General features: G+C 41.7%; 9 protein-coding genes across 13 annotated transcripts in view; 6 read left to right on the top strand and 3 right to left on the bottom strand.

Moving 5' to 3' along the window:
- Window positions 1-95,614, top strand: part of grid2 (glutamate receptor, ionotropic, delta 2) — a 603,942-nt gene extending 508,328 nt beyond the window's left edge. For both annotated transcript variants that reach the window (XM_080765357.1, XM_080765356.1), the window contains 5 exons: window positions 18,212-18,350; window positions 26,016-26,211; window positions 62,377-62,543; window positions 83,243-83,483; window positions 95,018-95,614. In XM_080765357.1, coding sequence (XP_080621483.1) covers window positions 18,212-18,350; window positions 26,016-26,211; window positions 62,377-62,543; window positions 83,243-83,483; window positions 95,018-95,491 — 1,217 coding nt within the window. In that variant the 3' untranslated portion in view covers window positions 95,492-95,614. The remainder of the gene's footprint in view (window positions 1-18,211; window positions 18,351-26,015; window positions 26,212-62,376; window positions 62,544-83,242; window positions 83,484-95,017) is intronic.
- A 6,559-nt stretch (window positions 95,615-102,173) lies between these two features.
- atoh1a (atonal bHLH transcription factor 1a) lies at window positions 102,174-103,665 on the top strand (the record flags this gene model as incomplete). Its single annotated transcript, XM_080765731.1, has 2 exons — window positions 102,174-102,417; window positions 102,824-103,665. The coding sequence occupies 2 exons, from the start codon at window positions 102,174-102,176 to the stop codon at window positions 103,663-103,665; spliced, it is 1,086 nt and encodes a 361-aa protein (XP_080621857.1).
- A 38,741-nt stretch (window positions 103,666-142,406) lies between these two features.
- smarcad1a (SNF2 related chromatin remodeling ATPase with DExD box 1a) lies at window positions 142,407-163,345 on the top strand. 2 transcript variants are annotated; one of them, XM_080766237.1, is made up of 25 exons: window positions 142,407-142,570; window positions 145,055-145,189; window positions 146,710-146,814; window positions 147,075-147,207; window positions 147,504-147,612; window positions 148,115-148,169; window positions 148,318-148,397; window positions 149,006-149,113; window positions 149,260-149,338; window positions 149,726-150,324; window positions 151,549-151,745; window positions 151,936-152,026; window positions 152,634-152,733; window positions 153,381-153,440; window positions 154,109-154,184; window positions 155,096-155,231; window positions 155,386-155,517; window positions 155,769-155,864; window positions 156,417-156,534; window positions 157,126-157,241; window positions 157,579-157,767; window positions 157,976-158,094; window positions 160,187-160,369; window positions 161,306-161,415; window positions 162,029-163,345. In XM_080766237.1, exons 1-25 carry the CDS (start codon window positions 142,495-142,497, stop codon window positions 162,088-162,090), a joined length of 3,264 nt encoding a protein of 1,087 aa, XP_080622363.1. In that variant the 5' UTR covers window positions 142,407-142,494; the 3' UTR covers window positions 162,091-163,345. The 2 variants fall into 2 exon arrangements, with proteins under 2 accessions (XP_080622363.1, XP_080622362.1); XM_080766236.1 differs by lacking the exon at window positions 142,407-142,570 and adding an exon at window positions 142,577-143,057.
- A 119-nt stretch (window positions 163,346-163,464) lies between these two features.
- On the bottom strand, window positions 163,465-167,236 carry LOC308317321 (perforin-1-like). Of its 2 annotated transcripts, XM_080766238.1 has the most exons (5): window positions 166,827-167,236; window positions 166,166-166,445; window positions 165,729-166,009; window positions 165,227-165,368; window positions 163,465-165,104 (listed from the first exon to the last, which is right to left on the bottom strand). In XM_080766238.1, the coding sequence occupies exons 2-5, from the start codon at window positions 166,439-166,441 to the stop codon at window positions 164,220-164,222; spliced, it is 1,584 nt and encodes a 527-aa protein (XP_080622364.1). In that variant the 5' UTR covers window positions 166,442-166,445; window positions 166,827-167,236; the 3' UTR covers window positions 163,465-164,219. The 2 variants fall into 2 exon arrangements, with proteins under 2 accessions (XP_080622364.1, XP_080622365.1); XM_080766239.1 differs by lacking the exon at window positions 165,227-165,368 and having other exon boundaries at window positions 165,893-166,009.
- Window positions 167,237-167,302: 66 nt separating this feature from the next.
- Window positions 167,303-171,147, bottom strand: mpeg1.1 (macrophage expressed 1, tandem duplicate 1; the record flags this gene model as incomplete). Its single annotated transcript, XM_080765730.1, has 3 exons — window positions 167,303-167,347; window positions 168,715-170,277; window positions 170,695-171,147. The coding sequence occupies 3 exons, from the start codon at window positions 171,145-171,147 to the stop codon at window positions 167,303-167,305; spliced, it is 2,061 nt and encodes a 686-aa protein (XP_080621856.1).
- Window positions 171,148-179,663: 8,516 nt separating this feature from the next.
- On the bottom strand, window positions 179,664-180,464 carry LOC308316640 (uncharacterized protein). The gene has a single exon (XM_080765334.1). It carries the CDS (start codon window positions 180,387-180,389, stop codon window positions 179,805-179,807), a length of 585 nt encoding a protein of 194 aa, XP_080621460.1. The 5' UTR covers window positions 180,390-180,464; the 3' UTR covers window positions 179,664-179,804.
- Window positions 180,465-185,377: 4,913 nt separating this feature from the next.
- On the top strand, window positions 185,378-194,642 carry tspan36 (tetraspanin 36). The gene is made up of 7 exons (XM_080765888.1): window positions 185,378-185,648; window positions 189,349-189,540; window positions 190,713-190,787; window positions 191,226-191,321; window positions 191,546-191,695; window positions 191,962-192,045; window positions 193,294-194,642. Exons 1-7 carry the CDS (start codon window positions 185,589-185,591, stop codon window positions 193,372-193,374), a joined length of 738 nt encoding a protein of 245 aa, XP_080622014.1. The 5' UTR covers window positions 185,378-185,588; the 3' UTR covers window positions 193,375-194,642.
- A 7,282-nt stretch (window positions 194,643-201,924) lies between these two features.
- Window positions 201,925-229,715, top strand: mapk4 (mitogen-activated protein kinase 4). The gene is made up of 9 exons (XM_080766168.1): window positions 201,925-202,270; window positions 203,543-205,329; window positions 205,964-206,139; window positions 217,065-217,209; window positions 219,938-220,020; window positions 220,792-220,870; window positions 221,454-221,670; window positions 223,939-224,104; window positions 224,628-229,715. Exons 2-9 carry the CDS (start codon window positions 204,963-204,965, stop codon window positions 225,576-225,578), a joined length of 2,184 nt encoding a protein of 727 aa, XP_080622294.1. The 5' UTR covers window positions 201,925-202,270; window positions 203,543-204,962; the 3' UTR covers window positions 225,579-229,715.
- Window positions 229,716-234,550: 4,835 nt separating this feature from the next.
- me2 (malic enzyme 2, NAD(+)-dependent, mitochondrial) lies at window positions 234,551-259,677 on the top strand. Of its 2 annotated transcripts, none has more exons than XM_080765341.1 (15): window positions 234,551-234,707; window positions 238,638-238,768; window positions 249,438-249,571; window positions 250,274-250,423; window positions 250,617-250,692; window positions 251,687-251,848; window positions 251,963-252,176; window positions 253,061-253,158; window positions 253,584-253,697; window positions 254,773-254,884; window positions 256,411-256,553; window positions 256,933-257,035; window positions 257,397-257,467; window positions 257,593-257,691; window positions 258,072-259,677. In XM_080765341.1, the coding sequence occupies exons 2-15, from the start codon at window positions 238,655-238,657 to the stop codon at window positions 258,228-258,230; spliced, it is 1,749 nt and encodes a 582-aa protein (XP_080621467.1). In that variant the 5' UTR covers window positions 234,551-234,707; window positions 238,638-238,654; the 3' UTR covers window positions 258,231-259,677. The 2 variants fall into 2 exon arrangements, with proteins under 2 accessions (XP_080621467.1, XP_080621466.1); XM_080765340.1 differs by having other exon boundaries at window positions 238,633-238,768.
- Window positions 259,678-288,358: the final 28,681 nt, after the last annotated feature.

The following is a 288,358-nucleotide window of genomic DNA, read 5'->3' as shown; positions in this document are numbered from 1 at the left end:
ACCCTACAGCTGATTGGGGTCACACACTTTTGAGCAGTGTGAAGGCTATTCACACTGAGCAGTATAACTATAAGTGCAGTCAGCCAGCGGTGGTGTTGAGCAGCGCTCAGTCAGTCAGTGGTGGTGTTGAGCAGCACTCAGTCAGCCAGTGGTTGTGTTGAGCAGCACTCAGTCAGTAATCGGTGGTGTTGAGCAGCACTCAGTCAGCCAGTGGTGGTATTGAGCAGCGCTCAGTCAGTCAGTGGTTGTGTTGAGCAGCACTCAGTCAGTCAGTGGTGGTGTTGAGCAGCACTCAGTCAGTCAGTGGTGGTGTTGAGCAGCACTCAGTCAGCCAGTGGTGGTGTTGAGCAGCACTCAGTCAGCCAGTGGTGGTGTTGAGCAGCACTCAGTCAGCCAGTGGTGGTATTGAGCAGCGCTCAGTCAGTCAGTGGTTGTGTTGAGCAGCACTCAGTCAGTCAGTGGTGGTGTTGAGCAGCACTCAGTCAGTCAGTGGTGGTGTTGAGCAGCACTCAGTCAGTCAGTGGTGGTGTTGAGCAGCACTCAGTCAGTCAGTGGTGGTGTTGAGCAGCACTCAGTCAGTCAGTGGTGGTGTTGAGCAGCAATCAGTCAGCCAGTGGTTGTGTTGAGCAGCACTCAGTCAGCCAGTGGTTGTGTTGAGCAGCACTCAGTCAGTAATCGGTGGTGTTGAGCAGCACTCAGTCAGCCAGTGGTGGTATTGAGCAGCACTCAGTCAGTAATCGGTGGTGTTGAGCAGCACTCAGTCAGCCAGTGGTGGTGTTGAGCAGCACTCAGTCAGTAATCGGTGGTGTTGAGCAGCACTCAGTCAGCCAGTGGTGGTGTTGAGCAGCACTCAGTCAGTAATCGGTGGTGTTGAGCAGCACTCAGTCAGCCAGTGGTGGTGTTGAGCAGTTTTCTATGACGAAGGCACAACAAACTCATGGGAGACTACACCCTCTTCTTCTTCATCCGACGCACACTCTGTTTTGGTCTAATAATTTGTATTACTAGGGTCAACAGCCAGCCAGACAAACAGACAGACAACCTCATTAGAATAGTTTCACACTCACTGCTCTCTGGGTAATGTATGGACTAAGTCAGAGAAAAGCACACAGAACAAAAACAATGAAATGTGCTGAGATGCTACTGTGTCTTCATTAGGGTCAAAACAGCAGGCTACCTTTTACTGATGAAAATGTCTATTACTTTGAGCACCATGGTTCTTGCAAAAGTGTGTCGCTTTAATGAATAATAACGTCAGATTGTCTTGGTACTTTACACTGAAGATTCAACCGTGTACAGTTCTAAGAAAGGGTCTTCAGAATGCTGTACTTATTTATTTTCTTCCCTGTAAAACATTGACTGTACTTTACTCCCAGTCTCCCACTCTGACTTCCACACAGCTGATATCTGCATGGTGTGCATGCTCCACAGCATAGTTAAGTGGGGGAGAAATTTGCATTTCAATCTTTTAATTTGCTCTCCTTTTGTCAAAGTGAGCTGACTTCTGCGTTCTGTTGGCGAAGAGCGCAGAAACCCTTTCCAACACCCCCCTCCCCAAGGGCCATTCTGTACAATTTGAATATATTTTTTCTAACCCTTAGTCCAACCCATATTGGAGCTCAATTTACAATTAAAGCATTTACCAGATAACTCGTATTCCCATTACCCACATCAATCTCTTGTGGGTCCTGTGGGAACTTAAGTCGTGTTCACAACATGTCAACTCGGCAAAGATAAGGATTAAAAAATGAGAATGAATATAGTTCTGTTGTCTCCCAAGACACTGGAAGAGACCATGATGATCCCCAAACGTATATCAGGAGGCACAAAGCATCTCACAGGAATACTGCGTAACATTTTTAGCACTTTTTGGTGACACCGCTCATCTGCTTATGGGCTGTTAATGGTAAATGGTGCATTTAAATAGCGCTTTTATCCAAAGCACTTTACATACAGTAGATTGTGCATTATATATTCACCCATTCACATTTCACACACACATTCATACACCGATGGTGGAGGTATATGCAATGCACCAATTTGCACAGGAGCAATTAAGGGTTCAGGGTCTTGCTCAAGGACACTAACTCTGGGGGAACCGGCCGATCTACCCCTGAGCCACTGCCCTGTTAGAACTAGGATTCCCAGAATTCAGTTCAAAACACACACACACACACACACACACACACACACACACACACACACACACACACACACACACACACACACACACACACACACACACACACACACACACACCTCCCACACACCTCCCACTTCTTTATCTCCCAATGAGCAACATACAGATGGGGCTTGCAAGTCAGTTAATTCTCTGCAGCATAATCAAAACTGTGTGTCTCTTTTCAAACCTCAAACTTATAATTGCTATTAAGCTCTCTGGGGCAATTACTGTACGTGTGTGACTTCGAGATTGAGGCGCAGTCTGAGATATTTTTGATCCAGATTGCCAAAACGAAGTCCTTGTTGGAAGTACAAGCTGTGCTATGCGAGTATTTGCTTTAATGAAAGGGATATTTCATGGGGTCATATTTTTCCATTATTTGGAGACCAGGCAGTCAGTATGGACCTCATTCACATGGGATTCAGAGTAAACAGTCCTGATGTTTGCCTAACATCCAGACATGGACCAACAGCAAAAGCTACATCACTGTTTCTGGTGCTGTATTTGTTTTATTTAGTTTGTATTGGTGGAAAATATAGGAGATATTCCTCCCCCAAAGTAAATTACTAACGCACCCTTGCCATGTCTTGTGTGATGTTTTGAAACATCATTTTCCATCGACTTACAAAGTAAAACAAAATGAAATGGTTTTGGAGGAAACGAGGTGGGAAATGACTTTCTTGCTCCCTGAGACACTTAAAGCAGAGCAAACAATAACCCCAGTACCAAGACACCCCATTGTGTCATTTCTGAGTCATTCCACCAGCAGAGCGTAGTCTCACGCATGTACACACACACACACGCATGTGCACGCACGCATGTGCACGCATGTGCACGCACGTCGCACACACACACACACACACACACACACACACACACACACACACACACACACACACACACACACACACACACACACACACACACACACACTTAAAGTGCACAAAGTGTAGATTTCATTCCCGGGGTCCCTCATACATGACAGAGAACAGTGTCTCCACGGACAATAATCATACTGTCATGGAAAGGAGGTAATCTTGTTTATTCCTGAGCCTCAGCAGTCCTTGCTGCGATGGGGTGTGTGTGTGTGCGTTTGTGTGTGATATTTGTGACAGCCCTAGCTGGCAAGAGCTGGTGCCACTAATATATATGATAACATATTCTATTGCTTTGGAGACTCGCTCAATTTGACTGTGTGTGCATGTGCATGTGCATGTTCATGTGCATGTGCATGTGCATGTGCATGTGCATGTGCATGTGCATGTGCATGTGCATGTGCATGTGCATGTGCGTGCATGCTTTGAAACTGGTTATGTGTTTGCAACAACCTTGTTTTTGGCTGACCGCAACAGCGAAGCCAGCCCTAAAAATTACTCTGACTGTTGAGTGTAGAGTGCACCATTGGTCGGTTGGTTGGCCCAACAACGAACTAGCCAATAGAGGCCTTGCATGGAATGTTTGAATAGTGTTTTACATTGGTAACAACTTTCAAAAGAAAATGCCTAATTTCTGTGCAGTGGTAGAGTGGGTAAAACATTTAAAAAGCTTGGTGTAGTGAAAGGGAAATGGTGGGCATTTTATTTTGAAGTTTCAGCTTGAAACGCTGGCTCTGAGGTTTCTGAACCAATCAGAGCATCGCATCCCTCCAGGCTATGGGGTTTTACGTCCGTGACTTCCTCTCACGTCTGTCAACAAAGTGACAGAGAGCTGTGGGATTATTTCTAACCTATATACATATTTTAGCGTGATGGTGATTATGTTTACACTGTCTGAATGTCATCTTAAATGAGATTAAAAACAGAGTTGTTCTTTAATCAAGAGGAGAATGAAGCAATGGGAATCAAACTGGTGAGCTTCATTTTTATTGGCTTTTATTGATGTGGGCCTCGACACGTCATCACGCTGCACATTTTCAGGAAGTAATTTAAAAAATCACACCCGTGTGAACTGAGTGGTGCAATCCCCCCCCCCCCCCACACACACACACACGCACAGCAATACCCCTCTCTCTGTTTCTGGCGCCCCCTACTGGTATTAATAAGTCACATACTCATCCTCATGACCACTGATACAGGTACACAGGTACACGGACATTGCTGGTTGTAGGAGTGGTTGCAATATTTGTATGACAAAAATTAGAATTTGCCCATGTTTTGGCATTCATTGTTAGGTATGCCCATATGATGACCACAGATATGGTCTAAAAGTGTGAGTCTTTTCACTACACCTTCAAAATCCTTGTTGAAGATTACTGGCTAGGTACTGGCGTGCTCTTATGTTTGTTTGTTTGTTTTTGTTGCCAAGGTACTATTTGTCAAGGAAACAGCCCTTGACATTTTCTGTAGCATGTCTGTTCCACTGTAACTAAAATCCAGTAACCTGAGACCATCAACACAAAGGAATTGTTGTGTTGCACATTATAGCAGCTGTTGTTTCTTCCAACATTGAGTGATACATACATGGTCATTCTAAGCATTCTGTGAAAGGCCTCTATTGCACTTGAGGCTATGGGATGCTGTAGTCTATCCCAATAGACTGAATAGAGGGTATGTTGTGCATGCATAAAATGAGTGTCAAATCGAGTGGCAAAGTGAGTTTAATGTTGTTTAAGGTAACATTGTTTAATGTCGTTTAATGCAATTATGTAGGACTTTTGAACGTTTGAATGTATGGGCTGTCAAGGCCAGAAAGTAGATTTTTGCCACTCAGGCATTCCCACATAACTCCTCCGAGTATGAAACATTTTTGTATAATTTCATTGACACAGCCAGGGCCGGTTAGGTGGTTGTGTACATGACATATATGTGGTTCTGACCCTTGGTTCCAGTCAGAGTGGATCATCTATAATGGCATAACCAAACCTTTATGGATAACCTGAACATATCTGACTGATTAAGTTACACCCGCCTAGTTTTGACACTTTGACACTATCCATTGCGGGCGCTCGGGGGAACTAAAATTAATCTGAATTGATCTTGTCATTGCTAGTTGCCCTCTCACTCTCTTATAGTCACAAAACTCCAGGCTCTTGATTTTTTTCTTGCCTAGTTGCTGATTTACTTTATCTATATTCAACCATGTCTTGATGATGATTTAGGGTGTTTTGGAAAGCAGAGGGGAGGCTGTGAAAAAGAGATAGCGTTCAGGAAAAAGAGAAGGAAAGGCGAAGCGTGGCGCGCTAGCCAGCCGCCGCCTGATTGGTAAACAGCTTCCATGTTCATGCAAATCGACAGCGTTACTGACCTTCGGTATCCTGCTAATGGCACCTCTTGATGCCTTGAATAGAATGTGCTCGTCATGCGGAAAAAAGCACTCAGGCAGCCAGCCAAGGATATTAAAGATGATGCGTATGTGACAGAGAGATTGAAGAGGAGAGAAATAGTATGTGTGTGTGTGTGTGTGTGTGTGTGTGTGTGTGTGTGTGTGTGTGTGTGTGTGTGTGTGTGTGTGTGTGTGTGTGTGTGTGTGTGTGTGTGTGTGTGTGTGTGTGTGTGTGTGTGTGTGTGTGTGTGTAGGCAGACACGCAACAGGCTGTTAGTGTGTCCATTGTTCATATTGTTCATATTCTTGTATATATCCTGGATGGAGCGAAGCTCACATTCACGGATGCTCTGATGCCGTGGAGACACTGTTCTCTGTCATGTATGAGGGACCCCGGGAATGAAAGCTACACTTTGTCCACTCTCTGACCCCTTTTCCACCGGTTGGGAACCGGTTCAGTTCAGAACCAGTTTTTAGTCCATGACCTCCAAAATTGGAACGTTAATTATGAATTGAGTGTGCAACACCATACCTATATTAAATTGTTTATAGGCTCAATAAGTAAATTAATATAAAGGCTTCCACGGTAGTAGCTATTTCATATTTTCAATTTTTTGCATATTTTCCTACGTACATAATGCCTAATTTTTATTTACAATTTCAGAAAATGTGTAAAACAATAAATCATTGTCTTCGAAGTTCGTGTAAGTAATCAACTGGGGAGGTTTCATGGTGACTATTAATTACATTTTTACCTATTCACCTATCACGTACTGTATAGGCCTACTGTAATTAAAAATGTGTGATGAATATGAAAAAGCTACTCTTGTGGAAGGGTTATCATATATTAATTTATAAACAATTTAATATAGGTATGGTTTTGTACACTAATTCATAATTAACGTTCCAATTTTGGAGGTCTGGCTCATGGACTAAGACATGGTTCTGAACTGAACCGGTGGAAAAAGGGCCTCTGTGGCTATTGAGGGAAGTGCAGTCCCCAATCCCCGTGCCACGTAGTGTTGCATCCAGTCAGAATGCTCTCATTGGTGCTTTTCTAGAAGGCCCCTATAGGATCTTGGCCCAATGCTGAACTTCCTCAGCCGCCTGAGGTGTTGTTGTACCTTTTTCCCCACATGACCGGTGTGCTCATCCCAGGAGACAACGCTGAGGAACTGGAAGCTGCTGCTGACAGCGATACAGATTAGGTCTATGTTACCTGGCTACACACATGGGCAGGGAGAGGTTAAACATGCCTGAGAGCCATCTGCCCCTGTGCATGCTCTTATCACTTGGGCCTGCAGATGTCATCTGGCCCCGGCTGCTCCTTGTGGTTGTTGATGCGCCTGTGCGACTTGCACATCTTGGCAATGACTAGAATTATATGGTGTTACCAGCTGCACAGCTGGAGCTCCCTTTAAAGTCTGATGTTTCGTGTAGTCCCTGCCACGTGAATCATTACCACTTAGCTGTGTCTCGATGTTCTTGCTGTGATCCCGTTTTGTTGCCGTGATCACTGCAGTGATTGTAACAGCCCCCCCACACACTTTGGCTCTGAAGGGGAAGGCGGTGTCTCATCATGCAATGCGGGAAGCTCATGCTGTTGATCAGGAGAGGAGCGATGCACATGTTCACTTGCCCACGTCTTACCTGTAGCTCCTTTCCCTCCCATCTTTTATTCCCCCTCTCTCTCTCTCAAAAATCAACAGCCGCCACCCCACACACACACACACACACACACACACACACACACACACACACACACACAGACCCACACACACATGCTTCCCTACTACCTTCGCATTCTATCCTGCTGTCTCGCTGTGCCCTGCCAAAAAATGTCTTCTTAAGTTATTTATAATCACCAGGGTGCTGTCAGTCACAGCTGAAATACAGAGAGAGAGAGAGAAAGCAAGGAAAAGTGGCGAGGTTTGAATGGATTGATGGGGAAATAAATAAATAATGTTCTCGCCCCGCTATAACAGCCAGTCATCAGTGGGAGTGTGGGACGGTATAATCGGAGGCTGTAGAGGTGCTTGCCGGGTGGTGAGATTAGAAGCTTTACAGGGAAGCTTTGCGTCTATGTGAAGCCCCCACCAAACCCCCCAACCCCCCCCCCCCCCCCCCCCCCCCCCCCCTGCCTCGGCTCTCTGCCCACTTCAAAGTCTCTCCGCTGCCTTTGACTGCAGAACGCCGACCAGGACAGGCTGAAGAAGGCACTGAGAGGGAGAGCGAAGGAAAGCCATGGAAAAGTGCGTGCGTGCGTGCGTGCGTGCGTGCGTGCGTGCGTGCGTGCGTGCGTGCGTGCGTGCGTGCGTGCGTGCGTGCGTGCGTGTCTCTCTGGGGCCTGTACGTTTTTGTAAGTCTTTTTATACTTATTTATGGGTGGCTGCAGAGAAAGGAGCAGACAGATAAGGGCGACCGAGGTACTGGAGGAGGACAGGGGGAGAGAGACAGAGTGACAGAACGAGAGAGAGAGAGCTGCAGGTGAAGGCTATAGAATGGGGCATGTGTGCCAGAACACAACCTGCGGGAAACGAGGGCATTCTGAATCGTGTCAATATACTGTATGCCCCATTCCTGCTCGTCCCTGCTCACATTGCTCACAGGAATAACACCGTATGCACACGGTATGCACAGTACAATTGTACAAATGTAACCAAATTGGACCCATAAGGGTTATTTTGGTTACATTTGTGCAATCGGAGTGAAATACACTCAGGGTTTATACGGCATAGACATGAATAATAAGGATTTCAGCTATGTATTTTGGACTATGAAAATGGGTCATGAAAACATTCTTTCATTTTGAATGTCAGCCAAAACTTTCACATCATTTATTTTGTTAGAACTCCGTGACTAAAATACTGTGTGAGAGTGAGCAGACAAAGACACCTTTGATTTATTTTGGCTTCCTCGGGAACATTTGGATCTCATGCAGCCACTGAGTCGCTCCATGAAGAACACCCTGACACAGACAATAGCTTTTTGATTGATAATGGCTGCTCTATCAGAAATCTCCTTTTCTTTCTCTCGGGACATTAGGGAATAATATCACACATCCTGACAATTTAAAATATTAATCAGAGTGCAGGTAAGAAAAACATAAAATAAATACATTTTAATTTTAAAACGGCTACAACAGCTGAAGTTGAACGAGGTGGACCAAATATCAAAAACCCAGATTTAGAGTCGTTTATGGAGGCCTACAGTATCACGTATCTTTTCTTCTTGAACATAATGATTGACTACTTTGGGTCTTGAGATGGGAAACATCAAGCGCAGGATGTTATGTGGTCGGCTGGTTGAAGCTCCAGGGTGTCCCTTTTTGTCCTCTGTGTAATTCCACTCAAAGTCAAAGGAAAGTTACCATCTCAGGCGATGTAAGTTAGAGCAAACCTTTTCATGGTTTAATAATGAGATGATGGCTTGAATATAATCACTTTGACTATCCTCCTGTCTTTGTTCTGTAAGAGTAGGTTTTAAGATGCTGTTGACTTTGTTGTCCCAAGAATTTGAATGAAAAAAGCCTTTAATGTTGAGATATGAAAAAGTTTGATAGTATGCTTATGAATTGATACATTTTTGCAAAGTATAGTTAAGTAAGAAAAGTAGCCAAATTTATAATCTAAGAAATCCTTCATTTTGCTCTGTGCTGGAAACAGCAGTAAATCAATAGTGTACCTCTGAGACCTAACCTGTCCTAAAACAATCCCTATATCAGGGGTCAGGTCAGAATGAACAAAAAATAGCTTGTCAAAGGAGGTTCAAGTATAAAACAGCTTTTGTCGTTTCAGGAGTTTACTACACAAAATAATTACAATTTTTTTTAATTAGTAATTGACCTATGCTTGACCTATACTATTCTCTATCTCTCATTATCTCCCTTCATGTGATGGTAATGACATTCTGACACCGTCAGACTGTGTTTGTGTTTGTGTTTGTTGGTGCACTTAGTTGCATGAGTGGAAAGCCAGGATGATGAGAACTGGGTGTGAAATGAAAGATATATGAGATAGAGGAGAGAGAGAGAGAGAGAGAGATAGATGTGTATGAGACGGAAAAGAGGGAGGATTATAACCACACAAGTATACAACCACTTAAATAAAGTAAGATAGAGAGAGAGGGAGAACAGATTGCATTTCTTAACACAGAAGTGGTCTGGTGATCAGAGGGTTACCGCATCAAATCCTTGGAATGAACATGAGCAGGGAAAGTTAATCAGAAACTATGGTCAAGGTGCTCTCAGAAACCTTGATATTAGGCTGTTCTGCACGTAACCTTCCCATTGTTCCAATGAAGCTGCTTAGTGGCCAGGTGCAGACTTGGCAATGGCTCAGCTCTCCGTTATTTTGACTGTTTCACGACTACACTTGTATTAATGCAAGGCCGCATTGAAAAACAACAACAACAACAACATGAGTGCTCAGCATAAACCTTCACTGGATAAATTAAGGTTTAGGCCCTGCTGTATTCTATTATTGATCATGCAGCTAGCCCTCCCTGTCAGTCAGTAATGTAGTCAGGCATGGACATAGGCTAAACACGAGTGTCATGGAACATATTCCCTGTTTTTGCTTATGGACATAGGCTAAACGAGAGTTTAAAATAGAGAGGCATGGAGTGGAATACAGTGGGAAGAGAACTTGAATACTGACTGGGGGGGGAATGTTTATTTTAAGTTAGCGGGTCATAGGAGAAAGGAGGGACAATAGCAAAGAGCAATGTTTCGGTCTTGCAACCTTCCTCAGGCTTTAATTAGCGAGTCATCAAAGTGTGTGATGACCAATCAAGTGAAAGTTTAATGAGAGAGAAGACAAGCAATAGTGCTGCTTTAAACGATCAAATACTGCATCAGTTGATAAGTCAGTCAACTGGATATATTTATAGTGTGTGTGTGTGTGTGTGTGTGTGTGTGTGTGTGTGGGGGGGGGGGTTGCTCAGGGGTAGAGAGGCCAGAACCGCAAGTTTACCAGGTAGATCCCGGGCTCCCCCTGAGTTTGTGTTCAAGTGTCCTTGAGGACCCCTGTGTCCTTGAACCCCTAATTGCTCCCGATGTGCAGGTTTGTGCATTGCATGGTTTCCACCGCTATCGGTGTATGAACGTGTGTGTGAATGTAATGCACAATCTGTGTAAAGCGCTTTGAATGGGTGAATGTAATGCACAATCTATGTAAAGCGCTTTGGATAAAAGTGCTATATAAATGCACCATTTACCATTTATATCCAGTTGGCAGAGTCTGGCTATAGCCTAAGAAACGTGTAATTGAAAAAGATATACTGTGTAGGTGGATTACATGAACTCTGCTGTCCCTATTCTGTCCAGGCAAACGAGATGTGGTAGACGGACAAAAGGAGGGGACCAAGTATAGACCCCTGGGGGGACTCGGTCAACAAAGTATATATGGTTTAAGTAGTTAGAGGATTGGACGAGACGCTATGCAAAAGACAACCTTGCACTAAATTCTGTCATTTTAAGGGCTCGTTTATACTCATTGAACAACTGTCTTATGTAAGTCATGCAGTCTTGTCTCCCAGGTAGCTACTGCAACAAGGACATTGCCTTTTCAGGGTCTGTCAATCGCACAGCTAGATGGTCAGTCACTCAGCCAGAAAGGCACCACTCTGTCCAGCCAGACGATGAGTCAGCTAATAAGGCAGTCGGACGAGTCAGTCAGCCAAGCATCGGTGGCGGTGAGACTACTGAATGCCACTGAGTATCCTGTATGTTTGGCAGGAGAAGAGTTCACACAGGGACATGCCTCCATCCCAAGAGTTCACACAGGGACATGCCTCCATCCCAAGAGTTCACACAGGGACATGCCTCCATCCCAAGAGTTCACACAGGGACATGCCTCCATCCCAAGAGTTCACACAGGGACATGCCTCCATCCCAAGAGTTCACACAGGGACATGCCTCCATCCCAAGTTCTCCCTTCTGTCCTCTACTGGACGATAATCTTTATTAGGCTTTCACGGTTGGTTCACCAGATGTCCGCTTTTTTTTGTCATAGGCAATTTGAAGGACTGATTTTGAACTTAAAATCTGTTATTTGTGCTGAGCAAACTGGTTACTACAGTATAAATATGCCATTACAACTCACTGACCTGAAGGAGCGAGACTAATCATATTTATTTTATGACTTTATAAATAATATAGTAATGCCTGCACTCGTCCATCATTGTATTTAACATCCAGCACTCAATTTGGAAGATGGATTCAGTATCAAAGCGTTTCTCAAACATTTTCCCAAATTGATGTATTTGGCTGTTGACCCCCATCTGAAAATATATTGTGCCAGTGACCCCCATAAGGGAAGATTTGTGTTCAAATGTTTTTCAAAATATTACAAAACATCTTGACGGGTTGTGAACTTGTAGATTGGCTATTTTCAAGTCGACCAAGTATAAATTAGGGTTAAAGTCATTTTCCTAGGAACCCATTGAACGCCCCAAGGGGTACCCACACCCCACTTTGAGAACCACAATCCCTGCTGAGTAAAATATCGAATCGGTGGTTAAAAAGGATGGCTTTGCAGTGATGCAATTTTATGCTTTAGCTTTGAGGCATGTATTCCCAACAAATAATAGGATGTGACATCATAGGATGTGAGTTGCCATATCCCTTGCTGGTGTTGAAATAATAAGGAAATTCTAATAATATAATTATGCCATATTATAAGACGGTCAGCTGTTGCCTGAAGCTAATTTTGATGATGCAGTCCGTTATAATTAGCTCTTCTGGGATCTGCTGTCAATGTGTGTGTGTGTGTGTGTGTGTGTGTGTGTGTGTGTGTGTGTGTGCGTGTGCGTGCCTGCGCACGTTTTAGAGCATCTCAATGACCTTTCCCACATTCTAAACATCGTCAACTGATTTGAAATAAGAAATATCTTTTTTCCCGTGGTCATAATGAGGACATGGCAAAAAAAATGAAATAAATCCCTGTATGTGTATTATTTTTAATTACTTGCTTCAAATATACAGAATGATGACATGGGCAAGCCCATATGAATCCTGATCTCATTCACCTAGCTGTTCCTCCACTCAGCTGATGTTATACTCCAGTAAAGTAATATGAATCCTGATCTCATTCACCTAGCTGTTCCTCCACTCGCAGCTGATGTTATACTCCAGTAAAGTAAAAAATTAAAAAAAGTACAGTACTTGAGTACTTTACACCACTGCATGCATCAGCATTGCCTCTATCTCTCTTTTTCTGCCTCACTGCACGACGAGACACAAACACCCAGACGAGCCCGTACCCTGAGGGGACAGGACCTTCGGCTGGGAGTGTGGTTGGTTAAGCCAAAACTCAGTTTCTGAGCTAAGCTTAGCAGAAAAAAAGTTTGAAATTAAGCCATTCCGTGACATCTTTAAGCATGCACTTTCAACATAGCGTTCCTATTTTCGGCATGACCTCAGAACCTCTGTCAAGATGTTCAAATCTGCCTCATGGTTGCGCTATTACACACATTCTTCTACTGCTCCTACAGATTTTGTCCAAAACATGCACATGTGAACATTAAAAGTTTACTGTTTACAGCACTTTATTACTGTCCTGATTAAATGCTGGCGCAGTGCAGTTTAAAATGCATACAACTCGAGTCTGGGTGTGGTGTGCCAGACCTGGTTTTAAGTGAATTGGCAGAAAGGTTGTTGACATTTTGACACCTTTAAAATGAAAGGCTGCCCTGCCCTCAAATAAAACACATCAGGGGGCTTCTCAACTCACTCAGGGCTTACTTACTTTTATTGACCTTCATAAATCCAAGTTTATTTCATTTCATTCAAAGAAATTCTCACTTTATGTCTCTCTCGTACTCTTACTCCTCACCCCCTCTTTCTCTTCCTCTCCTTCAAATATATAACCTTTTCACAGGTCTGCCAGTCAGAACATAGTTTAATTTACAGATTGTCTGGGGACACAGAACTGTAATCCACCTGAAAGTAAACCCACCGAAATAAGGTCACTTTGTTTTCAAATTAGGAAGAGCTCAGTCCTATATTTGATAAAGGAATCCACTGGAACAACTGTTCTTGGACTCAGCAGTAACCTTCGACTGGGGATTCATAATCTCACCTCCATAGATACTGTCCCGCCAACATAACGACGCATTGTGCCACAGACATGTAGTGTACTGACACTACATACATGTTACATAAATGTAATATTGTTTGAAGAGAACATGCCAGGGTAGAGTTTTATACACTATCATACAACTCAGTGAGTCTTGCCTCCTGGCAATTGTGTGGTAAATGCAGATGTTCTGCCTGAGATATAAAATGATGGGAGTGGGAACAGAATGGCTGAGAGAGACGTATGTGAGTGTATTTGAATTTAATTGAATGCAATATTTTTTCCTGAAAAAGACCTGACAGAGTGAGAGAAAGTACAAGGTGACAGAAGAGAAAGAAGGATAACTAAGATGGAGAATAGAGAGACAGAAAGGGAAAGGAGTGTTTGTATCAAATAATATACGTACTGTATACAGTATGATGGAGCCTTGGCTTGGGGTGGTGAGAGTGAGCTGAACATCTGTCTGTCTGTGTGTCTGTGTTGAGGTAATAGATCCCCAGCTACAAGGATGAATGAGGCTCATTTCTACCAGGCTTCAATAAAGGCAGGTAGGCAGGGGGACAAAAGCTGCAGATCCATCATTAAGTGTGTGCTGGGGAGCGGTGCCTTTGGCCCATATTGCAGCACCCACCAAATATGTTGTGCAATAAGATAGATACTGTAAATAAAAGCAAAATTAACCTGATACAATTCAAAATATGTCAAATTATATGTATATTGTTTATCAAATAGGCTAGCATCCCGCTTCTTTCAAACATACTATGGTCAAATGAAACTGACAGTGCAACTGTCAGGATCTCACTAAGTTTGCAAACGGATATATTATTACATGCAAAATGTAATATTCAATATAGCAACAGATTTGTGTGTGTGTGTGTGTGTGTGTGTGTGTGTGTGTGTGTGTGTGTGTGTGTGTGTGTGTGTGTGTGTGTGTGTGTGTGTGTGTGTGTGTGTGTGTGTGTGTGTGTGTGTGTGTGTGTGTGTGTAAAACGGTGTCCCACAAAATCCCACTGTCCTGCAATAAATGCACCTGAAGCATGTGTGGTTGTGCTTTACTTTAGCTGGATATGAACACATTTACTTACTTACTAGGTCCGGGACACATAGCTAGTTGGATTGGCGGTTTCTTTCATAGCGATGTGGCTGTAGCCTTGCCTATATATGGGCATATCCGGTTTGTTTATGGTTATGCCTGATTCATACTGACGCTGGCAGGCCCACCCTCCCATTAGGCAATTTTAGTATAGAATAGGATAGCTAAATGCAGAGGAGAGTGTAATTTAAAAATGTTGTCCCCACCAGATACTGTACAGTAGGAGCATAATGCATCTATTTAATGACCTACTGTCAAGCAGCAAGTCCAGCCGAGTCCACCGTGTCGCTGTCCATGGTGCTGAAATGACTCTCTCTCTTTCTCGCTCTCATTCTATGTTTCTGTTTGTAACGTTTTTAGGTCGCAATGGAAATATTGTGGTATTATGTGGGACAGAAATGAAACCAGGGCAGGAATGTAGAGAAATCCAACAGGAGTGGGCAAGAGGAGGAGAGGGACTGAAAAAACAGGTCCCTGCAGTGCTCTAATCTGAAGCCTACGCTCGCCTACAGTGTCCCCCAAAAGGGGACAGGGTAGAGAGGAGTGCAGTATTGTCAAAAAGAGATATTTTCCTGTTCTTTTGTTTTGCTGACAACACTGGTTGCGTATTTTCTTTTTCGTTTTCTTCTTTTTTGTTGTTTTTCCGTTTTGGACAAATTCAAACATAAAGTAATCTTGAACAGGCATATAGAAAACCTCTTGGACAGAGGTTGCGTAATTTTGTATTATTTCTTTTCTCACAGAAGAAATTATAATCTGTGCAGGTTTGACTTTAAACGAAAAGACAGCTTGTGCAATGGCAGAGCCTCGTCTGGGGACACTAGAGTCTCCACTTGAAGCAGACCTTGAAGCTCTGCTCATTTTTTCAGAGCTGAGGTGAACAAAGCCCTCCAACGGTGAAGCAGCTGCATTAACGTGTTTCCAATCATACTACCAGAGGATTTCCGAGAGACAGCGAACTCCCAGAAGTCCTGGGATTTACAGCCTCTTGGTTTGGGGGCTGGTAACGTCCCCATCTTAGCCCATACCAGTGCCAAAGGCAGCTGAAACTTTGTTGCCCCATTTGACCTGCATTAGTGATGTGTGGGCCGGACCGTTGCCTGCAGGTCCCGCGGGGTTACTCACGGGGCGGGCGGAAGGGTCGAGAATTTTGGCAGGCACAGTGGGTCAACCTCTCCACCCCCCCACCCACACACACACACACACAAAAATGGAGGAGGAAAAAAAAGCATTCCGGTAACTTCTCTCCCTCTCCTATTCTGTCTCCCTCTCGCTCCTGCTCTCCCGTCACTCTTCTCCTGAAATCATCTACAGTAGCAGCTTGTCCACTGTGTTGCTTATTTGATCAAGTACGCACAGCTGCCAGTGATATCCTCATTATACCGATATCCCGACCCGGCTGCTGCACATCAACTTTATTTGAATGTCCCATATAATGTTGTAAGACAGGACACTTACTGTAGTCATCGCTCAATGTTCTCTCATGTATTGTACACAATTATAAAACAGGGAAAATATGAATTGTCTATCCTATAAGTATAACCGAACCAACTCTCTCTCTCTCTCGCTCTCTGTATATGAAATTTAGCCTACATATACTTATTTGCTTATTTTATTGTTTTGAGGTCTCCATCTGCTGTCAGTAGCCTAGTCCTGGCTAGAATGATAATGACACCGAATGTTTGGCTGTTGGAGGATATGTAACTTCCTCTTAGGCACAACCCTTTGACTTAACCCAATTTGTCTTTGTGCCAACGACCACCAAAATTATATCTATTTGGCAAAGGATCCCCCCATGAAACTGTTTTGTGCCAGGGACCCCCAGAAAAGATTTATGTTTAGTTTTTGTTTTTAAATAGCAGATGTACAAGCTCAAGATGTACAAGCTGTGAGCTTGTACAACTGTTATTTTTGAATAGCCAACACAAAATCTAAAATTACACAGATGCTTTCCCGGTTTGAATGGGTTAACACCTTTTGGTGCGTCACAGGCCTTAGACAGCCTAGACTAGAGCCATTAATAAAGCATAGTTAGTTATTTCAAGGTATAACTCATCTGGTTATCTGGAATACCATACTGTATTTACACATAAACAATTGTAGAATCCTTAAATTCCTGGATTATATCTCACTGGCTATAGAGCAATTTGCCTGTAATTATCCAGACTCCCATGCCAGCTTTGTCCTTGATGAAAGGAGCAAGAGTCACAGACAACATAGCATCAGACAACAGTCCACGAGTCATAAAACCAGCAAAACAAATGGCAAGAAAATCCATAACCTTTGGGCTTGCAAACTCGAGGTGCCCTGGAGTCATTTGATCTGAACCACTTGCTTTATTATTATATGCTCGCGTTATTGTTTGATCGACCTCATATTACATCGGCAATTTTACAGTACCCACTTTGTAGGGGTCATTTATAACAATATACAGTTAAATAAAGCAGAATAATGTTGCATCCACAACTCAGGTATATTATCGGCTCCACGGCTTCCAAAAGTCAATGACATTGTTTCAGAGTAGCTTTTCTATCCATATAATGTGCTCTCATACTGCAAATATTACAAACTGCATTTATACTTAAAGGTTTTTATAATCCAGGACTTCCTCTTATCCAACCAGTTAAGTTTTCCCCAGAGAGATTTTCAACAGTAATTCCCTTTAAAAAAAAGGAAAGGAAAAAATGGGATTGAGCAGCACTTTAAAAGCGAATGCAGACAGCTTGATGTTGACTCCTGCCTCAACATCAAGTGAAATATTTCTGTATTTGTACATCACCCAGCACAAAGACTTGGTTTTTAATAGCTGCATTTCTGACCAGATAGTTTAGTTATTAACTGCTGTCTGTCTATTGTTTTTGCTGTCTGTTTATATTTCCCCTCTGAGAGAGGATGTGAAAGGTTTAACATCACAAACCATGACAATCCTGTGGAGGAGCTTTTTTATATTACAAAAACTGGTCAACAGACGAATTGAAAGCAGCTAGAAAGCCTATCCTAAAGTGCTCTTCGTCATATTCTGTATGAACATTTCCTAGTTTTAAACACGCAGACGCGGTACCATGATTTTGGTACTTTTTCATAGTTTCTCATTTGTCCATGGACTCAATAATAATTCTAGACTAACTGTGTAGTTAAATGTGGTTAAAAGGTGTGAGGATGATTGTTTTTCTTTTGTCACTTTTTTCCTGTATTTTGTCTAAAAAAGAAAATTGGATGGCTGTACTTTGTACACTGTCGACAAATACATCTTGTAAAAAAAATACAGGGCTTACAGGCTGAGGATTTTCAGTTTCTCGTTATAAGCTGAAAGCTTATCTGGCAAACAAGCTACATGAACATGTACCTCCCCTCACATTCACTTAACTATCAATAGAGATCTCACACCTAGTTGACTATAACCATGAGCACATCTGAGACGCACGCACGCACACGTTTGGGTAACAGTGTCGTAAATGTACAGTTTTTAATAAGGAAATAATCAGATAACTGTAATATCCTGTGATTATCTAGACATTATGGCTGTGGCATGCCAACTTTAACAATTCCCTCTCTCTCTCTCTCTCTCTCTCCCTCTCTCCCCCCCCCCCCCTCTAGGTGGAGAGGTGCCTTACACCACTCTGGCGACCAGGATGATGATGGGTTTCTGGTGGATGTTTGCCCTGATTGTAATCTCCTCCTACACTGCCAACCTGGCTGCCTTCCTGACCATCACGCGCATAGAGAACTCCATACAGTGAGTAGAACTCAGCAGCACGTTGGACATAACAGTAGTGGCAGTCTTATCCTCAAACATTTGTTTTAATACCAATGACCATCATGGCCTCACCATAGCTTGTCACTGTTTTTAATAGCTTAAATATTTTAGATTCTGTAGCTCCAGTCAGATTAAAAAAAAAGAGAATGATAAAAGCTGCATTACATTATGTAACTTTCCTCAGATTGGCTATCTAAATGTCTCCATTGAAGAGCAGGGATACATAATACAACCACCCTAAAGTTATATTGTATTAACAAACTACCATACAGAATGGACATGGACATTGTATTCATTTAAAAAGGCTACATAGACAGTGCCACTTTAATTAAGCAGACAATGCAGGAAGGCAGAGCATTCTCAAGAATATCTAATGCCCGCTTATCAGTGTGCAATCAAAGACTGCAGCAAACCGATCGCTTAAAAGGGTCATAATTCCACAATCCTTTGTAAAACCGTAAATTCTGTGATTGGTTCGCCACTTATAGTCAGCCAATTTCATACAGTAATTACTTTTTACACAAAATAGTGGAGATTCAGCAACACTTTCACAATGAATTTGGAGAGCATGATGTTGACTCCTGCATCCCACCTTCAACATTAACCCACTTCAGTGAAATATCTCTGTCAGCCCTGGAACACACTGTTGCACTTTAAAAATCACCCTGCCCTTCAGACTGCATTCCCACTTGGTTTTTAAAAGCTGTATTTCTGACGGTGGGTTCAGATATTTAGCCATTATTAGCCTCTTGCTGTTGTTCATTCCCCTGAGAGAAGCTATAGGAGGCTGCAGCACACACAAACAGGTTGGTTGAGAGAATGCCAAGCCAATGTGCAAGGCTGCCATCAAGGCAAACAGTGGCTTTAAGGAATCTAAAATACTAGTCTATATACCCGCACCACAGTCTCTTTCTCTCTCTCTCTCTCTCTGCTACCGTTCTTTCTGGCGTTGTGTGTGCCCGCCCAGGCTAGGTTACCCGACCGCGACTGGTACTGATCCCATAGAACTACAGCAGTGCCGTCCATCCGGGCTAAGAGGCCGCGACCATCACAGACAAAGGCATGTCTATTAGAAAAGGTTCCCTTGGCCTGGGCCGTGGCTCAGCGGTCCAGGCACCTTGGCCGGTAGTCCAAGTCTGGCAGTGTGCCGCGGGGCCCTTTACTGATCCCCCTAGGGAAATGCATACCAACGGTACTCTCATCAAGTAAAACATACACATGAAATGGAATAAACTATATAGAATAAATAGACTAGAAACTAAATGTACTAGAACAAAAAAGATAATTTGGAATGGCAACTGTGGAAGCTGTGGAAGCTCACTCACTTAGTTTTCAAACATGCATAGACACACACACACGCATGCTGAAAAGACCTCCCAAAGCTGTCTCTCTGTTTATCCATCCTGATAATATGTTTGCCTGTTTCTCTCCCGCTGGCACAAGCACTCTCATATCTCTCATTGGTCTAATCAGAAAGCAGAAGCATCCAGAATGCCTGGCAGTTTTGCTGTTAATTCCATACTCGGCTTTGGGAATAAATCACACTTTTTTCAGATATGTCTGTGTCTGTCTGTGTGTCTTGACTTATCCCCCCAAAGTTTACTTAATTTAATATTTGTGTATGTGTGTGTGCGAGTGTCCTTCCTTCCGTCCTTCCGTCCGTTATCAGCTAATCTCCGGCACCGTTGGCCCGATCCATGCCAAACTGTGCACACACACTCCCTGGATGCCAACGACGAACCTCTGCCCCAAATATTCCTCAACGGCCTGTTATAGCGCCACCATGAGGCCGATTTAGGCAAAACACATTTCTGTAGATAACTCGTACACTCTGTAGTCATGTGATCAAGTTGGATTTCTCAGATTGCCTTCCAAAGTTTTCAGGAGTAGCCCGTTTTGTACAAAATGCTGCACATGTCCTGCTGATCCAGAATTCTATCCTCAGAGATGCTATGAGTGATCTGGCTCTGCATTTCCTCAACAAAATGAAGAAAATTGTTGCAAGAAAAAAGCATGTTTATATTACTCCTAAACATTTTGCCAAACTCCTATCCTCCTGGTGGAGACCTGTGCCCAGAAGGGCACTTTTTCTAGTTGGTGTTCTCTCTATAGTCTTCCAATCACTTCTCTCCGCTTACCAACTTTGCCCTGCTTTTTCCTTTTTTTTTTGTCATCTCTTCTCTTCTTCTCCATCTCCATTGTTCATTTACATTAGTTGTCACTAATGAGCGCCTCTCGGTTTGATGCCTCATTCAGCATCCGTGCAGCTAATTAAGGATTTCCATAAATTTCAATATATTATTCTTAATGTGTTGACTCTTCTGGGGTCATTAATGTCTTAATTAATGTCAAAATACTAATACCCGCAAGACCTAGGGGCATCTAGATAGGAGGTGACGTTTAAGCATGTGCCCAAAGTTAACTAAAACGGAACCGTGAACCAAATAATATTAATGGACAGACAGAGAGGAATTAAAAAGTGAGAGAATTAATCATAGCATGCAGTGTTACCTTATACTTATGCTGTTGTTTCCCCCCCCCCCCCAATTACTTAGATACATTTCCTGACAAGCTAACCTCATTCTCAAAAGTGTAAACTTCAGAATAATACATTTTCTCATAACACTATACCATCTGTGCAAAATAGCCTACAACACTCAAAAGTTAATTGCATGCAATAAAACTCACAGTCACCTTCTGATCATTGCGTAAACCAAGACATTAAAAATTTTGTATTTACATCAAAACTGGATAAACTTTTTATCTAGAGTTTCGCTGTCAATGAAACATATTTCCTCGATACACAAACAAGAAAAGGAAAAATGAATTTGGCTCCAGTCTTTCTTCCCTGTTGGGCCACAAGACTTGCCTGAGTTCTACCCAAATTACCATGGAGAACATTGACTGCAACTTGCAACACTAGATTTTGTTATTATATGTTGAATCTAGAGTTGCAACACCAATTATTGACAGCTCATACATCCAAACAGAAAAGTTGTGTTTGTGCTGCAGATTGCAGAAAGCAAAATGTACTGCTCCTATACAACCACCATCAGCAACAAGTGGACATGGAGAATTCCTTCATTCCTTCACTGACTGATGGAGTGACTGACGGACAGACTGACTGACTGACTGACTGACTGATGGAGTGTGTGTGTGAGTGACTGACTGAGTCTGACTGAGTGAGTGGGTGAGGTGGGTGGGTGGGTGGGTGAGTAAGTGACTTTGTAACTGACTGACAGAGGTGAGTGACTTAGGTATATAGTCATTAAGTCATTTTTTTATCATTGTCTGAGTGAGTGAACATAATGGAATAAGGAATGCAAGGAAGGGAGGCAGAGAAGGAATTAGGCAGTACTCTTGCCCATGTGTCTCTTGCCATGAACAGTTAGGACAGTAGAGACAGACAGACAGACAGACAGACAGACAGACAGACAGACAGACAGACAGACAGACAGACAGGCTTTTAAGTATTAATGCCCATGTCTCGTCCTGGAAATGAAATAACAAGTCGGTGTAGGGAACTCTCTCTGGACTATTTCACGGTTGGATGTTTTCACTCAATTTCACCCTGAATACTTGAGGAGAGGTACAAGCAATGGCAGCGGCAAGTGGCTGGGGGGGGGGGGGGGAGGGGGCAGAGAGAGAGGTGAGTACACAATACATAAATTGGACCGTAGCTGCTGGGAAAACGGCGGAGGGGAAGGAGGAAGATATGCAGAGGAGGAGAGCTCAGGAGGAAAAGTGAGAGTCCGGGAGAGAACGAACGGTTTAGGTGGCGTAGGAAAAGAAAGAAAGAGTGAGGAATGGATTTTTTAAGTGATAAACAGTAGGGGGTTCGCTTAGAACACAGAGAGATGGAGCGGAAGAATGAGTGTCAACAGAGCGGGATTAAGAAAGACAGAGAAATGAAGAGGGAGTCTTACAAGGGAGCCTAGGGAGGGAATGTGAGCTTCCTCCTGTTTCAATCTCATGTAGCAGATGTCATATTTTCAACTGTCAGCTTTGCTACTTTCTCAAAATGCTGACCTCCTTACTATCAATCTTTAGATATCATATGACACACAAGAGCTTGCTAGGTTCGAAATGCATGCAAAAGTGCTGCTCAATTTACATATTTCCTGCTCTGACAAACGAATCAAAAAGGTGCTGTAACCCTAACCCCGTATTTTATCTGTTTATCTGTTAACTGCTCCTGATTGTGCTTTGCACGGTTTCCTCCTAGATGACCGGCCTACCTCCTGAGTCCTGAGCCACTACAGGTCTTTGTTTTAGCAGCAGAAATGTGCATCGCAAAATGTTTAAATGGCTGAAGATATATTTAAAAACTAGAAATGCACACTGTATATTGCATTCTAATGTGCTATTATGATTGACGTAAGGTATGTCACTTTAATGGGCACTGCACAGGTAGTGGGCGTGTCACCGGGGCTGGGGCGCTGCCACTCTGGTTTTATGGCGTTACCTGTCACTTGGGTGATGGAAGTTGGATAGAGAGAGGAGGTGAGCGTGGGAGAAGACATTTCTGTTGACAATGTAGCGGCGACTTACAGGCCGCCGCGAGGAGCTAAACATGAGAGTAAAGAGACGCTTGTATGACGCTGTAAGTTTTACCGTTTATTCTTGTCACCACACGTAAGTTACAACAGTTCCCAGGCTTTAGCTATAACTGAACGTGGTTGTTACTGGTGATAGCTGGTGCGTTTTATACGGTCAACAGAAATGTCTTCTCCCACACTCACCTCCTCTCTCTATCCAACTTCCCTCACCCAAGTGACAGGTAACGACATAAAACTAGAGTGGCAGCGCCCCAGCCCCGGTGACACGCCCACTACCTGTGCAGTGCCCATTAAAGTGACATACCTTACGTCAATCATAATAGCACATTAGAATGCCACACATTACGGCTCCTACAATTAGTAAGGTCTCTTTATAAAAGATAAAATATTATAAAAGAAGACAACCTTAATTGTAGTTATACACATTGGGTCCTGACTCCTGACATATCTTTATTCTCAAAAAAGGGAATACAGGCCTCAACTTCTCCTTTACTCACAGGTTAGGTTTGTAAATGACAGTAATCCATGCTCCACAGTCCGTGTACTGAGTTTATTAAGCATTCTAAACAGCTATACATCCTGCTGATCTAAGCTACTTTGCAGTGCAACGTGCATTTGATTTGACTGCAGCTGTACTTTAATTCAGACTGCAGGGTGATATTAAATCTGTCCTGCCCCCTCATTAACCAAACTCCTTCATCATAAAGTTTCATTGTCCTCACATCGACTCTCATGAAATAGAATAAAATAAAGATGTGTTCATCTAGATCCCTGTGACTCATGAAGGTATAGACTCAATGTCAACCTCAATGTCAATCTCATCCTATGCACAATTTACAATTACAATTTAGGCATTTAGAGATTCTCTTAATAGTAATACACACATCAAATACATAAAAAATTGTCATCAAGAATCATAAGGAAGCTAAGAACCTAGCATCTGTCTAACAGTAGGAAATCTGTACAGTAGAGCTATGAGCATACACTATAGAGTGCTATGTCTACATAAAATGCTATCTAAATGACATAAGTTTAGCCTTGCATACGCCTGCAAGGTTGTCGAGCAAGTGCTAAGGCAATTGTTACGTGTTACGGGCTAAAGACGGAGCCTGAAGAGCTGGGTTTTCAGACTACGGCGGAAGATTTGGAGTGAGTCTGCCGTTCTGATTGCAATTGGAAGTTCATTCCATAGTTTTGGAGCCATGATGGAAGAAGAGTCTGGGACGTGTGGAGTTTTCTCCCGGCTGTTTTAATGAATGTTCTGCCAGCTTCCCTGTGTTGGCTGATCTGAGCGGTGCCATACTTTTGGTTGCTTTGAAGGCCAGCATCAGAGTTTGTTACTCAGCAACCAGGAGCATGGAGGGAGCAGAGAAGGGGGAGACCAAGCGTGCTGCCGCATTCTGGATCAATTGGAGAGGCTTAAGTGCACATGCCGGTAGGCCAGTAAGAAGAGAGTTACAATTGTCAAATTTGATAAGACTAACTGATGTCTGGATAAGGAGCTGGTCTGACTCCTGGGGGAGGAAGACTCTGATCCTTCAAATGTTAGAGACTAGAGTGTAAACCTACAGGATGGAGTGACCGCTGTAATGTGTGCTTTGAATGAGAGCTGACTGTCCAGGTCAGGACAACACCAAGGTTATTGGCTGTTGGAACCAAAGTCACCAAGGCGGAAATAGTTAGCTCCTGCACGCACGCACGCACGCACGCACGCATACCCTCAGAGAATCCTCCTTTAAAGGGAATGCTGCTCAAAGAGAATGCTGAAGATCTATTCTACAGACACACACCTATATAATATACAGTGCAGTGCAAGTTCTACATGCAAGGAAGCAGTGGGCAGGGTAGATTATGCACGGCAAAGATTAACCGATGGCAATAAAAGATTCATGTTCATGCCTGCTTCATTAAAAACCTTTTAGGAGTAGGTCAGAGAGGCCGTCGGGGGAAGGGAAGACGGCGATATTGCAAGAAGCATAACATAATGACCTCTAATAAAAGATGATGTGTGAACGTGCTATCCACAGTGTATACATGACGCAAGTGTCTGTGCATGTGTGCTCAGGTGTTTTATACATGCACATACATTTGTTGGGATTAATTGTGTGTGTGTGTGTGTGTGTGTGTGCGTGTGTGTGCACGCGCACGTCTGTAGCCTTGTAGTAAAACAACACTGTTCTTTTAGTTCTTATTTTATTACCCATAATTAAATCCTCTGTGTGATTCGCAGCCATTGTGGCCATTGAAGTAATGAAGTAGGATGCAGTCGTTGTTCTTAAAACGTGTGTGTGTGTGTGTGTGTGTGTGTGTGTGTGTGTGTGTGTGTGTGTGTGTGTGTGTGTGTGTGTGTGTGTGTGTGTGTGTGTGTGTGTGTGTGTGTGTGTGTGTGTGTGTGTGTGTGTGTGTGTGTGTGTTCGTTCTCAATCGTACGTTTTGAACAAATACATGGGTGGGGTATTTGTAGCTGCCTGACAAACAAACAGTAATTAGTTCCTGTAATGGTTCTCCATTACATTTCTCTGTGGCCTGGCGAGTTGAGAAGCAACCAAAGCACCGTAGCATTGTAATTAACAATAGCGTGTATATTCCCCTAGAGGCGGCAGCCGTTATGAGAGAGAGACAGACAGACGTACAGAGAGAGAGAGAGAGAACGAAGGGATGGAGAAGGGGGACAAAAACAACTTATAGAAGAGTGACTTGTGCTTTTTTAATTACTCTGCTGCTTTGACAGTTTCTCTGTTTTCCTAATGCAGCACATTAGCCATGCACTAAACTAATTTCTTACCAAAACTTCCTCTTACCTCAGTGCTTTTACTGGACTGCCATCTTCAACTACTGTATAGTACTGTGCATTGTTGTTGTTTAAAACCGATACATTCAATTATAACTTGCTTATGAGCTTGGAATTGGGGATTTGAATTAAAATCCCCCAATTTGGAGTTTTCCCAACTCTCTCTCACACACACACACACACACACACACACACACACACACCCACACACACACACACACACACACACACACACACACACACACCTACACACACAGAGAGACTCTAACACACCTCTGCTTTCTGTCCCTACAGATCGCTCCAGGACTTATCAAAGCAGACGGAGCTGCCTTACGGCACAGTGTTGGATGCTGCGGTGTACGAACAGGTGCGCTCCAAGGCCATGAACCCCTTCGAGAGGGACCCCATGTACGCCCAGATGTGGAGGATGATCAACCGAACTGGAGGGGCCGACAACAACGTTGAGGAGTCAAAGGAAGGCATTCGCAAGGTAGGGCTCCGTTGTTTTAATGAATCCGTAGTTTAATTTAGATTGTTGTTTTTATAGCAAGACAAGATGAGTGAAATCACCAGGTGTACACGCAAAGGACGACGCGCCGGTCGTTGCTGAGAAATAACCCCGACAGGATGATTAAATCCCAGGGGAAAGCTGATCCATTAAAGGATCCGCCCAGCGCAACAAGGTCGCCTCGGGAAACAAGGAAGTGTTGATTAAATAGAATACATTTTCTGTTACTGCATTGTTTATTTCTCACTTATATATATATACATTTTTACAGTTTTTATAGTACATAACGGACAGAAACATTCAACAAGACATCACAATCAAACAAACAAACACCATAATGCATAATAGACGTGAGTAATTAACATGATGAGGTATAGGCAACAACGGTACAACAGTTGGACACATTTACAATTAGGCCTGTACAGAGCAGTCACACACCAGATGACCTGATGACCCATGATAGGACCCCAGAATGTCGTTAAACTGTCCTGTTTGTTGCAACGGTTCAAAAACATTCTTGAGAGCAATGTTTAGCTGTACATGACATTGTGTGTTTACAGTACATGGCTGTCGAGTTAAGTTGACCACCCATCCAGCTTGTTATTAGCGAGGAATAACAATAGCTATCTTACTCAACATGATAACGTGTGTGTGTGTGTGTGTGTGTGTGTGTGTGTGTGTGTGTGTGTGTGTGTGTGTGTGTGTGTGTGTGTATATATCCATATTATCCAGCAATATGAAATCATTAGTGCACCTTGAGAAATATGAAAAGACATCATTATGAATAGCATTAACCACATGAACCCCAGCATGCACATTCTGGGGGCCGGGGAAAATAAGGCTGAAATTGTTCTGGACGTTTGTTCTTGCCACATGCCCCTCCCCCCCATCCCCCTCCCTGTCCCCGTCTCACATTGTCCCTCATTGGGCTTGTTGGGAGGTGGTCACCCTAGTTGGATACGGCATAAAGTCAAGCAGCGCAGCAGGTGCTCTGAAGCTTTGATTAGACAGCGGCCTGTTGTTGAGCCCATCGTTTATTATTCAGAAATGGCACGCTGAATGAACACAATGATTGACCAATCAGAATCAAACATTCAACCAAGCCATGTAAACAAGTACAGAAAGCATGGCAATGACAAACGGACAGGTATAAGGCATGATTGATGCATTGACCTGTTGATAGGATAGGATCCAGAATGGTTGTGTTATTGAGTGCAAAGCTTTCAACACATTCATAATTTGTCCATCCCAACTGAGGAGCCCGATGGTTTGGTTTGGCAGTAGGTTCTGGCAGGTTCACCACTTGGCTTATTTTTTTATTTATCAGATTCTGTACACAGTAAAATCCTCAGTGATAATTTATCCATCTGTACCTCTGAGAATGAACAAATGAACGGAATCATTTGGTTGCATTTGTAGATTCTCAGAGGATTTATTCTCTTCTCTATGTGTTCTATTAGCCTCTGCCATCTGTCATTCCCCATGAGAAACATACAGTATAATGCTGACCTTGAGGTTGACGCATTACTGTATGTCTGAGATCACGTCATGCCAATGCTAGACTGTAAAGTAGCTTGGTTCAGGCCCGTATGATGCCCCTAGGGTGTCTGTCATATATCTCTCCCTGTCAGGGATGCAAATTATCGATTTTCTTTATCTGAGAATCTTAATTTCCCTCAATATTGTATAACAATTTTTTTTTGCTGATATACAGAAACATTATATTCCTTAATCAAATATTTATTTGACCATTTAAGATACAATGGCATCTTTTATATGGAATAAAAAAGTGCACTGTGTTGTCTGTTACATCACATAGAAAAGCAGAGACGTTTCTGTGACTACCAAGGTGGGAATCACTTTATTGAACCGGCCCACATGTGCGTTCCTCGGCCACACGTGCACGCAGACAGCAATCATTATATTCACAGAAAACCGCTCAATGATAGAACCGCAATTAATCAATTATTGTTAACTGTTAAGTTAAATTGAAGAATTTCTTAACAGCGATTAATCGATTAACAATTAACTATTAACATCCCTACTCCCTGTGCCCTTCTTGTATTATACTCTACACGTAGATCACTTTAACGTGATACATACCATAGGTTTAACTAATCTTGTATTGCAGCTATTTCACTAAGATCTGTATGCTAGCGATGGAAAAACTAAAAAGAATTGTCAACATAGCACCACTGGTTGTACAGTATGCATGCAAAACGACACACATCAATAGCATGGTCTTTCATCATAATCTTAATGCTTAGCCTTTTGTCAATATACACAAATACTCACAGTGTGACTTATGATACAAAACTAATTATTCTCAACTCACAAATGTGATTCACCCTGGGAATGGGGAATTAATTGATTGGAATCGATTGAAATTTCTAGCACATAAAATTTGCATACACTAATATAAATAAATAGGTGACAGGTAACAAAGATTGACTAGACACGTACGATATAGGCTAATGGATTAAAAAAAATAGATGAATAACATAATTTCTGATTGTGTTTAAGATGTTTTTGTGCATGTTGAACTTTGATAGAACACTGCATTGTATTGTTGTATTGCAATGGACCGTTATATGTTCGAACTATTTTTTCTATCACTGATCACAATTTCTAATGCAAGAGGCAATTGTATTAAAATGTATGTATTGGAATATACTTTAAGCCTCTAATCATCGCAGATCAACATATCTGCGATCAATCAATATATTTCAATGGGTTTTTCAACACGATGTGAAGATCCAAGATCTGAAACCTCAAGCTGTTTTATGCAGCTGGTCTAGAGGTTCAGTGCCTTTGTTGGTGGGAAATGAGAGCTCCGGTCTCATTCACAGGTTCAAGTCATTAAATAATCAAATAATAAAACCCATACCCATGAGTTGTTGCTTTCAAAAGGGTTCAAGACGAACTGACGTTTATTCATACCGAAGTGACTCGATCAATTGCTGATGAGCTCCCATTCACCAAATCCACCAGGTGGAGACAAAGGGAGCTTATAGTGGTGGCTATGAGGTGCATACTTAATTTAGACTAGTCATTGGTTAGACATGAGGTTTGTGAGGGGTGCGTTAAGACGACCGGATTAAGGTTGGTGAGGGGTGCGTTAACACGACCGGATTAAGGTTGGTGAGGTGTGCGTTAACACGACCGGATTAAGGTTGGTGAGGGGTGCGTTAACACGACCGGATTAAGGTTGGTGAGGGGTGAGTTAAAACGACCGGATTAAGGTTGGTGAGGGGTGCGTTAAAACGACCGGATTAAGGTTGGTGAGCGTTAAAACGACAGGATTAAGGTTGGTGAGGGGTGCGTTAACACGACCGGATTAAGGTTGGTGAGGGGTGAGTTAAAACGACCGGATTAAGGTTGGTGAGGGGTGCGTTAACACGACCGGATTAAGGTTGGTGAGGGGTGAGTTAAAACGACCGGATTAAGGTTGGTGAGGGGTGCGTTAAAACGACCGGATTAAGGTTGGTGAGCGTTAAAACGACAGGATTAAGGTTGGTGAGGGGTGCGTTATGGGTTGGGAGAGGGTTAAGGTCAGGTTTAGGTGTGCTGCCCCGTGGGAGGTTAGGGTTAGGGTGAGGGTTTGAGATGTTCATTATATCTCTGTGGTTTTGTTATAGGATACAGTATATCTTTCTATAACATGAAGTCTTTATAGCCTATTTTCAATCAGCATGTATACTGTATAGGCTACAGGTCCATCTTAGCCTCCACGCAGCGCACACTCTGGTGTGGATTGTGTTTCCTGGGGATAAATCTATAGCAAAATATGGCTAATGATAGATAAATATATACATACACACACACAGTTAAACACTTAATCCCCTAGATAATTACCTTGTATCATAAATACCTGACGCTACATCTAATTTGCACACATCACAGCGTCCGTACTCCGTATGCATTACCCTTCTTTTCCCATTGAAGGTTTCACTTTATCCCCTGCTCTCCCTTTGGAATACATTAGCGTTGGACTTGAACGGGCGCCAGACTTCTGCAGTGATGGGTGTCGTCGGGGAAATTGTTGTGCGCTGTCTGTGAGATGCATAAAGCACGCACAAGCACATAAGCCAGAGGTGCATTAGCTCACAAGTCACACACTCACACATGCATGAGCTTATGCATGAGCACACTTTATGTGTGCCCATAATATTATTATCACAGATTAACACTCTCGGCCATTGGCAGGTTTTTTTTCTCTCATGTATGAATAACTAGTGTAATTAGTATTGTGTCCAGCACTATGAATATGTCAGCATTTTATTGTTGAAGATGTGTGTGTGTGTGTGTGTGTGTGTGTGTGTGTGTGTGTGTGTGTGTGTGTGTGTGTGTGTGTGTGTGTGTGTGTGTGTGTGTGTGTGTTCTCTCGATTTGTTTGCCATAAACAGAAGATCCATGCATATAACTAATATAAAAAGTGGTAGCAGGAAATCGATTTCGTTATTTTAATTTCCTATTTTTGTTAGCAAGCAGGGAGACATATTAATCAATCATAGGTAAAGGGGGGTCAGAGGAGGGAAATCTATAGCACCAAACTGAAGCACGAAGATGAGTGAGTTTGCGGTCCTGATTACTGTACAAAGAAAAGGGCCTTATTTATTCAAAAATACAATACCATTTAATTTACTCTTTAAGTTAAAAGATTGACATTACTCTCTCAACTAAGAACGCCAACAGCAAATAAAATGTTCTATATATTAGTCAGTCCTGCTGGGATTTCTCCAGATTGTGGGAATATGGAAGAGAGTCAGCTCAAACACAAACAAAAGTTGCTCCTGGCATGTCTGGCCTTTGTTGCTACGCAGCCGTTCTTTGAAGCGTTGAAAGGCATCGTTTTCCGCTCTGTGCGTTGAGTCATTTTCACCCGGATAAACTCAAGTGTCTCCTCAGCTGTGAATTTTATCTCAGCTGACTGAGTCTCATCCATATTTGACATGGACCTTAAGCAGTGAGGTCGCTAAACTGTGGCAATCTAGCCTGCAGTTGCAATTTAAACGGCACAGGATAAACCATACCAGCATACTGAATGTAGAGCGCAGGACGGGACACTTTTTGATGAATCTTACATGACAGAGGTGACACCTCTGAAGTATCAATGAGCAATGTACGGCCACAGTGATTGAAGGGAGGACAGTACTTCTCCTCTGATACGTGTCTCTCTCCATTTGACATCCCCCCTCTTACTCTCTCTCACTGTTTGACAGCTTGTCTCTCCTACTTCTCCTTTGTCTCCATTTCCATAAATGTCTAAATTCTTAGTAAGTGTTCGTCTCTTTCCCTCCCCTCCTCTGCCTGCTTTTCATCCCCTATCTCCTTCCATCTCTTCTCTCTTGCCTCACTTTCTCACTACGACCACACCACCTCTCTCTTCTTCCACATAGTGTATGTGTGTGTCAGTGTGTGACTGTGTGTCCCTCTCATGGTGCTAAACACCACAGGAGGCCCTCTGGTGGTGTAGCATTGTCTCTCCCCTTCTCTTCTCTTCACTGCACTGACATGCGACTGATTTCTCTCTGCGTACTGTAGTAGGGCCTACAGTATGCAAAGAGAAATAAGTAGCCGTAAGCAGTGATTTCATTGATTTGAACGATTCCTAAAATTCTAATTCTAATAATGTAATAATGGTTAATTATTCTTACATTCTTGTCTTGAAGGTAATAATGGTTTATGTCTAAATGTCTGCATTTTACCTATTAAAAGTAGAAGAAAATGAATGAACAGTGGTTGTCATGGTAGCTCATTATTAAACATTAACTCCTGAGCTAGAAATGTAAGCATTGATGTCAAACAAAGGTTCAGAACTGATCTTTTATCCCTCAAAACCCCAGTTAAAAAATGAACACCCCTAAATACTTGAGTGCAGTCCCCTAGGCCCAGGAGTCTATACGAGCCCCCCTACTTTTTCCCTCTATACCAAATGTCTGTACCGAAAATAGTACAAACTGTCCTCTGCGTTAATGTAAATCTGAGCGTGTTTAAAAAAGAATGTTGGGTTACCGATAGCTTCCATTCTAGACTCTAGACCCTTTTCTTATCCCACGATTTTTGCAACCCAGTTTTTTCACCCAGTGTCAATTATCTAATGCAATCCTGGGCGCTACACTTCCTCTGCCAACCTGGGGGGGCAGCGGACTGACCTCATGCCTCCTCTGGACCCTTTTCCACCACAGCGTTAAACCGGTTCCGTTATTTTTTCCAGCCTAATATTGATTATTGAACCAGTTCAGAGTATTTCCATTGGTTCAGAACACTAAAAGTTGGTTTTGTAACTGGAACCAAAAAATGGCTGCCGGTTCTGTGAAAGAACCAAGGTTACCACTGTCGCAAAATTGCTTGCTCTGGGTGCGATCTCTGTCGGTCCTTTGATCTACATGTAAAGTGTCAACTTGTGATTTGACATTTAATAAAAATAAAAATAATAATTGAAATTGAAGGTTCCAAGAATCTAGAACTGAACCAGGTCTAGAACCAAAGTTATTTTGGTAGAAAAGGGGCCTCTGAGTTAAATTAACACTGAGGATTTCACTAAGAGGGCCCCCCTCCCACTCTCTCTCTTTCTCTCTGTCTATCTCAGTCTCTCTGCCTCTCTCTCTGTCTTTCCCTCTGACAATAAACTTCAGCCATCTCTGTGCCATCGTTGTGCAGTATGGATTTTCACCCTCGTCAGATTTCGATTCCCTCCTGCAGAATAATATTAGATGTCAGAACGGGTCAGTGTCTGTGCTGCCTCTTTTATCACTCATTCACACGCACGTACGCCCTACGCACCCCCCCCCCCCCCCCCCCACACACACACACACACACACACACACACACACACACACACACACACACACACACACACACACACACACACACACACACATTTAAAGAGGAATGTGCACATAGTTTCTGGAACGTGCACATAGTATCTGCGCATTCACACGCACACACACACACACACACACACACACACACACACACACACAGGCATATCTAGGGGCAAGGCATGTCGCTGGCTAATATACCTGTCTCTCCCATTTCAGTCAGTGATCAAGGCAGTCAATATCCAGGAGGTGTTTCTTTCTCAGTTGTGATATCTCATCGACTCGATGTCACACATAATAGGAGAGAGACAAGTGCTGTATGTCACTGTTAGTCATGGTGCTCCTGGCCTCCTCCTGAGGTACCATGATACTCCACCTTGATCCACGCCATTTGACATCGCAGACAATCACACCGCTGTGGTTCTGTATTGATGTTCTTTTTAACTCAGTGATGAACAGCAGAGCACAGCATGACATATAGGCTGTTGGATGTTAGCACGTTATAGCTAATGTGAATTTAAATCCTAATTGCAGTACAAAAAAGCATTCTTAATTACACACTCACTGCCAGATATTAATTCATTCATTCTTCCTTAACCGCCAGCATTTTTCAGTGAAACCCTTAATTTGAAGATTCCACACACGTGCACACACACACACACACACACACACACACACACACACACACACACACACACACACACACACACACACTCTCTGCCTGCTGCACATGTACTGTATACTGTAGCAAGCACACTCATTTTACTGTACATACGGTAAATCACCATGTATTCATTAAAGCACATGGAGGGACACACATGCACACCTTATAGCTCCAGAGCTAAAGTGTGTCAGGCCTGGAGAGTGGATTGATTGTTTAAGGTCGTGTTTTTTCTTCTTTATGACTTTCTGTGTGTGGAAGAGCTCCAGTTATTTTCCCACAAGCCCTTGCTCACACTGTGCTGTATGTTATTGTGACTCCCAGTCTCAATTCCGTAGCTGCTGGAAAACGCCAACATCTTCTGCAATATTCATTTAATTCAGTGTGGCATGTGCAAACATCGAGGCACGGGGGTATTAAACCTTTAGCTGCAGTTTCAATATAATGTATGACCTGTCAACTCTGACCTGAGCAGTTGTATAAACAACAGAGAGCTCACGTTGGTTACCGCTTTTGTATTTATTTGAACGGTACAGGGAGGTGACACTTCACATATGGAGCCCATTCATCCAAACAGAAAAGTCCTCTCTAATTATATTAAACACCGTCAAAATCACCAACATTGCAGCTGTAGGGAAAGCTTGAATTATCCTCTTTCAATCTGTAAAGTTTTTGTTTAATAAAAATCCATTAATTAATGTTTTGATGTTTAATTTATTGTCATATTTGGCGGACATTTGACCTGAATTCCCCTTTCACTGTCAATGGCAAATCTTGCGACGTGTGGGGACAAAAGCTGTATATAGGAGCGGCCCCCTCAAAAATCACACCTGTGTGAAGTGTGGGGTGCTCTAATCATCGTACATATCGTATTGTACATCATTATCAAGAATGGCGGTCCCTTATTGGCTAAGAGTTCCCACCGGCATACATATGCCATGACACATGGTAAAGCACGCGTAAATTCTCCATTCATTGTCAATGGCATTTAATGTTTGTGTTCAGACAACACAAACATTAAACTCTATAGCTGTTTATAGGAGGGGATATCGCCGCTCAAAAAGATAAGGGCCCCCCTCCCCATCAAAATGAATAAATAAAAATGTATTACAAATCTCACTTAGATTTTCCCCTAGAGTGTTATCACCTAGAACTGATAAGGTTACCCCAATCAACAGAAGCATGGAAAATTCTCTTGAATTGCATCACTTGTACCAGATTGATAAAAGGCGTGTTGTGTGTGTGTGTGTGTGTGTGTGTGTGTGTGTGTGTGTGTGTGTGTGTGTGTGTGTGTGTGTGTGTGTGTGTGTGTGTGTGTGTGTGTGTGTGTGTGTGTGTGTGTGTGTGTGTGTGTGTGTGCGCGTGCGAGCGAGCGAGTGTGCGTGATATGATTTTCTATCATATTTCATTATACTATATCCACATTGCACAAAATATTTGGCCACCTGTTTTCTATGTACGTATCTTACAGCCTCCATAGCAAACACAGATGGAGATTTCTCACCGCAGTGTATTTTTTCTCTCCAAAGTTGAATGTTGCCACTACTGTTGGAGCAGCCATAAACTACACAGGTTCATCCCGATGTTCTGGGCATCTTTGTAAAGTTAGTGTTAGTAAAACGCAGGTTTGAGCACTCTACCATTCAATGTAGTAGAAGAGCTGGCTGTTTACACCACAGATATGTCGTCTCCACCTACAGGAAATACATTTGCTGCGACCATGAGACCCGTTTCTGAATTTGTCTATACTCCCTGTGCTGATTTGTAGTAACGTCACAGATGATGACAAAGATTAGGTTCATTTGTACTCCCTGTCGTACAATATGCGTACGTTTTAACTTCTTCCTGTAACGATCCGATTCACTCGCCATTTAAACGCCTCCCCGCCATCTCCATCTCCATCCGCCCACTCACCGTAATGACTGCAGATAAATGATAAAGATCGCTGTAATTTCGTCTTCTTCCCCCCGTCCTACATACGTACTGTACATGTCTCCCTACTTACAATAAGGAGCTGACATAATGCAGCTCCATATGCCTCCGTCCATTTACCATAATGACTTTGCAGATGACGGTGTAGATTATGCCGGTTTCCCCTCTGCCAGGTAGGGAGCGACAGTAAATCAGGCGAGGCCTCTTTAGGCCCGTGGACGCTCGCTGGCTGCGAGAGGAGAGCAGGGAGAAGCTTATCATGCACAGCACTCTGGAGAACAGTCGACGATGAGGGATAGAGGAGAGGACATGATAAACCGTGTGTTTAGTGTTTTATTTTGTGTCTGTTTTTGTAGAACATATATTTCTAGTGTATGCTCTTGTTTTCGTTTGCTTTAATGGAACCACCCCCCAAAAGATTCAGAAATGAATGTGGAGAGAGAGAGGGGGGGGGGGGTGAGAGAGAGGGGGGAGAGAGAGGGGGAGAGGGAGATGAGTTTGAGAGCAACCCTCTTTGCTCAATCCCTCCACCAATCTTCTCTCTGCCTGTCTCTCTCTGAGCTCTTTGCACGTTACGCACGCCTCTGAGCAGCATGGTTAAAAGAAGATCAACCTTTATTTTGGCTAGATATTGAAAATGCACAGTGTGATTGTCCTCTCCGGAATCTGTTGTTTCTCAGAGATCCTACAACAGCAAATAAATATTGTAAAAACCCAATTGTTTCCAACACATTAAAGGCATGGAAGGTGGCAAGGCTTTTGGAGGGTCGAGCCAAAGTAACATCACCCCTTACCTCAATTCAGGGGAACCCAGACTTTCCTCCTGGCCTTAATGACCATGGGTTTAATTATTGGAGAGATAGTGGTATAAGCGACGGCTCCAGAAAATTGTGACTGGGGGTGCTATGAGGGGGCTGGCTATTTAGAGGGGGGGCTAATGAATCTTGGTTTACATATAAGTCAGTCAAATTGGGGAGGCTAAGCCTCCCTCAATTGGGAGGGCTAAAAAAAACCTTGCCCCCCCTGGAGCCGTCCCAGGGGGGGGGCAACGTTAAAAAGATTTTCTTTGGAAATGGGAAAGTAATCTTGAGGTTGAAATTACAGACGAGGTTTGGTATTTGAAATATGCTTATTTCTGTGTGTAATAGAGCTTGGTTGATTCAGCTAAGAACCATACATCGATTACAGATCTCACTTAGCCTTCGCCATGAAATGAATCCTACTCTTATCTACTCTCTGTCTTAAGTGTAAAACTGAAGCGGGAAATTATATTCACTGTATATGGTCATGTCATAAGATTAGACGATACTGGTTGGGTATCGTGCAGCAGTTGAATGAGATCTTCAATATGGAGTTTGAACACGACCCTATGTGTTTGATTCTTGGGCACAAATTGGCACAAATTAATCAGTGCATGCCGTTGGAATTCTTAACCTGCCTGCTACACTCCACAACAGATGCCTTCTATAAAATATGGGACCCATATTTGCGATTTATTGGCCCTCAATTAGCTACCACCTTGACCATAGGGTTCCTTGACAGAAGCGATACCACTAACCTTGATGGATAGAATCATTATTCCTTGGTGTGTGTGTGTGTGTGTGTGTGTGTGTGTGTGTGTGTGTGTGTGTGTGTGTGTGTGTGTGTGTGTGTGTGTGTGTGTGTGTGTGTGTGTGTGTGTTGTATATTATGAATATTTTATTATTTTCTTTCATTTTCTCGGAGGAGTTGTTAACCCATCTAGACTTTCAAGTACGGTACCAAACAATGTGTACATATTGTTTTTGTATTTTATTTTATGGTTCGATGTAGGTAATAGACCTACTGTATCTGTGTCCTTTGTTCCGCAACGTGTCTGAGCTGTTTTTTTGAAAAGAAAACAAAAACAAAAACAGCTCAGGCACAACACTATTATAAATAAAAAGATTGAGTATACAAAGACATGACAAGGACAATGAACCATAATGACAAGTGGCTTTTCAGGAAATACAGTACATATATTAAAAAGGCAGACAACAGTTATCATAGGCACAAAGTATCTAAGGTTGGTACGGAAAACCTCCAAGTATCGTGGCAGACAGTGTGGTTCCAATATGATTCAAATAAGGGTCCCAAATTTTGTAGAAAGTGTCCAATTTAGAATGCAGCATGCATGTAATGTATTCACAAGGAATACAGTCCATTATAATGTTATGCCATGATTTCTTTGATGGAGCAACATCCTTGATCCAAAACAAAAGAATATTTTTTCTAGCAGCAAACGTTAATAAGTTGAACAACCTCTTATGTTTGTCATCAATGACATGATCATCCGGGAGACCAAGTACGGATCTAAATCGATCGAGACACCAAAAATAACAGAGAGTTCTGACACAATGTCATACCAATAGTTCTGAAGCTTCACACAGGACCAAAGACAGTGAACATAATTACCAATCTCTGTCTTGCACTTAAAGCAAAATGGGGACGCACTGACATCCATTTTGTTCTTGAGAGCAGGAGTTATATGTATACAATGTAATATTCTGAACTGGATGGATTTAGTTCGGTTAAGAAATTGTAATTCTATTATGCATGTAATGTGCATGTCATCACCTGTACACCAGATTAGAGTAATTTTCAAAATAATTGCCATAATTGGCAATTAGACGTCTTGTCGTTTATGGCTCGGGATTTAGAAGTCTTGATAAAATTAGCTCTTCAAGGGCAGGCTGAAAGAAAGAAAGAAAGAAATATTAATTATTCCGCATGTTGAAATTGACCATAGAGTGTAGCAGAATATACATGCCACAATGCACTTGGATGAATAAATTAATTAATTACTTCCCTTGTATTGAGTACAAATCAAGTGTACTCGCACAGGGGATAGCAGCATAAACATTCCTACACATACACTTGTTTATTTATGTACAGTATACTGTCCTGGGGGCCGTTATGTGGTGTGGGGGGGGGGGAGCAATTCACAGACCTCCAGACAGCCTGAAGCAATGTGATCTCCTGCACTGTTTGTACCCAGTGTAGTACATACTGTATACAGGACTATTATTTACATCCTTTATTACTCTCTCTGTCTCTGTCTCTGTTCTCTCTCTCTCTCTCTCTCTCTCTCTCTCTCTCTCTCTCTCTCTCTCAGTTATATTTTTATGGCATCTCTGACCACTTTCAACCACTTTCAACCTGGCATCCACATTTATTTTCCAGAGGAGGGGGGGATGGAGGAGGATGGGCAAGGGAGAGGAGCAACAAAGTCCCCAGAATTCTAAACCTATAGCAACCCTAACTGTCGTTTTGTCAAAAAGAAAAGTTTTGTTTAGTTTGAAAGGTAAAGATGTTGACACAACCCAAATCTGGGACAAAGTTTCACAGTTGAGGATTCTGATATTTAAAGGCTCCCGTTATGCTCTTAGATAGTCTAGGAACCTCAAGCAAACTGAGATACTGGGCCCTATTTTGCGTGTCTTACAGTAAGTACCAGGTCTTATGACTTAACATAAGACCTGGAGGCGTGGCCAATGCCATTTGGCTGTTTTGAACAGCATTGGCCACGCACGCCTCCAGGACTTAAGTGAGGTCATAAGACCTGCTACTTGAGACACGCAAAATAGGGCCAGCTCTTAATATCATGAATTTATGATGGTGCCTGACCATTGAGAGCTGTGTAGGTGAGGAGGGGAATTTTACATTCTATTCTGTATTTTACCAGGAGCCAGTGCAGAGACGCCATTGAAGCAGAGATATGATCAATTGTTCTAGTTTCACACACAGTCAGTCCACACGCATCAGCATTCTTGACCAAATGGAGACTTATTAGAGCAATAATGATAATGAGTTATCGATAATCCAGCCTGGAAGTAACAAGTGCATGTAGTAGATTGTCTGCATCATTTCGAGACAGGATGTGCCTGACATATGCAATATTATGTACACATATAGCTGAACAAGGCAGCTTGAAATGTTTTATGTCGGAGTTACAGGACATACCTGCATGTGTCAAAGGTAACGCCAGGGTAATGCCATCCAGAGTCAGATTATCATGGCCCAATGTGTTTCTAAAGTGTTTATAGGGCCAAGCACCATAACTTCAGTTTTGTCTGAGTTCACAAGTTGGTGCTCTAGTAGTAAGTCGTCCAAGTCTTTTTACCTTTAGACATCCTTGAAGTTTACTACTAGCTGATTTGTTTCATGTGCCTTCATTGCACACACCACTCTCTCTCTCAGTGTGCCCTGCTGTCTCGCCAGCTCAAAAACATCTGGTTTGATGTACTGCCTGGCTGCAGCCGTACTGTAACGATATTCCTCTCCAACAACCCAGCTCCTGCTAGGACCAGAAAATGGCACTCCCTCATTTTCTGTTACACAGTGACGGAAATCACCCTGAAGGGAAAAGGCGAAAGCCCTTTCCCCACAGAGTCTGATAGCACATTATGATTCAACACAACGAACCCAAACTGCAAACACATTTCCCCGCTGTTACAATCCTCTGTCTGTGTGATGGCAGTGTTTTTGTATTGTGACTTAAGGGGAGAGGAGAAAAAAGCAGGGTGAGATTGAGGAAAGGTATATGGAGGACGGGAAATGGGTTTAAATACACACTAGATGTTAGTGAGCAGATAGAGACACTGTGTGTGTGTGTGTGTGTGTGTGTGTGTGTGTGTGTGTGTGTGTGTGTGTGTGTGTGTGTGTGTGTGTGTGTGTGTGTGTGTGTGTGTGTGTGTGTGTGTGTGTGTGTGTGTGCGTGCAGAGAGGTGTTGTAGAGGTGGAAAATTATACAGTGGTTGGACAACAAACAATCACACCCATGTGAAGTATGAGGCACTCTTATCGTAACATAAGTTGACAAATTATGTATATGCAGTATATATACAGTATATATATATAAGCCCCGAGCTAAATTAAAAGTTGTTTAAGAGTGTTTAACAATGGCATTTAATGCTTGTGTTGACACAAAAAGCTGATTTGTTCAGACACATATGTTGTCAATGGCAAATCTGACATGAGTTGTGACGAAAAGCTGTACTGTATATAGGAGGGGCTAGGGCCAAGTAAAAGAGAGGTGGAGAAATTCTCTGGCCTCTTTTAACTTTACCTTTGGGATGGTTGCTAGGGGTTTGACAGAATGGCCAGAGAACACATGAGGAAAAGGCCGGGAGGAAAGTAGAGTGGAAACATTTTAAGTTCAAAGTATGACAACACTTACATTGTATTTCAGATACATTGTATTTCAGACTTTTATATTTTTTTACATGAATGTTGAGTGCTGGTGTTGTTGTTGTTGGCTGGTCCTGTATCTGTCATGTATCTGTTGTCTGTCCTGTCTTAAAAAACTTCAATAAAAATACTTGAATAATAATAAAAGTATGACAACACAGAGGGAACTAGAAATGCACTCTGTCGAGCTGCTAACTTGTGTGCGAGCAGAGCTCGCAACATATGGAGCCAATCCAATTGGCCGAGGGAGCCACCGACAAACGCAGCAAGCTGCCAACTTGGGCTCTGATTGGCTGAGCGACGCCAACAAAAATACACAATACTTGATTGGATTGGCCGAGCGATGTCACCAAATATAATACACAATCCCTGATTGGCCGAGCTGGGCCACCAAAAATTCACAATCCCTGATTGGCCAAGGGGACCACCGACATACGCATCCGAAAACAGTACTTGCGCTCTACTCACGCAAGTAATACATATGCTCTAATGTCCACAGGGATTTGTTTTGAAGGTTCTGGAAGTGACTTTTCAGAAATTCCTTATATTATTTCCAGTTGGGAATGCATGCCCCTCTTGTTACCCATTGTACCCATTGTCAGAGCACTTGTTGCAGTAAGACATCATGTTATAGTTGTTGACAGGTAAAAACTGTGTATATTCAAAGCCGTTGAAAAAAGGACCTGTATTTCAATTGATTTAATCAATGTAGTTTTTATTTGCTCACACACGACCTTTTTGATACTCATTGGTTAAACATATAAAACCCACAGACTTTAACTCAACATGCCATATTGTTAGTTCAATGCTCAGAGATGTGATATAAAAGTGTTAGAAACTATTCCTTTCATTTTGGCTCAACTTTAGCCACTTTTGCAATAGTTGTGCCCCTGACATTAGACATCTATCGAATTATCTGGATATACGGCGAGACAGACAAGAATAGACGGACCATATTTCTCCTTCCTACGATTTCTCCTTGTTGTTCATCCAAGGTCACATCCCTCTTCTTTGTTGTTTGTACCTCTGCAGCCCACCCTATTTCTTTCTTCTTTCTATACCTCCTCTCTGTATCTCTCTCTCTCTCTCTCTCTCTCTCTCTCTCTCCCCCCCTATTCTTGTGGTTTGTCTCAAGCTACTACGTTTTTGTCGGTAATCATTAAACAGCTAATAAGAAAATCAATGAAGTGCAGGCATGGAAATGGCAATTAGAGAGCTGGTGTTTATTTCTTTTTAACGTGTGTGTGTGTGTGTGTGTGTGTGTGTGTGTGTGTGTGTGTGTGTGTGTGTGTGTGTGTGTGTGTGTGTGTGTGTGTGTGCGTGTGCGTGTGAAGTGAGCATGCTTTTGTGCTTGTTTGTGTGTTCCCCTCACACATGCATGTTCTTTTTCAGCAGAATTATGACTAATCTTCCACAAATTACCGTTGGAACGATCTGAAACTGGCGGAGAGAATAGCCCCTACTGGGACACATCTATATCGCAAATGCTCTAATATATCAACATATACTATTGATTGTGTAAATCGGGAAGAGAGAGGTAAAAAATGAGAGGTGTATCCATGGGGTGTATCCATCATGGATATTGTAGTGCGCTGCATCACTACAAAAGCTATAATGAGTCTGGTAATGACTACATTTGTACCGTAGGAATTTAAGTGCTGCTGCGGTGCTAGGGGCGGAGTGAGAAACCGCATAGGAATAGAGGATTATAATTTGTCTCATCATCATTCAGTCGCTATAATACAGCCAAGTACAGGCTCTCTTTAGTGGTACGTCAACCCAGAGCTGTCTACTGTATCTCCAGTACATTTGCCAATGGAGCTCTTTGCGCTCTACTTCACCACCTCCTTTCTGCAGCTGATCGTTCCTCATTCGAGGGAGGCATCAATTGAATCCCAATCAACCATAAAGCACAAAAGGCATTAGTGAAGGTAATCCCTGCATGGCTCCGATGGCTTTTTTGAGGTTGTTGAATATTAACTGTTGCCTAGCAACAATGCCACATCTAATCAGTCACTCTTCTACTCTGCTACTGTATCTGTGAAAGACCTCGATGGGCCTCTGTACTTATCCCCACATCCAAATGCTGTAGGGGGAAAAAGAATCACACCGCACAGCTTGAGAGCTTATTTCAACCAATTGCCTGTAGTATAACATTATTATAATATATATATTATATAATATAATATATTTCACTCCACTTTTTGTTCTTGTCTTGTCTTGGCACAGTGCCAGAGATTTTAGTCTCCGAGGCAAAAAAGGTCTGCTCTGTGTGTGTGTGTGTGTGTGTGTGTGTGTGTGTGTGTGTGTGTGTGTGTGTGTGTGTGTGTGTGTGTGTGTGTGTGTGTGTGTGTGTGTGTGTGTGGTATAGTATTTCTATTGCTAATCCATAGCAAGGGTTAAAAAACACAATATGTATATGTGTAGTTGTTGTTGTTGTGTTGTTACACATTGGCCTTCATTAGGGCGACTGCAAAATCCATGTGTGGTTGATGACAGACAGACCTGTCAGGAACAACTACTTTTTATGCTTTGTAACTTCTAAACTTCTAAATTTACTCTAAACCTCCCTGTGGAGTCTAAATGGCTTTTTGGAGCTATTTTGACATATACCCTATTTGGAATGCTTGTTAGCAACAAAGTGCTGTAAACAGGAGCTTATGTCATGTCAACTAGCAGCCGACTCTGGAGCTAATATTCTCTGTGGGACCACTGCAGGCATGGGAGAGGCAAATTATAGGTCTAACATTGATGAACTTATGCTTGGCATAAACAGCCGATAAACAAACTCAATGTATTCCACTTGACATAACATCAGCGCACACAAAGTATAAATTAGTCTTCACTCTTTAAGACAGTTCTGTGCTTATTATATACTTCAGTGTGATAACTCTTTCTTACATCGCTGATGGATTGCCCCGAGCCAAACAAACAGCTTAAGATCAAATTTAGGCTCATCCATTGAGCCTGTTTCACATGCTGTCCTTGTCCTGATATGCTGAAACAAAACAAGCGCAAAAACAGCTCAATTATTCACCCTCTCCCTCTTCAATAATTCATAGACCTGTGACTCAAATCAAGCTCTAATAAGCCTGGGATGTCGAGGATATTTCTTTTGTGTGTCATTCTAATAGTGTTTTTCTTTGTTATAGAGTTAGTTATCCAATTAGCTACTTACATTGTTGTCATTTATAATTGTGTAGAGACGTGATTGGGGCCACCCTAAGGGTTCATTGGCGTTCCAATGGACCCTTACAGGTCTACAAATGCGTACGATATAAACACTAAGTAACAAGGATATATTGTATAGCCTATTTTAAGCTTCAAAATATTTTCAAACACTTTGAAAAGTGCATCTAAACAATAAACTTCCAATCAATCATGCTCCCATGGATATTTATTCTATTGTTACTACCACAGGTGAACTTTTGTCATTAAGTCATACTGAACCATGCTGTGTGACTATGCCTATTTGGTGCAGCGTTGTGTAGCCTCATTGTGAATTCTAGATGATCTGAGGGCATTAGTTTGCTTCTGATTATTCTGTCAAGGCTTTTCTTAATGGAACACCTCCTTTAATGAGGGCCCTTGCCTTAATGATGCACCCCCCACCACCACAGTCCACTTCTCTTAACAAGACAACTCACCTTAATGAGCCAGAGGGCTGGAGTATTTATGCACTGTTAGTAGAATTAAAAAGAAGAACACACACGCATCATGCACGCACGCTAGCCTCTGTCCCAGGCTTACTCATCTGCGAAGAGAAAAGCCACAACCTAAGGCAGAGACGCTATCGGCGGAAATGTCGGGACGGAACATATTCCGGTATCGAGGCAAGTTACGGAAAGTAGGTTTTAGAGAGATATGTTATACATTTGGAGGGAACACAGAGGGGAGATGGAAGACCCACCCATCAACATGGAGGCTGATTCACTTTCAATATATTTAAGGCAACAATAAAGCTGTGTTGTTGTTGTTGTTGTTGTTGAAGTGCTCTTTGTTCTGAGACTTTGATCTGAGACTAAATTGGGTCTGCTCCACTCCACCTGCATCTCTCGCCTACAGAGGGTCCAAAATGTTGTTGATAGACGTACTTAACTGGAACTAAGAAACAAGATCATATCACCCCTGCATTGGCAAAACTACACTGGTTACCCGTTAAAATTCGCATTCAATTTAAACCCCTGCTCTCAATGGCCTTGCCCCCTTCTATATTTCCAACCTAATAGTTCAGTCATTAAGGCTAGCCCCACCCTTGAGATTTTTTAATCCAACTTGAAAACCCACCTTTTTAGTCTGGCTATTAACACAGTGTGAAGTTATTGTTGTTTCACTGTTTTTGTTTGTTTTACTTGGCGTGTTTCATTATTGTATTAAATTACATATTACTATTTTTGCACTGTGCATAGACTACAGTCTACCTGTTTCTGGAAAGCACTTTGGGTCAACTGTTGTTGTTTTTAAATGTGCTATGACCTGACTTGACTTGACTTAAATAAGGCAAAGTGCAGTCACATACTGGTTGAGAGAGAAATATTCTGCAAAGCACACAAAGCAATTACATCTCCTTCATAAGAAGTCAGATAGTCAGAGAGAGAAGCTGCCAAAGTCAGACTATACACGTATACAGCATATAAATCGAGCATGGAAATGTCTATACAGGAGAAAGGAGTGGAGAGGAGAGGAGATAAACAGCCCGGTTAAAGCACATTTTTCATCGCTTGGCTCCGGTGTGCATCGCATCCACATAGCCCACCCATCCAAAAGCAAATCATTAGATCTATATTTCAGGAGTGCAAGTTAGATCACCTCACCTCCCCACAACTTTGTTTCATTTGGACAGGCTGCCGCAAGTTCAATTAATGGGATGGTAGATAAGTTAGGAAACCGAGGAGGAGGGGTGCATTGTGAAATGGGGATATAATATGTTGTTTAGTTGGAGGGAGTCTACATCATGCTCCTGCGCTCTCTCCACTCATCTTTTCTCCTCTTTCTGTAGTAACATCCCTACTAATTTCTCCCCTATCTCTCCGCTCCTCTCCTCTCCGTTGTCTTATTTTCTCTCACACTCCTCCTATTCTCTTCTCTTTTGTCTTCCCACGATCTCTCCCCATCCTCTGTTCTCCTCCCTCCTCATATATCCTTTCTTGTCTTTCATCTTCTCTCTCTCTCTGCCCTCCTCCCTAGCTCTCTTCCTCATCTCATCTACCCCCCACCCCCCCATCCAGTCAGGGAAGAGGGTTATATAGATGTGTATCATTTCTCATCTGTCCTCTGTACCCCTTCCCTCCCTCCCACCTCCTTGTATTCTCATTGTCGTGACACACACACACACACACACACACACACACACACACACACACACACACACACACACACACACACACACACACACACACACACACGTGTGTCTTTATCTGTCTGAGAAGACAGGAGGTGGCTGAGAGCCAGAGACTAATGGACTTTTAGAAAACACAGACAACCATGTATGGGGAGAGAGAGGAAAGGGGGGGTTGGAGTAGAGAGTCGGCTGGGTGGAGGTAGAGGGAATGAAGGACGAACATGGAAAGAGATATGTGGTAAATGAAGACACAGAGAGGGAGAGAGGAGGGCGCTATAGTGGTAAAGGGTGTTAGTGAAAGGTGAACCATATGTCAGAGGTTAAGACAGTAGAGGGAAAAATAATAGGAGGGCCTAGATGGAGGGAGAAGAGCAAGAGACGAGAAAGACAAATGGAGAGAAAGAAAGCCATCAGTTTTTGCCCAGAGACTTAGCCGGTGGAATAACTTGAGCTGTAAGGTCACATCTCATCTCTGGCAAGCGGTTTGAAGACCATAAAGAGTGACACGCACACACGCACGCACGCACGCACGCACGCACGCACGCACGCACACACACACTTCCATTGGTTATGGCAGAGATCATGTCAACGCAGTCAGTCTCTAGTCTCTACCCCACACAGATGTGAAATGCATATCTGATTGCCCAGTGGATTCCATCAATGACAAACATTCCTACTCCCCTTCAAGTTAAAGTTCACCATAAAGTCTGTGAGGGATTATATGGATCTGGATATAAGGATTCAGTTAAAATATTGCACTGCTATTCTGTAAAAGCAATCTCTGAAAGCAACACACTCCTTGAATGTCAACTTTCCCAAGACAATTCCTTCCAAATTGCTAATTGCTTTGGAATAAATGTTGCAAATACCTCCTTATGTTTTAATTCTGTTTTGAGGGATGAGAGGGTTGGGGTGTATGAGAGTGTTTACCTATGTGTGTCTGCCAACGGGTTTGTGTGTCTGTCTATATCAGTCACTGTTCTATCTTCTTGACTTCATTTCCCTCCCACTGTTCCAATTAATGCTCCCCCAAAGCAGTCTGCAAGGGTAGCATATTAACATACTGTATGTGAGAGGTGGTTGTCGTTTTTTGTGTGACATTAACTAAATATTCAATACGAAAGGCAATGCCTCAAGGTAAACTTTCATCCTAACGGGGCTTTCACCCAAAAGATCACTCCTGTGTGCAGCATGACAATATTTTACTTTCCCCCACCAAATTAATTTAGGAAGGGTCATGTCTCGCCAGCTAGGAGAAAAATATTGTTGATGTATCTTTTTGGTCCTAAATGGTTTGGTACCAAATTAAATTCACTCATTGTCCTAATTACTATTTACTACTTTAGGTTACAGGAGGCATTGTTAGTACTTTGTCTGGCTGGCTGTCATGCCACAAGCACACAACACGCCCAATGTGCATTTTGAAAAACTGTCCAGAAAGCTATTGAGTTGTCATAGTCCGTGACGCTTTTCGGTTGAAATTGTCTGAATCCTGTTTAGACAGCACTGACGCAACTGTGTAGGGATGAGTGGAAAAACACACAACAAAAACAACCATAAAATAAATATATATTCTAGGTGCAGCTGCCACATCGGAGGGGTGGGGTGTCTTTGCACGCCTTCACAGAGAGAAAGCAAGGAGGAAGACTCAAAGAAGTACATAGTTTCATATGGCACAGGAAAGGGATGAGCGATTGAAAATCCAACCCAAAGCAATGAGAGGTAGAAGTTCCATGTGAAAACATTGTGCCAGAATGGTGACAAGGGAAGGCGACTGCATGCCTGGAGGCATGGGGTGAGGGAGGGTAGATGCCTTCTGGGAGTGTCTGAGCCAAAATTGTAATTGACTTTTTCTTTCTTCCACGTCTCCAGATTCAACCACATTTGTAGCCCACACTGTTACAATATAAATTCCCCTTTTCCTAGAGGAAATAATTTGTGAGCCAAACCTCATGCACTTAATGCACAAAATAGTTTAAAACAAGTTGATGCATCTGCTTTTGAAGCCCAATCACCCTTTATTATCCGTCTATCTGTCTGTGTTGTTCTGTCCCTCAGTCCACATGTTTTAGAGACAAAAAGTAAAGTTGAGAGAGGCCCCACGTTTCCAAAAGGCAGGCCCGGAGCATGCTCTAAGTAATTCATCCAAGTCATGCAATAGTCATAAACCCCTTCTTCACGAATACAAGAGAAATAGGGACGTTTTGGGATTTTGTATCCAACCGCTTTGAATAAAACATCAGTGTTTGTTTGTAAGATTTATTTCCCCCTTCTAGCGAGGTGGGGTAGATTGCTAAGGTGGGTGGTGCAAAGCTTTAGTCATTTTAAATGCACAAGAAACATTACCTCCCTTTGTTCCTCTGACAGCAGCATGCGGTTTAATGACACATTGTGTCTTGCCTCCTCTCACAGCAACAGCCACCAAACATGTTCTGAAATAATATTTATGATCACATGTATCTGTATTGTGCAGTAAGCTATATACTGTATAACCATGCCATATTATTCTTTCGCTGTCTACCATTTCTCACTTTTTTCTGGGGATTTTAATCAGACATGCGCTCGAAGCCTGTTAGCATCCTGAACTGTGATTAATGAAGTTTTCCTGGTCCATGTCATTTTGCAATATAGGTCCAACTATACTGGATACTACAGTGGCTGGTGGCTTTCATGTTACACATCTTACACAGAAAGAATAATTTTCTGTCCATCTTTATTGAAATTTCTCTAATCAATCAGAAGTAGTCTCAGTTGCCGTCCCAATGATGGCTACCCAATAAACTGTATCTCACATTGCTTGCAGAAAATAGACCTGGATATGCATGAAGCCATTGTTTAAAATGGCTTATCTTATTTATGTATTTCCTATTTATTAGTTTTGAGGGGCTCTCCTATGCCCATCTTTGTGTTTGTGTGAATCATAGCAATGATTTGATTGACTAATCACCCCATAGCGATAATTTGATTGGCTGAGCAAAGTACATATTGAGGATAAAATGTGAGGGCAGAAAAGTGAAGACGCAAATTGCTATTGGCCGGAATTTGATGATGTATGATGACAAGGGTGCCCTTATTATCATACATCATTCCGTGTCATTTCTGCCCTCACTTTTATCCTGTACTTTGCTCAGCTAATCAATTCATCGCTATGGGGTGATCAGCCAATCATCAGCCAATGTTCACACAAACCCTCAAAGCTGGGCATGTAAAGCACAGTTGGGTTTAGGTCATGTGACCTGACTAGCTAGTTACCCTTAATCAATGGTAGATGTACATGTATGTATTTTTGGTTTGGTTTATGAATATGAGGCCTAGCTAATATATAATATATCATTGGCATACACTATACTGTCATGCTTGCTTCATGTTAACCTGTGTTAACAACAGTGATAAAGACATCTGAATATAGTGTATATTAGAGTACGATAATACTATTACTGTAGATTTGTTCTTTTCTCCAACTCTGGTGATGTGTGTCAGCTTTGTATTGTATTGCAGTCACTCTCCATCTTCTGCCACTTTCTAAAAACCCACCTCTACAGACTCAACCAGTCTGGCCAGAATGCCATTCAGTCATCCCTATTGTCACTCTGCCCTGTCTGGCATCTACTTACTGTATTTGTGGTGAACTCATTTTCAAAGTTGTTGAAATGCGTTGTGATGTGACACGTCTGTGAGCTTGAAGATCAGCAATTTAGCTTTTATTTATTTTTTAGCTTTTAATGCTATGCCCAAAATAGTGACAGCAGGTTGGAAGTGGTTAAATAGAGTACATTAGGTAAGTTGTTTACTCGTTATCCTATTTGTTGCACATCCGTGTTCTCCTAGAACTTGAATTCCATGAGCAATTATACGCTGTTGTTTGACAAAATCTGCATGGCACTTTGTAAGTTACTGGATAAATTGTAAATGCTCTTTTCACATAGATGGAATGGGCTCTTTAGTCATTAGCTGAGTGAATTAATTCAGACGTGTGCCACCACAGACCATAGAGAGAGAGAGAGAGAGAGAGAGAGAGAGAGAAGAAGAAGTGCGAGTCATACAGTACTTTTCAATAGGGGGGGACACAAGTTCATGATGGAAAATACAAAGGAAAACAATAGATGAAAATCCCCAAAAAGTACATAAATAATAGTTTCCTGCCAGATCTTATTAAGGATGGCATCTTAGTTTTGGCTCACTGAGCCAAACTGGATGATCCTTCTCTCCAACATCTGTCTCCAATTACTCTCCTCCTTCGCTATCACATCTCTCATCAGCTTAACTGGGTCTAAGCAATGATTTGCATACGGTGTGGCAATAGGCGATTAATTTCTTTCTTTTTTCTTTTTTGTTATTGTTGTTGTTGTTCATATTTCTCTGAGAAAGAAAGCCGATTAATGACAGCTGAGGGCTAATTAAACAACATGGGAAAAAAGAGAGCAGAGATGAAGAACTTGTCATATTGAGTTGTTTGTGGATAGCTGGGACTCTTGCCACCAGAGTAGCAACCAGGCAGGACAGAACTGTGCCATGTTATGCCAGCCTCTCATTATGTGGGGTTTGTGGGAGATAGTCTTCCATTTTTTGTTTCGCTTCTTGGGAACAGCTAAAGTTAGTTTGTCTAATCGTTGCTTTTATTTGTGTCAGTTTGGCCCCGCTACATTGTGGGAAATGGGCATTGCATTTGTGCACTAAAACAAGGGTCCCCAAACTTTTCAGACTGTGACCCCAAAATATTTTAACTGGGAACCCCCACCCTGATAAGCACTTTATGCAAGAACTGTAGGAGTTGAGCTATTACATTCACGGTAGTTTTATTCGGTTCCACAGAGTTAAAAAAAAAAAAAATCTACAATCTACAATCTCACAGTGGTTTGTGATTGTTTTAGAGAACTGGCTCATTTTGAATACAAGTAAGGCAGATTAAAGACCTAAAGTCCTTGATACATATCCGTGCTACAGAATTGATGCATAATGTATAGTAAAACAGGAAATGTAATCTTTTTAAACCAGTCAATCAGTCGCTGTACATTATGGCTCTTATTACACAATTTCTTACAAACTTTCACTGTAAATATTTCATTTGCTTTCTCATGTAATATGTACATATTTTACAAGTCACCTCTTCCATTGCAATGACGGTAAATAGAGTCAGAATAGCATTCTGAAATGCTTCGATTGACCTAACAAAACAGAGTATTCAGCAAGCACTGTAGCCTAATAAAACATTGTCTCCCTCCCCCATAAAGCGACTTTGAGTACTTAGAAAAGCGGTATGCCTATGTTATTGTTCTGTTATTGTGTAATTGTGATTAATGTTGTTGATTGTGTTCATTCAATCATTTGGTTTATGTATGTGCATTACAAGAAATCCATGAGTGATAGGGATGCATAGTTGTGTGAGACACACCCCTCCTTTTATGTTCATTGATTGAGTTGGTGTTTGTGGGTGTGACTGCCACAATAAAAAAATAAAAATAAAAGGTATTCCTATCGGGAGAATTATGTTGCCAGCGTGCTTCATTACCTTTGATCATACAATATTAAATGTGTCTTACCCACTGCTCAGCCACCACCACCAACTTCCAATACAAATTGCATTCTTGTGGATTTGAAGGGATTTGTCCTCAGAAGAACCCTTATGTAGTTACACAGATGCGATGCGAGGTCCTCAATGTTGGTGGTATCAGGGATTATATGGTGCCAGCTCTTTTCTCGAGCTTTGACGGCTTTGCTCATACCTAATTCAATCTGTACTTAGATCTGTTCCTTACTGGCCACAGGGAGCCGGCTAGTGCCAGCTGGCGAGGGTATTTGGCTGGGAAGGAGGCTCTCATTGTAATGTAATGCTCTCTGATTTGTCAAATGAGACCCAAACAAAAAGAAGTGCAAAGCATGTGGGATGCACATAAACAAATGTAGAGGCATAGAGCCAAGAGACAGTGCTGCTTGGTTTCGGGGATAGACAAAGCTATTTTCGTGTGAGTCTGTGCATGAGTTTGTGTGTCTGTCTCTGTGTGTGAAATCAATGTGCATGCATGTCTATGGGGCAAGCTGTAGCTCCCTTGTACTTGCCCTGAAACTGTAAGTTAGTGGAACTGGATTTGAGTTGAGTTGTGCACTGGGCAAATCTATATTTCTCATTCTCTCTCTCAGAATGAGACAAGAATCGAGCCAGAAGAGAATGATGCATGAAAACATATGCAAAGAGAGAGGGCCCTAGAGACGGAGTTTAGCTGAGAGCAAGTTTGTGCCTTCTTGAATGTGAGCTGTTGTACTGTAGAGGGCTTTCAGAGTGCTCAGGATTTGACAGTGAAATGGTAGTTTAATAATTCGGTACAATATCTTGCATTGTGTGTCAGGCTCCATTTCGACATCTGTTTGTAACTGCAACACAGTCAGAGTAAAACGACACAAACAAACATATATCTACCAGCTCGAGAAGTATTCAAAAGCTGTCCTAATATGAGATATTTGTATCCCTAATGTCGTGCTTTTACACACACACATCACACACACACACACACACACACACACACACACACACACACACACACACACACACACACACACACACACACACACACTTGGCAAATGTAGCCTGGAAACCAGACGAATCTGCCACAGGAAAAAGAAAATCCCTGTGGAGATTGGTCTGGCACTCCTCAGTTTTAATTACCATTTCGCTCACCCCAGAGTTGTGGGTGACCAATCAAACTCCACTATTCAAAGTGAGACATTTGGAATCTGTTTGTAATTTTATCGCCCCTTGGAGATAAATCTTACACACAGAAGTTCCAGACTAAAATATACGCAGTGATATTAGTCTGACCATGCCAGGCTATGGCAAATGTCCATCTCTGATTATGGCAAATCATCCACATTTTCTTCCTATAGTGGACAGGGATTTATTTTTTAACCTGTGGATCAGATATTGGATAAATTGTGATGTTGGTGGTGAAGAAATGTGGTCTCCATGTGCAGCTGTTATGCTGTCTTAAACCCTTTCAGCATGGTCCCACTGGGAAGAGCGACTCACGCTTCACAGACATCACTTCATGTAAGAAATTAACTGGAGAGTTAGAAACAATTTGTTTATCTGAGCTTGCTTTAATTTTGTACATTTATAATGTTGAATTTGCGTGCGCTTGCATGTAAGAGAGAGCGGGAGAGCGATAGAGAGAGAGAGAGTGTGACATGACACGACAAGAAGAGGGAGTGAGAGATGCAGAGAGAAAGTAGACCCTTGAGTGCACTGCTTCAGCTGTTTGAAGACTTCAGTGGATCCCTGTCCACTATACTAGTCTCTGAAGCTACTGGTTGTTTTAACCACAGAGAAGTCTGCTGAACAGCCCCTCTACTCCAGAAACTAGATAATATTATATAATATTATATAATATAATGTCGTGTCATAATATTATATAATAAAATATTATATTATATAATAAGTGAGGTACAGTAATTATGACCACACAAAGCCCACAAAGTTATCTTGTGATGCAGTGCTCAATGTTGACTGTTAAGGGGCTCGTCAGATAAATTTCCATGATCAATGCATGTCAAAGAATAAAGCGATAATAACGTTAGAAATATGTCACAGCAAGTTCTGGTGATGAACAGTAGTGCCGAAATATTGTAAAAATAAAGTAAAAATGTATCTGGTCGGCTTAATTACTTTTATAGCCAGGGCCAACATAATAAATTGAGGTCAGGCAGGAAGGCAATCTGACCCATCTTCAATATGGTGTGAGTGGAGTGCCCACCTCTCCAGGAGCTGGCTGTTCTCACTGAGGAAGCTCAGGTCCTTGGTGTGTAATATGCTGCTGATGTTCTGTCAGTCTGTAATGGACAGACTGACTGGAGGGTGTGGTGAATGTGCGTGTACTGAGGAGCTGGAGGCCATCATGGCCAACCTCCTTCACACGGAGATTGAAGAGTGAAGTGGGTAAAAGGAAGGACTTTATCCTTTATCCTCGGTTGGATGGACTTTGTCAGTCCTTTGTGCCGTTTGCTATGATAATGTATAATGATACACACATGGGGCAAGTTGGCAGCGGTAATGGACTCTGCGTGACTCAGTAGGAACTATTGTAACATGTTACGTTATCACCTGTTACATTAGGTTTGTGCTGATGTTATAACTATTGCTTAACTTTGCAGTGTGTGGCTATCAACATCCCTTCTATGACTCTCAAGCTTCATGTTTCTGGATAACTGAATAAAGTGCCCAAACAAAGACAGTTTAAAGCCAATAAAGAAGATAGTGAGTATACATAAACAATGAAACAATAATTGCATTAGACTGATTTTTCTTCTCTGCCAAAAAGGAGGGGAGGCAGAGGAGTGATTGAATAGAGATGGGGATGGTTTTGATTGAGTGATTATGAATCCTGTTTTGTTGCCCCTGTCTCATTGTGGTCAAGAAAAACAAGGCCTGATGCGATGATTAGGATTCATCGTGGCTGCTTGGCTGTGTGTACAGTATGTGCATGTGTGTAACTTTATTTCTGTGTGTGTGTGTGTGTGTGTGTGTGTGTGTGTGTGTGGGGGGGGGGGGGGGGGGGGCACAATTACAGTCACAAACCATCTGATTACAATAGCAAAGGGAACGGAAATGATATAAAGAAGGAGGGGTGTGTATACGTTGGTGCGTGCGTGCACATGTTTGCATGATGTGACCTTACAGCATTGGACAGAGTACATGCACACATACATATTTGTTGGTCGGTAGTACTAGTTTGCCCATACAGCATTGTTTCCCAAACAGTGGTTCGGCACACATTTGTGGGTCACAGACCAATTTTGTACATTTTAAAACAAAGAAAATCTAAGGAATTGCATAAATACAAGTAATTAAGAAGTAGTGAAAATAGCCGATCTACAAGCTCACAACACGCCTCGAAGCCGCTATTTTACACGTAGGTGGTTATTTTTCAATTAATTATTTCTACAGCCAAGCACACCGCTCAAGTAGCATGTATAGAGGAAGCACACATGCTCTATATTCACATGTACAATTGTACTCCTATATGTACATTATCTTTGAGCAGTAAGCTAGGTAGGATTTCTCTTTTTGTCAGCTTTTTGAAGGGCTTATCTGTAGAAAACAGTTGTTCCAACTTCCATGTATTACCAAAAGAATCACTAAATTGATTGATCAATAAAATCGAGAATGAAACTAGACTGTGAATGTTGGATCGTATTTGAAAACCAATGCATTCAAAAACATATTTTTTTTTCTGTCTGAACACAAACATTAAATGCCATTGACATTGAACCTCACGTGTCTGAACAAATTGGCAAATGTATGTCGGTGGCCACCCTTCGCCAATAAGGGACCACCATTCTTGGTGATGATGTACGATGATTAAAGCGCCCCTCACTTCACACGGGTGTGATTTTGTTTTTATTGAATCTCTTGCACCAACCTTGGGTGTCCATAGCAGAGTGCATGGGTATAGACTTGAGGCTGTCTGGTAATCAAGATCACACCCGTGTGAAGTGAGTGGTGGGGGTCCCCGGGGGTCCGTGGTAGTTCCAGGCCCACAGGAACGTGCCCAGGGGGCTGGCCCGGTTCTGGCGAGCCGTCCACATCCGAAACGGTCGAGAAATGACAGAGTTACCGTGTGGGGGTCCCCGGGTAACCTGACTCTGCCAGCTGGGGGCGGTATTGGGTAACCATGTTCCCCAACACAGCATCCATCTGGGATCTCTCAGGGAGTTGTGCTAACGCCGAACCACTCGTGGTTCGAACCAATCAGCGTGAGCTAAGGGCGGGACAAGTGCGAAACCGGATGTTACGCTATATAGACACGTCAATATGATTGGTTGTTATGAGAGCCTCCGTCTCTCGAGGTGTTGAACCCGTGGTTGGACCGGCTGACGCGCTGATGTTAGACTGTACTGTTCGCTCCAATGATAAATACAGGCCGCTCTTCGTGCTTTTGAGTATTTATTATTTGCTTCACCTGTTCACAATCAGTACAGCATCTGCGATCAAAATAAGCAATAATCAGAATAGACAACACAAAACAAACATTTCGGACCAAACAAACATTTCGCTGTCACCCAGTGTTGTCAAATGACGTACCTGCGGTCAAAAACCTTTGCCCTTCCGGGTCAATCCTCCCTACCAGTTCCAGAGAACCAGACGCTTATAAAACCAACAGCGCCACCCCATGGTCACAAATTCACTTGATAATTGTACTCATTTGGCCCTTACACACCGGCCCCTAATTGTTATGGTGGGCATAACAATTCAAAACAAACAAAAACAAAACAAGGGCCAAAGCATGTCATAAAATCGAATGCATTGTTTCATGAACCAAGCGCCACTTCGTCACTGGCTTGTATATGGTGATGCCTTTATTTTTAATGGACACACCACTACCAGACCAGACCCGTTTGTCTGGAAAGACCTCCAGCACCCTGCCTAGTTATCCAGCGTCCAAGTATGGCCTCCTCAATGCTGCTGTGCGTTCCTGTACACACCGGTCCTTACCGGCCCCTGTATGTCCACATGTTTCCTGTGAAGTCAGTTGATCATCAGATGGCTCCTTTAACAGTGCTGGAGGTGATTGTCTTTTGATGTGAAGCACAGTGGGGTGAGTTTGTCCACACACTTTGCAGGTCAAGCGTTTTCCACAAAAACGGCTTATATGCCCAACACATAGGCATGCAAAGCAAACTCCCTTTTCTCGCAGCACCTCTATTTTCTCCATGTGCGTCTTTTCCTTAAACTGTTGGCACTCTTCCAGTGAGTGGCCACGAGTAGAGCAGAGGCATACTATTTCCTTGACATTCGCATAGTTTGATGTTACTGATGTCAGCTCCTCACCTCCGTCAGGCCAATCTGTAGACGTTATTGTAGCGGCAACAATATTTCCCTTCCCTCTGTTTGATGAATAAGATGTAAACATGGGAGCCTTTGTGCCAACCACACCAGATATGGGATCCTGAATGTTACCAAACAGGGGGTCAGAAAGAATACTGACGCACCGCTCCATAAACGCAACAAGGTCCCAAAAGTGGGCTCTTTCATGGGTGTTCCCCATGATGTCATGAGCCACTGTCCTCCATTGCGCCCTCATCTTGAATGGCAGCTTTGCTATCATGGCTCGCATATGGACGGGCATGTCCATTTCCTGCATGTGCTGAAGCTCCTCCATAACATTACAGCAGCCACGCAGGAATAAAGAGTAGGCCTGGAGTGCATTAGCATCCTCAGATTTAATTGTTGGCCACTCCAAGGCCTTTTGCATATAGGCATTTGCTATTTTGTACTGGTTTCCAAAATGTTCAATTAGAAGAGCCTTTGCCACAGTGTAGCCATGCTCAGGAGCCATGTGTTGGCAGCTACGCACCAACTCCTGTGGTTGTCCTCTTGTGAATTGCTCCAAGTAGTATAAAGCATCTGCCTCTGTCACCTTTTCTTCCACTCCTTGCTCGAAAGCTCTAATGAATGCCCTGTATTGGAGAGGGTCACCTTGAAATGTTGGAATCTCTCTTGGTGGTAGAGATCTTGACTGTTGCTGTTGTACCAAGGCAGCGGTTATTTCATTTTGTTTCTCCATAATGGTTAGTAGGGTTGCAGGTTGATTGGTTTGAACATGATTGATTTGATTTGCCGATTGACCTTTCACATGCTGTGGTGTTACCATTTTGCTTAACTGTTGTTCCTTGTGGTTGCGATGAGGTATATGGTTAGCAGCAGCAGTGTTCCATTGGCCACATTCCTTTGGCCTTACGCCCGATTGTTTAATTGGTGGCATTGACAATTGTGTTGGTTTATTTGGTGGCATTGATGTTCCAGGTTGAAATTGTTTTGCTTGTGGATTCAATACATTGACCTTTTCCCTTTTCCTTATTTCTCTCTCCAAATAGGAATTCATTGCATTTGAATCATTTGAGGGTGCCTGAGAGGAACCTTTACTTCCTGAGTTCAAAACAGTAATCTTTGCATGGTTTGCAGCCAATTCTGCGTCCACAGCCAGCTGCTCTCTTTTCCTTCTCAGCTTTTGTTGATGCTCTTTTATTTGCCCCATAGTGCTCAACAACTCGTTTTCCTCCTCCTCCAAGGCATGTTGCTCCTTAAGTGCAGCAGCGCGGGTAACGAGTGCAGCTCTATCAGCCTCTGCAATTAGCTTTGCAGAGGCTGTACTTGAACACGAACATCCACTTTTAGCACTCCGTTTTGATTGTCTACTGCCAATATTGGACACACTATCATTAGGACCAATACCATCATCAATCAAATGACAAACACCTTCATTAGTTATACCATAAATTTCATTTGTACCATTTTCATCGTGCATAATATTACCATCATCATCATCACCATCATTGTCAACCTCATTGTTTGAAACCCACATAGCTGCTTCTGAAATGCACTCATTGTTGGATAACATTTTTGCTTTAAACCATATTTCATGCTTATCCTTTTCCTCAGGTGGCATAAACCCCAACAGATTGATATGCATGAACTTTGCCTCATTACACACTTGCATCAGTTCTGTGACAGCATTTTGTACATTTGTGACTTCGTTTTTGACCATGAAATCTTGAATATCATCTCTTAATTTGGCTGCTATATTCAGCTTAGCCTTTCTGTCCCTTTGATATTGATCACATTTTAATGCAAGTGCTTTTGCAGTTGGTTTCACCACCCGTTTTCCAATCTCACTTGTCGTGACGTCACCACTAACGGCGGCGCGCGCAGCCGTATCCACGGCAACGCACGACGCCACCCTGCCCTTCCTCATAATAAATAGTCAGTGTGAGAGTGAGTCAATTCAGTCGAGAGAAAAGTTCGCAGCTCGCACAACAAGGTCAGTGCAAAAGTCAACAAGCAACGATAAAAGTCAATGTCAATTATTTTCAGCAACCCTGGATTTACGCTTTACTCCTAATAATGTGCGCGCACAACTAAATGGCCATAATACAGTGTAGCGCTACACATACCTCCTGTCCGCGGTGGGCCACACTATTAAAGCTGCAAACGTCGGATCAGCACCGCAGCCCCATTACCGCCGTGGACGGCTGCTGCGGTCGTGTTCCTCCATAGCGATGGCGTAGCAGCAAACTGTAGAATCCTTCAAACTCCGACAGAAACAACAGCAGCTCCCCTCGATCGTCCTCTCGCGTCGCCTCTGCCCGTCACGAACGCAGCCAAGCTCCCGCAGTTTACAAACGATACGAAGGTCCAACTGGTGCATAGGTTTTTGACTGTATGAGAGCCTCCGTCTCTCGAGGTGTTGAACCCGTGGTTGGACCGGCTGACGCGCTGATGTTAGACTGTACTGTTCGCTCCAATGATAAATACAGGCCGCTCTTCGTGCTTTTGAGTATTTATTATTTGCTTCACCTGTTCACAATCAGTACAGCATCTGCGATCAAAATAAGCAATAATCAGAATAGACAACACAAAACAAACATTTCGGACCAAACAAACATTTCGCTGTCACCCAGTGTTGTCAAATGACGTACCTGCGGTCAAAAACCTTTGCCCTTCCGGGTCAATCCTCCCTACCAGTTCCAGAGAACCAGACGCTTATAAAACCAACAGCGCCACCCCATGGTCACAAATTCACTTGATAATTGTACTCATTTGGCCCTTACAGTTGTGTTTGCACGCCCACACGGTGATAGACAGACGGTCCATCCAATCATCTACCAAGTATCTTTGTGTTAGTGAAGTAGAGGTCCATCAGACAGAAGTGTGTAAGGCATGGGAGGCGGTTGGCACTTTATGACCACAGGAGGCGAAGCAGATCAACTGTACAGTTCATGCTTGAAATTTCACTTTGACAAATTGTGGTCTGCTTCCTCAATGTCTTCATTGTGGAGCAGCACTTTGGAGCATGGCTGGCCATTATCTCATTATTACATATTGATTTGTGGTTCTCCCCTGTAAGTCCACACTGATGACTTTTAATGGAATGAAGATAATGTTTAATTGTTTCTATTATAGATGGAGTAGTATTTTTTGACTCACCCACCCCCACCTCCCATCCCATGGCAGGATGAAATATCCTGCCCTCTCTCCTGTTATGCTGTTATCACAGACAATCTGTCTAACTAGTATATTCTGCTTTATGTGTTCCTCCACAACCAGCTTCTCTTCATAATCCTATAAACTTTCACTTCTAATAATTAACTCTAACCAGAACCCAACATGCATGCATGCATGCACGCACGCACGCACACACACGTGGACGCACACACGCACGCACACAGAGTCAGGGGCTGGGTATTGGTAACTTTGACTGCACAATAGCCTCCCATTTAACCTCCTTGTATAGGCTTATATGTATTAACCCACAAGCTAACCCGACTGCGTGCGTGTGCAAGTAAGTACAGCATGCGTGCATTTATGTGGCCGTATGCATCTTTCAACCCCTAGGTTAGGCTATATCTGTGATTTGGCAGGGAAAATGTGAGGGTGTGACAGTCCCGACCAAGCTATTATTCTGCACTTTTCATTTGGTTTTCGGAACATGGATTTATTGTCAGAGCAAACAAGCAGCAACAGAGCTTCTATAAAACAGTCTTTGATTTTCATCCTTCAGATGAAACTCCCTAGAGGACTATGAGCTTTCAGACATACAAAAACACTGCTTATACAAATACACGTATTACTAATTTTTTTTAGAGAGAACATTGACCACAACTACCAATATTTACAAGCAATTTTACAGAAGAAGAAGCCCAAAGTCGCTTATAATAAACAGACATGGCAACACTCCAGAGCAGCGCACAGAGCCGCTCTTGTGTAAAATCAAACAGTGCTTTTTGCATTTAAGAGGTGGTCAGAACGATGGGTGTAATCGTTATGAGCGGAGTGTTTTTAGATCAAGGGGCTTAATAGCAGAATGCGCAAAGCGAATAAAATTAACATATAGACACTCCCCCAATGTTAAAATATTCAGGAACGTGGTATGCCATATGTGTGTGCGTTCAACACGGCTTCCATAATACGAAAGGGCGCAGAGCCAGGCCAAATTCTGTATTACCGCATGGATTTAGTCATATCATATGACATATCATTGATCCCATAGTCTCTATACACTACCTATGCATAAAATAAATCACGAAGGAAATGTAAAACAGGTTCATATAAATTACATATTCATAATCCACTCTCTTAACATGGTAAAGCAGTATACATACACACATAGGAATGATAAGCCAACAAGCAACATAACTAGACCTACATCTTCACTCGTAGTGGAAGACTAAACCATAAAGCCACTGTACCATAAGGTTCACTACATGTCTGCATGAGAACATAATCACACTACAGCACTGCATGCACTGTGTTCATTTACTGCAGCTCTGAGAGTATATGGATGTGGGCTATGTTCACACTTTTAGGGTTAACTTAATGCTCCGAAGTTTACTGCATGCTCATAAAGAAGACTCATATGCACATAAAGTGGCGGTACGTATAAAGCACAGCGGCCGCCTCGACTAATGTCAATCCTTCCAGCCCATCAGCTTTCAAGTACTCATGCTAAACAGGCGCTGAGGCTTCCTGTTTGGGAACCTGGACTGTGACTGTGACCCTTTGTGCGGTCCTGGAGCACCCAGGTGTTCTTCAGGGGGTTCCAGGGGTTCCCCAGCTAAATCATTTATGGATCCTTAGAGGTCCATTCGGTTCCATTTGTATAGTAGTTAAAATAAGTATTTTATAGTGTAGATTGGGGTACCAGAGATATGTCAAATGGGGTCAATGAATATCAAACTTGCAATTATAAAGGTTGAGTATGTATGAAACGCAATTCAGCTGGTCCATTTACACAATTTGATTTACAGTATATTATAGTATTTTGTGCTGCATTGCCTGTATTGTAGACATTTATGGACAGAGGTGTTTGCAGAAATGTATCACATAGTACGCTGCACACATAAGGATGTAACCACCAACTTTTCACCTCCCTAACAACATAGTCATGTGTAACGCCTGGGATTCAAACTCGGGTCTCCCACGTGAAAGTTCAATATCTTAACCACCACCAGACCAAAGGGATATCTCTATGGACCGGGGGAGATATTAGACTTTTAAGTCATCAGGCTGAGGTAGTGAGTCACTCTGCTACACATGCATACTGTGTAGATAGACGTATAACATTTGATGTGTGTGTGTGTGTGTGTGTGTGTGTGTGTGTGTGTGTGTGTGCGTGTGCGTGCACGCGTGTCAGGTCAAGTACGGTCGCTTTGGTTTCGTTTGGGACGCAGCGGTGCTGGAGTACGTTGCCATCAACGATGAGGACTGTTCCTTCTACACGGTCAGCAGCAACGCACCGGACCGAGGCTACGGCATCGCCATGCAGCACGGCAGCCCCTACAGGGACATCTTCTCCCAGAGGTAAGACATGTCCCCTACAGGGACATCTTCTCCCAGAGGTAGGACATGTCCCCTACAGGGACATCTTCTCCCAGAGGTAAGACATGTCCCCTACAGGGACATCTTCTCCCAGAGGTAAGACATGTCCCCTACAGGGACATCTTCTCCCAGAGGTAAGACATGTCCCCTACAGGGACATCTTCTCCCAGAGGTAGGACATGTCCCCTACAGGGACATCTTCTCCCAGAGGTAAGACATGTCCCCTACAGGGACATCTTCTCCCAGAGGTAAGACATGTCCCCTACAGGGACATCTTCTCCCAGAGGTAAGACATGTCCCCTACAGGGACATCTTCTCCCAGAGGTAGGACATGTCCCTCCCGGAGGTAGGCCATGTCCCTCCCAGAGGTAGGACATGTCCCCTACAGGGACATCTACTCCCAGAGGTAAGACATGTCCCTCCCAGAGGTAGGACATGTCCACTACAGGGACATCTACTCCCAGAGGTAGGACTAACATGCACTCCATTCAGTGTGTGCCTTAACCGCCTTGATCACACCAGTTGTTGTTGAAGTGAGGGTTGTTGTTGCCATTTATCAACTCTTCTTGAAAAGATTATACTGCACAAACACAAACCAAAGAAACAATGAGGTCTATTTAACAGCGTGTGGATGTGGATCTCAGGACATATGATATGATGTATGACGTCAGTACTATTTCTTGGCATCTCCATATTTAAGTTTCACCCCACTCTGACCTCAAGCTTTTGCTGTGACTGGTCCCTGGCTCTGGAATCACCTACCCCTCCATATTCCATCAGCCCAGTGTATAGACATTTTAAATCCTCACTAAAGACTCATGCTTTCTCCATGACATACTCCTACTGTAGTTGAACCTGGCAACCTGTTTTTTCCTTTTTATCTGTGTAGTGTTGCTTTTTGCTTTTTCTACTTCTCTCTCTCTCTCTCTCTCTCTCTCTCTCTCTCTCTCTCTCTCTCTCTCTCTCTCTCTCTCTCTCTCTCTCTCTCTCTCTCTCTCTCAGCTCAACCCTAGGTGTCACACTCTCTTTCTTGTGGCAGAGTTTAGCTGTTTCAACACATATTCTGTAATTATACATGTGCTGTGCAAGAGAGAAATATGGTGTGGGAGGTTCAGGCGGTTGTAATACTTTGAAGCCCAAAGTGTATTTGCACTGTGAATTTGGCCCCATGTCAAAATTATTTCAACGTCTGTTCGACAACTAATGTTTTTAGTCAAGGGGCTGAATTAAAAACTAAGAGTTCTCGTTGCATAGTAATATGCATGAAATATGGCAGAAACTAATAATAGTTTCCACCTCAACGTAAAATGGAGCCGGTTTGACCGTCATTGTATCAGCAATGCCACTGAAAATTTTCAACATGCCATTTTGGAAGGGGAAAGTTTAAAATAAATGTAGTATAGGCTACTTTTCCTTCTCGTCCCAGCTAGGCAGCTTGGCCACTCTGCAACAGTAATGGAAGGTGAAATGTTGTGTGGATCACTCTACACTTAAGTAAGGATAGATGAATGCAATAAGGATCAAATGTGATCTGCTACCGGGCACTCCCTCTATCCATAAGACACCCTGCATACATAGCCTACACATGCCTAAAATGAGGAATTATATGTACACAAAATGGTGTAATGAAAAAGTAATGACTAGTAATGAGGGGGCTCCCTCAAGTCTTTCGAGAGGCTGTTTGCCTGATTTATATTATGCAGAGTTGTCTGTGCATTTGTGTGTTTGTATGCAAGTAGAGAGAGAGAGAGTGTGTGTGTGTGTGTGTGTGTGTGTGTGTGTGTGTGTGTGTGTGTGTGTGTGTGTGTGTGTGTGTGTGTGTGTGTGTGTGTGTGTGTGTGTGTGTGTGTGTGTGTGTGTGTGTGTGTGTGTGTGTGTGTGTGTGTGTGTGTGTGTGTGTGTGTGTGTGTGTGCGCGCGCGCGAGTGTGCATAATTGCGTAATTGTAAGAGAGCGGGAGAGAGACAGCAGGAAAAACGCATGTTCCAAAAAATGGCTTCTAGTAAGGTTACATGCTTATTTATTCCACCATAATAACCAGTGGTGCATTACAGCCAGTTATTAAAATAAACAAGCTATTAATTGACATGTTTATAATTCCTCCCCATTTTTTCTGGGACATTGTTGCACTCTTGGGAAGCCAGTACTTTATGCGGCTCATTTTCATCTGAGCAGTTTCCCCCACACTAGTCCCCATGGTACAAACACTACTCGAAGAAATTATAAACAAAGCAAATTATCACATAAGTATAATTGTTTTTTTGTTTTCTTTGCTCATTTATTTATTAATTTCCATTCTGACATTTTGTATTATTCATGTCAATGAAGCACAGCCATGAGGATATATGGAAATTACATTAGAGGTCCCTGCTATGGGAAATAAATGGCGGAATCGGCGGATACAACCTAGTCTTCTCTAATGATGTCATAACCACATCCTTATGCTAAAGTACCAATCTGAATTTAGTAATGAACAGTCCGGATTTATGTTGCCTGATTTCATTTAAATTTGAAACCTTAGCGCAATAGATACATTATGTATAATCAAATATCCAGTATACAATATTAAACATACAAGGCAAGAAAAAAAATCTGGACCTCTCAGTTATTTATGAAAACTATACTGGATATGGCAAACTCATTACACTGGCTGGTCTAAAAATGGATAAGCCTGTAGATAGTGCAGATACACAAGCAAAGGTGATGCTCACGTTGTGGGTCAGCTAGGGTTCTCTCATGGTGGTCCTTCTACCCCGCCAGCCCCCCCGTCTTCGAAAGCACCTTTCTTCAAAAGGTTTTTGGATGGGCACGATTTCTTTTGATCTTGTTTCACGTGGACAGATAACAGATGAAACCTCTCCTTGATTGGTGGTGGTGTAAAGACTGTCCAGCTGTTCCATCCATGCCACATTCCTGTGATACTTTAGTTGACAATGACAGAATTGAAGTCTATTCAAAGTCGCTGAGGGCTGGGTGATATGACATCACGGAAATATCATGATTATTTTAAACTTTTACTTCGATAATGATTAATTATCGATTGTTGTGACTGTGGCCAGTTCATGACAGCTTTTAAATCAGCTATTTGTGTATGCCACCATTATACTTTTTTTTTTTTTAATAAGATAGATCTGGTTCATCAGACTAATCCGTTTAGGCGATTATCTATCAGAATATTTCCGAACAAAATCCTTGCTTCTTGATTTTCCCGATTTAAATCCGTAATAGGTTCTAAATGTCGCTTTTCGACATTTTTGGTCAAATGCCCATCCCTAGTAGGCAGCTTCTCACTCTCTTGTGTTGGTATTCCAGAGGAATACGATCAGATTGACACGGCAGGAGAATAACAATGGCTATACACCCTCAGAGTTCTGTGTGATGGGACACATTCAAGATGACAAAAAGAGGTGAAGATCAAATAAGGGGCTAACAAATAGAGAGATGGAAGATGATGAATAAATATACCTTGCAGCAGTCGATAGAGATCCAAATTGCCTGCGATCGCTAGGTACAATTGGAGAGGGAATCTGTGATTTTTGAAGATAAGATCAAAAGAAAAGATCCCTGGAGGGAAAGGGAAAATCAGGTAACAGTAACAGCTGTTATGAGAAAGTTTAGAGTGAAAATACTAATAAAGAGAACATAAAATATTGCACTGCTTGCCCTATAGCTATCTGTACTGGATCTCTGAATGAGTGAATGGGTGAACATATAATATCAACATTATTTACAGTATATCAATGAATATAAATGTACAGTGAATTTTTTGAATGAATATTTAGTCGTATCAGAGTTTATGAATGACTATCAACAATGAATATAAGAATGGATATGTGGACCGTCTGAGTACTGTACAGTATGTGTGTGGGTGGGTGCATGTGTTGCAGACATGCCTGCATGCTTCTGTGTGCAGAATGTTTACAATCTCCAGGTCTCCAGGGCTGGTTTTGCTGTGAGTCTTTGTAGAAAAAGTTCAACAAGCACGTTTGTTTTCAAGATTTCAAGTTCAAGCACAGCTCCTCTTTGTGTGTGTCTGAGCGCATGTCTGTGTATGTGCCTGCATGGAGTAAGTAAATGTATTGGTAACCAGAATGCTTGCCTTAAAACACACTTGCTCACCCTCATTTTATTCACCCGTCCTCATCCCGAACACTTGGTGTATTGGTGTACACTTGGTGTACTTGATGTATTTGTTTTACTGAGAATAAGGTTAAACATGAGTTTAGGGTTAGGCATTATTTTACTGAGGTTAAGTTTAGGAATAGGGTTAGGTTTTGCTGAGGTTATAATAATAAGGTTAGATTTAACCGTTTAAGCATAGTTTACTTAGGTTACGTTTAGGAATACCAGGCTGAGCAGATCCGCCGGCTGTACAGCAGGGTGACTGTGTTTTGAGGCAAGCGTTCTAGTATCCAATGTATTCGTGCATGTGCCCAAATTCCATATTTGTGTTTCATGCATATATTATAGCCTACTGTATGTGTGTGCTATTGTGTGATGTGATATGATGTGATGTGATTCGATGTGATGTGATTCAGCCAGACTGCATATTAGCCAGACATAGTCAGAAAACAGCACTACTGACAGCTTCTGACAAATTGTTTTGGAGAGCTGAAGGCATGAGATTGTGAGAGAATATAACTCTCTTTGTGTGTGTGTGTGTGTGTGTGTGTGTGTGTGTGTGTGTGTGTGTGTGTGTGTGTGTGTGTGTGTGTGTGTGTGTGTGTGTGTGTGTGTGTGTGTGTGTGTGTGTGTGTGTGTGCGTGCGTGCGTGAAAATAATCTGCATTAGAAGATCCAGTAATGATGATGATACTGAATGACAGCAGGAAAATTGGGAGATTTAATCCAGGAGATGTATAATGTGCTAGGGCTAAGCTATGAACAAAGCCTTTCATTGCACACTGTATACTATTATAGGAGCTGGCTGCTTGTATGCTGCCTGGATCCATTGTATTAATTTAAGTTTACAATCACAAATGTGGGTCCACTTACATTTATAACCAAATGTGATCATGAACAGGCAGAATCCAACATTACATGCATATTGTGTAATTCCTGTCAGGAATTACAGCATTTATTTTTATTTGGTGACACCGGCAAGAGTATTATTATGGTTACTGATGTTGCCACCTGGCATGCACCAAAATGGCTTACGAGTAGGCTATTTCACTATCCCAGCGATACAGACATGGTGTTGTTTCTGTGGGGCCTGTGGCAATGTGCATGTGTGTTGTACCATATGCCTGAGGGCCCAAATGGCAGATGTGACACAGTGAATTATTGTCACAGCTGATAAAATACACCACAGCACACATCATGAATCTGAACTGGGATTTCTGTAGGCACTGTTAAGCTATAGTAATTTCTTACATACTTGAACCCTAGCATCCCTATTGTGGGGGGGAATATGCAGGGGGAAATGGCAGATCTACAAGCTCACGGTGCGTTGTGACTTGTGAGCTGGTGGATCAGCTATTTTCAGTGTATCCGGGAATACTAGAAGATCTAACATGGAGCCCTGGGTGACCATGGTTAACTAAGTGTATAAATAGGTGTAGGTGTCTTGTGTAAAACTACCCACACATATCGGAATTTAAATGGAAACTATTAGAATGGTTTTGGCAATAGTTGGACTATTTACCTATTCATGAGGTTAAAATATACCATCTTTTCGAACTTGGTAGTGACACAATAGCTAACAAAACATTTTACATACTGAACATTTCAGTTGAATTCAGCTATAAAGCCAAGAAATATAATATATTTATACTGTTACTGTTATATTATAACAGTACCCTGTTGGCATGGAGTTGAGGCCAAGATTAGATTGGTAAGCCGTTCTTATTACAGAGGTGCTTGGGTGTTGTTATGTATATTGATATATAGCTTTGTAAATGGCTACTGTATGTATTTGCTTCAGGGCCTGTATGAAAAATATGACAGTATACAAATCGTGCACGTGTTTGCCTGAGCACAAGTACACAGCATATATGTGTGTGTTTGTGTAGAGTATAAGCGTGTGATTTAGTGTGCGAGACAGCTATAGAGATTAATTTAGTTCTCTCTCTCTCATAATGTCTTTAGTGCCTTCTCTTCCTTCCATCTTCTCCTTACTTTTATCATCCATCTATCCATGCATCCATTTACTCAGGCACAGTATATGTTCTTCAGTGTACCCTCTCTATAACATCAACTCTTCCATTCTTTTATTTCCCATCTTATCCCAGGTAATGAATAGAAGCCCAGCCACATGAGTGGTGTGTTGTATTATGAAAGTGCTCCTCCACTCCAAGCTGTTTGTCAGTGATATGAAAGTGCTTCAGGTCCTCAGTAAAACAACAAGGTAAACCATATTGTGCCCTGCTTGTGATGGGTTGGGCATTTATTTATTTAACAGCACTTAAAATATAACAATAAATTTGGCATACAGTAAAATCCTCAGTGTTCATTTAAGAGGGTGTACAAGTGCAACCAAATTGACCCATAAAAGGTGCACATTTGGTTACATTTGTACACTCTGAATAAAGTAATTTATTACTGTGCAGCAACAGGTAAAATAATGGATAAATTAACACTGCATATTTTACTGTGGGTAAAATAAAGTGCTGACTTCTGAAAGTTTCAAGACCTTGTAGTGAACGTATCATGAACAGCGTAGTGGAGTTTTTCTCCATGACATTGCATAATGGCAGAGATAAACTACTGTGATTGAGAACAGCCTACAACATCAAAGGCTAGATTTTCAATCCGGAAATTATTTTGACGAATACAATGTTATTTTAACCAACCTGTATGGTAAGAGTATGGCTAAAACTAGCACATTTGGCAGTGGATGAGGTGTACTCTGTACTCTTCCGTCGAGAAATGTAGCAGGAGGAGTGAGATCAACATATGTCGCCGACTTAGGCCGCATGCTGGCGGAATAGGGTGCATGTCGGCTGAATTCGGGGTAATTCTGGGGGCGGAAAAGGGGGCATGCCACCTTCATTGCCGCATATATGCCGCTCCGAATGATGTATTTTATTTTATTATGTAGTTATAACGAGTAACGACATATATTATGTGGTAAATCCAATTTCCAAATACAGGAATACATGGCTGCATATATTTATTGCACTGGAGTGCGTTGTTGGAATACTCATGGTTAAAACTAGGTTACAGTGTGTGGATTTATGAAAGTTACAGTGCCTGCACGGCTGCACAAAATCCTATTTGTTGTTTGAGCGTGTAATCCATGTGGACTATGTGCTATATTGTGTGCGCACGGTGAAAAGCACCTGCAGGTGCATCTGTCATACAGGCTCACAGAGGAATCAGTTACAGTCCAGTAGGCTGCTAGAATCCATACAGGTACTAAATATATACAGTAGTGTCCCAGTCAAACCCTGACAGTGAACTTAATTAAAGTATTGGCTATAGGTTAGGTGTGGCTGCTAAACCACTGCTTTATCTTTTTACGCCAATGTGTGATTGTGGTCAGAGGCAGACACGATAAAAGTAAACTTTTCAGTGGATTCAGGGAAATGATCAACCCTCGAATTTAAAACGTTAATGTAGAGGCTAGAATGTTATTTACTATGAAAACGTCCCCGTTGGTCCGTCACGCCCCCATATATGGTCAAGCCTCGTCACATCACGTCACATCCGATGCCCTAATAGAATCCCTGTTATGCCCATATATGGAGATCCCGGATGTCATCAATATTATGCCCATATATGGGAATGTCAATATATGCAGACCATGCATATTGTGACAGTCTCATGATAATCACTGTGGTTGCCGCGACGGGACCTGGATCTCCATATACTGTATGAAGATCACGACACTGACCTCATCAAACCCTGGATAGCCATACAGTTTGACATATTAGATCTGCATATATGGAGCCGGCTAGCAACTCTACATATGATACTTATAGCTTGCGGAGTTAGTTCAGTCAGATATACTCGAGGGGTTTCATGCTGTGCTCAAGGGCGCATACATATACTCAATAACCGATGGTGTTTAATTGTGCCGAGCAGGGAGAAAAATGTAGCAGAGCCGAACGCCAAGATGAAATATTATATGCACACTATTACACACTATTGACTATTGGGTAAATATTGGTTTGTGAGTTATCTGACTGAACTGACTTCACTGACACCAGATTAATAGTTTAAGTCCTGCTTCTCAACTGTGCGGTATTAAGAAGCTCTGTTTCAGCTCGACTTCGCCCTTTAGGGCACGGCGAATTACCTCTCGATGCGACGCATTGTGAGCTTGTAGATCGGCTATTTTCAAATGTATATAAGGCTGAAGTGGTTAATGTTTTGTCATAATAATCCAAATCTACAAAGTAACTAGTAACTAAAGTTTTCAAATAATTGTGTTGGAGTAAAACTAAAACATTTGGCTCTGAGGTGTAGTGGAGTAGAAGTAAAAGTATTGGAAATTGGAAATACTCAACTAAAGTACAAATACCTCAAAAGGTATAGTACCTGAATACATGTACTATTTACTTTATACTACTGGGTATACACACCTAGGCTAATATCTCCCCTGGCCAAGGGCAGATTGTCTCTTCCATGAGCAGCAGATGATTCATTTCCAACATAAGACCTGGGTTCAAATACCGTGTTACAGTTGCAATTACCTCTCTAGGTCCAAAGAGCACATAAAACGTAAAGATTGCTTTAAATCCCTGTGATAATCAATCCCATTTATGGTGAATTGACTCAGATTAAACAGACTAAAGAGGGACTGCATATACCACAACCCCCGCACTCGTATCCCTCTCTTGACATACTTGTTTATGTGCATAGAATTGTTGTCGAAGGACTAAACGAATAATTAAATCGTAAAATCACTATGCTGTTGCCTGTTGGATGAAGGCCTCATATCAGAAATGGAATTGTATCTAAGATTTAGTGTGGAATTGTTATTGCCTTGATTCTCCTGTACATACGTTATGAAAGGCATTGACCACATCGCAGGAAATGTGGAGTTTAATGTGATTTTGTCAGTTTAACTGAGAAAATACCAAACATTACACACAAGCACTTGAAGATTATAAATCAGCATTGTGTTTTACCAAACTACTACTACTTGACTCATTGTCAATGGACTAAACATGCATGTTTAGTCCATTAGTCCAACATATACCACTATTGGTCCTCTCTCTCTCTCTCTCTCTCTCTCTCTCTCTCACTAAGCTGCTACCCCTTTTGTCCATTTATCACTGTCAAACATCCCTTGCAAAATAATTCAATCTATATTAATGTCACTTAATAATAGAAATGTGATTCTCTCTGTCTCTCTCTCTCTCTCTCTCTCTCTCTCTCTCTCTCTCTCTCTCTCTCTCCCCCTCCCTCCCTCCCTCCCTCCCTCCCTCTCTGTGTGTGTGTGTGTGTGTGTGTGTGTGTGTTACTGTTAATGAACGTTAATGACAGTTTGACTCCTCATTGTTGTTTATCATAGTTTAGCTTGATAATCTGTTCCACTACACCCACGCACTGTGGCTTAATGATGCTTAATTGAAAACTTTGTTGACAAAGTGGATGACATTGAGCCCTGAGATCACTAATTGGATTAATTACGTTTAGCAAACTTTGCTCACGATACAGTGTGCTTAACGTTCACATTCACACACAAACGATACAGTGTGCTTTACATTCACATTCACATTCACACACAAACGTTACAGTGTGCTTTACGTTCACATTCACACACAAACGATACAGTGTGCTTTACGTTCACATTCACACACAAACGATATAGTGTGCTTTACATTCACATTCACACACAAACGATATTGTGCTTTACATTCACATTCACACACAAACGATACAGTGTGCTTTACATTCACATTCACACACAAACGATACAGTGTGCTTTACATTCACATTCACACACAAACGATACAGTGTGCTTTACGTTCACATTCACACACAAACGTTACAGTGTGCTTTACGTTCACATTCACACACAAACGATACAGTGTGCTTTACGTTCACATTCACACACAAACGTTACAGTGTGCTTTACGTTCACATTCACACACAAACGATACAGTGTGCTTTACGTTCACATTCACACACAAACGGTGGAAGCTCAAATCCAACCTGCTCACTCAGTGTTCAGTGTTTTTCTCGAGGACACTTGGACACAAAGCCACGGGGAGCTGGTGATCAAACCAGGAGCCTTATACATTTGCCAGATGGAGTTACTTTAGGGAAGAGCTCATTTTTGTGAGAAAAGCATGCCATACTTTCATCGTGAATAAAATAACATGCTGATCATTACCCCACATGGCCCGTGCAGTTGCAGCCACAGTGGGAACAATTCCTTTACCAACACTACATATTGGCTATAATATTTATAGGTTTGCCCTTTTTATATAAGTAATGACATGAACAAAGGCTAAGTAAATGTGTGATGGTGATATAGTATTCCAGCTATAGCCCTATAGTGTAAACTATACAGGCTGTGAATTTTTGTACTGTATCCGTGGTTTCATGATGGTGCCGAATTGTAATCTCCCCAAACCCATCCACCCATATAATGTATTAAATGTGACTGCACAAAATGTATTCACCGTCAGATAGTTCCTAGAATGGCTTGGTCCCACTGTTCTGTGAACATTGTATCCCATCATCTGGCACAGCAGGTGAGGCCGTGATGAGGCTGCCTGAAAACCAGCTCTGTGTGCAGCCAGTAACTAAGCTGTCAGAGTGCTGTTGTTCTCATTTAAAGAGCTGACAGCCAATGCTGCTGGAACTCGTTTTAGCGAAACACCTTTCTGTCTTGACACACACACACACACACACACACACACACACACACACACACACACACACACACACACACACACACACACACACACACACACACACACACACACACACACACACACACCTTCTCATGTCAGATGCTTCGCCTCTGGAACCATCTCTGTTCTTCTACCCTCTTGTCCTCTCCCCCTTTCCTCTCCCTGTTCTCCACTACTCCTCTCTACTCCTCCTCACCTCTCTCCTCCAATCCTCAATTTTGTTAAGTTGTCAGAGATCCATCCATGTGGAACATGCTTTGGGTCTTCTTGTTCTTTCTTTCCACTCACTTCTCATTTAGTCGCTTCTAGCGTGCTTTGACTATCTCACTTCTCCCTCCAACTTAACTCCCCCCCCTCCCCCCCCCCCCCACACACACACACACACACACACACACACACACACACACACACACACACACACACACACACACACACACACACGCAAGCACTCTCTCTCTCTCTCTCTGTCTCTCTCTCACTCACACACACACTCACTCTCTGAGACGTATACTGTTTGTGACAGACAGTGAGGAAAGGAGAAGGCTGTGGAAACAGAGTCTGAAGTCTGTCATTTAGCAGCAGATGCTGGAGCCTTGATGCATTTCCCTGGACATAGACGCAACCATGCTTATTGGTGAAAGCCTAATGAGAGAAAACTGTTAAAACACTACCCTGAAGTGAATGAACGCGTGTGTGACTGTGCGTGCGTGCGTACGTGCGTGCAGGAGAGCCTGCTTTCAATATATGTCAGTATGTATGTATTTTTTGATTGATTGGATTTGCAGCCCACTCTCATATTGTTCTTTCTTTCTATCTCTCCATCTGGGTATTCAGAAGTGTTCTACATTCCACCAAAACGCTGTTTGCTTTTGAATCTCAGACGTTTCCTTTCATTCCTCTACATGTATTTATTTAGCGTAAACCAAACAGTGTTTGGTTTACGCTAAATTTACTCAAGTACTGTGTACTTGTTGAGGTACTTTTACTTTAACCCTCTTATTACCAGCCTTAAATCACATCTTTTTGTGGCTTAGGCCAGATTTGGCGACTTTTTGAATGACAATAGAAATATGTGCGATATGAGCACAATGTCACCAAATATCTCATTTTCAAGCTGCATTTCTTCACTTTACAAAGAAATTAGAACCATGTCTCTAGCATGTTCCATCGTTTACTTATAGCACTTATAGCAAAAATGAAGCATTTTAGTTCACTGAAACCAAGGTGTATTAAAATGCTTATTAATAAATAATGGGAAATGCTAGAAAGAAGATTCTTATATCATTGTAAACTACAGACTTGCAGCTTCAAAATGAGACAATCTGTGACATTGTGGTCACATCTCACATTTTTAGATTGCCATTAGATTGCTGGCCAACGCCAGCCAATTCTGGCGAAAGCCCCATTTCTTAATTCATCATTTTTATGCAAAAATAAACATCTGCGTTAAAATACAATCACACTATCTTTTAGAGTCATTTTCAAGTAGTACCCCAAGATTTCCACCAGATGGCGGGAACGTACCATTATGCTGAAAATCTCTAAAATGTGTAAACTGGTATAACACTTCCGGTTCAAAAGGACGTAAACAACCAATGAAAGATTGTCCCCTACAAGATAGCCTCACTCTGTCGGAATGCTAGGCTAACAATAGCTTCATCATAAGTTAGTCTAAAATCACCCAAATTAAGCCCAGAAGATCCCAAAATATCAGATTTTTTGCCGCGATTCACATAGAGACGGCGCGCGTGCACGATAGTGCACGATCGCGCGGATTTCGGCCGGTTTTTAGTAGATTACATAAAAATAATCGGAAAAAATGATTATTTTATTATTATTTTTTGGAATTATTGTCTACCACGTCCACAACGTCCTTGGCCTTGAGGGATTTGTTGATAGCACGTCAAAAAACACGTCGTTGGCCATAAGCGGGTTAAGTTTGTGTTTCTACTTTCCAATACTTTATATTCTACTCTCACTACATCAAATTGGCAAATAGTACTTTTTACACAATGCGTTTGTAGCACGGAATGTGATAATTTGATTGGCTGAGCACGGAATGTGATTTATGATGATAAGATATTATTACATGCAGATCTACAAGCTAGCTTGTAAATCTGCTATTTTGAAATATTTAGATACATTTTAAAAACTTCTGCACAATGAGTATTTTTGAGGGGCGATAGCCCCTCCTATGCCCAGCTTTGTGTGTTTGTAGTACCACGGAAATGATTTGATTGGCTGAGCAAGGAATGTGATGTATGATGATGAATGATGATAAGAGTGTGATTTTTTTGTGATTATTAACTTTTGGGACAATATATTTTTATGTCGGTACGTTTGTTCTTTTTCTCAAAGGTATTTCTACATTGTGGTATTGCTACTTTTACTTTAAGTAAATATGTGAGTACTTTTTCCACTACTGCAACCAATAACATGATCATTCCACTGTCAAGGCTGCTTCCGTATGGTTGCCATGGAAACATTGAGTCTGCACAGTAATGGCCATTGCGGAGAGAGCAGGAGGCTGGGGCACAGCACACACACGCACGCGTCGCACACTCACGCACACACACCTCCCACCCACCCATGCTCATTTTCCTTAACAGCCAGTGGGAGTGTTAAAGTCATTATAGATCCCCCCCAGTCAAAGTCAATGATCTTAAAGCACCAAGGTGATAACTCATTACACACACAGTGTTAATGGGTCTCACAACATACCAGCTGTTTAACACTGCACCTGTCTGTCTGTCTGTCTGTCTGTCTGTCTGTCTGTCTGTCTGTCTGTCTGTCTGTCTGTCTGTCTGTCTGTCTGTCTGTCTGTCTGTCTGCCTGCCTGCCTGTGTGCGTGCACATGTGTATACATTTTCTTATTGTATTAATTGATTTATCCCACGATTTTGTAACCCATTTTTCACCATCCATTGCCGAACCACCTAAACTGGCTCCTTTCCAGGCGAAGAAGCAGAGACTCTACTCCGAGTCTCCTTTCCCCTCCATCAGGCGCCCCAGCTGACCAGTTTACACTTGTTTACAGTGTAAACAAAAAAGAACGAATAAGACATACTACCTCATGTTTTATGATTTATGTTTTGTGTCTTTGTGTCTTCATCAGAGTATGCTCCCATGATGAAGACAGAGATACTGAAACACAGTAATTGGTGAAAAGGATCTAACATCCCTTCTTTATTATTGTAAATTGGAGTGCCACTGTTCTCCTTGTGGAATATGGAGCTTGTCATTTAGAATACTCAAGCTGCTGGGCCATGGCTCAGTGGTCCAGGCACCTTGGCTGGTAATCCAGTCTGGCAGTGTGCCGCGGGTTCGACTCCCGATCCCGACGGCCTTTACCACCACTGTCTTCCCCCCATCTACTGTATCTCCCCATTTCCTGTCAGCCTACTGTCTGTCCCTCCATAAAAAATATAAAATAAAGGCGAAAGCCACACAAAAACATTTAGAAAAAAAAGAATACTCCCGGCGGGATGGATCGGTGGATCTGTCGGTTCAGCACCAGGTTGCTCAGTTCAGCACCATGGACAGAGGCACTGTGTCTAACATAATAGGGAGATGTGCTGTCCATTCAGCACCATGGACAGAGTCACTGTGTCTAACATAATAGGGAGATGTGCTGTCCATTCAGCACCATGGACAGAGTCACTGTGTCTAACATAATAGGGAGATGTGCTGTCCATTCAGCACCATGCACAGAGTCACTACATCTAACATAAGGGAGCTGTCAGTTCAGCACCATGCACAGATAATAATAGATATAGATGTAGATGAGATTCTAACATATTACAGGGATCTGTCCGTACAACAGCATGCACAAAGGCACTATATCTACCATGCACCAAGAGTAACTTCATAATACGGAGCTGCATAATACAAAATGTCATTTTGTGCGTGCGTGTACTTATGTGAATATGTTTCAATGGGTACAGCTTGATGCTGAGGGTCCATTGGGCAGTCAGACTTTCCATGACACTGATAGACCAATTAGTAGTGGAGCCAGTGATAAATGATCTGCCAGATGGGGTCTATAATGGAGGGGACTATAGGGGAGAGAGAGGACCCTGTCCCACATCTCAAATCTCTTTCACTCCAGGAAGACACCGCATTATCACATATCCCCAATATGCCCTCCTCTGGTTATCTCCTGTTGAGTTATGTGGGTCTCTTGTTGAGGTGTGTGTGTGTGTGTGTGTGTGTGTGTGTGTGTGTGTGTGTGTGTGTGTGTGTGTGTGTGTGTGTGTGTGTGTGTGTGTGTGTGTGTGTGTGTGTGTGTGTGTGTGGGGGGGGGGGGGGGAGGGGTAAAAACGGCCTGATTTATACTTTGTCATAATGCAGTGTTGCATACAAAGTTTGTTTTTCTGTCATTTGAACTGTTATTTTTATTTTTTTAGATTCTAATCAGAGAGAGAGGGGCGGGGGGGTCAATTTTGTGCAACTCACGATATTTATCATAGTTAGAATTTTGTCCTTTTGTTTCTGCACTGTGAGAAGACAAACAATGGTTATCTTTTCTGCTGCGCTGTAGCCGTAATCACTTGTTGGTGTTATTTTGTCTCAAGATAGTATTTAGAGCATCTCTATTTTCTTTGCTTATTATGTTCGGTGATGCCGAGAAAGAAACAACATTTCTTTGCAGCAATGCTAAATGTCAGTTCCGTGCCACACAAATAGCTTTGTGACATTGGGACACCTAAATACATTCAATTTGCAATTCACATAGACCTGCCAGGAATTGCAATCATTACACAGTATACTACCTTTTTCAGGCAAGAAATCTTTAGAACTCGGCTGACTTCCAAGACAGAAATGATGAAATATTTGTACATGTCGCTTGGATTCTTCAATACTGTTGGTGGGATTGGTTTTATTCTTTCTCATTAGTTTGAGTATAATTCCTCTTTCATAGATGCCGTGCACTTTGTCAAATTGTGCATGCGATAGAGAGAGGGGGGGTGACATAATGAGAAATGAATTACTCTAGCAACTCACCCATTCCTTTCATCCACATTATAGCCATGTGATTTGGTCTTTGGTCTACAGTGCAAGTGAGGGTCTAAATAATACAATGTAGTGCAACTATTGCTCCTGCATTGCTGGAAAGTGCAGTCAGATGGAACAATGAATTTGAAGTCTAATACCTGGGTCTTTTTATTGCGGCATCCAGTTTAATTTAGAGAGGAGGAATAATAATATTTTGTATAGTGTCTTACCAAGAGGATCCAGCCTAGAGGCATTGGCCACCACTGCACAATGTCTTTATGAGCTGAGTAATAGCCAGGGTGTGCCACTAGGCCGCTGTGGTCATTATAGATGGGTTAACAGTCTATTGTTGCTATAGGTTACTTGTGAAAACGGTTGTAAACATCTGTTCAGAGGTTTAAACCATAGAGGTGAAACTATGGTAAGGTTACATGTCATTTAGAAATCCAGTTCTACAATGGTACCATGTGGCAGCCGTCTTACCCAATAGTTCTGAACTTACTGTTGTTGGAACCTACAGTATGATGAAATTGTCTCATGTTGTCTTTATAACCAATATACAGTACAGTGCATCTGGAAAGTATTCACTCTCCTTCACTTTTACCACATTTAGTTTTGTTACAGCATCATTTCAAAATTGATTAAATTCGTGTTTTTCCTCATCTACACACAATACCCCATAATGATGAAGTCAAATATTTTGTTAATTTATTAAAAATAAGAAACTGGAAAAACACATGTACATAGGGTTAGGGGTAAGCATTCACACTCTTGACTTAGTACTAAGTTGGGGCACCTTTGGCAGCAATTACAGCCTTAAGCCTTTTTGGGAATGATCCTACAAGCTTGGCACATTTGAATTTGGGGTATTTTCCCCCTTCTTCTCTGCAGATCCTCTCAAGCTCTGTCAGGTTAGACGGGGAGTGTCGCTGCACAGCTTTTCAGGTCCTTCCAGAGATTCTCAATGGGGTTCAAGTCTGGGCTCTGGCTGGGCCACTAAAGGACTTTCACAGAGTTGTCCTAAAACCAATCCTTCGTTATCTTAGCTGTGTGCTTGGGGTCGTTGTCCTGTTGGAAGGTGAATCGTTGACCAAGTCGGAGGTCCTGAGCGCTCTGGAGCAGCTTTTCATACAGGATGTCTCTGTACACTGCTCCATTCATTTTTCCCTCTGACAAGTCTCCCAGTTCCTGCCGTTGAAAAACATTCCCACATCATGATGCTGCCACCACCATGCTTCACCGTAGGGATGGTATTTGCCAGGTGATGAGTGGTGCCTGGTTTGGTTTCCTCCAGACTGAAGCCTCTCCTCAATAAAAGGCACATGACAGTTTCCCAAAAGGCACCTAAACGACTCTCAGACCATTAACAAGATTCTCTGGTCTGATGAAACCAAAATAGAGCTTTTAGGCCTGAATGCCAAGCGTTACGTTACGCCAAGTGTCAGTGACAAGTGAGTGTTGAGTGACAGTGTCAATTATCTAATGTAATCCTGGGCGCTATACTTCCTCTGCCAACCTGGGGGGGGGGGGGCAGTGGACTGACCTCATGTGCCCTTCTATGCATGAGTAGTCCAAGCTGCTTATTTTCACCTGACAAGGGAGAGTTTCCCCATGGAGGGAACACGTTCTTTCGACCAGTTCCTTACCCCTCCATCAGGCGCCCCGGTTGACCAGAGGGAGGTAGTTTAGAGACCAGGATTACTGCATGTTTTTTGTGAGGGTACCTACCCTAGGGGACACGGGGAGAACATGCAAACTCCACACAGAAAAGCCTTTTTGCCAAACCCACCTAGTCACACATACCCACCTAGTCACACATTCTGTTTGATTCTATTCTATTGTATCATGTTTTATTCTATTTTACTTAGATCCATGGGACACATCAATCATCCATGTCTCAGCTTTGCAGATCTATCTAACTGAAGTGACACAATTATAGACAGATGTGCTGTGTATTAGCTTATTTACATTGACATGGGACATTGTTTTGTTTGTTTAATGATGATGATGTTGTTGTTGTTGTTGTGCTTTTTATTATCTTTATATAAAATGAAGACAGATGGACAATTGGACATGATTAATATTTTTTCAAGAAATTGCAGAGTTTGCTTGTAATTCCAAGTGAGCAAATATAAACATTTCTGAGAAATGCTGTTCCTAATTATACGTGCTTGGGGATATGTTATAATATGATATATGATTATGGATGTTTATTTATTCGTATTTATTTTCCGTGTTAATATGCTGGAGTGAGTGTGTGCGCATGCGTGCACGTCTATGGATGCGTTCCTCTGTGTGTTTACGGACATGTGCATGCATGGTTGTTCTTTCTCTCTTTGGTCCTCATTCACAACGGCGTTTACGCTCATAACGTGACGTTACGTGAGCGGTGCGTGAGCGGACAGGCATTTACGAGGATTCCCACATTACGTGGGAATTCATGGCCATCTCTAGCATTCGCGATTGCGCTGCTCACTTTCGGCTAGGTAGTAGGCTATGGCATCAGCATGTTGACAGAGACTCGACCAATTAAAGTTTCACGTAGGCCTTATATCTGCCTCCATTTGCGTCGTGGTATTAATTTATAATAATGTATATTGATCACATGTATGCCACACACAGAATAGTTTAACTCTTACCATTTGGTGAGGAAACCAGCTGGATAGCTTTTCCGATGTATAGAACATGCTACAAAACAGATTAATCCCTCATAAAAGAAAAGAAAAAAAGGCAAAACTCTGGTCCGGGAATATGTCCACATTGTTCCGTTTGCTTTCCAAATCCGATGTAGATCCATCCGGGTGGGGTTGAAAATGTAGGCCTGCAGGCCCACCTCAATTAAACTCACTGGATTATAATGTCTTCAGACAAGAGGATCCCAGGCCTACGAGGTAGGCCTATAATTATTCACTTTATCGCAAACCGACAGTGTATTGAGGGCCCATGCCCCCCCTCGCTCCCTCCCTCTCTCTCTCTCTCTCTCTCTCTCTCTCTCTCTCTCTCAAAAGACCTTCCCCACCTGGATCAATGCAGCTCTGATAAAAATATCGGATATATTTTTTACCTCTGCAAAGGTGTGAGTGAACACCCGCCTTGGTCCCGAACTTAAATAAATAAATGGCCAAGCTGCATTTTAGAATGATATTGCTGCAGCGGAGCACGTGTTCACCGTTGTAAGCTTGGAAATGTTTTCATTTCCTTTGGTGTCCTTTGATGGATTGATGTCAGTTTGTAGGCTACATATATAGTACAGTGGTAGGTCTACGAGTATACAATGGTGCAAAAATGATATAACATAAAACCCTAACGGGGCTTGTTTGAGGTCCTGCTCCTGTGTAGAATTATTAAATTAATAGAGTATGCGGGCTATATATTCATATTCATATAGGCTACAGCAGCTATGACCGCAGCTGTGATTTCTTTCCAGCAATCATTTTTATTGTAATTTGTGAAGCCGCTAGTCACTCCATTTCGTTTGAGCTGCAAAGCCTTTTATCTTTTTTTTCCTTTTTTTGACAGATGGATCTCAGACAAACTGCTGAGTCATGCTTTATGCCTTTTATGGTGTGACATGGGGCGTGGATCAATGCAAATGAAGTTGTCGATTTTCCGATCATTTGGCACCCGCTCGCATTCATTATGACATACACCTGCGTACCTGTGGTACACACCACTCTTTGAATTGCACGGGTAAATTTCGTAGCTTCATCGTTCGGATGAAAATGATATCATTACGCATCACCTTTACACTGTGGCATATTTCTCCTTTGTGAATGAGGACCTTTGTCTTTCCTTCTGCTGCCCCACCTCCTCCCACCACCAAGCTCCTCCTCCTCCCGCCCAAAGCCATCAGAGCCTCTAGAACTGTCTGTCTGTCTGTCTGTCTGTCTGTCTGCGTGAGCAGCCTTGTCTCCCTTCAAACCCCAACAACGACCCAGTTAAACAATAAGCTGAAAGTAAACAGAGGGTTCCCATCAACCACTGCGCTGTATCCTCTCTGATCCCATCATTCAGAGGGTTCCCATCAACCACTGCGCTGTATCCTCTCTGATCCCATCATTCAGAGGGTTCCCATCAACCACTGCATTGTATCCTCTCTGATCCCATCATTCAGAGGGTTCCCATCAACCACTGCGCTGTATCCTCTCTGATCCCATCATTCAGAGGGTTCCCATCACCCACTGCGCTGTATCCTCTCTGATCCCATCATTCAGAGGGTTCCCATCACCCACTGCGCTGTATCCTCTCTGATCCCATCATTCAGAGGGTTCCCATCACCCACTGCACTGTATCCTCTCTGATCCCATCATTCAGAGGGTTCCCATCACCCACTGCACTGTATCCTCTCTGATCCCATCATTCAGAGGGTTCCCATCACCCACTGCGCTGTATCCTCTCTGATCCCATCATTCAGAGGGTTCCCATCACCCACTGCGCTGTATCCTCTCTGATCCCATCATTCAGAGGGTTCCCATCACCCACTGCACTGTATCCTCTCTGATCCCATCATTCAGAGGGTTCCCATCAACCACTGCGCTGTATCCTCTCTGATCCCATCATTCATATGGCTAGATCTAGACAGCATAATGACATTATGGCATTGCAAAACATATTAATGTTGGCCATAATGAGTTTGACAGCCCAATGCAGTTGATGGGAACCGGGGTTTTTCAAGCAAGCCAACAGTGCCCTCGTGTGGCAGAAGGAAATTACGACGACTGCAGTAAATACTGCAGCATTATGTGCATGCAGCAGGTACCTGCAAGTATAAGTGTTGCACAGTACAACACAACCTGCGGTACAGGACGTGATATGACGTGTGTGTGTGTGTGTGTGTGTGTGTGTGTGTGTGTGTGCGTGCGCGTGTGCATATGTAGAATCCTGGAACTCCAGCAGAATGGAGACATGGACGTGCTCAAGCTGAAGTGGTGGCCCAGAGACAGTCCCTGTGACCTGTACAGCTCGGTGCAGTCGCGACAGCGAGGCAGCGCCCTCGACATCCACAGCTTCGCCGGCGTCTTCTGCGTGCTGGCGGCCGGCGTGGTGCTCTCCTGCCTCATCGCCATGGTGGAGAGCTGGTGGACAAGGAGGAAGGGCTCCAGAGTCCCTTCCAAGGAGGTATGGGGATGGGAGGGATGAATGGAAGGAGGGTGCGGATGGAGAGGTAATGGTGATGGTGGAGGTAAGTGCAATGGAAATGGGTACTGGGTATTCTTAGAGACAGTTGTAGGAGACTAATGCCTGATTTACACTTGGATACACACCGAAAATAGCAGATCTACAACTGTGTTTGATATGAATCAGGCTTTTAGGGGGTGGATACAATGTGAGAGGCGGGGAGGAAGGAATGGGATGAGTGGTCAAGAAAATCTAGTTACAGTTTGATAAGAACTGACAGTTTAAGGGTTTGCCTATCACACCTTGTGATCAGATGCACAGGGATGGGCTGTGATATAGGCAGTTATTGTCTGGATGTGAAATAAGCAATAAACCAAATATACAACGCCATACAATCCAGAGGTCTCTTCCTGGGAATACGTGCTACAGTATGATTATATAATATTTATAATTATAATAATTGTCTTATCACTACAGCCTTTGACCATTTTTCTCAATTCGCAAACAGGACTTTTGGGGAACTCCATATTCACATGGATGGGGTTTGAATGTTCGCCTCAGAAAAACTATGCTAGCGTTCATGTGGTTAGGTTTCAGATGAAAATTGTTTCCATTGCGACTTCTGGCGGCAATGTGAACGAGAGCGGACGCGTGGAAGGGTGGCTCCCACTATCCTGTATTTAAAACTTCGCTTACACTGATTTAAGTTACTATTTTTTCGGAAATTTTGTTTTATAAGTGAAGTTTGACTATTAATCTTGCGAATATCCCGGGTGGTCGTGGCCGTCAGAGTCAGAGGAACATACGTCCATACACTACAGCTACCTCACAGCAACAGCCTGCAGCAACAAGCCACATGGGGACTCCTGCGCCGGCTCCGGCTGAGGCAGCTAGCACAGAAAATGGTTTCCATTGTGACAGCTGCTGTCAAATGAAGATCCTGGCCCTTCTTTTTGTATTATAAGCAAAAGGATGCACAGCACACCGGTCCTTGTGAGGTGCCAGCCAACGGGAAAGTTAACTTAATACTGAGTGAAAATGATGTATAGGCGCACACTCATAGATGCCAATGCATACGTTTTAATGAGGACACAGAGACACCAACGTTTCGGACAATACTGCCTTCCTCAGGGTGATCACCCTGAAGAAGGCAGTATTATATCTGTCCGATTTTCTTTCATCTGTTTGTATTACCATATATTTAAGGACATCACCATATCTATAAATGCCATACATTGCCATAGCCTTAACCTTTTATGCCATGTGTATAACCCTAACTCTAAAGTCTAAGTCATAAATGTGTGTGGTATTACACTTAATATAAATACAACTTATAACCCCTAAACCTATACCCTCTTTATACCTAATCCTATCCCTAACGCCAACTTCAATATTTTCCTAATTATGAGCCTAACTCCCACCAAAACATTTTACCATAAATTAACCATTTATCTTGTGACGACCAGGACAATTGTCCTACGATATCCATTTCTCAAATTCCTCTAGACATTGGCCCTCACAAGTATAGTAATACTAATACAAGTAATACACACACATATACACACACCACACACGCATGCACATACGTACAAGCATGCACAAAGCAGAACATAGGGCATTCTATCAATTTCTGTGACCATTATGCTCAGTTCAATATTAGCTCTATCGCCTCTTTACAGTATTTAGATTGCTTTTTATTAAACCCACTAACCCAGTAACCACAGTTCATGATGGACAATATCATTGTAGATGCCTCTGGGTGGTTGAAAAGAAACCCAACAGACAATAAGCTGTTTGAGCATGAGGTATAGTTCTAATGATAGTGTTAACCACATGAATCCTAGGCAAATGTTTTGTGAAAATAATACATTTGCAACATATTGTGAGCTTGTAGACTTGCTATTTTCGGTGAAGAGATTTGGTGTCGAGTGAAAAAAGGAGAGGACACTGGCAAGGCAAGGCAATTTTATTTAGCACCTTTCATATATGAGGCAATTCAAAGTGCTTTACACAATAAAAACAAATACAGAGTGCAACAGTGCACTCTGTAGCGATGGGGAGCCCTGGTTAACAAAATATAGACCTCTTGAGGAAGGAAGTGGGGGGCCCTGGTTAACAAAATATAGACCCCTGGGGGAAGTGGGGTGCCCTCGTTAACAAAATATAGACACCTGGGGGAAGTGGGGTGCCCTCGTTAACAAAATATAGACACCTGGGGGAAGTGAGGGGGCCATGGTTAACAAAATATTGACCCCTGGGGGAAGTGGGTGGCCCTGGTTAACAAAATTCATATAGGTTATAGGTTTGAAGTGGTTAATTACACTTGTACAGCACTCTGTAGATGTGTGTGGATATGTTTCAGTGAGTCAATATGGACCAACCCTGTGACCTGAGCTACGTACATTCTAACCTTTTATTTTATAATAAATCTCCAAGTAACTGTGACTGTGAGCATGTTCTATGAGCTATTTTCGCCTGAATGTGTGTGTATTGTGCTATGCCCAGAATAGTGACGCTATCTTTCATCAGTGGTTAACAAACTCTTCACCTTTTTATCCTTCTTAACCAAACATTGACAAAGTAGCTATATAAATTTAAATGAAATTGTGGCAAATCAAAGCACATCTTGTATGCAACACAACACATGCCACAAATGAACTGAATGAACTGTAATTATGTGGGGGAAAAAAATATCTTTAGATTCCGAGTTAATTATGCATGTGTTGGACTGAAGCATTAACTGGCTAATTTCACTAGAACATAATTTTGTTTTGTTTTGCAATCAGATAAACGACTTAGTTTCAGACAATTACCTTTTCCCCCCAATATGTATTTTATTTTATGTACCGGTATTTGTTTTTTTCTGTTAAAGTGGGGCCGATCTAACCGTGTAGTTAATAGTTTTAGTGTAAAAGGTTATCTTAACCTGACATTCAATTATCTTACTTCTTTATAACAAATGATACAATAGTAGCCTTCTAACAAATACAAGGCACTTTAAAATAAGCATTAATATAACCATATGAACCCTAGTATCCCTATTCTGGGCATGTTAAAATAGGCAAACATTCTCTGAAAATAAGTTCACGTTTAGCAAAGATAGTAGATCTACACATGCTCTGCATCACAATGGGTTGCAACACAACTGATTGTGAGCTTGTAGATCAGCTATTTTTTGCAAAGAGATTTGGTGTAGAGGGAAAGAGGGGGAGGCCAAATATAGACCCCTGCGGTAAACCGGGGAACATAGTAGATAGTATTTAAATGGTTAATGACTTATATTACAGAAAATGTGGTTCATTTTGAGGATCTGAAAACTCTGAGGAACAACTGAAACTGAGAAACAATTTTAGCATTCCGATGTGTGAGGTAAGTTACTACCCTATAACATTGGTTCAGCATCAGTGAGTATCTCTAAATGTCTCCCACTGCAAGAAAGGAGAAAGAATACTTTGTCCTGGCCCATTAATTTGTAATGGCCATTGGCCAACAGGTTTAAAATTACATTCACAGTGAATCAGACAAGATGGTGAAGGTGTCTCTGTCCATGCCCATGATAGCTTTCTGGGAATCAGGCTACATTTTAATAACACTGTAATATAACAAATGTGATGTGACTTGAGTAAATAATCACCTTTAACAATAAGATCATTCATTGTTTTCCTCTAATGCCGATCCAGCAAAGTGCCATATCTCTAGAGCTCTGTTTATTAGACCCTGCAGTCAGTGCGACTTCTAAATGAGCAACCTCTTGGAACCTAGACTTGTGACTAGTCCTGCTTTTACCACCCACCAGAGGTATGTGCGTAGAACATTATTGACTCCTTTAGTTTGTATTACATTATCCATAGCAGCACTGCAGGTGTCTTATACATAACATAGGCATCCAGCAGGCTTCCTTTTCCCCTCCCTCAGTTAAGTAAAAACATCTTTTGATCACAACAATGCCATTTGTCTCACTGCTGCTTGATAATCATAGGCTCACCCTCGAATATTGTGGTCACACTCACACAGGGGCTCAAATAAACAGCTAGACAGACATGCACACGCACACTTGCCACCCCCTACCGTCAGCCCCCTGCTCAGCTTCCAGCTTTCATCCGTCATTCAGACCAGTGGGCATGTCTGTCAGTGAACAGCTACAAAAGAACCAGACCCCCATTCAAACCACAAGCCATGTTCAACACAGCATAGTTCAGAACTGACCCACCACAATGCCCAACCACCCAACCCCACCGCGACCACCACACGCACGCACGCGCACACACACACACACACACACACACACACACACACACACACACACACACACACACACACACACACACACACACACACACACACACACACACACACACACACACGCACACACACACACACACGGACCCCTGCCATCTTCATTAGCTAGATGCTAGAAGCATCAGACCCTGACATTAGTTGTGTTCCAGTAGTGACTGGACAGCAGGGAATTAAAGGTGATGGTCATTGATTCTCTAGTATGTAGATTGTTCAAGGTCTTTTTTTGCTTATCAGGGCATCAGGCAATCAATGGCATATGCACTCCTATTGATTTGGAAAACTGTCATGCATTATGGTGTGCAATTCATATGAATGCAAATTTGGTACGTTGATTTTTATAGACCATTTATGCTATATGTGAGTTGCATTATACAAATGGCATGTTAACCAAACATTAAATGAAACCAACAGCAATATGGTAACTGTTTGATTTAATAAGAGGTATGTCATGTAAACAAAATATCTATTTTGTGCAATTTTGGATATTGAGACCTTCTGAATTTGAAATTGTCTACTGGGTATAATCAGAGATCACAAGGGTGTCCCTGTTCAGTATCCCAATTAAAGTTGGTACAATAAACAATAAATAAGGAACAATGGAAATTGTAGTAAAGCGTTGTACTGTAGTTCCCTAAATAATAACGTTTTAGATAAAACAAAATTCATTACAACCAAATACTGTAGCATATCATAGCAAAGGTCTGTATGTGGAATTCATTGGCTCCAAGTTAGGTGTAAACTATGGGTGAGCTGCTACCATGGTGAACATGGAGTTGAGACTTAGCAGTGAAATGTCCCTTTACTGCTACCATGGTGAAGTTGGCTCAGTGAACCATGTTTGTTTTTGATAGTTGACCCCTGACTTTTCTCCTTCACCCTGCCAATGGACCATGTGAGCTACTGCAACTGGACAGGTTCCCACTGCATTAGTTCAGCCCCTATAGTATCCACAGACCACATCCATGCTAAAACATAAATATACTATATTCGAGTCGATGTTGGGCAGAAACTTTGTGTCTCCATAATCCATATTTAATCCATAGTTAATGCTCTGACCAATCCTAATACCAATCGAGCATTTTCTCAGTTGACAAAAATATGTCAACTTTGAAATAATTCTATAAATCAGGCATGCTTGATCAACTGGGTAAAACACCCCCGCCTCAGTTCTCTTCTCGCTGTGAAATAGACCCTCATTGTCGCAGAGGAGGATATCCCTGTTATCCAACTTAAAGTTCACTTCATGAAGTTGAGTGCATTTTTCATAATAATTGGTAATGTTACAGGGTCCCTTCTAAGGATCACAGTATCCTCCAGACGATGTTAGCTCGTCTTAAACAATGATACATTATTATTTTCAATATGTCTTGATATCGTGTTTTTATTAAACACTGACGATACTTTATGATTAGAGAGATGAAATACTGACCAAATATCACCATCTCAGATTTAACATAGAAAAGCAGATTTAACATAGAAAAGAGGAACATACACATACATGCATGCATGCACAGTTGCACACACATCATCTCTTTTGTTTTACTCAAGAGTCATATAGCTTTATCATAATCAGTCATTCCCGGCTTGTTTCAATAATGTTCCAGCTTTGTGTTAAATATGCATTCATTAAACCCATTACTGTAATTGTAAGATATACTTCTGTTTATTTTTGCCTTGTTCATACTGTATGCCCTGGTGGATTTCACCTCATGTTTCCCTTCTCCTATACTGGCTAAGAGTAACCACATCATTCTTATTTGTAAATCTTCCGAAAATAACTGATCTACAAGCTCACAACGCGTTGCGATTAGATATGTTTTGGGCCTGTAGATTGGTTCTCTTCCGAAATGTTTCTGAAATTCAAACTATGGAGGTGATTTAGAATGTTGCTTTATGTTGCTTTATGATCAGTGGAACATACTGAGCTTCCGGTGAATTTCTCACTTTCAGAAATACATTCGTAAATACTGACATCATCGATGTTGCCGAAATTCAAGCACAAACACACACACACTGTATGTGTAGCCTACCCTTTGTTTACACGTGCAGTACAGCTCAACCCACTAATCTATTCAAAACCACATTCCTACTCAGCTGTGTTTGTGTCTGTCTTTTCTATACATGCTGAAAGAAAGTCACACATTGAACATATCTGTACATACATTTACATACATTGTGTGTGCTTCCCTGTTAACTGCTTTGACTGTGGCTTGCTGCCTGTGTCTGTGTTGTTGTTGTTGTTGTTCTGTGTTGCTTGTGGTGAAATGCTGCGCATTGTTATGTTTGAGCCTGCTTTTTGATGTGAACTATAACTATTTGCTGAAGGGTTATCGTTTGGCTTTCGCGTACATTTACATAAAGTCCTCATGTTGTTCCTCTTTACGAGTCCCCTACAAAGATAATTTGTTAACCATCCTTCCTCAGTTTGCCTCTGCTGTTTGGGGATCCTTTGATCTTTCCCATTTTTCAATAAGGGCCATATTAGAGTGTGTGTGTGTGTGTGTGTGTGTGTGTGTGTGTGTGTGTGTGTGTGTGTGTGTGTGTGTGTGTGTGTGTGTGTGTGTGTGTGTGTGTGTGTGTGTGTGTGTGTGTGTGTGTGTGTGTGTGTGTGTGTGTGTGTGTGTGTGTGTGTGTGTGATGTCCTGAATACATTACTGTAAAAGTGATACATTCTGACACATACAGTACGTTCCACTAATGTGGGGGTTAGTTTTTCCTTCATCTGAACTGTCTGGTTTGCATCTGGGTGTTAGGTATCTGGGTATGTGTCTGGTGATACATGTGTCTGTTAAGGGCTGAAGTGGGACTCGATAACACTGGTTATTTTTGTAACCTGACAGGAACAACTGTTTCCAAATGAGTGTCTGAGACCCACTTCATCCATATAATGGAAAGAAAACAGAACAGCCATAATGCTTTACTTTTCTAGCCTGTCTATGTTCTACCGAGACTTGCATGAAAGGGTTCTGTCATTGGAATGAATAGCATCATTAAAAATCCCAATTTCATAAATTACTGTTTCTGTCAGAAGCAAACATCCTCAAGGAATAACCCAAACAAAGCGAACTACCCCCCCCTGTCATTGACAGAACTCTTTCTACAGTGGTAGCATCTCTGGTTTTGACCATGTCTGATATTTCATATAATCCATATGGATTTAGAATGAGTGGAGCGGGCATTTTCTTGTGTATGAAGTTAATATGCCTCGGTACCCCTAAAATGTGCAAGCATTTTGTGTAGCGTTTTCGGTTTAGCTACGATTGCCTGGCACACCCATTCTAACTCTTTGAAATATTCTCTGTCACTGTGGCGCAAAGCTCTCATGTTGCCTTTTTGCCTTGTTTTGTAGATAAGTACTCTGTGTTGAGGGGTGTAGTGGGCGTGGGGGAGAGAAAGAGAGCAATAGAAAATGCCATTTAAACATCTACCCTTTCCAGGTATATGACTGTGCTTCTGTCTATGAAGACACAGCAACACAGAAAAAACCTGCTTATCTGTGTGTGCTGACTGACTGCCATGTGTTTCTTCTTGTTCACCCCCCACATGTCTGTCTCTCCACCCAACTTCTCTTTCTCCTCCACCCTTCCATCCACTCATCCGGCCTTCTTGTCCGTCTCTCATCCTTCTTCTCTGCCTGTCTGCTGTTTGTGTTTCTGTGTTGTGTTTGGCTGGCCATCCCTCATGCACACAACACACACACACTTATATATGAATTTATATCTACTCCATTTATCTTTGTCTCTCTCTCTCCCGCTCTTGCACATATTCTCTCACTGTCTCTCTTTTCTACTTACACACACGCGTGCACATTCACTTTTGTAAACTCAAACACACTAGACACAGGCAGACGAGCCGTCTGCCAGGCAAGCCGCCGATTCGTGCCCACATGGTGCCAGCGAGCATCCCCTTTCCCTGGGTGGCCAAAGCCTGAACCAGATGGCCAACACTGGCCATGCCTCCATGCCCACAGCCAGCCGTTACCAGCCCCCTTCATGCTGCGACATCCCCTGCGCCCTGATTGTGCAGCACTCCTTCCAACCAGCCAACCCCTCTGAGCTCACGCCCAAAATGAGAATGAGCACCTTCGCCACCTCTCCTCCCACCCCAAGGTTATTCATACAGTAGGAGATAAATAGATGAGCCATGTTACCACTGGTTGGTAACACTGACGTGGCACAGGTGTCACTCATCAGTACTGCTGCTTTCATGGATGGCCCTGAGAAAGGGAGCAATCTGAATTATTAGAATAAATGAAACTTTGGTGTTCACAGAAATGCTGCATGTTGAAAGCACATTTACTGTTAAAGGGGATGAAAACGTTTATATTGACATTCTGTCAGTAAACTATGTTTGCAGTGATGTCTTTATGCCACTGGAGGGAGTAGTCATTCCATCTTGAAGCAAGCCGCACAGCAGATCAACATAGTCTCTTCATAGGAGCTATTTATTCTCAGGCCTGGTGCTGCATGCTACGGAGAGTTATTTATGTGGTTAGATGTTTGCAATTGAGAGAATATCTACTCATATTTAGGTTAAAAAAATAAATGTCTAAGTTGATGCTAGTGGGGAAGAACAAGCACATTCCAGGGAACTTTTTAAGTTACCATAGCTCAATTTCTCAAAACATGAGTTTTGAAACTGATGAGAGAGAGTGTGTAAAACAAGGCCTTAAGACACTGTAGAGCTGTAATCCTAATTTCTCCCCAATAAGCCTAATTTATGCACGTTATCATACAAATGTGTTGCTCATAGGCTTTAATTGCCTAATTCATGTCTCTACATTTTTTGCAAAGGCCATTATAGGGACAGAGTTGAGTTCACCATCCTGTCATAACTAGTCAAATCACACATCTGATCCTCCTCCTGCTTATCGCACTTCCCTTCCTTAGTTTATCTTCTTCCCTCGTACTTTCCCACACGCCTGAAGGCCTCCCTCTCGTTTCTTGTCGTGCCCTTCTGTGGAATACCTCTCCTTTTCCACTTCTCTGTACTCCCAACTCCCATGTGTACTATAATGTCACCACCGAGAACAACCCCTCATCGTCTTCCTGTCGTCACTTCCTTTGGAAAAACGGGGGAACTGCAGGTGGTCCCCCTTGCACCTGAACTGCATAAATGGGGGGTATACAGACAGAGCCCCCTCCGGCCCCGTCTCAGACCCAACAAACATGGTCAGTAAATCTGTCATGCTGAATATAACACAACGTGATTAGCTCCCACAAAAGCCTGTGCTTGTCTCTCCTACCCAAAATCATATACTCCACAGTGGGATGATCCAACCCACACGTCCCTTCCCTCCAGTCTGTCCTCAGTGAGTTGAACACTGTGCGTCTAAGCCCCAAGATGTTTACCTGACCCCCCCCCCCCCCCCCCTATTCAAAAGCTTAGAACGCACACTGCCATGTGTGTGTGTGTGTGTGTGTGTGTGTGTGTGTGTGTGTGTGTGTGTGTGTGTGTGTGTGTGTACGTGTGCATATCAGTACATGCATGTGTGTTTTTTCCTACAAACGTTTCAACTCATCCTACAACCATGAATTGTAAACTCTGCACCTCCGCAGTGACCCAGACCTTCCCTATTCAGTACAAGCATGAGACACTTGTCATTATCAAGTAAAAACTTCCAAAGCAGTTTCTATGTGAGCTGTTTCTATATATTGATGGCATTTCTATTCTGTATGTTTTATAGTTTGTATAAGTTAAGTTAGGTTAAGTTACATTTAAGTTAAGTTACAGTATAAGTTAAGGTATGATTTAAGTGATGTTTTTGGTTTAGTTGCTTGTAAATAAGAAACTGTTCTTTTAGAATTAAGTTTAATTGGTTAAGCTATCTTGCAACCTTTTTTATAACAAATAACAATATGGCAATGAGCTACAGTGGCTTTATTTATACTTTTGATATGGCCAAAACAAAGTTCACTTGAAAACGAGATGTTAATCTCAATGTGAATTACTTTGTATAATGGGTCATATAGTAATACCCTTTGAAGCATGCATAAGATATGTATGTATTTGGTTACAGCAGTAGATCCATATTTGCTTTACATGCACATACTGTACAGTACACACAGTATATAAGTTGCATGTATAGTGCCATAGATAGAGGATGATAATGGTGATGCTTGTTTTAACTAAAACAAACACACTGGAATCACAGCATACTATATGATATGGCAGCTTGTGTGTTTTCCAGTTGAGCTGCACTCCCTTATACACCTCGTGTGTGTGTGTGTGTGTGTGTGTGTGTGTGTGTGTGTGTGTGTGTGTGTGTGTGTGTGTGTGTGTGTGTGTGTGTGTGTGTGTGTGTGTGTGTGTGTGTGTGTGTGTGTGTGTGCGTGTGCGTGTGCGTGTGCGTGCGTGTGTGTGTGTGTGTGTGTGTGTGTGTGCGTGCGCGCGCGCGTGTGAATGTGTGTGTATATTTCTCTCTCTCGATATCCTCACTTGCAGCTCAGAGTGTGCTTCTGTATCCCTCCCTCTCTTTCCCTTCTTCTCTCATTCTATCCCAATCTCTCTGTCACTCCCAAACTTACCCATGGAAACATCGCTTCATCTATTCACGCGTATCACTCCTCCTCACCATGTCGCTCACCGTCCTGATGCATTGCCCCGTTAATTATGTCTCTTAATTGTTCCGTGTCATGGATTGTTTTGTTCTCTCATCCTGTGTTTGGCATGTATAATTGCCTCATCCTTCTTTCCCTTTGCTCTCTCTGCTCTCCTTTATTAAACTCTGGCTCTTTACCCTGCTGGATGGATAACATCCTCTCTGTGGAAACAAATCCATGACCTCCTCTTCTCCACCCCTTGTGTTCTGTCTCATCATATTTATTGCCTGCATGTGCTCTTTTCTCTGCTTGTTTGTCTCGTCATGGCCCTTCTACTACCTTCACCACCGCCTTCCCACCCTTCTTCCAAATGTCTTCATATCTCTTTCACTGACTCATCATCAACCATTTGTATCCTCTGCTTCCACCCTACCTTTACACTTTTCCTTCCCTTCTTGTCTTCCATCCACCCAATCAACAATCTTCCTTCCTTTAATTCCTTCCCTCCTTACTTTGTCCATCAAACTCCATTTATCCCCAACTCAATCTTCTGCTCGTTTCCCTTCCTTTCTCTTCCACTTCTTTTTCTTTTCCTCCTTCCATTTGCTTCCTTCCATCCCTCTTATCATCCTTCCACCTCCACCTCTGTCCTTTTCTCTCCCTCCTATCATTTGACCGCCCTCCTACCTTCAGGACGATAAGGAGATCGACTTGGAGCACCTACACCGGCGGGTTAACAGCCTGTGCACCGAGGACGAAAGCCCCCACAAGCAGTTCTCCACCTCTTCCATCGATCTGACGCCCCTCGACATGGATGCCCTGCCCGCCGCACGCCAAGCGCTGGAGCAGATCAGCGATTTCCGCAACACCCACATCACCACCACCACCTTCATTCCTGAGCAAATCCAGACCCTCAGCCGGAGCCTCTCCGCCAAGGCCGCCGCCGGCTTCGCTGCTGGATTCGGGGGCGGCGTTGGCGGGGGGGGAGGCGGCATGCTCCAGGACCACCACCGAACTGGAGGGGTGGGCCCTTTCAGGCAGAGGGCCCCCAACGGTGGCTTCTTCCGCAGTCCTAATGAGACCATGTCCTCCATCCCCTACCAGCCCACGGGTCCGGGACCCAACTTCGGATACGGCAATGACCCGGACAGGGGCACCTCCATATAGAGACTCGGCCAGGGAGGCAGTTGATTCAGGAGGAGGCGGAGGAGGAGGGGTGGTCGGATTGAGTCATGGGTGATAAAACAAACACACTACTGCGAAAAGAAGGAAAAAATCCCAAGATAAAGATCTATGTACATAGGAATCTTTTTTTTCTGGGTTCTGCCTGGGGCGTTCAAGGGGTGGTTGTGTCTGATGGAGGAGGTGGAGGTCCACTTGGGGGGTGCTTGTCCTCCTGCAAACCAGCTGGTGACATGGGATGGGAGATTATGAGGAGGGGGTTGAATTGAGTCTTTGCTTTATTGTTGTTGTTCCTGTGGTTGTTTGAGGGATTATGTTTGGGTACGCGTGGGATCGTGGGATCGTTTTTTCCATTGGGTTATTTAGTTTTTATTCAGTTTTATGCCACCTGAGGACTGCTTCATGTAATGGACATGAAATTACTTCTATTCTCATCTAAACCCTGCCTTGGAGGGTTTGGTTTATACAACTATTACAACAACAGAAAACTCTTCTCTGTTAGTTCTATGGCTGCCATCAGTGGATGATAACCAGGATACTGTACAGCTGCCACAGGCTCCAAAGGAACGCAAAGGAGCTCATACAGAAAAATCAAGGGGCAGTGGTTTTATAACGGTAGGACCCTGTATAGTTTTGTCCTGGGCCCAGGGAATACTTTCAGAGTTGCTTTGTAGTTCTCCATAGGCACCATCTCTGTGCTTATAGGAAAATATCACTACTGTCTTACTCTGTCTTTTCAATAGGAGGCCATCCAAGTCTGTGCTCTGTGCATCTTTCTCTCTCGTCCCAGTCCTGCACTGATGATGTTCCATAAATCAATACCTGTAGTTCCAAATGTGAAATTAGACCCGAAATGGTGTCCACACAATGGCCAGATTATGCCTAAGACTTCAAGCTGAATACATTCTGACGCCATTACAGTTCATCGCTCTGGAAGCCGGCCCAATCCCACTACAGTGCAACAATCTGACACTGCTGACTCGTCATTCGGTGAGTCACTCAAAACGTTTTTGTTTTTTCTTCTCCTCCAGCCTGAAACGTTTGACCGTTTGATGCTCATTACAGACTCTTTGTCAATCCCACTGCACTGTACCAGTGCCCACAGACCCGTAAGGCTTGATTTATGCTTAGTTGCGCACGGGTGTCGCGTAACGAAAATAGCTGATCTATAGCTCACAGCGCGTCCCGGCGCAATGTGCTTTCGGTGCACGACACCGCCATGCAACTAAGTACAAATCAGTCCTAACTGATTGTATGTAGTTTCTTTTCTCACCATACTGTGTTGTCTGCTTTTCAAGGCAAGGTGAGAACCTCTAATAAGACTTACAGAGAAAACAGATGATTTAAAAAAAGTGAAAGAATAAAAAAACGGATAAAAGACTAAATGGACTTCAAAAAGCTACGGCTTATTATATGTCTTTTACTGACTTTGTTTTTGAAAAAGAAAAATGATTTTAATGCGTGGAATGTGTTTTGGTCAGGAAGTACAAAAAAATAACATTGTTCTGAGCTGTCTACTTGTTTTTGCTCTGAGCCAACTTCGAACAACTGCTAATTGAGTGATGTAGTCTTTCTCTGGTTTTGCATCATTAAGCCATTCAGACCTTTATTTTTTTACTTTGGTTTACCTTATTTTAATATTATCCGTATCTCAGAAGACTAAATCTCATTCTGTGGATGGTCTTATCATTTTCAAGTCCACTAACTGATCACTTTGACGACGTCAAGCGATTAAATGGAGTTGTATTCTGGTTGAGGAAAAGCCAATCTAAAGAGTAAAGTCAGTACAGGCCTTACGTCAACCTGCTAACTGTACCCTCCCAACCTCCCTTAACATTGCTCGCCATTGGAACTGTGTAACAGTAGTGAGCCAATGGCTGTGCTTTTAGGCTCATTGTAATAATGATGCAAAGAGTTGTCCTTTAAGCCCATTGGAATCTTGCTGGGAACACAATGGCTGCCTTTTTATGAGATAAGTCAGTCCGAAATAAACTTCAATTTCATATCTGTAATGTTAAGGTTTATATAACTTGTTTTTTAAAGTGCCAATTGAGTAAATGAGACCATTAAGGTGCATTTTGGGGCGGGCAAGGTGAACGGTACATCAGGAGAATTATAGGACTATTTTGTGGATTGGGGGGGTGGGGATGGTAAAAAGGAACCAAACCTTTTTCACTAACACTGTATTAATAATTGATAATGTTAGTTGTTTAGAACAGGCTTTCAGTTTGTTATCTTTAAGAACTAAAAACTGCAAAAATGTTGTGCGTAGAGAACTCAGCCAGGCTGCAGTGTTTTGAGGCAAGCGTTCTTAGGTGTTCTTTTCTTATAATAGGCTACAGTATGGCTACTACTGAATGACAAATAGGACACAAACATTATAAAAAAGAAGTTTTATTTAGTATAAATGACAGAGACATTTTAAAATGTATATTTTACATGTTGATGCTATTTTTGTTTAACAAAAAGAAAGTATATCAGTATGAGCTTATAGTGTTGAGTTTAGCAGTCACCTTATGGCATTTGGTTTCTCCTCTGTCCAGCCCAAGGTCAACACAAACAAACTGTTCACTCTTCTCACATCATCTTGAGTTCATTCTATTATTATTTGCTGGCTAAATAACAAAAGGTGGCAAGTTGATTAAAAAGAAAGCATGCACAAACTTGCTCTTGCGCTATCTGTTAACATTTTTTATTTTATTTCATACATAGATCGTAAAGGATTTACTTGATAATTTTCAAAAACTTATGATGTACAGTATTTAATATAGGCCTATTTTGTTGTATGTGTTGCATATTATTCAAAAACTGAACAAACTGGGGCCTCTGTTACAAGTGGCAAAGCTTTCTGTGTATAATTTGTCTAATAAACAGGTTTTCTACAGTGGGATGGTAATTGTTGTCTTTGCTCGTATAGGCAAGATGTTGAAATGGATATTACAGAGGGAGTTTAGTTGAACTCAACATTACTAGTTCCTACACAGTGTATTCACGATACTATATACTGTATAGTAACTATACAGTATCACTATACTATACTGTATCACTGCACAGAAAACAATCTGTGTACACACACACACACACACACACACACACACACACACACACACACACACACACACACACACACACACACACACACACACACACACACACACAATAAACTCGGTGCTGCACTTATGTGATATTATCCTTTTATCACTATTCACTGTATTCAGAGAGGATTGATCATTGATGATTGGGATTTTTGGTGTTCATTTTGTATCTCAAACTGGATATTTATCTGTGCTCAAGCATGAGCTAAACTCTTGTATCTACAATCCTCAATATGACATGAAAGGCCTGTATGCAGCTGTTAACAGCTGGAGGTATGGCAGGACTCAGCAGTTCAGTGAAGCAGTGAAATGTAGTTGCCTTCTTGAACCACAGAGTGGCAGTATTTAACTTTTCGAAACATTGTGAGTAGAACGTGTCTGTCTGTCTGTCTGTCTGTCTGTCTGACATTGGCACACCTGTTAAGAAACTTAACATCCAGAACTGTCTGCACATTTCCTCTAATCTCAAAAGCGTTCGCGGCCCAACTGTCTCTCCATCTCTGACCACACGGCACGGCAGCCAATGGTCAGTGAAATGGGCTAATTTGCCTAATATCACCTAGTATCACCGCTATGAGCAATGCAAATCGAGGCAAATCGAGTGGCAAATGAGTGACAAAGTGAGTTGTCATTTAACATCGTTTAAAAATACATCAGATAGGACTTTTGTTTTCTGTTTGGATGTATAGGCCTATGGGCTGTCAAGGCCAGAAAGTTTTTTTTTTGCCACGCATCCCGCATAACTTCAGGGTAGCTACGCCTACATGATGATGATGTCAACAAAGCCGGACGAGTGCTTCCGTCCGCACAACAGCTGTGAGTATATGCTGCAGTCTGTTGTTTTTATAAATCTGTTAGATGTTGTCTAACAGGGTACGTCTGTGAGATAAGCGTACTAAGCCTGTGGTGTGTTTCCCACAGCAAACTTTAGTTACACTCTGGTCATAGTCAAAAGTCACTGCTAGATTTAGCTACCAATTTCAAGATAGCAGAGATAAGGGCTGGTGTGTGAACAGACATCGTTTGAACATTCCATGTGGTTGTCCATTCTTTTGTGTTGTGTGTTATTTGTCTTGTCGCAAATGGAAAGTCAAAGTTAAGCTACCCCCAGAAAGAGGGGTGGAGATGTGCAAGTAACGTGACGTTGTGTTTCCCTGTCACGCTTTAAGAATACAACAGTGTTACCTTGATATTAATTAGCCCATTAGCTATTACCGGCTAATACAAGTAAGTTATAGGCCTACAAGTCCGCACGACATGGCTCTATACTGCGGGCCTACTTTAAGGCAAGGGCCTACTTTAAGGCAGAAAATAGTAGGCCCTACAGTAGCCCGTTGGTCACAGAGTCGTGTGTGACACAGAATTTGGCATTGGACGAAACGTTCATTCATGGCTAAACTAAACTTTTAGGAGGAGTGCATGCATGCGGACTTTTAACTGCCTGTCAGTCGTTCATTGTTCTGAACTGGCCCACTTGCATTAGCCTCGTCACGGCCCACCAGGGGGAACCCGGCCCACCGGTTGAGAATCAGCACCAATATTAAATCAACTTTTCCTTCCTTCGCCCCGTCGTCCACTCGCTCCAGACTCGTGCGCGGCGTCGCGCCCTGCCTGTTTCCTGGGAGACTGGAATGGAGAGCAGCAGCACGCAGACTCCTCGCGCAGTGGACTGCATGGAAGCCCCCGCGGGGACACATTTTGTGCCCCTCTTCCAAAGAGTCCCCCAGGCGTGACAAATGGAACATAGAGTCTCTATTGTCGCTGCGACACTTTAATAATCGCGAGCTACAATATCCAACCTGTTGTTAGCTTCAGGAGCCCGGCCAGGCACTTTACGTTGGGGACTTGTAGTTGTGGAGAGGAGGCGGACGCTAGGCGCCAGACCTCTAGCCGTCCCGATGATGAATACATGAATAAAAATAGAAAAGATTAATGTCAGTTTTATCTCTGAAATTGTGGGATTTTTTCCCCTGGCTGCCTTGGACTGGGGCCCAGCCCAGCCCCAATACGTTTTATGAGATTTAGATACAAGCTCTTTAAACCTTTCTTTCTTTCTTTCTTTCTTTCTTTCTTTCTTTCTTTCTTTCTTTCTTTCCTAGCCTCAGGGCTAAGACCTGTAGGTCTTAACATTCGATGCAGGTTGGAAATATAATGGTGCATGGTTGCTTTAAAGTTTAAACCATGACCACAAAATAAATTGGCCAAAGTTTTATTTATATATATATATATATATATATATATATATATATATATATATATATATATCACACACACACACACACACACATGTACACACACACACACACACACACACACACACACACACACACACACACAGGTAATTATATATATATATAAACTTTGGCTTGTATGGTCTTAATTGGTTTAATTAGTTGCAATTTGCCGTGTGTGTGTGTGTGTGTGTGTGTGTGTGTGTGCGTGCGCAATGTGTCTTCTCTGGCTCTCTGAACTTTCTCTTCCCTTGCAGCCGCTCGCCACATACAGCTCGTGTCAGTGTGCATGGAAACACTGCTGAGCGCGAGCCCCCCGCTCATATTTCCGTTCCCTGTGAAGGCCTTTTTACAGATAGGGCGTTCCGTGAGCCGGATCAAAAGGTTTTAGTCCCGCTACAAAAGAAAAATGGAAACTGGAGATGGTCTTAGCATTCACAGAATGGAAGAGAGCGCTGAATTGACAATGAGCGCGCGAGCCCCAGGAGCCGCAAAGTTCTTTGGTCAACTTTTTTTCCCCCTGCAGCTCAAAGTTCTTTCCTCAAACTTTTTCGCGGCTCTCCAAATTCCTAGATTACAATAGAAGGTTCATAGTTGGCTCTGTTGATTTTCAGCAGAATTCAAAAGACGGGATTTGTCACTTGATTAGCCAAATTAAAGCCTGTAGGTTAATATTTTGGATGCATAGGCTTGCTGGTGTAGCCTATATCTCTTCTGTTTTGTTAAGCCTTATAGATTTAGATAGCCTTATGATTTCGTGTATGCCTAACGTTTTAAACCGTGGCATTAATATAAACAGTGCAGGTGCTATACCCATGTGTGTAGCACACACACACACACACACACACACACACACCATGCTTGACAGACAGACAGACAGACGGGTATAGGTAGGCATCGACATCCTCTTCTTGCTGTAGCTCGCGCTGTCCACGCTCCTCGCCTAAACTGTCACCATCCCCCACGTGCGCCCTGGGGGAGGTTCCCCTTACCTCCCTCCCGTTAAACACTCCTTAAACCGTGGCATTATTATAAACAGTCGGGTTCGGGGACCATAATCGCCACTCTCTCGGGTTTACCGAGACTTCTCATTGGACGTTAACACGCGACCAGCGCAAGGAGGGGGGCTCCCAGGCGCGTGCCGCTTTTTAAGCCGACGCCGCGCCTTGAGACATAGAGAAGGAATCCCGCACGCGACAGTCATATACTGCGAGACCACGGAAGAACGCAGTGAAGACGTGTGTCAAACGAAGAAGTTTTGTATTATTATTATTTTTGCATCGGAGTTTCACCTCAGCCATTCCGCTGCTACCTGTTGTTGGGTCGTCTGCCTCTGAAGACATGGAAGTGCTGAGCGTGCACGAATGGAGCAAGGATGAGTCGAGGCGACACGGCTCGGGCTTGCTGGAGAGGGGAGGAGAGGAGCCCGGCGTGTACCCACCCAGCCTGGCGCTCGTGGACAGCGGCAGTGACCCACGCGCCTGGCTGGCTCCGGTGCAGCCTCCTGGCACCTGCGCGGCACACGCCTCTTCCTCCCCTGACTACCAGCTTCTTTCACCCTGTCCCAGCACCGGCTCCTATAACGGTGAGAAAGGGCTTTCCCACTGCATCTGTTTCTTCTTTTACCACCTGACCACAGCAGCATCCCTATTCTGGGGGAACATTTGCAAAAAGAAAATAATAATAGCAGATCTACCAATGTGTCACATTGGGAAGTGTTGTGAGCTTGTAGATCGACTATTTTAAGTACAGTTCCGCTCATGTCCGTTTTACTATTGCATATATCACTTGAAACAGGGACCAGCTAGGACTAAGTCAATGCACAATAAGATACACATTTAATGTTGGGCGTTTATGTGTTAATTTGATTAGCCTATAAATCATTACAATATGACCACAGCTGTTAATTGCAATGCAATAGCCTTTTTTTCTTTTTCTTGTTTCTTTACATAGCCATTATTCTAAACATTTGCTTTGGTTTTGTTTTCCAGAAAGTGGCTCCACGGCGTCTTCGGGTCATCCCAGCCCACCCAGCTACAGAAAGGCTGCCAAGAGCCCTTCCCCTTCCTCCCTGAAGGTCAGAGAGCTGTGCCGCCTGAACGGCTCCATTCCCTCCAGCGGCGACGAGGCTCCTCTGGGCAGGCAGAGAGCTCCGTCCTCCAAGCCGGTCGGCGGCGTCCATAAGCAGCGGCGCGTCGCCGCGAACGCGCGGGAGAGGAGGCGGATGCACGGCCTCAACCACGCGTTCGACGAGCTGCGCAGCGTCATCCCGGCGTTCGACAACGACAAGAAACTCTCCAAGTACGAAACCCTGCAAATGGCGCAGATTTACATCAACGCCTTGGCGGACCTGCTAGAAGGGCCACCTCCGACCAAGAACAAGGCCACCAATAACGACGACAACAACAACAACAAAAATAACAATAACAACAACAGCATCTCTAGCAACAACTCGCCAAAGTGTGACCTAATGACTTCTTCCACCACCACCACGACCACCACCGACTACGACGCAGAGAACGATACAAGCTGTCGGAGGGGAGCCACGGTCTCTGTCTCAGTCTTACCTGCTCAAATCAACGGGATTCCCTTTCGGTCCAACTCGTTCGACGAAGCCTTTTCCGCCATGATAGAAGAAGCGATGTGTTCCCCCGCGCCATCATCCTCTGGGGTTGAGTCGAAACACTCGCCACGAAGTGATGGAGAGTTTTCACCACACTCACAGTTCAGTGACTCGGACGAAATGCAGATGGAGGTGCACTCCTGCAGCGAAGAAGATGACCTAGAACTCAAATTACGCAAACACCACCACCATAACACCATTTCATTCTAAAGTCAACCACAGACTCTTAATGCATATAACTTTTAACCTGCAACAAAAAAGACTTCCAATACAAACCGTGTCAATCTCAATCATATATCCATCAGTTGCTCTTAAGAAAATCCAATATGGGGAATAGGAATTTTGCCTAAACGAAAAAATAATTTGGGGGGTTTGATAAATCTATTTTATCAAGTTGATACTTAAACTAAAGACTATTTTTATGTCAGATAGGCCTAATTGGGTTCTGCCAATAGATATAGATATATCGTATATGATCCCTTTTCTATGGGGACGTGGGTGAAAGACCCCTCTGCCATGTCGCATATAGCACTGCCATGGGCTTCTTCCACGTCACTCCGACCAAAATCTGTCTTCCACGAAAATCGCCTGTTATTGATGGTTGTAGATATTTTATAATGTAAATATAATTAGTTTTGTATAGCGATAATTCTTATTTCCTGCCGTGGTTCTTTCGTTCATTTTTTTGTACATGAATTTGTTTTACAACTTCTAAAGTTAACGATGTGCACTTTAAAACACACGAGCCAGAGGCTTGACAAACGAGATTTATTTCCAAAACATAAACAATACTATTTCGTTTTTGTTTGCTATAGTGTAGTATGCCAATTTGATGCAAATAGCCTATTTAATGTAGCCATTTTTTTTGCTTAACCTTTTGTACATTTGTTGATGCTTGGTGTTGATTGTTGAATGATTTACTTTCAAATGAACTCGTGTGTCTTTTACTTTCACTGGATGAGATTAATTGACATGTATTTATTGATGATCCTTTTTCATTTGCCTCTTTTTTACATTTGAATAGTTACATTTGAAGAAAAGCTAACATTTTGCCATTCATTGGTTCATGTTAATTTGATTTTGTGAATAAATAAGAATGCAATTTTATATTTTCGTTGTCGTCTGTGTCCATATTGAGTTTTCTTATTGTATATGTTTGATCACTCATTTACTGAATTCCAGTAAGTGTCCATTTCATAGTTATTTTAAATACGAATCGAAACAAATAAAGCCTATATTATTAGTAGGCCCAGTAGTAGTATTAAGATGATGATGATGATTCTTCGATTAGATCAGTGTATTAAAACAATTATTATATATAACTATTATTATGGCTATAGTTAGTATAGGCTATTAGTAGTAGGAGGAGGAGGGGAGGAGTATGCACCTTAACGCTGCATGCATGCAAGCCTTTTTGGGTGTAAATGTAAAGATAAAACGATAAGAGCGCATGTTCCCCTAATTCCCAAAGGATTTGCACCTCAATAAAGTTCTAATGCTAATGTAGAGGCCTTTCAACTCTTAAAATAATAACGTAACAGACAACAGGCCTAGTAAACCCCTCTCTCTCCCATGTGTTCTTAAGCGATGGAGATTGGTGTATGCCTAAAACTCATACGTCAACCCATACTTCAGCATTTGACATTTTTAAACACTTGAGATTCGTTCCAATGTAATTTATAGTAAAGTAACGGCGGCGTAAAACGTGTAGAACACGCGCTCGCTCTCCATATGCTGGTGGTGCACGCGCCCTCTGGCCTGTGATCGGATGATTGATCTGATACTCTTTTAGTCAGCTCTCTCTCAAAGTGTGGTCCGGGGACCCCCAGGGGCCCTTGAGATAGTTTCCAGGGGTCCCCAGCAAAATTGGTTAAGATAAATTAGTTTAACCGCATGCAATCGGATATTTGAAAATAGGCAAGCTCATCATGATGCGTTAGGAGCTTGTAGATCCTCAAATATAATTAATAAGTTGGGCTATTTTTGATGTAGGCCTATACATAGGTTTAATGTTTGTTTTTAGTTCAAAGTTTGTTTTACAAACGCCATTGACAATTTTGAAGAGAAGAGAGTTTGTTTTGTCCCTAACACAAAAATGTTATCCCATTAACAAAAAAGAGAATTTAATGTCTGTTTTGATATGTTTTACATCATCAGTAGCCTATACATCACCTAATCATAGCAACATGAGTTAGACTTTAATATATTAGCGCTCCTCACTTCACACGGGTGTGATTTATATATATATATATATGCCAAATATAGGCAAATAAAGAAAGAAAAATAAAGAAAATTGTGAACTATACTTCTCTATGCAATTCAAGCATTTTAATAAATTATAAAAGAGCTGCTAACTTATAATGCAGCCTAAAGCTATTCTGCATGCATGGTCCAATAACCCTGCATATAAAGAACAACTTTTGTTTTTAAATGGTTCTCTTGGAAAAGTTATCCTTCATTGTGTTTCATTTGGTAATGGGGGAGTGTGCATTAATTTCAGGCCTTTGTTGGTAGGCTCGTGGTCCAAGGTGTTGGATGGCCGCATTGAAGCACGCGCTGTCAGCTGGTGAGCGCTCGCGGGTCCCCGCCGTGTCCCCGAGGACCTGGCTAGAGAGGAACACACACTTTCTCGAGTAAAAAGACCTGCATGACACACACACACACACACACACACACACACACACACACACACACACACACACACACACACACACACACACACACACACACACACACACACACACACACACACACGCCGCGCCTGCCCTTCCCCGCCCGAACCACTATTTCTCTCTCTCTCTCTCTCTCTCTCTCTCTCTCTCTCTCTCTCTCTCTCTCTCTCTCTCTCTCCATCTAAACGCACGCGCGCAAACGAGTGCGCGTGCAGTTTGCTTTGGCAATTCACATGCACCTGCTGCGTGACTCATTTAGTGTCATAGCAACATCTAATCTATATACACCCTTTTTTCTCCAACAACCTATCTGTGATTCATCTGCAATGTTTATGCGTAACAATATGTTGCTTAAAAAACAAACACAATAATCTAGGAATTATTTATGATCATACCTGTTGTGCACTGCAGTCTCCCACCCACTGGTTTTGACCAATCACAAACCATGCCCCCTCCTTTGCCTCTTGGCAGGAAAGGCATGGAATAATAGGGAATATAATGCTGTTGCTGTGTGGCGTTAATTATTTACAGGATTTTATGCAGGTTCCACGTTTATCCTGAATATGAACAGAGACCGATAGGGAGTTGGGGACTCAGATGACAGTGACAGAGCGATGGTTTGCGAGTTTGCGACGATCAAGTTTCGGTTGTTTTTCGTGGTCAGGTGGATTTTGAGCAGTGCGTTTCATATTGTAATTTGTAACTGACCTGAAAGAAAAGTTGTGGTTGTTTAATAGGCTATTAGGTGCTTGTTGAAAAGGAGACCACCATTGTGGGGGGTGTATAAGTATAGCCTATTTAATTCCACTATAGTCCTCTTACAAATATTAACCTATGCATGCATTGTTATCGCACATGTTATTTATTGATAGCGGGAAGCCTTAAATCAGTTTAGCCTAGGGTGTATTATTATTATTATTAGCCTATTATTAATATAATTGCTATTTATTTATTTATTTATTTGTTTACAGTAAACACATAAGTGTGCCCATGTATGCTATTTGTGCATCTATTTATGCATTTCCTCCGATAATGATGGAGGAAATCAAATGCATATATCGAATGCCCTTTTAGCTTGCTTTAATTTATGATCTAACATTAACAACTCCATGGCAATTGCATTAAGGACAATGAAAACACACATAGGGTCCATTCTCTTGTGTAATTAGTCTATATAGATATAGGGACAAACAATAAAGCGCAGCATCTTCAACAGGTGGGATGCTTGGTGGATTGAGGTTACACACCCGCACATTAATTATTCACCGATGGGCGTTATAAAAATGAACGGCAGCGGCAGCCCGTGCTCCAGGCGAAACAGTAGCGCGTGGAAAGAGAACTTGAGAAACAACTAGAGAAAAAGAGAGACAAAAAAACGCCCGTCAACGTCCATAGGCTTACAACATAATTATATATAGGATCGCTTAACGTAAGACGACTCCTGTTTCAACTCAAATTCACTTTTTGCTCATGTTGTCAACCTGTCACACTTTGGTGGTCCTGTATGACTCGCCCTTTATATCCTATGCTATATATGTCCCATTAACTGCTATAGGAAGACGTCAGGGTTTTATTTGCATCAGGTTAATTCATTGGCTTATTGGCTCATTTGTTTGTTTTCTTTCTTTCTTTCTTTCTTTCTTTCTTTCTTTCTTTCTTTCTTTCTTTCTTTCTTTCTTTTACACAACATTTTATTTCTTATTAATTGTCTTATTAAGAAATAAAAAACTATAATTACTTTCTTTCTATACATTAACATACACTTCTTTGAATCAGTTTCCATTGTTCATTTTAGAAATAAAGTAACATCAGAATCATCTTTATTGTCACATCACAGTTTAACATAACAGGAGGAATTTGCCACATGCTTCTGTGACATTAAGACAAGCTACAGGTGCCAACATCAAGTGACAGCCACACTGGCATTTTACAGAGTAGTAGAGGCATCATTAGTGCAAAGCAGTACAATTAAACGTTTTAGAAAGCACATTAAATTAAATTGTTCTTAAATCAAGAATAAGAATATTAAAACACACTTTAAAACCACTACCAACACTTATTCAAGTCAATGGGTACAATACAATAATCAATTCAGAAGTTGCATTCAAGATAATTTACACCACTTGTGCTAATATATTGTAATAATAAATATAGTCCGGATCTGTGCATTCCATGGGTTCCCTTTAATGAAGAGTGAGGCCCTTGCTTTTTGTATGAGATATGTGGAGCTGAGCTGTGTCCAAAAAGCCACGAGTCCCTCTGGGGACCCAGAACAAAAGGCAGAACTGGGCCATAGTCTCCATCTGCTGTTCCAGAGAGAGAGAGAGAGAGAGAGAGAGGCACAGAGACAAGACAGACAGACAGACAGAGGGAACGAGAGGATGGCCAGTGAGGACATGATGGGTAGATAGGGAATTAAGGAAGGAATTGGTTTGAGATAGCAATAGGTTGAGAGGGCGAAGAGAGAACATTGTGTGTGGGGTCAAATTATAAATACACAGGTCAATTATTTCACTTTTGCAGTTTTAATTAACAATAGCACTTTTACTGTGTCGAAAAACAAAGACATTAAACAAACTGGAACCATTTGAACAACCTAAATGTGATTGACCTGGTGCACACATCTGGTGATCTACTCACATTCATTTCAATGGGTTACCTGTCTTTAATTCAGTTAAGTGTTGAGTTGAACATAAGTCCTGTTCAGTTCAAAACTACAGTCCAATGGCCAATTATAATGCTTCCTCCCTACCCTTAAATTATAGCCAGGCCCTCACCTCTCATTAGGTACCACAGCCCTGCATTAGCATGTGCTGTAGCGTAACCACTATTCCTCACAATTATATACAGAACTATACATGCTGTGATGCAATGAGCACCTGTTGCATTGCGTGCTCCAGCTCCCATGGAAGTGAAGTGCTATTGTTAAATGTTAATGAAGTTTATTTGGGAGTGGTGTGTCCGTGGCTGCAAGTGCATGCATCCGTGCATGCGTGGCAGTGAGAGAGTGATTGAGAGTTGGAGTGAGAGAGAGAGTTGGAGGGAGGGAGAGAGACCCTATTGTGCTAAAAGCGTGTGTTTATTTGCTTGGGCAGCAGGGATACACACACACTGTATATGCATGTGTGCGCGCACGCGCACACATACGTCTAACACAGGTTCTTACATTTATTCCTGGAGAGCTTTGGCGAGGAGCAGCTTTGTATTCTCTTGTTAAAAGAGATTGCTATCTTGGCAGTGAGATGGAATAATAGAAAATAGTCAAATGATCTTGTGTATTTACTATTTACATATATATTGTAGGCCTATACACAATATATTTTTTCACTTCTTATTCTTTCTTCTTTCTTCCCCAATTTAGTTGTTACACCAATTGTTTCTTCCCCACAAACATTTCTGTGTATTGTCACTGCTGTTGTTGTATCCTAATCCTATACTGGCTCACCTGCCAGTGAGGAACCCCCAACAGGAGGACGTAGACTAGAGCCTTCGTCCTACTCCTCATGCCCAACACTCCCTGTTGACAGGTGCCTGTGGACTGGAGTATGCATGTGTAGTGACAAATATCACCCTCCCCGCCCGGACAAAGCCGGATGCACCACAGTGGATTCGAAACCCAAGACCCTGTGGTGGTGGGCAGCTCTACTTTGCCATATTATGAGCTTGTGACACACCGTAAAACCCTGAGTGTCAGTTTAACTCCAAAGTCGACCCAGGATTTTAGTTTACGAGCAGTCAAGGACAGATGAGTAAAGATTATAGATTAATACATTACTCCAAAAATGGCTGTCCCTGCCTTAAATCAGTTTGAACACTGATGATATGTCAATTTATAATGGGTACATGGACAAAAGGGCAGAAAAACATTTGTCACATAAACTACATGATCTATGGAAATATATAATTTTTCCATAGATCATTATTTTTGATAAGAACTCAAGATTTCTGTCCTATTCAATCTAATATTGGATGTGTCCTGAGGCCAATGGCTTCAAATTTATGTCTTCAAAAGAAGAGGTGTTGAAGTATTTTGACAAAATACTTCCTGTGGTCTGCTTAATGGTGAGCAGCCCAGTCCCTAAAGCACTCATGTGGATTTGTGCATACTCATACTCATGCACAAACACATACACATACATACACACACTGCATATACACACTGCCGTCCTTTTGGGATAGGAAGAAGACCATTTATCTCTGTTGCTTTCCATGAAAGCCCTCTGTGGCTAAAGCAGGGTCTCCCAGGGCTTTGTTCTGGGCAGGGTTTAGCTCTTTGTGTCCGCCACCTTCAAAGCAAATGTACATGAACACGAACATGAGGCTTCTTGGGTAACCAGCCCATTGAAGAGGAGCACAATAGTGCTACCAATTATCCACCGTGCTCAATGCTCTTTTGGAATCAGTTACATGGCTTTGTGTGTGTGTGTGTGTGTGTGTGTGTGTGTGTGTGTGTGTGTGTGTGTGTGTGTGTGTGTGTGTGTGTGTGTGTGTGTGTGTGTGTGTGTGTGTGTGTGTGTGTGTGTGTGTGTGTGTGTGTGTGTGTGTGTGTGTGTGTGTGTGTGTGTGTGTGTGTGTGTGTGTGTGTGTGTGCGTGTGTGTGTGTGTGTGTGTGTGTGTGTGTGTGTGTGTGTGTGTGTGTGCAGGTATAAACACACATTTGTATTTTTGGGAGGTTTGTGTCCTTGCAAGTGCATTTGTGTGGTCAGAACACATGCTCTTATATGTTTGCTCGTATGTGTGCAGTGCATTTTTACTCAGCAGGACTCTGGTTGGTTCAGACCAGACTCACTCAGTTTATGTGTGTGTAGCATGGGTGGGTGTACACCTCCTAGCATGTATAGTTATACTTCCCAATAGGAAACACCTCAACTGCAGGGCTATTTTACTCCCTTTGACACTATGGCTTCTGACAGGCTCAGGTTACCGAGAGCGTGCAGCCAGCCCTCCTTCTAAAGTTGGTGAAGGGGACCTGCACTTTGGACACATGACTGGCTTTGGACACATGAAAAGAATAATTCCACAGCTATAAGGAAGTGATTTGGCCGCAGGTGCTATGCCATCTTTTTGCTTTTTCACACCTCTGAACATGAAAAGTGTGTGTCAGTGTGGGAAAGTGGGTGGGTGTGGGGTCTGGAGTGTGCATTTGTGCCTCATAGCGCTTGTGAGCATTCATTTCTGTGTGTCCAACACAGACGCATCACACCCGCCCGCTCCCTTCACACCTAACCTCTGTTGGCAATCTTCCAAACGTACGTGTAGGCTACTGTACACACGTGCTCACATGTAAGGGGTAAGCCCCATACATCATTGGCTGTCACCTGGTTAAGTAGCCTTTAATCAAAGTCAAGTGCATGTGCTTGTACAGATTGCTTTATAGCAGTGGTTCGCAAACATTTTAGCTTGTGACCCAAAAGTGGAAATTGATTTCTCTCCCGGGACCTAGTGAAAATAGCTTGTAGATTGCCTATTTTCAATAGGCTATACTCCTTAAAGGTTTCTTTCTTTTTTTCTCATAATAGGCTATATGAAGATGTTTTGAGATTTTGAGATTTTTCATTAATCATTTGAAATAAAAACGTACTCGCAACCCACAAATGGGTCCCAATCCAGTGTTTGGGAAACGTTATAGAAGCATAAGTACTCTATAGTAACACTTCCAAAAGTAGGAATTAAAAACAATATACTGGATGTCTGGATTTGGGTTTAGCACTCCACTGAAAACCATTGCTGATGCGCAATCTCTTTTCCTCATCTATAGTAAAACACTTATCAACACCAATATGTGTATGTATATATGTAAGGCTATTCTGCCCAATTGTTGTTTTTGAGCACATCCATCCATCCATCTTCAACCGCTTATCCGTATAGTCTAGTCACGGGGGCAACAGCTCCACCAGAGTGCTCCAGACTTCCCTCTCCAGAGTAGGGCTCTATCCCAGCTGACATTTGGCCCAAAAACATATTAAAGCAATAGGGGCGGCCCATTCATTGGTGGCCAGTCCAGGCCTGCTCCAGAGCAACATTTTGACCACAGAAAGCCATATTATTAGTATTGTCAATTTTGTCTTATTGCACTTGTTTCCTTAAGTAATGCCAATCCATACCATTCGTTTAGAACCTCTGTCTGTATTTCTGCCTCTATCACTATATAAATATATGAATGCCATTGCCAATAGATGGTTAATTGTTTGTGTTTCACTGTATACTCTAATGTAGTCAAGATATCCTGTCTATTCATAACGACGATTACATTTCATATAGCCTAATATCTGCTGAATTTATAAGCTGATAAAGTTGCAGAAACTTTGGGGGACGAATGCTCCTCTCCTCTCCTCTCCTCTCCTCTCCTCTCCTCTCCTCTCCTCTCCTCTCCTCTCCTCTCCTCTCCTCTCCTCTCCTCTCCTCTCCTCTCCTCTCCTCTCCTCTCCTCTCCTCTCCTCTCCTCTCCTCTCCTCTCCTCTCCTCTCCTCTCCTCTCCTCTCCTCTCCTCCCCTCTCCTCTCCTCTCCTCTCCTCTCCCTCTAGCTCCCTCTCCCTCTCCCTCTCCCTCTCCCTCTCCCTCTCCCTCTCCCTCTCCCTCTCCTCTCCTCCCAATGCCCATTGTACAGTTGCCCCTGCGGATCCCCTTTCAGCTGGCTGGCCTACTCAGGTGAGGGATACAGTATATTGAAGGAGTTTTTGCTTGTATTTGATTCCGCTCCTTTTCATAGTGGCTGAAAGGCTGGCCCCCATGCTGCCCCCCTCCCTGTCCTGTCCAGTTCCCAGGGGACCCCCACTAGTGGCTGAAAGGCTGGCCCCCATGCTGCCCCCCTCCCTGTCCTGTCCAGTTCCCAGGGGACCCCCACTCTCGCCCAGGCTGGCCTGGGTGGAGCGGCCCTGGAGTGGGGCAAGTAGGGAACAGTCAAGGGTATCACTTACAGCCTCAATCCCGCCCTCACACGGCACATAGAGCACAGACAGCCCGTGCACCCCGTCACCTTGCTTATTTTATTTCCCTCGCAGATGCATATACACACGGGGACGTACGCAGTAATTACGCATGTTAATTTAACTCTTGAATGTGTAAAATTCTAAGTGTTCTGCTGCGGGCAACCAATTAGAGATGCCCTCCTTTTTCAAAATGCCCATTCAGACACACTGATCCCCAAATCTGTAAAGTTCCGGAGAGAACGTTGGAAAGTGAACAAGAGAGTGGCACAAGTGCATGTGGATATGCACTCATACTTACAATAGCCATTCACTGACAGACACATGCAAGCACACGCACTCACACATGCTTGCATTATACACAGACACAAAGAACACTGCATTATTATTACCCCATTTAACCAGAGGAAACACAATTTAGAAAACCTGTATGAGAGAACATGTTCTTTTGTGGAAGAGTCGTTTGCTTTGATTGGATGATTGATTGAATGCGTACGTTGTATGATTTGATTTGGGTGTGTTCTAAATTAAAGTGTTAGTGTTGATTATAAGGGAAAAGACACCTTTTTACAGTACAGTAATGTTTCAAGTTTAGACATTTTAAACGGCATAAACAATATTTGTTTGCCTCTTCTACATAAATAGAAGTTAGTGTTGCACGTGCCAAGCTGTCATTCTCTTGTATTGTATTCCGTACTTCCGCACGCGCAGCAGACTTTCCAGCATTATCCTCCATAGACATACTGTATCTATGGTATCCTCCATAGACATATTATCAGACACATTATCCTCCATAGACATATTATCAGACACATTATCCTCCATAGACATATTATCAGACACATTATCCTCCATAGACATATCTATGGTATCCTCCAATCAGAGGCAGGCGGGGCGTTACCATGTCGGACGTAGAATAGATATACGCTGTGACATCACAGTCAGAAAATCACTTGTTTGAGCCAGAAAATCCACTGAATGTTAAAAGTTCAGCTTTTTTGGGTGCAATTGAGCTCAGAAAACCTAAACAAAATAAGAAAAATTACAAAAACATTTTTTTATGTCACAATCCCTTTAATGATTTCATATCTGCAAAAGTCTGTTAATATCATAGAGTTATCTTGAATAGTTATCTTGATATTAAGAGTATGTGCTTTTTTCCTAAATTTAGTTTTATCCCACGATTTTTGTTTTTTCACCCAGTGTCAATTGTCTACTGTACTCAGTTTCAGTTTATTTTTATTTATAGTGCAACATCACCCCAAGGGGTCTCTGTGCACTTCACAACAATAACACAGCAAAAAAAACAGCAATAAAAACACACTAGCAAAGAAGTAACGCAAAATACAGTGTCAATACATGCATGGCTGACATACAGTAAGTACAGTATCATGCGATAGGACACAGCTATAGATTATCACAAATAGGTGTAAAAAATGCGTTCAGAAGATCCATTAATATAGAGCAAGGTGAACTAGGGGGTACTCTTTTGTTACACTCCCTCTGCGAACCTGAGGAGAGCAACGAACTGACCTCATGCTTCAAGAGCATGTACTTTTGAATACTTACTGCAAAGTACTCCAGTACTTTAACTCACATTTGACTGAGCAACTTTCACTTCTAAGTGAGTCATATTTTACGCTCTCTACTGTATCTATTCTATACTAATATATATGCCTACACAGGCCAACAGCTATAGGGCATAATACAGCAAAAAGCCCCCCTGCTTTAAACCAACAGCATACAACTTCACTACAGGAGTAAACTGGATTAACATGGTTCTTATTGACCAGAAGACACAATCACTTTTAGAACCCTACACCTAAATAATATACATATATATTTTAAATCATTACACCTTCGACAGCTTTCAGCATTATGGCATAATCTCTGCTTTTGAAATGCACATAATGCATGCAAAAATGTTTGATGTGAAAACAGGATTTGGGCTCTATAGTATAGCCTATATCCTTTTAATGGTATTAGCTATATCTATTTCTAAGTGTGTCTTTGTGTTCGTTGGTAATGCCCACAAGGTATATTTAGAGTAAAAGATTCTTATTGGGACACAAGATCCCTCCTGGATAACATAGCTAATATGGCTTAACACTTCCTATAGGGTTGTAATGGATTAGCAAGCCTCTCTCCAGGGAAACACAAACGGGTAAACAGTGTTCTTTATAGCCTGAAGTCGTTGTTCAAAGTTCTGCCTTTGGAAGTTCTTCCTGTAAATATCAACCACTTGACGGAGCATCTTCTTTTGCTCTTAATAACGTGACTGTAAATACAATTACTTGAGTGTTTTTTGAGGGGCGCTAGAACCTCAGCTGTGTAGATTTCCGTCCTACACAAACATTAAATTCCCATTGACAATGAATGGAGAATGTTACGTCATAGCGTCTGAGCAAATTGGCATAGTGTCATAGCTGTATCTTTAGCTTATAGGTCTGCTATTTTCACTAATATTGCTATATCAGCTGATCAGTGAAGACATGTGCAACTAGTTGATGCTTTCTCAACACTTTTTCCTCATTGGCTGGCTTTGGTAAGGCCAGCCAATGAGGGCTCAATGTCCTCTTAATATGTATATCACTGTATCTCTATTCTTATGGTAAATCTGTTCCTCACTTGGCCAGTCAGTAAAAGGGCTAAGTCTGTTTCAAGCCCCCAGAGTGGCTGGCCTACGTTATATCAGCCGAGTCTAGTGGTCAAAGCTGGAACTGCATGCAGGCATTTTTGCCCGTGCATGCAGTACGAGTAAACCCTGCAAAGCTGGGGTTTAACTCGGAGCACAAGTAGAGCATTCTTCCGGGTGCTTCAAAATGCCACTGAGCAACTTCCATTGAAATGAATAGCTGGGGACGGGAATGTCACTCCTGGTCCGCTCTCTAGTTCATATATAACTCTATGGTCTGTTTTGTAGAAGCAGCCATCTTGTTTAACGTTTCTGCATACGAGATCACAGACCGGCAAATATGGTTTTATTTAACGATAGAACACAAAAGTACATGACTAAACACATGTGTGTGACTAAACACATGTGTGTTTAGTCAGAATGCTATGCTAGCCATGTTCGATGAAGAAAAAAGTTATGGGGTTGGAGTCGGTGGCTGCACGAGCACCGGGCCAGTGGCGGCAGGGTGTGCCTCGTTTGTGTTAATTTACGTTTGAGTGGAAACGATCAGATACAGTAGGTGGAATCTAAACCCAGACTGAACGATAATAACGAGGATTCAGTTATCATTGCATCTCTTTTATCACGAGAAAACAAGTTTAATATATTTGTTAATGTTTTTTTGTTAACAAAACGACAACAATGACGATAAACGAAACATTTAGCAGAAGTCAAATATAAGCAGATAAATGATATATTAATAGGTTCTCACAGGTGAGATGTATCGGTGTCAGAGTTTTTAAGGAGTTTAGCTTACTGCAAGCTGATATACAGTATGACTGTGTTATTTCTTGTTTATTCTTGCTTGCCAGACTGTTGCCTCTCGCAATTTCCAAATGCTTCCGTCATACAGGCTGGAGCAACAGAAGTTATATTATGAGTAAAATATATAGCGGAAGTGGAGCCTCCTCCCCACTTCCATTTCGCCTTTACAGTTTATCCTAATAAAAATAGAAATCATCTAAGCATATAGCTTACTTCTTAGCAACTATATAATATGTCTAGTAGATATTATATCTACTAATATCTACACTTTGACTCAAGTAGGCTACTATACTTTGTCATGCTGTTAACAACAGATATGGCATAATTATTATACAGCAACACAGCAAGACCCCACTGCTTTAAAACAACAGCACACTTTATTTATTTAACAGGATTCAGTATTATGGCATAATCTCTGCTTTTGAAATGCACATTAAGCAAAAAAGTTTGATGTGAAAACAGGATTTTGTCTCTTTATAGTAGGCCTATCCTTTTAATGGTATTAGCTATATCAATTTCTAAGTGTGTCTTTGTGTTCGTTGGTAATGCCCACAAGGTATATTTAAGAGTAAAAGGTTCTTATTGAGACACAAGATCCCTCCTGGATAACATAGCTAATATGGCTTAACACTTCCTAGGGTTGTAATGGATTAGCAAGCCTCTCTCCAGGGAAACACAAACAGGTAGAACAATGGTCATTATAGGTTGACTTTAGTGGGATCTCACATTTCACTGGTTAATTCTACTGTTATTGTAGCTCAATTTCAACCGCCCATTTTAGTGTTAAAAATCACACTTATGTGAAGTGAGGGGCACCTTCTTTGCTCTTGTACGTCCCGGGGGAGGTCCATGCTAAGGTGGCAGCCAAGGCGGCTCCTATTTCTTATTAATTCTCCGGTGCTGTTTCAATTTACTGTTTCTTGTGAATCTTTTTCCACATTGGTTACAGTTGTACTGTTTCTTTTCTTTATCCATCCTGGCTGTGTTTCTTGTATGAAACAAATTATTTACGAGATGTATTCATCTCGGCCACATGCCCTAAACAAAATTCCATAGACTTGGCTGCCATATGAAGTAATCTTCAAAAAACACATATTGTAAAGGCTCATAGTAAAAGAAAATGCCGGCTAATATGAATTTCCCAACGAAAACAAAACAAAATCTAACTAATTATCCTAAAGTTGATGTCAATTAAGATAATTGTTTTGTATTAACACGAGAAATTTCAGAGCTCATTGACTCTTGTTTGTTTGTAGCTGATTCTTATCTGTCCCCTCCTCCCAGATTAGTATGCCTGTTTTCACACCATTAAGGCCAATCCACATCCTCTTCTCTTCACCAGGGGGTGCTCCCGTGGTTCTCAGTGACGCCTCACTGACCACATCAATCAATCATTCTCTCCCCTCTTCTTTAAGTTCCTTTGTCTCCTCCCTCTCTGTCACTGTCTCCGTATATATCGCTGTCTCGCCTACATGACTTTTTAATATTTCTCTCATCACTTTTCTTTCCCACACATGACATGGGAACTACTTATCATGAAAATACAGATGAGATGAGTCGTAATTAAAGCTGCTGCATCACAAAGGCTGTGACGGTGGAAGCTGGAAAAGTTTCCTGATCCATCATGTGGTCTGGCGTTGGCGTGGAATGGGGAATGTAATTAAAAGTTAAAGTAGTTGACGTGTAACAAGGGAAGAAGGAAACGTGGAGCTGCCCAAATTTATACTTGTCCATCACACTTGACACACTCGCCCATTCCTTTCAATCTGAAGGTGAACGATGCATCTGCTGCGTTGAACAACTAGACCTCTTAATTTCTGATTAAATTAATTGTGACAAATATATTTCTAGATATTCTTGTACATTTTGTGATTGTCACTACGCAGTACATTCCTAAGTGTTAATTTATCATTAATGCAACCAGAAGCTAAGGATTTTACCATGTACAGCCTCTTTGGTATAGGCCACGTGTCACCCCAAAGTGGCCATACGGCCCGTCGTCTTAACAGCAAAACACTATAGTCATCTTCATAATGGGGTCAGCTTCATAAAATCCATAAGAGACTTGCAGCGACAAAAGAGATCAGTTGAGTCTTCATTGCATGGGGTTTTTGTTTACGCATTGCCCTCATGGGAGGCCATGTACACTGGCACATAATGTAGGTCTTATATGTTTTGTTCTCTGGGACGGGACAGTAATGCATCATGTCTGTTTTAGTGTTTTACCTTTACTTGGTGGCTAGACTCTTTCCTAATCTGGTATAAAAGAAAAGGACTGTGCAAGTCTGTCTGTCTGTCGCCGGATAAATACTTTGTCATGCGACCGAGGTGATTGACAAACGCATTGCAATGCGACAATAAAGCATGTCTGTCTGTCTTTCTGTCTGTCTACCTGCTAGCTTGTTGTAAAGGAGTCTTAGGCCACCTTGGAGGTATCAGACTAAAATGTCAAACCCTACTAGAAGCTCCCGTGTGTCATTGGAACTAACATCCTTCCTGTCTGTCTGTCTCCTCGTTCTCCTTGCCTACCTGTCTGTCGCTGTTGGTTTTTGCCTGTGAAAAGGCAGAACTTAAAGTGCTGAGGGTTAACAAAAGCCCCAGTATCCAGGACAGGGACAGCCATTGTCCCACCAAGGGCCCACCACCAAACGTGAGATGAGGCCAGCATGCTTCAACCTCTCATCTCATCTCATCTCATCTCCATCCCCATTCGTCCCCTCCACCCACCCTGCGCCCAACAGTCTCCTTTCCAGTTTTTGCCACCCTTCCTACCACATTCCCCACTCCTGTCCCATCTCACTTTTTCTACCACCCTCCATTCTCGCTTTCTCCCTAGCTGCCTCCCCTTTCAATCTTTTTGCTCTCTGCCTTTCTTCCCTTCCCTCCAAACTTACTCCTCTCTGCTTCCTCTCTCTCTCTCTCTCTCTCTCTCTCTCTCTCTCTCTCTCTCTCTCTCTCTCTCTCTCTCTCTCTCTCTCTCTCTCCTGCTCCTGCTATCCTCTCCTCCCACCTCTCTCCTTGCTCCCCTAGTCCCCATCAAGAGGAACCTAATAGGAAATCAAAGTTTCTGGAGGAAGAATGGAGTGGGGCTCAGTGTTACCATCCCCTGGGTCCTCCTTGCTGAAAGAGGAGTGGAGAAAAGACTGTGTACTGGTGGTGTGGAGGGGAAGGTTAATGTAGCAGATACTCTTTCTCTCTCCCTCTCTCTCTCAGTCCCTTTCTTTCTATCTATCTCTATTTCTCATTCTTTTTTCTCTTAGACACACACTCCCTTTCTTTGTCTCGTTATCTATCTGTCCTCTCTCTCTCTCTCTCTCTCTCTCTCTCTTCCTTAGTCTCTCCCAGTCTCTCTCAAACACACACACACACACACACACACACACACACACACACACACACACACACACACACACACACACACACACACACACACACACACACACACACACACATACACACACACACACACACACACACACACACACACACTCTCTCTCTCTCTCATTCACTCTCATTCACTCTCCTCAAGTGAACTCAGCTGCACCTCTGACAGAGGTGCTGGTTGATGTGGTAGGATCTGAACCCCTTCCGTGTGTGTGTGTGTGTGTGTGTGTGTGTGTGTGTGTGTGTGTGTGTGTGTGTGTGTGTGTGTGTGTGTGTGTGTGTGTGTGTGTGTGTGTGTGTGTGTGTGTGTGTGCGCGCATGTGCGTGTGCGTGTGCGCGCGTGTGTGTGTGCGCGCGCGCGTGCAAGCGTGTTAGAGAGAGAGAGAGAGAGAGAGCTACCCACCGCACTGCACGCACCCCTGCCCCTTAAAGCACTGCCTATGTGTAGCAATTGACTCCATGGCCCCTGTGAGCTCAGGTACTGCTGACTTGTCAAGCATATCAAGAATCATTTACAAAGACCCTGACTGTGTGTCACTCCAAAGACATGTCAGTGTTCCCCATTTTAATAAATACTACATTATTGAATACAAAATCCTCTCCTCAATATGTTGACATGTTTTCAGTTGTAATCTGGGGGGAATATAAACTTGTTCATCAGGGTATTCATTTATTTTAGAATAGACAATAGAATGGCAATGTCATAACATTATTTCTATTCCTAGACCGAGAGATCCATTCCAGCTTTGGAGACATTTGGTATTCTATAGTTTTTAAAGACATTCAGGGGAAATTCAAACCCACAACCTAGAATTCCGTAACTCTCTCTCCATCGGTGCAAATGGTTTGTAGGGCATTGCCCTGGCTTATTGAAGCTTTTTCCAATAGGTTCAGGCCTCGGGGGCAGAAAGAATGAAGCAACCATGCAGGTGCTTACCGGAGACGTAGATGTCAACAAAGTTAAAATAATAAAAGATGCTCTTGGATTAGATAAAAAAGTGGGAGATCCAGACTTATTGTTTATTCAAGATCTCCTCTACAGTTTTCTCCCGTGCGTCGGCACCGCCACAAGGACTTTGGTGTGCGTAGAGCCTCTTTGTACACAGATCCAGATTTCTTACCATGTATAATTCCAGTCTAAGCCCAGTATTAGTAGTAGTGTTATCTATAAAGCGTATATAGGCTGATTTTACCGTGTTAATCGGTGGAAGGGATTAAACAGAGTCTTCACACCGAGCAGGGAGGCCCAGAGGACAGGGCAGGAAGGGGAGGGTCATATATAGTGTGAAGGGAGGGGCACTCTTATCATCACACGTCACACATCATTTCATTCCGGCCAGCCGCCAATAACAATTTGCATCCTCACCTTCGTCTTCAATGTTTGTGTTCACACAATGTTTGTGTTTTCACAAACACTCAAAGCTGGCCATTCATCGTCAATGGCATTCAAAGTTTGTGTTAAGACAATGTTTGTGTTTACACAAACTGTCCAAGCTTGACCTTGAAAAGGTCAAATTGTCCCAAATTTGAGTTTTGGCATTTGGCATTTGCAAACGCTCTTAATCCAGAGCGATTTACTGTACAGTATATAACAAAACATGGTAATACATCAAATACATAAAAATAGTCATCAAGAATCATACGCAAGCTAAGAACTTTGTGGAATATCTAATGAAACTATGCATATACACTATAGAGTGCTATGTCTACAAAAATCCTATATCTAAATGACATAAGTTGAGCCTTTGCATACACCTGTAAGGTCATCGAGGCTAGGGCAAGTGCTATGGCAACTCAACAAGTGATATACTTTACATACACCCTAACCATACACCCTAACCCTAACCTATACACCCTAACCCTAACCCTACACCCTAACCCTAACCCTGCACCCTGCACCCTAACCCTAACCTATACACCCTAACCCTACACCCTAACCCTACACCCTAACCCTATACCCTAACCCTACACCCTAACCCTAACCCTATACCACAATGGACAGACAGACCGACCCAAAAGGAGCAAAGGGATGCTGAGGACTGGACCCTATAGGGGAGATGTGTCCTCTGCCTCTGACCCATGCAGACTATTGGGAGCAGTGGGCAGCCACCTAGCGGCGCCCAGGGAGCAGTTAGGGGTTCAGTGTCTCACATAAGGACACTTCGACACAAAGCAGGGAGGAGGTGGGGATCGAACCAAGGACCTTCCTGGTCCTAGGCAGCCACTCTACCTATAACGATCCCTCTCCTCTCTATCTCCTCTCTCCTCATTTCCATTACTTTCCTCACTGCCCTCTGCACCTCCCCGCCATAGAGTTCAGATTCTTGGAAGGTGTTGGGTGTCTACGGTGTCACAACTAAACAAAACCATTTGAAAACAAAGTGGGCCGGTGAATGTGCGGGCGCAATCCGAGCTCTCTTCCATTGTGGCTGCAGAGAAAAACGGCCTCTCGGAATCACGGGCTGGGGGGGCGGCAGAGGGGGGACCCACCGCTTCAATCCACAGGTTACCACCGCCACCACCCCCCGCCCCCCCCCACAACCGCCCCCACCATCCACCCACTCCCTTCTTTACCGCCCCCGCTCCACCCCGCCCTACACACACCCACACTTTTAAGTGCACCCTTCAAAGGTGAACATGCTATCTGAAACAGAGCTGTCTGTGTTACAGTACCCCCATGAATGATTCTCTCCCTCTCTCTCTCTCTCTCTCTCTCTCTCTCTCTCTCTCTCTCTTACAAACACATACACACTCAATTATATTCATCAGTAATAACTTTATATATAGGCTTAATCAAATATACAGCATTTTATATTAGTGTCTATTGCGATCCCATATTCCTGTTGCAAGTATAGCCTATATAATAGAACTAAAGATAAAGGTTTATACAATAGCTATGAGTAAGTGAGTGCATGTGACTCTTGCATAATAGGAGTGACACAGTTGTGAGTCATGGTGGCATATTCCACGTCAAACTAAAGGGCAAAAGTATGTCGTTTCTCAGCAATACGAGCATGATTTACTGTACTTGAAGTTTTGAACCAAAAACATCATCATAGCATCGGCTTAATTTATAGAAACAGTATGGTTACAGTCACTATGGTAGAATTTGAACTCCTGGAAGAACTATGGAATTATGTAGGGTTGTTTTCTTATGAAAGACATGGTGAATAATCTCCATTGGTGCAGAAAACATGGCTCTTCTGTATTGTTTAAGCTGCTGACGGTGAGAATCCTGTAACCTTTCTCTCTGTGTGTGTGTGTGTGTGTGTGTGTGTGTGTGTGTGTGTGTGTGTGTGTGTGTGTACATGAGTTCACATTTGTGTCAGTGTGATGAACTGTCTGTCAATCAAAGTGAGAGTTAATTACTTCGTCATCCCGCTGGGTGTGAGAGCGTGTCAGGAACTCTGACCCATGTGGACCCGGGGGTGGGGGGGTCACACACACACACACACACACACACACACACACACACACACACACACACACACACACATTCCTCTCCCAGGGGGTTAGAAGGGTCCACTGACATCCAGCCAGCGATGTTCCATCCACCACCTGACTGTCCACTTTGCTGACCAGGATGGACGTGTGTGTGTGCGTGTGTGTGTGTGTGTGTGTGTGTGTGTGTGTGTGTGTGTGTGTGCGCGCGCGATCGTGCAGTCCGCACACACGTGTGTGTGTGTGAGAATGTGTAATTTGAGCATAAAGGAGTTAAAAGTCAAATATTTCGCTGCATTAATATTTTGCACTGTTTACTGTTTCTTTGTTTGCGTATAGTGTAGCGTCAGCTTGCATTGTTACCCCTGATGACTCATGTGCTCTCACAGACAATAGGGGACTGCTGTTTAAGTGAAATAAAGTTAGCAACGTCATACGTTATCTGGTCACTAATGGTAAGAGTGCATGCAGCTTTGAACAGAATTACGTGTGTGTGTGTGTGTGTGTGTGTGTGTGTGTGTGTGTGTGTGTGTGTGCGCGTGCGCCACCGTCTTTAGGGACAGTGTGACGGGTGGAGACAGAGAGGGGCAGGCCTCCTGGGGGTTCAACCAATCCAGTGGGCAGCACAATGGACACCCGTGGCTGGGGTCCTTTCTCTTGGTCTGGCAGAGCCAGGGGGCGGAAAATGACACAGAAAAACACTGTTTCCGTGGGTAATTATGGCCGTCTCTCTGTTTGTCCGTCTGTATGTCTCTATATTGATTGTATATGTCTCTCTGTGTGTCCGTCTGTCTGTCTCTATGTTGATTGTATATGTCTCTCTTTCTATCCACCCACTAGTCTGCAGGCTTCTCTGTCTGTTTCTCTGTCCATTTCTATAGAAGTAAGTAACAGAACTGCAAAGATTGGTGGCTGGGAGATATGAGACTATTGGAAAAGGAGGATGAATGTTTTAGAGATGCTCCCCACTCCCCACAGAAAACAATTAATTCATTATGGAAATTGCAGTAATGCTTATTAACATTTCAATCAGCTCCTGCAGCAGCGGCTGTTCCAATCTAATAGACATATTCATCATATATCATCACATTCATTAATTAATCAAAGTTGATATTTTAAATGAAGGTTAAGTGTCGGGGCAGCTGAACAAAACAAACAAAGCAGATTGTTATTTTTATTTATTTTTCTGTCAAAATTACTTTAGACATTTCTGCCTTCATCATAGTAGCATGTTTCAGTAGATTGATGATTTCTCTCTCCTTTTGTTGCAGGTTATTCTCAGTGTCATTGTCATTGCACTGCTGAAATCACCCCGTGTTCAACGGAGTGATATTGCTGTCTTCTGAGAGTACAGGTGAGGTGACTGCACACTGACACCAACAAAATGACACTGACCACAGTGCGATCAATGATTATAGCAAGCATATCTCCACCACGGGCCATTCGTGAACAAATCCCACAAATTTGATCCAATAGACAATGTGTGTGAATGAGCAATATGAAACAGTACAGAAAGCTCCTGTTTAAATCCAATCTAAACCAAAGAAACCTCTTCATTCTTACCCATGGGAAAGTAATAAAGGCTTGTACAATAACCAACTCCTACATGTGTCTCACTCCATAAAAACCACAACAGGCACTGGGCTAAATCGATTGAGAGTAACCCGAGAATGAAAATTAAAACAACGTCACCTTGTTTTCCAACATGAGAGATGGGGAGTAAAGGAACGGTGTGCGGAGATCTATTGCATTAACAGCCAGGACAATCACATCTGTGCAGATTTGCCTCTGTGCTGTAAATGCGATTGTAGGCAATAACGTGTCGATTAAGGGGCCAGGGCCAGGAAGGTTGCTAGGTTGGAGTAGTATTGGGGGCCTTGTGTGAGGCTGTGGAGGAGGTGAGATTGGATTAGAGAGGGCCAGAGTGGGAGGCCTTTAGGAGAGGGTGTGAATACTGATGAGTTACAGAAGCAGAAGCAGCCACCGTCTTCCCCTCTGCACTATGCAGCACTCAGCTACTGCTACTGGGACATTCTCAGAGACACAAAAGAATAATGTGGCATCAGTTGATACAAATACTAATGTGCAGTGTATTTTACAGTTTTGGAGAAAGATGGTTCACTGTCAATTTTCATTAGATGCAATACTAAGCCTTACTGTAGGCCTATATATCATGGGTGGGTGCTGTGTCACTCACTGAAAAGTCTACCAAATCATGAATAAAATACGCAAAATAGAAAATACATACTTAGGGAATGTTACCTATTTGGGTGGAATCTGCCGATTACGTTCAAGTTTCATTTGACCGCAGTCACTCACCGCACCCACATGCCAGGGCCGGATCTACTGTATGGGCACTTTGAGTGCCCATGGGGGCCCTTGGGCAGCAGGGCCGGATCTACTGTATGGGCACTTTGAGTGCCCATGGGGGCCCTTGGGCAGCAGGGCCGGATCTACTGTATGGGCACTTTGAGTGCCCATGGGGGCCCTTGGGCAGCAGGGCCGGATCTACTGTATGGGCACTTTGAGTGCCCATGGGGGCCCTTGGGCAGCAGGGCCGGATCTACTGTATGGGGGCCCTTGGGCAGCAGGGCCGGATCTACTGTATGGGCACTTTGAGTGCCCATGGGGGCCCTTGGGCAGCAGGGCCGGATCTACTGTATGGGCACTTTGAGTGCCCATGGGGGCCCTTGGGCAGCAGGGCCGGATCTACTGTATGGGCACTTTGAGTGCCCATGTGGGGGCTCCACAGAAATTGTCCCCACTAATCAGAATGAAATAAATGGTGTATAAAAATAATTGTGTTGCTTCAGTGCCCAGGGGCCCTCAGAGGTGTTAATCGGCCCTGACTAATGCATGTGTCTTCTAATTGTCTCCACCAGGCCGAAGGCATGGGGAGAGAGTATGTTTTGCACTCCGGCCGTGCGTATGTCCGTCCGTCCGTCCGTCTGTTACCAACTAATCTCCGGCACTGTTAACCCGATCGATGCCAAATTGCACACACGCTCCCTGGATGCCAACGATGAATCTCTGCCCCAACTTTTCCAGAACGGCCTGTTATAGCGCCACCAGGAGGCCTCCAGATTCTGTCCAAAAAGACAGAGATATAGTCACGTGTGACGGATCTGTCCAATATTTCATATTCCATCCTAATTGGCTGACATTGGCTTTCAAAGTTTGCAGGATTGGCCCGTTTTGAACAAAAAGCCTCAAATCATGAACGCAGTGTGCAATTTACGTGAAATTCCTACTAGGCTGAGGAATATATCCCACCCTTTTCATATTCGTTATAGTGCCACCAACAGGTGGATTTTTTCAAAACACATCTTTGGAACAAAATGCCTCAGATCATCCAATTTCCATCCAAGGCGTAAGAAGAAATGTCACCCTTTTCACATTGGCCTATTATAGCGCCACCAGGAGGCCACAACCTGACCTGCCCTGGTGGAGACCTGTGTTCCGAGGGGCACTTTTTCTAGTTTTCTAATTTTATAAGTTTCACATTGCAAAATGGCAGAGGTTAGATTTTCAAATCCCATACACTTAGAAGAATGCTGGTGTTCAGCATGGCACGATGGCAGAATATGTTGAGGTTGTCTGTTCAAGCTCTGTTACTCTCTGTCAGAGAATAACTAGAGACATGGACTCATCTCAACATGGTAAAAAGTGGTACTTTATACATATATATATATATATAAAATAATTTTTGCAATAGTTTTACAAAAACAAAAAAACATGCATTTATTGGTGCAATTTAAAGTGCAATTCAGCATGAATCTTATTTGTCCTTATTTTTGCTGAATCCTAGAATAGTTTAAGCTGCTGTTATATTGGTCTTTCACAGTGCAGTGAAGCATATGGGGACATTCAAATAATGCAGACTAATAATTTAGAAATGTTTTTAATTGATTTATTCTTTACAAACCATTAAAAACAGGTTAATCTTCTTTAAAAACAAAACAAGAAAACACTGACCAATTATGACACAGATCTGTTCAAGATGCTCTCCATCTCTTTCTCGCAACAAGCCAGCATTTACATATCTCCCCTGTGACTAAAAGCATTTATATTTCCCTCAGCTTCTGTGCCAGTTATATCTCCTCATGTTACCTCTCTCCACCTCCTCCCCACACAGACATTTCTATCTCCTTCTTCCTTCTATCTTTTCCAGCCGAGGGGGAAAGGCCTCTCTGATTTCCACCTGACAAATTGTCTTATCAGTCTGTGGGCCGATTGGGGCGAATGAAAACATGACCTTTTCAGATGGGGGTCCCTCGCATAGAACTCCAGGTACACTGATCAGAGCTGATAAAGACTGAGTGGGAGTATATCTGGACAGACATATACACACAGCACACGTACGTAACGCACGCACGCACGCTCGCACGCACACACACACACACACACACACACACACACACACACACACACACACACACACACACACACACACACACACACACACAGGGAGCCTTATCTTCAGGTACACTGATCAGCAGAGATAGGGTCATAGGAGGATCAGGGAGGGCAGTGAAGTGGCTAACAAGCACCATTAGGATATTCTATTCATACTGAGAGAGAGAGGGGGAGGGAGGGAGGGAGAGAGAGCGGGGGGGGAAGAGAGAGAGAGAGAGAGAGATAGAGAGAGAGAGGGCAAAGTGGCTAACAAGAACCATTATGACTGTTCATGCTGATACCTAGCAGACTAACTGACTGAGTGACTGGCTGATTGACAGGGGAATGGTTGGGGGCTGGATGGGTGGAGATAGATTGACAAGAGTGAGGGAAAGTAAGGCGTAGGCGGGGGGGGGGGGGGGGGGGGTTATAGAGAGATCCTGTTCATGACAGGCGGTCTTTGCATTTACCATATGAACCCCATCCCGTCCCGTATCGTCCCTATGTCTATAAACTCACAATGCATTGCAACATGTTGTGATCTTGTAGAGATCAACTATTTTCAGCAAAGGTGCAGAGGGAAAAAAGGTGGTGGCCAAGTACGGATGCCTGGGGACCCCGATCGACAAAGTATATGGTTTAAGTGCAAGCTCTTGGCGTGGGTAATTATACAGGTGGGTTTTGGTGTATCTTTACAGGACATCCTTTATTTATTTTTTCAGTATGAGCAGTATGTGAATTTATAATGCAATTGTGATCTTTTGAAAAGGATGTCGGAGATGGTGGGAGAGTTGGGACAGAGGTGGAGATGGAAGAAGGAGGCAAGCAAATAGGGGAGGAGCGGTGCAGAGAGGAGAGTGTGTCGGGATACAGTGCACAGCGCTGGCTAACCTTTCAGATCAGACCCATTGTCCTGGATTAAAAGCACTGGCGTCCATTGTGTGAGCAGGGGCCAAGGTTTCCCTCTGAGTGGAGGGGAGGTATGTGGAACAGCAAGAGAGAGAGAGAGGTGGGGGGGGGGGGGGGGTGAGTATAAAGGAGAAAGAGTGACAATGAAAAAGTAATGTCAAATAAGAAATTGAGTGTAAAGGAAGTAAAACAGAAAGGGCAGAAGGAGGTGGGACAATGTAAGACGAGGGAGGGAAGGTGTCCTCCTCTCTACCTCACGCTCGGCTGCTCCAAAGGGGACGAGGAGGGGGAGGAGGAGGAGGTTGACAGGCTAGACAGACTGCAGCCTCACAGTGGGGGCTTTGTGGTCACTTATCAGGGACTGATGGCAAACACTGGACCAGAGAGGAGAGACACAGTGAATAGGAAGAGATGGGGGGAGGGAGATGGGGAGGAAGCTTAGATATGAAGAGTGGAGGGAGGGAGGGTGAGAATAAGGAAACAGGTATAGCGGGGTGGAGAGAGACGGATGCAAGACGAAGTGGAGAGAAGAAGGGTAAACGCAAGGGGAACTGAAGTGGATTTGGAGACCAGAGTAGGAGACAGGAGGAGGGAGAGCAGCAGGTGTTTCGCAAAGTCGAGCAGAAACAGCACACGTGCAAGATCACTTTACCAAGTCAAGTGTACCTTCAGGAGTCCAAGGAGGAGAGAAGAAGCGAGGGAGGGAGCGAGCGAGTGATAGGAGGAGGGGAGTGATATGGACACAGAGAAAGAGAAAGGGAGAAGGTCATGGAGAGGTATCTGATATGGAGGGAGGCTGGAGGAGGGAAACGGCTTGAGAAGATTGGGTTACAGGAGAAGTCCAGTGTCGGGTCCATCAGGGCTGCATTATAGTTTGTCGAGACAGAAGGCTATCTGTCTTAACATTAAAGAGATGTATGGATCTCGGAAACGAGACAAAATAAATAATTTGGAACGTGGAACTTTGGTGTATGTGTGCGTGCGTGCATGGATGGGAGGGAGGGAGGGTATAGATTTATAGAGATACAGTATGTAGATTAGATTCTCAGAGTTTCACAGACTTACCTATAGCAGATGCAATAGCTGGTACTGCACTCTGAAGCAACTAGGTATGTGGGAAATTAGTTACTTGCCAGCCTTAATAAGTCAATTAGCTCCATTGTTAACTTCAAGTCCTCCATTAACAGCATGGCTGAATTGGATTATATCTGTAAAAGTTACTACTCTGTATGTGAGCATGTTTCTTGTGGATCTACCATGTGGATTGTATCTGTGAAAGTTTCCACACCTGACAATTTGTGCACCATAATCTCGTGTACAATGTGCTTATACTCTTTAACACTGTAACGTCTAATATTATCATGTAAAAGAGAAAAGAACCCGCACACTCATCTGCTCCAAAAGTTTTACTTTATTGATGACGTTTCGAGCCAAGGCTCTTCATCTGGTCAAACTCTGGGTTTGACAAGATGTCACTTTGGAAACCAGCACCTCTACTAAGTGATGTGCGCATTCTATTCGTTTTGGTATAATATTATCATGTACCTGCAGCAGCTTATGTTTGTATCAGCTGAATCTCATCAAATTATTCCTTCCATTGTTGCAGCATCCATCCCCTCCGTCCCTCCATCTAGAGATACAGTATGTGCCTCTATCTATTTGCCTGCCTGCCTGCCTGCCTGCCTGCCTGCCTGCCTGCCTGCCTGCCTGCCTGCCTGCCTGCCTGCCTGCCTGCCTGCCTGCCGGCCTGCCTGCTTGCTTGCACAGTATACACTGGTATTAGGTATGTAACCTATAAGCCTCTCTCCTCTTCTAGCCAACAGGCTAGAAGAACACACTCAGCAGTACTTCTCACATCCCTGCTGTGCACCTGCTGAGAAGGGTCATGTCAGACATCAACTCACGTCGCGTCAGTCCCTTTTCTCCCACAATTCAACACTACACACTCCTGCTGTCACCATCCTGCATCACAGGGGGCTCACTAGGAAAGGAAGACCGTAACACACACACACACACACACACACACACACACACACACACACACACACACACACACACACACACACACACACTCGCTCTCTCTCTCTCTCTCTGACTTCCTGTGGTGTTCCAACAGAGAAGCGCCCTCCTATACCAGTCTCCACATTCCCATCTCAGACATCTCAACCTCCCTGTGAGCCCACAGATTAGATAGACCATGGGGCCACACATACTCCCACAGATACACACAGCCTCCCTGCCAGTCTAATGAATAGGGTGACATTGCTTAATGAGGTTTTCATTTTCTTCCTGTTTGTGTAGGCACTATCCCATCCTCTTCTCTTCTCTGCTCTGCATTTCTCTTCTCCTGTTCTCTTCTCCTGTCCTGAATACCCACTTAATTTCAGACGTGGATACATTTTAAGTGAGCTTTATTAAGGTTTAGCCTATACCGTAATTGAAAGTGGTTTCTCTCAGCTGAGTTTATTCATTCACAGTTGAGTAAAACAAAATACTTTCCATATATATTTCCCATAATGTTTTCAAACATTTTCATTGTCTAACTCAAAATGTATCAAGTCGATTACAATGCCATATGAATGACACAAATATAATCAACCACAATCATTGGATTCACATCATTGTAGACACAGAGTCAATGTGGAGGAATGCAGTGCTATAACAAAGGTCTGTATGACTGATGTTCTGTAAGGCTGCCTGGGGATCAGTCTCTCCGTCTCCCTCCGTCTATGTCTCCTTTGGTTTTATTAGCCACACGAACGATAGCATAGCAAACGTTCGGCAAAAATAGCAGATCTGCAACTTCACCACATATGCATTGTGTTGTGAGCTTGCAGATCGTCTGTTTTTGGCAAATATTTGGTAGAGGGAAAAACACACTTGTGTGAAGCGAGCAGTGCCTTTTATCAAGATGACGACATTATATATATATATTTATATATATATATATATATATATATAATTATATTATAATTATAATTATATATATATATATATATATATATATATAATATATGGTCAAGCTTGTACAACTGCTGTTTTTTTATTCTTTTAGAAAAATCTTGTGAGAAATTGTGAGAGTTTTAGAAGGCATTTGTAGAATCGGCCTCAGGTCTTAATGGGTTAAGTGGTTATTACAAGGCTTTCATCGTCGAGTAACCTCCACATTTTCTAAACCAGGTTTTCTGTAACCTTGTTGTCTGTTAATATAGATTTGTATTTGATGTTGGGCTATTGAGGGTTTGGAATGTCCATTATATTTGTATCATTTATACCAACTCACTCACCTGTCGAGCCAAGCAAAGCCAAGCTGAGCCCTATATCCTTATAGCATACGTCAAATGATGTTCAATTTCCTTCTTCTGATTATGATTAATCTGGCCTATATTCTATAGCCGATAGATTATTATCAAAGGAAAGCACGGATCGAGGAATTAAGGCACATTCAATTAAAGACGGCACAAACGAGCACTTGACAGTGTCAAATGTCCATATGGAAATGTAAACAATTAACAATGTCAAATTCACGACAGAGACATAATTAACATCATTTGACTGGGGACAGCAGACGAGGGGACAGGGGACAAGGGGACAGCAGACGAGGGGACAGGGGACGAGGGGACAGCAGACGAGGGGACAGGGGACGAGGGGACAGCAGACGAGGGGACAGGGGACGAGGGGACAGGGGACGAGGGGACAGCAGACGAGGGGACAGGGGACGAGGGGACAGCAGACGAGGGGACAATGCAGAGGAATGCGGCGGCAACAAAGCTGCGTTTGACTGATGTTCTGTAAAGTCAGTCAGGAGGATCAGCCATTGTCCCTCTGTGATTGGTGGATTGTCTCTGCTGCTCAGCAGCATTACCTCCAGCATCTTGGGAATTCTCCCCTGCTGTTTCTCTTCTCCTACAGAGAGAGAGAGAGAGAGAGAGAGACATCAGACGCACGCACGGACGGACGGACGCACGCGCACACACACACACACACACACACACACACACACACACACACACACACACACACACACACACGGGAAGACGGATCTAGAGAGCATCGGACAGAGTTAACCACTTAACTTAGACTTACCGGGGTCTCCCAGGGCTCTATACTAGGTCCACTGTGTTTCCCTATACACCAAACCTCTTAGCCCGAAAATAGCAGATATACAAGCTCACCTATTTTTGCTGAATGTTTTCCCCCAGAATAGGGATGTTATAGGTTCAAGTGGTTATAAATAAAGGTCCTCTCTTGATTTGAAATGACTTTCACTCCACAACATTTCAAAGAATATATTGTAATAGGGACAACACATCACGATGCGTTTTGTTTTATGCCTACACTACATTTCAATTCAGCAATGCATTGAAAAAAGAATAAATACTTTGTAATTATTAATAATTATTAATTACTGCAGTACTTTTCAAGTACAATTTTGACAGGGCAACATTCACATAGTTGAGTAATATTTGGCCCAGGAGTATCTATACTTTGAGTCTTTGACTCAAGTAATAGTGAGTACTTTGGATTGTAAATGCATTAATATGTCCATCACTTTAATGTTGCAGCTGCTAAATTGTGGGACTGATTTTAATTGTTATCTATAATTTAATATTACTTAAACATTTATCAGTTTATACGTTTTGTAATAGCCCTGATAAACATATTAAATAATAGATAATGTAATAATAATCTACAAAGTGAATAACTAAAGTTGCCGTAGAGTACTGCCTCTGAATTGTAAAGCACACAAAGTATGGAAAGATAACAGTACTCGAGTAAACATACTTACTTATGTAGTTAGTTAGTTTAGTGTACTTACTTAGTTACTTTTCCACCACTGCATAAATAACCCTTTTGCAGCTTGTGTATGCAAATCCATTCCATATGGGGCGGCGGTGGCTCAGGGGTAGAGTGGCTGGATGGTAACCACCATAAGGTTGCCAGTTCGAACCCGGCTCCCCCAGAGTTACTGTCGAAGTGTCCTTGAGGAAGACACTGCAACCCCAATTGCTCCCGATGTGCTGGTTGGTGCCTTGCATGGTTTCCACTGCCATCGTTATGTATGTGTGTGTGTGTGTGTGTGTGTGTGTGTGTGTGTGTGTGTGTGTGTGTGTGTGTGTGTGTGTGTGTGTGTGTGTGTGTGTGTGTGTGAATGGGTGAATGTAATGCACAATCTCTGTAAAGCGCCTTGGATCTAGGTGCTATATAAATGCACCATATAATCATTTGACAATAAACCAATCAGTCCGTCTCCACCAATAACAATCTTTTAGTCTAAACTTCTGTTTTTCATTTCAACTCAATTACAACTTTCAAGCTTTCTAAATCTGCCCACCCCAGGTCTGTAGCAGTACCGATTTATTTTAATGTAGACTTAGCAGATGTTTTCAAACTCACTACAAGCCTTCAATTCAAAGGTATTATAAACTATCCACAAAACCCAGGACTGCTGTTGGCACTTTCAGTAAATCCTACTTTCTTTCATCTTTCCATAACAATTACAAACCCTGAAATGTTGTGTAAGAAAAACAACAACATAGCCTATTTGTATTTACCTTTTTCCTCTGTCCATCTATTGAACCTGACATTTCTCTATTGAACATTATTCTTTATGGGTTAGGTAATATGGTATACCTTCTTTGCTCTTCATTTCAGATAAGCAATGTTCCACGTTAACAGTCAGCAACACTGAAACATGGTTTTTTAGGTGTTCTTTTATATGTAGGTCGTTTAAAAAAGTAGACCATCATACAAGCAATGATACCTTTTCAAGATGGAAAATTAAATGTCATTTGATGTTTCCTTCAGTGCAACAATCCTGTACGAGTGTACGTAATCAGTTGTGCAGCTGGTGATAGTCCCTTTACCCACTCCCCTCACCCACTGCTGCTCTCCCATCTCTCATCTAGGAAATTAAACCCTTTAATTGGTTTAACCCAGGCAGATTCTACAAATGCCTTCTAAATCAGTGGTTCTCAAACTTCTTTGTGCCGCGGACCCCCAAAATGATATTTATTTTGCTGCGGACGCCCATCTGAAAATGTTTTGTGCCAGGGACCCCAGAAGAGATCTTTAAAAACTGTTCAAAAATATAGCAGATGCACAAGCTTGTACAGTATAGCTGGAATTTCTGAGAACCACTGTTCTAAACCAATGTTCTATTAAAATCCTAAGAGTTTTCTGACAAACTTATGTTCCTACACAACCTCTAAGATTACACAGACGCTTTCTCGATTTTAATGGGTTAATTGGTTCAATATAGGCCTACTAATTATACGTTAGACCCGGCCTAAAGTGATATATTAATACTCTTTCTCCTTTCAGAGGGAATAAAATTGTGTACTTTTAATTGTTTAATTGTTAAAATGCATACTGTTAACACTTTGGTCTGTTGTTGATTTATTTATTGAGACTTCAATGCACAGGCTAAACTGTGAAACATTTTCAATTTTAACTGATTGAATTCCCCACAAATAATTGATCAAATTACCTGACTCTCCAATCAAGAGCATAATATTTGTTCTCACTCTCACTCTATAAGACATATCAATCAGAGTCAACAGTGACAATTAATGTTTTTCACATGATATTTATTCTGCCCTCCCTGAGGGCCATCAGAGGGTGCGTGCACGCTCGCGTGTGTGTGTGTATGTGTGTCAGGCGGGGTGGGTCACATCCCAGACGTGTTACCACGGTGACAAGGTGCTCCCTGCCGCCGTCGGGTCTCGGCCAAGTTGGGCGCCATGGTGACTGGGTGGTGACAGACTCCATGACGAGTGCACTGGGACACCATGGTTGGGTCAACCTTGGAAGCACAAGCACACACACACATGCATGCACACGCACATGCACATGCACACCCACAGTCACAACATACACTATTGCAATGCAAGCACATGTGTACACGATCGTTACATGCGTGCACGCACGCACGCACATGTATACAAAGCAGCGTACACATAAGGCATGCAAATTAGACATGCATGTATTTATGTATGTATGTATTTACACCAAGCACTATGATGATAACTATAATAACTACATCGTTCAGCAGTCTTCGTTATAGATGTAGTGTGGACTCTGCTATCCACTTGAGATTCGATTTTATTACAATTTAAATACAATTATTTGTATTGTATTTTACTGTGTGCTTTGCACAGATTGCAGTCAATGATTTGACACCAAATCTGCATTAGAGTATCCATTGGGTCCCCATTGGATTCATTTGTCCATGTGTAACCGTTAAAGTCTACCATACCAGTGTTTGACTTGTTTCCAGCCCAAACATGGGCATTCATTGTTGTTATACTGTAGGCCTGCTGGGTGGATACAGTATTTTGCAGTGTATGCATTTGGTTTACAGATTCACTGGAACAGTGGAACCTTGAAAAAGCCCACGCATGCGCGCGCGCGCCCACACACACACACACACACACTGACACACACACACACACACACACACACACACACACACACACACACACACACACACACACACACACACACACAGCATGCACAATGACCTACAAACACAAAGTACCAGGTAATGCCAATGCAGTCTCAAGTCTGCATTGTGCACACATCTATAAACTACACACCACACATAAACATGCATGCGCATATACACACATGCAAACCAGGAAGACAAGTGGTTCAGACCGCTGGCTGTGAGAGGTCATGACCCCTATCAGACTCTGTGTCAGCTTCTCTATTGTCTCCCTGGTAGCATGCACAGCACACACATGAACAGAATCAGCACAGACCTCAAACCCCACCAGGCATACACATACGCACGCACGCATGCACACACGCGCACACACGCGCACACACGTGCGCACATTTGTATTACTATTTTTGTGAGGACAACAACATTTTAGGTTGATTTTATGAATTCCATTTTGATATATTTTTGGGACATTTTTAACTCAAATTCTGAATCTGCATTGCGCTGTAACGAGTTGCGGTTATTTTTGGTGTGCGATACTGGCACATAACTATGCAAATATAAACCTAAACAATCATCTAAACCCTAACTTCAAGCTGAATATTTTTTTAATTGTAACCCTACTCCGAACCATTTCTCTTGTGAGGACCAAGAACATAGTCCAATGTCTGTTTCTCAAATTCTACTATACTCATTCGGCCCTCACAAGCATAGTAATACAATTAAACACGCACGCACGCACGCACACGCGCGCACACACACACACACACACACACACAGACACAGACACAGACACAGACACAGACACAGACACACACACACACACACACACACACAAAGATACAGGCAGTGCTGTAACTTATATGGTCTCCATGACGATGGGGAGAGGAGACAGGGAGGCGGCAGGATGGCGCTGTATTGGCTGCTGTAGTGTTGGGGTGAGAAGGCAACAACCATAATCATCATATTGTATAACGTAGCTGTCGGGCAGAAACCTCCTATCTCCATATTGAACCTGTTTGTGTCCTAAATGAATAGCCTATACTTGATCATACTACACTGCAGCGTCAGACAAAAGCATCAAAGGTAGCAGATCCACAAGCTCAACGTTTTGAGCTTGTAGATCTGCTACTTTTGCTGTTTTTGAATTTGAATCCATTTGAAGTTTCTTCAAGGCATGGCAGCTGGGTAGCTGTTTAATGACTTATAATATGCATGGTCCATTTTGATCAAATATAATCAAAATAATAATGATAAAATATACATGGAAATGTTTTCTTCTTTTTTGTGTTTTTCCCGTTTTCTCGAAAGATGTGTGGTCAGTGCATGGTGGCACTGAATGATGCTTATGCTTATTTTACACAGCAGTGCTGCGCAACCGATCTACAAGCTCACAAGTAGTGAGCGTGTAGATTGGCTATTTTTGCTGCACAGCAACGTTGTACGATGAAGTATAAATCAGGCTTGAAGAGACTATCATGCTGTGCATGTCATGTGCACAAATGTGTGTTTGTGTGTGGGTCAGTAGGTTGGACAGCTCGGGCTTCTACCATTGACTTTGGCCATGAGGAAATGTGGCCATTGTTGCAGTATGACTGCACCAACATCACATTGGAGTCCTCATTTTAAAGGATTCATACAGTATGTTCATATTATGTAATTCCTAGTGTGGTCCATAGACCATATTCACATTCACAAGGCTTTTTATTTTGCTCAGGCATCATACACCACCGCTATTAGCAAGACAAGCAAGTGTGAACAATCTTTCCCAATCTGTGATATTATCAATTATCAATGATGTGAAATCCATAGATGCTCCACTTTCAGAAAACACTGTACCCTCACGGTGTATCTATGCATAAATGATTTATTTGCAGAGTCCTCAGTGTGGGGTCTCCCATCCTCAGTGAAACAGCCTTCCCCTTTTAGCTTCCTCTCTCTGTCTGCAATCATTTATAATCCCTGAGAGACTAATGAGACTATACCCTGTAGACTTATCTGTGTTAATTAACCTCTAATAGTCTACATGTATACACTATAGGGTTACAGTACAAATGCATGGATAAATTAACACAGAGGATTTCTAATTGAAAGAATATTATCGCTGTTGAGCAGATACCAGCTATCTGCATTTTTCTATATTTTGTATAAATCAGTGCTATTGAACACCCTTTACGTATAGATATTACAAATATTGAACCAATGAAAAGTATTAAAAAGCACTTCTGAATTTTGATTTAAATCCATTGGATCCTCAAAGTATATCGGTCGGTCAAACCACCTAACTCCAAGTTGTAGAGAGATAGTGGTTTTGTCCATCATTCATTCAAGATTCAAGATTCAAGATTCAAGATTCAATAATTTATTTGCCATGTCAACAAGTTGATAGGAATTTGTCTTGGTTCATACTCAACATATACAGACAACCATAGATACACAAACAAGAAGGACAGTATACAATACAAAAACAAAAACCAGCAGCATAGGAAATTACATTCAGTTTTTTTGGCTACGGAGTAAGTGCTATCCCTGAAGCGACATGTTGAGCTCTGGATACTTCTATATCTCCTGCCTGATGGGAGGAGATTGAAGAGGTGATGTGCAGGATGGGAGTTGTCTGCAATGATTTTATTTGCCTTCCTAATTATTCTGGTGGAATAGAGTGAGGAAAGTGTAGGGAGGCTGCATCCTATGTTTTTTGATGCGCGACGTACTACTCTTTCCAGCTTTGATTTGTCTTGAGAGGTTGTGTGACCAAACCATACAAGCATAGAGAAGGTGAGAACACTTTCAATAGTGGCCCTATAGAAGTGAGTCATGGCTGCTTGGCTGACTTTGAACTTCTTAAGCTGCCGCAGGAAATAGAGACGCTGGTGTGATTTGCTTATTATGAGACTGGTGTTAAGATCCCATGATAAGGACTCATGGATGGTGGTCCCTATAGGAACCGGAAGGAGGAAACTCTTTCTACCTCTTCCCCATTGATGAAGAGGGGGGGGAGGGGACACGATTTATTTTTCCTAAAATCTATGAACATCTCTTTGGTTTTAGAGATGTTTAGAATCAAGTTGCAACACCATCTCACCAGCTCCTCTACTGCTCTGCGGTAGTCGATTTCAACCTCGTTGGTAATAAGACCTACTAAAGATGTGTCATCAGCAAACTTATACATCATAACTGTACTAGTTATGATGAGTCAGACAGAACAAGTCAGACAGAACAATCTTGGTCAAAAACCTCCTAACTCAATTTGAGCTGTATTTGGACAAAGTGGTGATAATAATGACACAACCGTTAGCGCAGTCGGTAGCACTGCCGCCTCACAGCTAGAATGTTGGGGGCATGTTCTCTCCTCCGCATCATCAGCGCCCATACCATACCCTAGCCTAGGTGGGGTTGGCGAAATGGCCTGTCTGTGTGGAGTTTGCATGTAAGGGTTGGCGAAAGGGTCTTTCTGTGTGGAGTTTGCGCATGTAAGGGTTGGCGAAAGGGCCTTTCTGTGTGGAGTTTGCATGTAAGGGTTGGCGAAAGGGTCTTTCTGTGTGGAGTTTGCATGTAAGGGTTGGCGAAAGGGTCTTTCTGTGTGGAGTTTGCATGTAAGGGTTGGCGAAAGGGCCTTTCTGTGTGGAGTTTGCATGTAATCCCCGTGTCCCAGGCCTAGGGTAGGTACTAGAGATCTCCCGATACTGAATCGGTATCGGAAAAGTATTGGTATCGGCCCTTATTTGTCATATCAGTGAATATGCCAGTTTAACCACCGATCCGATACAGGGGTAAGGGGTTGACACTTGACACTATGGCAAGTAAATAAAATGTTGTGGCATGTGGAGCTTGCTTTGGAGTTGCCAAAACTGCAAGTGCACATTTGAGTGAGGAGTCTGCTATAAAATAGAATAGACACACCCTGGAGGAAACATCTTAATGTACACTCTGATGTAAAACCTGCCTGGAGCACATTATACAAACCACCATTAGCAAAAAATACGAGTGATCTGCAATGGCGTGTGTTGCACGGAATTATAGCAGTGAATGCCTTTGTGTCCGTTCTGAACCCTGAGATTCAGATAACTGTATGTTTTGCACACAAAGATAAATCATTTTTCACTGTTTTACATTATGTGCTAGATTGGAAGCCATGTTTAAGTCACTTAGTACTTTGTTGACGGACTTTGGAGAGGTTTTTACGAAACAAATGTATATTTTTGGTTATAAAGAGGAAATAAGAAAGGCAGATTACTAAATTACCTATTTGGACAGAACAGGACAGATGTGTGATTGTTTAGCAGTTTTTAAAAATGTTGTCAAAGCAAGAGTTTTGTTTGAATACAAAATGTATGAATTGGAGGTTTTGTATCAGTGTGTCGTCCACACGTCAATCAATCTTAAATTATCTAGCAGTACGTTGAAGAGCTATCGTGCTAGTCTGCAACAGACTCATCTGGTCAATGCCATGGTCTTGGCACAAGCAAAAGTATGTGGGGCAAAAAGGAAATCATTAAATAGCCTACACCACCAGAAAGAAGTAGCAGGTGCACTGTAAAGTTCATGTCCATCCATCAGTGGTGGAAAGCATAGTATAGTACATTTACTCAAGTACTGTCTGTACTTAAGTACTTGAGGTACTTTTACTGGAATATTTCCAGTTTTCTAGACTTTTACTTCTACTCCACTACATCTTAGAGACAAATATTGTACTTTTACTCCACAACAATTTTAAAACTCTCTCTCTCTCACACACACATGGCATTGCAGAGAGAGAGAGAGAGAGAGAGAGAGAGAGAGAGAGAGAGAGAGAGAGAGAGAGAGAGAGAGAGAGAGAGAGAGAGAGAGAGAGAGAGAGACAGAGAGACAGACAGACAGAGAGAGAGAGACAGAGAGAGAGAGACAGAGAGAGAGAGAGAGAGAGAGAGAGAGAGAGAGAGAGAGAGAGAGAGAGAGAGAGAGAGAGAGAGAGAGGGGGGTTTTGTTACAAAAGTGTGTCATCTAGTGGACAAAAGCCAGAGAGGATGAAATGGTATGACTATAGAGCGTCCCGCCCAGCGGCCCAGGAAAGAAATGATTCCCCGTTCATTTTCCTCATAGACATTTCAAAAAGTATTTATTTAAAGACCTTTTAAGCCTCGTACAAAGCCAACTCGAGTTGTGAGAAATCATGACAACAAACACAATATTTTGGGCCGAACAAATAATTAGAAAGAAGAAAAAACGGCAGGTTACAACACTTTTTTTGTTGTTTTTCTTCTTTGTAATTATTTATTTGGTCCAAAATATTGTGTTTGTTGTCATGATTTGTCATCACCAGCTGAGCTTACGTCAACAAGGAATCTCAGGAACGCAATGTGTTGACAGCTGGGCCTGACGTATTAGCATGCAGCGACATTGCCTTCATATGTAGTTTCAAGGCTTTTGCAATTTGCGGCCACATTAATTCAATTTTCTCCAGAAACTGGTTGTATCAAATATGAATGGACATCATTAACGACGCACAGCCACTCACTCCCCTGACAGAAAGGCAGGGTGGTCGGTTTATTTTTCAAACACAGTTCTTATATGAAACGACCTAAAATCGTTTTTCTGGTGTCCTTATACGCCCTAATACGTGAGGGGCCGTGGTTTTTCATTTACTGTTTTCATTTATTTTTAATAATTGTTTTTGATGTTTTAATTAATACAAATAAATGAAAACAGTAAATGAAAAAGCACGGCCCGGCCTCACTATCAGGTTGGATGTTTTCAACGAATCTATCATGGTTAAAAATGGATTTTGAAGTTATAATGGGTTTGCACTAAAATGAATATCAAATATCTAAATACTGAATCAAGTAACTTAAAACCGCCTGCTGCCTGACAACCAGAACCAACCAACCAACCAGTTACAATTTAAGTCACTGTCACAGGGTGACCATTCCTCCGTGGCTCCGTTCACTTCATGGGGCCAGGCCGGGGGCCAGGCTCTTCTACATAAAAGGGACAACCGGAAGTTTACGGAATGCATTGGAGTCTATATGAACCACGTGACCAGGATGTTTTCTGCCCCCTCAATGTCGTAACTCTGTCTAGCTCTATCTGTTGCCACCATGGTTCCCACACTTACCAGAGAGCCACGGACGTTTTCTCTGTCAGCCAGCTTCTTTTCCGGTTTTTTAGACAGCTGGTGGATGGAAATTAAGCTCCACCCACGCGGCTGATTGCCGCGGAGGAGAGTGTTTCCGGGAATCTGGCCGTCGCGGCACTCAGCCGTGTGGGTGGAGCTTCATTTCCATCCACCAGCTGTCTAAAAAACCGGAAAAGACGCTGGCCGACAGAGAAAACGTCCGCGGCTGTCGGCTCAGGTGTGGAAACCCTGTCTGCATTCCTCCAAGAAATCGGGTCTAAATTCTACCTTTTGATTTCAGCTAGTCGTTCTGCTATTGGTCATCCTCCAGATAGATGACATTCTTGTCCAATCAACAGTCCTGGTGTAACATTGTCCTGGACAGTGGGAGTTCGCGGGAAGGGATCTACGGTACAGTCGGCATTTGCCATTTCCTATTTTAACAACTCCGACTGGTGATCTGTGATAAAAGCATTCTGCATCAGCAGCATAATTTATGAATTCATCGGTCTTGAGTTTCACAGCTCCTTGGCGTGTGTGTATTAGTTATTAGTGTCTTGTAAGGGACTAAGGGAGGAAACGAAAGCCTCTACATTTTCTGCCTTTGCAAGTGTGCCGCCGTCAACAACCCCATGCAGCAATGCTAATGAAGCACCAAAGCTACATTGTTAGCTGCAGCACTAGCTAGATTGAAGTCAGTGAAAAATCTGAAAATACGTATGCATTTGTAACACAAAGGGCATCGGAAAGAGATAAAGAGCTGCCGCTTCTACACGTCAGCGGCAATTGGAAATGAGTCTGTTCAATTTGGACCGTTTTCGTTTCGACAAGACGACCCCAAACAAACAACAGCTAAACGGGAGCATAAGTCCAGAATCGGAGAAGGAGAATAAGCCAGGTGACGATAATGCACGGTATTCATTTTAGCTGCTGACTTGATAGTAGCTGTACCAGTCTACCAGAGCTGTCAGAGATGCTAATGCTAACAGTTACTTAGCCTGTAAACTTGTGGATTGTGACTGTGGCTGCCTGCCTGGATGGTAGGTTTATCTGGCTAAAGTAATCGCTGGTGACCATCCACTGAGAGATCTCGCTAGAACAATGATTGTAGAAGTCTTATCACTGTGGCCTGTTGACAAAAGCTGGCTTCCTGGCCTGTCTGAGAGTAACGTATGTCACTGTCACAACAGGTGCAATGCATGGTCCTATAAATTGTTAGACATTTAGATTTCTAGACAAACAATTATAGCTTCAAGCAACTTAAATGTTGAAATTAAAGGTCTAAGTTGCAGTGCCCTCCATTGACGGCACCATTCATGAAATGACAAACTGACCAATATATTGCACCTCTGCAGACAGCTTGGTTAGTCTTTTAGGCGAATAGGCTCTATCAAGGCTTTGTTTAGAAAACTAATCCAGCTATTGGCATCTTACTTACTTTACTCTGTGCAGCCATGATTCTTTCAAAGTGTTTGAGTTTTAAATCATTCAGTGTCCTGTGTCCTGCCTAGTGCATAGCCTACCGCATGATTGCACATAGGCAGAATGAGTGCTCTCTAAAACAAACACTAAAGAATCATTTGACTGCAAGTTACTTGCAGGACAACGGTGGACTTAAAAAAACCAAAAACGTATATACCGGTAGCTGCAAGCAGCGATAAGGCGGTGGGCAAGCCAAAAAGAAAACATCACACCCATGTAAAGTCAATACCAAACGACGTGAAGAGAGGGGCGCTCTTATCATACATCTCATTCCGGCCAATCACAATTTGCGTGACACTTTTTTCTTCAATGATTGTGTTTACATAATGTGTTTAGACATACACTCAAAACTGGCCATTCATTGTCAATGGCATTCAATGTTTGGACATATTTGTTGGACAATGTTTGTGTTTACACATACCCTCAAAGCTGGACATAGGAGGGGCTAGCACCCCTCAAAGAGATATACGCAATTTGCACAATGAGCTATAGAAACAATGAATGCATTAGGGATAACAAGTAATGGTATATGGAGAGGAGGAGGTTGGAGACTGGAGTTGACGTCACTTTTTTACGTCTACAAATCAACCATGCATTAGTAGGGTCCAGATTTGGACCCAATCAGGGTCCGTGTTCCGGGCCCGTGACGTTCCCTGATTTGGGACTGGTGATGTTGGGGGTCTGTCAACGCTGTACTCCCGCAACCAACCATGCATTAGCAGAGTCCAGACTCCGCACAGATGAATGCAAAGCAATTTCAACTTGGGGTGTTAACCAGGCCACAAAAATCGTTGAGGTTGCTTTTTTGACGTCAAGGGTGGATAGAGCAACATATAATTAATTCATTGGGAGATCTAAGGTCAGAGGTCCTTTGACAAATGACTTTGAACTTCAGTTCTTGACCGATTCCCAGGACCCTCTACCATATTGCCGAATTTTGTGGAAAACGACGGCACAGAACTGCCAAAACTGTGAAAAATGTCAGAATATATATTTTTGTATGAAAACAAGAAAGGATCTTCTTCCCTTCGGGCTTGGCCCTTAACAATGCCATGACAGAGACACAGTATAATCCAAGTGTGTCCTGAGAGGTGACATTTTGGTGTGTGTTGGCATTTAATTAAATCAGAGAGCACTTTTCTGTTTCATGAATGGGGCCGTCAGTGGTGGAGGATATTGCAACTTAGATAGCCTGAGCCTGGGTTCCAACACGATTGGGACCTCTGTGAGGAGTTTGCCTGTTCTTCCCATTTCCATGTGGACTGGGTTTCCTCCTACACCACTGCGGTAGCTGCTCATTGGCTGCCCACTGCTCTTAATAATTGCCTCCCAAGCAGGCAATTCCTCCTTACTGTTATATGTGCATCATCTCTATCACATTCCTAATATTGCTTTTCTCATATCATTTTACAGCTCGAATGAGATCTGACAATAGCCCTATGAAGAAGTCTGATCCTGTGGTGTTTGAGGATTCGGTCATTGTCGATAGTGACACAGATGCCACAGATGACAGTGACACATATGAGGTGCAAAGTCCTGTCCCAAAGGGTAATTACAGGGCTTCAGTTACTTCAGACTAACTTTTTCCATCACTGTACTAGAACCATCACAAAACCCAATTGTACCCCAATGGAAACATGCTGAATAAACATCTGACTTAGCAAACTTTGGAAACTGTTAAAGATAGGAGTGCCAAGATTTCTTTCCACCCTAAAACATGATCATCAGGTATTATTATAATATACTGCACACTTATTGGAAAAAGTTCTTCCTCCTTATGTGTTAAAATCATGCTTTTATGTCGACACGCCCACCAGTTCATTAAGTTTGCCTGATGGGTGGTGATCCACCTGAACTGAAGAGGCAATATGTTGCCTTTTTGCAATACTGATATTGTACATACTGTGTTCATACTTTGATAACGATACGATAACAATATTGTGCAGCCTTAATATACAGGGATTTGTAGAAAATGTAGACCTTGTTGAAAGTTTAATCATGGATGCTTTACATTTCTTTCCAAATATAGTATTTCTTGTAAATTTTGGACCACCCACTTTTCCTTAAGGTGCGTTCAGACTTGGATGGTTAGAGTGGCGCGATTACATACAAAGTCAATCCAAAGACGAGAAGTTGTGCGAACGGGCACAGCGCGATCGTGCAGCACAAACGGGACGAACCGAGGCGAATATATAAACACACGAATTTCGATTGTATATTTATTTAGCCCATCTCTGCTTCAAGATACAAATACAGCATGGGTAGGGTAAGGGTTTCACTAGTCCCTTGTGCACGCAGCAGTGATTTCACAAACAGAAGTTTTTATAGTTTTTATACATGATATAACACATGTAATGAGTGGTAGGGCTCTGCACGGAACAAAGTATCGAGGCTGCGAAGAGCTTTTCTGTCTCCTGCTTAAAAGGCGCTAGATAGATAGGAAGTGGGTGGGTGTGTGTACATTTTGTAGTTTAATGTTTGAAGACTTTGCATTTACGCCAGTATAAGAACAGTCTACGTTATGTTATAACTAAGTCTTATAACTATGTTATAACTAAGTCTAAGTTATGCCATAAATAACTCACTTGATCCAAACTAACTTAGCTACTAAGCTTCTCGTAGTGACTTTACGCCCTAATTTAGGACTGAAATTATGTTCAGGTGGAGCAACCTTACAGATGTAATGTATAAGTGCCTGCCTACACAGGTTTGAGGTGTTTGTGCTTTACTTATGCTTCACGTTTCTTTAAAGACTAGCTAAAATCGCTTTATACGACCATATGGTGATGAATGTCCTGGTGAAACGGGTTTGGGTGCTTCCTCAGCCACCCACAGCAATATCTGACGAGTCTGCCCTGTACTCTCGGGCTATGGGATTTTTACCCCTGGATGCTGTGTTCGTTGTGCGCCACGGCAGTGTTGAATCAAGTTTGTTACTCAGTGTTGCAGTAACAAACATTTCTGTTCGTAATCAAACATTTACAAATGTTTCATTGTGGCTGCCCACTCCTCCCAATTAGTGCCTCCTTATTAAGCGTGTGTATCACATTTCTCATACCGTTTTACAGCTCGAGTGACACCTGTCAAAAGCCCTAAGAAGTCGCATCACCGAGGAGTGGTTTATGAGGAGGTCATTAGTGACACAGATGAGGAGGACCGTCCTGGCCCAGCGGGTAACTACAATACACTTTATTTATGACGAGATGCACTGTACCAGCAAGTAGCAGGTTTTTGAAGTTTTTGTAAATTACTTGTTTTCAAGTATGCAAAGCAATACATCCTCAAAATCAAATCTAGTACTGGCAAACCATCTTGTCTGAAATGACACCGTGAACATTATTGCTTTATTGTCAAGGAAAAATGTCCAATCTGTGAATAAATTCCTAAGTAGTCAATGCATCATCTGTAACACATTTCTCATATTGTTTTACAGCTCGAGTGATATCTGTTAAAAACCCACATCTCCGAAGAGTGGCTCGTGAGGATGTAATTACTATTGCTAGTGACACAGATGAGGAAGAACGTCGTGATCCAAATGCCAAAATAACGCTAACCATCAGAGACGAGTAAGGGTCTGCAGAAATCCTATGGTGGAGAGACATTTTAAGTGGACTTAAGCCCAGTCCACACAAATGGGATTCAACACTTGAATCCCAAAACTGGGCCGGTCTGCAACTGTTTACAAGTTGAAACTCTTATTGGGAATCATTGTAGTCCGCTTAACATTGAGTAAATGTATGCCTGCCTACTATTGTATTGCTTAATTTCTTCAGATACGATTGAAGATGCAACCTTATTAGGTAGTTTGAATTAAATGATTTTGAAATGTCATGACTCGTTTCACCATGTCTGTATTCCACAGGGAACCTGCGAGCAACTCATCCAATTGTGATATGGAGCAGTCGATTGAGGGAAGGGTAAAGAAAATATTGGAAATCTTCCCTGACAAGAGCAAAGAGGAAGTGTTGCAGGTATTGGTATAAACTATAAAGGTTAAAGTACCATACCCCCACAGACTATGAGAGTGCTTCTCATGTTTACCCAGCATTGAAAAACAACCTTCCATTATCAAAACATAACTTGATATAGGTGTGGGTTGTGTAAGAATTCTGTGCAAAATATATTTTGTGAAAAGATTGGGAACCATGTCAGATTTAAAGCTTTTACAGCTATTCCCAAATCTACCTGAATAATTGAGTCAATGTAATCTCATTCCACCTCTTAGATTATGTTTGTACGTTGGATTACCGGTAACTATCTCAAGCATGTTTCAAATCCCATACTGAAATGAATGGAATCCAATTGCATCCATGAAAAGCAAGTCATCAAACCTTTGGTCAGGATCTAAAAGGTGTTTTTCGAATCGGACCCTGGCATAAGTGGGTTAAATTAAAAGGTTGGATAACCACTGTGTCTTAAATCACATTCTTGTTATCTTGAACCGTTGAGCTTCTTGTCTGGTCTGTTGTGCAGGTTGTTACGAGCACAGGAACCTTGGACGGAGCTATAGCTGCATGCATGATGACCCGTGAGTAATCCAAACAGTAAACACTTTATTTTTCCTCTGTGCTGTCAAATTGATTTCTATATTGATGAGAATTGACAGTTGGAAAGAAAATAATGGTTGTGGTTGCGTAAGATTGTAATAAAGCCCTCATTTCTCATGTCGGCTACAGCATCAAAGAAAAGGCATATGGAACCCAGCAGCTCCCAGGACAGTGATGTGGTACCACCTAGCAAGAAAATGAGACCATTGGTATGATTCCTACTAATATGATAATACCATGTACTACAGGTACAGCCAGTGTGAATTTGTGGCATGACATCTACTATTAACTTATTTTATAAATAAGGCTCTCTGTCTGTCCCTCACTCTACCTCTCTCCTTCCCTTAATCATCCTCTCCTGCTCCCTCCTTTGTCGCACAATGTTGTTGTCTAGCGCTGAAAATAGGCACTCTATAGCGCCATCTCAATGAATTAGAATATTTTGTAAAAGTTTTTCTTCCGTAATATAATTCAAAATGTGAAACTTTCATATATTCTCAATTCATTACACATAAAGTGAAGTATTTAAAACCGTTTGTTTTAATCTTGATGATTATGACATAAAGCTCATGAAAATTAAAAATGCAGTTAATACTTGGTCTGGGCTACTTTTGACAGAGTAGAATTTGCACTGAAACAAATTCCAATCAACATGGCATGGCAATAAAGTCTTGAATCTTGAACAAATTATTTCATCAATGGGGTGTGCCATGGAGGTGATCAGTCTGTGGCACTGTTGATATATGAACAAAATTATCAACCCCATGAATGACTGCACGCCTTCCTGTAGTTGAAGCGGGTTCTTATTGTTTGACAGATGGAGACCAGTCAGGACACTGATGAGGAAGAGGAAGATCCGGACTGGAAGAAGCATGGAGCTATGGTCGAGCGATTACAGAAAAAGTTCCCTGACCAGGAAAAAAAGGTGAAAACATGAGTGTGTATGTGCACACACATTGTGCACACACATTGGGACGCAAACCTTTGGGGACATTGCATTGACTTATTCTCGCTGTATTCTCTTATTACGTTTCTATTTCTATGCTTTATGTTTGTGTTCTTTGTGTGTAGGAGCTGAAAATCGTGCTGAAGCAGCATGACTGGATATATGAAGATGCTCTGGAGACTCTGATAATGTTCTCAGACCCAGGTCAGGACACAACACTGATGTTTATCTTGAATTAGCTTCCATTGGCCTCTAATGTCTTGTGTACGGTGAACGGTCATATTGATTCCATTTTCAGAATCACAGTTGTTTTCATTTACACTTAAAAAATGTTCTGTAAATGCACAAATTGAGTGTCCCCCGCCCCTTTATTTCAACACATTAATTTGTCTGCTGTCCCAGTCACAAAACAGTCAAAGAAGAGTTATGTCTACATAACATTGTGACCGTCTACACATGTTAAGTGCCGAACTGCCACTTTTATTCCGTAGGGCCTTTACCTGTGATGAATGCTCATTTAAATTATTTCTAAATAATGTTCTTTAATTAACTGACAAGTAAGTAATACTGATGCAATTATTTTCATAACAGACGATGCTGTCGTTAGTTCATCTGTGTCCAAGGAAGAGAAAACCAATAAATCAAAGGAGGAGCACAAGTCGAGCAGGGACAGGAGGCACCACAAAAACTCCACACATGGAAAAGAGGCATCGGCAAACAGCAGCACGTCCAGTCTGTCCAGTTGGCTCACCAAACGCTCCGACTTGTCGTCACCATCACCGGCATCCTCCTCCTTTAACTCCTCCCATTCACCAACCAAGTTCTATTCTTCCACACTAACCAAGACGCTGTCCAAATTCGCCAGTGCGACGAGTATAGCCAAGAAAGAGGCAGAGGAGAGGAAGAGGAAGGCCCACGCCTCCTATGAGCGAGCGAGCTCTGGGGAGGATGACTCTGAAAACGAACTACTGGAGCCAGTCAGCAGTGAGTTTGAGGATTCTGAAGACGACCTGGACTCTGCAGAGGAGGCCAGTGAGAAGGGGAACAGAACGTCAAGATCTCCTAGGGAAGAGATCGTCAAGTTCTTCCAGGAGGCGTCGTTGGATGAACTGTCACTCATTACGTATTGCTCTCTTAAGAAGGCCAAGAAGATTGTGGAGCTGAGGCCCTTTGATAGCTGGGAGAGCCTGGTGAGAGAACGTGTGTGTCTGTGTACTCAACTGTATGTGTACGTGCACCAAGTATACAGTAATGGTGTAAGTGTACACACATCTAACTTGATGTCTTTGTCTGTGCTCAAAGATATGTCATCATATTGGCATCCTTCTGATCATGTTCCCAGATAAAAAATATTTGCACAAGCAATCAGTAGACAAAGGTGTTTTAGTTTGAAAGCATTGCACCAACCATCTGGCAAATGGCTTTATGACCTGTTTTGCTCAGACATTTCTTGACATGTTGGGTCAGCAGAGCTCTGGCAAAGCATAACCTGACACATTTTAACCTCCCTTTGTCATCATAGAATCGGTAAATATTTGTATATCTACTATGGAAATATTGGAGTTTTGGAGGAAGTTAGGAACCGTGCTAGACCAATCATTTGTTGAATTGAATAATTACAATTTTTTTTTTTTTTTTAATAAAAAATATAAATTGGATTAGCCGAAACGGGACCGAGGCAAACTTGGCCCGGTCTGAAACGAACCGAGGATTATTCAAATGCCGTACGGTCACCGACCGTAACAATAAAACCAACCCAACCTCCATCTTGGTCTAAGTAAGTTGAAAAATCCATGACCTTCATGCTACCATGTCAGCATTGCTTTTAGCATTCTATTTCATTGGAATGTTTTATTTTTGGGCACGGCGAAACAGTCTGTTGTGCTGTCGCCTCAGCTAGAAGGCCCTGGGTTCGATTCCCGCTGGGGGTGTGTTCTCTCCTCCGCGTCATCAGTGCCCCCGAGGCGGCTTTGGTGAAAGGGCATTTCTGTGTGGAGTTTGCTCGTTCTCCCCGTGTCCCCTAGGGTAGGTACCCCCACAAAAACATGTAGTAATCCTGGCCTCTAAACTACCTCCCCCTGGCCTGCCGGGGCGCCTGATGGAGTGGAAAGAAACTGGTCGGAATAACGTGTTTCTTCCACGCGTTGCGTCCGGGTTAGGGAAACTCCCCCCTGTCAGGTGAAAAGAAGCAGCTTGGAATCCTCATACATAGAAGGAAGCATGGGTTGCAAAATCATGGGAGTGTATTATTTTGTGTTTTTATCCTACGTTTTTGTAACTTTTTTTTTTTCTCCACCCAGTGTCAATTGTAATCCTGGGCGCTACACTCTGCCAACCTGGCATAGGGAGTGAATGGTCACATGATTTACTATTGGGTTGTCATTAACAATGACATGTATCCTTTCCTTCCCCAGAAAGACACCTTTATTAGCGAGGCTGGTCTGAATGAGGAACTGCTGTTTGGCTGCAGAGTGGTCCTCAAGGAGCGCATGGTGGTCCAGGGGCTCATGTCCAAATGTGAAAACATCTCTTCTAAAATGGTCAAACATGTCACTCAGATCACGGAGAATGGCACAAGGGGGACTAAACAACCCAGCATTCTCAATAACAAGTGAGTCATACACACACACACACACACACACACACACACACACGGCCTAGAGTTGATTCTCAACCTTTTTAATTTCAAGGACCTCCAGTTTGCATTAGGCCATGGTCATGTGTATGCGAGCACCCTAAGGTCTCACCCAAAAACGTCCTGTCATTGTTGTCTGATCGTTGACTCCTGATTGTCTTGTCAGATTACAACTGAAGCCCTATCAGATGATTGGTCTGAAATGGCTGCTCTTACTGAACCAACACAAACTCAGTGGCATACTGGCTGATGAGATGGTAAGACGTGTCTCTCACTCACACACATGCATGCACGCACAAATATGTATATGTACTGTATGGACACAGCTGCTCAGGGCTTTGTACCGACACAAATGCTCACTTGCAACAGTCTCGAACAGTTTGACAACCTAAGCACTTCAATCACACCTGTGTCAAAATACAGATATGTTTATTTTATTCAAGGGGTTGGGAGATTCGGCTTGACTGTATGAATAGGTGAGACGTGTGTGTGTGTGTGTGTGTGTGTGTGGGGGGGGGGGGGGGGGGGTGTTGAATAACCACCTCACATCACAGGTGAATATACAAGCAGAGCACAGGAGAGATGGGTCAGAGATACAGTATGTCATCAAAGGCTTGGCAGAGGGGAGAGAGCAGTGTTTTGATTTGTCTACTGTGGTTAAACTATAGTGTTGTCAGATAGTCTGATCACTAAAATGTGAGATTGACGGTTTCGTTTTTCTTTCTTTTTTTTAACCATTTATACTGGAGCATGTGTACACTTGTTGTACATTGACACCTGGCCTTTCATGTATTCCTCTCCACCTCCTTTCTCTTCCACCACCTTGCTATTTCTTTCTCCTGTTTCCGTGCAATCTATTGTCAGGGTTTGGGGAAGACTATCCAGGCCATAGCGTTCCTAGCCCAGCTCTTCCAAAATGGAGTAGAAGGCCCTCACCTCATCGTCGTGCCTTCCTCTACGCTTGGTAATAAACACTTAAACGGCACAATTCACGTTTCTGTCAACACCTCATTTGAGGCTGTCTTGGTTCATGATACAGTAGGTTTATGATATTTGCCTTCATTATAATTTTGTTTCCAATGTTATAAAATGCCCATAGAGTTTAGGCAGAAAGGCCACAATTTGCCACAAAATGTCAGTATCCAACACTGAATGATCTGATGTCATATACTGTTTTTAAGCACTATATCTGTCTCCTTTACCTCCTCCTTCGATACATTTGTCAGACAAATATTTTCTACAGGCTCTAACAGTATTTCTTTTAACATTTAGGCTGAGACTTTGTATCTTTAATGCCCTATTTTATACCTTATGCCCATGTCAATTTAAGAACTAGCTAAACGGATAAATTCACATTCAAACCTATTTAGAAAATATTTGCTTATGACATGCATGCCAACTTGTAAGTGGTCAAGTCTGTCTGTGGGTTTTCTAAATATTTAACCAATGAAAAGTATTTAAGAGTTGTGACTAAATGACTACATTGGATCGATCGGAACTCAAGTTTGTTCTTTACATGTTCTGAAAAGTAATGGGTTTGGACATGGTTTCTGCCCGGCAGCAACAATTTATGCCTTACTTAATTTGAATTTCATTCCCTCTTTCTTGCAGATAACTGGGTTCGGGAGTTTAAGCTATGGTGTCCAAGCCTAGTAGTTCTGATCTATTATGGTAAAATGCTTCTTTGTATTTCTTTAGTATTTATTACTGTTAAAACAACTTCTAATTTCCTTTTTTGTCTAATGACATGCTGTTGTTCAAAGATTTAAAGTATCATTGTCCTTCAAACATGTATTAAAAGGTTTTAACCGTAACATCTACTCCAGTGAGCCATTAGCCATGGCAGTTTCTTTCTGAGGCTTTCAGGTGAAATGAAAATTATATTTTGCCTATGGGTGTCACCGTTGAGGGATTTTGCCTGTCAATCTGCAGTCTAAATGATTCAATTGTGGCGCAAAAGGACGGCATCTTACAACAAACACAACACGTAGCCTACTGAAAACAGTTGGTTTCTTAACGACATACACTGAACTAGTCAACGTCTGCTATTACTTATAATTGCAAGTTAAACTTCTAATAGCTTCCTTGTGCATATTGGAAAGTTGGTCAACTTAAACTTCTCACTAGCAAGCTGTGTGTGTGTGTGTGTGTGTGTGTGTGTGTGTGTGTGTGTGTGTGTGTGTGTGTGTGTGTGTGTGTGTGTGTGTCCGTTTCCGTTTCCGTCTGTTCTAAATGGGTTAAACCACAGTTGTCATCCAGTCAAATTGTATTTATATGATTACTTTTTGAGTTGTAAATTAACATACACAGCAAAGCTAAGACGACATTTGTATTTACAGGAAATCAGGAGGACCGTCGATACATCAGGCGTGATATTCTCGATGGAGCAGTCGATTTCAATGTTATCGTGACCACGTGAGTATAGAGCTGGCTCGGTATATGTGATTAATGTTTCTTATTTCTCACTGCATTTGTCATTGTGTTATTGTAATCAATAGTCCCAGGCAATTAGCCTGCCCTCACACTGTGACAAACAGATGTTAACATGTACAGTGTCATCAGTCAGTGGTTAATGCAGAAAAATCATAGTGAATTTAAAGAGGAAAATTATGAAGCCCTATAGTCTGATGTGATTTTATTGTAATAATGATTCTGTCCCAACTCCTAGAGTATTTTTGGTCACTATGAATCTATACATTGGGAACAGTGTGTGCTTTGAGTTTTCCAGTACAGGCAAAAAACTGCAGTAGATAAAAAATAATGAGCTGCAGCTGTGTTCTTGACATCAAAGTGTACATCGTATAATGTCAGTCTCATGCAGCCTGCTATGTTTTTATATTGCTGTGGGTTTTGAGTGGTGCAACCACTCCTATACGGAGCTTTGTGTGTCTCTGGCTGTGTCCGAGCACACAAATAGCGGTTTATTTTCACAACCAAGTGTCCCTGTTGCACACACACACACACACACACACACTATATATATATTAACTGTATATATGATGATTTTGGGTGTGACAGTACAGTACCACTCCTATACAGAGCTTTATGTGTCTCTGGCTGTGTCCGAGCACGGAAATAGCGTTTGGTTGGTTTTCACAACCAAGTGTCACTGTTGTGCAGCCTAACACACACACACACACACACACACATCAACTGTATATATGATGATTTTGGGTGTGACAGTACAGGGACCCCCTGGGAACCCCAACATGGAACCGGGCCGGTACCCTGGCCTCAGTCCTCTGTGTCTGGAATTTCCGGGGACCCCCACACGGAGTTGCACCACTCACTTTACACCGGTGTGGCTTTCTTGTGGTGTTTTGCAGGTACAACTTGGCCATTGGGAACCATAGTGACCGCACTCTCTTCATGAAGCTGCGTCTGAATTACGCTGTGTTCGATGAAGGTCACATGTTGAAGAACATGAACACCCTCCGCTACCGCAACCTCATGGAAATTAACGTTAGTTCATCCTACCACTCAACGTTTTCTTGTGAAATCGCATACGGAAATCTTCTCTTTCCCCCTCGCAATTGATGAACTGCAACTTTGATGTTTTTTGGCATGTCTTAATCCCTCCATCTCTTGTCCATCTCTCTTTTTATCTCTACTCCAGGCCGAGCATCGTTTGCTGCTGACAGGAACTCCCCTACAGAACAACTTACTAGAACTGATGTCTCTGTTAAACTTCATCATGCCTTCTATGTTCTCTAGCTCCACCAAACAGTTCACCAAGATGTTCTCACAGGTAAGTGTGTAATATTTTAAATTTATTCAATTATTTCCTTCCTAGAATGTGCAATTATCGATTATTCTTTTTATTCAAACTGATATTCTGTTATTACAATTACAAACTATTACAATTCTTAACTGTACTTTCTGACCAAGATGACCTGACCGATGTTACTCAGCTTTTCTTTTTTTTTCTTAAGTTTTCTTTATTTTCAATTCATACCTGTACTTCACAAAGTGTGTGGTGTGGTGTGTCTTTTGTGTTAGAAACCTCACGAGGAGCAGAGTCCTTTTGAGAGGGACCGAATTGCTCAGGCTAAGAGTATCATGAAACCATTTATCCTCCGAAGAGTGAAGAGCGAGGTGAGCTGAAGAAAAAACTCTTAATTCAAAGGCCATTAATAATTATGCTGTGATAATTGATAAATGTGTAAGTAATAGCCAAAGTGAAATGTATGTACTAACTACCGTAGTATTCAACTGACTCGAAGTTGATGTTTGCTATACATGCGGAGAAGCCATAGATGAGTGTGTAAATATGCTGTCTGGGCATTGGAAGGTCATCGGTTCGATCGTCTGCTCGATAGTGCATCTCAAAGTGTCCCTGAACAAGAATACTGTTAACCCCTTACTGTTCCTCGCATTTCGTATTATTGGCAGTAAAGTACAGTAATTACCCCAACAACTAATGGGACACTTATTTATATTTGTTCATTAACAAATCATAGTTATTTGAATACAGATTATAAATCAAACTTGTCTCTAGGAACTACGGTACTGTATGTTTGGCTTAGATTGGCTTCCTTGAAAATCGGACATGGTGCTCTGGAAAAGGGTCAGCAGTAATGTCAAGTATACCATGATGGTCAATGAAGTGAAAGAAGTGGTTGATTTTTATTTATTTATTTATTGCAGGTTCTGAAGCAGCTCCCAGACAAAGAGGAGATTGTTGAGTACTGCCCCATGAGCGAGAAACAACAGACTCTGTACCAGGACCTCTTTAATAAACTCAAAAAGTCGACCACAGGAGAGAGTAAGGCATCATGTACTCAACTACACTGCACTGTAACCCACTCTATTATAATTTATACACTGGGTTTCCTTACTTTCTTTGCTCGGGAATTCTTCAAAATAATGTCACTGGAGTGCCAGCAGATGAGTCCGATTTTACTCTGAAAAGCCCCGCCTTCCGTTACCCCCCAAAAACCGGGAGCCATAATCTTCTGTTCTTACCTCAGACTACTTCGCCTCGTCTTATGTCTCTCTAGAAGTGTTAATAATCCAAACGAGATGCATGCTGAAGTCAGAAATAAAGACCCTTTTGGTCAAAACCATGGAGAGCACCGTAGATTTAGAGTTATGAGCCTTTTTTGTCAGCCCGTAAACAACGAATTGAACCGGCAGTGCGCATCTACTGTATATGTTTTAGAAAATGGTTTGATTTTCACAATGTTAAAACACACTTTTTATTGATTAATGCGTTTAATATTGACCATGGGGCTCTGAAAATCTGATGAATTGCTACGCCTCAAATTGTATGTATACCTAGGGGAGACCCTGACATAACATAATATATTATTTTCATACTCTTATCCCTCTTCTTACCTCTCACACCCCTCCACAGAGCGAGAGTTGTGTAATGTGTACATGCAGTTAAGGAAGATGGCCAACCACCCGTTGCTTCATAGACAGTACTACACCACAGAGAAACTGCACGTCATGAGCGAACTCATGCTCAAGGTGAGTTTGACCTATACTCACCTGCCAACTTCTTTGTGAAATACATTCTCTGAATCAATACAGTGTAATTTGTCACGCATTTCACTTATACTAAACACATTTTAAAGTGCTATTTTATACCCTTCTGTACAATTTACATTATAATTTTACTGACTTGAGGCTGCATTTTAACAATTATTAATGGAATTGTAATTTATCCTAAGGTTTTTATTTATTTATTACGCATTGGTGTCGGATCAGTACTCTGTATCAACCCATATGCAAGTTGCAGGCATCTGTATCGGGAAGGAAAAGATGGAACATCTCTAATTGTTTCCCTATACCTCTCCACCTCCAGGAGCCAACTCACTGTGATGCCAACGCTGATCTTATCCAAGAGGACATGGAAGTTATGTCGGACTTTGAGCTGCATCGTCTGTGTCAGCAGTACACCTCCATCAGCTCCTATCAGCTTGAAATGCACGTGGTCCTTGACTCTGGGAAGTTTCATCACCTAACGAAACTGTTTGCCTCACTCAAGGACAAGGTAACGAATACATTTTAGCTGAGGGTATGTCGATTATGTACAGGATAATTCTATTCATTAATATAAATTAAGCTTTGTTTTATTGTCGCATGTAGTGCAAAAACTGTTAAAAAGGCAATCAACAAGCTCAATGCATGACTGAGATGTCACTGTCTTTCTTAGTTAATTTCTTATTAATTTATGGATGCATTGTTTTTTCACCACACAGGGAGATAGAGTGGTCTTATTTAGTCAGTTCACCATGATGCTGGACATCGTGGAGGTACTGATGAGACACCTCAAACATCGCTACATCAGACTGGATGGACAGACACCCATTGCAGACAGGTGAGTAATGAATGTAGTTCAAACTTTAGAAATTAATTTGAATTAAATTATTTGTAGTATCAAATGCATTTGTGCCAATAAAAACTATTGATAACTGAAGTAAAACTTAAAACACGTTTTCCGTAAAAAGGAAAACTAAACTGAAAAGGCACTGCTCACAGAAAGAATTAACTAAGCCTTAGCCTGCTCTGGACCAGGCTAACAGCCAGGTTTAACCTAATCCTGATGTCTTTACTGTTCATTAGGCAGTCAATCTGATCACAAACCAATGATTTTTTTCACACTTATTCAATTATTATGGGTATATGTTGCCTTATTTTTATTAGTCTGCATTAAAACATATACTGTAGGTACACATTGCCATTAAATGACTAATTTAAGCCCTATATACAAAATCAAAGAACCAAAATATACTGCACAATCTCATCATGACAGCTTGTGAGCTTGTAGATCAGCTACTTTTGGTGAATGTTCCTCCAGAATTGGTTTGCTGTGGTGCAAGAAGAATCAAATACATCCCGTAATTATTTTGTATTTTTTTTTTGTAAAAGTGAAAACATTACTAAATGTTACCATTACCCATTGTTATACAACATATTCACATTGTAACATTTCACACACCAATGGCTAAGAAGTCCATCGCCCCAAGCCAGGATTGAACCCATGACCCACAGTTCACCAGTCTGGGTAACAACCCCCTTCCCCAAACTCCCTCAGAGAAGGGAGTGATGGCCAAATATCACAATATTAAGAATTCTGTTATATTATATTTATTATGACTATTTCATTATGAAGTTTAAATTAAGAGTAGTGGTTAAATGTAGATTATATTTTTGGGGCAGTTACACATTCAGTCTGTCCACTATTGAGAGTATTCTCTCTCTTATTATAGCATCAGTATTTCTTTAAGAAGCTTAAGTCCTGTATCAGCAAGGCTGTGGGATAGCTTTCTAAGTTACTATATTGAGCTATACAGAAGGGAGCTGTAATGCAACCATTAAGAATGCCAACTGCCATAAAACCCGATGAAGAAGGATCGTTAAATCTGTGCTCCACCGCATGGGTCTAGGAGTGAGGAAAAGCCAGACTGTGCATTCAGCCAGGCTTGATAATCCTGCCCATTCTCAGCCTCGCTTGGCTTTAGTGGAACAGAATAAACCAGGCTGTACAGACCAGGATTTAACAAGCCTGGTTTTGGCTTAAAGCCTGGATTAGTTAATCGAAGATTCGTGAAATGGGCCCCAGGTGGTGGAGACCTGTGCTCCAAGGAGTACTTTTAGTTTATTCTTATTTGCAATGACTTTTTAATGAATGCACGTAATTTGGCAATTATTGCCACTTGTCACTTAGCTCTGTGCTATCCAGTGATATTACCGTACTATATTTATTAGTGGACGTTAATTATGAATTGAGTGTGCAAAACCATACCTACATAAATTGTTTATAGGATCAAAATAAGTACATTTATATATGATAACCTTTCCACAGTAGTAGCTATTTCGTATTTTCTATTTTTTGCACATTTTCCTATATAATGCCTAATTTGTATTTATCCATCCATCTTCAACCACTTATCTGTAGTCGAGCAACATTAGTAACTTCCTCCTGGGGGATCCCGAGGCTTTCCAAGGCCAGTGAGTCGATGTACTCCCTCCATCTGCGCCTTGTTCTGCCCGAGGTCTCCTTCCAGTGGGACGTGCATCGAGGACCTCCCTAGGGAGACGCTCGAGGGGCATCATAACTAGATGCCGAACCACCTAAGCTGGCTCTTTTGCATTTAATTGCATTTAAATGTACAATTTCAGAAAATGTGTAATACAATAAATCATCGTCTTTGTGTAAGTAATCAACTCGGGAAGTTTCATGGTGATAACTATTGATTACATTTTGACCTATTCCCCTATCACCTATACTGTAGGTGAAAATAACAATGTGTGATATGAAAAAGACTGCAACAGCAGCAATACGAATTGCACAAGACAATAATTATTAAGAATAGTCCTGATCTGTAATAAAATCAGAAAACAAGATAGGCTTTTTGCCATTATGCTTTCAACTTATCTTGAACGGCAACTCTCTTTCTGACCTACAGGATTGGGCTGATTGATGATTTCAACACAGACCTTGACATCTTTGTGTTCCTGTTGTCAACGAAGGCGGGTGGCCTGGGTATCAACCTGACCTCGGCTAATGTCGTCATCCTACACGACATCGACTTCAACCCTTACAACGACAAACAGGCAGAGGACAGATGTCACCGTCTAGGCCAGACCAAGTAACAGACACACATTCCCACGTGCAAAGTAACACAAAATAATAACAAAATAACACGGGGATTAATATAACCTGTTGCACATTCCAGCACATACACACTCAGCTAAATTTAATGCACAACCTTGTCACTCACTGAGGTTAACTGATTCTCGCTGTTTCTCGCTTTCTCTCTTCTTGTGCGACAAAGCATAAATTAGGCTTTACCGACCATATACGTCACTGTCACTGTTGCACAGCCTAACTAATTAATTAATTCACTACGTCAATACCGTCAAGGGCAATAAGACTCCTTAGACAGAGATAAGAAAATTTTATTCATTTTATATGCACTTTATGAGCATATTTTTGTGCTCAAAGTTAGGGGTGCATAAAAGTAGCAAATGTTTTGGTCCTGGGACCTTCATCTGTGCTACTGTATATGAATGTCAATCCTGAACAAAGTACAAGGAGTTTTACCCTGTACTTTAGTGAAATATCCTGGGGCCAGGACTTAAGATGTCGTCTCCTGGCTGTCCCATTTCCATCCACAGTCATACTTCTTTTCCAACAGAGAAGAACAAGAGCTCTTTCATTGAACAGGAGGTCTCAATAGGAAGAGAAATTGTAAAGGCATGTGAAAGAGGGGGTTTATGCAAGAGAAGATTTTCATTCAGAAGTCTCAAAAACTGTCTCTACTTCACACTACTACCTCAAGGGTATACACTTTGTACCCTCCCCTTTTCCCTGTACAACCAATCTCTTTAGACTCTTTGTGACACATTATGAGCTTGATATAGATTTGCTCTTTTCGCAAAATTTTCCCCTATTTTTGCCTGCCTATGACATGTCCAGAATTGGAACGATACGGTTCATGTGGTTCTGATAATGGTGTGGAACAGGCTGATGGACTACTGCGTGTGTGTGTGTGTGTGTGTGTGCGTGTGCGTGTTTGTTTCAGGACAGTGAGGGTGATTAAGCTGGTCCATAAGGACACAATAGAGGACTCAATGCTGCGGCTCGGAAAGAAGAAACTGAAGCTGGAACAAGACATGACGGCTGCAGAGGAAGGTGGGTCTATGCATTGCATATTGTCTTGTCTTTTACACGCAAACATGGTAGTGACTAGTAAATGGGAGGTGGGCACTGTGTGAAAATGATGTAAGCAGCACATTAGTTCAAAAGAGAAAAATATAACCTATAATAGAGTAAATAAATATTAGGGGTGTAACATAACAAACATACAATACGCTGATTAGGGGTGTAACATAACAAAAACATACAATACGCTGATACGGTATCACGAAAAAGTCCACGATACAATATTTATCATGATATATTTGAAATATATAAAATGTTCCATAATGTTCACTTATTATGACATTCTCAGAAAAGGGATAATGGTTGACGTGATTGTCCGCGGCCAAATGGATATCTTTTTCCTGGTGCTTGATATGAAAATGCTTGAGAACCACTGCATTATAGCGACTCCTATAGGCTGGTCAGGGTGTCTGTTCAGCAGTGTACAGAACCAAGTGGGATGGCATGTTCCACTGCATGCATTACATCCACCCAGTGAAACTAAATCATTGATTGATTTAGGAGCCGGTGGTGGCTCACGTGGGACGACCACGGCATGCATGTGTTTGTAATGACGACTAATGACACATTATTTTCTTGTCAGGTGGAGAGGGCACCATACCTGAAGATATGGCATCTCTGTTAAAGGCTTCACTGGGAATGTGAGACCTGAAAACTCATTGTGTTCTAAAATACATGCACAACAGCATTCAACAATGCCTACTGTCACAGGCCAGTAAGGGACATTAATTTATTAGACTGAAATAATGATTTATACTGGACTAAAATAACCCTAAACCTGCCGCAAATACCACTGCTGGACTTAAATATTGCTCAGATTCCTGTAAAAGAAAGAACGAGCAAGTGCAATCTTGTACTTTTCCACCATTTTACAACCTAGATTTGAGAATCTTGTGATTCATAGGAACTAATATGAGACAGTAGAGATCGTCAGGCACTGTGATGATGGGATGCTGTTCACGTGTAATGGCCTCATTTTCACGTAGATGTTTTATCCTCGGATAGAAATGTAGGCTCTTTGGTGTCCCTCGTGGAAGGCTGTTTTATTTCATTTTGTTACACCTGATGTCCTATCTTTTTTTTTTAAATTATCTTTTTTTTTGCTCAGCACAAAATGGTCAAAGAGAAAGTCATTGGATTTTGACCATTACCTCATGAAGATGCTCATGTGGTGATATTATGTTCTAGTTGTGTTCTACCAATGTACAGAGTCATTGTCATTGACCATAAATATTGTTACAGCAGCCATTTTGCCCTTATGAGCATGGTAGCTACAGTATAAAAGCGAGGTGAAGTCCTGACATATATTGTTGTCAAAACTGTTTCATGTATCGTTTAGGAAACAAGTATTGTTATGATTTGGATAGAGAAGTGTATATTTAGAATCTGAATAGCTTGAGAAGGCTCACGTTGCACATGCTGAGACTCTAGGACGGAGTCGGTCAGTGTGTCTGAGTGAGTCTTATTGGATGGAGCTGTTTAAATCCAGTGGCTGGGTCTGCCACACACCTGTATCACTATCAACCGTCTCATTCAGCGAAGGGAATTTAACATTTCTTCACACCAATCTCCACACCATCGTCTCCTGTACACAGTACACTATGTGTACGAGTAAGTAAAGATCTAAATGCAGGTGTCGTTGCATTGTGACAGAGTGCCTACTGAGGTTGAGCTGTGCCAAAAGAAAGGCGAGTGGCTATTCGGTGCACCCTCTGGGGTGGTCTTCAACAGCTGATATTTCCCTGGATTGAGGTGGGGGCCACAGTGGTACGGGCCAATGTAATGCTTTTTCTGTACTGTAAAAGTGACTGATGTGTTGTAACTGTTCTTGGCTTATTAATCATTTCTATCTTTTTGTATGTTCCTGCTTGAACTAAATAAATAAAACAATTTCATGATATTTGTCTTTGGTCATGCAGTAATTTGCAGAGAAGACCACTGGCCTCTGATCCTTGACAACGCTGCTGCGTCAACTTGAGTGGGGGGGTGCTTCTTTTTCAATTGGGCTGATGCGTGTGTGTGTGTGTGTGTGTGTGTGTGTGTGTGCATTTATAAGGTACTTATTGCAAGAGACAATGCTACAATCAAAACAAACTCAGTCTTTGGTCCAGTCATCCATATCATGACCATTTCTCTCACTTGCAGGAGTAAACACGGCTCAATGAAAACACCCCTCATACTTAACGGATCACAACCAGTTTCTTTTATGGAGGGTGACTTCTTATACTTCTATAAGAATAAGATATTTTATGGGGTATAATCTTGTGTGTAATCATAAAAGATACCATAGCTCTTGGAAATGGATTTCATAGAACTTTTTACATAAGTACCTTTTCTAATCTGCTTGGTGCCCTAAAATTGAGTGGAATGATGTGACTAATGAAGAACAGTAACTCCAAACATGGACAGGTTGATTTAGGAGTCTGATGTAGAATAGTGTTCTGAATTCACTGTTGAATGGATGGACATGTGTGTTTAGCACATTCTTGGACATTTCTTAACCCAGTCATACTTGGAACAACAGTTTATTGTGATTTGTCTTATCTGCCACGCCCGCTGGTCTCCAGTAAATGACGGAATGATTATCTTCTGTTCTATTCTAAATAGTATAGACCTATAATACATTCTAAATGGTTCGTTTCCTGTTGCAGTGTTTGTGAATATCAGTAGCTGACAGTTCATGAACTTAATCTGTTCCCTAGCAATATAAACATGTACATAATATAAAGTACTACACACACTGATAATACTGTTGTGTATTCTAATCCTGTAATCTATTCAGCTTTTGGGGAGTACCGTCCGCACTTGAAGCCTGTTAGGTGTGGGTCACATGTGACTGTATAAGTGAAATAGAGAACTCCTTTCTTTAGTTGGCAGCTTAGTGAAGATGTTCCCTGCTCAGGAAAGATTACACACATCCCTGCTATGTCGTTGTAAAGCACATCCCTATCCCAGACCTCAAACCTTAGCTGCTGACCCATCTCCACCGAGCCAAAGTTGTACGTTGCATTCCATACAGGATCATTATCGTCCATCACCGTCTCCGTCTCCTCATACATGCCGTTGTAAAAGATCTTCACGTAGGCGTCGGTTTTAGTGAACGTGTCTGCCCTCAAACCTGCAGCTCGCTGGATCTCCATTTGGAGTGTACCTCTGCCAGCCCGTAGGGGGCAGCAGTTGTGGTCCAGGTTCGCAGTCGGGGAGCAGCTCTTGTCCGCATGGTCCACTGGAAGCTGGTTCTCCTTAATGTACTCTGTGATGGAGCTCCTCAGGTTGTTGCTGACCTCTGGGTCCTCCACCAGGTTATGGAGAGGGAAGATGGCATAAGACACCACATCAGGATTATCCTGGAGGCTCTTCATCCAGCTGTGGTATGCTTCAGACGGGTCTTGATTATAGAGGATGTCGGGGAAGTACCTCTCTCCTCCGATCACCTCGATCTTATGGGTCATGAAGCCGTGGTAGAAGCCCATGCTCATGTTGGCCTTCAGAACGTTATCACAGTTTTGAGAAAAGGAAGCATTGACGGGGAGGAATCCCAGGGACATTCGGAGCTCAACGTTTAGGCATGATTTGATTTTAGACTCAGAGAGGCCCTTCAGTGTGGCCAGGCAAGTCCTGAAGGCGGTGACCCACTTCACCTTGCCACCAAGCTGCACCTGAGATACATGCAAACAGCGTCAGTTGGCATATATACATTACACTGTATGTTTAGCCGTTTGTACATCATTGATGTTAGTTGCCTTTGAACACTGCTTGTATTGACCCAAAGCCCACTGACCTGGTGTATGTAGTGCGTTCCATAGGTGTCTATTAACCGTCTATACTGAGCTCTGTGCTGGTTTGTAGCAATACTCTCTGGGAGTCTTTTCAGATGCTTGGCGAACTCTGCACTGAGCTGTGGGTGGTCAGCCAGCCTGTAGCTGAGAAAGCAAGACCCGTGGAGTTATACTCAAACACAGTGGAAATATCTGTGCATGTTTTTGCGTTCTTCTTAGAGGCTTCTGAGACAAAGACAATAAATATGGTCACTGTAAGAGCTCATTCAAATGTTTTGTGTATTTGCATCTTGATCAAGTTTATGAACCTGTCCCACATTTGCATGAGTTTTCTTTCAAGTTATTAATAATCTAATTTAAATATCTTCAGATAAAGAAATAACATTTTAAAAGCTTTACTAATCAATAATCATACCAAGTTTATCTCAGCTCTACCTCGGCTATCATAGCCTACGCCCAACATTGACTTTCATTGACAAACTCCTGTTAACTAACTCTGTTTACCTGTAGTAGGTACAGCTGATATCGTGGATGGCAAATGTGGCTTTGTCTACATTGTGCTGTGAGCGAGCGAACATGGCCATGTCTGAGCGACTGCCTCCCAGCACTGCCTTGCCCATCTTGTACTGCTCGTCCAAATGGAGTCCCATGCCCCAGTTGTTACTGACCAGGGAGTTGGAGGTACGCAGCAGGGAGCTCACAGAGTGGTGAAGAGCGCTGGAGAGCTGCTTGCTGCATCGGCTGAAGGGACGCCAGTCTACCACTGTTGCCGGGAGCCTCTGAATCTGAGGAGAAAGAGAGGTAAGGAGGTTGGGGAAGATGAACAAAAGAATGTTGGGAGGCAGACGGATGTCATAGAACAAATGGAGAATGGCCGAGAAAAGGGGAATGCCAGCACACACTGACATGCCTAATGTTTTAGCAGGTGAGATGTGTCTTACCTGTCCTTCATGGAAACGGTTGGGACAGAGAGTGCAGGTATTGTTGTCACTCAGATGGGTTTTGACATTGATGACGTACGCTCCCGTCCGCCGCATCCGCACCACATCAAAGCCCTCCCCCGCCAGGTTGTGGCCCGGAACAAAAGGTGCTTTCTCGCACTCGGACGCCGAGCCGAGCCGACAGCCATTGGCACCACAGAACCCCAACATGACGGGCAGGGCCAACATAAATGCTAAGCAGTTGCAGTTTCTCATTGGTATTCGTGGAACTGCCATGTCACTGAAATGCAAAAAACTCAACTTAAAATAATCTGTTACCTATTAACATATCTGTACCTACAATATTCTACTGTACCACCATGTAATCTTTGTAAGAGTAAAGCTATGTTGCATGATACTGTCATCTGTCATACTGTTCTCTGGTTAGAAAATACTACGTTTGCCTTTTAGATCAAAACTTATATCCATATCTCAACTTCATAGGTCGCTGTGGGAAGCAAACAGGCTTAATTGGTATGTGTGGTGTCTACTTAACAATAAACAGGGCACGTTTCTAATCCCCTCTTCTGGAAGCATGCATAGTTGCATACCCACCCACAGCTGTTGTGACAACATAAGCATGCACAACAGAAATTTGTACTGAATGGCAGTCTTTTCTTACCTTGATGTGTTGTTTGTCTCTTCTTTTCTCCTTCGACTCCCTCAAGTTCAAGATCACTGAGAAGGAAAACGATGAACTGTTTTTGTCCTCCAACAGAAGTCTCTCTGGATTTTGTCACAACTGATGAATGAATGTTGTGCCTCTCCCTTTTTAACAGTCTCTCTAGAAGATCGAATAGCAGGATATAAATGGAGTGCTGAATGTTTAACTACAGTCTAGCTCAATCTGGGAAATGGACGACAGAGTTTGTGCATGAGGCTGCACACTGTTCTATTATATGTCCTCCTCCTTACAGAGACCAAGGGAGTTACCCTGCTTCAGGGATTTCTCTTTCTCATCCCCTCTCTGCATTGCCTCAGTGTCTCTCCCTCTTTCTCTCTCCGCGCCCCACCAGCCCTCCCTTAGGTCAGACTGACTGATTTCCTCGGCATGAGTGGTTTTGTTTTGCTTTTCAAGAGCCGGCTTTATGAATCCCCTCACAGATGTTTGTTCATGTGAGCGTAGGGGGAGGGGAAGCTTGTCTATAGTCACAAGAGACAGATTGACAGCATGCCCGTAATTTACAGGAAGTGTGTGTGTGTGTGTGTGTGTGTGTGTGTGTGTGTGTGTGTGTGTGTGTGTGTGTGTGTGTGTGTGTGTGTGCGCGTGCGTGTGTACTCATGGACAGACATGTGAATACTGTATATCCATTCATCTTCCTCTCTCAGTGTTCATGTCTGTGAGTATAATGCATGAGCCAGTCTGTCTGTGTGCTGATAACGTTAACAAAACTATGGTGTCAGCCTTGGTCTTTGTCTATTTATGGAAGATTGTGGAATGTTTGTGATTCTCTGAGCAAGCTTAAGTTATAGTTTTGGGCCCGGGAAATAGCTGGTTTTTAACTAGTTTCACAAATGTTCTTTTGAAGTGAAAATAGCTCGGGTCTGGGATTGGATCACAAATGTAGTATTGCAGGCCGGTTTTGCAAGACTCTGTATGTCAGTCTTTTAAGGTCACCTGATTTGAGGTATGTGCATATTTCGTTTTTTTCCCCTATCCAATCCCATTGACCAATTTGAATTATATACAAGAATTGAATTCCTTGCTCTGCTGTCAGTGTGCACAACAATGTGGGAATGTGTAATAGGTATGTGAGATTAGTGGCTCACACTAACAGACATTGCCAAATGCATCAAGGTTTCAATTTGAGGAAAGTAGCACATGACCTTGCTCCCCTCAAGAGGGTGCTGTTTACTTTGTGTATCCTTGGGGGTGTCAACTGTCTAGTTTGCTGACTTTGACTAATGTTTTTGAGTGGTGCTAGCCACTCTTATGCGGAGCGATGTATGTAGTAATGTATGTACATACGTATGTGTACGTACGTGTCCGTGCTGCAACACCTCAAGTGGCCAGTACAGCACACACAAAGTGAGGATAACATTTTTAAGAACCAGGAGAGCAACTACTGGGTTTGTGCCTATGTGATTATTTCCACATGTGTGCCCCTGAATGGTGTATATATTTTGATCCTGTACATATATAAAAGAGGCCAGTTTCAGTCAATATGCAAATGTTAGATAATTTAATAAAAGCTCCAAACATACAGTATAGTAGAATGAAGTTACTTATGATTCTAACATTTCTTTTAGAAGAGCCATAGTGTACAGTACACAACATCAAAGGACTCAAAAGAAAACCCTGTTTCACAAACATTAAACTTTTAATTTCACCAACACATTGGCTGTCATTACAAAATTGCTCATTGTGTATGGGTCTGATCTTGAAGCTAACCCATGTTTCTGTCGTCCTCTTGTCTCTGCTCTGTTCCGTCACTCCCTACCTCTCCATCTATTTCCTCATATCCCCTCCCCCTCCTGAACACAGACACACCCCCCCACCTCCTCTTTACCTGCATGACCATCACCCCTACTGCCACTAAGATCACAAGCCCAATCACTCCAAAGGCCAGCCCTGTCTTTTCTCCACCTGACATCTGACTTGATTGTGGGTCAACTGCCTGCTGTGCAATCTCATTGATTTCCTCTAGGCTGGACAGTTTCCACATCTTGGCCTCTCCCATTCTTACCCAGCTCTTGTTTCCCTCCGTCATAACCATAACCGTGTTTGTTGCTAGCATGCTAATCAATGGTGGTCGAGTGAAAGGGGGTAGGCGAATCGGCAGCAGTTTATCTCCCGTGAACAAACCTGACTGGACACAGTATAGGATCTCACAGCCATCGCTGATGCTGACTAGATGTTGACTGAACTTGGGGGGACAGCGACGTTGACCCTCTGACAAGGGGTTGACTGACTCGCAGCTGAACAGGCCTCCAAAGTCCACAGAGTGTCTGGTGCCAGTCTCATAGTCATTACTCAAACAGATCATCAGACCGTCAGAAAGAAACTTCACAGGGATGAAGTTAGGGGGGCAGTTCTTGACTTTGGTAAGGGGGTTCTGGAGAGACGGGCCATAGAATCCTCCAAATAAATAACCTTTTTGGTTTTGGTTTTTTGGTGCCTTTCCGTTGACGGAGCACCAGTAGGTGTCAACACGAGCCGAGCGAACGTAATGGTTGTTCTGGCAAACCTGATGACACTTATGCCACTTTCTCTTCACACAGTGACATTCATATGAGTTGTAACTTTGATGTCTCACCTCTGATCTCAATAAAGTGGGGGAGTAAGGCTGATGGCAGGAGTAATCACCGGTTATTGGGTTTTTCTGAGCCAGGGCCTGGCAAAGTGGATCTGCATCTGGGCTGAGTTTCGCACAACGCTGGTAGACGCCACCAAAACTGACGTTTGAGGCAGGGCCTTCACAAGAGTTGTCATCAACGTTAGCCTGAAAGTTGAAGTTTGGTGAATCAACTTTGATACAGCCAGGATGGGTGTTGACTGTGAAGTAGCGATCTATGGCCTCACGTACGGACAGAGCCACTTTCTCAACAGTGGGCTCTGGTAGATCAGGGAAGGTGTTGGTGTTTATGATGTAGTGTAGCGGTAGACCCGACTGGTCAATACCAACGAGGTTGTTCTTGATATTTTCCTGCCACTTCTGCAGTGTGATGCCGGGGTAGAAAGGCAGGCCTCCATGGCTCTTTACCAACGAATAGTGAATGTTGGACTGATATGTTTGAAGTGTTGAACTCTGTTGTGTTACAGTGCTACTTATGTCAAATTTGAGTTTGTCAAAAAAGTTCAAGCCAGCCGAAGCTGTGATGGACTGCGACGCCGACACACTGTCAGACACATACTTGGAACGAAGGTAGTCCTCCTGCACTAAGGAGGCTCCAGCATCAACACTTGTTATGACGTGGGTTCCATAGTCGAGCACCATCTTCTCAGAAAGATATTTTGCCCATTTTGTCTGGTTGTTTTCAATGGCATCGGCTATCCCCTCTGCTTGCTGAGCAAATCGTGAGTCGAGAGTGAAGTCCGGATATGCCTTTACTGTGTAGATGAAGTTGCGGACCTGCAATGGAAAGGATCTCGTCATTATCACATCGGGACTTGGTGCTTATTGCTGCAATACTTAAAGTAACTTTTATTTAAATGCATTTATTCAAACACATGTTATGGATGAACATCAGAAATCGTTCTGAATGCTTGCTTCGTCCAAAATACACTGTATAATAATTATTAGATGCCCAGCCCACTTGGACTTATAGGACTAAGGACACAACATATAAATCACTGCATCAACATTGCATAGTTATTTATTTTTATTATTCAAATGTTTATTTATTTTCCAAAATGGTACATATCAGTTTAGTACAGTAAACAGAACATTCTGCCTTTTCCCCCATGCCCTACCTAGGAAATTTGCTAAAGCAAAAGTACCTTTACTGAATAACTTAATTATATGTCAAAATATATTAGCTTAACTCACTTGAACTCTGGCTAATGTTGAAGCGTCTTTGACCTGGTGAGTTTTCATCCTCTGGTTCTCAACAGAGAACTTGCCATTCAGTACTGAAAAGAAGGATATGTCTGAATTTATAGTGAAAGATGTGGAGCTTTTCTGCTCCAACCATGAGCTGATGATCTCTGAGTTGGTCTCCAGTCCTGTCTCCTTCTGAGGGATGACAAACACCTCATCTGGGATAAAGTAGAGCCCGTCCTCTGTGGTCTGGCACTCGGAGTAGTCAAAATGCATCACCCGACCCATGTCTACATTCCTCAAATTGTCCCAGCCTCCCCCTGGCAGCACCTCCAGTGCTGTGATGGAGAGGTTGGTGGAGGTACGGCATTGACGGAGCCAGTTGGTGGGGTGGCTGAGTGGATGAGAGGAGCTGATATGGAGGAAACAGAGAGTGAGCAATGTTCCTGCACTTCGAGCCATGGCTTAATGGGAAATGGGAACAAGTATGAACGTTTATATAGATCAAGCCTATAGTTCCTCTTTTTTTTTTTTCAAATGTCAGGTGACAAAACTTTTACATTATTTTGTGTCTGTTACACTTCAAGCCATGTCTTAGAGGGAACAGTGGAATTAAATCTGGACATTTATAGGCCTAATTGTTCAAGCCTATAGTTCCTCATTCTTGTTCCTCATTCTTTTCAAATGACAGCTGACAACACGTTCTCATAGTGTGTGTGTGTGTGTGTGTGTGTGTGTGTGTGTGTGTGTGTGTGTGTGTGTGTGTGTGTGTGTGTGTGTGTGTGTCACGACTATGGTCGTGTGTGGTTATGATTAATTATGAGTGTTATGATTTATGAGTGTTATTTTGGATTATAAATATATATATGTTTATTGCTAATAGTATATATATATTTATATGGTGGTATATTGTTATAGTATATATATATGTATGTGGATTATCTTAGGCCTAGATGTCTTCTAATATATATATATATATCTATATCTGTGCAGCAGTTGTTATGAACCTGTATTAGACTAACTCTCCTCCCATGCAGAGGATACTAATGGGTTTTCAGACAGACTGATTGTCATCAGCTGTGTGGCTGGGGTAACCCTGTTGGCCATGACCATGGAGGTCTGATCAACCTCCCTGATTGGCTGACGGTCGCGTGAGCGAGCTAGCGGCCGCGGCTCTCTCACTACATAGCCCATTCATGCCCAGCCCAGCGCTGGGGAAACACTTCCAAGGTCTTTCCCCCATCCGTCGTACTACTACTACATGTCGCCAACTGTTTTGTTCCTTTATTTTGTGAAGCTGAACTTTTGTTAGACAAGTTATTCCCTTCGGAAAGGAATAACTTTAGTTTTGTTTTTGGATTCCGTTTATTATGTTCATGCGAGTTAAAGAGCCATTTATTTTGTAAACTATTGTTGATTCTTATAATTTATTCATTATACTATTGAATAAATCCTTGTATTAAGGCCTTGGTTTTCCGTTTCTCTCATATATTACATTGCCTTTACCCCTAGACATATGGTTTTGTAACATATTTGGGAGCCCGTCCGTTTCAAAAAACAAATTAAGGATTCAGTTGTTCAGTTGGTTATGTTTTTTGTTTTGCTAGTATTGCTTTTGGTGGTAGACGGATTGGGGAGTATTAATGGTGAGTATGTTGCTCGTACCAGTTTGAGTAGCGGATTTTGTATATGGCCTGTATTTGGTATGGCCTCTGATGACCAGGGTGCTAGTACGGATGTCCTGTCGCTTGAGGAGCTACAACAGTGCTCATATTGGGAATTGTACAGTATTGCCAAACAATTTAACGTTCCTTTACCGCACGGTACCAAAAAGAAAGAGGCGATTTTCGCAGCTGTCTCACGGCAGTTGTTTTCACAGGGAGTCATTACGATGCTGTCAGATGAGAGTGAGGGGGGAGACGTATCACTCATTGTCGCAGAACCGAGTTCTAGTGGGGCCAATCAGTCTGACACTACGGGTGTGTTAGAGCAGGGCGAGGATCCCGCGGGGGACCCGTCTGCTCAGGCCCCACATGATTACCCACGGGGCACTGGGGGGAGTCCTCAGGACATAGGGGGGGTTCTGCGCCTCCGGGAGCTTGAGCTGGAAATAGCACTAACAACGCTGAAGAGCGAGGAGTGCAAACTACAGCATCAGAGACATGAGCTCGACATGGCACGCCTGCGAGGCCAGACCTACCCCGACGAGGCGTCCGCAGGGGCGCCCGCCTCCCAGCAGCGACACGGGTCACCCCCAGGTTCCAGAGGAGTGGCAGCGTTCGACATAAGCAAACAAATCGCATTGGTACCTGCGTTCAAGGAGGGTGAGTTGGATAACTACTTTTGTGCTTTTGAACGAATTGCTGGTGCTGTTAAGTGGCCCAGGGAATTCTGGAGTTTGCTACTCCAATGTAAGTTGACAGGTAGAGCACAGGATATCTGTAGCGCACTCACGGTGGATGAGAGCCTATGTTATGATGTCGTAAAGGCGGCTATCCTTAGCGGTTTCGAAATGGTGCCTGAACATTATAGGCAAAAATATAGGGCCGCTCAAAAATCCTCTACTCAAACGTTTGTGGAATTTGGCCGTGAAAAAGCCACATTGTTTAGGAAATGGTGCAACGCGAGCAACGTACACACTTTTGAGCAGCTTACTGAGCTGATAGTGATGGAAGATTTCAAATCATGTATCCCAGATCGTATTGTTGTCTATCTTGAGGAACAAAAGATTAACTCAATTGCTAAAGCCTCTGTGAGGGCCGATGAATATGATCTGACGCACCGTTCGGGTGTTTCTCCGGTGCGTAGCGGGGAGGGTCTGTTCAACATGCAGAAAAAACAGCACAAATTGTCACAACCGAAAAGTCCACCGAGGGGCGCAAGTGCAGCGCCTGACAATCGTGCTTGTTTTTACTGTCATGAAGTGGGCCATTTGGTTTCTCGCTGCCCTAAAGTACAACATAAGCAGCAGAAAGAGAATGGAAATGGAAATGTGTATTCAAAAAAACCAAAGGGTGTGGGGTTTGTGCATACTATTCCTCGGTCTGCTTCCGAGACAGCTATGGCTGTCCGGGCGGAGGTAGAGGAGTGTTTTGATCCCTTTATTTTGCATGGCTCAGTCTCGCTGTCTGATAAGGAAAATGAGCGCGTTCCTATCACCATTTTGCGTGATACAGGCGCCTCACAGTCCCTTATTTTACAGAGTGTACTGCCATTTGCGGAGAATACCTTTTGTGGTTCCGATGCATTGGTTTTGGGCGTGGAAATGATATCCTCTCGCGCTCCATTGCATATGATCCACCTACGCTCTCCACTTGTTTCTGGTCTTGTGCAGATCGGGCTACGTGAAAGTTTACCCATTGAAGGTGTGGGGATGATTCTTGGCAACGACATAGCTGGGGACAAAGTGTTTGCGTCGCTAGAAGTGGTTGAAAAACCTGTGGCTAACGTAGCTATGCCTGCGCTGGGAGCCCCACCCACTGTGTTTCCGGGTTGTGCTGTGACTCGCGCACAATTGAAAAAGTTTGATGACGAGGCTACGTTGTGTGACACTTTCTTGTGTGCCGAGCGACCAGTGGGTGATGCCCCACAGACACCGCGTAAGCGGCCTAGGAAAAGCTTGCTGGCTACTAAAAGTGATTTTGGGTTTGATATCGATAGGGAAACATTTGCGCATGCGCAGAAGCACGATCGCTCTCTCTCTGTGTGCTGGGAGGCAGTTACCAAAGTGGGTGAGGCTGCTGGGCCGAGTGCATATAGTGTAGAGGATGGCCTCCTTGTGCGTAAATGGTTTCCAGCGGCTATCGGTGACTTGAAATGGAATGTGGTGCGTCAGGTTGTGGTACCTCAGGGTTTCCGTTCCCAGATTCTCAGTCTGGCTCACGACAACATTTCTGGCCACCTGGGCATTCGTAAAACTTATGACCGCATCCTACGCTATTTTTTCTGGCCGGGTTTGAATGCGTCTGTTACTGACTTCTGCCGCACTTGTCATGTGTGTCAGATGACGGGGAAGCCAAACCAGACTATTCCGCCCGCGCCGTTGAAACCGATCCCTGCTGTGGGTGAACCATTTGAGCACATCATGATTGACTGTGTCGGTCCATTACCGACCACAAAATCTGGTCACAAATACCTTCTTACTGTAATGTGTAGTGCAACGCGCTACCCAGAAGCGTTCCCATTACGCACACTAAAAGTGAGACCAGTTATTAAAGCGCTTTCTAGCTTTTTCTCTACTTTTGGTTTTTGCCGGTATCTTCAAAGTGACCAGGGCTCAAATTTCATGTCAAAATTATTTGCTCAAGTTGCTTCCACCCTTGGCATAGAACACAGACACTCTAGCGCTTATCATCCTGAGTCCCAGGGCGCGCTTGAGCGGTTTCACCAGACGTTGAAAGCGATGATGAAGAAATACTGTCACGAAACTGGTAAAGCCTGGGACGAGGGCTTGCCTTATCTTATGCTGGCAGTAAGAGAGAGCGTACAGGAGTCGCTGGGGTTTAGCCCAGCGGAGCTGGTGTTTGGCCATACGGTGCGCGGGCCGTTGCGTGCGTTTCGAGAGGGCTTATTAGCCAACGCAAACTCGCCGGTGACTAATGTATTGGATTTTGTTGCGGGGTTTCGCGAGCGATTGCACAAGGCCAGACAGATGGCTAGCAGCTTTCTGAGTAAAGCTCAAGGTAAAATGAAGGCATGGTTTGACAGGAAGGCTGTGCATAGAGTGTTTGCTGTGGGTCAGAGGGTGTTGGTGCTGCTCCCACTGCAAAGCTCAGCCTTCCAGGCCAAATTCAGTGGTCCTTATGTGATTGACAAAAAAATAAGTGAAACGGATTATGTGATTTTGACGCCCGATCGTCGAAAAAAGACAAGGGTTTGTCATGTGAATATGCTCAAGCCGTATCTGGCTCGCACCGAGTCAGATACTCCTGTTATTCCCGCAGTTGTCGCCTCACTTTCTGCAGCAGCGCCGTCACTTTATTCCCCTGAGAGTGATGGGCTGCGTGTAAAAGGTTCGTCTGGGTCACGTCTACAGAACTCTGAAATATTGAATGATTTACCGGGGTATTTAAAACATTTGGGTCCCCAGGCGCAAGCAGACATTATTGATTTGATGGAAAATAATGTGAATCTGTTTTCAGATAACCCATCATGCACATCAGCCCTTTCTCATGACGTAATTGTACAGAAGGATTGCCCTCCTATTAAGCAACATGCCTATCGGGTTAATCCAACCAAGCGTGCTTTACTACGAAAAGAGGTTGACTACTTGTTAGAGAACGGGCTGGCTGTTCATAGCAGCAGTGCGTGGTCTAGCCCCTGCTTGCTGGTGCCTAAGGCTGACGGGAGCCAGCGGTTTTGTACAGATTTTCGTAAGGTTAACAATATAACGCAGGCTGACAGTTATCCGCTCCCGAGGATGTTGGATTGCGTGGATCGGGTGGGGTCTGCTAAATTTGTAACTAAATTGGATTTGCTAAAGGGTTATTGGCAAGTGGCTTTGACACCCCGTGCATCAGAGATCAGTGCATTCGTGACACCAGACGGTTTATACCAATATACAGTGATGCCATTTGGCTTAAGAAATGCACCAGCGACATTTCAAAGATTAATGAATAATGTACTAAGAGGCGTGGACAATACAGAGACTTATTTGGACGATGTTGTGGCATATAATGATACTTGGCTTGAGCATATACACACTTTGAGACAGATTTTTCAGCGGTTAGGAGAGGCTAACCTGACATTAAATTTGTCAAAATGTGAATTTGGTTGTGCGACCGTAACGTATCTTGGGAAGCAGGTTGGTCAGGGCCAGGTACGTGCTATTAATGCAAAAATCCAGGCTATTCTAGAATATCCTGTGCCGAGGACTAGGCGTGAGCTCCGCCGGTTTTTGGGCATGGCAGGTTACTACCGGGGGTTTTGCAAAAATTTTGCTGCCGTCACTGCGCCGCTGACTACGCTGACTAGCGTCAAAAGAGTATTTATCTGGTCGCCTGCCTGTCAGTTAGCGTTCGAATCCTGCAAGGCTCTCCTCTGCAGCACTCCAGTCCTGGCTGCGCCCGACTTCACCAAACCGTTCAAGCTGGAGGTGGATGCCAGCGCCTGTGGCGCCGGTGCTGTCCTGCTCCAGGAGGATCTTCAGGATATCGATCATCCCATCTGTTACTATTCAAAGAAATTTAATTCAGCGCAGGGTAACTATAGTACCGTTGAGAAGGAAGCTCTCGCCCTGTTACTTGCATTACAATTTTTCGAGGTATATGTTGGCTCAAGCCCGTTGCCTATTGTTGTCTATACTGACCATAATCCCCTTGTGTTCCTAAGGCAAATGCAAAATTCAAATCAGAGACTGATGAGATGGTCCTTGATGCTACAGGACTTTGAAGTGGAAATTCGCCACAAGAAGGGGACGGACAATGTCCTTGCGGATGCCCTTTCCCGGGTTTAAGGTGCTCTCTTCTTTGAGAAGAAGTTATTTGGGGATATAACTTCTTTTCGGGAAGGGGGGTGTCACGACTATGGTCGTGTGTGGTTATGATTAATTATGAGTGTTATGATTTATGAGTGTTATTTTGGATTATAAATATATATATGTTTATTGCTAATAGTATATATATATTTATATGGTGGTATATTGTTATAGTATATATATATGTATGTGGATTATCTTAGGCCTAGATGTCTTCTAATATATATATATATATCTATATCTGTGCAGCAGTTGTTATGAACCTGTATTAGACTAACTCTCCTCCCATGCAGAGGATACTAATGGGTTTTCAGACAGACTGATTGTCATCAGCTGTGTGGCTGGGGTAACCCTGTTGGCCATGACCATGGAGGTCTGATCAACCTCCCTGATTGGCTGACGGTCGCGTGAGCGAGCTAGCGGCCGCGGCTCTCTCACTACATAGCCCATTCATGCCCAGCCCAGCGCTGGGGAAACACTTCCAAGGTCTTTCCCCCATCCGTCGTACTACTACTACATGTCGCCAACTGTTTTGTTCCTTTATTTTGTGAAGCTGAACTTTTGTTAGACAAGTTATTCCCTTCGGAAAGGAATAACTTTAGTTTTGTTTTTGGATTCCGTTTATTATGTTCATGCGAGTTAAAGAGCCATTTATTTTGTAAACTATTGTTGATTCTTATAATTTATTCATTATACTATTGAATAAATCCTTGTATTAAGGCCTTGGTTTTCCGTTTCTCTCATATATTACATTGCCTTTACCCCTAGACATATGGTTTTGTAACAGTGTGTGTGTGTCAACCTCAACAAGCTGATCGTTAAGGGACACTGTCATTATGCCATAAAAATTGAAGTCACATACAGTCTGTGAAAAATGCGCTTTATCTTTAGGGAAGATATTAAATTTATAGGAAGTGCACAGAATAGTGTTCCTTTTTACCTGTTGGTTATAGGTCACATACCATGTGGTTGGACATTCCTGAATCTGAACAAACTGTATTCAAGCCAAGGCTTTGTCTCTGTCAAAATAAGTAATGACATGTGAACCGGGAGTTGACACAAAGTAAATAATGGTTCAGCCAGTCAGCTAGCTAACTTATTTATTTTATATAAATGCCTAAATGAGAATTGTAAGCCTAAATTAACTGATAATATTGCAATTCGAAAAACGTTGATCAAAAGTTTTTACATTGTGACACACAAGCATATCATATGCAAACAATTGAATCAAAACACGCCATAATATCAATTACTAATGGGGAACGTTTATTAAAACTTTTCAAATACTTGTACCTTATTCTTCCCAGTAGATGGCGTAAAAAACATCGTAGGCTACAAGATCTAACTTCGTATTGGCAGCAGGTGACGACAGGTCAGTGACTGTTAAAGGCTATATAACTCAACTCAACACTTCAACCACACTGTTATCTGAATTGAGGATTAGCCTGCCTCGGGACTATAGTAATTACTTTGGCGCCACAGCTCCCTCGAACTGAATTTATTCTATGAAATGTTTTTGCTGCTGATAAGAAAACCTTAACGAACACTTCTCGTCACACCCTTCATCGGTCAATGTTGTTTGAGATAATAATTACCTCAAGTGGCTGTGTAGAGACTCTGACTAGTCTCGCCATGACATGACGTCACCTGCTGCTCCATGGGCCAAATTATGAGCTATGTGTTCCCAAACGTACAATTAGCTATATAGGCTATATGTAGCCTACTGCAAAAGCACCTGCGTTATTTTAACAGGGTCTACAAACGTATACCATTTGGAAACATGCAGTCAACACCAAGAGTTATACCAATGGATATAGACCAAATGATTTTACAGTTAGAAATATGCTTTAAGTTTCAATAGTAGGCAACAGATTTGAATGACAAGCATGGATAATGTAGGACATGCAAAATTTCGAATGGAGTTTTATTTATTTTTGTCACACGTGTTTATGCTTTAGTATAGGCTATAGTTACCATATTATTTTCATAACAAATCCCATTTGGTTGTAAAATGTGTCTCTGGACTCGTGCGTAATGTGCGCAATGATCTCCAGACTCCAGTCTTTCCCAAACGCATAGGCTATACTCTCGCCATCGTTTAGCAGCATAATAATAAGTCGAAAACATCAAACATCTATTTCGAATTTCACGCAATAGTAGCCTACATCGTGCATGCATAGGAAATCACATGAAATCTTCTAATAATCTAACGAATGAGATTCTCCAGCTTCAGGCCATTCACTTGAGCACACTTTTTTTATAGGCCTAATTTGTATTGTAAAAAGGCAGATATAATATAAACCCACTTAATAGGAAATAGCATATATCATATATGAGCTATTTGTAGCCTATCTAAAAATAAAGAAAATCGTGTATGCTAATAGAAATAGGACACATCATGTCAGGTGATGAATTTAAATATTTTTATTGATTAAAACAATTACATAGGCTGGTGACCATAATTTGTGTGTGTGTGTGTGTGTGTGTGCGTGCGCGCGCGCGCGTGCGTGCGTGCGATGGCATTATCCTCAGAAACGCAACAAAAGTTGAAGATCCTGAAATCGTGAAAAAGATGAGACAGCCGACGTTACACAGTCCAGTTTTGACAGCATTTATCAATCGTCCTGCATGCATGTCAGGTCACTCACTTCTTTGCAGCAGCTTTAGCTCGGGTCGCTCTTCTGGCGACACCGGCCTTTGCTTTTCGGGGACTCTTCTTGGGCTTCTTGGCTGCTGCAGGTCTTTTAGTCTTCTTAGCTGGGCTCTTTGTCTTTCTCCTTTTCGCGGGAGACTTCTTAGCCGCCGGCGCGCTGGGCGCAGCAGCATCTCCAGCCACCGTGACAGATGCTTTCTTGGCCGGCCTCTTGACTTTCTTAGACCGTCGCCTCTTGGCCGCTGCGCCGCCCGACGCCCGCCTCTTCACCACCTTCTTCTTTCGAGGTGTGGGGGGCTTCTTGTTGAGCCTGAAAGAGCCCGCGGCGCCCGTGCCCTTGACCTGCACCAGACACTTGTTCGCCACCATGCGCCGCACGGTGAGCAGGACCCTCGCCTTGTTCTTCAGCACGTCGTACCCGCCGGCCTGCAGGGCTTTCTTCAGCGCCGCCAGGGACGTGCCGCCGCGCTCCGTGGAACCCGAGAGGGCCTTCACGATCAGGTCGGCCACAGTGGGGCCATTCTTCTTCACCTTGAGTCTCCTCCGCGCGGGACACTTGGGTTTCACAGCAGACATGTTAAATGTTATCTGCTTCTTCAAGCCAAGTGACTAGTGACTAGTGATGGATGGTAGACTGACAGTGCAGACACTTCTTTACTGACACAGTGACACCCACTCACACTGATAACGCTTATAAAGCGTCATTGAGAACCGCGTAGACTCAACTCATCTCATGGCAGAGCCCTTCTCAGTCCTTCCATTAAAACATGGAAGGACTTGTGTTTTCTTCACGCAGATTCTGTTACATTTCATTGATTAAAAGTATGCCATTGCTAGAAGAAATACACCATGAGATTCAGAATACGCCTGAGAGTCTGCTGAGAGAGCCAATTCTGGCGTTTATCAAAAACCTGTGTGACTTTATTGTTAAATTGCCCGTAGCCAGTGCTTCTGTTTCATTTCAAAGATATATATTTTGGACGTTTAAGCTAAGTTTCGTTCTGTAAACACGTTAGTGCAAACTTTTAAAAAATCACGCATGCAAACATAAATATGATTGATACAATGACTCAAAAACGGAATTTAATTTGAGTGATATTAGGGATTTAAAAACATAAAAAAATGACCAAAGAAGCACAACTCATTTTAGACCCATTGACAAATGAAACATATACGATTTCATGGCGCAACCAATAGCCTAAATAAATAAAAAGTTGATCTGACTTTTCTCCGAAGCAGATTAATCTTCATATTTTGCATTATGTATTTTTGCATGTGTGGCATTTGTGTCAGTGTGACTATGTCTGGGTGGTGCATGGAACTTGGCCAAAATATCAGTCTGTTCGCGGGCTGGAGAGATTGAGAGAAACGAATTTATGACTCATTTGGCGCGGGCTTTTCCCCCACTTTATAACCAACACATGATGATCGCATTATATTAAGGAATATTCATGTCATTCTGTTATATTAGCCTATATAGATAATTTTACTATTATGTGATTATGTGTGTGACACACACACACACACACACACACACACACACACACACACACACACACACACACACACACACACACACACACACACACACACACACAATATATACAGTACATCCATATAGGAGACAAGCTTTATACTTTTGATAAACACAAACACAATGATTTGTATTCCTTCTCCTGTCACAGCAGCTCACAAATATCTTTTTCACAAATCATTGTACTTCACCCAAAAGATATGGGAGTTTTTCTCTCAATTCAAATTTCAATTAAATTCAAATGAGCTTTATTGGCATGAGAAAACACGTTTTGTCAAACAAGACAATCAAGTCAAGATAAAACAATGTACCGGTATGTATAAATTAATATTGAATAAGAATAAAATAAATGTGTAAACAGAGCTGTTACAATAACTTTTCCAGTAATCTTGTGAAACTCTAAAAGATTGTGCATTTTCTGTCAGAGATATAGAGTATAGGCTATAAACAGATAGTTATACATCCTGCTACCCTAATAGACAGGGGTACATAAGCACAGTGGCCGTTTATCCAACAGCTTTCTCCGACCGAACCACACTTTTACCACACATCTCTATATGCAAAATAAATTCGGCACACTCCCAGAATACATATAGGCTACATTTAATTGAAAGAAATGTCTTAATTACTCTATAAATATTGTTTTACATCACCACACGATCCCATGGGACAGCTTTCTGTGACGTCAAAATCGTCATGTTTGCCAAACTCTCCACCAGCACAGAGCCTCCTCCCCCTTTCACTGCTCCTCTGTGCTGTGTGTGACCGACCCACTGTACTACTAAACGGACTCGCCCACTCTACAAACAACAACGACGTGAACAACAAAGTGAACCAACAAGACTCATGCTTGCCACCGCCAACAACTGGACTGGAATACATCATGCCACGACGAAAACGCTCCGCACTTTCTCAATACACGCCACACGCCAAACGTTTGCGAGCCAGTCACGCAAAAGAAACCAAAACAGGTCATTACAGCATGTTGCATGCGTGTGCTTCTCAGCTTCTCCAAACATTTGCCTGTGCGTGCTTCTGTGTTAATCATTTGCACGCCCGTGCATCGTTTGTTCTTTCTGTGCTTTTCCCAAATCACATCGTGTGTGTGTGTGTGTGTGTGTGTGGGGGGGGGGGGGTGTGTGTGTCGCGTCGCCCTCCAGCTGCAATTGCGAGTGTGCGCTGTGTACTACTGAGTTTAAAAACACAGCTGAAACATGAAGTGGAGTCTGTCCAACGACGTCGAGTCTGTGGGGGCTATATGAAGAATTAAATAGCCCCTTTTAGCCCCCATGAGGATTTTCGTGGACATTTTATATTAACATTACAGATTTTCTGGGAATTATTGACACTCTGTGACTCTGTCACAGACTGCATACTAGCGTATTTACACATGCTCTGGAATTCCGCCGGCTGTTCAGAGGTGTTAAAAGTACTCAAATGCTAATCGGGTTTCTTTTGTTTTCACCTAGCCAGGTATTATATGCCTACAGTAGGCTACAGTGCCCATAGGCGGCGGGTGTGTAAGGCAGCAACACTGACACTTTCAGCGGAGTGACTCGAGAAAAGACCCATATCGTCCAAAATAGGCTAATCAGTCGTTGTCTGTGTATAGGCTAATTCATTGGTAAAAGTATGCTAAATAACTCAATTTTAGACCATTTGGGAAATAAATAAATCCGCGGCGGAAAGTACAATGTGCATGCACACAATATGTAAATAAATAAATGTGTTACATTTTCTTGCATAAACACAAAGAGCTGTTTCCATAACTGCACAAATTATTGCACATAACATGAGTAGCTGTTATAATAACATAATAACATAACATGAGTAGCTCTTTGCCTGCCTGCCTGTCTGTCTGTCCATGAGTAGTTATTTGTCTGTCTGTCAATGAGTAGCTGTCTTACTGTCTGCCTGTCTATGAGTAGCTGTCTGCCTGCCTGTCTATGAGTAGCTGTCTGCCTGCCTGCCTGTCCAATTGTCCATGAGTAGCTGTCTGTCTGCCTGTCTGAGTAGCTGTCTGCCTGCCTGCCTAATTGTCCATGAGTAGCTGTCTGTCTGCCTGTCTATGAGTAGCTGTCTGCCTGCCTGCCTGCCTAATTGTCCATGAGTAGCTGTCTGTCTGCCTGTCTATGAGTAGCTGTCTGCCTTCCTGCCTGTCCAATTGTCCATGAGTAGCTGTCTGTCTGTCTATGAGTAGCTGTCTGCCTGTCCAATTGTCCATGAGTAGCTGTCTGTCTGTCTATGAGTAGCTGTCTGCCTTCCTGCCTGTCCAATTGTCCATGAGTAGCTGTCTGTCTGTCTATGAGTAGCTGTCTGCCTTCCTGCCTGTCCAATTGTCCATGAGTAGCTGTCTGTCTGCCTGTCTATGAGTAGCTGTCTGCCTGCCTGCCTGTCCAATTCTCCATGAGTAGCTGTCTGTCTGCCTGTCTATGAGTAGCTGTCTGCCTGCCTGTCCAATTCTCCATGAGTAGCTGTCTGTCTGCCTGTCTATGAGTAGCTGTCTGCCTGCCTGTCCAATTCTCCATGAGTAGCTGTCTGTCTGCCTGTCTATGAGTAGCTGTCTGACTGCCTGCCTGTCCAATTATCCATGAGTAGCTGTCTGTCTGCCTGTCTATGAGTAGCTGTCTGCCTGCCTGCCAGCCAGCAAGTTGGTTAACAGAAAATAAATTGTTATGGCTGAGTAAAATAAAATACAATAAACACAATTTGCCTGAAAATAGATTACCCAGCTATGACCTTTTTCATGAAAAAAATGTAGTAGTGATATGGCTGACTGAGTAAAATAAAACAATCTACCTGAAAATAGATAGCTATAAGTGAAGAACTATTAATGGCAGCTGGGTTTCATCATTCAAATAAAATAGAATTCTGTCCGTTTAGCTATAAAATTATGTCAGGGAATAGGGATACACAGTATATGTCTTTCATTTGCATTGCATCTCCCCCCCCCCCGCCCCAAGCTTTTATTTTCGTTCGAGTAATAGTACAACTCTAATAGTATTACTTATAATAATGTAATTAAAGATAACTTCATTCAGATTTATTTATTTTTTTTTATTTCATTTTCCAGATTTTTTTTTTCTTCTTTTTTTTAGACTTTCATTGGTGGGCCAGTCATAATGGTCCCGCGGGCCTGATGTGGCCCGCGGGCCTGAGGTTGAGTATCACTGCTGTAGCCTACCCAAAGTACCAGTGAAAACATCAACTTATTTTTTTCCACCGCTGTGGGGGGGGGGGGGGGGCCTGCGGGGAGGCGGGGCTGCGGGTAGCCCCCATGAGGATCATCAGAACTATTCGGTTCTGAGTCTGTCAACTCCCGCAATTTCCTTCTTCCCATATTGCGCTGCAACGACACTAGGATTGAGCCCCCCGAAGGGGGGCGAAATTCTAGTCCATATAATACCAGACGACTCGCCCCAATTCCTCTCTCTCTCTCTCTCTCTCTCTCTCTCTCTCTCTCTCTCTCTCTCTCTCTCTCTCTCTCTCTCTCTCTCTCTCTCTCTCTCTCTCTCTCTCTCTCTCTCTCTCTCTCTCTCTCTCTCTCTCTCTCTCTCTCTCTCTCTCTCTCTCTCTCTCTCTCTCTCTCTCTCTCTCTCTCTCTCTCTCTCTCTCTCTGCCTGCGTGCGTGCGCTTTGTGCGCGCAGGTTCGCGAGCAACTGAGTGAGAATGCGCGCGGACAGGACAACCCTTTTTGGGGTATAGCGGGTATAGCTGAGCTCCGGCTGAGATCAGGAGTAGGAGTAGGACCCCCAGCCAGCCTCATGCAGTTAGGATGGGTTTTGAGTTTCATGTGTTTACCAGAATTGATGAAAAAAATGGGAATGTCCGTAAGTGCTCTCCCGTATTTTATGTATATGTATTATTCTTTTTGTAAACTATTAGCCTATATTATATAATATATTTATAAAAAAATGAGTTATGAGTAATTTAATTAATTCGTTTTGCTGTCCTAGACTGCTGTGTTAGTGTTAGCGCAACAGCGTGCAGTTAATACCGAGTGGCGTCAAGTGAACTAGTGAAGCGTTCATGCATCGGCAGGTGGGTGTGAACAACATGAACATGGGTCTTGGAACATGTGACCACTGTGGGTATGCTGTAAGCAGAAACCAAACCAGACCCACTGAAGCACTGCTGCAGTCAGAAGAAACTTACGTGTGATAATCATAACAACACAGCGAGACCTCGCAGCGCCAGTGTAGCCTACAGCTCATTACCCATTTCAGCAAGAGTCAGCCAACATGGATTGCGGAGTTATAACTTCGAAGTCGGTTCTCCTGCTGATAAGTTTGATATTTTGGGTAAGTTGACGTTTTAATATTATTAACCCTATTATAATTTTGACGTTGTAGGGCAGGGTCCCTAGTCAGTTTGCTCAAATGTATCTTATCTGTTGGGCTACTGTTCATAGCCACCTGAGGGTAGTCGTTGATGCAATCAATGTTTCCTAGCCTTGGATCAAGACAAGAGTCAGTCAACAGATGTATTTAAGCGATTCTTACTTTTACTTTCATATCATATCTCTTGGCTTTTAAATTTTAATATCACAAGTCGTTGAAACAAAATATTTTTACATTTATGTATTTAATAATAAAAGGCAAAATATTTGAATAATGTTTAGAAGTCACCTAACATGGTTCTCTCCTCTAAGAATCAAGAACCAGATACTAGGGCTGCTTGAATGCTTCCTGTTTCTGTGATTTGTGAACAGGATGTAGGGCTACAGAATGATATTCGCTAAACAAACCTTACCTTGCATATTTCTTTCTTTTCTTTTTCCTATTTTTCTTTTCTTTTTTTGTAATGGGAGTTCCTTAATTTTAGTCCTGTGACTCCTGTCAATATTATCTTTGCTGATTACATATTGGGACACCGGACACATGACTATTGCTAACCTCTAGACTAGTTTAGCTCTGAGTCATTCAAAAAGACTTGAGTGGAACTGAAACTAGGGGCATTTTGTAGTATTTTAATCTGCTTACATGCTGCTGCTGCTGCTGCTGCGTACACATAATGTGAAGTGGGATTAGTCACCCATGGTGCTAGCGGCAGGCAGGCAGACCTACTCAGAAGAACATGTCAAGAAGCTATAACACCTATTCATTCAACTGAAAAACTGAAAATGATGTTACAACCTTAGAGGGAGAGAGAGCAGCTGTCTGAAGTTGTGTGCTCACTGTGCTAGTGTGCTGCTGTGACAGGACATGATGCATTATGTCTCAGGGTGAACCATAATGCAATTACAGGGTTGTAATTTAACTGTCTGAGAGGGGAAAATATAGTGGTGGTCCATTTTCCTCAGTGTTTCTCTATTTCTCTCTCCCGCTCTCATTATAGGTTGTAACATTTTCAGTTTTTCAGTTGAAAGAATAGGTGTTGTAGAAGAATAATGTGGCACATTGAATGTATAGCTTGTCTATGACGGAAAGCCCATCTATCGGTATTTAATATCCGTTATTGTTCATCTTGGGCCAGGTTTTTCTGAGGCTGAATGTTGCTGTACTGTAGAATCTACAGTGTAGATAGCAACAAGAACCCCAAAATGTGTTCCCGTCCTGAATGGCTTATTTTTCCTACGAAATGTATCACCTTTCCACAGATAATTTCCCAAAATATTCATGTCCCCCATGTTGCACTCCTGGCAAATCATGTTTTTCAAATGATGTATGCTGCCTAGTCTGATTTTGCTGTTAGAGGGGGCAATTATGACATGGACAGACAGAACTATGGAAAGTCTGAAAAGGGTTATCTGAAAAAAACATCTGGTACAAAAATGGTACAAAAATATTATACAGTGGAATTAGTACTGTGCTTTCATCATGTTAGGGACGTGCCAGAACTTAAGCAGACTTGCTAACATATCTTGAACACTGGTGCATGCATACACATAGTTTAGAAATCACTGCCGCAGAGCATTCCAGAAAACCTGTGTGGTGTACTGTATAATGGACGGAACTCCATATATTTGTAAGCCCCACTCTCTGGTTTCTAGCGTGATCAGAGTACTTGGAAAGATTAGGGGTAAGGGTAGGGTGAAGCAGGAGGGGGATAGGGTGACTACGCCAGAGGGATCCCGTGACTATGGAATGATTAAAAGAAATGAGTCATGTGGTTGAGTGGGCTAGGAAGTGAATTCAATGGAAAAGACAAGTGACTGCATGCGCGTGCACACGCGCGCGCACACAGAACACACACACACAAAACAGTTCAGCCCTTTGCCTTAACGTTCTGTTAAACAGCAGTCATGATGAATTCCAAAAAGGTCACATCATCTCATGATAAAATTGACCCGCCATCACCCTTTACCTCGTGATTTCTAAATCACAGATAAAGCCAGTAAAAGTTCAAACCATCATTGGTTGATATCTAAATGAACCTAAAAATCACACCTGTGTGAAGTGAGCGGTGCAACTGTACCATCCTGGGGGGGTCCTCGCAACATCCAGACCCCCAGGAACACGCCCAGCGAGCCGCCCCGCGTCCGAAACGGTCGAGAAATGACAGAGTTAGTTAGTTATGACAGAGTGTTGCAGCTTTCCGTGCTGGGACGTGTACGTAAGGGGGCATGTACACATACATACATACATAGGGACACACATAGCTCCGCAATGGAGCGGAGGCACCGCTCAAAAATAATGCAATAGGCCTATCTCACAGCCATTCCCCGCCCCCCTTTCCACACCTAGTGGTGTTGACGTGACGTCACTCCATAGACAATACCTACATTCAGAAGCCATAAACGACGCTTTTTCTGAAGGTAAACTTTATTCTATTTGTTTTAGCTGTCTTACCATCTTGTTTTCTTCATAATAATATTGGTCTTTTACATTTTAACATTTGGAAACGGCTTTAAATGGTGCAGAGAAAGCAGGTAGGGATGTAGCTCTGGTCCATAGACTTACTCATGGACCAGAGCTACATCCCTACCTGCTTTACCTGTAATGTCTATGGAGTGACGTCACGTCAACACCATTAGCTCAGAAAAGGAGGCGGGGAAGGGCTGTGAGATGGGCCTATTGCGCTCTTGTAAAACTTTCATTTTAGTGACCTGATTTATGCAGTTGTCTCCATACTTGAGAGTTGAAATGTTGCAAAGAAAAAAACACACGTTTGAACATTCCTGCGTTTCCTGACTCTTTGGTAAGAGTCAGGAAACAGTGGGAGAAGGTCAGCTTTTATGTAAGTCAGTACGGTAGTCAGTTTGTAACTTGTGTTAAAAAGGTTTGCCTATTGATTGCATGTCAGATGTGTTTGATTTAGTGCCTATCATTATGGCTACTTTATTTAAGGATTCTGGTGGCCACAAAGTATTATACTTTCCTATTGTCTTCACACGTTGGAAATGGATTAGGGAGAAGTATAAAACATATATAACCTATATAATATACCCTACCCCTCTATTGCTTGTCTTTCAGCGTCAACTCTTGACGTCAATAAATACATACCATTACCAACATGGTATAAACTTAAACAAAACCATTCACAACAAATCAGATAAACCAATAGAACTGTCGCGAATCCCTTTTATTGCTGAAATGCTGTTTTTAATGTTTATAAAAACTTTAATATTTTTAATCAGATTTATTGTGGTAAATGAGGTTGAGCTTTTCTAATCGGTGTTTACACAGTGATTAGATTAATCCCTGACTGCCAGAATCATTAAACTCACTTGCCGCTATTGAATTATGCAGCATACCAAGGAATTAGTTTGTTTGAATTAGTTTTGCCCTCCATCCAAACTTCAAAAAGAACAGGAATTTCTCTCATCGTGCAGCAGACCAAAGGGCCTTTCCGCATATATTGTAGCCTATACTGTATACTGATTAGTACAGAATGGCATGTAGATAAAAATGTGAGCATTGAGCATATTGTTTGTTTAAATTGGTGAATGAGGTGGTAGTATGAGTCATTATACACATGCTTATCCTTGCGTGACGCTCACATAATAGGGTTGGCAGATAGTAATCACCTCATGTATTCTCTTGCTGTTTTTCTCTTTAGGCTGCTGGAGGTGCTCTGGTCTATGTGGGTTCTTATGTGATTCAGAGCTACAGAAGCTTCAATGACTTCCTGGAGGACAAGTATACACTGATCCCAGCCATTATCATTATCGTGGCCGGTGCGGTGATGTTTATTATTGGCCTGGTGGGATGCTGTGCCACTGTCCGAGAGTCCAAAGTCGGTCTCAGCTTTGTAAGTGTGGTGCGAGAGAGTGAAAGAGAATGTACCTTCATGCATCTGTAGGGCTGCAACTATGGATTATTTTCTTAGCGATTATTCTGTCGATAACATTCTCAATTAATCAAATCATCTTGAATCACGTTTTACATACCTTTTCATTTTTGTATACATCAACAAATCAACGCCAAATAAATAAAATAAATAGATTATTTATTTTATCGTCGACTAAATTGCTTAGTCTGATTAACCCAATCCATGCCAGTACACTACAATAGAAACGCAGACCAGTGGTCAGCGTTTCAATTGTAAAAAGAAGTTTTGAGAAAAGAAAAAAGAAGGGGGAAAAAAAGAATTACGTCCTGGCACAGGGGGTTATAGTGCTTAAAACACAACCTGTCGTTCCTTGGCTTGGATTGGGTTAACCACTTAAGCCCTATTTTCTACTATTTAAATTATTAGGATGAATTAATTCAGTTATAACGGCTCCATTATATTACTGATTCTATCCTCTGGTGATATTTGAAGCGTACGTGCATGCCTGCATACTGTACATAACAGTGTTTATGTAGGTTGAGGAGGCGAGGGAGATGTTTGAGCTTCACACAGGAAGTATGGTCACCATGTTGGGGAAGAGACAGTAAACAATCCATCTGATATATCTAATTGTGTGATTTTACTAGCTGTACAGTATGTATGCATTATGGTTAAACCCACTTTCAACTTCAAGGCATCCCTATTTTGTGGATTATGGTGTATGTTTTCAAAGATAATTCAACATTTTCACAATTGTCTAATTTAGAAAATCGCATATCTACAAGCTCACAACACATGTGAGCTTGTAGATTGTCATTTGTTTTGCTGTTTGTCGTACAGTGAAGTTTATTAGGGCTTAAGTGATTAAGAGTGAGGCTACTATAGTGCTCTAAAGGCCAGTCCGACTCCACACCAATGCAACTCTTTGCAACATGAAACTATACTTATTAACTATTATCCACAATGGTATTAGAAAGAAGTTGCATTGGAGTGGACTGGCCTTAAAACGGTTTTGTTGCAAGGAGTTGCATTGGTGTTATCCCCAATGGCAGTAAGTGCTACCTACCTATCTCTCTCTCTCTCTCTCTCTCTCTCTCTCTCTCTCTCTCTCTCTCTCGCTGTCTCTTTCTTTCTCTTTCTCTGTATTCCAGTTCCTGTTGGTCATCCTGGTGATCTTTGCAGCTGAAGTTGCAGCTTTGGTATTTGGGTTCATCTACCAAAACAGGGTGAGTCACAGACATAATTCTGTGTCACACAATCCATCCATCCATCCAAACATCTATGCTTTCCTTATTTGCTTTCCTGAAACTCTAAAATAGGAATAGGAAACCTATTAAAATAGGTCATGCAATCTAACCTTTGATATTATTATTATATATTAATATTTCACTACACGGCATTATGAAATATTAGACTGTGTTATTAGTACACCAGGTAGGCGCTAGTATTTTCATTACTATAACACCCGTGTCTTCTTTCATTTATTTGTTCCCCCAAAGTATTCATCGTCTACAGTTGTTAGGCTCCAATGTCCCATAATATTATAAACCAAAGCATTATATTATTCTGATGATGTTATCATGGCAACTCACTAACATTAGATCATAAAATCCTCAGTGCAAATTAATGTGTAAAATTGTGTTCTTGTTTTGTATGTGATCCAGATAGGTGGAGACCTGGAGCGCTCTATGAGTGATGTGTTCAGGCAGTATGATGGTCAGAACCCTGCATCCAAAACTGTGGATGTACTACAAACTCAGGTAAGATAATGTCTATACTACTGTATCTATACTGCTTGTTAAAGTAATTTCTTTCCTCTCTCCTCTTGCTTTCTTTTAAGCTGCTCTCTCGCTCTCACTCTTTCTCTGTTCCTCTCCTTTTCCTCCCTCAGTATTCTTCAGTCTACTCTAAAAGGTCTTGTCAATTTACAATGTAGGTTTGGTTTATACAATGGGCAGTAAGAGTCTTCTCTGTCAATGTACAGTTGCAGTGCTGTGGTGTTAACAACTACAGCAACTGGACTGCCACGCCATGGTTTACCAGCCACAACAACACAGTGCCTCTGTCCTGCTGTAAGAATAACACGTCCGAGTGCACTGGAAGGCTTGATCAACCACAGCTCCTCAATGTACAGGTATGGTCTACTCTCCTCTGTTTTGACTTATCTATAATTAGACTGCAGTGCAGGGGTTCCCAAACCTTTAAGTTTGAGACCCAAAAGAGCTGCCCCAAGCTGTGCATGCTACTCATACGCTGAGTTGGCAGTGACCATGATTGAACGCAGAACATTGTTGTTGAAAGACGAGTGCTCTACCAACGGAACTATCCGGACACAGAAGTACTGGACTGCAACCTGTATGGTTATAATCAATATTTACACCGCGTGTGTGTTTGTTTCAGGGTTGTGAGCCAGCGTTGGAGCTTCTCCTTCAGGGTGTGTTGAGTTATGCCTTGTTGGTCATCTTGGGCTTTGCCATTATCAAGGTAAAGACTCCAACTTGCTAGTTGCTACTGTACATGTGTATTTGTGAGGATTTGCTAGTTACAATAGTCTAGCGATTGTGACTGAAAATGTAATTTCTTCCCAGTACATTTGTCAATGTTGGATTGATTCCAAATGTATTGTTAATTATGTTTATTTCAGTATGGTAATATATAAGTTGTATAGTATTTATATTTTGTAGGCCTCTTTTTTTCCCTTACATTTTTATCCCACGATTTTGCAACCCATTTTTTTCACCCAGTGTCAATTATCTAATGTAATCCTGGGCGCTACACTTCCTCTGCCAACCTGGAGGGGTGTGGGCAGTGAACTTATCTCATGCCCCCTTCTATCCATGAGGAGTCCAAGCTGCTTCTTTTCACCTGACGGGGGTTTCCCCGGCCGGACATAGCCCATGGAAGGAACATGTTATTCCGACGAGTTCCTTTCCCCTCCATCAGGCGTCCCGGCTGGCCAGGGGGGGGTAGTTTAGAGACCAGGATTACTGCATGTTTTTTGTGAGGCTAGGGGACACGGGGAGAACATGCAAACTCTATATTTTATAGGCCTCTTGACCACCACATTGTTAATGTGCTGATTGATGGCGCCCTCTGCCTCTACTCAGCTTAATTTCCTTTGGCTACTACCAATAGGCTGGTACTGGTAACTATTTAAAGCCAACATGGGACACAGAAAAAGGAAATAGTGCTGATAATGGTCTGAGGACTGAAGCATCCACTGTTTTTTCATTGTGTCACCCTTATGGGTGACCCTTAAGGGTGCAAATAATTTTGCATCCTTAGAGACACATTTTCAGTATGCATGCCACTGGCTGCAGCTGTAACGCCTGGGATTGGAACTCGGGCCTGCCACGTGAAAGTCCACCATCTTAACCACTAGACCAAAGGGATATCCCTATGGACCAGGGAGATATTAAACTTTTGAGGCCATCGGGCAGAGGCTCTGAGCCGCTCTGCTACACAGACACCTGAAGGTGGAGCATGTTTTCCCAATATAGCATAGTAGGGAAACAAGTCATGTCATTTTGATGTGTAGTGTTTAAGGTGAATGGTGATGTGGTGTGTGTGTGTGTGTGTGTGTGTGTGTGTGTGTGTGTGCGTCTGTGCGTGTGTGCGTGTGTGCGTGCGTGCGTGCGTGCGTGCGTGTGTGCGTGCGCGTGTTTGTGTGTGTGTGTGTGTGTGTGTGTGTGTGTGTGTGTTCCTGATGACTGTCTCCCTCTTCTGTTGCAGTTCTTTGGAATGCTGAGTGTATGTGTGATCACCTGTAAGACTAGCGGCCGGAGGACTGGCTACCAGCAGATCTATGCCTGAACTGTGATCGGCCATAACATATAAAAGGATGCTCCAGAGAAACTACTCATGGCTCCTAAAGCTGCCTGCAACCACTCTGTCTTCTTCTCCTCAGACTACCTTCAGACGTCTTTTAGGACAAATATCCTTGTCCTATCATGAAGAAAGTAAACCACATTTCCTATTTTTGTACAGTCATGTTTTAATTAATGTAAAGCTGCTTTTAGTGAACACATTTTTATTTTGTCCAATCTGTGTGGTAGAGTATATTTTAATACAATATAACTTATACAGTCAGCGTGGTTGTATTTGGTCTTCCTGCTGTTCTATTGAGATCCTGTGGCTGGTTTGACATGACTGTTTCCTGTTTCTCCCCAGAGCAAGCAGGCATTTTTTATTAGTGAAACAAAAAAGTCAGCACTTCCGCAAGAGACGCAGGTTAAAGTTACATAGTGCAGATTGAATTTGTTATCCAAATTTCAAATTATGAGACTGTTATTGTCCCTCTGATAAAATGAGCAAACACGCCACCTGGATTTTTAACAACTCTCTTATAAAGTTGCTCAGTTAGGACATTGATTTTGGAGTTTTTAATGATACTGTAGTGAACATTGCCTTAGATTGTTTTGAACACTCTACCCAGCCAACAGGTGATAAACTCATAAGATACCACATCAACACATTTTATAAGAAGGTCAATTTCGATTGTATATGTCACTTTCAAATGTTGAATGTTTTTGTGACCAGTTAATACTGCACGCCAAAAGAAATAAACGATGGATGCACACACACAGGGAGTTACAAACGTACTTTAACTCTTAATAGCCACAATGACATGGTGTTAGATATTATTTAACACGCTTTGAAATGGTTTGCTTGAACACTTTTACACCAGTCTGACTGTATAGCCAACCAAATCTGAAATTATTTTGTATATATGCATCAGTTAAGCAATTGAAATGAAGGGTAATGTTCATTAAATAGTCATTGGTTCAGGTACTAGTAATTAGCATGTATGATTGCAATAATTCTATCAAGAAAGAGGCTCGCATATCACTTCAGGGGAATAGAGGGGAATATAATATAATCAATTACTTGTTGATCACAAAATTAAGAGACAAGAGAAAGGATAATTGATTTAAAGCATAATTCAAAGATACTATCTTATTCATAGCCAGCTAAATTCTGTGTTTGATGGTATAGACTAGAGTTGTGCCACAGGCTTTGGTCATAGTTTATTTCTCAATTAATAAAAAGCCAACTCCACAATAATATGTGATTTGATACTGCTTGGTTGCTTCATCTTTTTTTTACCATGTCTGCTTTACATGTAGTGTTTCAAACAATTAGTCAGAAATGTAAACAGTACGTGGTACATACATAGTCAGACATGAAGGCTGAAAGAAAAACGTCCTGGGACGTGTTTCCATTGTGGTCCTATGGTTGGTTTAAAGCCATGTAGGGTGACGATCATGTAAAGCAGAGGTGTCAAACGTGTGATGTAAAGTGAATGAATGCTGACAGAGGCACTGTGTTGTTGTGACTGGTAAACCAAGGATTGCACTTTTACATTCTCACAGTTTCAATTATGTAATCATGATGGCAGATTAAAAAAAACTTAATTAAGCAATTGAATCTATGTCATCATGCCACCTGATGCATCAGCAACAAGCTCTATTTTACAGGATGAGCTCTTTGCAAATATATATTAGTCACGAGACATATTGTTTATCTCTCCCCCTCCTGAGACTGCTGATAAGGAGGTTCTTGCTGCTGTACAGTATGTCCAGCAGATAAGAAAGTTCATTTAAGTCAAGGCATGTCAGTGCCCAAAATGATGCATGGAATATGAACTAGGTCTTTTGCCCCACAGTCATCACTCGTAACCAGATGAACCTTAGCTTGCGACGCATTGTCAGTTTGTAGCTATTTTTGGTCAAACATCATACTCCTCAGGATGGCAAATAATATGTTTTGTAATAATAATCCAAATAAGTAACAAAAGTTTTCTAATAATTCTAGTGGAGTAAAGTATAAAACATTGAAAATAATCCAGGGATGTACAAGTACCACAAAACTGTACTTATAACGGAACAAAAATACATCGCATGGATGCACCTGGGACGTATCCTCAGTGATCCCAAGGTCATTGTGGTTTCGGGTCTCGCGAACATCATTCGACTCGGGTGACCCAGCCGGGGTAATCGAGTCCCGATTTACGTCCCAGTAGCTACCCTCGATCAGACCCACTAGGGAAAAACCAGGGCCACACAATCCGTTGGAACTACTCTTTACTTTACAAAGATGCATTTAACCTCATTCAGGAGTGGTGGATTCTTGAGCCACAATGGTTCTGCAGGCTCCGCTTGCGGCTCGAAGGTTGCGGCTACCTCACGAAGGTTTTTTGGGCTTCCTCCTCACGGAGGATGCAGGCTGGGGCGCCAACCTATACTGCCGATATAAGTACAGTACTCAAGTAAATGTACTTAGTTATTTTTCACCACTGAAAATAGGGAAATGGGATTAGGTGGGGAACTGGGGATGGCAAATCTCAAGAGGTGGGTTTTGAGGGTGGTTTTAAAAGAAGTCGCATTAGATGATTTGATGTGAGTTGGGAGTGAGCGGCTCCATAGAGGGGAGGCAACTGAGAAAGCCCTGTAACCCAGGTTCGAGCATTTTGACATTGCTGGACCTTAGGCAACGGTCGGGAGAGGGCATGATGGTGGAGGAGGTCAGAGAGGTAGGGGAAGCTAGATTATTGAGGGCCTTGTAGGGAATACCAGAACGCTTGCCCCAAAACACCTGCAAATCCGGCAACTTCGGAAAGGTCGCTACCAGGCATTCTTAAAAGTAACCTCAGTAAACTAGGCCTAAACCTAACCTTATTCCTAAACGTAACCTCATTGAAATGGTGCCAAAACCTAAGCATATTCTTAATCTTAACCTCAGTAAAACTATGCCTAACCCAAACTTATTTCTAACTTTATCCCCTGTAAAACAAATGTGTGTTTTGGGGTGAGCCTTCCGGTTACCCGTGTAGGTGGTGAGCAGTATTTTGAAATTAATTCTGCATTTGGCTGGGATCCAGTAATATAAAGGTCATGGAGGACTGGTGTGATGTGGTCCCTGGAGCGTATGCTTGGTGAGTAGGCGTGCAGTGTTTTGTCAGTGGAGTACATGCCAGTTTATTGAGGTGGTGGTTACTTTGGTGGTGGCGCCATAGAGGAGGATATTGCATGCCGTAATCAAGCCTGGATGTGAAGTCATGAGTGTTTCTGCAGTAGTATACTATAGTGTGTGACAGTTTGGGTTGAAGGCAGTGTTTGGGGCTGGAAGATGAAGTCAAGGATGACTACAAGGTTACAGAGCTGGGTGGTGGAGTGATGATGGAGCCATTAAGAGAGAGAGAAAGAGAGAGTGTGTGTTCGTGTATACATGTAGACACAGAGTATACAGAGTAGACACACACTGCGTCTGCGTGCATGTGTGTATAGATCGTTTATTTTAATACAAGGAGGAACTTCTTGTACAGAATTTACAGGAACACTTAATTACAGGGGTCACACAAACAGAGACAAATTAAGACATGGATTGATACTCCACACACCACAGACTGGAATTCTTCTTGTAAATTAAGAGCAGGTTACTTTTTTAAGGCTTGTATGGCTGTGGGAACAAAGTCTTGCTAAAACAGGCATTTCTGCACATGGGGTAAAAGTGCCGGGAGAGTGGGTGGTCTTGATCATGTGTGTCTGTAGGCTAAGTGCTTTGCTGCAGAATAGATCATCAGGGATGACACAATAGAATTGGGGGTGGGAACAACATATTTTGTATTTTGTGTGTGTGTGTGTGTGTGTGTGTGTGTGTGTGTGTGTGTGTGTGTGTGTGTGTGTGTGTGTGTGTGTGTGTGTGTGTGTGTGTGTGTGTGTGTGTGTGTGTGTGTGCATATACAGTATACATATATGTATGTATATGTACATACTGTATACAGTATGTGTGTGTGTGTGTGTGTGTGTGTGTGTGTGTGTGTGTGTGTGTGTGAGACTGTGTGTGATTTGATATGGCTCCCCTCCCTTCTACCTGTCTCCATATCCTCCTGCAGGATTACATTATCTTATTCAGCACACATCTGTGTTACTCCTGGCTGCATTGACATTTAGACAGCCCAGTCATTTCCAGAGAGAACATGGCCAGATAACCTTGTCTGCTCTGAGACCTGTCCTTTCTCTGTCTATATCCCCCAGCCTCCTCTGTTTCACTTGTCACCTGCCATTTTATCTCTACCTTTTAATCTCACTGTCACAGTCATTCTTTGGATGCAGCTTTATAATCTCTCAATTAGCGGTTAAGAGAGAGGCCCTGGGCTGTATTTTGCGTGTCTTATGTACCAGGTCTTATTACTTAACTTAAGACCTGGAGGCGTGGCCAATGCTCTTTGGCCACTCAGAATAGCCAAATGGCATTGATCACGCCTCCAGGTCTTAAGTTAAGTAATAAAACCTGGTACTTAAGACACACAAAATACAGCCCCCTAGGATGTCCTAGACCTGTTCTGTGCTAGCAGTGATTCAGTGCTGACTGACTGCATGCGGTGCAGTTGTGACTGACTTGTGACGCTAATGTACAGTTGAAGAGCAATTGATCAGTTCAATATGCGATGTCAGGAGCCAGGGAGGTCTTTCCATCTGCTATTGATCAGCCACTTATCTACCCTCATTTTATGCTCCCTCAGAATTCAGCTGCTTGATTGTTTAATATATGAGATCTCTGTGTCTTGACTTTTTTTGTATAACCTGTTTAGCCCATTCATTAATTCAAAGCTGATATTATCAGAACTGGTTAAAATGTTTAATTCCCTTCCACTGTACATTCAGACAGCGACGGCTCAAGAAAATTCTGACTGGGGGTGCTATGGGGGGGGGGGGGGTTATTTAGAGGGGGGGGGGGGGGGCGGGCTAATGAATCTTGGTTTACATAGAAGTCAGTCAATTAGGCTTGTTTTGAGGGGGGGGGGGGGGGGGGGGGGGGGCTAAAGCCTCCACCAGAGGGGGCTAATGCACCCCTTGACCCGTCCCTGGAGCCTTCCCTGCATTCAGAAGCTTGATATACCAAGGATTTTGCCTTAGAGTACCCCCCTCCCCCCTAATCGGTCTGTCTGTCTGTCTCTCTATTGTGTCTCTCTATGTATCTCTGTGTGTGTGTGTGTGTGTGTGTGTGTGTGTGTGTGTGTGTGTGTGTGTGTGTGTGTGTGTGTGTGTGTGTGTGTGTGTGTGTGTGTGTGTGTGTGTGTGTGTGTGTGTGCGTGTACGTGTGCGTGTCTTTCTCTCTCACGTACAGTACACAGAGAAGATAGCTGAGTCAGATGTCGTCACACGGAAATTTCAGCCTGGCCTCTAATTTATTTATTTCCTTTCCTGCTTAGACAGAGATGTTGGGGTAGTGGTGGTGGGGGTGGGGGGTGTAATCTGAGTAGGACACTCACATGCACAGTACTTGTGCTCACTGTGCTGAAACAGGCAGAGCCAGTAGAGCACACACACTCACAATTTTCCCTTGGACTGCCAATCTCCCCCTAACAGGAAAGGTTTCGTTTTGTTTTTCCAAAACAAAGTCAACTCCACATCTAGTGCCTTTGTTGGGTATACCAGGTTTACATGAAAGAATAGCCCGGGGTTAGGAATGATGGTTACTGTAAAACAATTGGTCTGGTACAGTAGCAGCTGCAGAGAAAGATTGTTTCTTGTTGTGGAAACGAAAGTAGACGTTTCACCAAGTAAAAATGGGTTATAAACGTAAAATAAATAAACAGAAGAGGGACTTCATATTGTTTATGTGAATGAATGTATTAGGATTATGATGACACATTGTTGAGACCAGCAGCAGGTGCTGTTGACAACTTTGTGTGTTGGAAGAGTGTACGGGTGTCACTGTTGCTGTGTCAGGAAAAGAGGTGTGTGTGTGTGTGTGTGTGTGTGTGTGTGTGTGTTCTTTGGTTTCTTTTCTTCTTCCAAGTTTCTTCTATTGTTGAATTACTGACTGAGATTTCACTGTGGTGACTTTCCAAAAAGGTTACATAGATAGCATAGGACTGTTTTTGTTTTTTCATTTTTTTTTATACCTCCAATGGCTGATTTTTTATTGACTCTTCATGTGACCACCGCAATCTGACTGTAGGTACGCTACCCGTTCAAAACATATCAAAATAATAGACTTCAGTTCAAATTGTTTAAATAACGTTTTGGCTATCCAGTCCTTCATCAGTTTGATACTGATGAAGGCTGGATAGCCGAAACGTTATAAACAATGTCTGCGACCCACTACCGTTATTTTGAAGTTGTATAAATCCTCTATCATTGTGACAATCACACTGATGCTCATAGCACTTTCATTCCCTAGTGTGATCCAAAATATTGTCTCCGTCCTATGGTCAGGTTGAATGGTTTTCAGAGGTATCTGTGTTAACACCAACCCACAGACCAAGACACACTATTTATCTTTTATGACCCATAATAAGGGATAACAGACCTTATTACAAAAGTAAAACAAGGTTGCTTATGTCTCTGGAGACCTGTTCAGCCCCAAAAGAACAAGGAAACTGTGGTCTATGCCTGCATATAATCACACAACTATTTGACAATTTCCTCCTCTCTACATTCCAATTTCAACTTTCATCCCCCTTTCATTGTGGAGAAAAGACATGGAAGGTTGTATACAATACATACACACCTGGTACTGTACAGCAGCAGGGAACATCAACCTTTTTTTTTGCTGCTGAGCAGCTTCACTGGTTCACCTCACTGAATACACTTCAAAAAGAACAAAAATGTCTCATGTTTCTAGATTGACCCGAGTCAAATCAGGAATTTGAACCAAACTCAATTTTTCTCACTATTTAGGCTGACACTGCTGTTTTCTGCTTTTTATTAATAACCAATAACCAATAAGTATCTTCTTCTTAAATTAACATTTAAAACGTAAGTCCCTTTAGAGTAATTCTTTAATCAAAGACTAAATAATATATATATATATATATATATTATTTTCTTCATGTTGCTAGGGCGAGAAGCAGCGCTTTGGAATGGGGGGGTCAGATCAACATGGAATGAATTCTGTACTGGCCATATAAGGAGCATGTCTTGAGTGTACAGGGTTTGATTAGGTCAGATTAACATGCATATGGAATGTCAGAACAGGTCAGCTCCATACAGTATGAAGATCTAAGGGTGGTAGCGGGGACATTATCTTGGGTGTACAGGGTTTGCTGAGGGCCCTGGTAGGATCGGGCCTTAATTTTCGGGTCTGTTGAGAACTCTAGTTTTCGCCGGCTGCCGGGCACGGCTGCACTAATAACTTTGGGGCAGGCCCGTCTAGAGTTTTAAATTTGAATGGACAGGTATAAGTCAAAAGGGGGACATCGAAGAGGAAGGATCAACATATGGAATGTCAGAACAGGTTCTGGCATATATCCATACATGGAGATCTAAGGGTTTGAGGTCAGATAGAGTTGCTATAGCCAATATTGATGACATCAGGGATCTCCATATATGGGCTTAACTGCGACAGCAGGTCACATTTACCATGACATCAGGGTCTCCACATCTCCATCCCTGATGATGTCATGAGACCTGGGCAGCATGGGGGCTTGCCTGGGGTGACCAACCAACCAACACACTGATAGGAAATGCATGATTTCATAGTAAATGTGACCTGCAGTCGCAATAACAACATCTAAACTGACACAGATGCTTTCCCAGATTAAGTCTAACCGTTAAAGCATGTGTGCTTCAGAATCAACTTTATTGTCACATAATGACATAAACCACATGCTTGAGGTGTGATGGGGTTCAGTTCAGTTTCTCATAAACTCCATTTTCCCTCCACCATATTTGATCTTAAATGAAGCAGAACTGTCACACCAATCCCTTAACAATCCCCATCTTTGGTTGAAACATTACATTATTCATGTGAGGTTGTATTCCCCTTTAGCAGGTATTGGATGAAGCATTCTAGTACCACTGGTTCCCATGTGGTGACTAGGGGTCTTTGAGTGGGTCCCGGGGGGTCCCCAGCTAAATTATTGATATTTTGGAACCAAATGCATCATTCATTCATTCAATTTATCATAGTGCCAAATAGAGTTTGGACAGGGTCAATTGGCTTGTTAGTATAGCCTTCACACTCTGAGTTAAAGTAACACTGAGGATATTATAGTGACTGGCATCCAAAAGATAAAAATCATATACCGGTATGCACATGCGTGCGTGCCTTATGTGGTCTGTGGCCTAAATGGATATCAAAGTGGGGGTCATTGAAATAAAATCAAATACATAAATAAATAAATCAAAAATAAAATAAAAGTGAGAATCACTGACCAATGCAATGAGTGGTGAACCATGCTGATCAGTCTCACCTCACCTCACCTCCAAATTTAATGACTGTAACTTTGCAGGTGTTGGGTCATCGTCGGGGAGTAAGAAACATGACGTCAGGTCAGGGGGTGGGACATACAAGAGTTGAGTTGGGACTGGCGCCTGCCTGCCATATACTTATAGTTCAGAAGGAATAGCCAGACCAGACAGAAGAGAGAGAGAGTGGTACTTAAATCATTCGATCGTGGTGGTGCAGTGTAAAAGCTTCGGTCAGTCAGTTCACCGGGAAAAAAAGATTTCCAGCGTTAAGCATTGAGTGAAGCGTGCACAGCACAGACTGCACACCGACTCGCCCACAGTCCTCACCTCACTCACCAGCCGTTGCCTATCTCGTGTATCGCCACAGCATTGTTATCCTGCTGATCTGTGAAATGAATTACTAACGTGATGCGTTTACTTTGTTTGTTGACTATCTGATCACTCTGATGGAAGCAAGGACTATTATCATTCAGATCTCTTTCTGACGGCAGGCTGCGGCATATGCTCCGGTGAGTACTACTCGTTGTTATCTTGTACTGTCTGTAGTCTGTACCTCTTTGTAGTTTTTTTCCTCCTCAATGCTTGGACCGATAGCCTGGCTATAACCGATAGAGATAGAGATAAGGATAAGCAGACCAAAGACTCCTTTCTCTGTCCGTTTTGTTTCTGTCCATGGACTCTAGAAATATAAGGGATATTTCCGATTGAATTTAAGTACTATCTTTATTACCTGACTAATATAGCGGCACAATGTTTTTGTTCCGCCACACGGGCGTATGTTATTGGCACACAAAGGCAGCTGCATATAAGCATTGTACAGGTGGTGGATATAGCCTATACCCATCTTAATTACAATGGTATCTTGTTAAAATGTTTAAAGACAAATAATTCATATAATAATTACCATACAACATTATTTAACGAGTTTTCTTATTGGCCTATCTATTTCCAATCCAATCACATCCTATGCGTGATGATTTTATCCTTTGGGCTATTTGGTTATTTCATAAACAAACAGCGTTAATTAAGGGTACCTTATGAGCAAGTCTTACCCACATAGTTTGTATTCGTGTTGCATAATAAGTAGTGAATTCACAGTTTCACACGCAGGGAGAATGCACTCCAGACTCCAAGCCCATATCCAGTGGTTAATACATTATTTATAAAGTTAGCTCAGTGCTGCTGCAAACCGCACAACTGTCAACAGTACCTTTGCCTCTCTCTCGCTCTCTCTCTCTCTCTCTCTCTCTCTCTAGTTCTCACTTTACACTGGCAGGCATGCATAAACTGGCACACTGGTCTGGATGGAATAAAGGGCAGATTAGTTTGAAAATACACATCTCTTTCCGTCTATGTCTTTCTCTCAGACACACAGACAGACACTCATCATTGTGCTTGTAATATTTATATGAAATCCATCCATTTGATCCAGAGGTGATCCAGGCAGCTATTCTCTAACACAGGGAATATTCCAATCTTGTAATGTGATTATTCCTTCTATTAGAGCAGATTTATGTTGCTGGTTGGGATTAGCGTGCACTTTGATGTTATATAATTTCCTGCTGTATGTCACATACACATTAAATAGTGCATTATGTACAACACACACAGCCCTTGTTTGTGTGTAAATTGCTTTTCTATTCTTTGTGTCTGTCTCTACCAGATGACCCCGTCTTTGAGTTTCCTTCCCTGCTCATTAAAGGTGTGTGTGTGTGTGTGTGTGTGTGTGTGTGTGTGTGTGTGTGTGTGTTTGTGTATGTGTGTGTCTTTGCCCCCAGCAGCAGTGGTAGTGGCAGGCATGTGAATGCCAATGTAATGCTGCTCATAGCAGTATCTCCTCCACAGCGACCACAGGGCATGTTGAAATCCCAACATCCATGAGAAGGCAACAGGAAGGAGATTACTGAGGGATTACACACACACACACACACACACACACACACACACACACACACACACACACACACACACGTATGTGTGTGCACGCACCCACGCAGACACACATTATCTCAACATCACAGGTCTGGGATTTGACAAACTGACAAAAGTGGATGTCATCCAGGATTTATTGTTGAATGAATGGAGGAGGAGGGGCTACAGCACTCTCATGAATTTAAGTCGGTTATCTCCACCTCCCTGACCACTGAGAGTTCTGATTGGTCAACCGGGATTAGAGACTTTGGACAAAAGCGAGAGAGAGAGCTACAGTGGAGATTGAAAGAGAGAGAGAGAGAGAGAAAGCGAAAGCTACAGCGGAGATTGAAAGAGAGAGAGCCAGCCGAGTGGAGTGGAATGTCCTCCTGCTGTCCTGCCATGTATCTACTACACATGTAATGGTGGGATCAGAACACACAGAGGTCTGTTGCTATGGATACCCCTGCCCTGGCGAAGCCCCGTTACTGTCTGTGTAGTAATCATACGGTTGTTAATATGATCACTATCATCCACAATAAGAGAAGATGTGGAGATAGGAACAGCAAGTCTACTGGATAGTGCATTTAGCAATCTCGCGTATAGCCTACCAACGAACAAGGGCCTTGTGACATGTTAATGCTCCGAATCCCCAAAACATAATCATCATTGGCATCAAAAGGACAATGTTTAAAACAAAAAAGAGCAAAGTTGTCTTTCATGCCGTTGAAGTTCTTTTGCTGAAGATGCTTTAACTAAACCCACACATGCAAGATCACTGACGTAACCAAATGTTTGAATTCTGCCCACTTAGTTTTATTTATTTCGATCCTTTCTGAGAATCCCTTTTCTGAGATCTTCTGTGTGTGAGGAACCCCTTGTCGTAGACAATGTGTTAATAATGTAGCATTGAGTACCTGGTTTCCCCACATTTTTGGAAGTCTAAATGGAAAAAGAGCAATTATGGTGAGACAGAGGGCCCAGTAAAAGTGAAGACATTCCCACAGCATGAAGCTGAGAAGTAGACTAGAAGTGGAGACTTTGCTTGTGGACAACCTCATTTCAAAAACCGTATAACCGATACCTAATTAATCCTAGGTCATCTTGATGTGTCAGCCTTTTGTTTTTACTTCTGATTAAGCTGCTGATTGGAATTCTGGTGCTCTTTGAAAAATATGTCACACTGAAACCCTAAAACCTGAAGCTGTTAAAAAAGCTGGAACGTTTTGGGATCACTTCGTCCTTCATTCATCGCCACAAAGGGGCTCCACCCTATCTGCTCACGCTACCATGGACAGACAAGACCCTCCGATCTTCCTACGCGGCTTTGACCTTGGTGGCCGCTTCGCTGACCTACGACCTCTTGGCACAGGTGTCACGGGCCTGGTCCTATCGGCAACGGATCAACGCACAGGGCAGCGCGTAGCCGTCAAAAAGCTGGTGATGCAGGATGCCATTTCAATGAAGCATGCCCTGAGGGAGGTAAAAATCACCCAGCGGCTCTACCACGAGAACGTCGTCCGGGTTCATGAAGTTCTGGCACCGTACGGAAAGCCCCTCCCCCGAGACCCGACCCACCTCAGTGCATTGTACATTGTCCAGGAGTGTATGGAAACGGACCTGGCACACTTGTTGGAACAAGGACCGCTACCCACAGGTATATGGAAAAGAATCATCTATTATTACATACAATTTTATCATCTGTTATGTCCGTTGTATAGGTAAATTAAAGGAGTCTTGAGTGCAGTATGGTAATCCCTGTTGAAACTGTCTCATCCCTCTACTGTTTTTAGTGATTCATTGGATTTGATAGAGTATGTTCTCATTAATTGTCTGAACCTTTGATAAAATAACTGACAAGTAAAGGTTATAGACTAGGATAAACGTTTGTTTTATGTCCTCATTAAAATTAGTTTTTTATTTTTATTCTTTAATTGACCATATGCACAGAGAAGCCATTTGTGAACATGGTCAATGTACTGTAATCACTGGAGTAAAATAGACCAGTATTCAGTGATATGAGTGTGTTAACTTCTTAAAATCTGGCTTCCCTATTTGGGGTGAAAATAAATAAATAATTTGAAAACAATAATGGTGTCACATGAAAATAGCCAATCTGTGTGAGCTTGACAACAGTTCTTAAGTTTAACATCTTAACATCTAAAAAAAAATAAAGAAATCTGCCTTCAAGCTGACAGAGAAGGAGACATTCACTTTAGAACTTATACAATGTTATTTTGGGTTCTCATGATTAGCTACATTGTTTTTGATCTTATTACCACTGTTGACAGGTCATGCTACATTACTATTCTACCAACTGCTGCGAGGACTGAAGTTCATCCACTCTGCAAATGTTCTGCACAGAGACCTAAAGCCAGCTAACATCTTCATCAATACAGACCAACTGCTGCTCAAGATTGGAGACTTTGGGCTGGCCAGGATCGTTGATCCTCACTATTCACATAAGGTACAACAACACATTCTGCATGCTCGCACAAGCAAACGCACACAATTTACAATTCAAATGGCGACATTTTTCCAGAGCGACTTCCAGTGCAAGGTCAGAGTAATTGGAACCTCAGTCAACCAAACAGTAAATAGAGTACAAATAAAAATAAGTACTAGAAAGGAATTGGGATACAGGTAAACATCAAACATAGCATCTGTCTAAACAACATGCTATCTAAATAACATTCATAGCATTTGTGGTCAAGCAACAGTATATTGTGTCTATCTAAAATATCATGTGAATCAGCATAATGGTCATCTGCATAGTATAATTAACTAGCATCTATTAGTGATAGAAGGAATGAAGAGTAGTAGAGTACTAGGCGGTTAGATGGAGTCTGAAGAGGAGAGTTTTCAGACTACGGCAGGAAAACTGGGTGTGAGTCTGCATTCCTGACTGAGGGTTCAAGGGGAACGCAAAATGGAGCAGCCGTACTTGGTGCCATCTTGGTCAGAGGGAGTGGAGGTCATTCCTCAGCTTGGGAGCCAGGAGGGGGAAGAGTTTAGGACACCGAGCAATGGCCAGGGTGTCGTAGAACAGATGGGAATCCTGTGTTAGCTTATCTAAGAGGCCTTCCAACGGCTCGGGCTGTTACCCGTTCAAGTTCAAACGGGATTAAAGTTTGCGGTTATGTTAATTATGCATGTAGTCCAGACGAGAGCGGTACGGTACCGGACACCCAGAGAAAGCTCTGTGTAGTAGTGTAGGCTATAATATATTATTATTATAATTATATTATTGTTTAAAGAGGAATATGGACAGTAAACCCACGCAAGAAGACGAAGCACTTTGACGAGGTCCATGCGTGGTGCGTGCAGTGAGCACTGTGCAGTCAGACCTGCATGCCTGAGAGGGACAGACAGCGCGGTGACTGTGCTGCCTATCTTTATACTATAGCCTATATACTAATCTATTCTACACTACACCATTAGTAGGCTAACAATAATGTAGATCATCCGGTTTTTTTCTTGTCTTTCCAGATTGGTAATCACCATAATTTATATCTGTTCTCCGAAAATAGCTCATCTACAAGCGATCTGCATGGCTGCAGATCGGTTATTTTCGGAGAAGAGATTTATAGACATGTGCAAATATAAAATAGTTGTGAGTGATACTGGAGGTGGAAAGCCTGGTGACGTGAGGTTAGTTTGGAGGGGGCGAGGGGACTATGGTGTCACCGTTTCAGCAAATAGGCGGCATTCGCTGTACACACAGACGACAAAGTCCCCAAAAACGCTGTCTCCGTCTGGCAGAAAGGGCAGATCGGCTAAATACTTGCCCGGGTAACACAGAATACGTCCTTGTCATAGCATAAGACATACACACACACGCACACGCACACACACACACACACACACACACACACACACACACACACACACACACACACACACACACACACACACACACACTTCTACTGCTTACATTTCTATTCTCAGTTCCTGTGCCTGTTTAAACACAATTAATTTGGATATGACAATGTACCTTTACCTGTACTTCAATTCTGGTCAGTTGACGAAGAAGTCTTGAATATTCCTCAACTTACTTTTTATTTCAGAGGTTACCCCTAGAAACCGAATAGAAAAAGGATTGTAAACATAGTTTCTCCATTTCATGGAGGGCAAGCTGTTATCACTGTCCAGATAGTGCCTTCTTGGGACCAGGCCTCGTGTGGTTATCGGGTATCAGCAGACAAATGCTTGGCCTGGTGTGGTAGTGCAGCTGTACATTTTCACGTCAACTTAAGGACCCCATCTGAAAATATGTTGTGACAGGGACCCCCCAGAAGAGAAGATTTGTGTTTCTAAATGATTCCACATTTTTCACATTTTCAAGACTTTTCATAAATTGTCAAAAATGGCTGATCGATAAGCTCACATTGTGAGCTTGTATCGGCTATTTGTGAATAGCCAGAGTATAAAATAGGGTTAAAGTTGTTAAACTGATTCATTGCTGTATAAACTACTATTGCTGGGGACCCCCTCAAGGTTTGCAAAAATACACACTTATAGAAACCTATGAATATGGATAAAAGACTTAGACACATTTGTCCTATGATTTGTGGATAACTTTTACAGTATGCAAAGGTAACAATAGCCTTGATGAAAATGCAAGTGAATAGAAAATGGAGTTGATGAAATGTACGTAAAACTGATAAAAACTGAAATGTTCACACCAGTACTGTAGGACCGTGGTCCACTTACTCATTTTGGTCCAGTTCGTTTGGGGTGGTGTGTCATTTTCTGCAGGGAAATGTTCGGCCAAAGCTTCTAGGAAAATCTTTGAATGGAGATTGCGGCCCGTATGGTGTCACAGAGACTATTCATTTTGGGACCCATTGCTGGTTGTCTGAATACAAAATGGAAAAGAAAAAATGAAATGTCATTAAAACTTTGACATATTATTGTCAAGTTACAAGTATAGCAACTTTAATACAAAGGTTAGACAACAGTTATAGAATTACTGTCCAGGAAAAATAAGTTGTATTCTGTATACTGGTAGATTAGCAAAAAGGTTCTGTGAGTACATTTCACTTGCATGAAGACCATTTTAATGAAACGATGCAGTCGGTTCATCCAAGTACACACCTACATTACACCATTGGTTCTCAAAATGTGGTCGAGGAAACCCCTAGGGGTCCTTGAGGGGTTCCCAGATAAATGAATTATAGTTGGGGATGAAATTGACCTTTTATTCATCTGTAACTCAGAGTGTCCAAATAGACCCTTACATGTTAATTTGCTTTAAAATAACAGATTTTACAGTGTGGATTGTGGGTCAAGAGATAAAGACAAATAGGGATCCGTGCGCTCAAATGAAAGGGTATCTTTGTCAGCTGTGAACACGGAACAAGGCATCAGTGGGGTGCAGACATAGGGGTTGTGAGTGGGAGTTCAGATGCAGAGAGGGAGAGAGTTATCTAGAAGGATGAGAGAATGTGAGAATGTTCAGAGGTAAAAAAGAAAAAAAAGTTGACCTTGGAAAGGCCACAAAAAGAGGGTGGAAAGGCAGAGAGAAAGGCAGGGTGAGAAAAAGCCTGGGAGAAAGATGAGAGGGGGGGGCTGGGGGAAAGTGAGATGGTATCCAAAGAGGGAGAGAGAGAGAGACACACAGACAGAGGACAGCAGGACATCTGGCTTGTGCAGGACGGCAGAAACTAAATGTCCTACAGACCAGAAGAGGGCAATAACAACAGAGCCAGCCAAAGCTATGTCTCTCTTGTCTGTCTTCTACAGCAAACAGTGGACTGACACCAGCTCCTGTAGAGAACTACCAGCTTTATGGAAAAACGGAGAGAGAGAGAGAGAGAGAGAGAGATTGTCTCTTCTCTTTCTCTCCACCACCGCATTGTTCCTCAAAGCACAAGACGGAGACATTTGTCTCACTGTGTGAAGTGTGAACCTGCAATGCAAAATCCAGAGTTTATTTAAAACAACAGAGGGGGAGAGAAGCGGAGCGTACCTATATTCCCCAGGTTCTATGTTCCCCACTATGCAAACAGGTTCTTTGTTCCCCACTTAGAATAAACCTAAACCTACACCAGAAACCTAACCTAGTAAATGTAGTAATTATAGTAAGACTTAGTCTTAGTGTAGAAAATTCTGATTTAAGCTCAGTCTTTGAACAATGACAAATCCATTGAACTTTAGGCCTGCCTAGGCTACTTAAACTATCTAGTCTTAGCCAAATAAAAATTAACACTGGCATGGCATAAAATAAAACATTATTGCTCAGACTCTTCAACAAAGATGGCAAAAACAAACATTCTTTGTTCTGTACTTTTCTGTACTATTGTATAGTACAAAACACTGAAGTCTTTAAACCAGAAACCTATAACGCTAACCCTAAACCCTAAGGTAAGTGGGGAACATAGAACCTGGGGAACATAGCGATGACCCCGAGTGAAGTACTGTAGTGGGAGACCGTGAGGGTTTAGGGCATGGAACGATGCAAGTTTGAAATGCATGCATGCAGATATTATGTCTGTGTCCCTTTTATGCCCATATATGGAGTTCTTTGTCAGGCATGCCCAAATATGGAGTCTAGTATTATGCAGACTTCAGAATGATGTCAGAACAGACCAGCTCCATATATGGATACAGTGCAGAGCCCGGGCAGGGGCCCAGTGCAGAGCCCGGGCAGGGGCCCAGTGCAGAGCCCGGGCAGGGGTCTTTTGGGGCGCTTCTGGACAACCGTGGGTCCAACTAAACAGGCACTGCACTCCCTGTGGGGGTGTGGAACGTGTGTGTCGAATTTGAAGTCGGTGGGGGCGAATGGTTCTCGAGTTAAGTGGATTACTACAGTACACACACACACACAGACAGAGACGTTATATCGTTTTTTATCATTGATGGTTAGATTCATTGCTAGACTGTTCAGTGTTCATTCACTCATTTAGAGATCCAGTGCAGGTCAGTAGTCTGCATTTGGTTCTTTTGACATTTTCTCCCCCCTCTTTTCATTTTCTCCCAATTTACTAGTTCTTGCCAATTCCTGATTCCTTCATTTCCTTGTATACCAGTCCCTTGTTGCTGCCAACTTCCACAGTTGGTCATGACAACCATGTGTCTCCTATGATATGTGTGATGGCAAGGCCACTTCTTTTCACCTTACAGTGAGGAGTTTAACATGGAGCTATTGTCCCCGAGTCGCTACTAGTGCCGTGACGGAGATTAATTTAAGCTCTCCGCTCGGCTTCCCTCCCCCGAACAGAGGTTTCAAACCCCTAGTCTCCGTGGCGATGGGCAAAAACGTGGCCTGTGCCACCCGAGCGCCCCACATGGTTATGTTCTGGTCTTTTACTCTTGCCTTTCACTGCAGTGTACCTACCTCCTATATTTCATTCTTACTTCTGAATGATTGATTTATTGATTCATTGATTGAAGTTTTTATTTCACAGTATGCAGAATAGGTACATTTCAAACGAAAGTACAGGTCAATACAAAAACTGTTACTTGAGAATTGAACCAGAAAAAGCACTAGTTTACATAAGGGTCCTCCATTTTCAATTCATCAGAATATCTCTTTCCGGCCAATCAGAATTTGCGTCCTCACCTTCGTCTTCAATGTTTGTGTTTACACGAACACTCAAAATTGTCCATTCATTGTCAATGGCATTGTTTGTGTAGGACAACGTTTGTGTTAGCATTAGCACAACAAAAATCTGTACATAGTAAATCATCATATATACAGTTAATAAAATCACACCTGTGTGAAGTGAGGGGTGCTCTTTTCATCTTACATCATCTTATTCTCAACCAATGGCACTTCAATGTTTGTGTTTACACAAACATTGTGTAAACACTCAAAGCTGTACATGGGGTTAGCGCCCCTCATAAAAGGTACAAAAGGGAAAAAAACATGTACAATGTGGAAAGGAAAAAGGGGGGTAGGGGAACCAGTTTCGAGTTGCAGCCGCCCCTAGGTGCTCTTTTGTTAATGATATTGTTTTGGCTTTTTTCTGCCTTTATTGATAGGTTGAAAGTAGACTGATAGGAAATGGAGAGATAGACAAATCATGACAACAAACACAATATTTTGGACCAAACAAATAATTACAAAGGAGAAAAACAACAAAAAAGTGTTTTCTTCTTCTTTCTAATTATTTGTTCAGCCCGAAAAATTGTGTTGTCATGATTTGTCACGACAAGAGTTGGCTTTGTCCGCGGCGTAAACGTCTTTAAATAAATACTTTCTGAAAAGTCTATGAGGAAAATGAACGGGGATTTCTTTTCCGGGTCTCTTGAGGGGGCGGGACTGCAACGCTCTAGATTCTCTCAAGACTATCTGTTGACTAAGGCCTTGACAGAGTCCGTCGTAACAGGGCTCGGTGTTTTCCCGTTATTTGCCGATGGGATTCTCAGATTGGGGTCTTAAAGGTGTTTTTGTTGACCAGTGAGGAGATCTGTTGCTACTACTATTTCCCTCTGGGGGATCAATAAAATATGGATAGGCTACAATATTATGCGATTAAAACCCAATTGATATCTTGGTGTGGCCCTGCATTTAGAAAGTATATCTCTTCAGTGCAGACTTTGGTAACTCAGACTTTGGTCACACTTTGGTCCATGTCCAGACTCTGGACAGGGACCGTGTCCAGACTCTGGACAGGGACCTTGCCCAGGCTCTGGATAGGGCCCAAATTAGCCAATTGGTCACACCTGATCACCCCTAGATCTCCATATATGGAGCAGGCCTGTTCTGACATCTGCATAGACTCCATATTTGGGCATGCCTGAGAAAGAACTCCATATATGGGCATAAAAGGGACACAAACATACAATAATAACTGCATGGGGAATGCATTTCCAACTTGTTCTAAGTAGGCCAGTGTGCAATGGGCCCCCCTAGTAAACTAAATTAAGCTAGATGAATTCAGTCACTTCACTGAGCTTTATCTTGTTTCTTTGGTCATGTGTGGTGAGAGAAAGTTCAGGTTCACAAATCCAGAAATGTTTAAGTGAGAGGATGACGGACTAGAACCCATGGTGCTATGATGACAGTATGTGCATGCAGTAGCCTATAGCCTTTAGCTATTTAATCGTAATGTCTGACTGGAAGTGCAGCTCCGAAGTCTGGCAACCATTTACCCTGTTTATTGAAAAGGGGGGAGGGGTGTAGGAAACAAGAGGGACTGGACAGTAAAATGTGTTCATTTAACTCTGAGAGTGTAAAAATTGACATGTAAGGGTCAGGGTTGTACTGTGTTGAGAAAACGTGTGTGTGTGTGTGTGTGTGTGTGTGTGTGTGTGTGTGTGTGTGTCCACCCTGTTACCTGCTGAGACAGCCCTGTCTCTGCTTAGAAATTATTCATGCCTTGAAGAAAAGAAAGGACAGGACAAAGAGTGTTTAGGCCTCCTGTCACAATCCTACCTTAAAAAAGGGAGGACCAGCGGGCGGGCTGGCGGTGGGACCTCTGACATCAATAACCATATATAGTATCCCAATGCAGCTATTCCCAAATAGGGCATCGCAATGTCTGTCATTTTGTGGTGCCACAGATAGAAACTCCATCGGAAACTATGTTTAATTCTGTGTCAAAACATATTTGAAAACAGAAAAAAAGTATTTATTTAACATAGTATATAACTAGAACTGCACTCTGTCGAGTGCATACTTGCTTGTTGCACACTAGTAGGCCATTATGGCCGCCTAGTGTGCAAGCAGAGCCCGCTACAAACTGTCAAATCTCAGTTTCTCTGTGAAGGAACGTTTGAAATGTTGAATTATTAGGTTTAACTATTTGCTACCTACCTACTTTATGCATGTAGAAAAGTATTATTATTAAGTATGGTACAAATTTCTATCTATAAAAGAAATACAGTTTTATCGATTTAGAACTATTCTGGATCCCTTTTTAGTTTCTCAAAGAAAAATAAATCATCGATATCCGATGAAAAAAAAGCTATATAAACTGAAATAAAATATGTTATCACGTATACAGTATAATTATTTTATTATTTATTGTAAATTGTCAATTGTTTAAAATTTATTTAATCTTGGACTATAGTGATATTACCTTTAATCCTCCCAACATATCGTCATTACGTCACCATCGAAAACCAATTACACTCTGGCATTGGGTCCTTTAATCCACATCTTTATTACGTAATCATTGAGAGCTAGTTATGTATATACTATGTACATGTAATTTGTAAGTTGATTAGCGGTATACTGTGGTTACTTTGCACCGTCTCAGCATCTTCGATGCGTATGCACCGTCCCGGCTTTTTCGATGCGTATGCACCGTCCCAGCTTTTTCGATGCTTATGCACCGTCCCAGCAAATGACGTAATGACTAGTTGTGCCTGATAAAACCAATGGTTTTCGATGGTGGTGACGTAATGACGATATGTTTTAGTGTCGGGAGGATTAAAGGTAATGCTCCTATGTATACATGCATGTAATCTGGCACCACTGCCGTATCAGGCACAAGTAGTCATTATGTCATTTGCTGGGACGGTGCATATGCATCAAAATTGCTGGGACGGTGCATATGCATCAAAATTGCTGGGACGGTGCATAGACTGCATACGAGTCCCCGGCGAAACTAGTACTTGCACGCTCTGCTTGCGCAAGTAACTAGAAATGCACTCTGTCAAGGTGCCAACTTGCGCCTTGCACACAAGTGGGCCATACATGGCCTACTTGTGTGCAAGCAGAGCGTGCAAGTACTGCTACCAAATAATGTGTATTACAACTGCTGTTCTAAATCCTTTAGACCCGTTATTAACCTTATACCAACCTTGAAACGTACCTTAGTTACGTCACCATCAACAGCCAATAAGGGACCAACATTCTTACACATACATACATACATACATACAGTACATACCTAGCCGACCACCAAACATACCTTAGTTACGTCATCAGCCAATCCCTGATTGACCGAAATACGACCGAAATACTTGCGCACTCTGCAGAATCAAATGTTTCATGATTCACCAAGAGCCTGATCGCTTGGTTCCAGGCCTAACTTAATTTATATAAATACTATACTACAGTAATACAGTATATACGTTTAAGGGAAGAGTTAGTGCGAGAGAGTGAGGTGTGTGAGGAAGGGAGAGAGAGAAGGACGGAGGAAAATGAGCTACATGAAAAGTGTCAGGAGGAGAGAGTGTGGCTGAGACGAGGTGTGAGAGTAGGAGCAGATGTGGGGAGTAGGGAGGTGAAAATAGTGTGGGCGGGAATGGGGTGAAGAAGAGTGCAGAGTAGAACAGGAATTGTAGAGACACACAAGTGAGAAAAGAACAAGGGAACAGGAGCCTAGAAAAGGGAGAGCACAGTGGTGAGCTGAAGGAGAACTGATCGGAGGAAAGGAAATGAGTAAGAGCTGAATAGAAGATGTTAAGAGAGGGTAAGGGGTAAGTAAGGGTAAGGGAGAGAAGGGAGAGTGACAGATGGAAGGGTAAGGCTGTGGGGAGGATGGAGAGCCAAGGGAGGAGTTCTAGCACTGGTTCCCAAACACTGCATCTGGACCCATGGAAACATATGTGTCCGTTTTATTTTTGTTCCCTACATTTTTATTTTGAGGGCGCTTGCCCCTCCTATATTCAGCTATTAGTGTAGATTTCCGTCCTACACAAACATTGATTTCCCATTGACAATGAATGGCGAATTTTAAAATTATTATTTCAAAATTATTGAAAATTATTATTAAAAAAAAAAAAACATTCCCAAAATAGGGAATAAAATATTTATATTTATAAATATTAAAATATTTTTTCAGTAATTTCATGAATAAATAAAATAAAAAGTATTATTATAAAACAAATGTTTAAGAAGTAGTGAAAATAGGTGATCTAAGCTCAAAATGCGGCGCGAAGCGACACCTTGTCAGCTTGTAGATCTGCTATATTCACTAGTTTGGGTCCCGGGCAAATATCTAATTTCTCTTTTGGGTCTTGAGATAAAAAGTTTGGGAACCACTGAGTTATAGGACGGAGGTGAAGGAGGAGTGATGGAGGTATGCTTGTCAGATCCTTAGTTTCTGCTCCGACAATCTCCTGGCACACTGTGGAGAATGAGGGAGGACACGGGCAGGGGTGCTTGAACTAGATCAATCTGGGAACCCATCGACAAAAAAAAGGAAAACAGACATTAAAAAAAGATATGGCCCTCCTAAAGGCCTCCTCGAAGGTTTTTGGGCTTCCTCCTCACGGAGGATGCAGGCTGGGGCGCCAACCCATGCTGCTCCCGGGGTGCCGTCTACATTCCGGCTGTCACCCGTCTCTCCGGTGGTCACCAGACTATACCTGGTTGTCACATAGTCTATTCCTATGAGTAGATAGAAGATATATTATGAATAAATACATATATAAATAGAATACCTCAGAAAGAAAATACATCACTTGGATGCACCTGGGACGTATCCTCAGTGAAAGTCCTTATACTATTTTTTTTAATATATATGTTTATTGGTAGTAGGTTTCAACAATGTAGTACAGTTTGAACATACTTTTTTTTTTTTTTTCTCCCTCACCCCATCCCTCCCCCCACAGTTATCGTCATCATTAAAACAATATAAAAAATAACAATAATAATTGAGTACAGACATACAAAAACAACCATGTATATTTGACATATAATATGAACAAGTCCTTATACTTTTAAAAGGAGGTAACATGAGACTTAAGTTGGACAGAGAGTACAGTGGGATACTGGGGGTGCATTCGAGACTGGTGTACTGGAAATGGTGTGGAGAATGAGATCATAAAGTGTGAGAGAATGGGAGAGACTGAGACTCCAGGGGAAGGCTGGAAACCCTATAAAGGAAGTGCAGGGATAGAGAGGTTGAAAGGCCAACTAATATTTGAGTTGTATATTAGATATAGTGCAGGCTAGATTTACAAAACACGGAGAGGAGGCCTGCAAAAGCTGCAGCAATAACCCAATAACTCCTGTGTTTACATTAGCCTGTCTGCGTGTGTGCGCGACTATTTTTAAAGGGTAGCATCACCTTCAAGATCAGCCAAATTCTCATGACTTATCAGTAAATCTCCTATAGACTCTACGTCATCAAACCCCCCCCCCCCCACCCCCACATCTCTCTCTCTCTCAATTCAATTCAATGGGCTTTATTGGAATGAGAAAACATATGTTTACATTGCCAAAGCAAAAAGTGGAACAATACAATCAGAACAAAATGTATGTGCAATTGAAAGTCATAATCTTCAATGAATCAATTTCTATAACGAGATCACTCTGCAGAAATACAGGAATGCACACAATGGTTAGTAGTCTTTGGGGTGGTTGTGTTCCATTTGATATCCTTCTATCACAGCAGCTCATGAATCTTGCTGCTGTGTTTGTACTGTACATCTCTCTCTCTCTGTGTCTCTTTCTTCTTTGGTTCTGACTGACTGCCTGTGTTTTTCCAGGGCTATTTGTCTGAGGGTCTGGTAACTAAATGGTATCGCTCCCCCCGCCTCCTCCTCTCCCCCAACAACTACACCAAGGCCATAGACATGTGGGCTGCTGGCTGCATCTTGGCTGAGATGTTCACGGGACGCATGCTGTTTGCAGGTGCCTATTGCCTACACATTTGCCATACCAGTGGTTCTCAACCATTTTCAGGTTGCAACCCCCCAAAATAATCATATTTGAATTGGGGGCCCCCAACCCTGATAAGCATGTAGGCAGGGGTTGATACTTTACATTTAGTTTGACTTCTTTTTAGGGGTTTTAGCCCCTCCTATATTCAGCTATAGTGTAGATCTTTGTCATAACGCAAACATTAAATGCCATTGACAATGAATGGAGAATTTACGTCATAACAAATCGGCTATTTTGTCCTAACACAAACAAATCGACAATTTTCGTCCTACACTACGTCATATGTGTCTGAGAAAATCGACATGTTACGCCATTAAGAGCGCCCCTCACTTCACATGGGTGGGATTTTTCTTATTGCGAACGCAGTGATTGCGAATGCATTGAGCACTTACTATGAGACCTAGCAGATCATGTCTGTCTGTGTGTGTGTGTGTGTCCTTTGTGCCCATATATGGAGCTGAGTGATTTGTTTGTGATTGATGCAACACACTCCATATTTGGACGTATAGCTGCTTTGGGGACTCCTTATATGGTTATGGCTAAGTTAAAAACTTAACTTAAAAATAACTTAACTTAAAAAAATAAGAACTTAAAAATAAATCTTAAAAAAAACCCAAATATGTACGAGCTGCGTTCGCTTCCCGCGTTTGCGCGTCTTACTGGTATTATTTCTTATTTGACAATTTGGCCAATGTTTGAACAGTTGATTACATTTGATAGAGTAATGGACGGTATTTTCTTAGGTTTTAAAAATGTCTTAAAGGTCCTTATTGTCACTTCACTGTTATCTGCGGATCCCCCAAAAACATGTGGGGACCCTCCCGTGGGTCACGATCCACAGGTTGAGAACTACTGTGCCATACAACTCTATCTACTGTATTTTGTGATCATTATACTGGAATATTATTCATAAATGTGTTTTTTCATGATAAAATTACTTTATTAGGCCTACATATAATCACATCATCACAACCACAACATATCAAGTGAGTGATTACTATCGGTGCATAACATAGTCATAAAACATGAGCCCCACAGCATGATCTTCAAATAACTGCAACACGATGTGAAAGGATTGTTTCCATTGAGTGCCCTTCAGCAAAAACACTGTTATTTTTCTGCTGCAGGCTTTATCTTTTCCTGACCAGAATAACAATGACCAGTCATTGACAGGTTTCTGCTGTCTTAAGCCAGTTCTCCCTGACAGACTGTCCTGTCCTCCGTTTCAAAACAGCTTTCCCTGACTTTGCTTTAATTTCACAGTTAACAAGGTGAATGTACCATACATGTAGTTCAGTTAACAAGGTGAATGTACCATACATGTAGTTCAGTTAACAAGGTGAATGTACCATACATGTAGTTAACAAGGTGAATGTACCATACATGTAGTTCAGTTAACAAGGTGAATGTACCATACATGTAGTTCAGTTAACAAGGTGAATGTACCATACATGTAGTTAACAAGGTGAATGTACCATACATGTAGTTCAGTTAACAAGGTGAATGTACCATACATGTAGTTCATGCGGAATGTAATATGTACCCTGCGGCAGTGGTGGAAAGTAACTAGGTACATTTACTTAAGTACTGTCCTAAAATACAATTTGAGATATTTTTTACTTTACTTGAATATCTTCAGTACTTCCACTCCACTACATCTCAGAGGCAAATCGCCTCACATCACGCATTGTGAGTTTGTAGATCGGCTATTATCAAAATATTTGTATACATTTATACATTTTAAATGCGACATTCTGCATACTGAGTACTTTCTACTTTTGGTACTTTAAGTACATTTTGATGCCAATACTTATAATAATGGAGTAATATAGTAATGGAGTAGTTCTACATCGCAGTATTGATACTTTTTCCCACCACTGCCCTGCAGTGTGTATTATTCCCAATGTTCAAAATGTTTGTGTAGTGCCCTCTGCTGTTTGGATTTAGCTTACATACAGTAGAGTAGCTAATGATCAATAGTCTTACATACAGTAGAGTAGCTAATGATCAATAGTCTTACATACAGTAGAGTAGCTAATGATCAATAGTCTTACATACAGTAGAGTAGCTAATGATCAATAGTCTTACATACTGTAGAGTAGCTAATGATCAATAGTCTTACATACAGTAGAGTAGGCTAATGATCATATAGTCTTGCGAGCCAGACGGTTGCCTCCCACTATTCACAAACGCTTCCGTCATACAGTCTGGTGCACGGAAGCTCTGAAAATGATCAGGGGATAAAGAGTCCTCCTCCCCGCTTCCCTTTCGTCTTTCCAGTCACGCAAATTGGTGAAGTAAACTGTAAAGATATTTCGTGAACGGAAATGATGAACGGATTACAGCTTCTGTTCTCGGCTTTCGGGATGTGTAGTTCCAGACTCTATACAGCATTCAGAGATTGTGGAATAGAGCATTCGGAGATTGTGGAATAGCTATCTGGCTACTAATGATCATACAGAGCATTGTCCTGGCTGAAACCATGTAAACATTTTGGGAACTATGTTTTACTGAATTGTGGAGTAAGTAATTAAGTAAGAAACAACAATAAAAATATTCAAATTTGGCTGGTTGGTTAAGAACACATTATTATGTGGTGCAAAAAACGGGAGAATACATAATCATTGTAGTATCACTGCATTATAGCCACTTTGACCTCTGCCTGCTTGCCTCTGACTGGTCCTTTCCCCCCATGCAGGAGCTCATGAGCTGGAGCAAATGCAGCTGATTGTGGACACGGTACCAGTGCTCAGAGAGGAGGACAGGCAGGACCTACTTCAGGTGAGTCCTCCCTCATACCAAATCTACTCGACATCACATCACACTTTCAGTGGCAAGGCACCGTGCAATTTGGGAGACAGTCTTTCTGTTCTTACAATAGACCAGTGGTTCTCAACCAGTGGTCCGGGCACCGCCAGTGCTCCTTGGGGGAGCAATAGACTGCAGGACTGTTGGTTCAAACAGGTGTGGAGTAAAGGCTACTGGGAGAGCATCTCTGTTGTTAAAAATCACACCCGTGTGAAGTGAGGGGCGCTCTTATCATCTTACAACATAATGTTTGTTTAAGCAGCGGGTGCTAATGTTTGTTTTAGTCCTCAACACAAACATTACATTTATCTTTATTGTCTATGGCGTTTTCTTAAACAAGCATCGTTGAAAGACAAACATTAAAGCTGTATATAGGAGGGGATAGCACCCCTCAAAAAGCACACCTGTGTGAAGTGAGGGTCACTAATAAATTAAACTAGTCTAACTCATGTTGATTAGGTAATGTAATGGTGTTATAAAACAAACGGTGCAAAAACAAACATTAAACGCCATTAACAATAAAGAGACAAAATGTCACATTATCCCTTCATTGTCAATGCGTTTACAAAACAAACATTGAAATAAAGACAAACATTAAACCTGTGTATAGGAGGGGCTAGCCGCCTCTCAAAAAGCGATAAAATACAGAGAGATAATGTTATATAGAATGATTTTCAATAATAATAACATATTAATACATTTGTATTACATTTGTTTGAATAGCTCTGTCCCTTCCTTCCCCAGGTGATGCCTTCATATGTCAGTGATGGTTGGAGAGTCAGGAAGACCTTCTCTGAACTGCTTCCTGAGGTGGATGCACAGGGTAAGTGGAGGAGAGAGATACAGGGACACGTGCATGGCTGTGCTTGGCCCAGGGCTAATGTACAGTAAGCCTCGAGGATAGCCTGGGGCTGGAAAAAGAATAAAACATCAAATAAATAAGGAAAAAGGATGAAGGATTAGAGGGGCAGGTAAAGGAGGGATAAAAGATAAGGAGGAAGTGTATGCTTAAAAGTGAAGGGATGGCTAACTACTGTAGAACGTTCTCTGAGCTGCATCTCAAGGGAAATGCTTTGAGTAAATAACATTGGTACTGTAGTACTGATATGATGACAGATAACCTGTGCATCCCCTTATTCTTAGTCATCGTTTATAATAAAAGTCACTGGCAGCAGTGGCCCAGACAGGGGAGATGGAACGATTGTTTGGGAGTCGAATTCCCACTTCTCCTTGCATCTTGTGTTCTTGACTAAGACACTAAACCCACATGGCTGCTTCCCCTACTGCCTGTAAGTGTATGAATATAAGAGTATAGAAACAATGTAAAGTTCTTTCAGAGCTTTAATGTTCTTCTCTTCTCACCTCCAATTTGCTTCTGTTCATCATTCCCTCCTCTGCTCTCTCAGCGGTGGACTTCCTGGAACGTATCTTGACCTTTAATCCTATGGATCGTCTGACAGCTGAAGCGGCGTTGAACCATCCCTTCCTGGGGCAGTATGCCTGTCCACTGGATGAGCCCACCTCCATGCAGCCCTTCCGCATTGAGGACGAACTGGAGGATATTATTCTCACTGAGCAGAGCCACAGCAACAGCAATAGTCAGGCTAGCATCCACTGGGATAGGTTGGTGAACAGCTTTATTTGTTTGTTTGGTTGGTTGGTTGGTTGGTTTATTGGTTGGCTATAGGTCATTAACAAATGTATTAGGTATTTTATACAGAAATGTACACTGTATCCACTCAGAGGGAATACACTTTTTTTGAAAGTTAGATGCCTACAGCTGTGATTTCTAAGAACGCTGAGTCAGGGTTGAGACCACATATAATGAAACCAATATAAAAAATCATTGACCAGTGGTCCCTTTGAAAGCAATAGGAAACACTCTGTTTGAGGTGAGAAGTAGTGTAGATTTCCCTCCTATACACAGGTTTAATGTTTGTCTTTATTTCAATGTTTGTTTTGTAAACGCCATTGACAATGAAGGTCACATTTACATTATAATGTAACTCATTACGTCATATTGTCTCTTTATTGTTAATGGCGTTTAATGTTTGTGTTGGCACAATTTGTTTTACATCAACATTGCATCACCTAATCAACATGAGTTAGACTTTAATATATTAGCGCCCCTCACTTCACACGGGTGTGATTTTTGTAGTTTAAGGCGAGACACCCCAGGTGAATAGGGAAAAAAAGTTAAATAATAGCTATCACAATGAAACTTCTCCAGTTGATTACTTATATTAAAACTAAGATTTTTTGTATTACAAGTTTTCTGAAATTATATGTTTAAATATGCAAATTAGGCATTATATGCGCTAATTTGCATACATTTCGGGACGATAAATCTGAAGATCGGATAAAGCCAGGTTCAAAATTATCATTTCATTTTGTTGACACATTAGAGACAAAGAAAATTTACACATGGGATTTTTGATATCTCTAATTATCACTCCACAAATCAGAAAATAGTGTCAACAGGCATAAAAAACCCAATTTTCGGCATTTTTTTGGTATAAAATGTGATGTAAATCAGGCTGTGAATGATATATCAACAAATCCATGTGTAAATGTCTGCGGAATATAGTTAGGAATAAGACTGGAAAGTTTGGTGTATGTGAGTTCAACTGAAGTGGAGATTCTTTGTCCCAAGTATGAGGAAAACTCATTTTGAGAAAACGGCCTTTAAAGATTTGTATTGTAAAATTCCAAAACGTTTTATTTGAAGCCACTATTTTGAGACAAAATATCTCATCCAAACCTTGGCAACAACATATAATGGCATATATCATTGGAAAGGTCTGGACCTCAAGCTGACTGTGGTCTGATCCAAATATGGTCACTTCCTTTGTACCAACAACCAATCATGAAAATAGAGATGGTGGCTTTTCACCCCGAAAAACGAGCTGTCATTGGCTAAAATAAACTATCCAACTAAACATCTAAATCTGTATTTTTAATGTGTATTTTGCTTTAGTTTGAAAGAAAACATGTTTAGGAAGCAAAATAGCAAAAAAGAAAAAAAAAAGAAAAATCATGATTTCACCTGGGGTGTCTCACCTTAAATAAATGGAGAATTTACATCATATGTAGACAAACATTAAATGCAATTGACAATGAATGGATAATATGTAAATCGGCTATATTTTTGTCCCACACAAAGATTCAATTCCATTAACGATGAAGTAATAGATGAGAAGAGCGCCCCTCACTTTACACGGGTGTGATTTTTATTATTTTTTATAGATGCTTATTAATTAACTGTAGAAGCTTGGTAGCTCTGTGTCTTAGACTTAGAATGGGGTCCGGGGACACCCAGGGGTATTTGGGGGGGTTCCAGGGGTCCACAGCAAAATGTGTTAATATAGCGTCACAATCATTTTAACCACTTTAACCATATTCTATAGGGCATCGCAGTCCCGCCCCCTTTCATGACGACGCCAGGCCCAGGAAATTAATCCCAATGCATTTTTCCAATAGACATTTCAAAAAGTATTTATTTAAAAACCTTTTAAGCGTCATACGAAGCCAACTCGAGTCGTGACAAATCATGACAACAAACACAATATTTTGGACCAAACAAATAATTAAAAAGAAGAAAAACAACAAAAAAAAGTGTTTCTACTTTCTAATTCTTTGTTTGGCCCAAAACATCGTGTTTATTGTCATGATTTGACACCACAAGAGTTGGTTTTGTCCGTGGTGTAAACATCTTTAAATAAATACTTTCTGAAAAGTCTTAGGAAAATGAACGGGTCTCTCGAGGGGGTGGGACTGCGTGCGACGCTCTATATGGTGGATATTCAAAAATAGCAGATATACAAGCTCATATCGCATCACTTTGTGCCACACTATGAAAGATCTTGAAAATGTGTGTCTGACTTGCCCCAGGTATGAAAACAGCTTGTCGTCAGATGTGTGCTGGCAACAGGCAAGTGGAAAGTGTGGCTGTATGCCCCCCACCCGCATCACCTCTGATTTTGGAGACACCACAGAAGAAGAGGAGGTGCAGAGGGATCCACGAGCTGGCTCTACTTCACAATTAGAGGAGGCGCAGGTTAGATATAACTACTATTTTAGTGTGCCAATGTTCCAAAAGGAGAAACACTGTTGTTACCAATATTACTATCCTCAAAATCCCCACTGAAATCACCCTCTGTCCCCTATCTACAGCCCACTTCTGGTAAAAAAAAAAGATAGTGTGAATTCAAACAAATTGTTACTTTAAAGAGTGGTTGACGATCATGTTGTTACTAAATTAGAACTGCAAAAGGCAAAACTGCCTCCCCCTGGCCAGCCGGGGCACCTGATGGAGGGGAAAGGAACTGGTTTGAAATAATGTGTTCCTTCCATGCGCTACGTCCGGCCGGGGAAACTCCCCTCTGTCAGGTGAAAAGAAGCAGCTTGGACTCCTCATGCATAGAAGGAAGCATGAGGTCAGTCCGCTGCCCTCCCCAGGTTGGCAGAGGAAGTGTAGCGCCCAGGATTACATTAGATAATTGACACTGGGTGAAAAAATGGGTTGCCAAATCGTGGGATAGAAGAAAAAAATAACTGCAAAAATCTTTTCCGTTTGACAGGTTGACCCACGTAAATATTCCCACAGCAGCTCAGCAGAACGCTTCCTGGACAACTCTCACTCCTCTCTGGATCGGGCCTGTGGAGTGGGGTTTGGGGAGCTAGACTGTGGCCGCTCATGTGACTACAAAGTGGGCTCCCCCTCCTATCTGGATAAGATCGCATGGAGGGAGGGCAAGCCACAACATTACTCTGAACCCAAGCTGATCTTGGACCTGTCCAACTGGAAACGCAACATTAAAAGCCCACCTGCCCCTGTTCAGCACATAGGGTATGTTGTGGGCGACCCAGAGGACACCAAGACAGAGACGGCAGAAAAGGGGCAACAGAAGGGCGAGGAAACTGGAGATTTATTCCAAGAGATTTCTCGTTGGGTGGAGAGCACGCAATCTCGGCTCCACTCCCCCAGCCCTCCTACAGAGCCCTTGTGCTACACGTCCTCTCCTCCTCTCCCTCTGTCCCCTACTGATGTCCCTCCTTCAGTCTTCCGGCGCTGCCAAGATGTTTTTCGGCAGCCATCGGTTGACTGCGATGATAGTGGCAGTGGCAGACTAAGTCCTCTTCCCCCAATCACCTCTTCCTCCAACTCCCTTCCCTCGCTTTTACCCTCCTCTCCCACCTCCACTCTTGCAGGTCAGTCATCTCAGACGGCCTCTCCTTTCACCTCTCATCCCCTCCCTCCCCCAGTAACTCCTTCACCTTCCTCCGCGTCTTCCTGTTTTCAGGTGTTGGATTGTGATCGTCTGTCATCACTGCCTGCAGAACAGGAAGAGAGGCTCTTTGACCTGGACGTATTCATCTCACGCGCGTTGAAACTGTGCGGGCAGCGTGATGAGAAAAGTGAAGGAACGGAGGAGGAACTGATGGATGAAACCAAACAGATGCACGTTAAGAGAAGGATGCCCAAACTTCCAGAGCACCGGCCTTCCCTGCCAAAGACTCCCAACTCTTGATGTCAGGTGAGCCTTGAGTCAGAAAGGTTATTCAATTCAGCCAGCAGGCTTTACATGGCGAGGGCCAGGATATGAAAATATCAGATCTAAAAGCTCACAACTTGATAGGCTATTTTTGGCATGCGTACATGCATGTACAAATTAGGCTGTAGTCTTTGAAGATGGTTACCCTGCTGAAAACTACATTAGTCTCTTCAGGTGTAGGTATAGGAATGGTACATCAGTACAAACGTCACTTGAACATGTGATTTTGGCAGTGCTTTCAGTTCATAAACGGGATGGATGTGAATAATATCTGGGTTTAAAAAGAAAGCATTTTAGACAATACCCTGGCCTGATGTACGTTGTCTGCGGCAAATACGATATAAAGCAACTCTTGTAGAATGTAAATCAGTATTAGTTCGACATACTGTGTGATGATACATCAAAGCAAATGTCTGATGGTTTGCACCATAATGGGTCATGAAGCAGTCAGTTATTGTTATATTCTATTGCAAAATGTCAGCAACGGACAGTTATCAGACTGATAATGACAGTGGAGCTATTGCATACGGCACAACAACAATAACTTGGGGGGAAGAGAGAGTTTATTTATGGAATCTCTGCTTGGGTTTGATTGTGTATAGCTGTTCTTCCAAACAGGCTCTAAACAGGCTCCCCTGTCAATTGTGTTATTCTGCGTGTCAAACAGTCTTCCTGATGTGAAATTAAGCAAATAATCAGTGACACGGGACATTATCTTTTGTTTGTCAGCTGGAGTTTTTTCTTGCTCCAGAGAAATGAGTCTGAATGTAATCAGTGAAAAGCTGAGCAACCATAACATAATGTTGAACTTAAATGTGGTCACTCATCACTGTTTTAACACACAGTACTTTAGTACTGAGCTCTCGCACTACAATATGCCTTTTAAACTTGTATAAAATCCCAAATTTGTTGTGTTGTTTTGTCATAATTTATTGTTATGCTGTAGTAGTATATTTCTGATGACTGTTGCTAATGTGATATCTATGTTATCTACTGGCATCATGTGGGTTTCTTTAGGCTTTTAGTGGATAATTGTAAGTTATTATTCAGCAGTTAAATTTGTTAACTTATGGTTTGATAATAAGCTGCAATATCAGTCACTTAAGCAGTCACAAGGGCAAATCAAGGGTATGTTTGATGCACCATATACACGGTCATCATCTGCTGTATTCTTATAGTGTCACTCTAAAAGCATCAGAAGGACGAGTCCGAACTGATCAGAAAGATATTGTTCGGTTTTTGTTCATGTTATGCTCTGAAATTAACAGCTAACTGCAAAACATATACACTATATAGCCTACCCTATTATATTTTAAGGCATTATCACAGACTTTGGATAATGTGGTCCCTTTTATGATATTTATATAGCAAAAGGAATGACATCTTGCATAATATAATATTGCTGTGCTTATTACATTTAAAGATATGGGCTACATTATACAAAACATATATTTTTGAAATAATTTTCTATCTACTGTAGACTGTTAGGCTGTAGACCCACAGAATACTAATAATTCTGATATCTGATGTCTCCTCGCCAAGTTAATTAGTAGAATTATATTGTATATGTATATACAGTAGAACAAATGTATTTGGTTTTTGCTAGTTTAAACCTTTTTTTTTATCAGGTCAGTGCTAAATTGACCTGACTAGCCCTAATTTAATAGGAGTTTATATTGATTGTAAGGAGATGCAAAATACTCCTCGGCTAGTGCCAAAAAAACACAAGTAAGTAATCTTGAATCTCATTCCTGTATTCATGTTTAATCTGAATTTAACACCCAGCACTCAGGCCTACACCATTCTTTTAATTGCACACCCTCTTTACCTTAACCCATAGAGGTCCAGTACACAGTAAAATCCAGATTGTTAAGAGTGAAAAATGTACTTACTCTCTCAGTTAGATTTGACTGGTAGCCAAATGGGCCACAGGTGTTTTAGAAAACCACTGCCATCGTTGAAAAAAGGAGTAGTCTTGCACACTGTCTTCACTTAAAGGTCAGTTGACCAAAACATTGTACTGTCTGGAAGTCTTTAAAGGAACTGGTTGGAATAACGTGTTTGTTCCACGTGCTACATCCTACCGGTCAGGTGATACACTGACACGAAGGTAGACAGGAACGCCCACAAACGTCACGTCCGGTTTTAGCCTGGGGTAGAGAAAATGGCCTCCCCATAGTTATAATAGCGTACGATCCTTTGAATCACTTTCAGTGCGATTTGTTGGATGATAGAAATATTGACAACCAAGAAAAATCCATCAGAAGGACATCTGTCGCCCTCGGAAAGTTGACTTATTAAGTATACAAGATGATTTAGCCATGCTTCACATGATGATACATGATGTTACAATCCTAGAAGTAACGGTATCTTCCGCATTGTTCAATAAAAAGCGTTATAATCTGATCGGTGGCCATTTTATCAGAGTTATAATGTATCCGCATGCACGCCACCAACCGATGGGTTCGCATATTTGAAAGCGCATGGCCAAAAACTGATTCAACTTTGCCTTTTATTGAACAATACGGAAGATACAGGTACTTATACCCACCCTAGCAGAATTGTAACATTCATGGGGTGAGCACTTTATATTTGCAATCTGAACATTTGTGTAGGCGTAAGCCATAAGGACTGTAAATGGAGACTGTGCGTAAAACACTTCAGGCCAGGGCTACCATGAGCTCACAGCGCATTGTGACGTGTTGTGAGTTTGTAGATTTTTGGTTTAGTCAGATCTGATTATCCTTATCTCTTTATACTTTATTACATGCGTCAAGTTGCACAAACAAGCACCACCGAATTCATTAAAACGTGTTCTATAAACATCATTGATGAATTAATGGCTTTTAAAAATGTATTATGATAAGTTTCAGCGATCATATCTATAGAAAAGTGTCTCTTACCATGCGAATATATCAGGCCATTTTGTTGTTGGATCATGTCCAGCAGCCAAGGAAAACATTCCAATCGAACTCTAGCTTGTTTCATTTTCTAAATTAGTGTTCCTTGTCGAGTGGCAACAAGGATCTGTGCCTGTGATCTGGCAAGCCTTGACGCCTACTTTTAAATTAGTAGTATTTAAAGCATCTGCGTTTGAAAACCCAACAACCCACTGTTTATTCCGGTTGGGAGAACTATGAACTTTTCCCCAGCTCCACCCCACAGCTATATTGACGCCCCTGATGACACAACGCCGTGTGTACACATAAGAAGTGGCCTGCTCACTCCTCATGCATTGAAGTCAGCATGAGCTAAATTCGGGGCTCTCCCCCGGTTGGCAGACCTAAGTTTACAGCTTAGGCAAATGGCACCAGGTGAAAAAAGGGCGTTATGAAATAGAACAGAATAAATAAATAAGTGAAGACAGTGTGTGTGCACGACTACTAAATTTGTATTTTATAACAGCGCCGGCGTCCCTCTCTTAAGCAACTGTCAGCTTGTGTCTAAAAATAAGAGAACCACTGCCTGCCAACACATTTACTGTATATGGCCTCACAAGAAATAACATTTTTGTTTTCACAGGGTGTCAATTTTTATACTCTAGAAATTGTAATTTAAAATCTCAAACATGGAGTTGTGATAATTAGTAATGTTTTGTCCAAAGACATTTCTGATAACCAAACATTGTATCCGATCTGAACTGAGCAAGCTGACAATGCAGTTTAGTAAATAACTCTCCAAATGTATCTAGGCAAGAGTATAGTAGTCTTGGGCTATACAAAATACATGCAGAACATTCAACACTGGGAATGTAATGGCCTTGTTACAGCATGACTTTACACATTATTTATTACTACAACTGATAACTGACACCTCCTTAATTATTAATTAATGAATTATCCTTAATTATAGAGCCATTCCCAGTTGAAAAGTAAACATTTTGACATTTTTCCTTTGTCAAGTATGCTTTTACTGTCACTTTAATAGTCTGAACACAGTGTGAGAACTACTACGGTTGCTTCTACTGCTATAGCACATGCAGGAATGCAGGACAGTTTACCTAGAACTAGGAATCAGTGGTGGAAAAAGTACTCTGTTTTACTTAAGTAAAAGTATCAATACTGTCATGCAGAAACATTCTGTTACAAGTAAAAGTCCGGTAACCAAAATGTATTTATTTGAGTAAAAGTAATAAAGTATTGGCATCAAAATAATAACAGCTCTATAAGCTCACATCTGCAATTTTCAAATAGCCAAAGTTTAAAGGAGCATTCAGTGATTTGGGTGATTTGGAAAACCCCCCCGGTAACCAGTAGTGCACATGCATGCACTAGAGTGGGGGGGACGCGGCAGGCCAACCGCACACACACCAAGGTCCTCCCCCGCTCGATCATGATTCCTGAAAGGCCCCTCTCTATCCTGATTGGATGAAGACTGCGCCACCTAGCCAAAAACGAAACCTAAGGTTTTTTGACCCCCGGGGGTTATAACTGGGGACATGGAGGAACTCCTTATATGGTCAGCCCACTCTATAGTAGGGAGGATTATCACAACAAAACAGAAGCAATGTTTGAATTAAGTGAAATCACTGAATATACCTTTAAATAGGTCTGAAGTGGTGTGTCTTGTAATAATAACCAACTTTTCTTGTGACCACCGCGCTCTGACTTGTGGTGCGTTACCCGTTCAAATCATATATAAAATAACGGGTCGCACACACCAAGACTGCATTTTTTTGTTTTGCATAATGAAAGACAACTTTTTGGCTATCCAGCCTTCATCAGTTTTTATAATAATAACCACAATCTACAAAGCAATCTGAGAAGAACCCATCGGCAAATAAAGGAGAAACAGTGCCCTCTTTTTTTACGTTAGTCAACAGTCTGTCTCGAGAGCCTATCTACAAAGCAACAGTCTGTAGACTATCTACAAAGTAACTAGTAACTAAAGTTTTCAAATAATTTTAGTGGAGTAAAAAAGTACAATATTTGCCTTTTGAGATGTAGTAGAGTAAAAGTATTGAAATTTCGACATACTCCAGTGAAGTAAAAGTAAATCACAAAAGTACAGTAGCCTACTTACTGTAATTGTAATTAGTTACTTTCCACCACTGCTAATAATTACTTAATATACATTCTGCCTATCATCTGTCCACATTTGAGCCACCGGATCTCTGCTGTACACGGAATAAAATAGCAATTAAATTAATAATTGTATGGCCCACAATTAACACAAATAATTAATCCTGAGGTTGAAGCAAGGTACCTCAGTACACATGATGCTTCCAGTTTGCTGAATGTAATTAGGCTCTCCCTCCTGCATGAAAAAAAGGCTTAAACCTTGTTTTAATTGTCTGCATCGCTTTGTGGACCTGTCAAATCTTGTAGGCTAGGTTCTTGTATTTGTAACATGCTTTAATGAGGCTTTTCATGGGAGATGAACTGTGAGCTTTTTTTATGCTGGACATTTTAAGTACTGTCTCCTTTTGCAGTTTCTGTTTTTGCTGACATGTGTAATAAATAATACTTCTAAAATGGTTATTTGAATTGTGTTCGCTACTTAACACTAAAAATGTTTGTCCTGGTGTGTAGCTGCTTATGCCCACAGTGAACACTGGTGAGCGAAGGCTGGATCATGGAAGTAGTTTTATCAAAACTACTTGCATGAGCCTTGACCTTGACCTTCATGAAGTAAGTACGGTACAAGCATGGGAGGCTGCAGCATGAACAAGAACAACTGGGAAAAGCTAACAGTTATGGGTGAATCAATCTATTAATTATCACCAGTTTTTTATGTAACAAAAAAAGGGGGCTTCAGTAGAACAACTTTGATTTCTAGGTTAGCCTATACCCTCTCTATAGGCTACTATAGGAGAATTGGCTAAAAGTAGGGTACTCATTGTAGCGTTTGTTCAGTATGGTGCCTGTCTATATACAGGGCCAGATTAACCCCATGACTGCCCCCATTGGGCCCTAAGGAATGCAGAAATTAACTAGAAAAAGTGCCCTTCTGGGCACAGGTCTCCTAGGAGTGTGTGATGTTTGGCAAAATGTTTGAGTAATTTAAACGTGTGTGTGTGTGTGTGTGTGTGTGAGAGAGAGGCAACTTGGCCTGTTGTAGCGCCACCATGAGGCTGATTTGAAAACTGTCAAGTGGCATTTCTTCCTCAGCCTATAGTGGGAATAGGCATGTACGGCTTGGGAAGATATGCACAGCTTGGGATACACTGCCATGTCTTCCTTCTCACAATGCATTTCTTTCATGTGGATTCCAAGGGATTCGATTTCCCAAAAGTTGCGTAACTGATCTGACAGTGCTTGTTCCTCTCCAACGCTGATGTGCATCACTTCAATGTCCACAACTTCAGTTATGATATTTAGCGTGGTGACTTCTCCTTGCACCAGTCCAGTCATTCAGTCTCTCCATTTTTCCTGTGACCATTTTCCAATATTGGTCTCCGCCGATTAGGACTCCTAGCTAATTCCACTGCATCCATCCCTGATTCCCTGGGTACATCTGCTATGGGCATTCCTTTCCAGATTTTTATTATAATGGGATGAGAGTTGCAATACACGCCATTGACAGCAGGTTGTCCAACAGTTTCTTCCTCCAAACCATCATGACACTGAATGCTCGTCATATACTGCCCCCCTAGGGGCTAACATCCTGAGAGATGAATAGCACTTTATATTGCACTTTGAATGCATCAGCACTTTCCCCTGCCATTGTTGTCTACTCTCTTTACTTTTTAATGTTTTTAGAAGGCTTTGCCTCTTTTTTAATGTGTCTACTGTTTTTAAATGTGAAGCGAGTTGTGGAGAACGGTATTTTTGCTCCCCTATATATATGCCCAGTGTATATTGTGGAAGTGACAATAACATCTGATTGATTGATGAACAAACTGACACAGGAAATTAAACAGGATAAGGCGCCGATACTGTGATACAGCATATTATTAGGCTTAGTAACATAAATCTGTTTTGAACATATAAATTTGATGATGAATGATGGACGAACCGAGGCGGTATAATATTATATATACGGTATAATATTCAGGTCTGAACGCAGACACGCCATAGAGTTATTATAACTCTATGAGACACGCAGTTTAAGAATGCTCCTCCTAGAAAATGCCTCACTGCGCAACGCGCATGCCTTTACGGTAGGTGAAAGAGAAATTCAAGGCAGCGCATGTGATTGGCTGAGCGCGTGGATTCTCCCCGATTCTCCATCTCCATACAAGCCTGTACAACACTAGTCTCTCAAGACAGACTGTTGCCTCGCGTCAACTAGTCTGTCGGCAAGCAGTAGAAAGAAACGTATCACTGGCCTACAAGTATGGACGCTGTAGTTCAGGAAGTCAGCCGCGCAATCACCCAATCACATTTAGTGGGCGGGATTTACATGTGTGTGCAGCGAGGACATTTCGTCCCACTGGAAGCAAACCTACACGCTTCCATTATTATTGAACATGGCTTCCTCTGGTCAACAAACAACACCAAAGATTAAGAAACCTATTACGAATGTATGTAGAGTTTGTGGAGATTATTTAAAGTATGGAGTAAAAGGACAAGTATTTAATTTATTCACAAATCAGGGATTGGAGACTAGTTTGGAAGCTATAACCGAAGAACCTGTTGTTGCAGACGATCCACTGTTGAACAAATAAGTGTAAACTCCGTCAAACTAAATGTAATGTAAACTGTGTACAGTACAAAGTATGAATAAAAGCGTTGGTTATGATTAAGTGTAACTTCAATCAAATGCGTTAATTGTGTTGTGTGCTAATATTTACGTTTCCCAACAAATGACCCCTTTATTTAAGCAACTTCAGAACAGTCCGTGACGTACAAATATAACGGACGTAAAACAAATGTATTTTGCAGTACAAATTAAAGTTATAAAAGCTTTGGTTTAGTGTTCAATCTGAAAGTGAATTGATTTGGAAACCGCGGGGGCTCCTTTTCACACTGTTTCACAAATCACATTAGGATACAAAGCCTTTCAGACGTGGTATTATCTATATTTTTGCTTTAAACTTTGAGAAGGGGTCCATTACGTTTTACAGGTCAACAAGGACCCATTATCTAGTGTAATCAATGAATATAAATCCTCTTACATTAGCTACATTTATTGTCTAAATTTCAAATTGTGTTGCATATTTATAATAAACTTGATTTAATGGATGGTTGGGTCCATATGATCGTTTGACAGTACTAAAAGTACATTCAGTGTATTTTATTTTAGACACTAATCCCTTAACAGCACTTGATCAAAATGGGTGATCTATAAGGTCACAATACTATAGCACTGAGATGCATTGTGACTCGTGAGTTTAAAGCTGGCTGTTTTTCTGCATGCCATGATGCAACATGCATAAGTAGTAGTACACATGGTTAAATTTTATTTTCTAGCATTATTATGATTAAATGTTAATAAACGGCATGTTTTCAGAGTCTGTAGATGCATTCTGCCCAGCATATGCTGCAGAAATGCCTCGCTCCGTCAACATTTTCACTTGCTCTTCCATTATAGAAATGAGTGGGCATATAACTAAAAGGATAGCGTCCTTTAGCCATCTCTCTGGAAAGGCTTCGGAAAGTAGGGAACACACCGTTGGCCAAGCTTGATATACGAGGCTTTTTCCAAAACCAGTAGGTAAACATAATAAAACATCTCGTCGATCGATTAAATATTTCAAACAAATGTGCTGAAGCGGTTTGATATGTTCAACATTGTGTAGAACAGCAACTCTCCTTAGCACACTAGCAAAATTTTCCTCCTCCGTTACATCCATGTTTTGTTCCGCAAAGGAATGGTTGAAAGTAGGAATGAAAACTGTGCGACACAGCGGTAGTAGTGGAACTCGGCGGAAAAGCAAGGGCCTTTTCCGGTTGATCGAAATTCTAAACAGACGTTGCCCCCAGAGTCTAATTTCGAGGAACAACAGCGGAGGCGCTGTTTTCCCGAATATTTGACGATGGGATTCTCAGATTGGTACAACACTGACACACGCATCTGACTGCGGCCACTGTGCGCTGTCAAGGAGGAAGCAAGCGGTCGAATACCGGTAGTTGTCTTTTAAGACCTTGAAGAAATGACGTATTTTACACTATAACTTCGCAGTGAAAAGGACAGTTATACAACCATATTCAACCACCAGAGGTAAGAGGACGCTCTAGTCCCCGAAAGATAACAATTAATCTGCGATGTAGGAATCTCGATTTTTGTTTACTGCTAAACAACGTTAGCCAGCCACAGCCAGCAGGAGGCTGCTAATTGATGTCACCATGTCAGTATGTCGGCTGAAAGTGCCCATATGTATGTTTTTTGTTAACTTTTTGTCATTTGACTTTTGTATCAAATCAAGTCAATCTAGTCACCCACCCCAATCCACTGGAAGCACCGTTTCATGGTCCATAGCCACTATTAGCCAGGCATAGTTTCATGGTCTCCATAGCCCTAATTTGACTGTTGTCATTATTATATGACCGTCTACTCCAAGGTATAACTTATCCATGAATGTACACATTTTAAATATAGCTTTACTTCAAGCCAATGATATTACCCGTCGAATCGGACAGCTTGTGTTCTGAAATAAATCTGTATCGTTCAATTAAGAGGGGTAAATGGGTTTTTTATCCCGCCTGTGCCAGTGTGCCTGGACTGGAGTTCTCTATATTTATGCGTTTACATCGAGTGTACTAACGGCTTTCAACTGATGAAACAGCGCCACGACCCCCATTGAGAAATACGGTGAAATTCAGGCACAGATGGGGACTAAAACAAGTTCTTTATTGAACAAACGAAATATTTCAGAACACAATGTGGCCCGATTACACGGGTAACATTGGCCTGAAGTCACGCACTTGTCATTTTAAATTGTACATGTTTGGAGAATTAGAACTATAATGGAACATGGTGATTCATTGGGAGGCCCAGGTGGTTGATCGAGACTGTCAGAGATGAATAGGCTACAGGTTTTTTTGTTTTCTTTGTAACAGTGCTGCAGTGTACTTGGATCCCTATAAAATATGAATGACCTTATCAATCATTATGGTTGGGTGTGGGTGAAGGTGAGGATTATAGATGATGCATAGTGCAAACAAAAGAAAGGGAGTCTATGAGTTGCCTGAACAAGACCCACTCCTACAGCATACGCCTAGTCATTTTCACAGTTTATGTGCAGCTGGTTTCCTGCAGTATCATAAATTATAATAGATATATACAAGTTTGATTGAGGTTCTGCTATGGGTCCCATGCTGCTATCCCTTCTAGAAATAATCTGTTTGGTGAATATATACAATCTACCCTACCTACAGTATGACCAGAAGATGAGTTGTAACAGATTCCTAATTTGTCATTATAGGCAAAAATATGTGCCGGTATCTGCTCTTTTCACAATTTTGCACACTTTTCTACAAAGTATAACATTATGCATAAGTGGTTAATCCATATATAAAAAATCACACCTGTGTGAAGTGAACTGAGCAGTGCAGGCTGCTCAACAATAACCACAACACAGCTGGCTGGCTGCAGTTCTAGTTATACTGCTCAGTGTGAATGGCCCTTTTAGGCTGCAGTGTGACCCCAATGTGCCCCCAATCAGCTGCAGGGGTCAATGGGTCATAACCCAAACATACAAACTGACACAAAAGATTTCAAAGTTATATAATATACTTTTAAATCTGCTTTTCGATTATTCAATTAAAAAGCCACCTTTACTTGCAGCTTTACCTAATGAACACTGACTGTGATGTCATTCACAAGCATGTCTGTATAGTTATGCAGCTGAGAGTGAGAGTAAAGCAGGTAAAGCCTAACAATATTGTTGCTGTAGGGGTACAAAGTATCTCCATCTTTTAACTTTTTGTCTTTCTTCGTAAATGAATGCCCTACTTGATCATCACACAAAAGTAGCAGATAGGTTGAGATTGTCGATCTACTACTTTTGCTGTTTTTGAATTTGAATCCTGAAAAGTAACAGTTTTGGACATGACATAATGATGACAGTTATTTACTTTTCTCTTCTCAAGATTCACTGTAAAACTACACTTAAGAATCCTGCAAGCCTTACCATGTAAATGAAGCCTTGCTTGTTGACGAAGCAGTGCACACCAAGCCGTTCTGTGCAAGGAAAGGACATTTAAAATAGAAAATGCCTGCTATAGAGCGCCGCAGTCCCCGCCCCCTTTCAGAAAGCGAGTGGCCCAGGAAGTGAAAGCCCCATGCATTCTGCCATCGGCACTTTTAATATAATTTATTTAAAGACGGTTACGCCGCGGACAAAGCCAATTCGGATCGTGACGAATCATGACAATGAACACAATATTTTGGGCCGATCAAATAATTTATAAGACGAAAAATAAAACAAATAGTGTTGTCTCCTGACTTTCTTTTCTTCTTTCACTTCCTGGGCCACTCGCTTTTCTGAAAGGGGGCGGGGACTGCGGTGCTCTATTCTGCTTACACAAATAACTTGCCCTCCGCTTCAGTTGCATTTCCCCATAGTGTCTGAACTTGGAGACAATGAAAACGTAAGCACATTTTGTATTGACCAACAATTAGACTTACAACCAACTAAGTGGTCCTCGCCGTGGGCTCTCTTTTTGTAACTCATTGTACATAATCATCCTTAGTTCAGGCTGAAACCACGGTTCTTGAGCCATACAAATGGAACTATCAATAGCCAAAACATCAATATTTAATCAATATTCAAAAGCTTTAAGAACGGCTGTAACAAAAAAAATCATACTTGTGTGAAGTAAGGGGGGCTCTTATATCATCATACATCATCCCAATCCGGCCAATCACAATTGTCGTCCTCACCTTTCTGTCATTCCGACCAATCACAATTGGCGTCTTCAATTTTCTGCCATCACTTTTTATGTATGCATATGTACTTTACTCAGCCAATCAAGTCATCGCTACGGGGTGATCAGCCAATCAAATCATCGCTAAAATTCACACAAACAGACAAAGCTGGGCATAGTAGGGGCTAACGCCCCTCGAAAATGTCTTGAAAACATCAAACGTCACTCTCAACCATCTGTAGAATTGAGGGGAACCCATGGCTGACCTCTCCACAGGGCACAGAGTACCATCGCAGCAAGCTTTGTAGCTTCTACTGACGTCAGTGTGTTAGTATGCATGACATAACAGCTACAATAACTGAGCCTGTGCCAGGCCAACAAACAGTGAAACAGCATCTATAGGATAGAGGCCATGGTGGCATTGACTGAACTGTGCTCACTGTTGTGCAGTGGATGATGATAAATCACAGAATCAAACGTGCATGACTGGATCTAGGCTGCACATTGCACAATAGAATACACTCACCAAATTTTACTATTTTCTATCTTTCCTTACTGTCAAATAAACCGCACAATCATGAATGATAGACTTAATAATTTGATAATGACTGCTATACTGGTTATTGTCACAATACTTGGCCTACTTCGTGTGACATTAAGTTAACTTGGAACAGATATTTCCTTAAATTTAGTTTCACAGGCTCTGTTGATCATGATTTGTTAATTCCCTTCCTCAATTTGGTGTTCCTTTGAAAGAGGATTATGTCAATCTTTCCAAGGTTTTCTTAGATTAAACTCTAAAATTAATTGTCTCTCTGCATCCAGATCATTCATTTTTGACAGCTGTCGTCATTTGTAATCTGTGTGCGTGTGTGTGTGTGTGTGTGTGTGTGTGACCCCCTGCTGTATAGGTCACTCAGTGTGGTGTTTGCTGCTTGAGTCCAGCTGCTGCTTAAGTGCTACTGCTTAATGTTATCAAATTCACAACAGCAGCTCAATCCATGGTGGTGTTTTCTTTATTATTTTTGAGGGGCACTAGTTGGCACCGTTTGTTTTACATCAACATTACATCACCTAATCAACATAAGTTAGACTTAAAGTTGGAAATAATCGTAATAATGATACCATTTCATTGCCCTCTCCATGTCATCTGCTTCAGGGTTTTCAAACTTTTTGCAGGAGACCCTCTACTCTAGTGCAAGGAAGACAGAGAGAGAGAGTAATATAAATCACACCTTTGTCTCTGTTTCCCCCTTCACACGCTGTCCACTGACCAGACCAGACCAGTGATTATCCAGCATGTTGTCCAGGCTACGGCCAACCCTGTCCCTGCGACCCTGTGTCTCTGCTTACAGATGGGCACACACCAAAGAGAAGGGAAAACCCCTTATGCTTAATCCTCGCACCAACAAAGTAAGTTTACTACTATTTTGTGTGTGTGTGTGTGCATTTGCTCCAAATCCAGGCCAATTAGGCTACATGATTATATAAAATAGGCTAAGTAGTGGCATAAGCCTTGACAGATCAACCCACATCCTTAAACATAACCACACCAAACTCCACTAACCTTAACTAAAGTTAATTAAACCAATGCCAATCCACCAAAAATAACATCAGTGTCATTCCAAATTGTGCCATTTCACACGCATTAAATAGAACTGGCCTGTAAATGTGAACCAGCTCAGTGGCCTTGTGGTTAGAGTGTCCGGGTAATACCAAAGACATGGACCCAATGCCTCCCTGCTTGGCACTCGGCATCAAGGGTTGGATTGGGGTCAGTCTCTGGGACATACTAGCGTCATGTCCAGGGGGTGTACTTGTACATCAAGCTGCCTCACGCTACAGAAACAGGAGATAGGCTCCTGCCCTATGACCCTCATGGCTCGGCAAGGCTTACTATAAATTTGAATGTTGATATGCACGACTAGGTTTGTCTTTTGTAATATTTTTTTCTCCCAAATGTACTGAATCCTCATGTACTTTACTGAAGTTTCTTGTCCACGTCCAGTCCCCGTACCATAAACCCTCACCAGAAAGAGGCGAGTAACAGGCCTATGTGCCATGTAGTCAAGACCAGACAAAATCCTTTCTAATTGAATTAACTGTCTCCTAACCGTGCTTTATCACGTGTTTTGTTTAGTGTTTTTTTTTGCTGATGGGTTCCCAGATTGGTGTATGGGTGATAAAGTCTTTATCAAACCTCTATATATAGTATAAATAGTGTTGATCAACCCTTACAAGATAAGGCCTGTCACGGCCATGACATATTATTATATGATTAATTGTCATTACAAATAATTGATTACTGATTTAATTGTTACATTAAATACAATTCCTTTTTAGGCTTTGTAAAGAAAATAATTATACAAATTACTTATAGTAAACAATACAAAGTCTGTTACTGAAATATTCAAAGAAATGACAATATACGGTACTAATAATCAAAAAATTATAATGTACCCTGGCGAAAACAGGCCATCGCTTTAATGATTAATAAATATTAATAAATATTTATATTTATTTAATAATAAATAAATGTGACCGGGTTACTCAGTCAGAAGATGTTTATCACTGGTTATTGATTTCGAAGGACTGGGTTTGACATGGAGAGCATTCTCTCAAAGTATCCTGTCAAAGATTTTTTCCTTGTTTTCTTCCCATTATGACAACTGCACATGATGGGAGCTTGTACAAAAAATAATTTCACTGACTTCACTGACCTGTGAACCTGTGATGTGACAATAAAGAAGTTGAAGATGAAAACGAGCTGAAAAACCTTTCCATCTCCAACTGCCATTAGGCGTACATATACTGTAGGCTCGGACTGGGAAATAATAATAATAAACTAATAATAAACTTTATTTGTATAGCACCTTTCATACATAAATGTAGCTCAAAGTGCTTCACAGGGCAAAAATAGAATACAATAAAACATAAGTAGTTAAAATGATAAAACAATGGCAAAGAACATTGAATATAAGAACATAAAATAAATAAAAACAAATAAAAACAAATAAAATAATAATAAAAACACCACATGCAGCAAATCAGTCAGGGCAGGGTTGGAACGTGCAAATTAAAACTCAATTAAAAGCAATGTTGTAGAAGTGGGTCTTGAGCTGAGCTTTAAAAATGTCTACAGAGGCTGCCTGACGAAGGTACAGTGGGAGTTTGTTCCATGCCGACGGCCCATAGAAGCAAAAAGCTGCTTCCCCGTATTTTTTTGTTGCCATTGTTTTTGGCAACGCGAGCAGGCCAGCAGTGGAAGACCTTAGGGGGCGGTTTGGGACATATTTAGGCAGGCAGTCATTTAGGTAGGAAGGTGCGAGGCCATTGAGAGCTTTATAGACAAGTAAAATAATTTTAAAATCAATCCTAAAAACAACCGGAAGCCAGTGCAGTGATGCCAAAACTGGAGTAATATGTTCTCTCATCTTAGTTCTAGTTAAAACTCTGGCTGCTGCATTTTGGACGAGTTGTAATCTGTCAGTTGTTTTCTTAGGCAGTCCTGAATAAAGTGCATTGCCGTAGTCAAGCCGAGAGAAAACAAAGGCGTGGATTAGCGTTTTTGCATCGTCCAAGGACAAATAGGCTCTGATTCGTGCAATATTTCTAAGGTGAAAAAAGGCAATCTTGGTATTGGTAACATGATTAATGTGAGAATTAAAATTCAATTCAGAATCAATAATAACCCCCAGGTTCTTTACTGTACTGTTACTTTCTACAGTCAGGTTACCAAGTCTGCTTATTATTGATTGTTTCTGCTCACTAGAACCGATTATGAGAACTTCTGTCTTATCCTCATTTAGCTTGAGAAAGTTCTCACTCATCCAACATTTAATGCTAGACAAACAGGTCAACAGCGGGTCTAAAGCACAGGGATCATCTGGAGCAACAGAAAGATAAAGTTGGGTATCATCAGAATAGAAATGAAAATTGACTCCGTGATTGGTAATGAGTTCGCCCAATGGCAGTATGTACAAGGAGAAAAGCAAGGGGCCAAGAATCGAGCCCTGTGGAATACCAGAGCTGATGTCGTGGTTGTCTGAGTCAAACTCGGCTAGATTGACAAAGTAACTTCTGTTTGATAGGTAGGAGGAAAACCAGGACAGGGCCGTACCAGACAGGCCTATCCAGTGCTCCAGACGCTGTATTAAAATTGAATGATCAATCGTGTCAAATGCAGCCGTTAGATCTAGAAGTAAGAGAACAGATACATGTTTCTTGTCGGCAGACACCCTAAGATCATTCATTACTTTTACAAGTGCTGTTTCTGTGCTGTGGCCTTTCCTAAAGCCAGATTGGAATTTGTTGTGCACATTATTATTCTGTAGAAACGCATCCAATTGATGAAAGATGCATTTTTCTAAAACCTTGCCCAGAAAGGGTAGATTTGAAATGGGTCAATAGTTACCCAAAACGGAGGGATCAAGATTGTGTTTCTTGAGTAGGGGCCTAACTACAGCAGTCTTCAGTGAGTCTGGGAAGACACCTGATTGTAGAGAGCTGTTTACAATTTTTAGTATATCTCCAATCACACTGTCCAAGACTTCTTTGAGAAAGGTGGTGGGAATTGTATCCAATGAACAGGAGGATGATGTCATCTGTGATATGGTTTTGCGGAGTTCGTCTTCATCAATTTCGCAGAACGTTAATAGGCTCCCCCTGGGGAGATCTACCCTGGGACCATTAGCTGCTGTTTGAAGGTTTGTGCTAGCAGCAGCACCATTCATAATATCAGCTCTAATGTTAAAAATGTTGTTATCAAAAAAGCATGCAAACTCATTACACTTAGCTTTAAAGGCCGGGAATGACTGCTTGTAGGACTGGGGGGGGTTTATAAGTCGTTCAATGGTAGAGAAAAGGACTCTGGCATTTTTCTTGTTCTCATTAATAATGCCAGAGAAATATGCCTGCCTTGCTAGACGCAAGGCTTTGTTATAGGCGGCTGTTGATTTTTTAAGAATCTCTAGTTGGCTGGTGAGTTTGTTTTTTCTCCAGGCTCGCTCAGCTCTACGACACTCTTGCTTCAGTGAGCGGGTATGCTCATTTATCCAAGGTGTTATTCTGGTGTTGTTTCTTTTTTGTTTTAAAAGGAGCCACTATATCAAGAGCTGACTCTAGTTTAAGATTAAAAATTTGAACCATATCATTCACTGGGGGGGTATCGGGCAAGGGGCGGCCCAGATGACGAGAGAACTCGTCGGCTGCAGAAGGGCTAAAAAAAAACGCTTTTTTATGGTATATTCAGTGATGTTTTTCTCTAGCTCAGAGACAGTCATATTAAAACACAGCAAATAGTGGTCTGATAGCTCAGGCCTTTCAATAGTCCTTTCCACAATGATGTTCAGCCCTTTAGAAATTACCAGGTCCAGAGTGTGCCCATGTTTATGAGTAGGCCCAACAACATGTTGGATAAACTCAAAGGAGTGCAATAACTCTAGGAAGCCCATAGCCACAGTATCTGTAACATCATCCAGATGAAGATTAAGATCGCCAGAGATAAGAGTTCTATCATAGTTAGTGGAGCAGATAGATAAAAGTTCTGATATTTCTGTTAGAAATATTGCTTTACTGCATTTTGGCGGGCGATAGATAAAGCTAATGATTTGTTTGAGTTGAATTTTGCAGGTTCCACCAACTCTATACTCCACAGTTCCAGTACCATACCATAGCAGTGCAGTGCAGTATTTGTCCAGGTTATTAGGTTGTTTGTAGTGGTAGGCTAACTACAGCCAGGCTTGCTATAGACAAGTCTGTGTTTTAACTGTGACCTTAGTTTGCTTGCATATACACAGTATTTACTCACCTGAAACCTGATCAATTCTGTTAAAGTTCAAATATGCTTATTTAGATACTAGGCTGCGTTATAATACCATTCAGTTGCCCTGTATTTGTTCTTGGTTAGCAGTAAAGTAGATCGTTCTGGTAGCAGTTATTATGCAGTAGTTGCTTGCTGCTGAATTAATTTATGAATTTGAATTTGTATACAAATGTGATAGGCTTTTGGGTCTATTTTGTTGCTTATATTTGCATAGTCTCAGAGTTATTTTATCATGTATGAAAAGACAAGCCACTTTCCCCCAGCCTGTTCTCACAGTGCTTTGACCATCTCTATTCCAGCCCACATACCCACCAGTGTCACTATGCACAATTCGATTACGATTCACCAGCTAACGATTCGATTCTGCGATGCATCACGATGCATCACACTTTTCTATATTAATGCACAACATGGCAAGTCGATACAAGCAGTCAGATATACTGAACAACATATTTTATTTTGAATTATATTATATATTGTATACAGAGCATCTAATGTATTATTCATTATTATAATATACTTTTATGTATCCAATACATTATAAAACCAATGTTATTTCTTAAATGATCTTATACATTCTCTGTACAATACAGTGGTTTTTAGCTGGGGGCTTGTCATAGTATGTGAGGTGCAGAATTAATTAATACACTACACTACACCACAGCATTTGTCTACAACAGGGGTATTCAACTAGATTAGGTCGGGGGCCACAGCTGTAGAATGATTGTGTGTGGAGGGCCGCACAGCGTGCGCGCGAAGCGCGGATTTTTTTGGATTCTACAAATGCATTTTGTGTCCAAACACAAAGATGTATGTAGGCCAGGGGTCCTCAACTAAAAATGCTGAAGGTCCACAAATAATAAGTAATAATAAATAAGTTTTGAATAAGACCATGGTCCAGTCTCATGCGTGCGCAAATAAAATTGCGGGTCGCAGGCCACGTGGGCCCCATGGGGTGGGGCTGCCCCCCTCGCCCCCCACCCCTAGAAACAACTATGCCTGATTACTGTCATGATAATCTAGCACTTTATATATCGCGCACATCATACCTGTAACTTTCTCTTTTTTTCCCCAAATTATTATTCCAAGGGCCACTAGGGGGCGCTCCGCGGGCCGCATTTGGCCTGCAGGCCGCCAGTTGAATAGCCCTGGTCTACAATCACAGAGCAGCAAGTGGTTTTCAGCTGGGGGAAATAAAGAGACTGTTCTATTCTATAAACCTCTGTCAGTCTCTACACAGCACTGATGTACAGTAGTGATGTTTCAGTGCGCACAAAACGTTAGTTACGTTCATGTAACGTTATCGGCCAAAGTCGTGTCGTTAATGTAAAATGTATCCACTTCTTTAAATGTATTTTTTGTGGCTTTCGCCTTTATTTATATTTTTTTATGGAGGGACAGACAGTAGGCTGACAGGAAATGGGGAGAGAGATGGGGGGGTGACATGCAGTAAGGGCTGTCGGGATCGGGAGTCGAACCCACGGCAGACTGCCAGACTGGATTACCAGCCAAGGTGCCTGGACCGCTGAGCCACGGCCCAGGCCAAATGTATCCACTTCTAATGTGTCTTACAGATGTCTGTAGTAAACCCCCATGTATGAAAAGCCAAGCCACTTTCCCCCAGCATGTTCTCACAGTGCTTTGACCAGCTCGTAGCACCCTAGCCCCTTAGATAGCACTTTTGTAGACTTAGATAGCATTTTATACAGACTTATAGCATGTTATGTAGACAGCACTAGAATTGCATTGTACAGTATGTAGTCATAGCACTTTATAGTATATATGTATACCGTAGTATAGTATATATGTATAGTTATATGTATAGTTTCATTATAGAGAGATTCCACTGTTATGTTCTTAGCGTGCGCATGTTTCATGAATACTATTACGTATGTGAGGCACATGACCACCAGTGTCAGTGTCAGTGTTTGAGTCCGGCTTATTAGCTCCTAGGCTACAATCTTTCTACTAAGTCTGTGTCTCATAGGAGGGCTGTGGGCAGTTCAGAAACACGTCCACCAGTGACATCATTGATGGGGAAACCAAGCTTATAGAAACTACAGGCTTTCTAGTCCTGAAAAGTTGCAATGTGAATATGGATACGAATATGAATACAATAATACAAATAATTTTGTTTAAATTATTGGTGGACGGGTTTCTGAACAGAAAACAGCCCTCCTATGAGACACAGACTGAGTAGAAAAAAATGGTGCCATTTTATCATTATTATTAGAGAGGACACATTATATGAAGATAGGTTGAAAAGTTCTCCTTTAAAGCATTCAGGACGGGAACGGGGAACCCCTTTTGGTGTTTTAAGGATTATGTTATACTTTAGCTATAGATCTTGAAAACGTTGCACAAATCTTTGAATGTATATTCTTTCAGAGCAAACGTTTTCAAAATATTTGCTTCTGGGGGGTCCCTGACTCCCTGTAACAACATATTTTCAGATGGGGTCGGCGGGCCAATTACTGTACATGGGCATGGGCAACTGGCGGCCCGGGGTTGTCCATAGAAAAGAATACCAGCACTCACATTATATCTAAAAGGATTCTTGTTAATTCCCCAACAGCAAAGAAACAAACTGACATTTCGGCCCTAAGGCCTTCACGCTGATTCACACTGAGGAAGGTCTTAGGACCCAAACGAAAAAAGAAAGAAATCTGTCAACGTTTATAAAAAAAATAATCCGTGGACGTTTTGGAGGAAAAAAATCCAACCATGTTTTGAAAAAATAAATCAGGCAAGAGAAATACGCAACCGCAGGTGCGTGCGTGTGTGCGTTGTGTGCGTGCGTGCTTGTGTGTTCTGGCACTTCATGCAGTGGACATAATGCCTCTCCTTGTTTACGATCCTTGTTAATTTGATTCGTCTGGATTAGTCTAGAATCTCAGTATGAGATGATGGTGCTACATATCGGGACAGTTAAGCACAATTTAGACAACAAGTCCTGGTACATCATTTTCCCCCCGCCTATTTTATGCGTGACTGGCTAATGGTGACCTCAACAGACATGCTTGCATGATATTAAAAAAAAAATCAGGAAAGTGAACATGATCTTTTTAACTGTGCTAAATATAGCTTGCCATAAATTGCCATAAATTGAACACAGGGCAAATGAGTGTACCTCATTAGAGTGGCCCTAGAAACCGACATGTAATCCATATTCATTATTGTTGTATGGTGATGCTTTATCTATGTGCTTTATCACATTCAATAGTCCATTGGTTAGATTTCTGAAGTTATGTCTATAATGTGTTTAATTGTAACTAGAAACTTACATGTCCACACTATGTTCTTTTTGGAAAGCAGGAAGTCAATCTCATTCTTATGTTCCATGATTTCACCATGCATAGACAATTAGACATCATTACCAGAGCGGCAGAAGATTGTCATACTTGCATTTCAACACCGGAGGACACTTAACTTGACTTTAGGCTGCATTGAGGAGAAAAAAAACAGCAGTATCCTCTGCCTTTCAGTTCCGGAGAGAAGTCTAATGTTAAGAGTGCTCCAAGTCTTCCGCAATGTCTGTCCTAATCATGATACTGATGCAATCATGGGAAATTATATTTGTCAGTTGAGTTGTGTAAAAAGGGGCATGTTTCTGCTTCAAGAGTTGCCTTTAATCTGAGTCATACAATTTCATTCAAAACAAGAAGCTAAAAGATCTGTCCATTTTGTGTATTTCACTTTGGACTAGTCGAGTGGAATGAAATGCACCCTCACCATGATTTAGCATTATACAGGGACAGCCCCACTACATCCAAAACACTGTAGCTGTAGTTAGACACCCCCCCCCCCCCCCCCCCACACACACACACACACACACACACACACACACACTATTTTGGCTCACGTTTCACTGGAGGCTTGGCTAAGATACATACAGTATACACACATGCACACAGTTTACATGAACATGGAATAGCTGTCATGTGTAGAGAAAAACAAAACTAAAAAATTGAAAAATCAGTGGTTCCCAAACTGTGGTGGGTGCACCCCTTGTGGTGCGCGAACGCCTTCTAGGGGGTGTGCGACATGAAAAGACTAATGGTGGTGCTATGGTTTTATTTTAAATATATTAACCTATAGCCTATGCTGTATATATTATGCCATATGCAGGTTCATATATGTGCATATATGTGGATAAAAAGGGAATATATGTCAATATATAGTAGCTTATGCAATTTATATTTCCATGTGGGGGGGTGCATCAGCTAGGTCGGGAGGTAACAGGGGGTGCATGGCCAAAAAGGTTTGGGAACCGCTGCTATAAATCATTCCCCATGTGCTATATTCTTCCCCCTCTCTGTTCATGGGGTGTTTCGCTCTACAGTGTTCCTTATTGGCTTTGTGGAACCCACTCCCCTCTCTCACCTCCTTTCTCTTCCTCCCCCAAAACATGTCTCCTGCCCCCTTCTGTTAGGTTTCCCCCTCTCCCTCAGCTGCTACTCGGTATGCCACTATGGCCCCATCATAGAATGTTCATAAATGTTCAAACGGAAGAACATGGAGCATGTTTATGTTTCTATATATACATTATTTCATGAGGGACCCGCTAGCGACTGTACAGTGATCCAGAATGGGTCAGAAAGTGTCCATGTGTATTTAGCATGAAAACTAATCCTATAGTTACTATTATTTGATGCCTCATTCATACAAATTTGACCTTGTGACTATAAATTCATTGCTTTGTCTCTGTGTAATATTCACGTTCTGTGCATGTACTCGTGACACAACATTTTGAAAATGTTACAATTTTCAAAATTGTGTACACAGTGTGTAGATCCGAGTCCTCTAGAATCTTTAAGGCTTAAATACTATCTCAGCATGATGAAATGTCCTCTCTGAAAGTGGCTGGCACTGGTCATAACAAACAGACATGAGTGACGAAGATGGAATGGAAATAGAAATGTTTGGCCTTGACATTTGGGGGTCTGCAGCACAGCAGACCTTCACTTAGAGTACGTATTTGTTTTTACGTCCGGAGACCCTGTCCAGGACAGGCTTCAGACCTGTTAGAAATCTAAACCCCTAACAGACCCCAGCTATCTAGGAAACGTGCATTACTACGGTATGTGCAGCTCTATCTGCACTATGTCCAGTAACGGATCGAGATTCAGAGCGCCTGATTCTCTTTGCGGGTGAGTCATTTCCTGAATGACTTTTTTCTACCTACAGTAGCTAGCATATAATGCATATATATAATATATATATATATAATATATATAATATATAACGCATATAAAAGCTGCGTAATTCAAAATTAAAAGCTGCGTAATTCAAAATTAAAAGCAGCGTAATTCAAAATGAAAAGCAGCGTAATTCAAAATTAAAAGCCGTGTAATTAAAAATGAAAAGCTGCGTAATTCAAAATTAAAAGCTGCGTAATTCAAAATTAAAAGCCGCGTAATTCAAAATTAAAAGCCGCGTAATTCAAAATTAAAAGCCGCGTAATTCAAAATTAAAAGCCGCGCAATTGAAAATTAAAAGCCGCGCAATTGAAAATTAAAAGTTGCGCAATTGAAAATTAAAGTCGCGCAATTGAAAATTAAAGTCGCGTAAGCATATAATGCAGCCCCAATGTCAAAACTCACTACATAGTTCAAAACGTGGACCTGGTATATACTGTATTAGGCAGTATTTATTTATTATTTACTTGTTATATACTTTTCGAGACAAAATTGTGGCTCTCATAATGTAAAGTGAAAGTCTGTGGTGGTGACCAGTCAGTTAGTCCACTCTACAGCATTCAATACCACCCTTCAACTGTAACGCACTCTGACCTTTAGAAGATATGCTTGACATTTCACAGCAGCACAAGAGAGAACTTGATATCTCTTAACCTTAGGGCAGAGTACTGGACTGATTTTAGATGAACTTACTGCCTTAACCAGCTTTGTGTGTGTGTGTGTGTGTGTGTGTGTGTGTGTGTGAGACCAGTAAATATTGTGTTTGATGTGTCTTTAAGCAGTCTCACCAGGTTTCAACATGTTGGCATCTGTGCCCACTCTGTATTGTCTCTAATAAAATGCACAGAGGGTCTCCAGAGGGAATTATATTGTATCCCCCTCTTTCCCTTCTTGACCATAATATTCACACACCCCACTGTATGATAAGAGCAATGTCTATTCGGTGATTCATCCCTTGTTGTAACCCCTATCGTTCTATGTAAGGATAGAATAGCCTCATCACAGGAATTGATTTTCTTTAATATTAACATTGACTCTATTTTTGTATTTCCTCTTCCAGGGTATGGCCTTCACCTTACAGGAGCGACAGATTTTGGGGATACAGGGGCTGTTGCCCCCCAAAGTGGAGACTCAGGACAATCAGGCCATGCGCTTCCAGGGAAACCTCAAGAAGATGACGGACCCACTAGAAAAGTAACAACGTCATTTAGTCAGCTTGTTACAATATGGTCATGGTGGCCGGAACATTGTGGCTGTCCTTTACGGTTCATAAATAATGGACCTGCCTGCCTGATTCATACATGGCAGCTATGTTTGGTGCTCAACACCTGCACGCAATGGACTATAACGCTGGCTTTATTGTTGTACTAATCTTATAAATATAAAAAGTGACTTTTTTTATGTTGAAAAGTGGTGAAGTGGTCCTTTAAGTATTTTTTATATGAATCTAGGCTGCATCCATGGTGATTACACAGAACGTGGACGTTCTGGGCTCATTTCTGATTTGACTAAATATTTTACAATATTAACGCTTCTGAAGAGAAATACAGTTTATTAGACGGACTTATATGGCGGGTTCCACTTCCTGATTTGGATCCGCTTGTAGGCCCGAGGTGATTGGCCAGTAGTGTAAGAGCTGTGATTGGCCAGTAGTATATAAGGGCCACCGAGCTGGGTTGAAAACGCAAAGAGGAAGGCCAAAAAGCACAGGCGGGAATGGCAGTTTTGCATGCGTCACGTCATGACCTTGCACCAGTGAACTGGCACACATTTTGTGAGCTTCATGGGCACAAAATTGTGGGCGTGGAATTCTGGGAAATATAATAATAGATAGTATCCCTTTTAATGCAACATTGATCTCCTTTCCTTAGTCCCACCTCCTCTCTCTCTTCACAGGTATATCTACCTGATGGGCATCCAGGAGAGGAACGAAAGGCTATTCTATAGAGTGTTAATGGAAGACATAGAGGAGCTCATGCCCATAGTCTACACACCCACTGTTGGCCTAGCCTGCACACAGTATGGACACATCTTCAGGAGACCCAAGTAAGAATTTAGTTACGGTATAGTCATATAATTTGTAGAAGCATTGTAAAAATTAATTGTCTAATGCTAAAAACGCTGAAGAAAAAAAAGATGTGTGGGATACCTATTTTCTAAACAACATTTAGTAGTTTGCTTTTTCTCCAACCCTAGAACTTTCAAATGATACTAACCACCATTTTTGGTTTCTCTGCAGAGGCTTGTTCATCTCCCTTCATGACAAAGGCCACATCCGCTCCATCCTAGACAACTGGCCAGAGACTAATGTTGCAGTGAGTACCTGGCAACTGCACTGGAGTAACATCAACTGTCTATTTTATAGATGTACACCAAAAATGTAAACCTCAACAGAGAGGAGCTATGGTGTCACAGATACCTGCACCCTCCATTGCTCTCCCCCTCTTTTACCATGTTGGAAATATGATCTGATCAGACTGAAATCTGATCCTATTCCTGACCCTGACTTTATGCCTGGTTTATATACTTGAGTGCCATGGCACAAATGGCAGATCTACAAGTTCACAATGCATCGCAGCTTGATGACAGCCTGCAACAAAGTAGAAATCACCCTTAAGTTGTCAGCGATTGACATCCTATTACATACTGATCAGGAAATTCACTAGAAATGAAGGGAAAAAAAGTGTGACATGCATTGCAGAAGACAATCGCAAGCAATCTCATGATGAAGTCAAGAATGATACTGAGGGCATGCCATTCCCTTTGACGAATCACAACAGAAATACAGCTTGTTAACACATACAGGATTTACACTTTTTGGACGAATACTTTTCGTAATCAGAAGCAACCAGCTTTTGGTTTGCACTGGAACATTTTGGTCAGACCGACTGACTCACCAACCAACAGTGTCTCGTCTAACAACTGCATGGCCGCAGCTACATTAGAGATATACAACACAGTAACATTAATACCAAATACCAAATCATTATCAAGAAGCAACCATGCCTTTAAGATAGTACAGACACAACATGGCACTGGCATGCACCAGTGCCAGTGTTACTTAGAAACTATCAAGATATGGATCCCACTTTATCCTCAAAGGCTAATGTTATCCTTCACAGTGTGAATTAGAGACAGTCTCCAACTATAAACTATGAAGAGATGGAACACATAATTAATCCCACAGGTTTGGTGGGCTTTCTACATTAGCCTGTGTTAAGACCAATAACCACAGCCAATTAAAGCATGTGCCATTTTCCATGACCAGGTGCTATGGTGTCAACTTGTGCCTGTTCTCTGTCTCTCTAGGCAGTAGTGGTAACTGACGGAGAGCGTATCTTAGGTTTAGGGGACCTGGGTGTGTATGGAATGGGCATCCCTGTTGGAAAGTTGTGCCTGTACACGGCCTGTGCTGGAATCAGACCTGAGAGGTGTCTACCGGTGGTGATAGATGTTGGCACAGACAACGAGGTATGGGGACAGTGTTCAGTGTGTATGTGAGTGAGTGAGCAAGCAAGCAAGCAAGCAGCTGTTTTACACTAAACTGTCCTAGTAATCAATGCATCTCTCTGTCCATGCCCCCAGACCCTCCTGAGAGATCCGTTATACATGGGTTTGTACCAGAAGCGTGACCGCTCTCAAGCGTATGACGACCTGATTGATGAGTTTATGGAGGCCGTGGTTGAAAAATATGGCCAGGACACTCTGATCCAGTTTGAGGACTTTGGGAACCACAACGCCTTTCGCTTAATGCGGAAGTACAAGGAGAAATATTGCACTTTCAATGATGACATTCAAGGTGTGTGCTTATGCTGGCACCTGGGACATATTTCAGTTTTTGAAATGGTGCATGTCATTCCCTAATCACAGCATACCCCTATTATGCACATATTAATTACCGCAAGGTCTTATGTCTTGACTTAAGACGTGGAGGCGTGACAAATGCCATTTCCTATTATGGGTGTGGTAATTATCACTCTGCGCCATGGTGTTATGTGTAAAACGGAGCTGAATTAGTCATGGGTGTGTTTTGGGCGTCACTTCCATCAACTCAATCAGCGTGGCGGATGCCATTCCCTTTAAAAGTCGGCTGCGCTGGCTCTTGTGTCCAACCAAACATTTATTTTTGCACTTCAGACGTGGTGTGACCCCCGTCTTAGCGGTATGCGGATGAGTTTTTGAGTGGTGCAACCACTCCTACAACCAGCAATGTCCGTGTACCTGTTTGTTTGTGTACCTGAATGAGCACGAGTATGTGACTTATTTATACCAGTAGGGGGCGCCAGAAACAGAGAGAGGGGTAGTGCTGTGTCTCTAGTCTAATGAGAGAGAGAGAGTGAGAGAGAGAGAGGGGGGGGGGAATTGCACCACTCAGTTCACACGTGTGTGATTTTTTTTAAATCATGGGGTATAATAGCAGATACCACATTGCACTCTTAATTAACATATAAACAATCCCTCATGCGTAAAATATGCTGGCAAGTCTTAAACCTTATGTGTTTGCACTTCATCCTACTTCAGGACTTCATTCCCAGTTCACTTCAAGAAACTATTTTAATTAATTCTGGTGTGTGTGTGTGTGTGTGTGTGTGTGTGTGTGTGTGTGTGTGTGTGTGTGTGTGTGTGTGTGTGTGTGTGTGTGTGTGTGTGTGTGTGTGTGTATCCTGTGCGTATGTTTAATAGGCACTGCTGCAGTAGCCCTGGCTGGACTGTTGGCAGCTCAGAAAGCTATTGGTAAACCCATCACTGAACACAGGGTGCTTTTCCTGGGAGCTGGAGAGGTAGGACATAACACTCTGTAACTATCAATCCTCTTATTCTTAGCATTTTATTTGCTTCTGACTTGTTAGTTTCTGAGCTAAACTTTGGCCACAGGAAAAGGCATGGAGAGACCCACAGTTAACATGATGATAGAAACGCATAAGGTTATCTCCTGTTTTCCACTAAGCAGATTGAGCAGTCTGTGGTTTAAAGACCTTGCTCAAAGCAATCACAAGAATTGTTACTGGCCAAAAACATCTCAGATGTTTGCATTTTGTTTTTCACAGAGGTCCACTTGTAATAATTGTTACATCATGCCTTTTCTACTATTATTCTACTTTTTGGCGGTTTTCATGCCCTGGCTGACATGGAATATTTACCTTTTCTGGATGGATCAGATTTTGCTTTAGACATAAATGTCATAAATTGTCTAAATTGTCTGCAGGCTGCCCTGGGTATTGCCAACCTGATTGTGATGGCAATGATGGAAAGAGGGATGACCCAGTCTGAAGCCAGGAAGAAAATCTGGATGTATGACAAACATGGACTACTAGTAAAAGTATGTTGTAAAATACATATTTAATGTTTGATTTAAATTATATTAGACAGTGTTGGTGGTTGCTTGTGTGGATGCATTCTTTCTATATGTCCAATGTCCTAGCCAATTTAAATATTAACTTTCTGTAGTCCTTGGAGGGTAGACGCTAAGAGAAGAACAAGCAAGCATGATTGGTGAACCCGCACAAGACCTTCACTTGCACACAAAGGCAAACAGAAAACCTGTATGTCCACTGATCCCGCAGTGATTCAGCAACACCTGAGCCAATGTTGAAGGGATTTGGCACCACACCAGAAGGAAACTAAATCTATTTTGAAATGTAGAATTTCATTTCTACAACATTTTTGTCATTAACAAATTTGGTTTGTCGTTTTCAGGGTATTTATGTCCCAAGATAGATCAGGAGACAACATAACATTAAGCTGTGGTGACTGGTTTGCTCTGCTGTATGTGTGCCCTCTGCTGGCGGCCACCCCTCGTACATAGTGTAGTGTGAAACCTTGGTGTCTCCTAGGCAGACCCCAGGAGGCAGACAATTGGCAATAATTTGTATGCCTGCAGTCTGTGTGTGTGTTGGACCTGGTATACAATGTTTAGTGGTTGTAATCATCTATATCTATAAATTCACTAATCCTGTTCAGTGTGTGGGTGTCAGTCCAGGGCTTAACTCAGGCACAGCCCGACCTATTGACTTCAAAGTTGAGGACAGTGGACATTGCATTGATATTGGTGTATTCTGTTGATGTCGCAATGACACTGTAACTGTGTATTTTATTTGTTTATGCTCAGTGTGGAATAATGCTATGCCAATGTGATTGTATGCGTTTCTGCATAGTGCAGGATTGGGATATACTCTAGTAGTGTATACATCGTTTATTGCTGTCCCGAGCATTGCAAGTTTGGTAAAATACTGGTAAAAGAAAATGTACTGGGTACCCCTAACAACATGTACAGCGTTTAATACTCTTGACAATGGGTGCAACAGGTAATGCATGCATTCCCAACTGACATCGTTCCTGACTTGCAGGGTCCCAGAGTAATTATAGTATTATAACCACTGTGTATTTGTATCCAGAACAGACCCCAGGAGACTGATGGAAACCAGGAAGCATTTGTCCATGACAGTCCAGGGGATGTTCAGAGCTTCCTAGATGCTGTCAACACAATCAAGCCCTCAGCCATCATTGGTAAGCCATGTTTACTAATTCTGCTACTATATACATTTTTGTGTATTTTGTTATTATTTAAAAAAAGGTTTTTATTTTAAAATGTGCAGTTGCATGTTATGGAGCCGCCTCGTGGACCCAGGCGAACGACCCAGGAAATCTGGCATAGGAGTGGGAGTTATTATTCAAGTATTTTTATTGACGTTTGCACATAAGACAGGACAGACAACAGATGCATGACAACAATTACAGAATTACATGACAAAACAACAACTCCAGTACTCAACATTCATGTATAAAATATAAGTCTGAAATACAATGTAAAAACCACAAATGGTATATTAATGAAATCAACTATAACTGAAAAAAATAAAATAAAAAAATAGATTAAAAAAAGAGATGGGAGAGATGGCCAATGACTACGTAGAAAATACTACCGCAAAGTAGGTTAGAAACGGTTGCCAAACTCTGGTATATTTCTGAGTGGAGCCCCTGATTGTATATTTAAGTTCTTCAACGTTTGTGAGATGGCGGCACTGCCTTTTTCCAATTAAATAGTAAGTATCAGGCGTCTGGCAAGTAAAGAGGAAAACGCTATAGCTTCAGCCTGATGAGTTGGTATTTGTATTCCCTCTGGAGGGGCACAAAACAGCATTTTGGATTGGGATCTATAGTTGAGTTACAAATATACGAGAAGGTATTAAATATCTCTGTCCAAAATGCAGTCAATCTGGGACACGACTAAAACATGTGGTTAAGCGTAGCAGACTCCTGACCACACCTGGCACAGGCTGGATCTGAGTCTGGATAAAATGTGGCTAGTCTGCCAGGGGATAAATGTAGTCTATGTAAAACCTTAAATTGTAACAAACCATGTCTAATGCATATTGAGGATGAGTGTACCAGCGAGACTGCCATCTGCCAGGTAAAATCTGGTAAGTCCATACCAAACTCCTCCTCCCATGCCCTTTTCACACGTTCAAGTGATGGGGAAGCCACCCTCTGAATGCAGTCATATAGCCTAGAAATTATGCCCCTGTCGACCGGATCCCAACTCAAACACTCGTCTACCCAAGTACTTGGTGGAGTTGTCAAAGATAAATATTTTCTAATAAAGCTACGTACTTGTAAATACTTAAAGAAGTTTAACTGTGAAATATTTGCTCAAAAGGAGAGGGAGTTAACCTTGTATTTCCCTAACCAATAACCACCGAGTGCAGAGGCGCGTCACTCCAAATTTGGTGACCTCAGTGTTCTCCGTTGTGTTCTACCGGGGAGGTGGGCAGTGGGCACATAGGTTGGCGGGAGCCGCCGTCGGTTTCCAGCGTTAGTTTGAAAACGCCCCTCTAGTCCTTGGAAAGGGAGCATTCTTTCAGGCTGAATGTTATGCCACCTGGACAGAATACTGCCGTAAACAATGAATGTATGCAACATTTATATTTACTGTACTTTGTCATTGCCTCATTCCAAAAGCAGGGTTGTATGTAAATAATATAGAAAACTAAACACCAGCTCATGTTAACCCAGTTCACTCTTCTCTCCTATAGGGGTGTCAGGAGCTGGACGACTCTTCACCCACGATGTCATCAAGGCCATGGGAAGCCTGAATGAACAACCAATCATCTTTGCCCTCAGTAATCCCACCACCAAAGCTGAATGCACCGCTGAGGATGCCTACACACTCACTAACGTAAGAGCTTTTCTGTCTTTCTCTCTCACGCCTCTTCTTAATATTGTATACTAATACTAATTTCAAAACTTGGACTTGGGTGCAGTTGTTTATCCCCTAAAAACTCACCTTTTCTCCATTGCCTTCAGCTCCTAGTTCTGTGAACGTTTTTAAACTCTTTGTAATTAGTAGGCTATTGCCTATGTTCCTTGTAATGTTGTTATATTGTATTCTTATATGCTTATATTGCTAAATGTTTATTTTATTTTTGCATTTTATGATGTAACTTTTATATGGGAATCACTTTGGGTCACCTTCTGTTGTTTTTAAATGTGTTATATAAATAAAGGTGACTTGACTTCTCCGTTGTGTCCTGTCCTCTGGGCTATTGCCTCCACAGGGTAGATGTCTGTTTGCCAGTGGCAGTCCGTTTGATCCAGTGACTCTGAGCGATGGTCGTGTCTTCACTCCTGGTCAAGGGAATAATGCGTACATCTTTCCAGGTGAAATAGAGTTTAACTGTATTTTAAAACGGAAAGAGAATATTTAATGAAAGATGTGTGACCCCTTGAACAAGGGTTATGGTAACAAATGTCGGAAATACATCAAAAGGTAACATTAAGCTTCAAAGTGAAAAGAACAATTAAGCACTGTGTGAGAGGTGTTAAATGGTAAATGTTGCATTTATATAGCACCTTTATCCAAGGCGCTTTACATAGATTGTGCATTACATTCACCCATTCACACGTGTGTGTGTGTGTGTGTGTGTGTGTGTGTGTGTGTGTGTGTGTGTGTGTGTGTGTGTGTGTGTGTGTGTTTGTGTGTGTGTGTGTGTGTGTGTGTGTGCGCGCGCTCACTCTACAGGTGTGGCCCTAGCTGTGATCCTGAGTGGAGTGAGACATATCCAGGACACTGTCTTCTTAGAGGCAGCAAAGGTCTATACTTTTATTGTCTTTATTTCAGCTGCATATTTCCATTCAATTTACAATGACATTTATTTCCGTGTCCGTTAACATTACATGTTTTGTGTCTTATGTGTTCTGCTTGCTCTCCTATGCAGACATTGGCACTGCAAGTGACAGATAAAGAACTTGCAGAAGGCAGACTCTACCCTCCTCTGTCCAACATCAGAGAGGTCTCCATCCAGATGGCTGTCAAAGTGAGACTTCCTGAAAATAATTCAATTACATTTCAACTATATATTCACTACCTAAATAACCACCATTAAGCAAGACTAAGAATTGTCTTTCTTGATCTGTGCCATGAAATCATGGCAAAGATGCCAATTTCTTGTTAATTAGGATGGATGTGGGGAAAATATTTTTTGCCTGCAAGCCCAAAGTTCTCTGCTTTCTCTTTCTCGAACAGAGGTCACACAATGCTTGACTATTCTGAACCTCCTTCCGATCTGCCCCTGACTTTTTGAACTGGTGTATTGAGTGTTTCAATGGTCATCAATGGTCACCCTGAGTATCTGTTCCCTTTCTGTCGTTATGTCTGGACAAATGCTAACCATCTCTCTGTCTCTTCTTCTTACAGGTGGTTGAATATGTCTATGCTAACGGCATGGCATTCCGCTACCCTGAGCCTTTGGAAAAGAACAGCTTTGTGCGTTCTACTGTCTGGAACACCAACTATGACTCTTTCCTTCCAGACATCTATGACTGGCCCGGCGTGGACTTCAACCCTAAGGTCTAGACTGGAAATGGGAGTCTGAGTCCTGACTATGTCACCCATTTAATTACTTTCAACAAGTCTGAACAAACAGCTTTGTATGTCAATGGTCTCATTACATCTGTGTGAGGTTGGAATAGGAATAAACAAGGGCATTTAAAGCAGGAAATGCTGACTGATTTTTATACTTCGAAGCTTGATATAATACATTAAACACCCTCCGTGCCATTGGCGTAGATCTAGGTAAATTAAATGCCTATTATTTAATTCTACGCTTACCGCCATTGGCGTAGATCAATGGCAATTGTGCTTTTATAGCGCTTTCGATCGATCAAGCCATAATGCTACTTGCGTTATCATCAAGTAGCTACCTGTTGTCATGGATCGCCTATCATAGATCGTCTGCACCATGTTTCTTTCAATCGCCTGTATCTCCTATTCCTTGTCCCAGATGGCATTTTTGGTCATAACAACGTTTCTTTGATGGCACAAAGCCGACGATGTGGAGCCCTCCAGTGCCCCGGCATAGACCCATCTTGTAAACAAGGCCTGTCCGGGACCCGTTCCACTTACTAGGTTATGTTCACTTCCGGTAGTCTGGAAATGTGGCTTTTCAAAATAAGAGCTCAACTGGGAAAAATGCTGGCGTGAATTAGATCATAATTTATCAATAGAGCACCGAAGTCTGACGTCACTTTCAGTAGAGGGCGCCAGTACACAGGTTCACACAGGTTTTTTATTTACATTGAAATCTCCATAGGGCGATTTTAGGTCGCTTCATATAAGAACTGTGTTTGAAAAATAAACCGATCATCCCGGCCTATCAGGGGGGTGGCTGTGCGTCGTTAATGATGTCCATTCATATTTGATACAGCCAGTTTCTGGAGAAAATGGAATTAATTTGGCCACAAAAGCCTTGAAACTACATATGAAAGCAATGTCGCTGCTAATATACGTTACACCCAGCTGTCAACACATTGCGTTCCTCGTTGACGTAAGCTCAGCTGGCGGTGACTCGACTCGTACTAACCACGAAACATTCAGTCAGTTTATGTTGTGCGACGGGCAGCTTCAGTCACCCGCCTACCTGGAGATGTAGTCTTTGGGTTGTTTGACTCGTTTCTAACGCTTATTTTGTTACTCTTTGGTTATATTTGTACATTTCCACCTTCAGTCAATGCTTCATATCCATGAGTGAAAAGGCTGATCGGTTTATTTTTCAAACACAGTTCGATCTAAAATCCCCCTATGGAGATTACAATGCAAATAAAAAGTACACAAACCTGTGGACTGGCGCCCTCTAATAACAGTGATGTCAGGACTTCGGTGCTCTATAAATTCTAGCGCTGTAAGTGTTAATTTACTTCTTGAAATTATTTTATGATAATATGCAATTGAGTGTGCCCACATCTGTTTGAGGTCTCCACAGTTATGAGTAGACCTATTGAATAAACTCTTGACTTCACAATCACATGACTTCACCTTTTTTTATACCACACTCCATGTGGTATAATACATTTTTAATCAGTAACAATGATATGCTGAACCAAACTTTCATATCCTAACCATTCAGCTCAACCCTAGAACCAACAACGACTGGTTCACTAAAGCAGAGATGTAGATGGCACCTTATGAGAAAGGGAGGGCAAACTGTAACTCATTTTTATTTATCTATTTTTTTTGTATTTTATTTTGTATGTTATAGTTGATTTCATTAATATACAATTGGGCAAGCGGTTGAAGATGGATGGTGAAACAGTGAGATTCGGGTCAGTAACGTCTGTCTCTTCAGTAAACATGGTTTATTAGAAGAGGTCAAAGGTGAAAGGGTACTTGAGTAAAAGTACAAAAGTATTGGTATAAAAATGTACCAAAAGTAGAAAGTACACTCAGTATTCAGAACGTCCCATTTCACAAGTTTTCAAATGTTTAAAATATTTATAGGTGTCGTTGCATGTTCCCACCAGAGGGCGCCCTACACTATATTGAGAAACTTCACTTCCTTCCAGGTCATTGATTTGTTGCTGAGAGAACAAGCTGTTAACAACTAACTGGTATGAAAAAAACACACCTTTCCATGATTCATAACAGACTGTGATCCTGAAGCAAAGAGAATTCAGTCAAGTTTAGACGGGTTGCCAACTATTATATTTTCAAATAAGGGACACCTCCCGGGCTATAGCCCATATCGTACGGCATACTATAGCACGCCGTTTTTCATCATTTTTGAGGATTTGAAAAAAATTAACAAAACGATGGGTTATAGCCCATGTTTTTTGAAATGTTGAAAAAAAAAGTTATCCTCGTTTCTCATCATTTTGGACCATGGGCTATAGCCCATATCGTACGGCATACTATAGCACGCCGTTTTTCATCATTTTTGAGGATTTGAAAAAAATGAAAAAACCGATGGGTTATAGCCCATGTTTTTTGAAATTTTGAAAAAAAAAGTTATCCTCGTTTCTCATCATTTTGGACCGTGGGCTATAGCCCATATCGTACGCCATACTATAGCACGCCGTTTTTCATCATTTTTGAGGATTTGAAAAAAATGTGTTGCGGACCAAGGTCCTTATGATTATTGTGTTGAGGTGGAATATGCTGTATAGTTTGTGGCTTGTATTATATTGTTTTCCTTTTGTGTTTCTGTGAGTGTGAAGTGGCTGATTGAACCCAGATGGTGATGCAGATTGACAGGCACAACTTGTGCCTGCTCCTCCCTCCTCAATTCGTTGATTCCCATCCACACCCTCGTCTGCGATTGGCTGAGCTATTAGCCTGTTCTCTATAAAATGCTCAGTCTGACTTGGCTTCTAGGAGGACAACAGCTACCAGTTTGAGCAGAGGCTCTGTCGTGTCTTCCACCCAATGCAACCCTTTTCTTTTTGTTTCCTTTGATGTTCAGTTCTGTGAGTTTGTTTGTCTTTAGTCCTTCGTGAGTAAGTTGAGTTTTGTCTTCTTGGTTTATGTTAGTTCTTAGTTTGTTTCTTTTGTAATCTGTTACCCTATGGCGGCAGAGTGGGGAAAATTTGCTGTGTTAAAGCCCACCTAGTTTTCGTTTTGTTACTGTCTCCTCGGAGGCGTGAGTGTGTTTATTGCCATTTTGAGGGTCCCCTCATTTCGATGTGTCCCGCTCTGCAGCACAAAGATGGTCAGAAAAACAAAAAAACTGTTGGGTTTTCCCTTTCTGAAAGGCATTGTCTCTGTCAGGCTAGGATACCGATCAGGTACCGATCATAATCCTATGCGATACGGGAGTTTACAATCTCTCGTCATAATGATGTGTTGGCTATTTCAGAGAAGTTCTGTTTTTTTTGTGATTGCTCTAGTGTTAGGAGTGGAAATGTGTTCGTTAACGCTCTGTTGCATTTCTGTGGTTTACGTTCGCCCTGGTCTCTGTTTTGTGCCGGTGGGTACTTGTGTGTGTGTTTACCAGATGGCAGCGTTATGTTTGATTTTCGGCAATGATCTAGCTGGGGTGAGATTGTTGGAAAATACTGTGATAAATTTGGGTCAGTCGCTGAGTATGGGTGCCACGGTTATTCTCTGCTTGCGCTTTGACCCGTGCCACGGGTAGGGAAAGGCTGTGGTGAAATTACCTTGAGTAATACCTTCATGTGTTATGGTCAATCAGTAAATCCTTCTGCCACCAAGCCTAGACAAAAGGTTACTGATGTGCTGCCCATATAGGACTGATTTTGTGTGTGTGATGTGATGTTTGATAAAGAGGCTTGTTGTTCGCACCCGCTGTTGGCAATCTCGAGTGAAGTTCGGTCCAGCAGGTGGTGGTACCTCAATTTTGTTTTTCGTTGTGAAGTTCTGTGTTTTGAAACTTTGTCTGGCCATTTAGGCATTCATAAAATGTATTGTCACATTTTGCTTGTTTCTAGTATTAAGTTATGGGAAAACCTAACCAGGTTATCCCTCTGACTCCTTTGTTAACTATCCCAGTCATGATAGGTCCATTTGAACATAACATTAGTTTTGTCTGGCCCACTTCTCAAATTGAAGTCTGTTTGATTGTTGTTTTGGTCCCCTTTTCTCCACACGAAATGCCCTTATAGTGACCCCTTTTCTTTTCCACTTGACATGTCCTTAGACTTTGTGATCTCCTCTTCTTTTCATATTTTTGTACATTTGTGTTAAATGCTTAAACTTTGCCTTAAATTCTAGTAATTCATTCATAAATGTGAAAGGGTATTTGGCATATCCCCTGCACGTACTGTTGAATTTTGGTTACTTTGGTGGTTGATCTGTTTTGAGTATTTTCTCACACATGTAATTTGTTCGTTGTGAATATGAAGAGCCGATACTGTGAAGGCCAATACTGTGATTAAGTGACTGAAGTGTGACTAATTTATTTCTCTGTTTTCGCCTTTCTGTTCTTTTTGCAGTTGTACGGAGGTACTGAGTTCATTTCGATACCTGCTCCTGTGGTGTTCTTCGTGTGTGTTGTGTTTTGTTCCCCAGAAAGTGGTTGCTGCATTCTAAGCTCTAGTGGCTCTAGCTTGCATGATTCTGAGTATTTGAAAATTCTGTATTTGTTCTTTTGCAGCACCGGATTCCTTGGCACAATAAGCAAACATGATTAGTTTGATTAGAAATAATGTATTTTTATTTTCAGATCCACTATCTCACACCATTGTCCTCTCCCTTGATGTGGACATGGGTGTGAATTCTGCTTTTGGGTGATGTGTTTTTATAGCATATTTTGTTTAAAAGTGACTAGTTTGTTCGTTGGTCTGGTATTTGCACAGGTTTTGTAGATGTAATAATGTCACTAAACCTGTATTTTGTGATTTGCCTCTTAGGGAGGATGGTGTAAAGTGTGTTGCTGCGAAAGTGTGGTTCGTTGAAATGTGTTAAACTTTGTCTGCTCTAGATTGATAACAGGTCTTGGCAGGTCCCTTTATCACCCGTGTGTCGGAGATTTCTGCTTTTGTGATTTTTGTATCCGTTTGTTGGTGACTTTTGTGATACCGTACATAAGGATACTGGGTTTTGTTTTGTTTGTAGTCCTGTGAAGCTCTCCTGTGTAGCTTGCCTGTCCCAAGTGTCCAGACGCCAGACTAGTTCGAGGCGGATGTGAGTGGCAGTTGGGCCACAGCTGTACTATTGGAGAATGACACAGGTATTGACCATCTCATGTGTCCTTAAAGTTAAAGTTTACGTGGGATCTAGCCCATTACCTTACATTGTTGATATTGCTCTTAATCCTTTGGTCTTTTTAAGACAGATGGCTAACTCGAATCAAATACTTATGTGGTGGTCATTACTGGTGGAATGTCAACTTGGAAATCTGTTAACTAAAAAGGGAGTTTGTCTTTGCAGAGGTCCTTTCCTGTGTTTGTTGACCCAGCCTAAGTAAGCTTCTTTCTTTGGGGGGATAAGTTTTCTCTTGGGTGGGGGGTGTTACGGACCAAGGTCCGTATGATTATTGTGTTGAGGTGGAATATACTGTATAGTTTGTGGCTTGTATTATATTGTTTTCCTTTTGTGTTTCTGTGAGTGTGAAGTGGCTGATTGAACCCAGATGGTGATGCAGATTGACAGGCACAACTTGTGCCTGCTCCTCCCTCCTCAATTCGTTGATTCCCATCCACACCCTCATCTGCGATTGGCTGAGCTATTAGCCTGTTCTCTATAAAATGCTCAGTCTGACTTGGCTTCTAGGAGGACAACAGCTACCAGTTTGAGCAGAGGCTCTGTCGTGTCTTCCACCCAATGCAACCCTTTTCTTTTTGTTTCCTTTGATGTTCAGTTCTGTGAGTTTGTTTGTCTTTAGTCCTTCGTGAGTAAGTTGAGTTTTGTCTTCTTGGTTTATGTTAGTTCTTAGTTTGTTTCTTTTGTAATCTATTTATTTGCTAATTCGTTAAAGTAAGATCCTAAGTTATATTTCCATATTTATATTGTATATTATAATTCTGTATATAAGTCAAAGCCCACTTCATCCTGTAAGGGTGTTAGGTAGGTTTTTGTTTGGTTTATCCAACTCCTTGTTTTCTCCTGCTATAGCCCATATCGTACGGCATACTATGGCACGCAGTTTTTCATAATTTCTGAGGATTTGAAAAAAATGAAAAAATGAAAAAAACGATGGGTTATAGCCCATGTTTTTTGAAATTTTGAAAAAAAAAGTTAGCCTCGTTTCTCATCATTTTGGATCGTGGGCTATAGCCCATATCGTACGCCATACTATGGCACGCAGTTTTTCATCTTTGAGGATTTGAAAAAAATGAAAAAAACGATGGGTTATAGCCCATGTTTTTTGAAATTTTGAAAAAAAAAATCCAGGCCCATGAATTAGAGGATAAAGCTCACATGTTACCCAAATAGTTGAATACACAAAAGCTAAGGCACTGGTGTCGTACTTCTGGTTTACCGGAACGGGGTTCAACTCCCTGCAGTGCCCTGCTCAATGTGTTGTATTTACCGGAAAAATTGCGGAATGTTGCGGAGGATGAAAAAATGAAAAAAGAAAAAAAAAAACGATGGGTTATAGCCCATGTTTTTTGAAATTTTGAAAAAAAAAGTTAGCCTCGTTTCTCATCATTTTGGACCGTGGGCTATAGCCCATATCGTACGGCATACTATGGCACGCCGTTTTTCATCATTTCTGAGGATTTGAAAAAAATGAAAAAATGAAAAAAACGATGGGTTATAGCCCATGTTTTTTGAAATTTTGAAAAAAAAAGTTAGCCTCGTTTCTCATCATTTTGGACCGTGGGCTATAGCCCATATCGTACGCCATACTTTAGCACGCCGTTTTTCATCATTTTTGAGAATTTGAAAAAAAAAAAAAAAAAAAAAAAACGATGGGTTATAGGCCATGTTTTTTGAAATTTTGAAAAAAAAAGGTTAGCCTCGTTTCTCATCATTTTGGACCGTGGGCTATAGCCCATATCGTACGGCATACTATGGCACGCAGTTTTTCATCATTTCTGAGGATTTGGAAAAAATGAAAAAAACGATGGGTTATAGCCCATGTTTTTTGAAATTTTGAAAAAAAAAGTTAGCCTCGTTTCTCATCATTTTGGATCGTGGGCTATAGCCCATATCGTACGCCATACTATGGCACGCAGTTTTTCATCATCTTTGAGGATTTGAAAAAAAAACGATGGGTTATAGCCCATGTTTTTTGAAATTTTGAAAAAAAAAATCCAGGCCGGCATGAATTAGTAACCTGACGCTGCCAGATGAGGGCGGTATTGCGGAAACATATTCCCCAACACAACACTCATCTGGGATCTCTGACGGAGTTGAGCCCTGAGTCAGATCTGCTTCGTACCGAACCAATCAGCGTGAGCTAAAGGCGGGATGCGGATGTGACGGTATATAGACACGTCGATATGATTGGTTGTGTTTGCACGCCCACACGGTGATAGACAGACGCTCCCATCCAATCATCTACCATGTATCTTGAAAAAAAGGAACAGCCCCGTCATCGAATTTGCTTCCGCGATCCCAGATCCAAATAAGCTGTGAAACAAATTTGTGTAGCAAGCTTTTTGGATCTGGCAGCGTCAGGTTACCTACGAACGGCTGCAATTTGAAACTGGCCCCCGTAAAATCTGAATCCCCCCCACCCATTTTCCCCCTCACTGTAGGCTATATGTTTATTTTCCCTTTTTTACCTCTATGATAATACGTTTTTGTATTGAGTTGTACTTGCAATGTATTGTATTTCTGCAAACTGTTAATACATAAATCAATTAAACAATCAATCAATGTTTGTTTTGACTGTTTTACATCACACCCAATCAACATGAGTTAGACTTTAATATATTAGCGCCCCTCACTTCACACAGATGTGATTTTTATAATTGAGCTTACTGTGGGCACACATGCTGGAACCTTTTACTTTAAAATGTTTATTGTTTCTGAATTATTTAACTTTAACGCCCAATGCAAAAACCTATATTTAGGTTCATCTTACGGTATGCCTGAAAAGGAATCTTTGAAATGTTTCATAGTTTTAGAAATATAGTGCTTTCAAATTTGAGAACTTTATAATCGGGCTCAATGGCAGATATTGACATTTAGGCTACTATACTTTACAACATTTTTTTTTTTATTGCATGCAGGCCTACTTCCACTCGCCTGTGTGTGTGTGTGTGTGTGTGTGTGCGCGTGTGTGCGTGCGTGCGGTCCACACACAGCTGCAGCCGATGAGATGATCCCTTCACTCTGACGGAACCTCAACCAACCAATGACCGACGGACTTTCCATTGACGTGGTTCAACAGACACGGATACTGTAGGGTTTAAAATGGAGACGCATGCGATGCAGTGGCAGTGTTTGGGGCGTAGCTGCTGCAAGGTAAGGTTTTTATCCACCAATAAGTCGCTATTGTTTAAACATTAGAGTTGTTAAAAGGACTGTTGGTTGTTTATTGTGACACTAAATGGACAACACTATGAGGAATTAGTTGGTCCTTTGAGAAGCAAACAAGCTCACCTAAACCGGTGGGAGTTAATCACTACATTTACTGAAGTAGGCCTACTGTGGAAAATATATTGTACTTTTATACTACACTACAATTATTTGGACATTTTTAATTGCTAGTTACTTTATCGATTTGGATTATTATTAAAATAAACAGCCTAGCTACATTGCAGTTATTTACCACTATTCTACAATCACATTTTGGCCATTTGAAAGTAGCTGATCTACAAGCTCACAATGCATTGCTATGCAACGCATTGTGAGCTTGTAGATCTGCTATATTCAGTTTTTTTTTTTTTTTTTAATGGGACATTCTGCATAATGAGTACATTTGGTCATTTGAAGTATGCCAGTACCCTTTTACTCAAATGCATAGGTAATGGTAACACAAGTTGTAACTGTGGCAGTTGCATTCATAAGATTCATATAAAATAAATGTCCATCTCTGCTGGGTGGAAAACTCAAATGTACAAACATACATTTAGTAAAGTAGATCTACAAGCTCAAAATGTGTTTCTTTGTGTTTGGATTAAAGTCTGGGTGCCACACTTTAAAACTAAATGAATCCACAGCACTCTCTAGTTTGTATTGTTGAGCCATTTCTGCCATACAGAGCAACTTGATTTCAACTTTTAAAGGGCCACTTCAACCCTTTTGCAACCAGATCTTATGTTCATGATGTTTGGGAGACAAACATTTTCCTGGGGCTTTTGTGTGGTTTTTAGATATTTTATTATTTCAAAGTGTCCATCATGGGCTCCATGATGTCCATGGACACTGGGCTCACTTCCTTCCTCGACTACAATTCCCATAATGCTTTGGTGCACTGCTCCTCCTTGTGGATAGGGGGAGGGCTGTCTTACTGAGACAACATTTAGTCCAGGAAGGAAGTGAATCCAGTGTCCATGACATCATGGAGTCCATGGACACTGAAATATCTAAACACAACTTATTACCCCATTAAAAACCCCATGGGAAAGTGTTTCTTGTCTCCCAAACATCATCATTGCAAAAGGGCTGAACAAAAGAATTGTCCCATGTCACTGACAGGTTAAATGGCCTGTCAGTGACATGGGACTATTTTTTAATTTTGTGGATTAAATGTTTTTTTTGTATCAGTTGCCCACACACACCCACACCACTACAACCAAATGACAAACTACAGCTTTAAGTTAACAAACTAAACCTGTGAGGGAAATATAATGTAGATGTTTCTACAATGTATACAATCTGGATATAGTGTAATGTTGGCGTATGTTTGTGTCTTACAGGTTGATCATATGACCTTGGTGTCATGCGATGACCTTGGATGCAGTCTTCAGGAGATGGCTGGTATTGGTAATAGAGTGTCTACTCGGTTGAGCTGAAACTTCTAACGGTGTCAACGAACGCTCTTCCTGAGATTACGAGGCGAACGGTGACGATCGGGACGTATTGTGCCATACAACCTTCGCGGCTCTATTAATACCGGCTATCTTCAACCGAGCGACGGAAGCCCCACCACGGTACGTACCGGGATTGCATGTGGCTGTAGTAGAAACTAGGGCTGTGTCACATTACATGTTATGTATGACAAGGAATGGTCTTTTGGCTTTTAGGTTTCATAAAAAAAACGAGGCAGATGTCACTAATTATATGCATTTTATTACGTTTATACTTTTCCAAAAAATACACTTCACCCCTTTTGCAACCAAATCTTATTTTAATATTTTGGGAGTGTTTTACTCATTGCTGGCTGTCTGAATAAAATAAAAATCATTATAATTTACATTATTGCTTATAGCTGCTTTAATCACACTTTTGTGACTGTTGATACAGTAAAATATTGGTGACACAGCCCTGTCGGTGACTGTTGTTAATACAGTAAAATAATGGTGACACAGCCCTGTCAGTGACTGTTATGAATTCCAAAATGTCATCCTGTAGGCCGACAACTAATGTTTCCTATTTTCCCTGTCATTTCAGAACGTGAAGCTGACAAGGCGACGTCTGTATTGAAGGTACGAACTCTATGCTGTTGCCGCTGCTGGGTGCTGTTAGCAGTGGAGGTTGGTAATGAACCTTTTGATTCCTGCTGCTTGTGTAAGTGGGCTACATGCTACCGTAGGCTACCGTAGGTTGTCATTTGCACCGTGTATCGTTTCACATCATTTGTGTATAATGCCACTCTACATCACATGCCACTATGGGCTATGTGATGTTTGTGTAGGCATGTGATTTATTTATCGTTTAACATAATTTACGGGTAAAGCTTTCACGTCACATCACATATGTATGTTCTGTTCTAGTGTCTCCTTTCTCTTCTTTGCTTTTAATAAAGTTATTTATTTTGGTCGTCTCAGAAAAAAAAAACACTTTCTTTCTCCTTGCCTATCTATTGCCCTAGTTCTTCACTAGTGGACTGTGTACAAATGTGATGTGACTTATGTCCGGTATCATTATGGTAGCATGTAGCCTGCTTAACACTGTTTACAGCCTTCTATGCTGTAGATCTGTCCACACTAACAGGAAGAACATTATGGCAGATTTTCTTCCTTGGTTAGTGTGTTTTGTTTAGTGCTGATATTTAAGGTAAGTGGGCGTAGTTTATTATCTTTGGCTGTCGGGCAGAAACCTTGTATCTCCATAGTTTTGTAATTTATTTACTTGGTCATGCTACAGTGTCACACACTAAAGTAGCAAATAGCTGATCTACAAGCTCAGGATGCAAAGATCATCCATTATTGAATATAACCTATTTTTGTATGTATCGAACCATTTAAGTATAAACAAGAGCTTGTGACTAAACATTGGAACACAGGTTATTATATTAATAATAAATGTAATCGTATCACAGGTTTTCTTTTTGTGTCCAGTAACTGTTTTGGACGTGCACGGTTTCTACCCCGACCTTTCATCTCCTCTCCTATTCTTTGCTTTAATAAAGTTGTTGGTTTTTCTGGTCTCAGAGTTTTTAATCGCATTTTGCTTCATATAAAGTAATTTCTTTCTTTCCTGTCGCTAGTTCTTCACTAGTGTATGTGGTGCGTGTGTCGGGTCGTGTCTCGCGTACAGTTTCTAATCATTTGATTGGAGCTGTATGTCGTTTCACGTCATTTGCGTTGAGTCATTTGCCGGTAAAGCGCCATCACGTCAGTTCACATCAGATATGAACACAGGCCACGTATGTGATGTGCATTTATGTGATTTTTCTTGTGATTCATTTTCACAGTAATTGCGGATAGCTCGTCTGTGTCGTCGCACGCCATACGAATTTTGTTCATTGCTGTTGTGTTCTAATCCGTTGTGTTCTCATGCTGTATTGCTGACAAATACTGGGGTCCAAAGAATGCTTCTGCCATTGCATAATTTGCACCTCGTATAATTTATGTCAATCGTCCACAAATGGCATAAATTGTAATTTTTTAAATGTGGGCAATTATTTTGAAAACACTAAATATCAATTTTAAAATAAAAATGTAGAAAACAAGGGACAACTGGCTAAAAAAACTTGCACCACGAAAACCTAAGGCCAACTGCTTGGGCAGAGACTAAGAATCTTTTTGTTTTGTTCATGTTCATAAAGCGCTCCAAGTGCTTTAAGTGAGAAGTCCAGCAGCAAACCTCTAGGTCATAAGACTATTGTTGGTGCTATATCATCAGATCCAATTTGTGTAAAGCTTCATCTAAGCCCACATCACATATGAACACAGGCCCGGTATGTGATGTGTGTTTATGTCTCGTATCATTTCACATTTGTGAGTAAGGCTTCATCACGTCATCCCCACATCACATGATTAACTTAGGGTTAGGGCTAGGGTTAGGTATGTGATGTGGATTGATGTGATGTATGTCTTTTATAATGTGCGAGTGAAGCTTAATCGTGTCAGTTTACATCACATTATGTGGTGTGTATTGATGTGATTTATTTATGCTGCCATTTACAGCTAAAACTTCATTCATGCCGGTCAGTAGGCGAGGCATTGATGATGGGCCTATGACCCAAAGGTTTTATGCTGCACTTTTCACTTTTAGCACTTTGGAGCACTTTATGAGCACGGAAAAATAAAGATTTTCTTAGTTTGTCAGGAGTTTTCTTTAAGGCATTTGTGGAGTGAGTCTTCTTCTTCTCGATTTCAATTGTATAAAGACATAATCATGGCTATTATTTATAGTCTGTTATGAATCAAATTGTTATGAATGATTGCTTTTGGACATGTAAATTACAACAAAACCAACTAAGGCACTGGTGTCGGACTTCTGGTTTACCAGAATGGGGTTCAACTCCCTGCGTTGCCCTCAATTTGTTGTATTTACATGGTTCATTTTCTGCTCATTGTGTTTCCTTTGCATAGATGATAACCCCCAGGTTCTTTACTGTGTTTGTACTCTCTACAGTTGGGTTACAAGTCCATTTAGGGACCAAGCCCAAAGGGACTCTTGGTCCCTTATTTTTCTCTTATCCTTCCACCAAAAATGCCAGTTCTGGCTGAACCGTCGTTTTCGCGAAAAAATATGTGACCAAATTTGACCGAGACTGCCATTGGATTCTTTTTGCTTTTTCATGTCGTATGAAAGCTGTGAATCATAGCTTCAAATTGATGTATCTGTTGTTCATATGGTATTTGGGTTTAGAGTTAAAGTTAGACTAAACCAAATTATAAAAAGGAAACTATCTGACACGTTGGAAAGAAGCAACACAAAAGCAGAGTAAACTAGAATGCTATCTGGCCCTAAACAGAGAACACACAGTGGCAGAATACCTGAGCACCGTGACCGACCCAAAACAAAGAGAAATCGTAACTAGGTACAGACTCGGTGAGCACAGGTCTTGCGATGGAGAGGCTGTCATAGGCAGACCTGTATCCCGAGAACACAGACTATGCACACAAAATGAAGTGGAAACCGAGCTACACTTCCTAACCATCTGTCCATTGCACCAAGACATCAGAGACGCATACATACTTCCCACAGATTACAACCACACACGGAGATTTTGAAAACCTGACCAATGACAAAAAACTCCCATATCTGCTGGGCAAAGCACAACAATGTGCAAATGTAGCAGCAAGATTTCAGTTGCTGTGATAGAAGGATATCAAATGGAACACAACCACCATAAAGATTAATCATTGTGTATATTCCTGCACTATACCTGCACCGAGTGCTCTTGGTACATAGAAATTGATCTATTGAAGATTCTGACTTTCAAATGTACATCATTTTTGTTTTGATTGTATTGCTGTATTCTTTCTGCTTTAGCAATGTAAACGTATGTTTTCTCATGCCAATAGTGTGTGTGGTTAGTAAGCATTAAGACTGAAGAAAATCTAAGCTCTTAAACTGGTACTCCTTTGCATATAAATGAGAGATTAGGCAAAAACTTTATCTTTACTGAACTGCTCAAATACATATGCCTAATTACAATATATTCATAAAGTGAGAATGTAATTTCCACAAAGAAGATTACAAACGAGCCACAAGGTCATGAGGAGCCCTTTTCTAATCTCCGAATGCCATTATGATGTCGCTGCTGATGCTCGGCAGGAGAATGACTCATGGTCACAGGTTGTCTTTTCCAGACCAGATATCAAGCTAGAAGTGACAGGAGAAAGTGATGAGTGACTGAAACACACAGGTGGTGTGTAATGTGAAACTGAACCAAATTAACCCTACTTCCTGGGCATGTGAAAATGGCCAATTTACACACTCACATGCTATACTATGGCAAATAAAACCAAATGCACTATACTACTGTTAAAAATCACACCCGTGTGAACCGAGTGGTTCAACTCTCCTCTCCCTCCCTCCTCTCGCTCCCTCTCCCTCTCCCCCTCCCGTGCCCAAAGTGCCCTATGGTAGATCCGGCCAAGTGTACAGGTTGAGGACAAATCATGTTGCCGTTTGGATTGTTTCACCTTCTCAGACAAAATTTATTAACATTTGAGTACACACTCAATTATAATGATATTGAGGTATTGGGAAATTCTATTTTAAAGAAAGTAAATTTAACTTACCTCCTTATATTCCCTTTAAATTTATGTTTTTGTATAATATGGCAAAACCTTATGTTGGCTATAATCTATTTCCACATGACCATAAAATTCTGCAGTGTTAATTTAAATAAACGAACACTAAACGAGGGTTTTAATGTGTACATTCTTAGACAGCTTTCCACAATCTTGTAGAATAGATTCATCATTTTGTGAGCAAAGTCTTCATTGTTTGACAGCCATTGACAAATATCTGGCACTTGATTGACTAGTATAGTACTGACAAAATTAATCATGTATTCATTTTAAGACAGCTGGGCTTTTGCTCATTTTAAATAAGTCAAGTCAATTTTATTTATATAGCACATAAGTGCTTTCCAGAATAGGTAGACCGTATTCCATCACAGTGCAATAACAAAACATGTAATACAATCGAAAAAATGGGCCAAAATAACAACAAAAACAATGAACAACAATAAACACTAAACTTCACACTGTATTAAAAGCCAGACTAAAAAGGTGTGTTTTCAGGTTGGATTTTAAAATCTCCAGGGGGGGGGCTATAGCCTTTATGTGGAGTGGAAGATTATCCCAAAGTGTAGGTCCAGCTACAAAGAAAGCCTGATCACCTTTTGTTTTCAGATTTGAAGGGGGGGGGGGGGGGGGGCTGCAATGAGTTTGAGAGTGGAGGATCTGAGTGTCCTGGTGGTATAGGGGGAGCTGTTATTAGTTCAGAAATGTAGAAAGGGGCAATGCCGTTTAGGGATTTAAATACAAAGAGTGATTTGAATTGAATGCGGAATTTAACAGGCAACCAGTGTAGTTTTTCCAATGCTGGGGTGATATTATCTCGTTTTGTCGTTCCAGTTATCAGTCTGGCAGCAGCAAATAAGACAACTTTGCAAGTTAGTGAAAGGGAGCTTAGAGCTGCTGATGTCATTAGTATTAGCTTTTACTCTACCTTTAAATGTGAGAATATTTTGGCACAAAGAGACATGTTTGCTCGCTATGGTTTTACAGTGGTTAATTATGTACTGTATACATGTATTAGCGTAGCCACAATACTGTATATATGCTTACAGTGAATGAATGCAGATTTGGGTTAAAGAAGGACCGGCCCACCCTTTGGATCTTTTTATAATCGGCTTAATCGATTAGTCTGAATTAAGCCCTGTAATATACAGTACTTCGTTTTCCAATGGAGAATAGCCAATAAACAACCTCACAATGTAGTGAAGAAAGTAGTCCGCACACAGGCTTTGCTCCAGTACCGTAGTTCATCAGGATCCTGATGAAGGCCGTCGTGTATTTACTAATGGTGTTTTAAATACAATTAAACACTACTGGAGCAAAGCCTGTGTGTGGACTACTTTCTTCACTGTATGCATAGGCCTATCTACCTTAGTCCAGCAACAGCCAGGAACTGCAAGCCACCTGCTTTTTTTAAACCTCACAATGTGTCATATGGTCATTGTGATTTTTTTTTACCTTTTTAGAACTGCTATTTTAAATATTTTCTTTAAAAAAATCGTGAAGGCCCAGGCGGTGGCGTAACCGTCTGGGCACCCGACTGGTAATCCAGTCACAGTGTGCCGCGGGTTCGACTCCCGAGCCCGACACGGCCTTTACTGCATGTCATCCCCCCATCTCTCTCCCGTTTCCTGTCAGCCTACTGTCTGTCCCTTCAAAAACCAATAAAAGGCGTAAGCCTCAAAAAAATCTTAAAAAAAACAAAACAATCGTGATATTGATTTGAAGGCATATCGAGTCGACCAGTCCTACATGGTGTTAAGCTGTATACTAAGGACAGATTGTGTGCAGACCCTCAAATGTTCATGAAGTTAAATCGGTCTGGTATTGCAGTTTATCAGTTTTCCCCCATCTTCTCAAAAGTGTCACTGAAGACACCTCCTCATTCACCTCCTCATTCAATTATTCGCACCGGAATTATGAAAGGCTCTTATTTCTGGTAATGCTTTGACTGCGGCGGTCTGGTGGTGAGGCAGATTTTAATGAGAATCTCTTATCTTAGTCTCGTCTTTCAGGTGTTCAAAAGACTTTTCTGTTAAATAATATAATCCCCAGAACCAGCACAATTACTGCTAATTCGGTCAAAAGGTGAAGGGACGGACGGGGACCATTTCAAATGTCGCTATACATTATGTGGCTCAAAATGGAATTTTGATTTCAATTATCGTGTTGAGCCTGAAGGCGAAATCTTGATTATAGAGCCCTTTGCCTTCAGAAATTTAATATAATCTAGAATTAGGATTTGAAAAAAATGAAAAAAACGATGGGTTATAGCCCATGTTTTTTGAAATTTTGAAAAGAAAAGTTATCCTCGTTTCTCATCATTTTGGACCATGGGCTATAGCCTATATCGTACGGCATACTATAGCGCGCCGTTTTTCATCATTTTTGATGATTTGAAAAAAATGACGAAATGACAAAAACGATGGGTTATAGCCCATGTTTTTGAAATTTTGAAAAAAAAGGTTAGCCTCGTTTCTCATCATTTTGGACCATGGGCTATAGCCCATATCGTACGGCATACTATAGCGCGCCGTTTTTCATCATTTTTGAGGATTTGAAAAAAATGACGAAATGACAAAAACGATGGGTTATAGCCCATGTTTTTGAAATTTTGAAAAAAAAAAGTTAGCCTCGTTTCTCATCATTTTGGACCATGGGCTATAGCCCATATCGTACGGCATACTATAGCGCGCCGTTTTTCATCATTTTTGAGGATTTGAAAAAAATGACGAAATGACAAAAACGATGGGTTATAGCCCATGTTTTTTGAAATTTTGAAAAAAAAAGTTAGCCTCGTTTCTCATCATTTTGGACCATGGGCTATAGCCCATATCGTACGGCATACTATAGCGCGCCGTTTTTCATCATTTTTGAGGATTTGAAAAAAATGACGAAATGACAAAAACAATGGGTTATAGCCCATGTTTTTGAAATTTTGAAAAAAAAAGTTAGCCTCGTTTCTCATCATTTTGGACCATGGGCTATAGCCCATATCGTACGGCATACTATAGCGCGCCGTTTTTCATCATTTTTGAGGATTTGAAAAAAATGACGAAATGACAAAAACAATGGGTTATAGCCCATGTTTTTGAAATTTTGAAAAAAAAAGTTAGCCTCGTTTCTCATCATTTTGGACCATGGGCTATAGCCCATATCGTACGGCATACTATAGCGCGCCGTTTTTCATCATTTTTGAGGATTTGAAAAAAATGACGAAATGACAAAAACGATGGGTTATAGCCCATGTTTTTGAAATTTTGAAAAAAAAAGTTAGCCTCGTTTCTCATCATTTTGGACCATGGGCTATAGCCCATATCGTACGGCATACTATAGCGCGCCGTTTTTCATCATTTTTGAGGATTTGAAAAAAATGACGAAATGACAAAAACGATGGGTTATAGCCCATGTTTTTGAAATTTTGAAAAAAAAAGTTATCCTCGTTTCTCATCATTTTGGACCATGGGCTATAGCCTATATCGTACGGCATACTATAGCGCGCCGTTTTTCATCATTTTTGATGATTTGAAAAAAATGACGAAATGACAAAAACGATGGGTTATAGCCCATGTTTTTGAAATTTTGAAAAAAAAAGTTAGCCTCGTTTCTCATCATTTTGGACCATGGGCTATAGCCCATATCGTACGGCATACTATAGCGCGCCGTTTTTCATCATTTTTGAGGATTTGAAAAAAATGACGAAATGACAAAAACAATGGGTTATAGCCCATGTTTTTGAAATTTTGAAAAAAAAAGTTAGCCTCGTTTCTCATCATTTTGGACCATGGGCTATAGCCCATATCGTACGGCATACTATAGCGCGCCGTTTTTCATCATTTTTGAGGATTTGAAAAAAATGACGAAATGACAAAAACGATGGGTTATAGCCCATGTTTTTGAAATTTTGAAAAAAAAAGTTAGCCTCGTTTCTCATCATTTTGGACCATGGGCTATAGCCCATATCGTACGGCATACTATAGCGCGCCGTTTTTCATCATTTTTGAGGATTTGAAAAAAATGACGAAATGACAAAAACGATGGGTTATAGCCCATGTTTTTGAAATTTTGAAAAAAAAAGTTATCCTCGTTTCTCATCATTTTGGACCATGGGCTATAGCCTATATCGTACGGCATACTATAGCGCGCCGTTTTTCATCATTTTTGATGATTTGAAAAAAATGACGAAATGACAAAAACGATGGGTTATAGCCCATGTTTTTGAAATTTTGAAAAAAAAAGTTAGCCTCGTTTCTCATCATTTTGGACCATGGGCTATAGCCCATATCGTACGGCATACTATAGCGCGCCGTTTTTCATAATTTTTGAGGATTTGAAAAAAATGACGAAATGACAAAAACAATGGGTTATAGCCCATGTTTTTGAAATTTTGAAAAAAAAAGTTAGCCTCGTTTCTCATCATTTTGGACCATGGGCTATAGCCCATATCGTACGGCATACTATAGCGTGCCGTTTTTCATCATTTTTGAGGATTTGAAAAAAATGACGAAATGACAAAAACGATGGGTTATAGCCCATGTTTTTGAATTTAAAAAAAAAAAAGTTAGCCTCGTTTCTCATCATTTTGGACCATGGGCTATAGCCCATATCGTACGGCATACTATAGCGCGCCGTTTTTCATAATTTTTGAGGATTTGAAAAAAATGACGAAATGACAAAAACAATGGGTTATAGCCCATGTTTTGAAATTTTGAAAAAAAAAGTTAGCCTCGTTTCTCATCATTTTGGACCATGGGCTATAGCCCATATCGTACGGCATACTATAGCGCGCCGTTTTTCATCATTTTTGAGGATTTGAAAAAAATGACGAAATGACAAAAACGATGGGTTATAGCCCATGTTTTTGAATTTAAAAAAAAAAAAAGTTAGCCTCGTTTCTCATCATTTTGGACCATGGGCTGTAGCCCATATCGTACAGCATACTATAGCGCGCCGTTTATCATCATTTTTGAGGATTTGAAAAAAATGACGAAATGACAAAAACGATGGGTTATAGCCCATGTTTTTGAAATTTTGAAAAAAAAAGTTAGCCTCGTTTCTCATCATTTTGGACCATGGGCTATAGCCCATATCGTACGGCATACTATAGCGCGCCGTTTTTCATCATTTTTGAGGATTTGAAAAAAATGACGAAATGACAAAAACGATGGGTTATAGCCCATGTTTTTGAAATTTTGAAAAAAAAAGTTATCCTCGTTTCTCATCATTTTGGACCATGGGCTATAGCCTATATCGTACGGCATACTATAGCGCGCCGTTTTTCATCATTTTTGATGATTTGAAAAAAATGACGAAATGACAAAAACGATGGGTTATAGCCCATGTTTTTGAAATTTTGAAAAAAAAAGTTAGCCTCGTTTCTCATCATTTTGGACCATGGGCTATAGCCCATATCGTACGGCATACTATAGCGTGCCGTTTTTCATCATTTTTGAGGATTTGAAAAAAATGACGAAATGACAAAAACGATGGGTTATAGCCCATGTTTTTGAATTTAAAAAAAAAAAAGTTAGCCTCGTTTCTCATCATTTTGGACCATGGGCTATAGCCCATATCGTACGGCATACTATAGCGCGCCGTTTTTCATAATTTTTGAGGATTTGAAAAAAATGACGAAATGACAAAAACAATGGGTTATAGCCCATGTTTTTGAAATTTTGAAAAAAAAAGTTAGCCTCGTTTCTCATCATTTTGGACCATGGGCTATAGCCCATATCGTACGGCATACTATAGCGCGCCGTTTTTCATCATTTTTGAGGATTTGAAAAAAATGACGAAATGACAAAAACGATGGGTTATAGCCCATGTTTTTGAATTTAAAAAAAAAAAAAGTTAGCCTCGTTTCTCATCATTTTGGACCATGGGCTGTAGCCCATATCGTACAGCATACTATAGCGCGCCGTTTATCATCATTTTTGAGGATTTGAAAAAAATGACGAAATGACAAAAACGATGGGTTATAGCCCATGTTTTTGAAATTTTGAAAAAAAAAGTTAGCCTCGTTTCTCATCATTTTGGACCATGGGCTATAGCCCATATCGTACGGCATACTATAGCGCGCCGTTTTTCATCATTTTTGAGGATTTGAAAAAAATGACAAAATGACAAAAACGATGGGTTATAGCCCATGTTTTTTGAAATTTTGAAAAAAAAAGTTAGCCTCGTTTCTCATCATTTTGGACCATGGGCTATAGCCCATATCGTACGGCATACTATAGCGCGCCGTTTTTCATCATTTTTGAGGATTTGAAAAAAATGACGAAATGACAAAAACAATGGGTTATAGCCCATGTTTTTGAAATTTTGAAAAAAAAAGTTAGCCTCGTTTCTCATCATTTTGGACCATGGGCTATAGCCCATATCGTACGGCATACTATAGCGCGCCGTTTTTCATCATTTTTGAGGATTTTAAAAAAATGACGAAATGACAAAAACGATGGGTTATAGCCCATGTTTTTGAAATTTTGAAAAAAAAAGTTAGCCTCGTTTCTCATCATTTTGGACCATGGGCTATAGCCCATATCGTACGGCATACTATAGCGCGCCGTTTTTCATCATTTTTGAGGATTTGAAAAAAATGACGAAATGACAAAAACGATGGGTTATAGCCCATGTTTTTGAAATTTTGAAAAAAAAGGTTAGCCTCGTTTCTCATCATTTTGGACCATGGGCTATAGCCCATATCGTACGGCATACTATAGCGCGCCGTTTTTCATCATTTTTGAGGATTTGAAAAAAATGACGAAATGACAAAAACGATGGGTTATAGCCCATGTTTTTGAAATTTTGAAAAAAAAAGTTATCCTCGTTTCTCATCATTTTGGACCATGGGCTATAGCCTATATCGTACGGCATACTATAGCGCGCCGTTTTTCATCATTTTTGATGATTTGAAAAAAATGACGAAATGACAAAAACGATGGGTTATAGCCCATGTTTTTGAAATTTTGAAAAAAAAAGTTAGCCTCGTTTCTCATCATTTTGGACCATGGGCTATAGCCCATATCGTACGGCATACTATAGCGCGCCGTTTTTCATCATTTTTGAGGATTTGAAAAAAATGACGAAATGACAAAAACGATGGGTTATAGCCCATGTTTTTTGAAATTTTGAAAAAAAAAGTTAGCCTCGTTTCTCATCATTTTGGACCATGGGCTGTAGCCCATATCGTACAGCATACTATAGCGCGCCGTTTTTCATCATTTTTGAGGATTTGAAAAAAATGACGAAATGACAAAAACAATGGGTTATAGCCCATGTTTTTGAAATTTTGAAAAAAAAAGTTAGCCTCGTTTCTCATCATTTTGGATCATGGGCTATAGCCCATATCGTACGGCATACTATAGCGCGCCGTTTTTCATCATTTTTGAGGATTTGAAAAAAATGACGAAATGACAAAAACGATGGGTTATAGCCCATGTTTTTGAAATTTTGAAAAAAAAAGTTATCCTCGTTTCTCATCATTTTGGACCATGGGCTATAGCCTATATCGTACGGCATACTATAGCGCGCCGTTTTTCATCATTTTTGATGATTTGAAAAAAATGACGAAATGACAAAAACGATGGGTTATAGCCCATGTTTTTGAAATTTTGAAAAAAAAAGTTAGCCTCGTTTCTCATCATTTTGGACCATGGGCTATAGCCCATATCGTACGGCATACTATAGCGCGCCGTTTTTCATCATTTTTGAGGATTTGAAAAAAATGACGAAATGACAAAAACAATGGGTTATAGCCCATGTTTTTGAAATTTTGAAAAAAAAAGTTAGCCTCGTTTCTCATCATTTTGGACCATGGGCTATAGCCCATATCGTACGGCATACTATAGCGCGCCGTTTTTCATCATTTTTGAGGATTTGAAAAAAATGACGAAATGACAAAAACGATGGGTTATAGCCCATGTTTTTGAATTTAAAAAAAAAAAAGTTAGCCTCGTTTCTCATCATTTTGGACCATGGGCAATAGCCCATATCGTACGGCATACTATAGCGCGCCGTTTTTCATAATTTTTGAGGATTTGAAAAAAATGACGAAATGACAAAAACGATGGGTTATAGCCCATGTTTTTGAATTTAAAAAAAAAAAAGTTAGCCTCGTTTCTCATCATTTTGGACCATGGGCTGTAGCCCATATCGTACAGCATACTATAGCGCGCCGTTTATCATCATTTTTGAGGATTTGAAAAAAATGACGAAATGACAAAAACGATGGGTTATAGCCCATGTTTTTGAAATTTTGAAAAAAAAAGTTAGTCTCGTTTCTCATCATTTGGACCATGGGCTATAGCCCATATCGTACGGCATACTATAGCGCGCCGTTTTTCATCATTTTTGAGGATTTGAAAAAAATGACAAAATGACAAAAACGATGGGTTATAGCCCATGTTTTTTGAAATTTTGAAAAAAAAAGTTAGCCTCATTTCTCATCATTTTGGACCATGGGCTATAGCCCATATCGTACGGCATACTATAGCGCGCCGTTTTTCATCATTTTTGAGGATTTGAAAAAAATGACGAAATGACAAAAACAATGGGTTATAGCCCATGTTTTTGAAATTTTGAAAAAAAAAGTTAGCCTCGTTTCTCATCATTTTGGACCATGGGCTATAGCCCATATCGTACGGCATACTATAGCGCGCCGTTTTTCATCATTTTTGAGGATTTGAAAAAAATGACGAAATGACAAAAACAATGGGTTATAGCCCATGTTTTTGAAATTTTGAAAAAAAAAGTTAGCCTCGTTTCTCATCATTTTGGACCATGGGCTATAGCCCATATCGTACGGCATACTATAGCGCGCCGTTTTTCATCATTTTTGAGGATTTGAAAAAAATGACGAAATGACAAAAACGATGGGTTATAGCCCATGTTTTTGAAATTTTGAAAAAAAAAGTTATCCTCGTTTCTCATCATTTTGGACCATGGGCTATAGCCTATATCGTACGGCATACTATAGCGCGCCGTTTTTCATCATTTTTGATGATTTGAAAAAAATGACGAAATGACAAAAACGATGGGTTATAGCCCATGTTTTTGAAATTTTGAAAAAAAAAGTTAGCCTCGTTTCTCATCATTTTGGACCATGGGCTATAGCCCATATCGTACGGCATACTATAGCGCGCCGTTTTTCATCATTTTTGAGGATTTGAAAAAAATGACGAAATGACAAAAACGATGGGTTATAGCCCATGTTTTTTGAAATTTTGAAAAAAAAAGTTAGCCTCGTTTCTCATCATTTTGGACCATGGGCTGTAGCCCATATCGTACAGCATACTATAGCGCGCCGTTTTTCATCATTTTTGAGGATTTGAAAAAAATGACGAAATGACAAAAACAATGGGTTATAGCCCATGTTTTTGAAATTTTGAAAAAAAAAGTTAGCCTCGTTTCTCATCATTTTGGATCATGGGCTATAGCCCATATCGTACGGCATACTATAGCACGCCGTTTTTCATCATTTTTGAGGATTTGAAAAAAATGACAAAATGACAAAAACGATGGGTTATAGCCCATGTTTTTGAAATTTTGAAAAAAAAAGTTATCCTCGTTTCTCATCATTTTGGACCATGGGCTATAGCCTATATCGTACGGCATACTATAGCGCGCCGTTTTTCATCATTTTTGATGATTTGAAAAAAATGACGAAATGACAAAAACGATGGGTTATAGCCCATGTTTTTGAAATTTTGAAAAAAAAAGTTAGCCTCGTTTCTCATCATTTTGGACCATGGGCTATAGCCCATATCGTACGGCATACTATAGCGCGCCGTTTTTCATCATTTTTGAGGATTTGAAAAAAATGACAAAATGACAAAAACGATGGGTTATAGCCCATGTTTTTGAAATTTTGAAAAAAAAAGTTATCCTCGTTTCTCATCATTTTGGACCATGGGCTATAGCCTATATCGTACGGCATACTATAGCGCGCCGTTTTTCATCATTTTTGAGGATTTGAAAAAAATGACGAAATGACAAAAACAATGGGTTATAGCCCATGTTTTTGAAATTTTGAAAAAAAAAGTTAGCCTCGTTTCTCATCATTTTGGACCATGGGCTATAGCCCATATCGTACGGCATACTATAGCGCGCCGTTTTTCATCATTTTTGAGGATTTGAAAAAAATGACAAAATGACAAAAACGATGGGTTATAGCCCATGTTTTTGAAATTTTGAAAAAAAAAGTTATCCTCGTTTCTCATCATTTTGGACCATGGGCTATAGCCTATATCGTACGGCATACTATAGCGCGCCGTTTTTCATCATTTTTGAGGATTTGAAAAAAATGACGAAATGACAAAAACAATGGGTTATAGCCCATGTTTTTGAAATTTTGAAAAAAAAAGTTAGCCTCGTTTCTCATCATTTTGGACCATGGGCTATAGCCCATATCGTACGGCATACTATAGCGCGCCGTTTTTCATCATTTTTGATGATTTGAAAAAAATGACGAAATGACAAAAACGATGGGTTATAGCCCATGTTTTTGAAATTTTGAAAAAAAAAGTTAGCCTCGTTTCTCATCATTTTGGACCATGGGCTATAGCCCATATCGTACGGCATACTATAGCGCGCCGTTTTTCATCATTTTTGAGGATTTGAAAAAAATGACGAAATGACAAAAACGATGGGTTATAGCCCATGTTTTTGAAATTTTGAAAAAAAAAGTTAGCCTCGTTTCTCATCATTTTGGACCATGGGCTATAGCCCATATCGTACGGCATACTATAGCACGCCGTTTTTCATCATTTTTGAGGATTTGAAAAAAATGACGAAATGACAAAAACGATGGGTTATATCCCATGTTTTTGAAATTTTGAAAAAAAAAGTTAGCCTCGTTTCTCATCATTTTGGACCATGGGCTATAGCCCATATCGTACGGCATACTATAGCGCGCCGTTTTTCATCATTTTTGAGGATTTGAAAAAAATGACGAAATGACAAAAACGATGGGTTATAGCCCATGTTTTTGAATTTAAAAAAAAAAAAAGTTAGCCTCGTTTCTCATCATTTTGGACCATGGGCTGTAGCCCATATCGTACAGCATACTATAGCGCGCCGTTTATCATCATTTTTGAGGATTTGAAAAAAATGACGAAATGACAAAAACGATGGGTTATAGCCCATGTTTTTGAAATTTTGAAAAAAAAAGTTAGCCTCGTTTCTCATCATTTTGGACCATGGGCTATAGCCCATATCGTACGGCATACTATAGCTCGCCGTTTTTCATCATTTTTGAGGATTTGAAAAAAATGACAAAATGACAAAAACGATGGGTTATAGCCCATGTTTTTTGAAATTTTGAAAAAAAAAGTTAGCCTCGTTTCTCATCATTTTGGACCATGGGCTATAGCCCATATCGTACGGCATACTATAGCGCGCCGTTTTTCATCATTTTTGAGGATTTGAAAAAAATGACGAAATGACAAAAACAATGGGTTATAGCCCATGTTTTTGAAATTTTGAAAAAAAAAGTTAGCCTCGTTTCTCATCATTTTGGACCATGGGCTATAGCCCATATCGTACGGCATACTATAGCGCGCCGTTTTTCATCATTTTTGAGGATTTGAAAAAAATGACGAAATGACAAAAACGATGGGTTATAGCCCATGTTTTTGAAATTTTGAAAAAAAAAGTTAGCCTCGTTTCTCATCATTTTGGACCATGGGCTATAGCCCATATCGTACGGCATACTATAGCGCGCCGTTTTTCATCATTTTTGAGGATTTGAAAAAAATGACGAAATGACAAAAACGATGGGTTATAGCCCATGTTTTTGAAATTTTGAAAAAAAAAGTTAGCCTCGTTTCTCATCATTTTGGACCATGGGCTATAGCCCATATCGTACGGCATACTATAGCGCGCCGTTTTTCATCATTTTTGAGGATTTGAAAAAAATGACGAAATGACAAAAACGATGGGTTATAGCCCATGTTTTTGAAATTTTGAAAAAAAAAGTTATCCTCGTTTCTCATCATTTTGGACCATGGGCTATAGCCTATATCGTACGGCATACTATAGCGCGCCGTTTTTCATCATTTTTGATGATTTGAAAAAAATGACGAAATGACAAAAACGATGGGTTATAGCCCATGTTTTTGAAATTTTGAAAAAAAAAGTTAGCCTCGTTTCTCATCATTTTGGACCATGGGCTATAGCCCATATCGTACGGCATACTATAGCGCGCCGTTTTTCATCATTTTTGAGGATTTGAAAAAAATGACGAAATGACAAAAACGATGGGTTATAGCCCATGTTTTTTGAAATTTTGAAAAAAAAAGTTAGCCTCGTTTCTCATCATTTTGGACCATGGGCTGTAGCCCATATCGTACAGCATACTATAGCGCGCCGTTTTTCATCATTTTTGAGGATTTGAAAAAAATGACGAAATGACAAAAACAATGGGTTATAGCCCATGTTTTTGAAATTTTGAAAAAAAAAGTTAGCCTCGTTTCTCATCATTTTGGATCATGGGCTATAGCCCATATCGTACGGCATACTATAGCGCGCCGTTTTTCATCATTTTTGAGGATTTGAAAAAAATGACGAAATGACAAAAACGATGGGTTATAGCCCATGTTTTTGAAATTTTGAAAAAAAAAGTTATCCTCGTTTCTCATCATTTTGGACCATGGGCTATAGCCTATATCGTACGGCATACTATAGCGCGCCGTTTTTCATCATTTTTGATGATTTGAAAAAATGACGAAATGACAAAAACGATGGGTTATAGCCCATGTTTTTGAAATTTTGAAAAAAAAAGTTAGCCTCGTTTCTCATCATTTTGGACCATGGGCTATAGCCCATATCGTACGGCATACTATAGCGCGCCGTTTTTCATCATTTTTGAGGATTTGAAAAAAATGACGAAATGACAAAAACAATGGGTTATAGCCCATGTTTTTGAAATTTTGAAAAAAAAAGTTAGCCTCGTTTCTCATCATTTTGGACCATGGGCTATAGCCCATATCGTACGGCATACTATAGCGCGCCGTTTTTCATCATTTTTGAGGATTTGAAAAAAATGACGAAATGACAAAAACGATGGGTTATAGCCCATGTTTTTTAATTTAAAAAAAAAAAAGTTAGCCTCGTTTCTCATCATTTTGGACCATGGGCTATAGCCCATATCGTACGGCATACTATAGCGCGCCGTTTTTCATAATTTTTGAGGATTTGAAAAAAATGACGAAATGACAAAAACAATGGGTTATAGCCCATGTTTTTGAAATTTTGAAAAAAAAAGTTAGCCTCGTTTCTCATCATTTTGGACCATGGGCTATAGCCCATATCGTACGGCATACTATAGCGCGCCGTTTTTCATCATTTTTGAGGATTTGAAAAAAATGACGAAATGACAAAAACGATGGGTTATAGCCCATGTTTTTTAATTTAAAAAAAAAAAGTTAGCCTCGTTTCTCATCATTTTGGACCATGGGCTGTAGCCCATATCGTACAGCATACTATAGCGCGCCGTTTATCATCATTTTTGAGGATTTGAAAAAAATGACGAAATGACAAAAACGATGGGTTATAGCCCATGTTTTTGAAATTTTGAAAAAAAAAGTTAGTCTCGTTTCTCATCATTTGGACCATGGGCTATAGCCCATATCGTACGGCATACTATAGCGCGCCGTTTTTCATCATTTTTGAGGATTTGAAAAAAATGACAAAATGACAAAAACGATGGGTTATAGCCCATGTTTTTTGAAATTTTGAAAAAAAAAGTTAGCCTCGTTTCTCATCATTTTGGACCATGGGCTATAGCCCATATCGTACGGCATACTATAGCGCGCCGTTTTTCATCATTTTTGAGGATTTGAAAAAAATGACGAAATGACAAAAACAATGGGTTATAGCCCATGTTTTTGAAATTTTGAAAAAAAAAGTTAGCCTCGTTTCTCATCATTTTGGACCATGGGCTATAGCCCATATCGTACGGCATACTATAGCGCGCCGTTTTTCATCATTTTTGAGGATTTGAAAAAAATGACGAAATGACAAAAACAATGGGTTATAGCCCATGTTTTTGAAATTTTGAAAAAAAAAGTTAGCCTCGTTTCTCATCATTTTGGACCATGGGCTATAGCCCATATCGTACGGCATACTATAGCGCGCCGTTTTTCATCATTTTTGATGATTTGAAAAAAATGACGAAATGACAAAAACGATGGGTTATAGCCCATGTTTTTGAAATTTTGAAAAAAAAAGTTAGCCTCGTTTCTCATCATTTTGGACCATGGGCTATAGCCCATATCGTACGGCATACTATAGCGCGCCGTTTTTCATCATTTTTGAGGATTTGAAAAAAATGACGAAATGACAAAAACGATGGGTTATAGCCCATGTTTTTTGAAATTTTGAAAAAAAAAGTTAGCCTCGTTTCTCATCATTTTGGACCATGGGCTGTAGCCCATATCGTACAGCATACTATAGCGCGCCGTTTTTCATCATTTTTGAGGATTTGAATAAAATGACGAAATGACAAAAACAATGGGTTATAGCCCATGTTTTTGAAATTTTGAAAAAAAAAGTTAGCCTCGTTTCTCATCATTTTGGATCATGGGCTATAGCCCATATCGTACGGCATACTATAGCACGCCGTTTTTCATCATTTTTGAGGATTTGAAAAAAATGACAAAATGACAAAAACGATGGGTTATAGCCCATGTTTTTGAAATTTTGAAAAAAAAAGTTATCCTCGTTTCTCATCATTTTGGACCATGGGCTATAGCCTATATCGTACGGCATACTATAGCGCGCCGTTTTTCATCATTTTTGATGATTTGAAAAAAATGACGAAATGACAAAAACGATGGGTTATAGCCCATGTTTTTGAAATTTTGAAAAAAAAAGTTAGCCTCGTTTCTCATCATTTTGGACCATGGGCTATAGCCCATATCGTACGGCATACTATAGCGCGCCGTTTTTCATCATTTTTGAGGATTTGAAAAAAATGACAAAATGACAAAAACGATGGGTTATAGCCCATGTTTTTGAAATTTTGAAAAAAAAAGTTATCCTCGTTTCTCATCATTTTGGACCATGGGCTATAGCCTATATCGTACGGCATACTATAGCGCGCCGTTTTTCATCATTTTTGAGGATTTGAAAAAAATGACGAAATGACAAAAACAATGGGTTATAGCCCATGTTTTTGAAATTTTGAAAAAAAAAGTTAGCCTCGTTTCTCATCATTTTGGACCATGGGCTATAGCCCATATCGTACGGCATACTATAGCGCGCCGTTTTTCATCATTTTTGAGGATTTGAAAAAAATGACAAAATGACAAAAACGATGGGTTATAGCCCATGTTTTTGAAATTTTGAAAAAAAAAGTTATCCTCGTTTCTCATCATTTTGGACCATGGGCTATAGCCTATATCGTACGGCATACTATAGCGCGCCGTTTTTCATCATTTTTGAGGATTTGAAAAAAATGACGAAATGACAAAAACAATGGGTTATAGCCCATGTTTTTGAAATTTTGAAAAAAAAAGTTAGCCTCGTTTCTCATCATTTTGGACCATGGGCTATAGCCCATATCGTACGGCATACTATAGCGCGCCGTTTTTCATCATTTTTGATGATTTGAAAAAAATGACGAAATGACAAAAACGATGGGTTATAGCCCATGTTTTTGAAATTTTGAAAAAAAAAGTTAGCCTCGTTTCTCATCATTTTGGACCA

The sequence above is a fragment of the Protomyctophum bolini genome (assembly GCF_963924005.1).
Source record: "Protomyctophum bolini genome assembly, chromosome: 6".
Classification (NCBI taxonomy): Eukaryota; Metazoa; Chordata; class Actinopteri; order Myctophiformes; family Myctophidae; genus Protomyctophum; species Protomyctophum bolini.
The sequence above is the reverse complement of the archived record's forward strand: the minus strand, read 5'-3'. Positions and strand labels throughout refer to the sequence as shown.

Coding starts and splice junctions, on each gene's coding strand:
- smarcad1a (XM_080766236.1), top strand. CDS start 142,952: ATGAGTCTGTTCAATTTGGACCGTTTTCGTTTCGACAAGACGACCCCA. Junction 155,232..155,385: donor GCAACCTCATGGAAATTAAC/GTTAGTTCATCC, acceptor TCTCTACTCCAG/GCCGAGCATCGTTTGCTGCT. Junction 155,518..155,768: donor TCACCAAGATGTTCTCACAG/GTAAGTGTGTAA, acceptor CTTTTGTGTTAG/AAACCTCACGAGGAGCAGAG.
- LOC308317321 (XM_080766238.1), bottom strand. CDS start 166,441: ATGGCAGTTCCACGAATACCAATGAGAAACTGCAACTGCTTAGCATTT. Junction 166,010..166,165: donor ACCGTTTCCATGAAGGACAG/GTAAGACACATC, acceptor CTTTCTCCTCAG/ATTCAGAGGCTCCCGGCAAC. Junction 165,369..165,728: donor ATCAGCTGTACCTACTACAG/GTAAACAGAGTT, acceptor TTGCTTTCTCAG/CTACAGGCTGGCTGACCACC.
- LOC308316640 (XM_080765334.1), bottom strand. CDS start 180,389: ATGTCTGCTGTGAAACCCAAGTGTCCCGCGCGGAGGAGACTCAAGGTG.
- tspan36 (XM_080765888.1), top strand. CDS start 185,589: ATGGATTGCGGAGTTATAACTTCGAAGTCGGTTCTCCTGCTGATAAGT. Junction 191,322..191,545: donor TGGATGTACTACAAACTCAG/GTAAGATAATGT, acceptor GTCAATGTACAG/TTGCAGTGCTGTGGTGTTAA. Junction 192,046..193,293: donor TGGGCTTTGCCATTATCAAG/GTAAAGACTCCA, acceptor CTTCTGTTGCAG/TTCTTTGGAATGCTGAGTGT.
- mapk4 (XM_080766168.1), top strand. CDS start 204,963: ATGGACAGACAAGACCCTCCGATCTTCCTACGCGGCTTTGACCTTGGT. Junction 220,021..220,791: donor ACAGGCAGGACCTACTTCAG/GTGAGTCCTCCC, acceptor TTCCTTCCCCAG/GTGATGCCTTCATATGTCAG. Junction 224,105..224,627: donor CACAATTAGAGGAGGCGCAG/GTTAGATATAAC, acceptor TCCGTTTGACAG/GTTGACCCACGTAAATATTC.
- me2 (XM_080765341.1), top strand. CDS start 238,655: ATGTTGTCCAGGCTACGGCCAACCCTGTCCCTGCGACCCTGTGTCTCT. Junction 250,424..250,616: donor CACATCTTCAGGAGACCCAA/GTAAGAATTTAG, acceptor GTTTCTCTGCAG/AGGCTTGTTCATCTCCCTTC. Junction 250,693..251,686: donor GGCCAGAGACTAATGTTGCA/GTGAGTACCTGG, acceptor CTGTCTCTCTAG/GCAGTAGTGGTAACTGACGG.